Source organism: Canis lupus, chromosome 7 (genome assembly GCF_011100685.1).
Source record: "Canis lupus familiaris isolate Mischka breed German Shepherd chromosome 7, alternate assembly UU_Cfam_GSD_1.0, whole genome shotgun sequence".
Taxonomy (NCBI): Eukaryota; Metazoa; Chordata; class Mammalia; order Carnivora; family Canidae; genus Canis; species Canis lupus.
This window is the reverse complement of record NC_049228.1, coordinates 69757035-70045392: the sequence shown is the minus strand read 5'-3', so window position 1 is coordinate 70045392 and position 288358 is coordinate 69757035. Positions and strand designations below refer to the sequence as shown.

Here is a 288358-nt window from a genome sequence, read left to right as displayed (position 1 = left end):
GCTTTATACCTTCACCTTTATACTATATGATATTCTTGCTTTATATATTTATGTTTTGTTTAGGATTGCCTGGTAAACATTTGGCCATCTTTTCTTTTAGTTTGTATTAGAAACTATAGGGGGCACTTGGGTGGCTTAGTCGGTTAACCGGCTAACACTTGGTTTCAGCTCAGGTCAGGATCCAATGGCCATGGGATGGGATGGGAGGGGAGCTTGTAGAACTCCCTGCTCAATGGGGAGTGTGCTTGAGATTCTCTCCCTCTCCCTCCCCCTCCCCCGTGTGTGTGTGTGTGTGTGTGTGTGTGTGTGTGTGCCCGTGCATGTTCTCTCTCACTCTCTCTCTAAAATAAAATAAATAAAAGCTTTATATCAGAAACTATAGAGTCATCTATTAGAAAATTTGTTACTATAATGTTACATTGTTAAATTAAACGAGGAGGTCATTAGACTGATGCCCTGGCAGCCTTCATAAGCAAACCAAAACCTAAGCCTGAAAATGCCTCGAGGTTACAAGGACAGCCAATCACAAACAAGCCAATGAGGGTTTCCACTATAATGATCTATGATTTTCTTTCTTTGCCTCTGCAGTCTTTCTGTGTAAGTCTTTCCCTGAGTTCCTTACAGAGTGTCCCTAACCACTTCTTATTTGGCACTGCGTGATTTGAACTGATTTTTGCTCAAATAAACTCTTAACATCTTTTATATGTCTCAGTTTATCTTTTAACAATATTAGTAAGTCCAATAAGCCTTTTATTTCTTATTTTTTAAAAAAGGACCCCTTTAATTCCAAAAGAATCGTAATTCTTTTTTTTAAGTAGGCTCCAGATTCAACAAGGGGCTTGAACTCACAATCTTTTTTTTTTTTTTTAAGATTTTATTTATTTATTCATGAGAGACAGAGATAGAGAGAGAGAGAGGCAGAGACACAGGCAGAGGGAGAAGCAGGCTCCACTCAGGGAGCCTGACATGGGACTCCATCCCAGGTCCCCAGGATCACACCCCGGGCTGTAGGCAGCACTAAACCACTGCGCCACCAGGGCTGCCCTTGAACTCACAATCTTGAAATGGAGAGTCTCTTGCTCTACTACTGACTGAGCCAACCAGGTGCAACCCCCCCACCCCCCTCAACAAGTCTATTAAAAAGCAGTATGTGCTAGAAGGCATTCAATAAAATTCAACATCTATATACCAAGTGTCAGAAAACGAGAAAAAGAAAGACACCGTCTGAATCATTTTACCTTTACTCTTTTCCATAACTCATTTTTCGGAGTGTCCCTAGAAATCCCATAGATTAGATGGATGCTGTCTAAAAATTGCTGAATTCAATCTGAAAATCTTTGTCTTTTCATAGGAAGTTTAACCTATTTATATTCATTGTTATAACTGATACAGTGATCTTTCATGTGTTATTTTGTTTCATAAGTGTATTTTTTAAAAAGATTGTATTTATTCATCCATGAGAGACACAGAGAGAGACGCAGAGGGAGGAGAAGCAGGCTCAAGGCAGGGAGCCTGATGCGGGAATTGATCCTGAGACTCCAAGATCACACCCTGGGCCAAAGGTAGGCACTAAATGGCTGAGCCACCCAGGGATCCCCCATAAGTGTATTTTTAAATTCTCCTAGGGATTACCTTTTAGGCTATTGGAACAAATCTGCATTTCTCTGAATGACAAAGCCAAAAGAGAAATGGAGCTCTCCTTACCTCTCCGGCTCCATTCAAGATAAAATGCTTAGCTGACTTTTGCATTTCCTAAACCACAGGTTCCCTAGCCTTTGCCACTATAAAAATCCAGATTATTGTTAGTTAAATATTTTTACGTTACGTGTCTTCCCTTCAACATTTCCGTGAATGAACTGCAAAACTTTATAAAATATTAATAAATAGAATTCAACAATTTAAAAAAAGAACAGCATATCATCACGAAGGTATGCAAGAGTGCATACCTAGCAGTCAAAGTATGAATCAGTGTAACTTGCTGTATTAACAACAAAAAAGCAAAGAGGAAAAATATTACATGAACATTGCAAAAGATGCAAAAAGGGCACATGTTTCATCTTGTGTTATAGTCGCACTGACAGCAGAGGCTCTGTTTTTTTGTTTGCGTGTTTTAAGTCTATTTTCTCTCTGTTGTTGAGTTGGGGAATTTCTTTTGTTCCATCTTCAAGTTCACAGACTCTTCAGGTCATCTCCATCCTCCTATTGACTCATCTGTGAATTTTTTCATTTTGGTGTTTGTATATTTCAGTGCTCCCCAACTAAAATAACAATACAGGAATGAAACCATTGCAACCAGCCGGGACAAAAGGAATAAAATAGGAGCCAGACAACAGATACCCAGGAAGACTCACAATATAGGAAGCTTATAAAGGAGTGTTCACTATTTTAGCAGAGAAGCTTGATGCTAATTCTTCTGCTGCTGGTTGGGGTACCTCAGGATTGTCCACTGGAAGGATAAAGAGGAGACTATTCATCATTGAGCTCCCCACCCCATTGTCAAAGGCTATCTTAGGGTATCTTAGCTCTCTGTCCTTCAAGCTTACACAGGTATCTCAATGGCGAGGCAGCTTCCTGCAGTCTGCTCCCCCACTGGGGGAGGGATGATGTATTCATAACCCTTAAGATTCCTTCCAGCCTTAAAATTCCACAAGTCAATTTCATCTTCCCATTGACCATCCAACCACACAAAATGGTAACCCTGGGTCAAATGTTTGCACTTTATTGGTAAACAATTTCCTTAGAAAATCTAAATCATGGAACTTAACAATGATTCCTTTTCCAATGTATTTTTACAAAAAGAATACAATTCAGGCAGAAAATCTAACTGTATTACTTGTCTGTTTCATGTGGTCAAAAATGCTATTATTCAAAGTACTAAAAAATAGTTATGAGCTTGAATACAGACTCTTATAAGCCTAGGTAATAACAGAGACAATGTTAAGCAAAAACATAAATGAATGAAACGTGTGGTAAGGACCCCCTTTTTAAAAAAAAAAGATTTTATTTATTTATTCATGAGAGACACAGAGAAAGAGGTAGGGACACAGGCAGAGAGAGATGCAGGCTCCCTGTGAGGAGCCTGATGTGGGACTCAATCCTGGGACCCCAAGATCATGATCTAAGCCAAAGGTGGACTCTCAACCACTGAGCCACCCAGGTGCCCGGTAAGGACAGTTTTAATGCACTTTTCCCAAAACTTTTTATTTTGAAAACGTTTAAACTTACAGAAAAGTTAGAAGAATCTTTCTTTGTTTTTTATTTTTTTTAAGTAATCTCTTCGCCCAGTGTGGGGCTCAAATGTACAACCCCAAGATCAAGAAGCACATGATCTGCAAACTGAGCCAGCCAGGCACCCCTAGAAGAGCTATAGGAATAGCATAAAGAACTCCCTGGTACCTATTCCCTTAATTCACAAATGCTTAACATTTGGCCATGTTTGCTTATACTCATTCAATTTCTCTTGCTCTTGCTCTTTCTTTCTCTTTCTCTTTCTTTCTCTGTCCTTCTCTCTGAATCATATGAAAGTACATGAAAGTACCTCATGGATGTCATTGCATTATATTCCTAACTACTTAATCCCTAACTCCTTAGAAAAAAGACCTTTTCCTACATATACTGTGATCATATTCAAGAAGTTTGACATTGGTATGATATTATCTAATAATCATTTACTATTAAAATATTAAGAATAATGGCCACAAAGGAGTAGAGAAAAACATCTTTTTCTCTACCTCTCTTTCAGGGAGACCCTATAAACTAGATTGGCCAAAGACAGATCAACAGAAGAAAAGCAAACAGAAGCGTATTAACATGTATGCTGTTCGTGTCCACATGAGAGCACCCAGAGATGAGTAATCCAAAGGAGTGGTTGGAACTAGGGCTCCTGTACCATCCTAGGCTGAACAAATGAAAGGTGGCTTTGGCTTTTGGGCAGGGGAGGCAAGTTAGGAGAAGGTGACCCAGAGAGTCTGGCAAACTAGGGCTGTTTAGTATGGTTTGTGATATAGATTTAGGTCAGCACTTTCTCCTTGGATAGGAATTGGAAGAGACTTCCTTTTCCTGCCAATGGGAGGGAGAGGCATCTTTACAAATGGAGATTTCCATTTCTTTTACAAAAGGAAAACTTGTACCTTATTTTTAGTGCTTTTCCTGCATGTGCCATTAGCTAAAATAATCCATGTGCCAACAGAGGCCTATTTTGGGATGGCTTAGTCACAGCCAAAAATCCAATTTTCCCAATTGTCCCAATAACACCCTTTATAGGGTGTTTTTCCCCCCTCTTTTTAATCCAGGACCCAATCTAACATCGCATCCTGCATTTAATTGTCATAGCTTCAGTTTTCCTTAATCTCAGTATAGTGCCCTTTCCCTGCCCTTTTAAGATACAACACCTGGGGCGCCTGGGTGGCTCAGTCAGTTAAGTGTCTGCCTTTGGCTCAGGGTCCTGGGATGGAGCTGAGCTTCTTTGCTTCTTGCTTCTTCAGGTTCCCTAATCAGTGGTGTGTGTGTGTGTGTGTGTGCGCTCTCTCTCTCTCTCTCTCTCTCTCTCAAATCTCTCAAATAAATAAAACCTTAAAAAAATACAACGTGTAAAAAGTTCAGGCCTGTTGTCTTATAAAATATATCAGAATTAAATTCAGATGATAGATCCCTGGGTGGCGCAGCGGTTTGGTGCCTGCCTTTGGCCCAGGGCGCGATCCTGGAGACCCGGGATCGAATCCCACATCGGGCTCCTGGTGCATGGAGCCTGCTTCTCCCTCTGCCAGCGTCTCTGCCTCTCTCCCTCTCTCTGTGACTATCATAAATTAAAAAAAAAAAAAAAAAAAAAAGAATTAAATTCAGTTGAATCACTTCAGCTGACTGTTGTGTCTTTAGCATCTTTTAGTAGGCTCCTATGCTTTTTGACTGTTCCCATGCACTTTTAAACATTTCCTTACTTTCTAGATCAATTAGATGATGATGATACAGACCTACCTTTGCTTTTCCTACTCCAAGCCTAAAATCAACCAGGGAGTCAGTTCCTTTCAGTGGGAATAGTATTTTGTTTACTGTGTTCTAGTATATAGCATTTGTATGCTGTAGGGGAAAAAAAACTTATTTCTGGATAGGATGGAAAACTGTATAATTTATCCCACGATCTACTTTCTCCAGCAGATATCAATTACTTTATAGTTGCTAATTATGAAAATAATCTCTGACAATTGGTTTTTAAAAAGATTATCATCAGCCATGTTAAATTAATTAAACAAGGAGGCCACTAAACTGAGGTGGCTTTGATACCTTAGTAGCCTACAAAAGCAAACAAAACTTACACCCGAAATGCCTCAGGGTTAAGAAATCAAAAACCGAAGGACAACCAGTCACAAATAACCAATTAGGCTATAAGCTGTAACCAATCGAATAATTTCCTTGCTTTGCTTCTGTCTTTATAAAAGTCTTGTCTCAGCTCTTGTGGGTGGAGAACTCCTTAGCACTTCCAGGTTGGTACTGCCTGAGTCAAATTAGCTTTTGCACAAATAAGTTTAAAATTTTTAATATGCTTCAGTTTATCTAACAGCCATATCTTGTCCTTAAAGTCATCTATGGAACTTTGATAAAATACTTGTTCACAGGTTTAAAATAGATTATTCAAAATAATGAGATTCATAGGATGTGTTTAAAAAATAATTTGTATTCCAGATGAATAATCTTATTTTATGATCTTAAAGTAATCTTCTAAATCAATGTTACAGGATTTTGCAACGAATGGCAGTGACCCCTACTGGGATTGGTCATGTAATGATTTACTTAATTGAATGATTCATTGACCATGACACACGAGACAATTATTTCTGCTACATTACAATATTGTCTGTCTAATGCAGTGACTGAGCTGCACCCAGTGCATGAGAAATCCTTACGTGCTGAGTCATGAGAGCAACCACACAAACTTGTAATTATTTTTACTCTGTTTAGTAATAATATTTCAGAAATTTGCCCTTTTACCCACTTCACTTTTGTCTTTTGGGGGGTGAAGAATGGGAAGCTATTGATTTCTTAGTGCACGAAGAAATTAGGAAAAGAGAAACCATTATTAAGAAAAGATTCTACTTTAATGACACCATCCCTGGATACACATGATGGCATCTTCCCAGTCTGAAAAATTTTTAAGCTTTTTAGAAAATTTGTCTGTGCTACAAACGTTTGTGTACCTTAAAATCCTACTCTTTCAAAACCCACTTAAGCTTGAGAGGGGTATGTTTTTGTCTGTTTTATTGTAAAATAAACAACATTTATCATTTTAACCATTTTTAGTTGTGCAGTTCAGTGGCATAAAGTGAATGCACAACGCTCTGCAAAGGAGCAGATATGACTGTAAGTTGTGGCCTTTGCCAGTTCAGGTCCATTTTAGATTGTGTCAGTCACGAGGCGAAGGCTGTTTGAACACACTTTATTCTGGTTTATATACAGCAGTGACAAGAGTCGAGACGTGTAACATCCCATCCTAATTGGTAGACACTATTTTAAATACTATATATAAAATGAGGAAAGCTTACATAGAATTAATTTTTTATTGTATAAACTCACATAAAAATAGACAACAAAGAGGTGGCTGGGTGGCCCAGGTCCCCATCTCAGGGTCGTGAGTTCAAGCCCCACATTAGGCTCCATGATGGGCATGGAGCCTACTTAAAAAAAAAGATAGACAACAAAATCTTTTTGAAATGTATATGTATATGTATGTATGTATATGTATAAATGAATGAAAGATATAAACAATTCATAAAATATAATAATAGTAGTAGTGATATGAATAACAAAAGAACAAAAACTCCTTGTGCTTTATTATATGTCAAGCACTGTTTTGGTCAAGAAGCAGTTCATTTATGTTATACTACTTAATCTTCGTAACAGCTGTATTAGGTAGACACTTGTATATCAGAGATGCTATGCAGTGTTAAGAACATTGCTGTTGGAACCAGAGTTCATGGTCTGTCATTTACTTGCTGTGTGGCCTTAGGGAGTTACTTAACCTCTCTGTGCCTTAGCGTCACTATTAGAAAAATGGAGACTGTGCCAATAATAGTACCTACCTTACAGGATTGTCGAGAAGATTAAATAAATCACTATTTATAAAGTACCTGGAAATGTGAATCAGAGTTGTCCAATTTCAAAGCTCCTAGCCACACCATTATGCTCTTCCACTCACTCATTCCACTTTCCTGAGATCTTTACTGAGAGCTTTCTTCAGTGCTAGGCTCCATGCCAGAGGCTGCGGATTCAGTAGTGACTATAATAAGAAAGCCCCAAATTTTTCCCATCCTAAAACTTACAATATGAAAATTGTTCAGCCTCAATATATTCAAAAAATAAAAAGCTAAACTGTTAGATGCTAAAAGCCAGTATCAGTGTAAGTTTACTGAGATAGTATTCTCATGTACTATAAAGGAATGTGAAATTAGCACAGTTGTTTTAGCCAAAAATACAGACATAGGCATTTAAAATCATAAAACTATTGGCATCATTTATTCCATGAACCTCAAAGAAAAACTCCAAAATAGGAAACCATATTTACCAAGGTGTTTGTTAAGGTATCCTTTATTAAAGAAAAAGAAAAAATCCAAAGAGTTTATCAACAGGGAGATTTTATTTTTTATTATTCATTTATTTATTTATTTTTAAGACTTTATTCATTTATTCATGAGAGACACACACAGAGAGAGAGAGAGGCAGAGACACAGGCAAGGGAGAAGGAGGTTCCATGCAGGGAGCCCGACACAGGACTCGATCCCGGGTCTCCAGGATCAGACCCTGGGCCTAAGGCAGCGCTAAACCGCTGAGCCACCTGGGCGCCCAACAGGGAAATTTTAAATAAATAATGATACAGCCACATATAGCATAAGTGCATAAGAAAATTCCACATAATAATTGTGTCAAGCAGCATAGTGATTTCCCAAAGACATCCATGTCCTATCCCCAGAATCTCTGACTGTGTTAGGTTACATGACAAGGGAGTTAAGGTGGCTAATCAGATGACCATAAAATAGGGAAATTGTCCTTATGGGCCAAATGTAACCATAGGGTTCTTAAAAGTGGAAGAGTAGAGCAGAAGAGTCAGTGTTTAATGATATGTTGTGAGAAATATTTGATTGGCCATAGCTGGGTTTGAAGATGGAAAAGGGGACCATTAGCCAAGGAATGTGGGCAGCCTCTAGAGGCTAGAAAACATAAGGAAATGGATTCCCCCCTAGAGTTTCTAGAAAGGAATGTATTAGCCCTGCCAATCTTTTTTTTTTTCCATTTATTTATTTACTTTTCTTTTTTTTTTAATTTTATTTATTTAAGAGAGAGAGAGAGAGAGAGAGAGAGAGGCAGAGGGAGAAGCAGCCTCCATGCAGGGAATCCGATGTGGGACTCCATCCCGGATCTCCAGGATCACGCCCTCAGCTGAAGGCGGTGCTAAACCGCTGAGCCACCGGGGCTGCCCCTCCTGCCAATCTTTTGATTTCAGCCCAGTGATACCCATTTTGGACTTCTGACGTCCAGAACTGTAAGATAAGTTTGTATTGTTTTAAGCTGCAAAATAAATACATGGCAATTTGTTACAATGGCAATAAGAGATTAATAATCTTGGGTGAGAAGGTGTCAAAAACTTGCTCTATGCTCCTAGGATGCATCCCAACTGATATATTTTTTTCTTTTTCTTTTTTAAGATTTTATTTATTTATTTGAGAGAGAGACCACACAACCTGGGAGACAGAGGAAACAGAGGGAGAGGGAGAAGCCCACTCCCCACTGAGCAGGCAGCCAGCCCTTGGATTGATCCCAGGACCCTGAGATCATGACCTGACCAAGGCAGCCACTTAACCCCCCTGGGCCACCCAGGCACCCTCACCCCCACCCCAGATGACTTTTCAAAGACTGCAATAATCCTTGATCTAAGCTGAGTCTTTAACAGATGCTTGGAAGAGGAGAGATGGGAGCAGAAACATGGTGCGCTCCTGGAACCCAGTTGTATTTTCTGATAAATCCTCCAGTTTACTTCCTTTACAGATAACTATCCTTAGTTGGGCAGATAATTTGGTTTTCGAATTCCAGCAGGCTTCAGAACAACCAAATATACAACAATTTTGGATTTCCTTCTGAAAACAGAAAGGACATCTTTTTTTTTTTTTTTTTTTTATTTTATTTTATTTTATTTTTTTTTTTTTTTTTTCAGAAAGGACATCTTTAAGGAAAGCTATATGATTTCTTCCCCCTTTCCTTTCATGGGCCTCCTTCAGCTGAATTTGCCTTTGCTGGAGATCCTTTCCAAAGGCTAAAGATACATCCAACAGCTTGAGTTTTTCCTACTAATGTCACAAATGTTGCAGTCCATATACTACCAGTTCTGCTCCTGTGGGTCAAGAACTGCCAACTTCCCAGCCCAGAACTTTGGCACCCTCAGCCTACCCCCAACCTCAACCAATTCCGTATAGGTTCTGTTGCCTGTCATGGTCCATGCTAAATTCTGTATAGGTAAGGATTAAAATTAAAAATACATATTTGGGCAGCCCGGGTGGGTCAGCGGTTTAGCGCCGCCTTCAGCCCAGGGTGTGATCCTGGAGACCTGGGATCAAGTCCCATGTCGGGCTCCCTGCGTGGAACCTGCTTCTGCCTCTCCCTATATCTCTGCCAATCTTTCTCTCTCTCTCTGTGTCTCCCATGAATAAATAAATAAAATCTTTAAAAATGTAAAATAAAAAATAAAAAAATAAAAGTGCTTATTAATTCAGGGGTGTCTGGCTGGCTCAGTCAAAAGAGTGTGCAACTCTTGATCTTGGGGTTGTGAGTTGCAGCCCCACGTTGAATGTAGAGATTATTTATATAAAAGCATTAAAAAATAAAAATAAAAATAAAAAACATATTAATTCAAACTATCTAAAAAAATAAAAAGAACCTACACATCAAGGACCTTAATAGTGATAGAGGTGACATTGCAAATCAGTATGAAGATTGATTTTTAGTAAATAATATTTTTAATAGATCCTGTCAAAACAACTGACTAGCCACATGGAAATGTAAAAACAAAACAAAACAAAATAAGGCCCTACCTCACAGCACATATACAAAAAGTGAATTCCAGGTAAACTAAAAACCTAAATGTCAAAAGCAAAAGTTTTAAATTCTGAACAAAAGAAAGAAGAATTTCTTAAGATGTAAAAATCATAAACCATAAGGGGAAAAAGTGGCATATTTAATTACATTAAAATTTAAAAATTCTGCTCAACAAAAAAGGTATACTTTAAAAGTAAAAAAAAAATAAAAAAATAAAAGTAAAAAAATAAAGTGAGTCACACATGGGATAAGATCGGTCCAATATATTTAGCTTACAGAGAATCAATACACAGAACATTGAAAAATAACTCTCAGAAATTAATGAGAAAAGGGCAAATAATACTACAAAAAAATGAACTAAAGCGATGGATAAAGAATTCACAGATGGGAATGGAAGGAGGCCAGTTGGGGACGTGGCCACGACTGCAGTGGCTGATGAGCTAACCCAAGAACAGATGAATGATGTCAAGAAGTTTGCTTCCTTCCTATTTGACAAAGATGGCCATGATTCTTTGCCACAGAGGAACTTGGACCTGTCATGAGGTCACTGAGTCAGAACACAACAGAAGCGGATTTGCCAGATGGGATCAACAAAGTGGATGTTACCAATGAAGCATTCTTCTGAATCTGTTTTTAAAACCTTCCGAATCATGACTTGGAGCCAGCAGAATAGGATGTGATTGTGGATTTCAGCATGACCACCAATACTGCTATTTAAGAAATTAAAGTTTACATCCAATCCAAATTGTAGACACTAGTCTTTTTTTTCTTTTCCAATAAAAGGCTTACTAACTTAAAAAAAAAAAGAATTCAGAGATGAGGAAACTTACACAAATAATAAAAGCAAAAAGATTCTCACCCTCATGGTAATCAGGGAAATGCAAATTTAAAACACAAGATACTGTTTTACATGCATAGAATTAGCAAAAATTTTGGTTCTGACGATACTGACTGTGGGGAGGGTGCAAAGTCACTAGAACTCTCATCTCCTCTTGGTAGGGAGTACAACTTTGTAGACCTGAGTGCGGTAGGGCACCAGGTTGAGGTTGGACTCAAAACTATTGCAGACACAGGGATTCTTAGCTTAACTCAGGCTGGCTTCCCTCAGTGTAGTGATATGAATGGTGGTAGAAACTGGGGTTTTGTGCTTCCAATGAAAAATCAAATGGTAAGGAACCTCTGAGTGGCTCAGTGGTTGAGTATCTGCCTTCAGCTCAGGGGGTGATCCTGGGGTCCTGGGATTGAGTCCCACATCAGGTTCCCCACAGGGAGCCTGCTTCTCCCTCTGCCCGTGTCACTGCCTCTCTCTGTGTGTCTCTCATGAATAAATAAATAAAATCTCAAAAAAAAAAAAAAAAAAAAAACCCACTACCCCAAATGGTAGGAAATGATACCAGGAAGAGAATAAAGACCTCTCTTTCCCATTGTCTATAAATGTAGAGGTGAGCTCAACTTGGCTTGAGTCACATGCCTTCTGTGGTATGTTCCCAAGGACATGGGGTCACTATCATTAGCTTAGTCAGAGTCCAGTAGTATCTACTCCTTTGACAGACAGGAATAAGGCCTGGCATTCTGCTTGACGGTTACATCCGGACCACCCAGAATCAGGAGGAACGGACTACCAGAGGGAAAAGATGGTATGGGCAAATTCAAACCACAGATGTACACTGTAGGATCAAACCAAGCATGCTGTTTTGTGGTCTTTTTCTTTACCCAGAATTACTAATATTATGTAAACATTTCTCAGGGAAGGATTTATTTATTTATTTATTTATTTATTTATTTATTTATCTATTAAAGATTTTATTTATTTATTCATGAAAGACAGAGAGAGGCAGAGACACAGGGAGAGGGAGAAGCAGGCTCTATGCAGGGAGCCTCATGTGGGCCTCGATCTGGGGACTCCAGGATCACGCCCTGGACCAAGGCAGGCGCTAAACTGCTGAGCTACCCAGGGATCCCCGGAAGGATTTATTTTTAATTTTTTTTATTATTTTTTTTTTTTAATTTTTATTTATTTATGATAGTCACACACACAGAGAGAGAGAGGCAGAGACATAGGCAGAAGGAGAAGCAGGCTCCATGCACCGGGAGCCCGACGTGGGATTCGATCCCAGCTCTCCAGGATCGCGCCCTGGGCCAAAGGCAGGCGCTAAACCGCTGCGCCACCCAGGGACCCCTAATTTTTTTTAAATTGAGCTTGTCAAGAAGGAAAACCTTTTCCTCTATCCTTTTAGGTTCAGTAACTAGACACCTGTGAATTAAACTAACAAAAGACAGATTAATAAGGGAAAGCACACAATTTTAATTAACAGTCACATACACGGGAGTTTACAGAAAAGCAGTGAAACTCAAAGAAATGATTAGACTTGGCATTTATATTCCTTTTTAAAAATTTTATTGTCTTTTTTATTTATTCATGAGAGAAAGAGAGGCAGAGACACAGGCAGAGGGAGAAACAAGCTCCATGCAGGGAGCCCGATGTGGGACTCGATCCCTGGTTTCCAGGATCACGCCCTGGGCTGAAGGTGGCACTAAACCGCTGAGCCGCCTGGGCTGCCCTATATTCCCTTTTAAGAAAGGAAAGATGCTTTGGGTTTCAAGGGATGATCAGTTATGGGGGAGTGATGAGCAAATATATGGGGCAGATAATGGAAGACATAGGTTATTTTTGGTAAGGCATGTTTATGCAAACTGGTCTCCGAACCAGTCCCTCATCTACAGTGATAAGAGTCACTGTCTTTCTGGTGGAGGGGAGACACCTTCACAAAAGGAAATTTGTGCCCTGCTTTTAGGCAGCTAAGGGGAGGGAAAGAACTTTTCCTGCACCTGTTGATTCTCAGTTTCCTTTAGCTAAAAATAATCCTTGTGCCAAAGTGGCCTACTTTGGGGTGGCACATTCTGATCCCCTCCAAGGTATAACTCACAGGTAGTAAAATCCACCTTTCTGATATTTAGTTCTACGAGTTTTGACAAATAAATTTGGTGGTAACCACCACCACAATCAAACTGTAGCAAGTTTTATCACACACCTCCCCATGCCAGTGTAGTGGCATGACACAGTCTCCCAGACTCAATGGATCCAGGCTGACAGCCCCCACTTAACAGTTCACTGTTACTGGTGGCTGGAGCACATCCCCACTCCTGGGGTCACCTGGTGAGCAGGTGAGTGCCAGAACTGAGGGCCCCCCAGAATGATCACACTGAGTGAAAAGAGAAGGCTCCTTTGAAAGTAGGTGTACTGGACGGAGGAAAGTTACAGCTTCTGCGACAGTGTCCAAGGAAACAGATTCAACATAAGTAAAGTCTTCTGAACTTGAACAGAGCTCTTCTGGTCTCTGGGATCAAGGCCACCGCACATATAGAAACTCCTGCTTCATATGGTCCTAAGCCGGGCCTGCATTCCCCATCCCCAGAAGGTACGGTGATTCAGGAGTCCCCTGTCACCCAGTCATCTGAGCTGCTGAGCAGTGAGAGTCTTACTGTGTGCAAAGTGACAATTCACACAACTACAGGGAAGCCCCATGAGGAAGTTTAATGGCCGTGTCCCTGAGGAGGGCTTTGAGAGATAAAGAAAGAGCTTGGACATGGACAGCTAGACAGGCTCTTAGGTAGGCTAAACCCTGGACAGCATGTTGATGGCAGTGACCCTTATTATGTGGATTAAAACTCCAGAACAATGTAGTGCCCGATTTGTCCAAAAAAGTTTCCTAGGAGTTGGATGTCCAATGGTTTGTCCCAACTTCAGAATAATCTGGACATCAGGACCCCGACAATGTCATCAGGATGCTTTTTTTTTCAATGCCCCCTGTTTGCAGCTTCTTTCTTCAGAGTCTCCTCATATGACTTGAAAGATAAATGCCCATATCCTCAGAATCACTTGCTTGCAGTTTGCTGGCCAGAGCCCCAGACAAGCCTGGTTCCAGCAAGTTCAAGTGCCTACAGCCAAATGAGGTCTGAGTGTTTAAAGTAGACTCACTCAACACATATGGTAGAAGGCGGTGGCTGAAACCAATAAAAAGTAAAGCACTAATCTAAAACAATAAAAGGCATTATTCATAATTAATGAAATAATAATTTCAATAATAATAATAATACATCGAGTTCTTACTAAGTACCAACAGCTGTCCGTTACGAAGATTTTCTCATTTAATCCCTACCACCCATGAGGTAGGTATTATTCCCATTTCACAGATGACAAAATTGTCCTCCCCCCAAGTTTTGCATCTCCAATGCCTGTGGGGCTGTCAAATGCAATGGCTCTCTCACTTGTGTTCTTATTTTCCAATCTCATTTCCACCACTCAAGTGTCTATTTCATAATATATCCATGGCCATAGTCCGTAGATCCAGAAGGCACTCAGCTGCAGCCCTCTTGCAGGGGAGTTGTTTAGTCCCAAACTTAAGAGTTGACTTGTGAATTTTTGTTTCAGAGGCTGACCTTTGAATAACCTTGTCTTCAAACTCTGCATATCACTAAGCGGTGCTAAAGATGAAGAAGACTGAGCCTTCTTCCCAGGAGTGAGAGACGGGGACATCTCAACAAGTGGCTATCCTGATAAGCTATAATCGAAGTGTGCCACTTGGGAGGGAAAAATCTCATTCTGTAGAGGAAATCAGAAAGTAAGATCCATTAAAGGTAGAGATTTGGTCTGTTTGTTCATTGTGGTATATTCCATTCCTCAAATAGTGCCTAACATGTGGGAAAGATCTATCAAAAAACTGAACAAAGGGAGTGGTATTTGACTTGACTCTTGACCAGTGAGGACTGTTCTAGGCAAGATCAGCATTTGCAAAGTCACGACAGGATGAAAACCTTCAGAATTTGCTGCTTTTGAGATATCAAATGTGGTTCCCCCCCTTTGCCCCAAATACAAACATGTGCTGGGAGAAAATCCTTTGTTTAAAACATGATCACTGGTGGTTGTATGACTACAGAAGTGAGTTCTTCAGGAAATTAGTAAAAATGATTGTTGGAATAACTTCTGAAAAACTCTCTGATTTAGACCTTCATGATGTTCATTAAATATTTCTTGCTTTCCATCTTTTGGATGCATGGCAGGACTGCAATTCACTCCCTCTGAAGTTTAGCTGTGGCCATGTGACTTTTTTTTGCCCCCCTAAAATATTAGAAGACATAATGGAAACTTTAAGAGTCTCTACTCTGTTCAGTGGATGTGTAGCGTAAGCAAAAAATGAGGCTTTGTGCTATAAGCCACCACACCTTTACATTCCATTGGTAAACCAGTGAATCCTCACTGAAGCCCTCTGAGGGAGATACAGTTCCAATTTTCCAGATAAGGAAAATGAGGGTTGTCAGAGCCAGCACACCTCTGGACCTGTGTTCTCCACTGTGACAGCCACCAGCCACATGTGGTGGTGAGCATTTGAATGTGGCTGGTCCAAACTGTGATAGGCTGTAAGTATTAAATACACACCAGATTCAAAATGGTATGAAAGAAAGAATGGAAAATGTCTCGTTAGTAGTTTATATTGGGTACATGATGAAATAATATTTATTTATTTATTTATTTATTTATTTATTTATTTATAAGATGTTATTTATTTATTCATGAGAAACACACACACAGAGAGAGAGAGAGGCAGAGACATAGGAAGAAGGAGAAGCAGACTCCATGCAGGAAGCCCGATGTGGGACTTGATCCCCTGAACCGGGATCACACCCTGAGCCAAAGGCAGATGCTCAACCACTGAGCCATCCAGGCATCTCTACCTATTTATTTTTTGAGATATTTTCTTTTCTTTCTTTTTAAAAATTTATTTATTTATTTTACTTTTTTTTAGCAAAAGAGTGAGTACAATCAGGGGAGGGGCAGAGGGAGGAGAGAGAATCTTAAGCAGGTTCCACGCCCATCATAGAGCTCAATGAGGGGCTTGATCTCAAAGACCCTAAAACCATGACCTGAGTCAAAATCAAGAATCAGATGCTTAAACTGACTGAGCCATCCAGGCCCCCCAAGATTTTTTATCTTCAAGTAATCTCTATACACAACATGAGGTTCAAACTCACAACCTGGAGATCAAGAGTTGCATGTTCTATGGACTGAGCTGGCCAGGCACCCCAATGATATATTATAGACGCATTGGGTAAAATAACATATGTTATTAAAATTCGTTTTGGGGCACCCAGGTGGCTCAGTGGGTTAAGCATGACTCTTGGTTTCTGCTCAGATCATGACTCAGGGTCTTGAGATTGAGTGCCCCCCCACCCCTGCCACACGCGCATTAGGCTCCCAGTACTTCGAAGAGTTTGCTCGGGATTCTTTCATGCAGTCACTCTCTCTATTAAATAAAATAAATAAATAGATAGGTAGGTAGGTAGGTAGATAGATAGATAGATAGATAGATGATAGAATCTTTACAAAACTAGTTTTACCTGTTTTCTTTTTTCTCCAATTTTTAATTTAAATTCTAGCTAGTTAACATAACATGAAATATTATTTTCTTTTTATTTTTACTTTTAAAAATAGAGCTACTAAACAATGTAAAACTCCATAAGTAGCTTGTGTTAGTAGCTTGCATTATTATTTCTTTTGGATCCCACTGGTTAATAGGTTACAGATTGAGAAAGCAGAGACTGGTTCTGGCAGCTCTAAATTCAGTGCTCTGTCTCTCTGGGATACATTCCTTCCTTTCTGTAGCTGTTTTATTTGATGAAGTTGGTTTGACTGGCGGCTCATCTACATGTATTTATTCATGGATTCATACAACAAATATTTATTGAACACTTACTGTATGCAAAATATGTGGGAGAGTGGTGTGATTCTACTCTGCCCAGGACTCCCAGGGCTGCTGAGGATAGAAGCCTTGTGCTTGGAAAAGTGACAAATGGCCAAGTTGGAAGGTAAATTAAATGCTAAAATAGGAATGCTGTTTAGGAAGGGAAATATGAACTAGGTTGGGAGTAACACAATTTTTTTTTTAAGGCTTGTTTGAAGGATGCCTTGGTGGCTCAACGGTTGAGCATCTGCCTCTGGCCCAGGGCGTGATCCTGGGGTCGTGGGATCGAGTCCCACATCGGGCTCCCTGCATGGAGCCTGCTTCTCCTCCCTCTTCCTATGTCTCTGCCCCCTCTCTGTGTCTCTCATGAATAAATAAATAAAATTTTTTAAAAAAGACTTGTTTGAAAACCATCCTGTTCAGCTTTAAAACCAATTTGCCCCTTGAACTTTCCTAAATAATCACAACCTAGGGAAACTAAGCAAGTCTGTATGTTTTTGTTTTTGTTTTTGTTTTTTTAAAAGTTTTTATTTTATTTATTCTTTTTTTTAAAGATTTTTGTTTTTAAGATTTTATTTATTTATTAGAGAGAGAGAGAGAGAGAGACAGGCAGAGAGAGAAGCAGGCTCCATGCAGGGAGCCCAACATGGGACTCGATTCCGGGTATCTAGGATCACGCCCTGGACTGAAGGCGGCGCTAAATTGCTAAGCCACCGGGGCTGCCCTAAAGATTTTATTTATTTATTTATTTATTTATTTATTTATTTATTTATTTATTTATTTATTTATTTATTTGAGAGAGATACAGAGATAATGAGAAAGAGCATGAGTGGGGAGGAGAGGGAGAGACAGGCTTCCCACTGAGCAGGGTACCAGATGCTGGGCTCCATCCTAGGACCCCGGGATCATAACCTGAGCCAAAGGCAGATGCTTTAACCAACTGAGCCACCCAGGTGCCCCTATTTTCTTTATCTTTTTAAGCCAAGTACCCCCTGCCGGTGATTTCCCCAGTGTGACCTACAGTCAGTATTGTCAACTGTCAATATTGGAGATAACTTGCCTTGGCCCCGGGTTAGAGCTTCAGGGAATGTGGCCTGAGAATCTGTATTTTCCCCAGCCATCCTCATGTACCCTAACTTTGGAGAAGCACAGCATCTAGAAAACATAGCAACGACTTGCTATCTTGCATTCTCCCTGACAAGATCAAAGGGCAGAAGGGCTGAAGGCTAGAAGACATTTTGAAAGGCTTCCAACAGTCAAGGGATGTGGAGAGGATCATTCACAATCCCCTGGTGCCAAGAAATCTGGAACTTCTGAAGCTCTGGGCTGATGCATCTTGCATTATTTATTTAGCATGCAGGAAATCCCTCTACCCGCAGTGCCAGTCTCACAAGGAGTCTTGGCATCCTTAAATAAAACAAAGTTGGGATTTTTTCAGGTTACCCAGGGACTTCTGATTTCCTGCTTTGTTATCTCAAAGTAAGCACAATGATTATACTCTTTTCCTTCTTCAAGGTGGATGACTGTACTTGGTCATTTTTCTTTTCTTTTTTTTTTTTTTTTACTTGGTCATTTTTCTTAATGGCAGAAATAAAATAGTGGTTTGACGAGACATATTGAGCAAGGGGTTCAGGGAAATCGATCTGGTGAAAGATCGTTCCTTCTTGGCAAGAACCGAGCAGCCTAGAAGGGTATAGATACAGCATTTCTTTGTAAGAACAATCTTGTGTTCTTTCAGGGTTAACAACCTCCTTGACTGAGTCTAGATACTCTCTAGATAACTCTCTCATTTTAACTTTTCATTCTGAATTCATTTCAGACTCACAAAAAGTTACAAAAATAGTACAGTAAGTTCCTGTGTCCTCTTCATCCAGCTTCCCTCAGTGATAACATCTTACATAGCCATCGAGTATTATCAAAACCAGGAAACTGGGCAGCCTGGGTGGCTCAGCGGTTTAGCGCCGCCTTCAGCCCAGGGCCTGATCCTAGAGTCCCGGGATCGAGTCCCAAGTCGGGCTCCCTGCTTGGAGCCTGCTTCTCCCTCTGCCTGTGTCTCTGCCTCTCTCTCTCTCTCTCTCTCTCTGTGTCTCTCATAAATAAATAAAATCTTTAAAAAAAACTAGGAAAATTTGTACAATGTTTCTACAACACTATTAACTTCCCTACAAACTTGGCCTTTTTTGGTGTGTGGTTATCTAGACAAGAGGGCTCAGGAGCATCTTGGGAAGCATCCTACAATTTGAAACACTAACTTCACTTCAAACTCCATGAACATTCACAAGAGCCGCCTATGTACCGTGTGGAAGGTAGCAACATTTTCTTTTTGTAAGGATTAGCCATGACATCTCTATACAGCAGTAGTGTTTGGTTCAAGTTTTCTGAGGGCTGCAAACAAGTGCCAAAGAACCAGCTATTTACTGGTATTAGTTTTCTTATGTTGCATTTTGCCTCGTGTACTTAATAAATACAAGTCCTTACATTTCTATAGAGTTTTAGATTTATAAAACTTTTACACATATCTTACTGTATTTATCTCTTGCAATCCAGGGTGTTGGGATCTATACTATATTTTATGTTTTATAGGTTTGGAAACTAAGTGTCAGAGAGGTTAAAAGACTTGGACCCATGCCTAGATTCTGGTGATCAACTCATTCTAATGCCTCTTTTATTATTTCTACTCTCCAAATATTTTGTTGTTTTAACTTTTTATTGTGAATTTTAATGTATTGAATGATTCTATAAGGTTTGTTCTAAAAAAGGAACAGTGCCAAGCACAGCCCTTGCTCCCCTGCCCTGGTTAACAATCTCCAGAAGGAACCACTTAAACTTTTATCCGTAACTTTTGGTCCTTATCTTCACATCTCTAATAACATGCTTATACCACTATTTCTTGATTTTTCACTTTTAAGCATTATCTACTGATTTCTCTCATTGGAAGGTGAGGATTTTGTTTTCTATCATTATGTTTTCCACTGTTCCCATCTTATATGCACATTCCTTGACCACCCTCCCCTCCCCAACCCCACACTCCAAATATATCACAATTTTGGGGTATGTTGGTATTTGGGTATTTCTTTATTGTGACTATAAATGCTAGTCACTGCTAACTAGCTGGGTCTTATATATACTATGATTAGTTTTCCAAGCAACTTACTCATATCTAATATATTTCTGTATTTTTCTCTGCAGCCTGAATCTCCTGTCAATATAACCAATTTTCTATCAGTTTTCATCTGTTTGGAATTGTCTCTTCCCAACTGTTTTGACCTGCTTCTTGAGAGGCTGGTTACTGTCTAGGCTCAAAATAAAACTGTCATCCTGGATTCCTTTCACCTTTTTCCTGGGGATTCCTTCTACGGCTCTCTTTTGTTGGATTCCCTGAATTCTTTCCAGGTTTATTCACTCATTTTAGTGGAATACTTCCTCTGGTATCTTCCTTTAGTATCTTCAAGCGTAGTTGGAGGTAAATTTTTTGAGACTTTGTATATCTAGAGACATCTTATTCTAGTCTCATATTTGATTAATAATTTGGCTGGAGATAGAAATCTAAATCTAAATATCATTTTCCTGAGAAATTTTACACTATTTTTTTTTTGCTTACATTATAGTTATTAAGAAGTCTAGAGTCATTTTAATACCTGATTCTTTTTTTTTTTTTTTTTTTTTTTTATGATAGTCACAGAGAGAGAGAGAGAGGCAGAGACACAGGCAGAGGGAGAAGCAGGCTCCATGCACCGGGAGCCTGATGTGGGATTCGATCCCGGGTCTCCAGGATCGCGCCCTGGGCCAAAGGCAGGTGCCAAACCGCTGCGCCACCCAGGGATCCCAATACCTGATTCTTGATAAGAAATCTGTTTTATCCTTTTGGAAGTTTTTAAGGTTGTCTTTTCCCCTCATTTCATGGTTGTGTACCTTTGAGTATTACAATTTTCATCGGTAAGCACTTTCTATCTGAAAACCATTGTATATTGGTTCTAGGAAATATTCTTGAATTATTTCTATATTATTTTCTCCTCCCATTTGGTCTGTTCTCTATTTTTTTCTCAAATTTTCTTACATTCATTTGTTGACCTTCTGTATTCAGTCTCCAATTTTCTTATCTTTTCTCTTTTCTTTTCCTTCTCTATGTCTTTTTTACCTTTATTTTCTGAGAGATTTCTTAAATCTTCCATCTCCTCTAGTGAGAGTTGTTTTTTTAAATGTTGTTCATTGATTTCAAGATGCACATTTTTTCACATTTTAAAGCTTCTGAAATCAGGATGTATTTCATAAATGCCCCATTACAATGACTGTTGACCAGGAAGTAGCCATAGCATCATTGTCATTGTCTGTGACTTTATAAAATTGTCATTTTACATGAGTTATAAGTGCTGTTGATACCACACCCACCAAGAAATGTAGTTGAAGGCAGGAAAAATGCCAAATGCCTTGGCATTTCCTGAAGGCTGAAGAACTTTCAAAGCGACAAGAAGCTGGTGTGACCAACTTATACCTTGTGCAAGATCATCATTGAAGTGTGGAACCTCAATTGGTCCAGAATTTTCTGCTGACTTTGAAGAGAAGTGCATGATATCCACTGATACACAACTCAATTAGAAAAGATGAAACTGTAATATAAGTCAAATAAAATTATACCAGATTTATTTAATTTTTTTTAAAGATTGTATTTACTTATTCATGAGAGACACAAAAAGAGAGGCAGAGACACAGGCAGAGGGAGAAGCAGGCTCCCTGCTGAACAGGGAGCCTGATGTGGGACTCAATCCCAGGACCTTGGGACCATGACCTGAGCCAAAGGCAGATGCTCAATAACTGAATCACCCAGGTGCCCCAAATAGTGCCAGATTTAAATTTTGAGAAATGGATATCAGTAGGTTAGAAAAAAATCCCTAAGATTATAGTGGAGCAATTGGCTAAGAAGTGCTGCATAATCTGGGGTACCTGGGTAGCACAGTCAGTTAAGTCTCTGACTCCTGGTTTCAGCTCAGGTCATGATCTCAGGATCATGAAATCTAGCCTCATGTCAAGCCCCACATCAGGCTCTGCACTTAGTGTAGAATCTGCTTGGAGTTTCTCTCTGCCCCTCCCCCTCTCCCCTCAAATAAATCAATCTTTAAAAAAGAATGATGCATAATTTATGCTCTAATGACACAAAGAAAGAAATTCAATGAAGGAGAAAAAATGTCAGTGATTCTGAGTTGGGAAGTGGTTTCAGAAGATTCAGACTCTGAATGTGAAGATGTTTAAGAAGTAATGCGTTTTTCTTATATTTTCATACACACAAACAATGGTGATAATGTATAACACATCTGTCTTTTTTTTTTACATCTGTTTTTAAGTCATATTAAAAGTTCTTCAGTAGGTAAAAATAAAAATTATGCATTTAAAAATTTTTGCATGCATTTAAAAAAATAGTACAGTCTTTTCCTCCCCAGCTGCTAGAAGCTCGGCTGCCATCATGAACCACACAGTAACTTCATGACCAACTGACTACTTCAGCGGAAACAGAGGGTCACTGATGTTCTTCACCCTGGGAAGGCAACAGTACCTAAGACAGAAATTCGGGAAAAACTACCCAAAATGTACAAGACCACACCAGATGTCATATTTTTTTTTTTTAAATTTTTATTTATTTATGATAGTCACAGAGAGAGAGAGAGAGAGGCAGAGACACAGGCAGAGGGAGAAGCAGGCTCCATGCACCGGGAGCCTGACGTGGGATTCGATCCCGGGTCTCCAGGATCGCGCCCTGGGCCAAAGGCAGGCGCTAAACCACTGCGCCACCCAGGGATCCCATATTTGTTTTGGATTCAGAACCCATTTTGTTGGTGGCAAGACAACTGGCTTTGGCATGATTTATGATTCCTTGGATTACGCAAAGAAAAATGAACCCGAACATAGACTTGCAAAACATGGCCTGTATGAGAAGAAAAAGACTTCAAGAAAACAGCAGAAAGAACACAAAAAGAGAATGAAGAAAGTCAGGGGGACTGCAAAAGCCAACATTGGTGCTGGCAAAAAGTGAGCTGGAGATTGGACAACAGAAGGAGTAAAGATTCTGCAGTGGCTTTATCTGTGGTGACTGTGCAGATTTTTCATGAGAGGATTAATAAACTAAGGAGGTTAAAAAAATAAAAATAAAATATGGTACAAAAATAATGATGTATCTTATGGTTGATGCCATTTTAGAGAATGGGTAGTTTTTATTTCTAAGAGTTAGGTTTTTTCCAGAGATTTTTTGGTGACATCCTGTTCTTGTTTCACAAGTAAAATATTTGATAATTTCCGTGAGGACATTAATGACTTTTTTTTTTAAGTTTTCATCTGCATGTATGGTCTGAGTTTCCTCTGAATTGCTTTTTCCCCTACTGATGTTCAGAACCTCATTTTTCATGTAAATAATTTCCCCTCAGATGTCTGATAACAAAAATTTACTACTAACAAGCTATTTGAACTCTCTGTAGGTAGATTAGAGTAAGTCTTGGGCTTTCCTAGGATGAGGACCTGTTCTTCAATGAAAACTATTACTGCTTCAGAAGTTTTTAGGTATTTTCCCTTGAATTGTTTCCTGCCTGGGAGGTTTATGCCTGGTAGCCAGCATTCAGGAAGCAACTTTGGTCCTCTGACAAGGTAGGGGAGGGCATTCATCCAGATGAAGGTGTGGGGAAGAGGGCTGAGGATGTGACCCTCCTGTCTTCATTATCTCTCAATTCTCAGATTGCAGCCGTTTCTCCATTGTCTGGTGCTATTCATGGAAAACCAGGCTTCCTTTTATGGAGGGCTAAGTGAGTTCACTCTTCTGCTTTCTGCCTTCCAAGATTTTGCAGCTATTGTCTTCTCTTTGACTCTCTTTGTTCTCTGGGTTTAAGGCTTTTGTTTGTTCCTTTGCCATAGTTTTAGTTGTATTTCCAGAAGGAGAAGCAGTTAATGTGTATCTTCTGTCTTTAAACTGAATCTCTGCATATTCTTCTGCCTAATTGGAATATTTTCAAAATAAATCATAATTTTCTGTAATGTTAGTATTTCTAGATGTTTCTTTTCTTTTTTTACCTCCTCACTTTATACTATCCAAACCATAATCATTTTGTTTTGTTTTGTTTTGTTTAGAGCAGAGAAAATAATTTAATTTAGGAAAGAAGAGAAGGAAATGGAAGGGAACACGACTTTAAGTGGTATTTTATTTAATTCCCACAAACCCCAGTAAGATAGGCACAAGCATCCTGTTACATGGAAGAGAAAGGTCAGGGAGGTTACATACCTGCCTCAGAGTTTCATTAAGCAGATCTGAAGTAGTTCTTAAACTCTTGAATCTGATTCTTCTTGCTCCTTCTGTCACTCTATGCTGAGAAAAGATGAGAACTATTAGAAGCACCCTGTCAAATGTCTTTGGTACACATTCTCTTCTTCTATACCCTCAACCAGAAGCAACTCATATAGCATTTTACTAGCCTCTAGCTCCCTCCAACCCCTAACACCAACCAGCTGTAGATCACCAATCTCAATCAAGACTCCTTATGGTTGAAACTTTTTGGGGGGTTTTGTTTCCCAACTGAGAAATGGAAGTATTGATATATAGACATTTCCAGTGATCAACACAGGTGAAAGTCAGCCCTGACTGGTAAGCCTAAAAGGGAGTCATTTATTCTGATTATCAATGTCAAAGTGAGCTGGGTCAGTGAGGCCTGGAGCCACATCGTCCTCATGAGTTCAGCTGAGAGTGGAATATGACAAAGGCTGGGCCTGAGGGGCAGAGGTCAACAGACTGTGATCTGAAAAGGGAAGAGTCACCACTGAAGGCTTAAGGGGCAATCACCAAAAGGGATCAATCAGACAAGGTGATCCTTAACATGCCACTTTGGCAGGATCTGGAGTAGTAGAAAGGGCTGTTGGTTTATTACAAGTAGGACAGGACCACAGATAAAATACAGGGCACTGAGTTAAATTTTAATTTCAGATAAGCAACTGATCATTGCTTAGTATGAGTCTGTCCTGTGCAATATGCAGGATATGCTTATACAACAATTATTTTGCTATTTATCTGAAATTTAAATTTAATTAAATGTCATGTATTTTTATTTATTAAACTTAGGAACCTTAAGTCAGGAGTGGATGTGAGTAGCTTCCAAAGATATTTATAATGGCAAACCACCTTGAAGGCTTTCTTGCAACGTATCTTATAAGGAAGCCAAATGTATGTAAAAGAGCAATGAATCCACTCACATTGAAGCAGGGATTGGGGGGCCTCTCTCCCATTAGCTCCCTATCCCACTCCCCATTTCCTGCAATGGCTTGAGGCACCACCACCAAAAGTGAAAATTTACTGAAGCATGTGTACAACTTCTTCCATTTAGGACAGAGGTTTCTTGGGTTATTTCTACAGGCCCCTTTGGAAGGTATTGCCATGTCCATCAGTGGAAATAGGAGAGTAAGTGTTGACCAGCTTTGAAGGCCGTGAAAGCCATACTTGCAGGAGCCCACAGCATCAGTGCCAGGTGGCGGGACTCTGCCCCCCAAGGAACGAGGAACAGAGGCTCCAGTGAGCAGCACAAGTCCGTTGCCTTGGTCCTGGAAGGGGCCAGTGTGGATGGTTTTACAGGGCTTCTCTGGTATCTAGGGGATCTGATACATGAGCCACTGAATGGGGTCTAGATACTATCAGTATAATCATAGAGGGAAAGAAGTATATACTTTCCTCAAGTGGCACCATTTAATGGAGAACCCAGCATGGTATGATTTAGTGCATGATATTTATTCCTTCTGATACTTCTACTTTTAAAGACATTGTTTGTAATGCATGCCAAAGACTCCAGATTAGTTCAAGACTCAAAGGAATAGGGAAAAAAATAGAACTATAGTTGAAATTCCTGAGTGTATTTATAATAATACAAATTTTGAGAGCATATCAATGGATCTTATAGTCAGTGGGGGAATCACTACAACACTGGATGGTTCCAGCTGATACAGACTTAATGAGATTTTGCAGCATGAAGGATATTCATGACAGCGAATAAACTTTTGCACAGATAGGACCAGGAAAGACAAAAAGGAAAGATGATCAGTGTGAATGAAAAAAGTGCAAGGTCTATGATGAAACCGCACAAATGATAAAGCTTTTGTCTTCTGTTCTAAGCAGAGTGATCTTCAATCCAAGACAGATGCAGAGAGCATCTAGCTGCTTAAAATGAGAGCAAGGCTGTTGGCTTAGATAAATGACACCCCAGAGTCCTGAAAGAAGTTGCAGATGTGATCACAGGGCAATCTGACCGGGAGGGCTGGGGGAACAGAGAGACGGCAAAAGACCGGAGATGGGCAAATGAGTTCCAGATTTTCCAACGCAACAGGAAAAGTGACTTATGGATCTGTGCACTGGTTAAGTTTAATGCCGAGCTTCAGCGAAACTCCAGAATGAATGATTAAAGGGGCTTTGTATGTATTTATTAAAGAAAGTGGTGACTGCAAGGCACTCTCTTGAGTTCCCTGAAATCTGAGCTCGGGCCAGCCAACCTTGTTTCCATTTTGAAGGGCTTGACTGGAGGAACAGGAAAATACTGTAGTCAGGAGTGACTTATGTTAGCAAGACATTTGCCAGGAGACTCTCATGACATCCTTGTGTACAGAGAAATGTCGACTGCTGATTCCAGGGTCCTCTGTGTTCCAGGATTCACCACATTCGCGACCTCAATCACAAGGCTGCAAGGAAATAAAATGATTGTAACAGAAATACTTACAAAAGAACTTTTTTTTAAACTAGTGACTTTTGAAGTAGGATAGTCACACTCAAATATCTTTCCTCACTTGTGTTAGTTTGCTAGGCCTGTGATAACAAAATACCACAGACTGAATGGCAGAAATAAATTTTCTCACAGTTCTGTAGGCTGGAAGTCCAGGATTAGGGTGTCAACAGGGTTGGTTTGTGTTCAAACTAACCAAACCATTTCCTTGGCTTGTAGATGGCCATCTTCAACCTGTGTCTTCAGGTGTCAGGTAGTCTTTTCTCTGTCTGTGTCTTAATCTCTTTTCCTTTTTTTTTTTTTTTTTAAAGATTTTATTTATTTATTTGAAACAGAGAGAGAGTGCGAGCGCAAGCAGGTGGGAGGGGCAGACAGAAAAGCAGACTCCCCACTGAGCAGGGAGCCCAATGTGGTGCTGATCCCAGGACCCCAAGATCATGACCTGAGCCTAAGGCAGACACCTAACCAAATGAGCCACCCAGACACCCCTAATCTCCTCTTTTTATAAGGATACCCTAATGACTTCTTTTTAATTTACAGGAGGCATTCCCTCTATAAAGACCCTATCTCCAAATATAGTCACTATTTAAGGTACCGGGGGTTAGGACTTCCACATGTGAATTCCAGAGGACATAATTTAGCTTGTAACGTCACTTTTTACTAGCATCTGTGCCAGCCCAAATCACCAACTTCTCTGTCTGATGATGGCCTGCTGATTTTCTTGTATAATACAATAATTTAAAAAGGCACTATAATATTAAATGCTTACTATGTGCCAGGCACTATTTTACCTGCTTTACCCATATGTACTCATTTAATACTTATTAAAACTCTATAAGGTAAATATTATTCATTCATTCATTCCCGAGAATTGAGGCTCTTAGTCAAGTAGGATTTCAACCTGGATGAGCTGGACCCAGAACCCATTTAAATAGCTATCTTATTTGAAGGAATTCAAATCAGTTGCAAAGTGAAATTTTAAATCTTGCAAATGATGTAGGATTTCAAGATGTCTTTCAGAGAATTGCTTGAATGAAACCCAAAATAGAAAACAAAAAAAGGGATATGGCACAGTCAGATTGTTAATTGAAGAAGAAAAAAAACCAAGAAGATGGCAAAGGACCACAAAAGTGAAGTATTTGAATATAAAAGGAAAAGCAAGGACCTCAGGACAATGAATCAAGCCTTCTAATATTTTTGCAAGAATGACAGTCTTTAAAATTGTAATCTGAATGTCAAAAATAAAATGAAGATGATTGTACTCACTGCCATAGTTTTGTTAGAAAATCTTCCTTCTCCCGTGAAGTAACAGGACTTGAGCCATTCTTTTTTTGTTCTCAGAACTGACACACTATTACCATCATAACTGAAATCTTGTTAACTCAAATGTGAAATAAATTAATTTGTGAGATGTTTGGTTTTATTTTTTAAGATTCATTCTAATAAAACATTATTTTCAATATTTAGTGGTTTTTTTCCCTGTTTTAAATGTTTTTTTTTGTTTGTTTGTTTGTTTTTTGTTGTTGTTTTAAATGGTTTTAAGTGGGTTTTTTTCAGGATTAATTATGCTCTCCTAATGACCTTCTGTATTATTTCAGCTGATTAAACAGTTGCATCCAGAAAGTATTAATTAATTAGTGTCAAACTGCAGATAAGTATTTCTGATGACATATCTTGGGGATTTTATTTTATTATTATTTTTTGAAGATTTAAAAAATTTATTCATGAGAGACACAGAGTAGCAGAGACATAGGCAGAGGAAGAAGTAGGCTCCCTGTGGGAAGACTGATGTGGGACTTTATCCCACGACCCCGGGATCACGACCAGAGCTGAAGGCAGACACTTAATCCCTGAGCCACCTGGGTGCCCCAGGGGATTCTTGTTTTTTATTTTAATGTTTAATTTGGTGAAGAGCTATCAAACATGCTTATCTAATAAATCTGTGTTGAAAACCTGGGACGGAGGGGTACCTGGGTAGCTCTGTCAGTTAAACATCCTCTTGGTTTCAGCTCTGGTCATGATCGTAGCATCCTGGGATGGAGTCCTGCCTCAGGATCATCGTAGTCTGCTTGGGATTCTCTCCCTCTCCCTCTGAACAACCCCCACCCCCCACCCCCGGCTCAGGCTCTTTCTGTCTCTCTCTAAAATAGATAAATAAATCTTTAAAGAAAAAAGAAAAAGAAAAAGGAAGGAAGGAAGGAAGGAAGGAAGGAAGGAAGGAAGGAAGGAAGGAAGGAAGGAAGAAAACCTGGGAGGGATAGCTTATAGGACAGATAACATCAAGATCCACCATGATTTCAGGGTAAGAACATGAACTAAAACCATAAGGAGACTTTTAACTAGAAAAAAATGCAGTTAGGTTAAACAGTATCTATTTCATAAATGCAAAAGAGTTACAGACTCCAAAAGCACGATTTAGATGCTTGATGCATTCTTAGATTAAGCTAAATAACCCTAGTTTACCATGTCCTACCTACCTATCTACCTATCTATCTTGCGATCCTTCCTAGGTATTATTAAAAACAACAACAACAACACCGGTGTAAACCAGAATATGACCAGGATATCAAGATATTGGAAAACAATGTCCTATAGAAAACAGGGAAAGAAAATATCGAGTCCTTAGGAAATGATACAAAGACATACGTAGGTGCCATTTTCACATGATTGTCAGTGTTCTCAGGTATTTGGAATGTGAAGAGAGTAGCTTGTTGGGGGTTGCTTGAGGGAACCTGGTGTGAAATAGTCAAGAGGTATATTTGGGTTTAACATATTAGAAGACCCTGTAATGCTTAAATTAAGGAGGGCAGTAAATGCACAGGAAGCCGTGATCTTCTTGTCCGTTGGTCTCCTTTAACCATGTTTTGTATATTTCAGTGTCTTTCACCTCCACAGTTAAGTTGACTATAAGTATTTTATTCTTTTTGATGCTACTGTCAACAAAATTGTCCTGTAATTTCTTCTTTGGATTGTACATTTTTCTCCACATGAGATTAGCTTTGCTGTTCTAGAATTTCATATAAATACAATCATACAGCATGAACTCTTGTGTAAGGCTTCTTTCAATCTTCATAATTGTTTTGAGTTTCACCCATACTGTTGAGTAAAATTCATTGCTTTTTTATTCCTCAATGGAACTGCATTGAATGAACATACCACAACTTGTGCAGCCAGTCCCAATGTTAATGAGCATGAGGCTATTTCCACTTTGAGGTTATTATGCATAAAGCTGCTATAAACATTCTTGTACAAAGCTTTGTGTGGATGCATGTTTTCAATTCTCTTGGGTAAGTACCTGGGAGTGGAATTGCTAGGTCATAGGGTAGGTGTATGCTTAGTTCATAAAGAAATGGGCAGGGCAGGCTGGGTGGCTCAGTGGTTTAGCGCCATCTTCAGCCCAGGGCCTGATCCTGGAGACCTGGGATCAAGTCCCACATCAGGCTCCCTGCATGGAGCCTGCTTCTCCTTCTGCCTGTGTCTCTGCCTCTCTTTCTCTCTCTGCGTGTCTCTCATGAATAAATAAAATCTTAAAAAAAATAAAAAAGAAATGGTCAAGACCTTTTCCTAAAGTGGTTGAGGTAAATGTATTTTTAAAATTTTAGTAATATTTTTCTCCAGTTTTGCACGGTGGGTCTCTTGATGATCACCACCTGCCAGCCAGTGCCTGCTACGTGCTGGTGTTAACCACCACACCAGGGGAAGAAGCCGCTCATCTCTGGGAAATGAAATTTGGGCGCAGCACCTCTTACAAAAAGAGGTTTTGTGGTCACAAGAGTTTATTGCTCAGACGATCCAGGGGTTCTTCCAGCCTCATTCACATGGTTATGCCCACTGCACTTCATCTTCCTTTTTATTTGGTCTGACTTGCCTTTAAAGCACTTTTCTGTTCAAAGACACATGTTCTGAGGAGTCAATGAAACCCTTTTCATTGTGGATGTGATAGCAGGCACAGCCTTGGGCATCATGACATTCTACTTGACCCTCGTGAGGCAGGAAAAGGATATTTTTACTTTTCAGCTTTAAATCTTAAAGTAAAATACAGTCTGAAGCTCTAGACTGTATAACTGGCATTTGCCCACCCACTGGACCACAAGGCAGTAGGTAGTTTGGGGCAACTGAGATACAGTGAGATTGTTTCTCTCTCAATGAGGCTGCTAGCCAGCTGTGAGACAGCTCCCTTCTCAGGGTTACTCATGGAGTCAAAAGGGTCTTTGTGCATGTAGAACTTAGAACATTTCTAGAGGACAGACCACAGTAAGACAAGACACTGAACAGACAGTGTCACAAAGGGTTTTCCGAGGCTTCCTGCTATAGACTGTGATAGATTTTGTTATAGGCAAAACCCATCTTATGGAAGTACATCAGTTAAGATTAGGCTCAGAGGAAACTCAAAATATCAATAACATAAATAAGGCAGAAGTCTGTTTCCCTCACACACAGGAGTCCAGAAGCAAGTGGCAGCCCACGGCTAGATAACTCCATGATGGCGCTCCAAGGCTCATTCCAATAGACATAAGAAAGCCAAAAACACTTCCTCCCAGAGCTCCAGAGGAGACAACTCAGCTTGCTCTTTCTTTTATAAATTGAAGTATAGATGATACGCAATATTACATTTAGTTTCATGAGTATAACCTAGTGATTTGATGAGTCCATACATTATTCACTCTTGCTGAAGAAGAAGAAGAAGAAGAAGAAGAAGAAGAAGAAGAAGAAGAAGAAGAAGAAGGAGAAGTTTTCTCCTAAGCCTGATGTTAAGCACAGGTAGTGTTAACAAAGAGTATGTGCCTTTTCCCCATAAGGAGACATCTGGGAAGTACCAGACACTGTTGCTTACCTCTGGTTGGCCTGAACCCTTGGTTACATGGCCACACTGAACAGCAGGGGAGACTAAAAATTGGGGTTCTGGTAGTAAACTAAAAGGGGAAAATGAATGTTGGGAGGTAATAATCCAGCTCTGCCATAGCAGCACTGGTGCAGAAAAAAAATCTGTGATTAGTTTCCACATGTGCTGGAAGGTGCTGGTCAGCAGGTTGATAGGGTTATGACCAGTACAGTAGTCAAAGCACCCTGGGGATGGTCACACATCAAGCTTAGCCCTGTGGAAGAACCTGACAACAGATGGAAAAAGGCACACAATACTCTTCTTCCTCCTAGAGATCCAGAGGAGAGAATTCTTTTTTAATGATAGCTTTACCCCAAGCCATATGTTAAGCACAGGTACAGTTGAGACAGAATATGGAAGAACTGGCAAGTGTCTGGTGAATTTAAGCTAGGTAGACTGCTACCTTAGATCCACTTTAGGAACTAATTTATCTTGATTAGTTATCCATATTGATTCAAAAGGAAAATACTGATATTGTTTCAAAAGGAAAGAGGTTTTTCCCTTTGTTTTGAGGACCAGTCTAGATCTAGAGAACTCCCAAATCTCTGTGTTACTTTATAATTTTTACCTTCCACAACTCTGTTGTCATGAGGATGAGTAGAGTACAGCATTTTATTAAGTACTTCAAATTATTATTATTTTTTTTAAAGATTTTATTTATTCATGAGAGACACACAAAGAGAGGGAGAAGCAGGCTCCATGCAGGGACCCCGACATGGGACTCGATCCCGGGTCTCCAGGATCAAACCCTAGGCTGAAGGTGGCACTAAACCATTGGGCCACCCGGGCTGCCCAAGTACTTCAAATTATTACAGACAAGGGATGATTTAAGGCCAAATGATTTTATTATAATAATAATAGTAATTATTATTATTACTAATGTAATTTTAAAGGCGATCCAGTTTTTCCAACTTGAAGTCTTTCATTTACAATTCAATGACTTTTAAAAAATGTTATTAAAAATATACTTTTCCAAGATTTGAAATTTTGAGACAGAAGTTTTAAGTTTAGGGGCACCTGGCTGGTTCAGTCAATGGAGCTCATGACTCTCCATCTTAAGGCTATTAAGTTCAAACCCTATGCTGGGTGTACAGATTATTTAAAAAATAAAATCTTTTTTTTTTTTTTTAAGATTTTATTCATTTATTTGAGAGATAGAGATAGTGAGAGAAAGCATGAGCAGTGGGAGAGGGAAAAGCAGATTCCCTGACCAACAGGGAGCCTGATGTGGGGCTGCATCCCAGGACCTGGGATCATTACCTGAGCCAAAAGCAGGCGCTTAACTGACTGCCTTTAGTGCCCCCAAAATAAAATCTTAAAAAAAAAATAGTTTTAAGTTAGATTCTCTAAAACTCTGTATATGCAGTTCAACTGTATTTGGTTATGCCTGGCCATATTTAAATAGCTGTTGTGTTTTATGTTACACATAGTACAAAATCAACAGGAATTATAGGATTTCTACCAGTTTCAGCCATCTACTAATAGATCTTGTTAACATTTAGAGTTAAATAATCAAGATAGGAAATACAAATGTGGCTAAGGAAAGAATTACTACTTGTCTAATAGACAGTCATGGGGTGGAGATGTAAGCATCTTTTTTGATGGAAGCCGGGGGAACATTGTTATTACTAATAATAGTAAGTAGGTAAGCACAATGAATGACGGTGGAAGTCTTTTTGCCCCTGGGAAGTGGCCCAATGAAGAAGTAATATAACCCTCTGAACCTGCTTAGACAGGTAGGGGTGGAAATTTTATGATTATAGTTTCTTATCCTTTCCCACGTGGAGTGTGAATATGCTTGTGTCATGACTCAAAGGGGTTAATTTTCCTTTTGAGAGAGGGCAGTGAGCAAGGGCCTGGAGGCAATTGCCTTTGAACAACTGTTTCTTTGGCAAATTTTGCTAGTGGAGGAGAATGAATGTCACTGTTACTTCATATGGATTTTTTCCCCCTAAAGTTCAGCCCTTTTCGTTTTACGAGAGTATTAGGTAGTAAAGCTGGAGCTACATTGTCCCTCAGCTGGAACTAGCTAAGTAGTGGTATGAGTTCCCTTTACTAAGGTATGTGATTCCTGCAGCCTACAGAAGCCCATTGAGGAACTGTCACATCAAAGAGTTCTAGAACAGAAGAGACCTTAGAGCTGTCGGTCCAGCTCTGCAGGGTCAAGAGTTAGGAATGTGACCCTCGGAAAACAATCCAACGCAAGGAACTGTGACAGAGCGGGACTGACACCCATCTCAATCTAGCTCTCTCCTGAAGGACAGATACACATCATTTTTACTTTTAACTAAAACAATAGGCGCAGGTAGTATGGATAGAATGGCTAAAAGGCCTCATTAGGTTAATCAAACAAAAACGTGCTTTTAGATATGAAGTTAGATTCTTGCTCCCAACCTGAAGTGACATAAACATACCACATCCTCATCTCTCCACCAGTCTTCGTCCAGCCTCTAGCACTAAGTGGGCACCTGCACACTTCCCAGGATCTGGGTTCTGAAGGGGAGGAAAGGGGCTGGAGAGAGGGAAGGACACAACTAGGAGTTTGGAACCTGTTCCTCCAAATTCTCAGCCCAGTGGCTTACACAACTTTTAATTGCTGCTTTCACTAGGTGAGAACAATAATAAAATCCACTTTACATCCTGGTACCCTGATTTTATTTATATCAGATATGCTAAATTCCTTACTTCGTTTCTCATACAATTTTTTTCTTTAGAGAAAGAAGTCCAGCTCTCTGGTATCAAGAGGCAGGAAGACTAAGGCATCTCAGGGAAACTATACTATGTCCCTTTTTTTTTTCCAGTTTTGGGAGTAGGGTTGCCAGATGAAATACAGGACGTCCAGTTAAATTTGAATTGATAACAGGGACAAACTCATTAAAAAACATTATTCATTGTTTATCCTCAATGCAGATTTGACTGGGCCTGCTGCATTGCTATTGGCAGTCTCCCGCAGTTGAGCTGCCCTCCCTGGCGCTGAGCTCAGCTTCAGGAAGCAGATTATTTGCCAGGCTTGCTCTGGGAGTCGGGTTGAAGTTATTTGGATTTGATGACCTTCCATTTTTCTCCTTTGTGCAGGAATCCACTTACCAAGACAACTAGAGGAAGTGGTAATCAGATACTGCTTTCGAGAAACTATGAAATAAGCAGTTGCAACCTTTTTTTCTCCACCTTCCTTCAGTCTTGGCAACGGGATTGCTGGGATTGAGTCACTCTCCCTCCTTGTTTTAAAATTCTTTTTTGCACACCCTTTACTGGAGTATCGTTCTTTAGAGTGGTGTTTAGTCAAAAGCCCCCTGATTCAGTTATATTAAACATTTAACTGTCTGATGGTTTTCTTCTGGGACATGTGAGCCTGAGGTGAGGAGCAGTCTCTCTCTCTCTCTCAGCAGCTCGGATTCAGGGCCTTTCTGCAGATAGAGGTGAGGCCTTTCTGGCCGTTTCTCTGGTATTCTCTGCTGGGCACAAGGCCTGGGCACCCAGTGAAACCGGACAGTGACAAGCACATGGCCTCCAGCGGGTGACGCTCTGCCACCTTCTACCTGTGCAACCAAATGAGGTGACTTAACCTCTCCACGCCTCATTTTCGCATCTATAAATGAGGATAATGCTGCTATTGTGAGGATGGCAGGTGATAATAAAGGCAAAGCCCTCAGAACAGTGCTTGGTAAATACCTGTTAAATCAGTAGATCAGCCTTCTAGGCAGTTCCTGTTCTCTCTAGAAGCCATCAGTTAAGTGGTTATAACTGCTCCACCTAACCTACAAGATTCCTAAAGGAAGGAGTTAATAACTCTGCAGGAGTACAGGTTTAGAGAAGTTGGCCATTTTGTATGAGAAGGATATAAATTGTTGTCATCAGGGATAGATCCCTTTTAAAAATCTAGGAAATGGAAAATTTAAAATCAAACAAAGGATATGGGGGAGGCGGAAGTACCCTTTGCATTCCTGGGTAACACAGGGAAACCGGCAACTATTGGCAAGGATGTGGAGAAATGATCTCACAATGCTGAGATCATGACCTGAGCCAAAATCAGAAACCCTCCTACACTGTTGTTGGGAATGTAAACTGCTGCAGCCACTCTGGAAAACTGTATGGAGGTTCCTCAAAAAGTTAAAAATGAGCTACTCTACAACCCAGCAATTGCACTGCTGGGTATCCATTCAAAGGATATAAAAATGGTGATTCAAAGGGGCACATGCACCCTAGTGTTTACAGCAGCAACATCCACAATAGCCAAAATATGAAAAGAGCTCAGATGTCCACCCACAGAAGAATGGATAAAGGGCAGCCCGGGTGGCTCAGCAGTTTAGCGCCACCTTCAGCCCAGGGCATGACCCTGGAGACCTGAGATCGAGTCCTGCGTCAGGCTCCCTGCATGGAGCCTGCTTCTCCCTCTGCCTGTGTCTCTGCCTTTCTTTCTGTCTGTGCCTCTCATGAATAAATAAATAAAATCTTAAAAAAAAAAAAAAGAAAAAAGAATGGATAAAGAAGAGGTGGTGTATATATACAATGGAATATTATTATTATTCAGCAATCAAAAAAGAATGAAATCTTGCCATTTGCAATGACATGGATGGAACTAGAGGGTATTATGCTAAGTCAATGAATAAATCAAAGAAATAAATCAATCAGAGAAAGACAAATACCATATGACTTCACTCATATTGGGAATTAAAACAGAGGAATATAGAGGAAAGGAAGAAAAAATAAAAACAGAGAGGGAGGCAAGACATAAGAGACTCTTAATTATATGAAACAAACTGAGGGTTGCTGGAGGGGAGAGGGATGGGGGATGGGATAAATGAGTGATGGGCATTAAGGAGGGCACGTGATATAATGAGCACTGGGTGTTATATGCAACTGATGAATCACTAAGTTCTACCCCTGAAACTAGTAATACACTATACATTAACTAATAGAATTTAAATTTAAAAAATTTTTTAATTAAAAATATTTTTTAATAAAAATTTTTAAAATTAAAATCTAGGATATTTTATTTTTTTTATTTTTTTTATTTAAGATTTTTAATTTATTTATGAGAATGCACAGAGAGGAGAGAGAGAGGCAGAGACGCAGGCAGAGGGAGAAGCAGGCTCCATGCACCGGGAGCCCGATGTGGGATTCGATCCCGGGTCTCCAGGATCGTGCCCTGGGCCAAAGGCAGGCGCCAAACCGCTGCGCCACCCAGGGATCCCAAAATCTAGGATATTTTAAATCACAAAGAAGGATATCAGGGAGGTGGAAGGATCATTTGCACTCTTGGGTAACACAGGGAAATAGGCAACTCCAAAATATTGAGACTCTGGGCTACTCTGAGTGAGTGATCTACTGTGCCTACTCTGAAGCAGAGCCATTACAATTTATCCTTCTCCTGCAGAGCTGATTAGCCAGTCTTGTCTTCCTTTCTTGCCTCCATGATATTATCGCCAAACTGGCAAAGAGAGGATTTAATAACAAATCTGAAAATGCAACAAGCACAGCACTAATAAAAGACCATCTATGGGGATCCCTGGGTGGCTCGGTGGTTTAGTGCCTGCCTTCGGCCCAGGGTGTAATCCTGGAGTCGGGGGATCGAGTCCCACATCGGGCTCCCTGCGTGGAGCCTGCTTCTCCCTCTGCCTGCGTCTCTGCCTCTCTCTCTCTCTGTCTCTCATGAATAAATAAATAAAATCTTTAAATAAAAAAAAAGACAAGCTATGATATTGTTATATGCCAGTAGATATGGAGAGATAGGAGGACCAAGCTTCTTTATCAGGATAAATGAAATGTAGATAATAGTGAGATGTACCTAAACACTGCAGTAATAAAGTAAGAAAGGAGCTTCACGCTAATACTTGGTGCAAATGTCACTAGGAGCCATCACTTCTTAGGCCTGACCCCAGGCTCTACATGGGGCTCCACATGCGGCTCCATGTGGGCTTGCCCTCACGGGGGGTGGGAGGGGTGGGGGGGGTGGGGGTGGAAGGGGAGCCCTACACAGGGCTTGATCTCACAACCCTGAGATCAAGACCTCAGCCAAAATCAAGAGCCAGATACTTTTTTCTTTTTTTTTTTTAATTTTTATTTTTTTATGATAGTCGCAGAGAGAGAGGCAGAGACACAGGCAGAGGGAGAAGCAGGCTCCATGCACCAGGAGACTGATGTGGGATTCGATCCCGGGTCTCCAGGATCGCGCCCTGGGCCAAAGGCAGGCGCTAAACCGCTGCGCCACCCAGGGATCCCAAGAGCCAGATACTTAATTGACTGAGCCACCCAGGTGCCCTTGAGCACAGATAGTTTTAAAAAGCTCTAGGGGTTAGGCGTAACCAAATTGGAATATTCTAAATCCCACACTTACATTATTTTATTTAATCCTAGAAAAGTCTTACTTGTTGGTTTCTATCTTTCTTAACTATGAAAAATTGAAATCTGAGGAGGTTGAGAAGCTTGTTCATGTCACACAGCTGGTGTGGGCAAGGTCTGGCTGTGAAACTAGGTCTGGGCGGCTCCAAAGGCCAGATTCTTACTGTTGACACTGTTTTCAATCCCTAAGTGTTTCTAGATGCTCAAAAAGAGTTCAAAGGTCTGCCTTGCCTTGGGGCTCTGCCTTTAAATTTTTTTTTTTTTAACTTGTAAAATACACATATAAAATTTTACCACTTTAATTATCGTTAAAGTAGTATGCAAGTTAGTGACATTCAGTACATTCACAATGTTGTATAGCCATCATCACTATCCATTTCAGAACTTTATTTTTATCATCCCAAACAAAAGATTTTTATTTTTTAATAGGAATTTTCTGGCCACAAATAATGTATCATGTGGTTGGATGCAAGAGGCTTTTTTTTTTTTTCTTGTGGGCTCCACGCCCAACGTGGGGCTTGAACTCGTGACCCTGAGATCAAGAGTCACATGCTCCACTGACTGAGCCAGACAGGGACCCCAAGAGGCTTTTTTTTTTTAAAAATTGTATTTATAAAATAAAGAAACAAAACACAACAAAAATAAATCACATTTTAGTGATATTTTTAGAATTATATGGTTAGATATAATTGAGAATTAGTAGATAATAAAAAAGCAAGATAATTTGGAATGATCTCAGTTTGATTTGTGCTTCACACAGTTCTCAAGCCTTTAATTCCACTTCAAACCTGGCCACAATCTCTCAGCATCCTCTTGGGCTACTTGACCTGACCATGGCAGGACTTCTCCAATGCAGAACACAGCCTCACTTGCTCTGTCAGTTCCTCTCAAAACTCATCTCTCCTGAGAGCCTCAACTCACCAAGCAAAATGTCAGTCATTACATGCAACATCCGCCCATGGAGTACTGCCCAGAGTGATTCCTTATGAGACCTTGACATGAAATGCATGAGTTTCCCACTCTGTAGCCCAGTTTTGGTCCAAGTGGGGGCCCAAGAGAGAATATTGGGATGCTATATATGAGGCTAGGGTCGGAGAGTAAATATGTCCCCTCTTTATTTCAGCAAAAAAGGGTCTCAGTAGTGAATGCAGAGGAAAGAATGCGGCGCTTGGGGCTGTAGGGAAAGCCATTTACAGTTTGGGCCCTAAATAGACAACCTTCCCCACATAGAGAAGACTCTAGGAATCTCTGTCTTGTTATACTGTGGGAAAGATTCTCAGAGTGGCTGAGGGAGCTCAGAGAGAGGCCAAGAGCCCACCTGGGCAGAAAACATAGACTAGCTGGTTCCTAGGCAGATAGTATTCTACAAAATCATCTTCAGAGTAGTTTCTGAAAACTCCTATCTTATTTATTTATTTATTTATTTATTTATTTATTTATTTATTTAATTTATTTCCTTCTTTCCTTCCTTCCTTCCTTCCTTCCTTCCTTCCTTCCTTCCTTCCTTATTTATTTAAAAGAGAGCTTGAGCAGGGGAGAGAGGCAGAGGGAGAGGGAGAAGCAGACTCCCCACTGAACAGGGAGTCCAATGCTGGGATCATGACCTGAGCCTAAGGCAGATACATAACCAATTGAGCCACTCAAGCACCCCTACTTTTGTTTTAAAGTAGGCTCCATGACCTGAACTGAGATCAACAGTCTGATGCTTAACTGACTGAGCCATCCATGTGCTCTACTGAAAACTCCATCTTAAAATCTACACTTTGAGCAATTGTAAACAGAGATGGAAAATTGGTGATGTAAGGAAACAGTGACACAGGACTCCTACACTCTGGTCATTTCCTAAGTGATAAGAACACCAGGAACATCTTTTGTTCTAATCTTTGATCCTGGTTCCTGACATCAGCTTCCAAATCCCTTGGGACTTACTGGGTGATAGAAGTGTCTTTTGTTCTAATGAGGCAACTCTTGATGGGCTCCTGGGTGGCTTCAGGATGGGGGCGGGTCAACAGAAAGACCAAGCCAAGATTATTATTATTATTTTTTAAGATTTTATTTATTTATTCACGAGAGAGAGAGAGAGAGAGAAGTAGAGACGCAGGCAGAGGGAGAAGCAGGCTCCATGCAGGGAGCCTGACATGGGACCTGATCCCGGGTCTCCAGGATCACGCCCTGGGCTGAAGGCAGACGCCAAACCGCTGAGCCACCCAGGGATCCCCAGCCAAGCCAAGATTAGAAGCTTGGAATGTTCAGCCCCAATCCCCATCCTCTGGGAAGAGGAGTGGGCTGGAGATTGAGTTTAATGATAGATCATGCCTACATGATGAAACCTCCACAAAAATACCAAAAGTATGTGAGTGGGAGAGTTTCCAAGTTGGTGAATGTATTTATGTGTTTAGAGAGTGTTACACCCCAACTCCAAGGGGATAGAAGCTTCTTTGCTCAGAGTCCTTCCAGATCCTATCTTATGTACCCCTTCATCTGGCAATTCATTTGTATCCTATGAAATATCCTTTACAATAAATCGGCGGTAATAAGTAAACTGTTTTCCTGAGTTCTGTGAGCCATTCTAGCAAATTATTGAACCTGAGGATGGGGTCATGTGAACCTCTGATTTGGAGCCAAGTCAGACAGAAAATGTGGGTAATTTGAAGGGCCACCACCTGCAACCGGTGTCTGAAGTGGGAGCAGTTTTGTGGGACTGAGCCCTTAAAGTAGAGTCTGTGCTAACTCATTTATTATTGGAATTCAGTGGATTGTAGGACACCCTGCTGGTGTCAGAATTGGGCGGATGTGGCTAACACTCACACATATGGAGTGAGAACTATGGACAATCCGGTGTGGTTTTCCTAGACAGACACACAGAAATAGGCCAACAGAAGCTTGACTGCAGAAGAGAAATGAAAGAATAAAGGATACTAGAACTGCAGTAGAACAAAGACACCCCTCCTAAAGTCGTTTCAGTGGACAGATTGGAAATTGGCACAAGACAGTCACACTGAATTATAGTGTGTTGCACATTTATATTAACTATGTGATAAGCTGTGGGTTGCGCTTATTCCTTGGTGTGCATTCATTCCTGATTACCCCCTTTGTTGCTTTATCAAGTCTGATTTAAAGTTCCCTCTAGATATTGACCTAGGTAACCCTTTGGATCAGATGGCTCCCTCTAACTGTGAACACCAAGAGGACAGTTTCACAAGTCGGAGGTGTAAGCAATTCCTTTCACATTCTGCCCAGTGAGTTGTGTTTCTTTCTTTCTGGGTGGAACACATGAGGTGCATGGGTGGAAGGATAGTAGCCCCAGGCGTGTGTCTGCAGGTGTTGGGACAAGTTCATGAGCATGCCACGCATTATAAAGGTCCAGAACCCTCGAAAGGAGGATCACCCGGGAAGCCCGGGTGGCTCAGTGGTTTAGTGCCGCCTTCGGTGCAGGGCATGATCCTGGAGATCCAGGATCGAGTCCCACGTCGGGCTCCCTGCATGGAGCCTGCTTCTCCCTCTGCCTGTGTCTCTGCCTCTCTCTCTCTCTTTCTGTGTCTCTCATGAATAAATAAATAAAATCTTAAAAAAAAAAAAAGAGAGTATCAACCTATTCAAATATAAAAACCGTAGAGAGCTGATCTGTTGGCAAGAGGGCTGTAAATTAAAACCTTTTTCTTTTAGTTATGGAGCAGGTGACCCAAGGACAAAAGCTTTGAGTGGATTAGGCTGTCAGAGCCACAGTTATAACATCACTCTTCCTAATTTCCTCAAGGAACAGGTGAGCCTGCACTCATCTGAAAGCCAGAAAGCCTTGTCTAAATGCAACACATTGTTAAATCAGCAAGTGGGTACATGAGTATTTTGTCTAGGTTTAGCTGGCCCCCTGAGTTGTCTTGTGACATAGTTTCTGAGAGCAAGGACCCATTCTCTACTACATGATACAAATATGTGTTATGTATCACTTAGCTCAAAATGATCTTTCAATTGTTGGCCTCCGGAAGGCCAAGTGCTATAAGTAAGCTTCGTAAAACAAACTTTAAGTCGGCCATCTCTATGCAACATTCTTATTTGGGCAAATGGAGAGAGGCTTACACAGGTTTACAAAAGATTTCATGATACAGGCAGTGCCAGCATCCAGAAAGATCTTTGTTGTCTTTATAAACTGCTGTAAGCATTAGACTCTCCCAAAGGAATATTCCCCTTACAGCATCACAGAACTGGCTGCCCTCTGTCCAGTCTGGGATCCATTTCTTGTAGAATTACGACATCGTCAGGGCATCCAAAGGTGAACAGTTTCTCAGATTCTGATTCACACTAATCAATTTCATAAGAGGTATCTATATAAAATAGAATATCAATTAATCAATTGATTAATTAAAATAGAATATTAATTACTTGATAGAAATATCAGTAGGGTAGATATTGCTGATTGGCACGTTCGTTCTCTAAAGACAAAAAACTATGAAGAAGCTTAAAACACTGAGGTTCCCTGCAAAGCACAGAATCAGAACGAAGGAGGGTAGAGAAGCACCTAGTGCCATTGAGCTCTCACAGCCTGGGATGTCCATTTCCAGCTCAGGGTGACCCTATCACACCCACCAGTGGGGACCCACTCCCTCCCTCCCTGTGAGGAGATTTACTGGTCAGAGCCAGACGGTTTTAAATAAAGAAGATAGAAGATTTTATTTATTTATTCATGAGAGACACACACACGGAAAGAGAGAGAGGCAGAGACACAGGCAGAGGGAGAAGCAGGCTCCATACAGGGAGCCCGATGTGGGACTCGATCCCGAGTCTCCAGGATCCTGCCCTGGGCTGAAGGCGACGCTAAACTGCTGAGTCACCCGGGCTGTCCTGAAGAAGATAGAAGATTAAAATGCTAGAATGAATTGTATCTAGAAAAGCAAGATGTTTTTTATTTTTTTAATTTTAATTTTATTTTATTGATATTTTCTTTATTCATGATAGACACACAGAGAGAGGCAGAGATACAGGCAGAGGGAGAAGCAGGCTCCCTGTGGGGAGCCTGTTGCGGGACTTGATCCCAGGATCCTGGGATCACGACCTGAGCCAAAGCAGACACTCAACCGCTGAGCCACCCAGGCACCCTGCAAGATGTGTTTTATGAAATTTTTGCTTTAGTTAGATAGATACATAAATAGGAAGGAACGAAGGGAAGAAAAAAGAAAGACCTGGGTCCTATGTGAAAAACAATCTGTTTCTTATAGTGATTGCTTTCCCAAAAGAATGTATGAATGTCACTTCTATTGAGACCCTGACATCTTTTAATTTAATAAATATATATTTTTAAGATTTTATTTATTTATGAGAGACACACAGAGAGAGGGGGGCAATGACTCAGAGGGAGAAGCATGCTCCATGCAGGGAGCCTAATGTGGACTCAATCCCGGGACTCTGGGATCACACCCTGGGCCGAAGGCGCACTAAACCGCTGAGCCACCCAGGGATCCCTAATGTAATAAATATTTATTGGGTGCCTGCTCTGTACCAACAATTCTTCTCGTAGAGATTAAAGTGGGGGAAGGATTCTGGGAGAGATTTTAAAAAAGGAATAAGTGAAGAGACAGGTGAGATAAGACAGGTACTAAATAAATAAAGTACCCATTGGGTCTCCCCTTCTTCTAGGCCCAGTGTATCTGGTGACAGCCACTCTCATTCTGGGTACTGCTGTCGATGGGCTCCTCCACTTCCACTGTCCTGGCATCATGCCTGGCCCGCTCGCTGACACATCATCTCTTCGACAGATCCTTTGCAGAGCCGCTGCCTGTCCAGTTTTCCTCTTCTACCTCTCTCAACTCCTGGTGCATATTACCCACCTACATTCTTGAAACAGCCCTATGATTCTTCAATTCTCTAAAAAGATATCTAAAGATGCTCAGGCAAAATATCACATGCGTTTACATTTCAAGGTCCTGAAAGAAGAAAACCTGCAGAATGTGATATGGCTGGAAGAAGTCCTAAAGCCAGTCTTCTCAATTCCCTTATTTCCTGGTGGAGAAACTGAGATCCAAAAGGTGGGATCTTTGGAAGGTCATAGAGGTAGAAGAAGTCATGAAGGTGGTGCCCCCATGGTGGGATTACTGGCCTTATAAAAAGAGAAAGAGATCTCCCCCCACCTGCCACCCAACATGCATGTACTCATGAAAAGATCATGTGAGGATATGGCAAAAAGAGGGCCATCTATAAGCCAGGAAGAGTCCTTTTACCAGAAACTAAACAAGCCAGCACCTTATTCTTTGACTTATAGCTTCCAGAATTATGAGAAGTAAATTTCTGCTAAGATACCTAGTCTATGGTATTTTGTGCCAAGCAGACGAAGCAGACCTGAGCAGACTAAGACACGTCTAAAAGAACATCACACCTAAGAGGACATAGAGTGCTTTCTGTGTTTTCATTTTCATGATGAAAGAGTGAAGGACTTCTATTCACTGGGATAAAAATTTTAAAGCATTTTGTGCATAGCTTTAAGGACATCTCCAATCTAGTAACTGATTTCATTTATTCATCCAATCAACATGTACTGAGCCCTACTATGAACCAGGCTGTGTTCTTTTTTTTTTTTCTTTTTTAAAGATTTATTTATTTATTCATGAGAGACAGAGACACACACACACACACAGAGAGAGAGAGAGAGAGAGAGGCAGAGACATAAGCAGAGGGAGAAGCAGGTTCCTCACAGGCACCCCAATGCAGGACTCCATCCCGGACCCCAGGATCACGACCCAAGTCAAAAGCAGACACTCAATCCCTGAACCACCCTGGTGTTCTGAACCAGGCTGTGTTCTAAGTGATTATTAGAGACTAAGTCCCTGCCCTCATGCAACTTCATTAATACAGGGGCCGGGAAATGGGTGATAGACACAAAGATGCCCCCTCTTCAAAGAAGAGCTTGCTGCCCAGCTGTAGGGCATGGTCAGCAGCAGACTCCAGCTGTCAGCTCTTTCAGGGTCAGCTCAGCTGCAGACTGCTGCTTTGCCCAAGGTCACCCCGTTTCCAGGGCATCCCATATCCAATGGCTCAGCAGGGATATAAAGACCTGGTCATTTCAGCTCATGCAGGAGAATTCTTTTTTTTTTTTTTTTTAAGGATTTATTTATTTGGCTCATTCAGGGGAATTCTTTTTTCTTTTTTAAGAATTTATTTATTTATGTATTTATTTATTTATTTATTGGGGGGTGCGGGGACAAAGGAGGAGGGAGAGGGACAAGCAGACTCTGTACTGATTACAGAGCCCCATGCGGGGCTTGATCCCATGACCCTGAGACCATTAGCTGAGCCAAAATCAAAGTTTGGACTGAGCCACCCAGGCGCCCCTAATACAGGATAATTCTGACTATAATACTTACTTTAGAATTCCCCACCAAATTGGCCAATAACTTTTTGGGCCTGTATCACAATTTATTTTTTTTTTACTATTATTATTTTTTTTGTATCACAATTTAACATCACTATTTATCCTCCTGCTTCTCCTAGATCTTCCTTTCACAAGTGCTCATCTCTAATAAGCAGCTTACACCCCAAACTGCCTCAGTGTCTACTTCTAAAGGACCCAACTTGCCCCAGGCACTATTTTATGTAAGTGTGACTATTTTATGTGATTGTTAGTGGAGGGTTTTTAAAATAAGGTGATATTTAAGCATCTCAGTAAAGACCTGGAGAATATCAGGGAATGAAACTGACAGAAAGATGAGGGAAGAGCATCCTAGATAGAGGGAATAGCTAACGCAAAGGCCCCGAGGTAGGACTGCATTTGGTAATTTGAGGAACAGCTAATGAGCTAAGGAGTTAGAGCACATGAATGGAGGCAGGAAATGAGATGCAAAAGACATCAGGAGGGGGCGGGGGGCTGACAGAGTCCTATCATGTAGGGAAGGTTCACATATAAGTAGCTGGATTAGTTGCTGTGGAGAAAAGACTGGTTAAAAGTTGTAACAGAAGAGATCTACAGAGGGAAAGAAGAACATAGAGTAGACAAGACAAGAACAAATCAAAAGACATCGCCTCATATTTTGTTGAACCCATTACCTAGCCCTGAACATTTAACAAAGGGTATTCCTATTGAAACAAAAAGAAAAATAAAAGATTAATTGTTGGAGCAGGCAATAAATCCCATTTTTTTTAAAGATTTTATTTATTTATTCATGAGAGACACACAGAGAGAGAGAGAGAGAGAGAGGCAGAGATACAGGCAGAGGGAGAAGCAGGCTCCATGCAAGGAGCCTGATGTGGGACTCGATCCTGGGTCTCCAGGATCACACCCTGGGCTGAAGGTGGCACTAAACTGCTGAGCCAGGGCTCAGCAATAAATCCCATTTTTGAGCTCAGAGTGCAACTAGTCGAGATTTCTAGATGTGGCACTCAAAGCATGTTTATTTTTTTTAAGATTTTATTTATTTATTCATTAGAGACACAGAGAGAAAGGCAGAGACATTGGCAGAGAGAGAAGCAGACTTCCTGTAGGAGCCTGATATGAGACTCGATCCCAGGCTTGAGCCGAAGGCAGATGCTCAACCACTGAGCCACCCAGCTGTCCTTGCTGGAACTTTTCATAAGGAATCTCAGATTGGACTTTCCAAAGCTTCTCAAGGGCGGGAAGCACCAAGCCAAGAACTCCCCAGCAGACTCATACTATAATACTTATAGAATTGGGTGAAATCCTCTCTCCTTGAGGTCCCCAAAATATCCTAAGTTTCCTGAAACTACCAGGAAGTGAACTTCCTTGGGGCACCTGGGTGGCTCAGTCAGTTAAGCATCTCCCTTTGGCTTGGGTCATGATCCTGGGGTCCTGGGATCAAGCTCCACATCAGGTACCCTGATCAGCAGGAAGCAGCCTTCCCCCTCTCCCTCTGCAGCTACCCCTGCTTGTGCTCTCTCAGTCTCTCTCTCTCTGTCAAATAAATATATAAATAAATTTTTTTAAAAAAAAGGAAGTGACCTTCCTTACCCATCTGTAAGACTGGAAATCCTGTAAGCCAGGCTGGTTTTTCCAAGAGTAATTTGTAAGCATTGGGTCCATTTCTTAAAACTATCCTAACATACCCAATTCTATGCCCATCATTCTCAATGATATTCCACTCAAAGCCTTGGTTATATGTTTCCAATTATGTTCTCTTATAGGGAGAACGATTCTTATTGAACTTATGCCTTTTTAGCTTTAGGTGGTAACTTTTGGTAACCTTTTTTATTATCTTTTGTCCCTCAAGATCTCCTGATTGGGGGTGGGGGTCCTAAAGCCTGGGTGACTGTAGGGAGATAAGCAGCTAGACTAGGAAGGGAAGGGTCTGGCAGTGGTGGGCAGAAGGATAGAAGAGGGAAGCATCTTCGGGGGGGTGCATATAAAAGGGGCTAAAGGGAAGACGGAAATTTGGTAAAAGGAGGAAGGAGGAATGGAGATAATAAGAACAGAAAGGTCTTAGAGGAACCAATTTAGGAAGTTCTTAAGTTGCCCAAAGGGGCCACTGAAGTCCCAAAAGTTCCTTAGTAAAATCATACCAATGAGAATGGAAGAGAACAGTTAGCACCATAGTAGTGGAGCATGTAGTCAGCAAGGGTTGGAGAAGGCAGAGGGTTTTGTCAACTGAGAAGTTGCCAAGAAAGGCAAGGAGGGAGAATAGAGAGGTCTCAAAAAAGGTCAGGGAAAAAAAAAAAAAACCTTCCAGGCCAAGAAGTATATTACAAACAAAGAAGCCTGGGACTCGAACTCAACTTCAGAGAGTTTACTCATTTCAAACGTGACTTAAACCAATAACCTTTTAATGGCTTAAATATGGATACAACACACATCCTCAAAGAATGCACAGAAGAGGCAACCTCCATATCCAAAGATAGCCAAAGAGAATGAAAGAAAGGACTCTCGCTGCCATAAACAGCAGGAATGGCATTTAGGTATTTGTGACTCCAACCTCCTACAAAGATGAGACACCTCCAATCACAGACCCACTATGATACTGATGAGAATCCTCAATACTCAAAGGCAATGGGGAAGAGACAACACAGGTCCTTATGGGTTGGGATTCTGTAGGATTTATACTTAGACAAACCTCCTGAAAGCTGGCAACAGTTGGTAGGAAAGCATTGCTTGTGTACTTCCTGTGTCAGTCCTCAGCCTGCCTGATGGTTAGTTGCTTCTGAGCACAGACTCAAATATCTGTGCTGCTCAGCAGATGGAAAACCAGAGAGAATGTTCTCTCTCGATCCAAATCAAGCTCTCAGGACATAAAATCAAATCAGAAGAGCCTCATCCTTTTACTGGTGGTCAACAGCAAAGCTTATGTGGCTACCAGTTTGGTGAGAACTATAAACTAAGTGGTCTGTGAGGCTCAAACAACGGGTTCATAAGACCTGCCTATGTTGTACCCTGTGATTTATGATAAACAGTAATACAAAAGACAGAGGCAAATGAACAGGACCAAATGGATATCTAAAACAAGAGTCACAATACCCAAAGGTCTGCAGGCATACCTCAGAGATATTATAGGTTTGGTTCTAGACCAGCAAGGTAAAAGTGAGTATCACAATAAAGCAAGTCAAATGAGTTTTTTGGTTACCCAATGCATATAAAGGTTATGTTAACACGATTAAGTATACAACAGTGTTATTTCTAAAAAATCAACATACATATTTTAATGAAAAAATATTACTAAAAAACGGGGCACCTGGATGGCATGGTCAGTTAAGTGTCTAACTCTTGGTTTTGGCTCAGGTCATGATCTCGGGGTCTTGAGATCAAGCCTGGGTCTGGCTCTGAGCTTGGCACAGTTTGCTTAAGTTTCTCTTGCCCCCTCCCCTGACCCCTCCCCTCTATACACACTCTCTCTCCTCAGATAAATAAGTCTTTTAAAAAACGTATTGCCAAAAAATGCTAACCATCATCTGAACTCTCAGTGAGTCATGATCTTTTTGCTGGTGGAGGGTCTTGCCTCTATGCTGATGGCTGTTGACTGATTGAAGGGTGGTTGCCGAAGATGGCTGTGGCAACTTCGTAAGATAAGAATGAAGTTTGCCTCATTGATTGACTCTTCCTTTCATGAGCAATTTCTCTGTAGCATGCAATGTTGTTTGGTAGCATTTTACCCACAGTAGAACTTCTTTAAAAATTGCAGTCTGTTCTCTCAAACTCTGCAACTGCTTTATTAACTAAGTAGTTATGTAATATTCTAAATCCTGTGTTGTCATTTCAGTAAGCTTCAAGCATCTTCACTGGGAGTAGATTCCATCTCAAGAAATGACTTTATTTGCCCATCAATAAGAAGAAACTCTTCATCTGTTAAAGTCTGATCATGAGAGTGCAGCAGTCCAAATATAATAGTGAAAAAGTTTGAAATATTGCAGAAATTACCAAAGTATGACACAGAGTCAGGGGGTGAGCAAATGCTGTTGGAAAAATGGTTCTTCTGGATGTGCTCAATGAAGTGGTGCCAGAAACCTTCAAGTTGTGAAAGAACAGTATCTGTGAAGCCCAACAAAGCCAACAGCGATAAAAGGAGGTATGTCTGTAGTTCTAACTGAAAAGTTTTCTCATATAAATCTAAAGTTTGGAAAATCCCTTTTTGAAAACCAAGATTAAGAGGACTAAGACAGGAGCAGCCCAGGTGGCTCAGCAGTTTAGTGCTGTCTTTGGCCCAGGGTGTGACTCTGGACACCTGGGATCAAGTCCCACACCCGGCTCCCTGTGAGGAGTCTGCTTCTCCCTCTGCCTGTGTCTCTGCCTCTCTCTCTTTGTGTCTCTCATGAATAAATAAATAAAAATCTTTAAAAACAAGGCGGGGGACAAAGACAGGGTTTAATTACATGTGCACTTAGGAGTGCTCATAATGAGTACCATGAAGCCAAGAAGTAAAGGTTTATAAACTAATTTTAAGAAAAGGGAGTGAATTTTGGTTTTGGCGGGAAAAATATGGAAAATTTTATTGACTTTTTGATGCTCCTGGTAGCTGAATTTGCGCTTCCTGGTGCCCAGGTCAGTCTTCTCCCAAAAGGGAAATTCCCTCAGGGAGTTCAAAGGCAGCTGTATTTGCAGGAGGCTTTGCTCAAGTTTAGCTCCTGGTTGTTCAGATGTTTTAAGTTTAAAGTGCTTTTCATACCATTTTGGTGAGGTTCTAATCCCTTCATTGGCTAGCTTTGTGAGTTGGGCATAACTGTTCTCTAACCTCCTGATAAGAGAGTCATAGGCCATAGAAACCTTGCTTTAAGAGAGGAATACCCTATAAAGTTGAGAACCCAACCCCAGGATTTCCAGGCAACTTGTCTAGCACAAATCCCATATCAGCTGAATTAACTTGAAAGTCGTAGACCAATAGACAAATACAGATTTCAAACGAACATCGTTTTAATATCACAAAACAGTTATGAGGTACTAAGAATAAAAAAGGATGTAGGAATCAAGCACATTCAAAGTTCTTTAGGGAGCCAAGGAGATTACAGTTATATATTTTAAAAGCAAAAGAAATGCAAAACCTAATTTAAGTGCTGTAGTGGGGGCAGGACTCCTCTACAGCAAGAATCAGTCTTTGTCTTGGGCTCTTTGATCCATGCTCTCCTGAAATTAGGGGTAATTGATACACCAACTGCAAATACAATTCAGTTCCTCACAAATAAGAATTCAGTTAACATCCTGGCTTAAATATTTAGTGTTTGTGCAACCTCAAGAAATATCATATGGGAAACTTGTAGATTTTCTGGGAAGTGCCTTAGATCCCCAGAATGATTTGAATGAACCAAATTCATGGTATTAATATTTTTGTTTTAACGAATGTGCACATATTTGGTATTTTATATATTTGTCATGTTTTCACATACTTGAAGTATTAAAGTAACTGCCTTGTCAATTCAATATGAAATGTGCAAATGCATAATTGATTTGGAGATGTGATTTCATATAGATCCAGAACTGACTTGTTTAAGAGAACTCCCCATTCAACATCTTATAAGTTTAATTGAACATATCAGATTTTAAAGGATTATTCCGTTTATGTGGTGATACAAAAGGATGAGATCATGCCATTTGAGATGATGTGGACGGATCGAGAGGGTATGATGCCCAAGTGAAATAAGTCAGACTTAGAAAGACAAATACCATATTATTTCACTCATATGTGGAATCTAAACAAACAAACGAATGAATGAAGAAACAAACAAAAAGCAGCCTCAGAATCAGGCCTGTAAATACAGACAATGGATAGATGGTTGCCAGAGGGGAGAAAGGTGAAGGGCAGGAGGAGTTACAGGCTTCCTGTTATAGAATGAGTAAGCGACAGGATTAAAAGGCACAGTACAGAAAATAACAGGCAATAATATCATAACAGTGAGGGATGGGGACAGGTGGGAGCTACACTTATGGTGAGCATAGCATAAAACAGAGGCTCCTTAAGTCAAAGTCACAGGTTGTACATCTGAAACTAATGTAACATTGTGCATCAACTATACTTAACAATTTTTTAAAAGATTTTATTTATTTGAGAGAGAAAGCACCAGCATCAAGGAGGGACAGAGGGAGAGGGAGAAGCAGACTCCTCGCTGAGTAGAGAGCCCAACCCGGGGCTCAGTCCCAGGACCCTGAGATCATTACCTGAGATGAAGGCAGATGCTTAACCAACTGAGCCACCTGGTGCCTCAGCCAATACTCAAAAATTTTTAAAAAGAATTATGTAGTGCTCAGGAATGTTTTATTTGTTAAGTCAGACATTTAACAAAATCAAACATACATTAAATTTATAATTGCAAAAAAAAAAAAAAAAAAAAAAAAAAAAAAAAAATAAATTTATAATTGCAGCCTAAAAAGTCCTGAAATATTTGATTATGTTTATAAATAGGACCATTTCAATCAAAGGTCTTTTTAAAGTCATTGCCAAACTTGTTAGAGTTGTAAAAATAGAATTTGTAGGCCAGTCTTAAAAGCCTGAGGAAGGATTAGATTGTGAGATTTGTATTTTAATATATTGAATATTAAAATCAAAATTAATTTTGGGGGGTGCCTGGGTGGCTCAGTTAAGCATCTGACTTCAGCTTGAGCCCTGCATCAGTCCCTATGCTCAGAGGGACCCTCCTTCAGCTCCTCCCTCTCCCTTTGCCCTTCCCCCTGCTCATGCTGTCTCTCTCCCTCTTTCTCTCTCTCAAATAAATAAATGAAAAACTTTTTTTAAATTAATTTTTTCCTACACATAAAACCATCCCCAAGGACAACCCAAAACTTATATTTAACATAGACTGTTGTGAAGATCAAAAGCAATAACCACCAAGAAAAAAATTCTGAAAATTCAGACACACTGTAAGTGTAAGCAGTGAGGGAGGCAGCTGTTGGCTTTCTAGCACCCACCCTACTCCTCCTGTAGCTCTTGGTGATTTTGTTCCCTTGGAAATGATTGGTTAGGAGAAGGCCTATTGTTGTGTCTTAGTGTGATTCCCAGGATCTCCGTGACCATCTAGTGAGAGCACCCAACCTCAGGATGAAGCCCATGCAACGTAGAGAAAAGAGCAGAGAAAGGGAAAGAAACTGGAGCAGCAATTATGATCATGCCTATGGCTAACTCAACCTCACGATTTCATGTTATAGGGGCACCTGCGTGGCTCAGTTGTTAAGCATTTGCCTTCGGCTGAGCTCATGATCCCAGGGTCCTGGGATGGAGAGCCATGCATCAGGTTCTCTGCTCAGTGGGGAGCCTGCTTCTCCCTCTCACTCTGCCCCCCGCCCCCAGGTCTCTCTTGCTCTCTCACTATCTCAAATAAATAAATAAAATCTTAAAAAAAAAAAGATTTCACATTATAGTAAATTTCTTTATTCAAATGGATCTTATGTATAGTTTTCTATTTCTTTGTAGCTAAAAGCATTACATGGACATAAGAGGTTATTGAAATCCATAGAACAGTGCTTCTCAACCATTTAAACAGGTAAGTAACAGAACTGAATTTGATTTGATTCACTAGTCTTGTGACCTTGAACAAGTTTGGGCTCCAAGCTTCACTTTCTTACAAGGTTGTTGCAAAGATAAAGTAAAATAAGTAAAGTTTTAGTGTTAATTTCTTCATCTGTAATATAAAGATATTATTAGGAACAAATAATCCAACTTAAAAAATGGGTAAACAACCTGAATGGATATTTCTTTTTTTTTTTTTAATTTTTATTTATTTATGATAGTCACACACACACAGAGAGAGAGAGAGAGAGGCAGAGACATAGGCAGAGGGAGAAGCAGGCTCCATGCACCTGGATGCCCGACGTGGGATTCGATCCCGGGTCTCCAGGATCGCGCCCTGGGCCAAAGGCAGGCGCCAAACCGCTGCGCCACCCAGGGATCCCTGAATAGATATTTCTTAAAAGAAGACACACGGGGCAGCCAAGTGGTTCATTTGGTTAAGCATCTGTCTTTGGCTCAGGTCATGATCTCGGGATCCTGGGATGGAGCCCCAAGTCAGGGACTGATCAAAGAGCCTGCTTCTCCCTCTTCCTCTGCCTCTCCACTTGTGCTCTCTCTCTCTCTCTCTCACTCTATATCAAATAAATAAATAAAATCTTAAAAAAAAAAAAGACACACAAATGACCAGTGAGTATAAGGAAAAATGCTTGACATCACTAATCACCAGGGAAATGCAAATCAAAACCACAATGGGATAGATATTACCTCACACCAGTTAGGGTGGTTATTATCAAGACAAAAGACAAGTGTTGGTGAAGATGTGAAGAAATTGGAATGTTTGCACACAGCTGGTGGCACAGTTGCTATGGAATACAGTATGACAGATCCTCAAAAAGTTAAAAGTAGGGGGCGCCTGGCTGCCTCAGTTGGAGAAACATTGGACTCTTCATCTTGGGGTCATGGGTTCAAGCCCCACATCAAGTGTAGATATTGCCTAAAAAAATAAACTTTTTTTTAAAAAAAGTTCAATATAGAACTACCATAAGATCCAGCAATCCCACTTCTGGGTTCATACTCAAAAGAATGGAAATAAGATTAGGATTCCTATGTTCATTACAGCCCTACTTACAATAGCTTAGACGTGGGAATAATCTAAAGTTCAATTGACACACACACTGGATGGAATATTATTCAGCCTTAAAAAGAAGGAATTCTGTCAGTTGAGTAAACATGGATAAACCTGGAGAACTTTATGCTAAGTGAAATAAGCCAGATATGGAAAAACAAGTATGTCATGATCTGTTATATGTGGAATCTAAAAGAGTTGAACTCAAAGAAGCAGAGAGTAGAATGGTGGTTGCCAGGGGCTGGGGAATGGAGGAAATGGTTAAAGAATATAAAGTTTCAGGGCAGCTCGGGTGGCTCAGTGGTTTAGTGCCCATTGGCCCAGGGCATGATACTGGAGTCCCAAGGTCAAGTCCCGCATCCGGCTCCCTGGGAGGAGCCTGCTTCTCCCTCTGCCTCTCTCTCTCTGTGTCTCTCATGAATAAATAAATAAAATATTTTTAAAATATATAAAGTTTCAGTTATGTAAGATCACTAAGGTCTGGAGATCTAATGTACAGCTTGATGTCTATAGTTAATAATACTGTACTGTATACTTGAAATTTGCTAAATGAGTAGATCTTACATGTTTTCACCACAAGACAAAAAGGTAGCTAGTTAAAGTGATGGATATGTTAATTGACTTGATTGTGGTAATTACTTCACCATGTATACATATATCAAAATATCACAATGCACATCTTTTTAAAAAAGATTTAATTAACCTATTTATTTTCAAGCAAGAGGGAGGGGATGCAGAGGAAAAAGGAGAGAGAGAGAATCTCAAGCAGATTCCACTCTGAGCACAGAGCCTAACACTAGGGCTTGATCTCATGACCCTGAGGTCATGACTTAAGCTGAAACCAAGAGTCCGCCACTTAACTGCCTGTGCCATCCAGTTGTCCCCATCTTAAATATATATAATTTTTTGTTTGTCAATTATACCTCAGTAACGTTGGCGGAAAACAAGATCTTAGAACAGTGCCTGGTACATAGCCATTACTGTTACTGATATTTTCAGAATACCATAGTGAACTGCAAAAACCCTAACGGAACAGCTCCCAGAAGTTGAGACTTGAGGTAGATTTTTACAGTCTGGAACATTCCCTCCAACCTCTCCACTATCACCTATCTTCCCATGTGAGGTCTGCAAGGGAGCATTTGGAGAGTTTATGGGTCTTTGGAAATATCCCCCCAAGGGATTCTGGAGGTTTAAACCAGAGAGGATGGAGTTCTTATAGTAGTTTATATCTGTCCCTCATTTTCTCTAGCAACATTTACTGATACAGGGGACACGTAAATGAACCTCACCCCCATAAACTCACAGTCCACTGGGAGCAGAAACCAGCCCATGGAAGAAGTTCATTAACTCACACCAGGTGCTGTGAGGAATTCTGGAGAGTGTGTAATGAGGCACAAAGGAGACAGGATTTTCTTCCCGGGGATGTCCCGGGGATGTCGGGAAATGATTCAGAGGTGAGGCGATGGTGGGCTGCAGGTGAAATGGTGAGTAGAAGTTTGCTAGATGGATTGGAGGGGGAGGCAGGCCAGGGGAAGAACTTTTGCAGAGGAGGCAGGGTTGGTTCTAAGGCAGTGGCTTTCCATACTGGTTGCACTTTAGAATCACCTAGGAAACTTAAAACACACACACACACACACACACATACACACACACACACACACACTGGTGCTTGGGTCTTACCCTGGAGCAGTTAAATTAGAAAATTAGAATCTCTAGATGGAGAAAGGGGAAGGGGCAGTGGGGGGGATGGCTGGAGTGTAGAATTAAATACTTAAAAACTTGCCATTTTAATTTGCAGCCAACATTGAAAGCTAACAATCTAAGACCTGGATTTTTTATAAAGGAGAGGCATGATGTGGGGCTGTGGAGCATTGAGGGGGACACAGGTTTGGGTTGGCAAGACTGGCAGAAGTCATATCATGGACAATGGTGAAATATGCAGTGAAGGTAGTTTTGTTCCAGATTTTTAAAAATGGGGGAGGGACACCTGGGTGGCTCAGTGGTTGAGAGTCTGCCTTTGGCTCAGGGTGTGATTGTGATCCCGGGGTCCTGGGATCAAGTCCTGAGTTGGGCTCCCTGCAGGGAGCCTGATTCTCCCTCTGCCTGTGTCTCTGCCTCTCTCTCTGTGTCTCTCATGAATAAATAAATAAAATAGAAAGAAAGAAGGAAAGAAAGAAAGAAAGAAAGAAAGAAAGAAAGAAAGAAAGAAGGAAGGAAGGAGAAGAAGAAGAAGAAGAAGAAGAAGAAGAAGAAGAAGAAGAAGAAAAAGAAAGAAAGAAAGAAAGAAAGAAAGAAAGAAAGAAAGAAAGAAAGAAAGAAAGAAAGAAAGAGGGCAGCCCGGGTAGCTCAGCGGTTTAGCGCCGCCTTCGGCCCAGGGCCTGATCCTGGAGACCCGGTATCGAGTCCCACGTCGGGCTCCCTGCGAGGAGCCTGCTTCTCCCTCTGCCTGTGTCTCTGCCTCTCTCTCTATGTCTCTCATGAATTAATAAATAAAATCTTTAAAATAAATAAATAAATAAAAAAAAAAAGAAAAAGAAGAAAGAAAAAAAAGAAGAAGGAATAAGGAATGTAAGGAAGGAAGGAAGAAGAAATAGAAAATAAAGAAAGAAAGAAAGAATAGAATGTAAGAAGGAGGAAGGACTGACTGAATGAAGAAGAAGCAGAAATAAGAAGAACTAAGACCACCCACCCGACGAAGACCCCCTCCACAAGCAACCCCTACTCAGCACGCAAGGCCTCATGCGAGCAGCACTCCAATCCCCCCTCCATACCGCAAACCAATAAGACAAGAAAAACACGAAAAAGAGGGAAAAACACACCACTAGCTACTAAGAGGCTACTTTCCTGGAAATGGTAGGATCAGCAGCTGTAATGGACTATTCAGCTTTATTTATCACATGAGTAAGCCAGAAGCTCAATCTTTGTAAATTAGACTACTTTAAAATCCTTACCAGTTTCTCCATTTTTCCAATCTTCCAGTCAAAAGTCTGGCTAGCTTTGCAGTGATAGTGATTAATGAACAGTATTCAGAATTTGCTAATTCTATCGCGAAAGACTTTTTCTCATTGACCTTTGACCTTGGATGAAGCTATAGCTACTTCCAATTTCAGCAGTTCAGATTTCAAAGTATCTGAGTAACTAATATTTTCATTTTGTTAACATTCCCCAAATCTTTCCATGTCTAGTGTGTAATTTGAGGAAGCAGTTGGGCTTTTGAAGTGCTTGGCAGCCCTCTTGTCTGGTGAATATTTTAGTACCTTCAGTAACCCTTCAAAATTGGCAATACTCTCTTTAAAGATTTTATTCAAGAACATGTGATAATTTGAAATTAAAGTGCTGCCAGATTTTGCATTTGCAACAGTAACTTTGATAGTATAATATCAACAAACTGATTTTGTCAGCCATGAATGGATAAATGCAGCTGTTTTCTTTACTGATAGGAAGGACAGAAAACTAAAATTATAGAGAACCTATGGGCATATGACTTAAATTCTTAGACTGACTCTTCTAAACTCTAAATAAATTAATTATATTTTGTTGGGTTAAATAAAATACACTGTACTTTATAGCAAAAAAATAAATAAATAAAAAGTTTTAGAGTAGAGTTGTCCTAATAACTTCCTAGAATAATCAATGCTGATGGATAAAAGCAGTGCCCGAAGCTATTTAACAGATTTATTTAAAATCCCTTGGCAGGGGTCACCTAGCTGGCTCAGTTGGTGGGGCATGCAACTCTTAATCTCCAAGACATGAGTTCAAGCCCCACATTGGGTGCAGAGATTACTTAAAAATAAATTAATAAAATCCCCTATTGGGTGAAAAGAAAAACCCATAGATCCCTGAAATTCTTAATTTAACAAAATCTTAAAACATTCTTTGCATTTTGGGGTTTGTTTTTTCTTTTGTTTTTTCTACCTATTTAATTCATACAAGAAGAGGAATATTCTCAAAATATAATCAGTAAACCTACTGGGAAAGTCTTTCCTAATTAAACATCAGATAGAAGATAAATTTGTGGAATTAGTTTCCAGAAAGAAATAAAGTGAAAAGAGGAGTGAACACATTCTTTTCAGCTCTCTGTTCATCACTCACTGCTCCGTTCTCTAGTTTATCTTAGTAAGAAATTAGCTTAATCAGTAAGATGTTAGCAAATAACACCTATTAATTTTTATTTTACATTTCCAATGTGTTTATTTGATATTTATCTATAGAGATGCAAGCAGTCATTCATTTATTCAAATTTATTCAGATTTTATGTAAATTAAATTTAAACACATATAGTCTTTTGTGTCTGGCTTCTTCTACCCAAAATTGCACATATTTGGTCATTTCATGCCTGTTTCTGTGGTTCATTCATTCATTGCTGAATAGTATTCTATTGTATGAATATGCTGTACTTTATTTGAGTTTTGATAGAAATTGGGTAGAGGTAGACTGATTCCTTCTGCTTTATTCTTTTTCTTAAATTTGTTTCAGCAATTGTAGTTCCTTTGCCTTGTCATATAGATTTTAGACTAATCTTGTCTATATCTACAGAAATCATACTGAGATTCTGATAAGAATTGAGGTAAACCTACATATCAATTTGGGAAGAAGTACCATTTGTGCTATGTTGGGTATCCAGTCCATGAACACAGCACAGACTCTAGAGTGTTTGTGTGGCTCCTCACTTGGTCTTTTGACTGGAGAGAATAGGCTCTTATTGTTGTTTTTGTTGTTTTATCTGTACCTGTTGGCATTTCTGGGTGGGTGGCTCCTTCCGCTCCACATCTTGGCTATCTCAGGGGAAAAGCAAGCCTAGGGCTTGCTTGCTTGTTTTAAGATCCCTAACTGATCTGACTTTCTCTCTCCACTTTTCAGAGCTTGCTTTCTTTCTTTCTTTCTTTCTTTCTTTCTTTCTTTCTTTCTAAGATTTTATTTATTTATTCATGAGAGACACAGAGAGAGAGAGAAAGAGAGAGAGAGGCAGAAACACAGGCAGAGGGAGAAGCAGGCTCCATGCAGGGAGCCCGACATGGGACTTGATCCCAGGGCTCCAGGATTAGGCCCTGGGTTGAAGGTGGCACTAAACCGCTGAGCCACCCGGGCTGCCCCCCTCCCCCCCATAGCTTTCTTATGTATGTTTTGTATATTGTGTCCAGGGCTTAGGGTTGTATTTACCGGGAGAATAGGTAAAAGTATATCTGCTCTACATTTCCTGACACAACTATCTCTCTCCCATATTTTTGGCATGTATTCTAAATGTTCTTTCAATATCTTGGTAGTAAGAAAAATTCCATTTTGCAGATCTAATGATCCTGAGAGAACTTTTTTAAAAAAGACTTTTATTTATTTATTCATGAGAGACACAGAGGGAGAAGCAGAGACATAGACAGAGAGAGAAGCAGGCTCCTCACAGGGAGCCCAATGCGGGACTCTCCCCAGACCTGGGATCACTCCCTGAGCCAAAGGCAGACACTCAACCACTGAGCCACCCAGGTGTCCCCCTGAGAGAACCTTTTAAATTCACACACATGACTTTGTCTAACTGATGAAGTTAGTTAGGCTGGACCGACATGAATTTGCCCTCATTGACTCCGCTGACCTTACCCTCCTCCAGCTTGGCTCTCACCACCTCCTCCTTCTCCTTTCTTGTCTTCCTCTCCTTTCCTTCTTTCCTTCCTTCTCTGCCTCTTGTCTTGTCCTTTATCTTTTTGCCCCGGGTTTCTTTTTTTTTTTTTTTTTTTGCCCCGGGTTTCAATGTGGTTATTTCACAAAACATGCCTGTGGCCAATATACACTCAGGTACCTTTTAGAGGGCTTAAATGAAAAACAATATTTATTAGGCAACTCTAGAGATTTGCTCAGGGCAGAGAGATGCTTGTTTTTGTAGCTCAAAGGAAAGTTGTAAAAACTCCTAGAGATTCTTAGGATTTCTTGTGGGAGTAGTGAAAGGTAGTCACATGTGATAATTTTTGAAGCAGGGAAAGGTTTCAAGTCTGAAATTTTATTTCAGATATGCCCCAACCTAATGACTTGGCATTCATCACTAATTATTACTGAGTGTCATTTTTCCTCTCTGTAAATAGACATGTTCCTACCAGCTGTGTTCAAGGATGTCTGGAAAGCCGGATGCAAAATAACACGGTTGGTTTTCAACAGTTATATTTCCGCCTGAAGTAATATCAAGATAGGGTATTGCACTTTGCCCTTCTTAAGGATTAGCAGGTAGCTGTGAGGATAGAGCCTCCTGGATCAGAGAGAAAATCTACATGATTTAACTGGAGAAAATTGTGCATGTTCTGCAAAACAAAATCTGCCTTTCCTTTTAACCTGGTTGCTCTGGGAGCTGCTAGATCACTCCCTGTTCAAGTCTCAGGGCACAAGGTAGCCCATGGAGTGTACATTTTGTTTTCATCTCTATCCGTTAAATTATAGATGTGCCCATTACGACATTTTTTTTCCTGAAACTAAATGAGGGACTGAAACACAATGCAAATGTAAGATGCATTTTGATAGTCTTCAGTAGCATAAGCAAATCTTGTTAATTGTTAAACTTCCAGAGTTATCATAGAATAAAATGACTGATAAATGCAAAACATCAAGTACTTAAAAGATGAAAGAGGCCTCTCTGTGAGGCCAAATACAAGGAAGCACATGAAGGCTGGTAAGCTTACATCATGTCATTCTGATCTTAAAATCCACCCCTTACCATATATTTACATATAATTGACAAAAATGTAAAGCTTGGTAATGCCCAATGTTGGCAAAGGTGGGAGGAAATAGGTATTCTAACATGATTGGTTGGAGGATAAATTGATAAACCTTTGGAAAGGTAATTTAACACAGACTACCAAAATTTCAAATCCACTCATTAGGTTGGCTCAGTCAGTAGAGCCTGTGACTCTTGATTTCAGGGTCACAAGTCAGAGCTCCACATTGGACATGGAGCCTACTTAAAAAAAATGCACAGAGGCACCTTGGTGGCTCAGCCGGTTAAGCATCTCACTTGGACTCAGGTCAGAGTCTCAGAGTCTCAGCGTCCTGGGATCAGGCTCCACATCATGATCGGAGGGCTCCCCACTGAGGGGGTAGTCTACTTGCCCCTCTTCCTCTCCTTCTGCCCCTCCCCCTGCTCATGCTCTCTTTCTCTCTCAAATAAATCAATAAAATCTTTTTTAAAAATGCACTCATCATTTGACCTAGTAATTTTACTACCGGAAATTATCTTACAAGATATATTTGCAAAAGTATACCTATTTATATGCATAGAGAGTAGTTCATTACAGTATTAATTGTAATGACAAAATTCAGGAAATAATCCAAACAACCATTAGTGGGAGACCAATTAAATACATTATGTTGGGGATGCCTGGGTGACTCAGCAGTTGAACATCTGCCTTCGACCAGGATCCTGGAGTCCCAGGATCGAGTCCCACCTCAGGCTCCCTGCATGGAGCCTGCTTCTCCCTCTGCCTATGTCTCTCCTGTCTTTCTTTCTGTGTCTCTCATGAATAAATAAATGAAATCTTTAAAAAAAAAAAAAAAAAAAAAGAGGGCTCTTCAAAATATGCTATCACATGAAAAAAAAGCAAACTATAGACAGCATCTAGTACATCATTTTGTGAAATATTTTGGGGTCTACATACATATCTGTATAAACATTTCTTAGAGGATAAGTAGTCTAGGGACTAGAATTTGTGGAGAAGGAGAGGTCATTTTATATCTTTTTATATTGTTTGAATTTGTTTCTATGTAATTTCTTATTTTTTTAAAAAAATCACCTCTGCCTTGGGGACAGGCAACTGTCCAATTCATTCATTCAAAGAGTTTACAAAATTCAAATTTTTATAATCTCATAATTTCAGAGCTGTGAACTTTTAGATTCTTACTTCATGAATAAGAAAAGTGAGGCCCAGAGTGTTCAGATGACTTGGGCAGAGTGAGTAAGCTGGTGACAAGACCAGGAGGAGAAATCAGGTCCCCTAGCTCCTGGTCAAGTGACTGGCCATTGCACTTTGCTACCTTGGTATATAGACTCTGGGAAGTTGCTCCAAATGCACCTGACATTTCAATCAATTTAGATCTCATTGCTTAAACAACCATTCCCTGAAAAATACCATGCTTCACATATATTAAACAATGGCCTCATAATTATTAAATATTGTTCATTCAATAAGTTTGAAGTAGCCTAAATGCATTGGAATGAAAACAATCCCCTCCAAACTGAGGTGGCCAGACACCCACCTGATTCACTGGCACCTGGATATACTTGCAACATGTAGTATGATATGTGAGCCACCCATCGTGCCCACCAAACATAGTGTGAGAGGTGTCAGGTAGCCCAGTACATTGTATCAAGTGGTCTAGAAATGCTCTTTGGACTTCTAAATCAGCTAGTTTAAGTCAACTCTTTACACTGATTTTTTAAATTATTTTTCATGAAGAGGTAATTTACATTTAGTAATGGGCCCATGTTGTAAGTGCTCAGCTTGATGAACTCTCATGCACACACACACACACACACACACACACACACCCCTCCTGTAGCCATCACCCAGCCCAAGCACCCAGTGGACTCCTCTGGATTACTTTCCATCAGTATCCCCAAACGGTAACCCCTTTTCTGGCCTCTATAACCAAAAATGACTTTTTAGGTCTTCATTATTAAAACATAAACAAAACAAACAGAAAACACTGCAGATGATATGGGGGAGCGGTGAGCTGGATATCAAGAGGGGGCAAGAGCACTTAATCTATTCCATTTTTGAAAAAATCGTCTTGTTATTTTTTAACTTATCTTCCTTGTTCACTGTGTTCTTTTTAAAAAATTATTATGTGAAAGATCTTACACTGAATACATTTCTTTTCAAAAGAGAATTTTTCTAGGCCTCTTTTGTTGTAGTTTATTTGTGCTTGAACTTTGACATGCTCTAGAGATCAGAGAGAACCTGGCAGAAGGAGGAAAAGAATTACAGAGGGACATTGATTTTTTTTTTTTTTTTTGTCTTAAGCTCTAGTTTTCATACCTGCAGTTTTCTTGCTGCTTTTACTCAGAATCAATACCTACCTCTACCTTCCCCCAAATGTGGGCATAACATCTATTATATTACATATTATATCTATTTTTTTATAAACATCTATTATATAACATCACATATTGAAAGTCTTTAAATGGACTCTGAAGTTCGAGAGTAATACTCTGGAGTCCCAAAGCACTGACTTAAAGGATGCTCATATTGGACCCCAGTCCAAAGGGAGTGTCTGGTGTGTGATACCAAAGTGTTGGGGTTGGGGGAACTTCCAACTGAACCTAGCACCGCCCAGAGTTCTGGTATCTGACCATCAGCTGACCTCATGTGATCTTACCTACCCAGAGCAGATCGCCTCAGGGGATACAGGGAAGCTGGGATTGAGAAAACTCTAACTCCAACACCCTTTCTGCTATGTGGAAGGAAGCTAAGAAATACCTGTCAGTAGACTGGAGATGGCAGTGGCAAAGACAGCTAATGGCTCCTGTAGACAATGACACTGTCCCCAGACACTTAGGATCAGAGAGCTAGGATATGAACAGAAACTCTTAGAAAGCAATTGGTTACCAACTTTCTGTAGTATTGTAGCAAAAGGCAAAGACCAAATTCACTTCTGATCTGGTATAGAACTATACAGTCTTCAGTGTAAGTCCAAAATGTTGAAGCAAAAATGACAATTGATACTTATTTAAAATCAATGGTTTCCCGCCTGTGCCACACCTTTTAAACTACTCTTTCTACAACAAAGACAAACATTCTGGGAACGGCAAAAGAAAGTGAGAATCCTGATGATTAAGAGTGAAACTTCAGGCTGACATGAAATGATATTCTGCTCTAGAAATGGGAATCAGGAGGTAAGAAGCTAGGACAAGTCCTATTCTTGTTTCAGCTTTCACAGAGGTGTGACGTCTCCCCAGATCAAGGCTAGATAATTGCAAGAGAACTTGCATTAATGGCTGCTCTTCTTGCAAAGAGCTAATTCTCTCCAACTTCCTGTAAATTGGGATTTCTGAGCTTGAGGCAGAACAAAGACTATAATTCATGTCTCGTGATCTGGATGGGCATTCAAATGAAAACCAGAATCAGCACTACATTCCCCAGGGATTTACATTTTCTGGAAAAAAAGAAAAGAAAAATCTCTGCCTACCCAAGATGGATATAAAATGAAAATGCCCCCTACCCCCCAAAAGCAAAGCTACTGAAGAGTGTTTGTAAAAAATCAAATTGCCACAGTCACCAACCATGATTCTGGTACATCTAAGGAACCAGAAGAGTTAGTTGAGGTAATAGAAATAGAAGCACATAACAAGGAAACTGCAGTGTTGTTTTCCTTGTGGGGATGTGGGCAAATGAGTGAATCAGCAATGTGTAACAGATTTCTGGACACTGAGGCCAGTATTATGGGGAGGAGGTGCTGTTTACAATATAAGTGTCCCATTAAAACAAGAAGGGCAAAGGAAGGAAATTTTCATACTAAAGTGTAGGAATCTAATTTTGAAATAAATACTATATTTCTACTTCTGTATAGCACTAAGTTTGAGCAAAGATATTATTGGTAAGATCTCAAAAAATGTTAGTTATAATTATTATATTTATCATTATCATTCATTTTAATCAGGACTTTTAAATGAGCCAGACTGTTATTACAGACCAGTCTGATTTTTAGGAGACAGCTGTCTAAGGAGAGAAATACAAAAGATGTGTAATAAAGATGAAATAAAAATCCATCCATAAGATAGTTTCTGAAGTTCGCTGAGAGTCCCTTTTAAAGTCTTATAAAATGTCTTCATTTATTGAGTAAAAAATACTTTTTGGGTTATTATCACAACAGAGTTAGAAACAGAAAAATAGCCAACAGCACAAGAAAGGAGAATATTATTACCTCTAGATAATATAACCTGGTAATTAGTGTTCTAAGAAAAATATAAGTGTATATCTTTGGATAAGTAAGAGTCATTACGTGTCATTTTGGATTACTACAGTGTCCATGATAGGGACATGGGAGCCACAAAAGAGACGAGTTTTTCTTATTCTGATAAATTAATTCACCCAATTTATAGCTACAGATTTTGTCTCCATCTAAGGATATTTGAAGAAGACTTTGGGATAAGATAATAAACTGGTAAAGCAAGTTCACAGAGTCTCTCCTAAAATTAAATGAATGGAACAAAAAAGAAATGCACAGAAGGCTACATTTGAAACTCCTCTGTCCCCCTTGCATGCTGTCAAAACCACAGACTTCATTTATCTTTTCTTTCCTTCATTGTGGGGAGTGGCAATCAGCAGGTGAAGCAGAGGGGAAGGGGAGGAAATAAATGCCTACATTTTTCCTTAATCAGAAACAAAGGCTTCATGGTTCTACTCTTAATTGGAGAGCAGCTGGAATCTAAGAGTAAATAGACTCTACTGATAAAAGTGGGATGAATTCTAGAATAGGAGTTTTAACCCACCCAAGTACAGCAAAAGGAGCAAGGATCAGGTCCATCAACATGCAAGCCTGTGGCCTCAACTGAAGCTCCTCCTCTCCTCCCACCTCAAACCCCATCCCTGCAGACACCAAGAGTTGCACCCACTGTCTATTCTTCCTTTCCTCCTTACTTAAAACAAAACAAAACAAACTTCACATTTTTACTGAGCACAGGCACTCAGAAAAAAAAGAGATTTCTAAGCTACCCTTGTAGTGAGGTACGCACAGGTGTTAAGTTCTGGACAATGGAATATAAGCTGAAGCAATGTGTACACCTTACGGGAAAGTCCATAAATGGAGTGGGCATTCCCGTTTCCTCTTCTCTCTTCCTTTCTGGCTATGAAGCAGATGTGATGGCTAGAGCTAGAGTAACCTGGGACCACATGGTGAACTTGAGTTTGTAACCCTGACACTGCAAAGTATCATATCAACTGTGATGGTTGGCATAGACTGCTAAGTGAGAAAGAAAGAAACTTCTTTCTAAGACACTTTGAATTTTCTCTTCTAAAGACAAGTCTAATTCTTACCAATAGATGCCCTCTCCAACCTGTCCTCAGGCAATGAGAGAGAAAACACAAAAGACTCAGCCTCAGACTGAATTACTAAAAGGAAGACAAACAGGTCTCAGATCATTGTGAAAAAGACTGTAATAAGAATTCATCCACACTATATATGTGAAAATAGGAAATCTGGATAGGGCCCCCATGTTAAATAGTTAAGATGGAGAGGAGGATTGTACAAAGACAAGACAAAAACACTATGATAAAAAAAGAGCACAAATAAAAGATTGAAATATATCTGGAAAGAAACATGTATTAAAAACCTAAAGAAATATTCTGCAGCAGTTTCTTTGTATTCCATGAAAAAAATTACAAAGTATATAAATTCAATGAAACAAAAAAATCAAGGTGAGCTAAGGCAATAGAAGGCTGAGATTGCAATGTGTGATAGTTAATTTTATGTGTCAACTTGATGGGGCTCCAAGATGCCTGGTCATTTGGTCAAATATTATATTGAGTGTTCCTGTGAGCTGTTTCTGGATGAGATCAACGTTTTAATCTGTAGACCAAGTAAAGCAGATTGCTCTTTCCAGTGTGAGTGGGCCTCACCCAATCAACTGAATACCTGAATAGAAGAACAAAAGGGCTGACAATATGAGGAACTCTTCCTGCCTGACTTACATGGCGGACGTTGTTCTTTTCTGGCCTTTGAACTCAAACTGAAACATTGGCTCCTATTGGGACTTGAGCCTGCCAGCTTTCTGACTGGAACTTATGCTGTCAACTCTTCTGATTCGTAGGCCTCAAATGTGGACTGGAATCACATATCAAAACTCCTGCATCTCCACCTTGCAGCTTGTGAATCTTGGGATGTTTTGGCTTCCATAATAATATGAGCCCATTTCTTAAATCTCTGGATATCTCCTATATATATCTTATTGGGTCTGTTTTTCTGGAAAACCCTGACTAATACACAATGCTAAGTTAAAAAAAAATGGAACCCAAGAATGCATTGTTTTGTTTTGTTTTCATGAACACATTGTTAAAAAATTGATTAGGAATAGCAAAGAATGGAACACACATGGCTGAAAACTAAATTAATAACATGAAGGAAAGGTCTGTAGTAATCACAGAGAACGCAGAGGAAAAAGACAAAGGTATTATAACAATCTAGAATAGAAATCAGATACAGAGTGGACCATAATAATAGCCTGACATCAGGATGGCTGATATCCTGAATCAGAGACCACAATAAGTGGAATAGAAATCATATTCAAAGATGCCATAGAAGAAAAATATTGAAACAAAAAAATACAACTGCATGTGGAAAAGGCAACTGTGTTATAGGATAAATTGCTTAAGAATGATCAACAATAAACAATATTATAGCTAAGTTACTAAGTTTTAAAACAAAGAAAGAATTCTCCAAGCTTCAGAACTGCAAACAAAGGTAATCACCAGCAAAAGAGAAAAATAGGGCTAGTGTCAAACTTTTCCTGATCAATAGAAGACTATGAAATTATTATTTTTTTAAGATTTTATTAATTTATTTGACACAGAGTGAGAGTGTAATGACAGGGGGAGCAGCAGGCAGAGGGAAAGGGAGAAGCAGGCTCCCCACTGAGCAAGGAGCCCAATGCAGGCTCCACCCCAGAACACTGGGATCATGATCTGAGCCTAAGGAGACACTTTGAGACAGACTACAAAATTCTAAGGATATAATAATAATAATAATAATAATAATAATAATAATAATGAAATCTAAACAACTAGGGGAAATTAAAGAAGTTAGAAAAGTTATTTTAAAAAGACACTGAAAGGGGCACCTAGTTGGCTTAGTAAGTTAAGCATATGACTCTTGACTTCAGCCCAGATCATGATCTCAGGGTCATGATCTTGGGGTCATGAGACTGAGCTCCCCAGCTTGAGCTTGGCACAGGTCTGCTTGAAATTTTCTCTCTCCTCTCCTTCTGCCTCTCCCCCGTACTCAAGCTGGTTGCTCCTTCTTTTTCTAAAATAAATAAATAAAATCTTTTTTTAAAAAAAATAGGGGCACCAGAGTGGCTCAGTTGGTTGGGCATCTACCTTCAGCTCAGGTCATGATCTCAGGGTCTTGGGATCCAGCCCCAAGTGGGGCTTCCTGCTAAAGGGAGTCTATTTGTATCCCCTCCCTTCTGTTTGCCTTTCCCCCCATTTGTGATTTCTCTCTCTCTCTCTTTCTCTCAAATAGATAAAATCTTAATAAAATAAAATAAAAAATAAAGCTAAAATGACACCACTATACATATATATATATACGTAACTAGCAAAAATTAGGAGATAGGGAGATGTGAAAGGAAGTCTAAGTGTGATAATTTTTCATCCTTTCTAGTACAGAGTCAATAGATAGTCTTTATAATTTATCACTAAAAATAGCAATTTAGTGTATTATATAGATTCATAAAGGTAACTATTAGAACTAAAAGCATCTGGCTAGCTCAACTGGTAGAGCATGTGACCCTTGATCTCTGGGTTGTGAGTTCAAGCCCCGTGTTGGGTGTAGAGATTAGTTAAAAGAACAAAATCTTTGGAAAAAAAAAAAAAGAAGACCTAAAAGTGTATAATAAGCCTTTCAAGTTACCAAAAGGAGGGTACACTTTAAAGCAAAAGAAACAGAAAGTTTCTTGTTTTATATGAAGTAAAGGGTGCATTAAAAATATAAACTATATTATGACTATATTAAATATATGGTATATGAATAAGTATAAAAGTATTAAATACTTATTTTTAAAGAATCAAATTAGTTTAAAAAACAATTAAATGCTGAAGACAGTTATCAGAAGCAAAGCTTAAGGGATGTCTGGGTGGCTTAGCGGTTGAGCATCTGCCTTTGGCTCAAGGTGTGATCCCAGAATCCAGGATTGAGTCCCACATCAGGCTTGCGGCAGGGAGCCTACTTCTCCCTCTGCCTTTGTCTCTGCTTCTCTCTCTGTGTGTCTCTCATGAATGAATAAATAAAATCTTACAAAAAAAGAAACAAAGTTGTTCAGAAATACTGAAAGGGAAAGGTAGATCAATGTATCTCAGGGGAATGAAAACAAAAAAAATAATAAAATCTTTAAAAAAAAGAAGACATGCACTTAATTTGATAGAAATGTGAGATTCTTATTTAGTTAAAGATCACATAAATACATTTTTAAAAAACAAGCAACAAAATTTGGAAAATACTTGCCATACACGTTACTGAAAAGGGCTAATTTCAGCAGGTTTAAAAATGCTTACTAAAAATGAGTTTAGTAAAATTGAATTTATGATGTGTGAGCAAATGTACTACCAACTCCTAAAAAAATTTGTTAATAGCTTTTTTGTAATAGCTTTTTGATATACAGAGCTGCCATATTAGCCCTGGAGTGCTTATGTTCAGACTGACACAGAGAGAAATTTGTTTATTTGGGTCTTTGTTAAAGCAACTAAAGTTTATGTTAATTATGCAGGTTTATGACTAAGTATCATATCTCATTACATTGTAACTCTTTTCTTTCTTTCTTTTTCTTTTTTTTTTTTTTTGGAGATTTTATTTATTTATTCATGAGAGACACGGAGAGAGAGAGGCAGAGACACAGGCAGAGGGAGAAGCAGACCCCATGAAGGAAGCCTGATGAGGGACTCGATCCCAGAACCCAAGGATCACAACCTGAGCTGAATACAGATGCTTAACCGACTGAGCCTCTCAGGTGCCTTATAACTCAGCATAAATATTTTGAGATTTATCTGTTGCTGTGTGTACCAATAGTTCACTCTTTTTAAATCATTGATTAGTATTCCATTATACTATATATTTTTAAATTATATCTTTTATTGCTGATTAACATTCCATTTATAGATACAATTGGTTTAGCCATTCACCTGGTGATAGTCATGTGGGTTGTTTCCAGTTTGGGACTACTACAAACAGAGCTGCTAGGAGTATCAGTATGCAGGTCTGGTATAAACATATGCCTTTATTTCTCTTGGATAAATACCTGTGGGTGGTATATCCTGATATGTAAGGTTATCCAAGATAAATTATTCATTAAAAATTAAATATAACATGTATACTTTGATCTCATTCATGTAGATTTTAAAAATACATACACTTTTATATGTACTTCAACATCAAGTTCACAATTTGGCTGAATTCCAAATGGCTGGCTGTTAAAATCAATATACAGTTAAAACTAAGACTGAAATAAAAAAAAAAACAAAAAAAAAACTAAGACTGAAATAGATTATACCATTATAGAATGAACTCTGGGTTACTATAAGAATAAATCTGAATTTTTACTTAAAAATTAAAATATTATGGAATGTCTGGCTAACTCAGTTGGAAAAGCATGCAACTCTTGATCTTGGGATTGTAAGTTTGAGCCCCATGTTGGGTGCTGAGGTTATTAAAAAAAAATAAATAAACTCAGAGGCACCTGGGTGGCTCAATCAGTTGGGTGTCTGTCTTCAGTTCAGGTCCTGGTCCCAGGGTCGTGGGATAGAGCCCCAACTGACCCTAACCTTGCTCAGCAGGGAGTCTGCTTCCCCATCTGCCCTTCCCCATCCCCTGCTCATGCCCTCTCTCTCAAATAAATAAACAAAATATTTTATAAATAAACAAATAAATAAATACTTTATAAACAAATAGATAAATAAAATTCAAATATTAGTTAAGGGGATCCCTGGGTGGTGCAGTGGTTTGGCGCCTGCCTTTGGCCCAGGGCGCGATCCTGGAAACCCGGGATCGAATCCCACATCGGGCTTCCGGTGCATGGAGCCTGCTTCTCCCTCTGCCTATGTCTCTGCCTCTCTCTCTTTCTCTCTCTGTGACTATCATAAATAAATAAAAATTAAAAAATAAATAAATAAATAAATAAATAAAAAAACAAATATTAGTTAAATATTTAATAGTCACATCCTTAACAATTGCCATCATGGTTCCGGAACATGATTTCCCCTGCGGGGTCAGCAGGTCAGCAGCTCCTGTGGTCATGGTACTGCACATTTAACAGGTAAATTACGTGTTCTTTTTTTCAACCAGCACCTTTAATAACATTGTGTGTGTGTGTGCGTGTGTGTGTGTGTGTGTGCGTGTGTGTGTAAAGCAGAATGTAATTCAGGAAGTAGTTTCTTGGTAGCATGTTTTCTAGAAAGAGCTTTGAACCTAAGATTTATAGATTGGGTAACTCTCCAGAATCTTTTTACTTCAATTATTGAAAATGGTTGGCAATCAATAGGAGTCATTTCAATAAGCTTCTGTTTAGATTTTTGAGTTCAACAGACTCAAAACTATAAAGTAATTGTCTTCTTAAAGTACTGTCATAGAATTTTTTTATTGTGGTAAAATACACGACATAAAATTTACTGTCTGAACCATTTGTAAGTGTACAGTTCAGTGGCATTAAGTACATTCACATTGTTGTGCAACCATCGCCACCATCCATCTCCAAAACTTTTATCATCTTGTAAAACTGAAGTTCTCAACCCATTAAACGATAACTTTCCATCCTTTTTTCCCCACAGCCCCTGACAACCACCATTCCACTTTCCATCTCTATGAATCTAACTACTCTAGGTACTTCATAAAAGTAGAACCATACAGTATCTTCCCTTTGGTGATTAGTTTATTTCACTTAGCATCATGTCCTCAAAGTTCATCCATGGTGCCTTCTGAAGTTAGAAGAATGAGAACAAAATGTGTTTAGGGTACCTCCTTTTTCTCTATACCTCTATATAATCTTCTTTTTTTTTTTTTAAGATTTGATTTATTTATTCATGAGAGAGAGAGAGAGAGGCAGAGATACAGACAGAGGGAGAAGCAGGCTCCATGCAGGGAGCTTGATGCAGGACTGGATCCCAGGACCCCAGGGATCACGCCCTGGGCCAAAGGCAGGTGCTAAACACTGAGCCACCCAGGGATCCCTATAATCTTCATTTTTAAAAGACTTTATTTATTTATTCATGAGAGAGAGAGAGAGGCAGAGACATAGGAAGAGGGAGAAGGAGGTTCCATGTAGGGAGCCCAACACGAAACTCAATCCCAAGACCCTAGGACCATGACCTAGGCCTAAGGCAGGCACCAAACTGCTGAGCCACCCAGGTGTCCCTATGTAATCTTCATTATGTCTAAACATATCAGGGTTGTTGTTACATGTGACGTCGGAGTTTTTCTTCTGTGAAAAATCTGAAATGATAACAAAGATGACATTCTGCATTTAATTCATCTTCAGAAGATGTGAGGAATTCTCAAATAGAACTTTTTTTCTTAAAATAATCATGGCCTCATTGAAATTCAATACAAAATAATCAAAATTCTTTTTTTAATAATCAAGATTATTTTTTTCTAAAGATTTATTTATTTATTTACTCATGAGAAACACAGAGAGACAGAGAGAGAGAGAGAAGCAGAGACAAAGGCAGAGGGAGAAGCAGGCTCCATGCAAGGAGCCTGATGTGGGACTCGATCCTGGGTCTCCAGGATCACACCCTGGGCTGCAGGAGGCGCTAAACTGCTGCACCACAGGGGCTGCCCAATAACCAAAATTCTTAAAAGCTATTTTTTTTCACTCACTTCACCAAACAAGTCTCCACCAGATACTTGGCTTTTGACACTCTTTAATCTCAATTATTGTCCTTTGTATTAATGCTTAATTTTTTATGAAGATTTATGGACTCAAAAAGGACTTTTTATTCTTTCCTAAAATTCTCAAACTCTGTCTTAATTATTTGTACTATCAATCTACTCTTATTTATTTAACTCTTTGAAAATTCTCAATAATAGCTTTTGTTTACAAACTTGACTTTTACAACATTATTACAACACTTTTTACAGTGGTAGATACAAACTTATACTTTAACTGAAAGAATTTCAACATAAAACACTTGGGGAGATATTTCTCTTCAAATTGTATCTAGAATGACTCTTATGTTCAAAATTGATTGTTCAGATATTAGCAATCAATGTCTTGCCTTGTTTGGATCATGGGTGCTTTCATGCTGATTAGCTATGATGACAGAAATGGCAAATCTTTTTCCTAAAAGGCCATAAATGAAAAACATTTGGCTTTGTGGGCCAATTACTGTTGCAACTACTCAACCCTGCCACCTAATGTGAAAACAGCCTTAGACAATTACAAAAAGAAATGGGTGTTGGATTTTAACTTTATTTACAAAACAGAAGAAAGGTGGGATTTGGCTTGAGGCTGATAATTTGCAGGGACTCCCAACCTCCACCCTTACCTGCCCAGATTGTGCAAAAGACTCAGAATCCCAGGGTTGAAGATGAGTTGGCATTTGACTATTTGACTATTCAGCCTTCCACAGGCCAAAGTTGAAGCCAAATAATTATGAAGGATAGTTTGAAGAAGGGCAGGCAGGAAAAAAAAAAAGAAGGGCAGGCAGGGACAAGAGCAGCCCCCCTCAAAGAAACCACCCTTAGAAGGATTTTATACCACCCTGGAAGGAGCCTTCCACACTTTCCCATGTGATAGATGACAAAAACCCGATTGGATGACAGGTGCATGGAGGGTAAGCCCATAAAAGCCCCTAGACTTAGAAACTCTTGTGGCAACCCTCTCAGGTCCCCTCCCTCTTCAGGAGCTTTGTACTATTGCTCAATAAGCTTTGCTTTACTATCAGACAATGAAGCTTGTTTTGCTGCCCACCACTCTGTCTGGTCTACTTCTTCATTCTTCCAAGCACAAATCCTGCAACAATAGCAGAATTTGGCAGAACTTTTAGGCCAAACTGTTGTACAGTGCTTCTAGAATATATACCAGTATGAGCATTAAAAAACTTCTGGAAAGATAAACAAATAATTGTCAATCTTGGTTCCCTCTGGAGAGGAGGCTGGGTAGGTAGACTTTCTTTTCTTTTCCCATCCTTGTTTACTCTGAATTTTATATCATGTGCATTTTATTGCTTTAAAACAAAGTCAAAAGGGGAATCTCTGGGTGGCTCTGTGGTTTAGGGCCTGCGTTTGGCTCAGGACATGATAGTGGGTTCCCAGGATGGAGTCCCACATCGGGCTCCCTGCATGGAGCCTGCTTCTCCCTCTGCCTGTGTCTCTGCCTCTCTCTCTGTGTGTATCTCATGAATAAATAAATAAAATCTTTAAAAAACAAACAAACAAAAATAAATAAAACAAAGTCAAAAAACAACTCCTCACTAAAAGACTTGGGTACACAGAATTGGAGAATTTGATGTTTTGTATCAAATACTTGTTGTGGTGGCATTTTCTTTTTAACTAGAAGATTAAAATGAACAGACCTCCTAAAATTCCCTTATGATCATAATATGTGGCAACCCTTACTCAGCATAATATGCCTTAGTCAGTTTTTTTGCACACTGTGATAACTGCAGAATCAGCCGGGGGCGGGGGGTGGGGTGAGAGGAGACAAAAGGTACAAATTTCCAGTTATAAAATAAATAAGTCATGGGGATGTAATGTATAGTATGGTGATTCTAGTTAATGATACTATATTGCATATTTGAAAGTTGCCAAGAGAGCAGAGCTTAAAAGTCCTCAAGCACAAGGAAAAAAAGTGACTTTGTATGGTGACAGATGCTAAATTAGACTAATTGTGTTGATCATTTCACAAGGTATGCATTATACAAGTATCAAATCATTATGTTATATACTTGAAACTAATACAGTGTTATATGTCAATTATGTCTCAATAAAAAAGTAAAGTATAATTAAAAAAAGAACTCATAGAATAAAAAAAAAATCAACCTGGAATGCTAGTCCACATGTTCAAAGGCTATAAGAAGCATAAATAAGAAACATACTAAACTAAATATGATCAAAAGGTGGAAAAAGTTAATTTGGTTCATTGATTATGTTTTTAGTCTTCTCTTATCACAGTGATCATATTCTTGACAACAAATTTTAACCAGAAATGATTTTATAATTCATGATCATACTGTGCTGTAAATCAGAATATTTATCAACAAACCTTGGAGAAATATTAATGGCTAAAGTGTCTTGAATACTTATAATAAGCCAGACATTATGTTAAGTGCTTACCATGAATTACTATAGTCAATGCTCACAATATCCCTCTGAAGTGGGTGCTAATGTTATCCTCTTTTACAGATGATAAAAAATTATGCTTAAGGAGGTTAACAATTTCGTCCAAAACAAGGCAGCTAATAAGTTCAACTAATAAGCTAGTAAGTTCTGGGATTTGAACATCAGCAACCTGATTCAAGACCTTTTTACTCTCAGTATTTGACCCAAGGAGAAGAGGATGGAGTGGATAGTTCAGGAAGCCTTTCAAATTGTCAGTAGAATGCACTCGGTAACTTCCCAGTGTATAAGGAATGAGAAGATGGGAAGAGTCACCTCCCTAAATGTTATTGGCTTAGAACATTGACTAAAGTTGCCATTCTATTTCTGACCAAATGTCATTTGGGCTCAAGGGGAAAACAGTACTTTGCATAGCAACTGTAAAACTTATTCAGGTTTGAAAATCTGCTGGTGTTGCTAGACATGATAACTGAAGAGTAATTGTAATGGAGAGAAATCGACATTACTAATTCAATCCCTCCTCCAACCTAAATGTTTTAATGCAGTAAAAACACTACGGGGTTTCTCAAAATGCTTAGGAATGCCAATAAAGACATACTCAGAAGCAGGCTGAACTTGGGTGAGGGCCAGATGTGACAAAAGAAAAGAAACAACAGGCAAGATCAGAAGGAAGTGATGAGTGCTGAAGCCAAGGCGAGAGCAGCCAGAATATTATCTGCAGAGCACGAAGCAATGTGTGCCGCTTGCAAGCACGGCTGTAAAGAGGAAATAATGTAAACATTTTAACAAGGAGGCTCCCTCGAATCCTTGAAAGCCTGTGTTTGCCCTCCGAATGACCGAAGCCCATATAAAGATAATATTCACAACCAAGGCAGTAGTTTGCTGCAAATCAGGGCTGCATGAGACAAGCCGGCCAAGGAGATGGAAGGTCAAGGCCATGTGGATCATGATGGCCCAGCAAGCTCTTGTCATTGTGTTTGAAAGTTACTCTGTTTTTATTTTTTCCTCTTGTTGGTGAAGCCTGGCTTCATAACTAAAAACAGAATACCGAAACTTGTAAAGACTTTACAAATTTTACTTCCATTTTTCTTGTCCAAGCTCCAATTCCTTCAGACTCCATGGTCATCTAATTAATCTGAAAAACCCAACATAACCAGTCTGTGAATGGTGCCATGTATAAATTATAAACACCATTCCTCCCCAGAGGCTAAATTCGTTGGAGTGCTTAACCACTATGCTTTAATGTCTCAGCCATTAAGTGAAATAACACATATCCAGATTACCAGGTACCCATCGAGAATGAAAGTACCCTGCAAACCCCACAGTGACTGGGGTTTGCTGTGGAAATGTGAGGCGCCGGATGTAGTTTGATGGTTTCCACACCCACTCTACATCAGAATCTCCAGAGATTTTCTATTAAACATGTTCCAGGGCTTTTTCTCCAGAGATTCTGATTTGAGGGGTCAGGGCAAGAAACTATTTTCAACAAGTCCCCCATGTGCTTCTGAGGTTTGGCTTTTGATAATTGCTGTTTGCAACTGATCTTCACAACCTCTGCCCTCACTCAGGCCACCCAGTCCTTAACTTGCCTCATGCCTTCCTTCTGCCCAAGTAAATCCTGTAATTGTTTCTATTCTTGTCTTCTGCCCAATGTAGGCCTTTTTCCCTGTCATACTGCATGTCCTTCAACTTCACAACTACCAAATGCACTCCCTCCTTTCCCTAAAAAGTATTTTTTACTGAGTGCCATTGGCATAAATTGAGTATAAGTTTTAAATTGGAGGGAATATAGAGATGAGGTGGGAGGGCTATAAGGATACCAGTAGAAAACTTCCAGAGCTTAAAATATATACATTTTGGAAGGAACATTAAAAGTTAAACAAGAAGGGACACCTAGGTGGCTCAGTTGGTTAAGCGTCTGCCTTTGGCTCACGTCATGATCCCAGAGTCCCAGGATCAAGCCCCACATCAGGCTCCCTGCTTAGTGGGGAGCCTGCTTCTCCCTCCCTCTGCAACTCCCTCTGCTTGTGCTCTCTCACTCACTTTCTCTCTGTCAAATAAATAAAACCTTAAAAAAAGTTAAACAAGAAAAAATGATAATAATAAAAAAATAAAATTACATGAGAATGTTGCTTTTCATGCAAGGAGCTTCCACTTAATCCAGAAGAACTAACCACTAGTTGAGAGGGGACACAGAAACATGTCATGGGGTGCAATCATCAAAATCCAGATGGTAGAGAGCTCTAGAGTTTGCTAGTCTGAGTGTGGTCCTGCAGCATCAGCCTTACCTAGGAGCTTACTAGAAATGCTATCTTGGACTCCCTGCCACATCTTCCTTTTTTTAAAAAAAAGATTTTATTTATTTATTTATTTATTTATTTATTTATTTATTTATTTATTCATGAGAGACAGAGAGAGAGAGGCAGAGACACAGCCAGAGGGAAAAGCAGGCTCCATGCAGGGAGCTCAGACTTGGGACTCGATCTCAGGTCTCCAGGATCACGCCCCGGGCAGAAGGTGGTGCTAAACCGCTGAGTCACCCGGGCTGCCCTACATCTTCTTTCTAAAGCAGAATCTACTTTTAAAATAAGATCTCAATTTGTCTGTACTTTAAAAGTTTGAAAAGTACTACTGTACTGAATAAGACAACAAATAAATTGTGAATAAAAAGAGAAAGAAGGAAACATAGATTAAAAGAGCTTAAGAAATCTATTGACAAGATGTGACATGGGGATTTGTTTGGATCCTGATTTGAACAAGCTAGCTGTAAAAAAATTTTTTTGAGATGCTTTCCTTCCTTTTTTTTTTTTTTAAGTTGTTAATTTGAATTCCAGTATAGTTAATGTACAATGTTATATTTGTTTCAGGTTTACAATACAATGATTCAATAATTGTATACATTACTCAGTGCTCATCACAATAAGGGCACTCCTAATCCCCTTCACCTATTTCACCCATCCCCCTGCCCACATCCCCTCTGGTAACCATCAATTTTTTCTCTATAGTTAAGAATCTGTTTCTTGTCTCTCTCTCTTTTTTCCTCTGCTCGTTTCTTAAGTTCTACCTATGAGTGAAATCATATGGTATTTGTCTTTCTCTGACTGACTTATTTCACTTATCATTATTCTCTCCAGCTCCAACTATTTTGTTGTAAATAGTAAGATTTCATTCTTTCTTTATGGCTGAATAATATTCTACTGTATATCTTCTTTATCCATTGACATGTCATACTGACATGTCAATGGATACTTGGGCTGATTCCATAGTTTGGCTATTGTAGATAATGCTTGCAATGCAATCTTAACATTAAGTACCTGATGTGAAATAACAGTCTAAAGCCACAATCTCCCACCAGACTGCCCTCACCTCAGACACTAGCCCTTGGGACCCACCATAATCAGAAACACACAACAGATGAATTTCTGTGGAAAGTCGTTCAGTATAGCTAAATTAATATATTACAAGGCCACCACACTAATTAATTAGTGCCTGGAAATAATCATTTAAGGGCCAAAAAACTGCATAAAGAAAACAGACATACATGGTAAACCAAATCCACATGGGAAACATATTTGCTTTGTCACGTATTATTCTTTCTCCCCTCTAGTATAAGAATATAACATCTCCCACCAATTCTCCATTTGATCTGGATTCCATTTTTTTATGTTCTCCCAAGGATCATCGTCCATCAATTAACCTCTCAAAAACCTCTTATTTAGAATCCAATGGATATTTATTTTATTTCTTTGATGCAACAGACATTGCTTCTTCTTTCTTGAGACTCTTTTCTCTTAGCTTCCACCACATCTCTTGCATTACCTAGATGCTTTCCAGAGTAAATGTGATCCAGATGGCCATCAAGCATCTAAGATTCAAAAAAGTTCAAAACTGAATTCATCATCTCCCTAAAATTCTTTCTTTCTGAACTCTCCACCTCTCACTTTTGTACCTCCACCTACCCAGCTACTCAAGTGAAGAAGTGAATGACCCTAGATCCCTCCCCACTCCCATATATGTGTTCTATGTTTGTTCCTTCAGGACTCCTGGAATCACCAACAGCTGCAGGCGTCCCACAAAATCAGGCTACTGTAGTGACTACTTGCACTTTCTCACTTCACTCTTTGCTCCTCCTGGCCTTATCCCTTACTTCCTGTCTCTTGGTTAAGTTTGTACTCCTTACTTATTCAGGTCTTGATCTGACATATACTTGGATGCTGTCTGGTCATTTCTCATGAGCTCCTTTCAGGCTGACCTGAAAGTGACATCCTAACCCCATGTTGTCAGTGGAGGAAAGTCAGAGTTGTCCCTACTGTGAATTTCATCTCCTTTCTTCCCTTTTCTGGCAACCGCTGCCTCACTTTAGATCTCATCCCTCCTCTGCTGAAATGCTACAGAGGCCACTTAACTGGTCTCCTGCCCCTTGATACATTCTCTCTATTGCCTTCACTTATCTTTATAAAACACAAATCTTATTAGACTGTGTCATTCTCCAATTTTGGATCTATTCAAATGCCTTAGTCTGACATTTAAAGCCCCTCATCTTCCCTTGATACTTCTGTCCTCAGATTTTATGTTTCTAAATGCTGCCAATTTATTTATTTGGGGAGAGGGAGGGAGAGAATCTCAAGCATACGCCATACTAAGTGAGGAGCCTGACATGAGGCTCCATCTCACAACACTGAGATCATGACCTGAGCTGAAATAAAGAGTCGGATGCTTAACTGACTGAGCCACCCAGGGGCCCTTAATCATATACATTTTTTAAAAATCTATTTTCCCCATTAGATTGCGAACTTATATGGTCTTGCATCTCTAGAGCCTACGGTAGCCTAGAGCTTTTGGCCTACGGTAGGTTTTTCATACATATTTACTAAATGAACAACTAAGTAAGTAACCTAATAGGGTAAAACTATATGAAATGTATGCCATCCGCATTCTGTCCTTTCACCAGTCTCTTTGTTCTGGGCCATGTGCAAAGAGGGAGAACGGATCATGCTGGAGGATCTGGAAGAAATTGGAGAAAGCCCTGGATTTATGTTCCAGAAAAGTAGATGAGGGCCCATCTAGTGGTGGCAGCAAGAAGTGAAGCAAGATGTCATAACCAAAGTGTTGTATGCATCTGGGTGTTCCACCTGCCTGACTGAGGAGGAGCAAAGAAGGTTTCCACAACCTGCTTCTTCAGTATCTCCTTTTAATTCATTCATTTTCTCAATCCCCATTACTCTAACCTTAGTTCAGATCCTTCCAAGAATATGGGCCTTTCAGCAACAGGAGCAGAAAGGTGTCATCCAGGCTCAACCAATACAGGCACCAAAGTCCTCATCATCTTTTCCATAGCACTGTTATCAGGAGCCCCCCCCGCCCCCACCCAACCTCATGGTATTCAAGAGCATTTTACTACATGGTAACATATCTTTGGCACTTAACCATCCCTGTAGTAAAATTATAGTGTATAAACATGCCGTATTAATCCCTCTTCCATCTGAAGTAACGAGCAGGATTTTACTCCTCTTGTGCAAAAGGAGAAATTGTCTTAGGGGGCTACTTTTAGATTTACCCAGGCTTATAGAATATATTCTCTAGTTTTGATGATTATCAAAGTTTTTATTATTTATTTATTTATTTATTTATTTATTTATTTATAATAATTATATTATTTTATATTTATTTATTTTTATTCTCACAGAGAGAGAAAGAGAGAGAGGCAGAGACATAGGCAGAGGGAGAAGCAGGCTCCATGCACCGGGAGCCCGATGTGGGATTCGATCCTGGGTCTCCAGGATCGCGCCCTGGGCCAAAGGCAGGCGCCAAACCGCTGCGCCACCCAGGGATCCCTCAAAGTTTTAATTTTTAACAGGAAATGCAACCACGAATCCTAAAGTTTCAAAAAGAAAGTATTTACAGTGAAATTAAGTCTCCCTCTCATCCCTGGCCCATGGCTACTCAATTCTCACCTCAACAGCGACCAACTTCTTGTATGTCTTTTTTTTTTTTTTAACTTTTTTTTTTTTAAAGATTTTATTTATTTATTCATTGACACAGAGAGAGAGAGGCAGAGACACAGGCAGAGGGAGAAGCAGGCTCCATGCAGGGAGCCCGATGTGGGACTCGATCCCTGGTCTCCAGGATCACACCCCAGGCTGCAGGCAGCGCCAAACTGCTACACCACCGGGGCTGCCCCTTGTATGTCTTTTCAGAGACATTTGATGAATTTATGTTTGCATGAATACACATGTGTGTGCCTGTAGGTGTAGAGAGAACACACATTATGAACATGAATACGATTTCTCAATGTGGTATGAACTCTATCTGGACTCTAAACCAAGGCCACAAATTTCCATATCCGCTTTCCATTCCTGGCCTCGACGACACAATGTGGCATAAAAGGTTGGGGAAACACATTTGACCTCTGCCTATCCCACCATGACCACCACTCCCCTATAGGTCACAGTCAGTCCTTGGTCAGTAGTATACCTTCCATGAGTCAGAGGAAACCCATTTTGCTGTGTACTTCCAATTTAGCCCAGATGCAAAGAAAGTAGGGCAACCTCTTTGTATTTTTCTAAATCAAACATGCCTTTTCAAATAAAAGAAAAATGTGCCATGAAAGAGTTTAAAAATTGAGGTCTGTTTTGAAATATTCAAGCAAAGTAGCAAAATGGTGAAGGTGACAGGCATCTGGAACACAGGTGGAAAGAGAAAAAAAAGTCCCAACAAAAACCATATGCAAACAAAGACGTATATCTCTGAAATGATAAGCAAAAATACTAACATTTTCAATCCCCACAACTGTGGAGGGATAGAAATGCTTGTTTTTCATCTCTTTAAAGTGATTTTGTCTGTTTCCTCTTTGTACTAATTCAATTCCATCCATTTACCCTCTACTTCACTTTATTCACTCAATTCTTGGTCAATCCTGCCAACTTGCAGGGCCAGCCTGGGTTTGCAAGATCTTTCCAATGTAACCATCTTGGACTGGTGATGGGTTTTCTTTCATCTGCTTTCTGGGGAGTACACGATGGATTTGCTTCAGATCAGCCAGTCAACTACTAGTCATGGATCTCCCACTCAGCATGGCAAGTCTGTTAGATTAAGGGAGGTTCCTGCTCTGGTTGGGTTGATGTATGGAAGAGGTTGGGGTTGTAGACTCTTTTAACAGGGAAATAGGGACGCCTGGGTGGCTCAGCAGTTGGGCGCCTGCCTTTGGCTCAGGGCGTGATCCTGGAGTCCCCGGATCAGGACTGAGTCACACATAAGGCTGCCTGCATGGACCCTGCTTCTCCCTCTGCCTATGTCTCTGCCTCTCTCTCTCTGTGTCTCTCTCATGAAAGAATAAATAAATCTTAAAAAACAAAACGAGACAGGGAAATAGCCAGACTCCCAAAGAAGGTAGAAAAAAAACAGTTCCCTGAATGTGATACAGTTCAAGAAGTGTGCTACAAAAAATGCCCTGGTTCTCTCAGAGATCTGAAATGAGGGTAGGGAGGGAAACTGTCACACAAGTCCTTTTTCTTGGGAAGTTTCTAAGAATCACTGATTAAAATTTGCCATTATGATTGTTTTCTGGGATTGTTCTGTTTATTCCCATGAATGTAGGCATTGTTCCCTGTTTGTGTCTCTGTTTACAGAATCTTATCTCTTTGTCTGCACTTCCAAGGTTTGGGCCCCAAAGGTGTAAAAAGCCGTGTGGGGAAAAGTGAGAGGGAGGGTGCTGAGCTTAGGGGCAATTTGAAAACAAAGGGAAAAGCTCTTGAGTGGGGCAGAGCAGTCAGTTCTGCCCAATAAACTGGGTGAGGGGGAGGAGGCCCTGCAAGCTAGGGACAGGCTGGGGTGGGAGGCTAGTTCTGCCCACAACTGGCTGTGATGCCTCCAGGGAGATTTGAGAGGCCTAATCTTCTGACCTGAGAAGTGGGAACTTCTCTGGAGATCCCTTTCAGCAACTGGCCCCACCTCTCAACTATTTATAAACTGGTGGGGGGGGGGGGGGATCCCTGGGAGGCTGAGCGGTTTAGCGCCTGCCTGCCTTCGGCCCAGGGCGTGATCCTGGAGTCCCGGGATCGAGTTCCACGTGGGAGCCTGCTTCTCCCTCTGCCTGTGTCTCTGCCTCCCTCTCTCTCTGTGTGTCTCTCATGAATAAGCAAATAAAGTCTTTAAAAAATAAAATAAAATAAACTGCTAGGGACCTAACATAGAGACTGTAAGACAGCTGAATCACTGACCTCTACCTCTGAAACCAATAATACATTCTGCTAATTAATTGAATTAAATAATATTTTAAAAAAGAGAGAATATGCTGCATTTCTTTAGCTATCTTCAAAATTCGGAAATCATGAATATTTTCAATGTATTTTTTTTAGGTTATTCTTTTTTACTGAGTTCTTAGCTACCATTGTTTCCTAGTCTGAAGGCAAACAATGGTAGTGCTGGGAAAATAAGCATCCCCTGACGGGCATTTTGTAAAAACCATCTTCGGCCTCTTCGGTGAGCTGTTAGGCCATCAGCTGCAGCCTCAGCACAGTTGTTTGGGGTTCTCGGAAAGAGAAAAACTAACCACTGTATTACCTGCATCCAGAGTGCTAGGCGGTCAGACACTTTGGGAAAGTAGGCTCACCATCTCTATGTCTCCCATAGCACTTGGACATAATGTCCACTTCAGTAAATAAGAACTGAATAGATAGATCACACATAAGAAGATAACTTGAGAAAAGTACAATGAGCATAACCTTCTAAAATGAGTCATGTTAACTTACCCTCAGACTATTATAAAATGTGAATAAAGTATTCACATTTAGTTTTGCTGTGCTAGTTAGCAACATCCATGAGGAAATATGCTTCGTCATCATGTTCATTCAGAACAGGAGTCTGAAAGGCAGTATTGTACACTGGGAGCAACATCAGTTGTAGCACGAGCAACTAGTAAAAGATTTGGTTGGCTTCCTGCAAGACTTGTTGAAATAATTTTTTATATTTAAACACACCCATTCATACACACACACCCCACAACATACTCCTGGTATCCCTCTGCTGAAACACTTCAGATCTACCACCTTCATTTTTGGTTCTGACAGTATTACCAAGAGGGAGGTAGAGGCAGGGAACAGCTACACTAAGAAACTGTCTCCTGGTCATCTGTGTTGTGCTGATTTTAATAGTCTAGATTAGTTTAGATTGTGTGACTTAATAGAGTATATTAAATAGAACTACTAATATAAATAGCTCTCAACATTCTTGAGGTAGTAATAATATTCATTTATAGAACATGATTTTACAAAACATTTTCATACACATCCACTAGCTCTGTGCCTCCATCTTCTCAACTCTGAAACAGAAGTGATAATAATAATAATACCAACTTGCACAAGATGACCTTGTCAGTAAGTGGAAGAGTCAGGGCTTAGGAGGCCTGACTTATAAGGCCATAATCTGACTTTCAACGAAAATCCTGACTTCAATGTGAAAATAACCAGAGCATTGCTGAGATCTTGGCATTTTCCAGACACTCAATAAATATTTGTAAGTGGATGAATGATCGATTGATTGAATGAATGATTCGACTCTAAAAAGGGAGTCCAAGAGATTGCTCCCTGGATTTTGGGGTTCACAAAATAGTACGAATTTCACTGCAATAGACTGTTACTAATATTGCCCCTTTAAGAAACAATTTTGACATTACAGCATTGTTGGGACTAAACTCCACAAATTCATAGGCTTGCTTTATCACTCTCAAGTTCATTGAGGAATAAGTTATTACAGTACCCAGAATAATAGTGCCATCTAGTGACACTTCTGGTTATTGTCTCTAAAATCGTATATGACAAGAGGGTGATGTATTCAGTCTGCGATCCTCAGCATTTTTCTGTCCAAGAAACCTTTTCTCAAAATTTCAGCATGTGATAAACTTTCACATCCTCATTCAAACTTCCAGATGACATATTTACAGAGCCTATTCATACCAGATTTTCAGGAGTTTATACATTTATATTTTCAAAGATTATTTCTTATCTTGTAAGACCGATCAATTTTGAGTGGCAACACTGTTGCAATTATTTTTCAGAATAAGCAATATTAAATATACACATTGATTATAAGACATCCTGTTTTCAAAAACATTACAATATTTTTAAAAAGTCAACTTACAATCAAGGAAATTCATTATTCAAGTATTTATTCATATTGTATTACTGAACCTTGAAATTAACTTCTATGCAATTATTTTATTAGGAAAGATAATCTATTAAATGTATAATTAAATATAATTTTATTTTTATAAATATTAATGGCTTTTATATATATGATATATAGTATACATAAATTTACTTATTAGAAAAAACTTTGGCCAGACTATAGGTATTATTTAATTAGGAAATTATAGGTTTAGTGAGAAGCCCACTATCTCTCCAAAAGTTCAGAAGCTAGTCTTGGCTCAGATATTGTCTTGTTATATGAAGCTGAGCAAGTCAGGGAACTTCTGTAACTCAGTATTCTCACCTGTAAAATGGATTAACAATGACTATATTATCCACCTCCTAGAGTTTTGGAACTTCTTTATGATGCTAAGAAACTAACCATTTTCCTAAGAGAGCAGGTTCTGGAGCTAGACTAGCTGGACTCAAATTACAGTCCCATTGCCCACTAGTTGTATAACCTTGTTACTTCTCTGTCCCTCAGTGCTTCATCTGTAGAACAGATATAATAAAAATACCTATCACCAAGGGCAGTAGGGTAACATGCTTAATACACAGTAAATATTTAGTATAGCTTTCATGATGTGATTACACACATACATACACATCCAGTGTGATAGCCAAAAGATCAATTGTCAACTTAAGAGATCATCCCTATGTGGTTCTCAAGAAAAAGAAAGCTACTAGTGTTTTCACCACCATCACCAATATTTATTGAACACTAGAGAGGAACAAGGTCCTAACGTAGGTGACTTATAGTACTAGATTCCACAACTCTCCTTAGATACTATAGACAAAAACAGAATGGGATAGGGCAAGTCAACATAAGACATTAAAAAACAACTGAATTTTTTATAATCTTGAAAACTTCTCTTCCAATCCTTCACATCTGCCCTTAAGCAGAACAGAATAAATCAAAATGATGGAGATGGAATGATGCCAGAGAGCAGCAAGGGAAGGTTGGAGCAGAGGAAATAGACAAGGAGAGGCATTTTATAGCTACCTCCTCTATTTCTGGAGTCCAAGCCACCCTTGTGTCTTACCTGGAGGACAGTGAGAGTCTCCTAACTGAAAGCCGCCTTGCTTCTAATCTTGCCTCTCCTTTCTGTACACAATGGCAAGGTTAAGTTTCCAAAAACCTAACTCTCCTTTCTTCCTTCCCAAAGCCCTATGATTCCACCACACTTTAAGCAACAAATACCATCCTTATGTCCTTCTCCTATGCTCTCCCAGTGCTCTCACCACAGCCCTGAAAGGAGCCTTTTAAGTGAGAATCCAGGGACCTCTTCTTGTCACACAGATCTCTGCTTAATGTCACGTCTCAAAGGTCCTCTGCCGCACTTGCTCTGTTCTTCATCCCATAGTAGTTATAGGATATGGCTTATGGATCCTGCCTCTCACCAGAGAATGTGAGCTCCAGGAGGGCAGCATTTTTGTCTGTCCTGCCTCTCAGTTACCCCCAACACTTGCAACAGTGCCTGGCACATAACAAGTGACTGATAAATAATTGGTTTAATGACAATCAAGATTATCGCAGGAGGTATCACCTTCTCTCAAACATATAGTGATTCTCCACCTGGTTTGACACTGCATGGTGACTTTAAGCTCGGACAGGTGCTTCAGCTTTTCTAAACTTCAGCTCTCATTAAAAAGGCAGGAATGACACTGTCTTACCTACCTCGCGAGTGCTGTGAGGATTAGATAATAAAGCTGAAATTTCTCATAAGTTTGGAGCACATACTAGACCTTGACAGTGGAACTGCTCTCTCATTTTAAAGATGATGAAATGGAAGCCCAGAAAAATTAAGTGGCAATAAATGACCAGGATATGCCTACCACACCATGCTCTAAGGCTCCAACATTAAATCATATGGAAATGGGTTGATTTTAAGCAGATAAAACATCAATAGCTTAAGAGAGGAAATAGATGCTGAACAAGACTGGGAAAATTTAAGATTTTTTTTTTCCTTTTTTAGGTTTTTCTCTCCTATTTCTCATATTGCTTGGCCTTGAGGATTTTAAATGAGCTCTGTGGCAGCCTTGTGTTTTTCAGGCCTTGCCTATAGTCTACATGAACTATCTTCAAACATGATTGCTTAAAATCCTTTGTCTTCTATTTTTTTAACGGGAGAGTTTTTCTGAAATTCTCTTCAAATAATCAATTTCCACAAATTATTAAATTTCAATGACTATAAAACTGTTAGAATGTAACAGAAATGTCTTGACCTTTTAGGCATTTGGGGCTTTTCAGAGAGAGCATGGGGTTTCCAGGAATATAAGCTCTGGAGTGAGGTGCCCCATGTTGGAATCCCACCTCTGACTTACTCTAGTGACTGATCAATCACTCCACTCTGCAGAGCTCAGTTCCCCCACTTGAAACACAGAGCTAATAAAAATGTATCTCACAAGGTTGTTGGAAGATTCAGTGAAAAAAATCACCTATGTGCAGTGCTTTACACATAATAAATGTTAGTAAAACTATTCTTCAGAATTTTGCCTCATCTTCTTAGGCTCTAAGATCCATAAAATGTTAAATGTTTTCTCAGAAATATCTTATATTTATCATCCAAAAGTTTAAACATCTGACTTATGAAAAGCATGAAAAAAACCTAAAGGCAATAAGTAGTTCTGACTGCATAATAATGTTATTTTGTACTTAGAAGTTCTGAAGAACATGGTCCCACATCAGTGAAAAATCAGCTTTACCATGAAATTTGAATTATGTGAAGCTGGAAATCTGAAAAAAACAAACAAACAAAAAAACACTACCCCCAACTACCACTTCTTTGTTTAACTTTCCATTATATTCCATTTGACTCAGCATAATCTTTATTTCAAAATAGTGTTTTTATTATTATAAAAATGTAAAAATCCAGCAAAACCAGAAATACCAGATATATTTTCCTGGGCTTTCACATTTGTTGATTTTTATTCTCAATCTCTTTTTCAGCACAATTTACAACCTCAACCCCATTTGCAGTCTGATTATACAAGTGCTAAGTGGCAGAAAGATCTAGAATAAATAGATCAAAAAAAGAGGCCAAGCTGTGAAACTAAGTTGCATGCAACAGGTCTATGAGGGTGGGGGAAAGTGTCTGAGAATTAAAACAAAGACAAAGCAACTGGAAGTTTTAGCTAAAGTTCTTTCAATCATCTTTGTCTTTTGCTCCGTGTTTAAGGATGCGCGTGAACTCAATGTAATTGAAATTCCCCTTCTTATCGATAGGTGCTTCCCTGTACAGCTCATCCACCTCCTCATCTGTAAACCGGTCTCCCATGGTTGTCAGCAGCTCTCTCAGGTAATCTTCCTGGATGGTGCCTGGAAGGCAGTAGAGAGAGAAGAGTCATGAATACTTCCTGGCACTTTAATGATTTCTTTCTTTCTTTTTTTTTAAGATTTTATTAATTCATGAGAGAGAGAGAGAGAGAAGCAGGCTCCTCACAGTGAGCCTGATGTGGGACTCAATCCCTGGATCTGGGATCACACCGGGAGCTAAAGGCAGATACTCAATTGCTGAGCCACCCAGGCGTCCTTAATGATTCATTTCTAAACTAGGTCAGTGTTAGAAAATATTTCAGAATATGCACATTTATGTGAACAGAATAAATTAGTGAATTAAGGCAATGTGTAACTATATCATTGTTTGCCTATTTTAGAGTTCTTTCATTTTAGAGAGTTTTTAAAAAAGATTTTATTTACTTTGGAGGGAGATTCTGTGAGTAGAGGAGGGGCAGAGGTAGAGAGAATCAATCTCAAGTAGACTCTGCACCAAGTGGGCTCCACCTCATGACCCTGAGATAGTGACCTGAGCTGAAACCAAGAGTTGGACGCTTAACCAACTGAGCCACCCAGGCGCCCTTAGAGTTCTTTCATTTAAAAGACCAGTTATTAGATTATAATGCTTATGAAATTAATTTGAAGAAAGTGTTTTCTAGAGGAAAAAAAAAAGCCCTCTGTATTTCAGAGATGTAAAGAAAAACAAAAAGGCAGCTGCCCAGAAAAACAGACCAAAAGTGCAGGAGGGACAGTGAGGTTGTAACAGGTGGAGATGGGAAGCAGGAAGGAGGGAGTTTATCTGAGTAAGTGTGCAGGTGGCTGAGGAGAGGGTTAACGGAGAAGGAAAGGGGAAATGAAAGAAGTAAGAGATGTGAACAGCTAGGCTTTATACTCTTCAAAATGAGAGAAAAGATTTTTTTAACTGTTCAAGTTAGTTAATTTTACTTTTTGGTGAGATTTATAGTCTCCTGAAGAAGTAGTTTTCATTGTTTAAGAAATTCTATTTCACAGACAATTCTCTATTTGGCTTTCAGGAAGCTCCGAACCAAATTCAAAAATTAATACCACAGACTGGGTAGCTTTTTGACCCACATACCTGTGGACTCCCCATTCTTGGTCATATAATCCTATTATAAATGATATTCATTTTTTAAAACAAGTTCCATGTTACTCACCTTTTTTCATTTCCTAAAAAGTGTTTCATATAGTCTGGAATGAGGGTGGGCGTGAACAAACAAAGAGTACTCACCAGTTGCTTCTTCATCAAAGCAAGCAAAAGCATTTCTGATGACATCTTCCGGATCTGTGCCGTTTAACTTCTCACCAAACATCGTGAGGAACATGGTGAAATTAATGGGCCCTGGAGCCTCATTCATCATGGCCTCAAGGTATGCATCGGTTGGATTCTTCCCTACAAGATTTCACATTTTAACATTTAAGGACAAAGAACTAATTTCAATACATAATTATTTGGTTACTGTTATGCTCCCCAGCATATTTTTAAGTCATATCATCACCACATGGAACCATTTTTTCAATTCAGTTGCATTAAGAACATTCTTTTTATTTTTATTTTTTGCATTAAGAATATTCTTAAAAGACAATTTTTGACAATGTAAAAAATCTTTGATATATCATTATAAAAATATATTGTGGCTTAGGTTAAATGTTTTTCATTCATTGGTACTTTCTACAATTTTTCCTTCACTATTTTTCATTAAAAACAAGCACCTGAGGGGCACCTGGGTGGCTGAGTTGATTAAGCATCTGCTTTTGGCTCAGATCATGATCTCAGGGTCCTGAGATCAAGTACTATTCAGGGAGAGGGCCTGTTTCTCCCTCTCCTTCTGCACACCCCCTCCCCCAGCTCATGTTCTTTCTCTCTCACTTTTTCTCAAATAAATAAATAAAATCTTATTAAAAAAAAAAACAAAAAAACAAAAACAAGCACCTGAAACCATGAACCAGGCAATGACACATTTTTGCAACTTGAATGTTAATGTTAAAGGTCCATTAAGGCATTTCAATGCCAGTTGTTTAAAAAATGGAAATATCTGTATTTTCCATTGTGGCAAAGTTGCCCATGAATTGGTATGCTTCAAAAATTTATTTAATAAGTTGGTCATTTAAGCTAAAACTATTAGGTTGGTTTAGAATTGAGAGCTCATTTCTGGAATAACAAAGGGTTCCTCTTAATCTAGGCATTTGTGAGGATCCCCAAAATGGAAGGACCCAAAGTCAGCCTCTTACTCTACTATCCCTCATTTACCTAACAAAAATTAATTACGCATCTATTATGAGCAAGGCACAGGCTTGAATGTTCAATCTTTGTAATACAACTAAATCCTTCAGTTTTCCTCCAGGCCTTTTTCAGTAGTGACCCGCTCAAAAGAGTACACTTAGCTATTCTGAGTATGAAAAACACTGGGATCCAACCTACTTCCAAGTCAATAACTTAGCTCGGTATCCTGATTTTAATCTCACTCTGAATAAAGAAAATGTTGCAAAATGTTAACTGGTACATCTAGGTCATCTAGGTAACAGATGTATGCATGTTTATCATACAGTTCTTTTTTTTTTTTAATCATGCAGTTCTTTCAACTTTTTGCAGGCTTAAAAAATTTCAAAATATTATATTAGAAAAAAAGCAAATATAGGAACAAATTTGTGTCCTGGTTACTAAGAGGAAAAGAATAACAACCTCTCTCTTTGCTCTCTGGCCCTTGAACTGTCCTTTCTGCCTAATGTCAAGCACAAGAAAACTCCAGAGTATAGAGCCTAACTTTAGGCCCTCCCTGACCTGCACACCTTCTCTGCCCAATCTACAGAGAACTCCTAGGCTTGCCATTCCCAACTGTAAGTCACTGCTGACTTGGGATGGAACATGGAAGACATTCCCTCTCATCCTTTTAAGATCACAATAAACAACAAAATCCTAAAAGGAATAATAAATTAACACCCGTATACCAAAATGACAAAGCATAGTTTGTTTGCTTTAAATCTTGTATCTTTATATTTTCTTTTACCTTAATTATAAAAAAAATTATAAATAAAATCCTCTTATGACTGGCCAACCCCAATACAGCCCTTCTCACCCAGACAGCTCTCAAAAGGCCTTTGAGAAAAGGAAATACTACACATCACAAAAAATAATTCATACAACACTGAATTATTATTTTTGGGAAGTGGGCATATTAAGAATATAAAAGCCTACCTAGAGAAGCAAGCATATCATGCAAATCTTCCTTATCAATGAAACCATCTCTGTTCTGATCAATCATGTTGAAGGCCTCTTTGAACTCCTGAATCTGTGACTGGTCAAACATAGCAAATACATTGGATGTTGCGCGCTGGGGGCGCTTCTTGGTGGTCTTGGTCTTTGCCTTTTTGCTCGACATGGTGGCTGTTTAATTCTAGAGTTAAAAAGAAAAAACACGAAGAAAGAATGCATAAAACAAACAAAAAGAACCTGCAACACCTAAAGTTAGTGAGTAAAAATATCTTAATGTAGAATTATTACTTCAATTGTATAGGAATAAATATACATTTAAACTTTATTTCCAATGTTATAATTAAATGGCTAGGAATAAAGTAGTTTTGAAAATTTTAAGAAACAGAATAGAAATTATTATATAGCTTGCCTCCAAATTTCATGAAACCCATTTTTATTAAGTAGAAGTTAATTGAAAAATCTATATCAATAGCTAGCACTTACTGAGTAGCTGACTATGTGCCAAGCACTATTATGAGGGTTTGGGGTTTCCCTCAAGAGAAAAGCTCCAAAGTTGACACTTCACCATACTTTTTTACAGGCATCATCCCAATAGATCCTAACAGTCCAATGCAATAGGCATTCTTTTTACTCCACTTTATTACCAATATTACATAACCTCTCCGAGCCTTAGATTTTCAAAATACAATGTGAAAACCAGAAAAGCTCATGCAATCTTGTTTTACAGCAAAACAGTCTCTACTTCAATATAAGTGAGACTTAAGTGAGGGACCATTCACTGAGACTAGTATAGTCACTGTATAATACATGTTTACATATTCAAAAGGCTCTCATCTTAACAAAATTATTGAAACCATTTTTTTAAAAGGATCTTTATGCCCAACATGGGGCTCGAACTCACATGGGGCTTGAACTCAGGACCCTGAGATCAAGAGTCACATGCTCTACCAACAGAGCCAGCCAGGAACCCCAAACCTATTCTTTTTTTTTTTTTTTTCCAAACCTACTCTTTAATCTTGCATCCTTTGTAGTTTCATCCTCATTTCCCCTTTCCTTTGACAAAACTTTTAGACTAGCAATCTGATACTCAACTGTCACCATTTTCTCTTCTTTCCAATCACTTCTCAATTCTCTATAGTATGTCTTTGGTGACAGCCTCTAATACTCTACTGAAAGCCACCAATAATTCAGATGTCAAATAGGGGGTGCCTGGGTGTCTCAGTCAGTTATGTGTCCTACTCTTGATCTCAGCTCAGATCTTGATCTCAGGTTGAATTCAAGCCCCACGTTGGGCTCCACACTGGGCATAGAGCCTACTTAAAAAAAAAAAGTGTCTCATAGAATGAACATATTTCATTCCATTTTTTATTTGCAGTTTTAAATAATCAAACACAACACAAAAATACTATCAGCTGTGGAATTAGAAAGTCCTGAGTTCCAATCTCAGCTCTATCATACATATAACCTTAGAAAATCCAGAGACCAGAGCAATTTTTCCATTCAATGTCTTATTCTATCTTCACAATTGCCCTATGAGATAGGTATTATCTAGGTTAAAGTATACAATCAATAGCCCTATGAAATAAACAATATTGCCCAAAGAGAGGCTTGGCCTTTGTCCCTGTGCTTCTGGGGGGTAATCTCTAAGCCTGTGGAATATCCTGCCTGATATCTGGAGTCTTGAGTCACATCAGACAATCTAACAGTGTTATTGTAGAGGTAATGGGTCATGTGTTATCAGTTTGACCTCTCAAGGGGCTGGAGACTGAGGTCAGCCACAGAGCACCTGACAGTATCTACATGATGGAGCGCCAATAAAAACTATGGATATCAAGGAACAAGTGAGCTTTCCTAGTTGGCAATACTCCATGCATATTGTCACACCTCTTTGCCAGGAGGAGTCAACCCTGTCCATGGGAGGACAACTGACAGCTCTGATTTGGAACCCTCCTGGACTCTGTACTGTATATCTCTTCCTTTGGCTGATTTTAATCTGAATCCTTGTATTGCAACAAACCATAACCAAAGGTATAACAGCTTTTAAGGATTCTGAGAATTCTAGCAAAATTACCAAACCTGAGGGTTGTCTTGGGGACCCAAATTTACGATTAGTATCAGAAATGAGGGCAATCTTGGGGACTGTTTTCTAACTGTGCAGCCTCATAGTATGAAAGCAGATTAGCTGGGGCAGTGGCTGACCACAGCAACTCTGTACCGAGTTTCTAGGACTTTTAGTCTCGAACTTTATTTTACAGTAAACTCTACACCCTCCTTGGAGCTCAAACTCACAACCCTGAGATCAAGAGTTGCATACTTGATCGACTGAGCTAGCCAGGCACCCCTGGTCTTGGACTTTTAATCTACATTGTTTATTTCTTTCTTCAATCCAAAAAAATATCCCACTGGGTCTACTGAAGCTTGGCTTAGTGGTACAGGTTTGAAGTACACCAGCCTTTGAGTTCGTACTCAAACATTCCAACTCCTTCTCTATCCCACATAAATGTTAATTTTCCCTTCTGTCCTGTAACTTAGCTTATTTGAGCTTAGTTATATTGAAGGTTAAATCAGAGACAGAATGTGGCCCACCAGCAAGGCACTTGTCTAAGCTTTAATTGTTCCTATTCCAAAACAGTTGGACTAAAATTTTTTCATGCTAAAAATTCTATGATTCTACTTCTTCAAGATAGAATACGTACAAAAGATAGTAAATCTGAAGATAAGAATTAGTTCTCTCAATATCTGTGAATTGTGCAATAGTCATTTAGAAAAATTTCCCAGAGTAAATTTTTATTTTTATTTTTTTTAAAGATTTTATTTATTTATTCATAGACAGACAGAGAGGAGAGAGAGAGAGAGAGAGAGGCAGAGACACAGGCAGAGGGAGAAGCAGGCTCCATGCTGGGAGCCCGATGTGGGACTCGATCCAGGGTCTCCAGGATCACACCCAAGGCTGCAGGTGGCGCCAAATCGCTGTGCCACCGGGGCTGCCCAGTAAATTTTTAATTTTTTTTTAATTTTTTTTAAATTTTTATTTATTTATGATAGTCACAGAGAGAGAGAGAGAGGCAGAGACATAGGCAGAGGGAGAAGCAGGCTCCATGCACCGGGAGCCCGACGTGGGATTCGATCCCGGGTCTCCAGGATCGCGCCCTGGGCCAAAGGCAGGCGCTAAACTGCTGCACCACCCAGGGATCCCCAAATTTTTATTCTTAAAAAATAATTATTGTGTCATGCTAACCCCACATCTAACCCAAAAGTATATTATACTTAAAACATTTCTGCAATTCTCCAAGAAGCTGATGCCAAGATGGGATTAAACATGCAAAGGTTTTTATTACGGCAACACCTGTGAGAAAGAATGAGGGAGGTAACCAATAAGGCTAGAAATTCCATTAGATGGTAAGGCAAGTCTGACCCCCGCGAGTAAGGCATCACGGAAGGAAGGTGAAAGATGAGCAATTCACTAAATGGCCCTAATCAAAATAGGGCACAGAGCAGTAATAAGCTCAATGTAATAACACCATAATTTCTTCTAAAAAAGTTTTTTTTTCCCAGCACCTGCATGGCTTAGTTGGTTAAGTGTCTGCCTTCGGCTCAAGTCATGATCTTGAGGTCCTGGGATTGAACCTTGCATCGGGCTCCCTGCTCAGTGAGGAGTCTGCTTCTCCCCCTCTGCTCATGCTTTCTCTCTCAAATAAATTTTTTAAAAATATTTTATTTATTTATTCATGAGAGAGACAGAGAGAGAAGTAGAGACACAGGCAGAGGTAGAAGCAGGCTCCTCACAGGGAGCCCAATGTGGACTGGATCCCCGGACTCCAGGATCTTGCCCTGAGCCGAAGGCAGGCGCTCAACTGCTTAGCCACCCAGGCATCCCTCAAATAAAATTTTTTAAAAAATTCTTTTTTTAAATGTTTTTTTTCCCCTGTGCTTTATTTTAAAACTGTACACATTTATATATGCATATGGTACTAAACACTATACACATACACACATAATATATCGGCTGATAAATTATCAGCTGAAAAGTGAGGCAAAGTTGTTCTGAAAAGAACTCTACCCCCCAAAGAAACTACCATTCTCTTTTTCCTTTCTTTCTGAGATAAATATCTTGGCTTCCTCTTTTTTCTCACTTCCTACTCACTTTCAACCCACCACAATCTGGCTTTTATCCCTCTACTGCAACTGCTTTCAAACTGCCAAATCCAGTCGAACTCCTTGGATCACTCTGTTGTATTTGACATCATTTTATTCCTCTTTTCTTTGGAGCCTCAACAACTCTTGGCCTTGGTGAACAGTAATAGTAGAAATGAAATGTCCAAAATGGGAACACAGTACAAGGTTCCCAACCTTGGAAGACCTTCCACTCTAACAACGGAGACTCCTAAAAGTGATATTGGAAGGTTGGTTTATGTAAAATGCTTCATTTGACTTGGTAATACCAATTTACTCTTATCTCAGTTCTATTTTTATGATTGGTCCTCCTCCATTTTGTTAGGCTTTTATCTTCTCCACTCACCTAAATATTCATGTTTCCCAATATTCTAGTGGTCCATGGCTTATTAAAATTCTTCCCATTCTGCTTTCCATGGATGATCTCATCAACTCTCACTGGTGTGACAACACTGATGACTCCCAAGTCTGTATCCTAGGTCTGAACTTTCCATTGGGCTCCTGATTCTAACATCCACTTGCTTGTGAAAGGCACCCATTTGGACACTCCACAGACACTCATAATCAGTGTACCGAAAACCGAATTCATTCCCATTTCTAAATTTTCTTAGTTTTCTGTCTTCCATTAATGATACTATAATTTACCTATTCACTAAGCAAGAAACCTACGAGTCATCCCCAACTCATCCCTCTTCCGGATGAATCAAGCTCTGCCTCTTAAATATTTCTCAGATTTGCTCATCTTCCTCATTCTTCTCCCACCATCCTTACGTAGGCCTTCATTATTTCTGCATAGAATATTTCTATGGCCAACTAACCTATCTTCTTGCTTCTCCATCCCTCTAAACTGTATGTTCCAGCCAGTGGTGTCTAACACATGAATATGACCTTATCTTTCCCTTAAAAATCTTTGGCTCCCCACTTCCTATAGGACAGAGAGTACAAGGTCTTAAGCATGTGGGACACTTGGGGGGCTCAGCAATTGAGCGTGTCTTTGGCTCAGGGAGTGATCTCAGATTCCCAGGATGGAGTTCCACATCGGGCTCCTTGCATGGAGCCTGCTTCTCCTCCGTCTGCCTGTGTCTCTGTCTCTCTTTCTGTGTCTCTCATGAATAAATAATAAAATCCTAAAAAAAAAAAAAAAAAAGTTCTTAAGCATGGTATACAGAGTCCTCCTTTCCATACTTTACAATGATCTTTCCAGCCTTATCTCTAGCCATTCTTTTTTTTTTAAATATTTTTTAAATTTTTATTTATTTATGATAGTCACACACAGAGAGAGAGAGAGAGGTAGAGACACAGGCAGAGGGAGAAGCAGGCTCCATGCACCAGGAGCCCGACGTGGGATTCGATCCCAGGTCTCCAGGATCGCGCCCTGGGCCAAAGGCAGGCGCCAAACCGCTGCGCCACCCAGGGATCCCATCTCTAGCCATTCTTTGCTTTGTACTCTTCCTTTAGCAACACCAAACTGCTTGTATGTGTCCATGGCACCATGCAGTTTATCTTACATACTTCTGTTCTTGCTATTTTTCCATCCCAAAATGTGTTGACGCCAGAGAGAAAATTAAAGGTTTATTCAATTTATGGCTCCACTACCATTTACTGAGTGACTCGTGCTAGGCACATTATGTGCATTAAACTTAACATACCTGCTTTATAAATGAAGAAACTGAAGATCGAAGCTATTAAATAACCTTCCCAAGGTCACCTAAGAGTAGAGCTGGGGTTCAATCCCATTTATTAAAGGTTATTTCTACTTTTATATTTTTTATTTTGTATTAAATGTTCTTCTAGTTATTTTACCACAAAAGTTTTTTTTAAAAACTTTCAATACTACCAAGTATCCAACACTGACTCTTTTTTTTTCCTTAAAATTTTATTTGAGAGACAGCACACACATGTGTGCAAGAGAGTGGAGAGAGGGGCAGCGATAGAGGGAGAGAGAACCTCAAACATATTCCCCTCGTTTAGCAGGGAGCCCCACATAGGGTTCGATCCCACAACCCTGAGATCATGACCTGAGACAAAATCAAGAGATAAATGCTTAACTGAATGAGCAACCCAGGCACCTCCCACCCCCAATACTGATTTCTGAGTAGCAACTTTCCTCTGAATTCAAATCCTCAAGTTTTCTTTTTTTTAATTTATTTACATTCAATTAATTAACATATATTATTAGTTTCAGAGGTAGAGTTCAGTGATTCATCTGTTGCATGTTAACCTCAGTGCTCATTAAATCATGTGCCCTCCTTATTGCCCATCACCCGGTTACTCCATCCTCCACCTCTCTCCCCTCCAACAACCTTCAGTTTGTTTCCAATGGTTGAGTTTCTCTTGGTTTGTCTCCCATAATCTTGAGTTTTCAAATAAATTTAGACTATACTGGGGAAACCAATGTTTCCAGTGCAATGAATAGAATTGCATAGTGGAATGGACTGTATAATGTAGGTTTCTTTAATTAGGTGACAGTATTTCCTACCAGTCATGGCCTTGGCTTGACATCATAAAGGCTTGAAACCTTTATCTAACACTGCCAAATTAACGTTTTAACATATACATGTTAAAGCGAAAACAACCATCAAGCCCCACTCTTAAACTGTAATTAAGAAAATTCATATAACAGTATTTAATGTAATGAAGAACACTGAACAGCAGTAAAAGCTTCTCATTTTCTCTTCAAAGTTTTTATTTCATTATTTTTGTAAATTTTTCATATAGACTGAACTAAAGGTTGTATGTACTGTTATACAGAGCTATAAGGACAGAGGTATGGGAATACCGGTCTATGTGGTTGTGGTGTCAACATATTTAGATAATAAATCCACATGTCTACAGAATACCTGTAATACTGATGTGTAAATCAAAACAAGGGCACAATAATCACTAATAAGCAGAAACTGCTTGTGAACTCCATCCAGCCTATATGACTTTATTGGCTTTTATGGGGCACAGTCCGTCAGCTCCCTAGGACTCCGACATTCCTTTGAGGTTTCTTCCTTTAAGTATCTTAAGTCAGTCAGTTGCTGTCACCATACGGCAAGTAAACATGTCTCTCACAGCAGTTAACCTTCTGGTTTCAATCTTGGCTGCACATTAGAATCACCTTGGAAGTTTAAAAAAAAAAAACAAAACAAAAAACTGATGCCTAAGTCCTAGTCTGGTCTAACTGAAACTGAATAATGGGTAGGGCTCAGGAATTTCTGTTTTAAAAAGTGCCACAGGTGATTCCATGCATGAGGATTGAGAACAAATGAGTTAACAATTTAGAAAGCACTATTTATTCACTGAGCTCCCTTCAGTTTTTAAAATTTGGTTATTATGTTTCAGTGGAGACCATTATTATGTTTTAATCTAGAGATCTGGATACTAGCTCCAGTTCTGTCATTCACAAGTTACATGACCTTTGGTCATTTTAGCTTTCCTGGGCCTCATTTTTCTCATCTATAAAAGAAGTAGATCAGAAGTCACAAACTGGCGACTACCAAACTATATGCAGTCTGCCGGTTCATTTAATTCTCCCAAGGATGACCTTTTAAAAAGCCTTTTAAAGTAACAGAATTAGTTTGCCAACATTTTAAAAAACTGAAGTTACTTTAATAAGAACAAATTTCAGACATCTTGAAAAACCGTTATGATAAGGAAACACTTGACCAGCACTCCCAAGTTCCTGTCGATAATGAGTATTCAGTGTGCAATTCCCATTGCTCCCTACAGCTTCCTGTCACAGTTGGAATTTGTTTATGTGACTGCCTGGCCTCTGAGAGCATCTGAACTTGTTCCTTGGCTACAGTGGTAGCCGAACTCCAGGATGGCTCTCAACATTTCCCATGCCCTTGTGCAATCCCCTTCAACAGTGAAAAGGGTTGACCTGCGGAGAAAGGTAAAATAATTTTCCTTCTACCTTTCTGAGTTCTTGGCTGATATAATTATAGATTCACAAAAGAAAAACAGAAGTTTATTAACATGTATACATGGGAAATATCCAGGAACAGCCAACTCAGAAAAGTAACTTAGAACTCAGCTTAAATATCATCTCCAGGTAAAGACAAATGGAAGGTATGTGTGAGGGGAAGAGGCTAGTTCCGCAGGTTACACAGTAAACAGGGTAAGGCTTGTCATGTAGACTGAAGTTAGGGCTTTCACCACTGATAAGAGTCGCAAAGTTGTCTCCAGAGAGTAATCTTTGTTCTTCCTGGTAGGGAGGGGAGGAAGGACACCTTTAGAAATTTATGTCCTGCTTTTGTGCAAATAGGAGGACAGAGTGCTTTTCTTGTGTCAGCTTCAACTGCCTTCAGCTTAAAATAATCCTTATGCCAAAGTAGTGTATTTTGGAGTGTCATATTCTGCTACTCTTCATAACCAATAGGATATTGCAAAAATGATAGTGTGTGACCTTGTAAAAGACATTGCAGCTTCTGCCTTGCTCTCCCTCAGACCACTCAATCTGGAGGAAGCCAGCACCAGGTCACGAGGGCCCTCCACAGCCCTATGGAAAGGTCCATGTGGCAATAAACTGAGGCCTCCTGCCTAGAGCCAACATCAAGCTGCCTAGAGCCTTGCCAGCCATAGGAGTCAGCCAACTTGGAGGTGGATCTTCCTTCAAATAACTGCAAACCTAGCTGACACCTGGACGCAACCTCATGAGACTCAGAACCACTGACTAAACTGCCTTGCAATTCCTAACCCTCAGAAACTGTTGTTTTTTTAAGGTGCTAAGTTTGGGGTAATTGGTTATATAGTACTAGAAAACTAGTAAAGCCACTGTTTCCTTGGCCTATTTAATATTAAAATAGGGCAGTGCCTTTATTTCAGAATTATGGCCACAGTCAAGTTTGTATTAGACAGGAAATTTTTGATTCCAGGTTAGAAAATTTTAATTCCTTCCGTTCAATTTCTCCAAGTTCTGTGGGTTCCTCTTTCTTCCTTTTAAAAAGGATTTTATTATTTTAATTTTTTTAAAAAAAATTTTATTTATTTATGACAGTCACACACACACAGAGAGAGAGAGAGAGAGAGAGAGAGGCAGAGACACAGGCAGAGGGAGAAGCAGGCTCCATGCTCCCGGAGCCCGACGTGGGATTCGATCCCAGGTCTCCAGGATCGCGCCCTGGGCCAAAGGCAGGCGCCAAACCGCTGCGCCACCCAGGGATCCCTATTATTTTAATTTTTAAAGTAATCTTCTACACCCCGTGTAGGGCTCAAACCTACAATCCTGAGATCAAGAGTTGCATGCTCTACCAACTGAGCCAAACCAGGAACCCCTAATTTTTGCCATTTAAAAAGTTTTTTTCTAGTAATTTAACCATTTCATCTAGATTTTTAAGTGTTAACGCACAGTTATTCACAGTTATTAAAACCATTTAATTACTTTTTAAAAGGGTATTTAAGTAATCTCTACCCGCAACATGGTGCTCAAACTCACATCTCCTGAGATCAAGAGTCACATGCTCTGACTGGGTCAGTCAGGCACTCCTGTGGCTATCTCTTTTACCTGCAACAGGGTCACCACTACCTCAACATTCCCATCAACACTACCCTGTTCTTCTGATTCCTATGCTGATTTGCTAGTTCTTCTTGCTTCCTAATTAGGGTTTTTTTCTCAAAGCTCTATTCTTGAAGTATTGTGCTTTTCTTCAGTACTGGTAGAAAAACCGAAAGAAAAAGAAAAAGAAAGAAAAAGAAAAAGAGGAAAAGAGGAAAAGAAAAGAGGAAAAGAGGAAAAGAGGAAAAGAAAGGAAAGGAAAAAGGAAAGGAAAAAGGAAAGGAAAAAGGAAAGGAAAAAGGAAAGGAAAAAGGAAAGGAAAGAAAATTACAGAAAATGTCCCACGTACCCCCATTCCCCCTTCCATTCCATTCCCTTCCCCCTTCCTTCCCCCTTCCCTTCCCCCTTCCTCCCCCTTCCTTCCCCCTTCCCTTCCCCCCCCCCTTCCCTTCCCTTTCCCCCCCGCTCCCCGTCACTTCCCCCTTCCTTACAGCACGTCCTTCACCCTTCCTACTTGCCCTTCACGTTGCACTTCCTTCCTTCCCTTCCCTTACCGTCCACTTCACTACCCGAGCGGGGATCCCTGGGTGGCTCAGCGGTTTAACTCCTGCCTTCAACCCAGGGTGTGATCCTGGAGTCCTGGGATCAAGTCCTGCATCGGGCTCCCTGCATGGGGCCTGATTCTCCCTCTGCCTGTGTCTCTGCCTCTCTCTCTCCCTGTGTCTGTCATGAATAAATAAAATCTTAAAAAAAAGAAAAAGAAAAACCAGGAGCATAAAGTTACTTCTCAAAAATGATGTAACTGGGGAGGGAAGAGGAGCTGGTTTTGTGAGCAAGGGATGATAAAGAGTCTGAGTTTTAGCCAAGTTCCAGTAGAATGGTAGTGGAGAGGCCCAGAGGCAGGATGGTTAGGGGGTCTCCTTTAGCAAGTCCAATTTGTAAGTAAAGGCACAAGAAGAGGCCTAACCTAATGAATGCAAAAAAGCAGAGAGCAGTTCTGCTAAAAACTAAGGTCATTTCTTATTTATTTATTTATTTATTTATTTATTTATTTATTTATTTATTTATTTATTTCTAAGGTCATTTCTGATTCAATTCTCACACTCGCTACAGTCTATCAGAACTTTTGGAAATTTCTCATGGATTCCCATGGTCATTATTATAGTCAAGACTAATGTTAGTGCTACTTAGGAAGATCAAATGACTGGATACATGAGCCAAAAGTCTGAAAACAGCAATCATAAGGAGAATTTAGTATATAATCAAGCTAAAATAGTCCACAAAATTAACTTCATATACTTAATGACATATCATTGTTTTTATGCTGCATATTTAGGCAAATATGTAATCGGATCTATAAATTATTATATCTATTATTTCTTTTACAGAGCCAAACACAATTTTTACAGCTTTCTTCTTAGTATCAGTACCAGCTAAGCTTTCCCCATATCATACATTTTTTAATATTTACCATATACGTTATAATGCTGTCAGTTTTTAATTATGTGTTTTATGATCATCACAGCTGGCAGTAAACTCTCCATCTCCTGAACTCCCATATCATTTTGTTTTATTATAGTGATATTTATACATGGTGAAATGTATAGATCTTAAAAATGAGTTTTTATAAATGTGAACACCCATGTAATCACCATTCCAATCAAATTATAAATGTTAACAACATTCCAGAAAGTTCCTTTCAAGTCAATGACCCTCTCCTATAAACAACCATTGTTCAGATTTCTATAAATCAGAAATTTATTAAATCAATTATAGTTTTGTCTTTGACATCCTTAGAAATGGAATTATACAGTGTATATTCTATAAGCCTGACTTCTTTCACTCAATATAATATTTCTGAGATTCATATGTCTTGTTGGATTTACCACTGGTGTATTTATTATTATTTTTTTTACTGCCCAGTACTGTCCTCTTGTCCTGCCATTTACTTATACATTTTTATGGCATTTAGCCTTTTTACCTTGGATTGTATGGTATAGTAGAATGCCTTACATTCAGCAGGTGCTCCATAAATACTAGTAAAGCAAATAATATGCTTCCCTCCTACTGCAAACAGAATTACATATATAAGGTAGATCCCGGATCTGACTCCCCAAATAAATCTTTTCTCTATGGTCTACCCATGGTTCGGCACTAACTCTACCGGACCGTTCCCCAAGAGATCCTCAACAAAACTTATCAGTTAACCCGTTCTGTACCAAGAAGACAATGGTAATAACAGACAATAACTGAGTGCTAAATATGTGCTAGCCGCTGCTCTAAGCATTTTACATATTAACATATTTAATCCTCAGAATTTATGATATAGATGCTGTTATCCCCATTTTTCAGATGAGAAAATTAGGGCAAAGAGAACAAACAATTTGCCTGCAGCCACACAGCTAGAAAATGTAGTTTAAATTCAGGATCTATATTCAGGAAGTCTAGCTCCAAAGCTTGTACCACTGGCCCCTGGTATCCTATGTATAGACAGCTGAAATTCTCTATCACGAACACATGGATATTGGGAGTACCAAGCAACATCACCACACAGCTAACATGCAGAATAAGGAAGATATCAAAGATTCTGGCAACAAAAATCATCCCCAGATACCTGGTGTCTTCGAATCCTAGAAGAGGGGGGCAACCAGCCCCATTTTTGGGCTCTTACCTTTCCTAATCCTACAAACCTTGCCTGGAGAGCTGTCCTTCAGAAGTTTTCAGTTCATCCTGTCAAAACTCAGTCTTTTTAAAGCATAAATGAATATCAAGCCAACCATTATAAAAGTTGTTTCATTCAACAGAGCCTGAACAAACAAAAAGCTGTGCCCCTAGTTATGAGGTCCAGTGGGGTCCACCTAATGCTCAGAGAAGATGGACGGCATATGTGAATCCTTCGAGTGACCTTGGGCAAATTCACTTCCCTGGGTTTCAGTTTCCTCAATTAAAAAATGAAAGATAATCTATAAGACAGGTAATCTATTTCACAAGATAATCTATAAGGTTCTTTTAAATTCTAAAATTTAAAATTTCTCTGACCAAAAGAGCATTCTAAATCCATCTTAAAAAAAGGCTGCCAAACTAATCCTCTCAACACCCCCCTTTCTTCCTATCACTCTCTTTCTAAAGAATCCAAAATGACAGCCTAAAGCCTCTTACATAATCTTTTATTTCACAGTCAAGTTTTCAAGATATCCATGAAAACACCTCACTTATCTACCTACCTACCTACCTACCTTATTATATCCAACTATTTTTCATTTTAGTTCTTGTTCCATGCAGGCTGGTCTCCCCACTGTCTCCTTTTCACACGACACAATTCCCACCTTTTCAGCTTTTGGTCTTATTACCTCCTACTACAGATCCTGCCGGAAATACTTAAGTTCTACCTCCTAGGGCTGAGTCCAAGGTCTTCAATGAGGTCATGATTCTTTCTCCAGGAGATCTTTCTTGACTTTTGTTATTCATCCTTTTCTTCAATAAACAAGAATGAACTAAATCTTTATAAGATGCAAGACACAGGTAGAGTTACAACCCCTACAGGAATCGGTACGTTTTAGCCCGTACCAACCACGTACTCGGGTACAGGTTCTCTAACAGTCTGGGACTCTTCATTTAAGGCAAAGCGCGGGCACCAGCGGACCCCCACCTAAAGCACCCAGCACTGTGTCCAGGGGCACAGAGGCACCCATCAGCGTGTTGGGGGGCACAGAGGCACCCAGCACCCTGCGGAGGGCACACACAGAAGCACCCAGCACCGAGCGAGGACATAGAGGCACCCAGCACCTGGGGGGGTGCACAGAAGCACCCAGCACCGAGTGGGCGCACAGAGCACCGCTCAACACCCCTCATGGGCCCTGGGCCCGCGAGGGCAAGGCGCCGGCAGGCACCAGGCGGGTGAAGTCACCCGAGGACGCAGGGCCGGTGTACCCGCGGCTGGGGGCCCGGCGAGCAGGGCGTCTCCCCTGCCCGGCTCCCGCCGCCCGGCGCTACCCGGCCTCTGCACTTGCAGGCCGGGGCCGGGCGCCGCCAGGACCCCCCCCCGCCCGCCCCAGTCGCCCACCCTGACGGGTCCCGCGGCCCCCCACGCCCCGCGCCCCTGCCCCTGCCCCCCGGGGCGGGGTCCGGCGGCGGGCGGCGGGCTGGAAGGGGGGAAGGGCGCGGCCCCAGGGGGTCGTGCGCTGGGGCGAGTGCCACTCACCGACGCGCGACACCAGAGCCCGGCTGCCCGCACGGGACGACGACGGCGGCGACGACGGCTGGGCTGCGGCGCGACGGCGGCGGCGGCGGCGGCCGGCACTTCCTGCCTGGAGAGGTGGGCCGGAAAGCGCACCGGAAGGCGCGGCTGGATCCAACTCGGGACGGGGGGATGCCGGCGGGGTTGCCGCTCGGCACCGAGCGGCGCGGGCCGGGGGCGGGGGCCGCGGGGCCTGCCGGGGCGGACGAACACACCCCGGGCTCCGGCGGCGGCGGCGGGACACGCCGCTGCGTCGCCCCCGGCGTGCGGCGCAGCCTCCGGCCCGCCGCCCCCCCCCGCCTCCCGCCGCAGTGCCCGCGGCCCTTCCGCGTTCCTCGGCCGCCGCACGCCGGGCGGGCCGCGCCTGGAATTTGGCCCGGCGGGGCGGGGCCGGGCGGGGCCGGGCGGGGCGGGCCGCGGTCCCTCCGGCTTTGGGGGTCCCCGGGCGGAGGCCGCGCACCCTGGGCTCCCAGATTAGCGCGCCAGGGTGCAGCCCGCCTAGTTCCGCTGGAGGTCGAGGCCAAACGAGTCACTGTTTGGGGTGCGTCCCGCCTAGTGCTGCGGGAGGCAGGAGGGCGGCGGCCCCGCGCACCTGCCTCCGGGAAACGCTTTTTCGACGGAGCTTCGCGGGCCTTGGAACATCTACCCGAAATTGTCCGGCCTTCCAGACCCCGGCCAGCCCGTGACCGTCCACTCTTCCCTTCCAACCACGACAAAGTTTTATTCAAAATATATGCTTTGCTTCGGGTCAGCGGAGGACAGGATTGCGCACACCCGGGCAGGAGCGCGCGCTCCCTGTAAAATGCCCTTCGGGGCGGGGGGAGGGGCGCAGCGGTTTAGCGCCGCCTTCGGCCCAGGCCTGATCCTGGAGTCCCGGGATCGAGTCCCGCGTCGGGCTCCCTGCATGGAGCCTGCTTCTCCCTCTGCCTGTGTGTGTGTGTGTGTGTGTGTGTGTGTGTGTGTGTGTGTGTGTCTCATGAATAAATAAATGAAATCTTAAAATAAAATGCTCTTCGTTGAAGCAGGAAGCCACGATGTTACATGATCTGGGTTTTGTTTTAGAGATTGTTGCCTATACCCTTCGGTTTCCTCATCTGGAATAATATAGAGGAATAGCACTATTTCTGGGTAATGGAGGATAGATAAGTCATCCTAATACCAAACCTTTATCCAGCACTTGTGAGTGCCTGCCTGAAAGTGTGACACATGCTGGGGAAGAGAAATAAAAATGCCTTTATATCCTAGAAATCTTTTTTTTTTTTTTTATCCTAGAAATCTTTGTAGTAGGAACCATGTGTTCAGCACTCTACCAGTATTACAGCAGCACCTGTAAGCAAAACCTGGAGGGCTTTGTAAAAGATTCTTGAGCCCCACACACTCAAGATTCGGTACCTCCATGGTGGGGCGTTAGTTTGCATTACTTTTCTTTTTTTTTTTTTTTAATTTTTATTTATTCATGACAGAGAGAGAGAGAGGGAGAGGCAGAGACACAGGCGGAGGGAGAAGCAGGCTCCCTGCACCGGGAGCCCGACGCGGGGTTCGATCCCGGGTCTCCAGGATCGCATCCTGGGCCAAAGGCAGGTGCTAAACCACTGTGCCACCCAGGGATCCCCGTTAGTTTGCATTTCTAATAAGCACCCTGGGAATGCTGACGCCGGGGTCCTCATCTGGGAAACACTGTCCAGGGTCTGGATCATTAGGGAATGCATCTTCTCATAATTTGAAAAGCAATTTCTGACAAGTCACACCATTCTAAAATATTTACTCTTTCCCTTGGCTGCAGTGTGCTCTTTGGTCCAAAAGTGTAATTTTCCACTCAAAATCAGAAGATTTTGACTTCCTTCGGTCTATGTCATAGAGTTCTTCAAGAGATCTATTATCATCCCATAAGCCATCACCTTGGCCACCTTAATTAAGATCATAGCTGAGGGACCCAGACTGTACCTTGATTTTGATCTCCGTATTTGTTTATGGAACTGCTTTCCAATACAACAGTCATTGACCACATGTGGCTATTTAAATTTTAATTAAAAACTCAGCTCCTCGCTTATATTAGAAACATTAAGTGCTCAATAGCCACATGTGGCTAGTGTCCTTATTGCAAAGCAGAGAGAGCATTTCTGTCACCATAGAGGAGAGCCCTGTTATAAAAAATAATGAATTCTAAGGTATATTGTTCTCTAGATTCAAAAGAAAAACATATTTATTAATGAAAAGCCCAACATCTAAATATCTACCACTTGGGTAATGGCTAGGGCATATCCATGTCAAAGACAATTGTGGTCATTAAAAAGAATGGCTAAAAATAAAAATGGTGACTATATCAAAACATGAAAGGTAAGTTGAGATACATTAAACTAAAAAACAAGTTGTATATTCATTACAACTATAAAATACATTTTAGGACATTAGGACACTACCTGAGTAGGGAGACAGAATCTAGGGTAAAAGGATACAGGTACTTGGACATTCAAGAGCAAGTGGAAATGGGAGAAGCAGCATTGGGAAAACTGGGCCTTCCATGTGGGATTAGTTCTGGTAATGCCTTCAAGGATAATAAAAAATCAAGTTTCAGGGAAATAAATTGTACACTTAAGGAAGACCTAGGAAGATACAAACAGGTCTACATATTGGATCTACTCTAGAAATCTAAATTATTTCAGCATGTAGCTGGTACCAGGAAACTGGTAAGACTTTTTTTTGTACTCTCATTCAATCCGTATTAACCCTTTAGTATAATACAATTCTAGTATATGTGCTGCCAAAGTGAGCACTAATATAATAAAATTCTAGTTTGAGCTAATTTACTATCAAACAACTATGGACCTTTCTCTTAACCTCAGCCTTTTATTTCCAACTACCATTTAACTCCTATCACCCACCCTTCCCTCTTTTCAGAGGGAACAGTATCCATTTTTATTTCTCCAGGATAATAGGATAATCCTACAACATGTGATCTAGGTTCTATCCCTTCCTATCTCCTGGACATGATTCATTTTGTGTCACTGATTGTTTCCTCTAGTCTTTTTCCTCTCTGTCTACAAACAGGCTTGAATCTCTGAATCTGAGCCCTTTGATCCTACCTTCCCTTCAAGCTTCTCTTCATTGCCAACTTCAGACCCTTCACTGGTAAACAGAGCAGTAACTTTTTGAATACCTACTGTGTGCCAGACCATTTAGCTTTAGTGTCTCTGATTTTCACAATACAACTTGGAGGTTATCATCCCTGTTATATAGGTAGTGAAATGGACACTTAAGAGTGACCTGCCCAAGGATACAAAGCCAAGTAGCGGAATTCACTAAATCAAGTCTGGCTCTAAATCCCTTACTGCTCTTAGTCACAAAAAAGTGCTGCTTTGTGTATTAACAGATTATATTCCTATGATGAACCAATATCATTACTTCCATTTTAAAAATGAATAGAGGTCCAGGGAATTTAAATAACGTACTTAAGGCTATGAAGCTATGTAGCAAAAATGGGATTAAAATGCAGATTGGCTTGATCCCTAAACCTGGGCACTGTCCACCATTTGGATCCTGTGTTCAAAACTCTACCTTGGGGTACCTGGGTCGCTCAGTCAGTTAAGCATCTACCTTCAGCTCAGGTCATGATTTCAGGGTCCTGGGATCCAGCCCCACATCAAGATCCTTTAAGACCCCTCCTTGGCAGGAACCTGCTTCTCCCTCAGCCCCTCCCCTACTTGTGCGCTCTCTCTCTCTTGCTCTCTCAAAATCTTAAAAAAAAAAAAAAAATAAAACCTCTATCTAATAGATCTAGCAAAGGTGACCAATGATGTGTCAAATCTAGTGGCCCCATTTCAACTTTACTCAGCTTTTCTGCAATTTAATACTACTGACTAACCTCCTCATTCTCGAAACTATTCACTTGATTTCTACAATACTGATTGTGGCTCCACTTCTTCAAGCCTTTTTATAGTCTTCTGATTTTTCTTCTAACTTTTCTCCATGTCCCTAAATCCAGGTATTTTACTTCTTGTCCTTTCTCTATTCATATTTTAGAGGAAATGGTTGCCTTTCCTTTTCAGAATATGATTTTTCTAATCTCATATAGTTTGGTTTTCCTTTTTTTCTCAGTAGCACTCAACAATTTCTGCTCTTGAGTCATAGGCTCCTTGATTGCGTAAAATTTGGGCCCTGGAGTCCAATGATCATATAATAATCATAGCAGATGGATAAGGATGCGCATATGCTGGTTTCATGAGAACTTCTGAAATATAGGACCTTCTGCATGGAGACTGGTTTTTCAGTCAAATCCACTGCTGGGAGTAGATGCTTTAGCTTTTTATTGGCAATCGTCTTTGCTTAAATAAAACCTAGTTACTATGTGGAGAATGCTAGTTCCATATTAGGAGACATTTCATTCATGGGAGACCACTCACTTCCTAATGGAAGCTGATTCTTTGAACAGTTATTTGAAAATGGGGATACTGCAAGAGCTCATTTTAGTAGATGAGACCACTTTGTTTCTATAGTGGAAACAATGTTATTTGAAAATTTGTTAAAAACAGCAGTGACCATGTTTCCAGTAGAAATGGAAATTCAACAAACCAGGTTTTAGGCATCATGGCTAAGAGCCTTGGACAAGTATTTTGCTTAACCCACTGAATGAAATTCAAAAACACATAAAGGGCAGAGTTAGGGAGGTGCTAAGATTCTAATCTTGAAGGGGGCAGAAGCAGTCTTGTTTCTAGTCTTTCTACTTCTGCTCTGTAAAGCTGGCTGCACCACAATTAAAGGATCTAGCTCAGCTATCCTGTTGAGTGCAAAGGTCTGCTGCCTTGAAGGCATTCAGTAATTGTTTATTGAATGAGGTAATGGTTTTGTTCAAGGATAGTCTTGTTAATAATAGCATAAAACATAAAGTTATTAGAGTAATTGTCAATTACTCATCTTTGTAGGCCATCAACTCTCTTCAACCAACCTTTTCTCCCAGCGTTTCAAGGTCTTTTTTAAATTCATGAACATTTGAAAAATTTTTGAAGCCTAAAAGCAAATGAAACTCTACCACTTCCTGATTAACTCTGAAACAGTCCTGCATTTCTGCAAATAGCAGAAGTTATTTTTAGGATTGAAATAATGATCTCACTTTCCCAGGCATGTAGCTTCAGCTGTTTTGATTGTGGGCAAGTCAGGAATGTCCAAAATTCATACATGGACTCATGGTGAATCTCTGCGTAAACAAACATGGTATTTCAAGAGGGACTGTTGTATTTAAAAAGAAATTACATTCAATAAAAAAATACTGGATTGTACTTCCAGCATTTCGCAATACAATACAAAAAAGTCTTTTTGGTAAAAAGCATTTCATAGAACCTTTTGGGGCTAAAATAGTTTTAAAAAATTAGGACAAATTAAAATTACACTCAGTGGCCTGCTCTAATTTTAAATGACATAAAGTAATGCACACAAGCTTAGGATAGATGAAGGATGTTGCCAGATATGTTAAACTTAAGGATTTAAAGCTACCAAAACTATCATGTCCATGCAAATTCTATAGAGAATTATTTTTAAAAGTGAAAGACAAAGTGCAGGAAACCTGATTAAGGCAGTTAAAAGTGGATTTCTTTGGAAGGGGGAGGAATATATGGTAGAGAAAGGATTGTTAGGGAAACTGGAAGGAGTAAGGGAGTGGTGTAACCACCACACATATTTTGCTAGGATGTGTCTCATCTACCCTTTTTTTTTTTTTTAATATTTTACTTATTTATTCATGAGAGACACAAAGACAGAGGGGCAGAGACACAGGCAGAGGGAGAAGGAGGCTCCATATAAGGAGCCCAATGCAGGACTTGAACCTGGGCATCCAGGATCACACCCTGAGCCAAAGGCAGGCACCCAACCACTGAACCACCCAGGCGTCCCTCATCTACCTTTCTTCGGAAGATGCAACTAACAAAAGCTCATTTTGGTAAATAAGAAGTTTAAACAAGTACAAGTAAGTTTTTATCATAAAGTTTAATTATGGTTCAGAAAAAATTGAGTGAATAACTTTCTCTGAAAAAATATACTGACTCTGTGTAGACTGCGGTTATTTTGGGGAGGGGGGCTGGTAAGTTAAATTGCGCTATTTTCTATTCTGAAAAATCATAAAAAATCCCATTTCCAGTCTGATTATAGAGATGCATGTGCCCCAAATGGCTGAGAATAAATACAACAAGAAAGGCAAAAGCTGCAAAGCTAAGGGCATGCAACAGACTCTAAGAGAAAGTCTCAGAAATACCCAAAGTGGCAACAAGGAACGTTTGGCTGGAATTTGAAGATCTTTTCAGTCATCTTTGTCTTTTGCTCCGTGTTTAAGGATGCGCGTGAACTCAATGTAATTGAAATTCCCCTTCTTGTCGATAGGTGCTTCCCTGTACAGCTCATCCACCTCCTCATCTGTAAACCGGTCTCCCATGGTTGTCAGCAGCTCTCTCAGGTAATCTTCCTGGATGGTGCCTAAGGAATAAAGAACTGGGGATCAGAATACACACTACTCTGAGGAATAATTACAAGGAACATCTACACTTGACCAAGCATACAGTTCTCTACGTTAAGAACTATAAATATGCAAATACAGGAAATATGGGCTCTCTACATGCTTGATCCAGCCTCAGCAGACAGCTGCTTAGCTCTATCATCCTGCTCTGCTCTATCAACTTCCCTCCACAAGTCTTCATAATAGGGCCTAAACCTATACCTAAACAACAATAAAGTATGATTAAGGAAGCTAAGCCTTATGGTTCCTTAAAGTAGCATGAGTGGTTACATTTAGTCTTTTTTAAAAATTGTTTTAAATAAGCTCTAGGGCCAATGTGGGGCATCCCTGGTCACACTTATTCTATAAGCAAGTAACACTGAAATACCACAACATAAACATCAATAAAGTGCTTAAGTGGAGAGAATACTATAGTCTTAAGGCCCAGTTTTTTTGTATTTTGTTTTCAGTATTCTAAGTAATCTCTACACACCCAAAGTGGGGTTGAACTCACACCCTGAGATCAAGAGTCACATGCTCTACCAACTCAGCCAACCAGGTGCTCTGAGGTCATTTTAACAAGTTATATTACTTCAGGTATTTCACTTTATCTGACTTTGGTTTTTAGGGTTTTTGTTTTTAATGTACAATGAGATTTTAAATTTTTCCCTTTTTGCAAGTCTAATTTAAATTTTATAACAAATATAAATAGGCTCTGGGTATGCAAAAACACCGATTATATACTTGAGCATTAACTGTCGCAGACACCAGGTGAGGAATTGGGGATATGGAATGGTGACTCAAAAAGTCTGCTTTCGACTCTGCATATGTGATATCAAGTTTCTTTTTATTTTTTAATTTAAAAAATTTTTTTTTGGTATCAAGTTTCTCATAAAATCTGATCATACATCAAAATCACTCAGGGAGCTTAAAAAAAAGCTCGGATGCCACCTTTGATTTCTTATCCAGCATTGATGTTTTTTTTTTTCAAGAATTTATTTTCAAGTAATCTCTACACCCAACATGGGCTCAAACTCGTGACCCTGAGGTCAAGAGTCGCACGTTTTCCAGCCAGGCACCCCATGGCTTTGATATTTTTAAAAGGCTCCCCAAGTAATTCACATCAATTGAGAACCACTAACTTTGTGTACTAACACAAAGTTAATAAATGACCATGCAGGGATTTTGAAATTCATAAAATAAAAAGAAAAATCTGACAATTTTCTTGTAAGTGAAATTAAGCTAAAATATTGACAATATATTTCCTCTAAAATGAGTTTAAAGTGTAAGGTCAGTTCACAAAAGAAAGTCTAGACCTAACAGGGTTTTTGCTAATTCAATTCTACATTTAAAAATGTTTCTCAGGAAAAAAAAAATGTTTCTCAGGGACGCCTGGGTGGCTCAGCGGTTGAGCGGCTGCCTTTGGCTCAGGTCGTGACCCCAAGGTTCTGGGATCGAGTCCCGCATCGGGCTCCCTGCATGGAGCCTGCTTCTCCCTCTGCCTGTGTCTCTGCCTCTCTTTCTCTCTCTCTGGGTCTCTCATGAATAAATAAAATATATATTTTTTAAAAAATAAAAATAAAAAAAAATAAAAATGTTTCTGAGGACGCCTGGGTGGCTCAGCACTTGAGGATCTGTCTTTGGTTCAGGGCGTGATCCTGGAGTCCCAGAACAGAGTCTCGCATCGGGCTCCCTCCATTGAGCCTGCTTCTCCCTCTGCCTGTGTCTCTGCCTCTCTGTCTAACAATCTCAAATGTCAGACTTCTATCTTGTAGAAATAAATCCTTATCTCCAGCCAAGTCATTCAACCATCACATGAACCTATTATTGACTATGTGCAAGGAGTTGTGGTAGGTGCTAAAAGGGGTAACAAAGATGAGAACATAATGCTGTTGAAGACACAGAACCATTGCTCTGCATGTGAGGAGACTGTGATGATTGGCAATAAGTACATAACTAAAATAGAAGGTCAAAAGAGTATGTGCCAGGAGAGAGAGAATAAAATACTTAGATGTGGAAAGAAAGGAGAGGCTTCAAGTTTTCCTGGGACCAGGAGAAAATAGTATAAAAACACAGGTAAGGCTCTATAAAGAATGTGATCATTGAGATGAGCTTGAAGGATGGATAAGACATTTTACTCTTTTATGGCTTTATTCCCTTCCACTAAGAAAAGAAATAACGGTCACAGTAAAAAAAAGCTTAATCAATACAGAAGTGCCATTAGGAGGGAACAAAGAGTAAACTTCCTCTGCCTTTCCCTCCCCATACCCCATATCTCTTCCAGGTAAAACTGTTAAAAATTGCAGTTTTAAAGAAGACAAGGTAATATGATAAGGAAGGCACAGAGCAGCAATGGTGGAGGTAAATTAGGACAACAATGTATAGAAGAGCTTGGAAGGAGGTTAGAAAGAGGATACAAGAGTCAAGGATGGTATACCTAAAGAGGCCTAATAAGGCCATACTGTGTATGGAGACTATGTCTCCAATAGCAGCCTGTGCTTGGACTATTTAAAATAGTTCAAGTAGGGGCACCTGGGTGACTCAGTTGGTTAAGCGTCCAACACTTGATTTTGGCTCAAATCATGATATCGGGGTTATGGGACTGGCCCTGTAGCTGGCTCTGCACTGGGTATGGAGCTTGCTTGAGATTCTCCCTTTCCCTCTCTAAGGTAAAATAAAGTAGTTCAAGTAATATGTAACTAAAGCGTGTGCCTTCCTTCTCAAAAAACGTGCCATGTGTGTTATTCCTTTATGTGTCTGTCCCTTGCCAAAGGTTCAAGCATTTCTTTCTTTTTTTATTATTTTTTAAAGATTTTATTTATTCATGAGAGATACAGAGACACGGGCAGAGGGAGAAGTAGGCCCCATGCAGGGAGCCCGATGTGGGACCCAATCCTGGGTCTCCAGGATCACACCCCAGGCCAAAGGTGGCACTAAACCACTAAGCCACCAGGGCTGCTCCTGTTCAAGCATTTCTATAGTTAACTTATGGTTTTTTTGTTTTGTTTTGTTTTGTTTTGTTTTTTTGAGAGTTAACTCTATGCCAGCAGTATGCTAAGCACTTTAAATAAATTATCTCACTTCCTCATTTAATCCTCACAAGTACCCTATGAGGTAGGTAATATTATTGCCCACTTTCTAAGTACAAAAACAGAGGCTTAGAGAAGTTAAGTAACTTGCCCAAAATCGCACAGTCGTCACACAGAACAGGCATATGAAATCAGGGAGCCTGATTCTAGAGCAAAAGGTTTAAACAATCTAAGGGCTGAGAGGTACCTGATAAACAAATACAGGACTGTAATGGGATCACATTCACATACTTCATACAAGATTGCTCTGGTAAAAGTTATTCATTCAACATAATGACTGAGAACCTAACCCTCATAGAGCTATTCTAGTAAAAGGGTAACAGAAGTTTCCTCGAGAAGTTCCAAATACGCCTATTAAATTGTAAATCAAATATTTAAGGGAAGAGGCAGTAAAATGAATGATTAACATGCCACAGGAAAAGCCTGTCCAAAAAAACAGGTATGGTATAAACCTGAGGGTGTTATGTCATCATATTTTAAGTTATTATATGTTTAGTTACCCCAACTAAAAATTAAATCACTTGGTAATTAAAGGTTACCTCAGACTTACCAGTTGCTTCTTCATCAAAGCAAGCAAAAGCATTTCTGATGACATCTTCCGGATCTGTGCCATTTAACTTTTCACCAAACATCGTGAGAAACATGGTAAAATTTATGGGCCCAGGAGCCTCATTCATCATGGCATCCAGATACTCATCAGTTGGATTTTTCCCTAAAAAAAAAAAAAAAAAAAAAAAAAAAAGGAGAGTCATAAGTTTGATTACATCACAAAATGCACAAAGTATTCATCACAGTAAACATTTTGACAAGAGAAATTATCATTTATACAGTTTGCTATTTGTATTCGCAATAGCAAAACTATTCAGGAAAAAGTCTTCTCAATGAATAAGGCCTGTATTAAGAGTCTAGAGATTGTATGCTATTCCCCTGGAATGTAAGGAGGCATACTACTGCTCTCATAATCAATATCACTGTTTACAGCACACACACACACATATAATATGCTGGCCCTTAGCCCAATTGTAAGACCTGGCCGGAAATTTGCAGGTGGTCCAAAGAAACTTTGGGAAACACTGTTCAGACTTTGAACCTTGGTAAACTATAACGTCATTAGATTGGCTTCACAGGCAATACAGAAATTCCATTTAGCTTTAATATTAAAACTGATCATTACCTAGGGAGGCAAGCATATCATGCAAATCTTCCTTGTCAATGAAACCATCTCTGTTCTGATCAATCATGTTGAAGGCCTCTTTGAACTCCTGAATCTGTGACTGGTCAAACATGGCAAATACATTGGATGTTGCGCGCTGGGGGCGCTTCTTGGTGGTCTTGGTCTTTGCCCTTTTGCTTGACATGGTGGCGGTTAAATCCTAATTAGGAAGGGGGGAAAAAAAAGTAAATTGAATCAAACTTCTTAACTTATCTGAGCTACTTAGAGATGGAACTAAAAACTACTCACCAGAGTAGTATCACTTGACAAAAAAAATCTCATTCAACTAATCAAAACTATTACTTATAAAACCAAACTACAAAGAGAAAAACCAGACTCATGCTTTGAGTTCACTCATCCTTAGCAGTTGTGTCACCTAATCAACAGTCCATCGCTAACTTCAAATTCCAAACTAAAACCAACATAAATTCAAAGCTCAGAGCGTATCAACAAAATTGGATGCCCCCCATGCTGCTGGATAGCCAGATAAGGTACTGGTAACCAAATCTACTGGTTTAATAACAATATAAAGAATACAAGAAACAAAAAAAATGTAGGTACCCTGGGATATAGTACTTGTCCTATACTTCAGTGCTATTGGTAGTACTGGGGAATACTAATTCAATCTTCAACAAGTCTACCCTGCAGCTCTAGCCTAAACTAGCTGTCCTCATTCTAAGGTGGACAGAAAGCAGGAAGGAAGACTCATTGATGGAATGAGGAGGTCTTCATCTCCTAATCTCCACTATCAAATAGCATTCTTCCACTTGCAACTAACCATTTTTATTATACCCTCACTTCTGGAATCAAAGTAGTTTAAGAAACATATTTGTTGAACTACTAACTGAAGAGTATAAAAACTACAAATTCACCTCTGATTTTTTACTTCCACTCTATTCAAACCAATTTCTTGCACAGATCCAAGCTAAATCACTTGAGGTGACTGAGTGCTCTATAGACAAAAATCATATAGGACAACAGTTCTTAAAGTTATTTAGTTTTTTTTTTTTAAGTTTTAGCAAACATTTTAAGAGCTATAGAAATTACCTTGCTCTCTAATAATCTAAATTTATCCCTGTAAAATTTAAGATAAAAGTAAAAAGAATGCTTAACACCTAAAATGAAAAGGCAATTTAACTCTCAAAACTCAATCTTTAAAAGAATATAAAAATTTGTTTGGAGTTAAAAACCCCATAGTCATCAGACAATAAAATTTTACCGTACCATCCTTCTGAGCTGAAGTGGCGATGGTAGTCTGCAAAATCTCTAACCAGCAAGACTAGGTCACTGTATTGAGTTATATTCTTCCAAGCAGGCCTAAAATAGGCACTACTGATTTCACTCTCTGACCAGGGTAACAATTTTAAAGCTTACGTTCTGAAAACAACATTTAGCTATGATGTAGCAAAACACTATGCCCTTGCTCTAAAAATAAATCTGTGGACTGCAAAGAATGAAGCACTACCTAGATTTAGGCACTGCAAAGTGACCTTAGAATACAATGCTTCCTATGAGCTTAAAGTTATTTCTTACATTCTTCTCTTGATTAGACCACATCACCCAGACTAAATTCAATTATAGAAATAATTAGAAAAGCTCTGCCTCAGATTTTTTTTAAAGCTAAGTTGCTCTCAGATTTTAGTAGGAAATTCCACAAAGGAGAGTCACAAATTCCAGGCCATCCAATATAGCACTTGGTGATACACTGGAATGTGCTGTTGGTAAGATATACCCTACACAACACACAAGTTATGATATACACTCCTCCCTAATTTCCAAGTTTCCTTTAATCATAATTTGTGAGGCTGCCTGTCATAACTTATCTGCACCATTCTTGAATGCATATTTTCATTTTTGCAACATCTTTTGGGGGCAGTAAATACCATTATTACCTAAACTAGAGCTGAAAAAAAAAAAAAAACCCTAAATAGTGCTGTAATTTTTCCCTCTATTCTGAGTGTACTTTTATTTATTTTATTTTATTTATTCATGAGAGACACGGAGAGGCAGAGACCCAGGCAGAGGGAGAAGCAGGCTCCCCGAGAGAAGCCCCATGTGGAACTTAATCCCAGGACCCCAGGATCATGACCCGAGCCAAAGGCAGACGCTCAACCCCTGAGCGACCCAGGTGTCCCCTAAATGTACTTATATTTTTAAAAATTGTTTTAATTTTTAATCCCCCCCAATGTCTTTTTAAAAACTACAAAGAGATATAGTGTATATTATTCCTCCATCTCTTAACTGTACTCCAGGACTTGGGGTGAGTGGCTGAGACCCAGTGAGTGGCGCATATTTACCAGTCCACCTTTCTTTAATATTTTAGGCATGCATGTGTTTGCAAACCAAAGTATGTCTTTAAAAATATTCTGTTTTGTTTGACAACACTGTCTTCCCCTCATGAGGCAGGAATGTCAGTTATTTTAAGAACAAAGAAACTGATGAGAATTATAGGTTAAATGGTTGACACATTTTTAAATCTATAAAACCTCATATTAATTTGGTAGGAGTCCTCTAGGTAGCTTTTAAAAACAGTTTGAGCTATAAAGTTTTATACATACATTTGAATTTTAAAGTATTTGCCATTAGTTCTTCTTTTAATCATGCATTATTTATATCTGTATTCCTTGTAAAATAGTTTGTAAAAGTTATAAAGGTTTTTTTTTTTTTTTGGTCAGCACTGACAGTGGTCTCACATAGAGCTTTTTTTTTACATAGAGCTTTTCTTTAACTCAATCAATAATCATCAATCATTAATATGATCAGTTAATTACATCGAATGTTACTAGTGTTAAATACTACTTAAAAATTAAGAAATGTGGGATGCCTGGGTGGCTCAGCAGTTGAGCACTGCCTTCAGCTTGGGTAGTGGTCCTGGGGTCCTGGGATCGAGCCCCATTATCAACCTCCTTGCAGGGAGCCTGCTTTACCCTCTTTCTATGTCTCTACCTCTCTTATGAATAAATAAAATCTTAAAAAAAAAAAAAAAGTAAGGCAAGAGTTCTATCTTCAAGAAGTTTAACATATAGGTGGGGAAGCAACTATGAAGAAATGAGTGGTTAAACTTATGAAATGAGTCATAGTTTTCATTCCTGAAGTAGGATTCTCAAGTTAAAACATGTGTGACAATAATGAAAAATAAAGGTGGTACATGATTATAAAATACTGTGAGGTGAGAAAAGATCTTTGTTTCTAAAATAGAGAAGGTGGGGGAAGACCTTGAAAAACCCTGTATCATATAGCAGCTAGAAGATAACCTTAGAATTAAGAGATTCAGATGTTAGTCTTAATTCAAACAAATTAAGGTAATTAATTCTACCAAAAACTAGTAGTATAATGTTAGGCAAGTTAGTACCCAGCCCTTTACTTTTTCAAGGAGGTGGTGTTTTTGTTTATGAGTTTATCTCCCACCAGAGACCAGGAGCCTTCCAGCAATAGGCAGTTCAGCTTCACAGTAAGTTGTTCTAAAATAAGTCAAGTGTGGTTTACTTTTTCCTACCAAACTCAAAGTATGGGTGGAATAAATGATGTAGACAGAACCAAATCTGGGACAGTGCTATGATCCCAAAGAACAGGTCACTTACGATACTGTCATTGTCCTCTTTGCTATGATTCTAGTTTGTTACCCACTTTTACTTTCCTCAAACAAGTAAGACTGTAACTCTCCACATGTAACAAGCCTTCAGCAAATGCACAACTCTCATAGAAGTTTAGAAAGCTAAGGTAAAAAGCATTGAAAATATTTCATGCATCAATATAAATATTCTTTATGTAGTATGGGAAGATATAGGCATCTAAGATTTTCAAGTTATGAGGACTCTCACTCATCCTAAGTTAGAGCCCCGAGTCTATTTTTCAAGTACTTAATGAAAGATCCTTGGTGTGAAGGCATTATTTGTTGTATAAAACTTTAGAGCAGGGAAACATGCAGAGCAAGCGTTCGTGAAATATGAAAGGATTTCAGGTGCACAAGAAAGTGAACGAAAACACCATCAGTGGTGATCAAGAAGATTCAGTTTTCAGATCTAGAGGAGTATAACTTTGTTTTAAATCAGGGGAGGTAAGTGTTGGTAGCAATGAATTTATGTGTGTTTTAGTTGACCAAATAGGAAGATACTCAAATCAGGATTATGACAAAAGGAAGGCTACAAATCATGTAAGGAAGATGTTACACTAGATTAATTGGTAGAAGAAAAATAAAGATCCTTAAAGAGATTTGTCCCGTACATCAAAGGGTAACCGGAAGAGTTTTCAGCCTCTCTAGAGTCTATGGTTTCATTTATAAAATAAGATCAATCCATACATACTAATAGTACATTAAATTGCTCTAGGACAAATCCTAGAATCTAACACTTATTTATTTTTTTAAAAAAGATTTTATTTACTTATTCATGAGAGACAGAGAGTGGCAGAGACATAGGCAAGGGAGAAGCAGGCTCCAAGCAGGGAGCCTGATGTGGGACTCCATCCAGGGTCTCCAGGATCATGCCCTGGGCTGAAGGAGGCGCTAAACGCTGAGCCACCTGGGCTGCCCTAGAATCTAACATTTATAAAGTGGTAATAAATGTAAAATAATCTAGAGATTTTTTTTTTCCTACAGGAATGACACTCAAACTGATAATAAATAGGAAATATGACATATTCTTTAAGGAAAAACTTCCATCTTAGGAAACAATTCTTAGTGGGGTTGCCTGGGTGGCTCAGTCAGTTAAATGTCTGACTCTTGATTTCAGCTCAGGTTTCAATTTCAGGGTCTTGAGTTCAAGCCCCTCCATGGATTCCACCGTGTGCCTGGAGCCTACTTAAAAGAAAAAAAGAAAACACTTCGTAGTGTGACAGCATGTAGTATCTGTACCAAATCTGCTGTTTCATTTAATCAATGTACTTTATCCTCAAGCTAAGCATATGTGATTTTTTGGTGCCAGCCAGTTTTTTAAAAATACATTTTCAGGTTGGTGCTTCCTTTTCAAATGAACCAAGTCTTCATTTTCTTTTTTCTTTTCTTTTTTTTTTTTTTTAGGTCTTCATTTTCTATGCAAGCTTCCGGTTGGAGGTAGGATTAGATCTCTGACTGCCACACCCAAAGAGTTCTTAGCACTTGACAAAGGCAATTAGTTGTCAGGGCTCACTGACCATCACATCAAGCCTCACTGTTGAAAATGGAAAAGTTTTATCAAAGTCTTCCAGTAGTAAACAAATAGTAGTAACTTTAAGAAATACTCACTTCCTTCACTTTGATATATAAAGCATTTTGCATTTAAGTTAAAATCTCAACTGAACCCCTACTTCTGTTCCAAAGTTCTGTTAAGAAATGGTATACTCTTTCATACACCCACTCACCGACTTTAAAAGGAAATATTATAAAAATAAAAATAAAAATAAATAAATAAAAGGAAATATTCTGGAAAAATGACCCGACCCAAAGTCTCCACCCAAAAAGAACATGGTGTTGTATTTTGGAGTTTTCTCAAGGTGCGCGATCTACACCCTCAATCAACCCTTCTTTGACAAATACCACTTTTAAAAAAGTTCTAATTATGGAAATGGATGCTGAGCTGAGAAAATTGCTAATTTGAGTTGGTTATTCCTACTAAACGTAGCTACACAGCTGCAATAACAGCTGCAGCATGTGGGGGGGGGTGAGGGGGTGGACGCTGGGCTTCGTATTTTGCGCAAACTCTCTTGAATCGGGCAAGTTTACGTTAGAAACTAAACATAGTGCAGGAGTCAGCGCGGCGGGGCTCGGGTTTCACAGGCCCGGCTGCTCGCGAAGATCGCGGCGCCAGCGAGCTAAGTCCTACTCCCCGAGCTCCAAGTTTGGGCAAAGGGACAAGGTTCGCGCCTCGGGACTTCCGGGCGTGGCCTCGATGCGGGAGCTGGCCCCTGGGCTCGCATCCCGGGAACGCGCCAGTACACCTGCCCAGGTGCGCTCCGGCCGCCGGGGGCCGCCGCCGCCCCCCGCCCCCAGACGCCCCGCGGAGACGCGTCCCCGGGGTGGGCCTCACGCGCCGGACGGCAAGCGCCACTCACCCTGCACAGCCGCGAGAATCGGAGCGCTTCGGTGACCCCCCGGCTGCCCTGGCTGCGGCCACCAAGTCCCCTCTACCGCCGGAGCCCCTAAAGCCAGCACTTCCGGCCTCCGCTCAGCAAGCCGGAAGGAAGCCCAGTCACCATTGTCGGCCGACGGAGTGGGCCTGGCTTAGTAGAGGGGCGACGGGCGGGGGAGCCGCCACTGTGCTTGGGGGGTGCAGTTTTGAACGAGTGCACGGGAAGGGGTATAAAGCGGGCGACTCAGAATAGACAAGAGTGTGTAACGGTCCGTTCGTGTAATGGTTGGGCTGAGTTTCCGTCTTTTTATACCTCCTCTTTCAACGTAAAGCTTCTCTTCCCCCCCCTTTCCCGTTGGAAAATGGGTGAGCCCGTCCCGTTGGTCGGCCTCCCCGCACATTCCAGGGCACGGCCAGGGGCGGGGCCCGCTAGCCCAAGTCCTTGTAGGGACATCGCGGAGAGGGCTGCGCGGCCCACGTGACCCGCCCCCACGCCGCTCCCGGGTGCGGGCCCGGGCAGCCGGCGGAGGTGCGCCTGCGCGCGGGGCTCCCCACCCCTCCCCCCTCCCCTCGCCCCCCGCCCCCGCCCATCCCGAGTCTGCGTCTCTCCCCGTGAGGCCTTGGGGCCCGAGGTGTTATCTGTGCGTCCTGTACGGTCGGCTTGAAGAGTCCCAGCCCTTCCACCCTGCAGCGGAACTTCGGAAGTCTTCGGGGCCCTCAGCCAAGCGGCCACTATCTTTTTGGCCCAGACGGACTTCATGAGGTCACGAATGATGGAAGACTTCCTCCCTCTTCAGAAACGTCTGTGGGAATTTTTCCCACCAGAGAGAGCTCCGATTAACAAGGAGAGACTGGATTTGACCAGGAGGGAAGACAGGCGGCCAGCGAGACCTGGCCCCGACCTCTCAGTGTGATGCAGACTTGGTGAAAATAGGAGTGAAAAAGTCGTGCCTGTTTTTCTCTCAGCTCTCTTTTCCTTGGACAGATTTTTTTTTAAATTTTATTTATTTATTCCTGAGAGACACACAGAGAGAGAGAGAGAGGCAGAGACACAGGCAGAGGGAGAAGCAGGCTCCGCGCAGGGAGCCCGATGTGGGACTCGATCCTGGGTCTCCAGGGTCATGCCCTTGGCCGAAGGCAGGAGCCTAACTGCTGAGCCACCCAGGCGTCCCTCCTTGGGCAGCTCCTAACCAGGAATCTTGTTAAAGGAAAGACCTCCCCAGTTCTGTCCAAAGCCTGGTGAGAAAGACTGTGGTGCTGGTCACCTCAGCTCCTTTGATCTCCACTATGACAGGAGTGAGTTGGATCTGATAAACGCCCAGGCCGTCCCAGCACTGACCAGGTTCAGTGCCTAGTTTGGCTCGTGGCCAGAAGTTCTCTGACCTTGGGGGTGGCCCTGTGTTCCTTGCCTCTCACTTGAGTTACTCTGCCGAAAAAGAAGGTAAAACCTCTAGAATAACATATTCTGAATATTAATAAAGCAGAGTTTGAGGACCTCAGGAACATTTTATCTGTTAACCAATAGCATATCCCAACGGTAAACATTGAAGTAAAAACCACTGAAAAATAAGTAACTGCCCTAATTGCATAGAGTGAGTGACAGGAAGATGTTTAGTTTCCTAAAGTTTTGATAATAATCACTTGGGGGTACTGGTTAAAAACACAAAATACTGGTTCCTTATCTCCAACCTAATGGTTCAGAATCTTCTAGGGCACGTGAAGCCCTCTGTTTAGCTGGGGTCCTGAGTAACTCTGACCACATGGGGACACAGAACTAGACAGCTTAGGGCTTAAGACGCAGGGATAGGGCCAGCTCTGGCTGGCTTAGTGGTGGGGGGACTGCAGTTTGGTTTTGAAGTTTGGCTTGGGCAGCAGCGTGAGCACCCTGCAGTGCACTCATACCTCCACAGAGGGGTGGCCTGCCACCACGGAGCGAGGAGCGACCGCTGGAGCCTTCTAGCGACTGTCCTTTTCTTTAAATGGGTAGTTTAGTCTTCTCAGCTCAAAAGGAAGCAGTAGCGTTCTCAATAGTGTCAGATGATTGCCTTGTCTTCTTTCCTTCCACTCAGTCAACAGGTGTTACACAGAAACTGCATTTCTCAGCACTGTGGTGGGATTGGTGGTTTATGCTTTTTTGAACTAGGACATAGTTGCTACCTCTGGGATGGAGGGAGATGGAGTAGAAAGGGTTGCAAAGTCACAGGGAGTGTTAGGGAACAGTTATAAAACAGATCATTACAGTGACAATTAGGTAAGGCCTTTAGGAGGAACACGGAGAAGGAAATAAGCCCATCTGGGGAATTTGTGGAAGATGGCCCCTAGAGAACTATGGAAGAGCTGATTCTAAAAGTCAGTGGGGAAGGGCACCTCTGCAGAGCATGTGACTCTTGATCTGGGATTATGAGTTCAAGCCCCACATTGGGCATAGAGCTTACTTTAAAAAATAAAATTAGGAAAAAATATAAAATAAAATAAAATAAAATAAAATAAAATAAAATAAAATAAAATAAAATAAAATAATAAATAAAAAAAATAAAATAATAAAATAAAATAAAATAAAATAAAATAAAATAAAATAAAATAAAATAAGGGCAGCCCTGGTGGCTCAGCGGTTTAGCGCCACCTTCAGCTCAGGGTGTGATCCTGGAGTCCCGGGATCCAGTTGAACTTCAGGCTTCCTGCAAGGAGCCTGTTTCTCCTGCCTGTGTCTCTCATGAATAACGAAATAAATATCTTAAAAAAATAAATTGAAAAAATTAAGAATTAAAAAAGTCAGTGGGAAAAGAGAGAAGAGATTCCAAGCAAATGGAGGAACATGCTTGATGGTCTGAGGGTGATCAGAGGAACTTGGTGATTGAAGATGAACAAGAATTGTGTGGTCAGTGTGCATTCATTTATTCATTCCATAAGTGACTCTGGGTATACAAAACTTAGCAAGCCAGTGTGGAAAATAAAAATCTTGATGAAATGTTTTTCAAACTTCCATCTAATGTATTGATACCTAGTTTTAATGATTGGACCCACTGCCAAAGACCTACGACTCCATGGTGTCTCTATTCTTCTGAACCCCACAAGAGATCTTGGCTCTCAGGTAACAATCTCCTTTTTACCTTGTAACTAGAAGTTTAGAGACTTGGGTTCTACTTCATATTCTTCCTTTAGCCTACTAAGTAACACTGAGAACTGGTCCCTCAGCTGATCTGAGCCCCAATTTTCTGATTTGTAAAATGGGCATAACATCTGTCCTGCCTACTTTATAGAGTTTTCTGATTAAATGGGATAGTTTATGTGAAATGTCTTAAGTACAGAACAGTGGCTTTGAAACTTGATTGAAACTCGCTGTAAGGGGTGCCTGGGTGGCTCAGTCAGTTAAACGTCTGCCTTCGACTCGGGTCATGATCTCAGTGTCCTGAGATCAGACCCAACGTTGGGCTCCCTGCTTGGTGGAGAGCCTACTTCTCTTTTGCTCTGCCCCTTCCGTCCACTCATGTTCTCTTTCATAAATAAATAAATAAATAAATAAATAAATAAATAAATAAGTAAGTAAGTAAGTAAGTAAGTAAATAAATTCTTTTAAAAACCCTGTAAGAAATTCATATCACTAAGCAATACTTGAGTATCTGTGATGTTTTCTGAGATTTCTATTCTATTTCAATTTTATGTCATTTAACTTTTAAAAATGTTCCTTAAGACCCACTACATGTGAGTTTATGATCCACTAATGCAGAGGTCTCAACCAGGGGTAACTTTTTCCCCTGAGGGAATATTTGGCAATGCTTGGAGACATTTTTGATTTTCACAACCAGGGAGCTGCCAATGGCATCTTGTGCATAGAGTCCAGGAATAGTGCTAAACATTCCACAATGTACAGGATAGCACCCTACGAACAGAGCATTATTCGGCCCACAATGTCAGTAGTGCTGAGGTTGAGAAAACTGAATATATAGTATTTGATTCTTGTGCGGTACTAGATTTATTAAAAGGATACTATTGCTCTTGCCTGAAAGTGAGGTGTTTTTGTGAGACCAGAAGAATCTAAAAGGAGAAAGAAAAGGAGCTCACATTAGTACATACCTATTATATGCTAGGTATTTTTACCTAAGTATTTTTATCATTTAGTTTTTACAACAACTCTGTGAGGTAGGTATTATTACTTCCATTTCACAAATAGAAAACTAAGCTCAACTACTGTAATGACTTGCCCATGTTACCAAAAGGGTAATAAAAGAACCAGGATCATAACTCATGTCTCTGCTTGTCCAAGGGTAGGACAGAAGGGAGGACAGGGGTCGGTATTTCTTATTCACGTATCCCTAACTGCTAGGATAGTGCCTAATTGTCCATGAGTGCCAGTAAACATTTGGTAACTGGTTATTTGTTCAAATGCACATAGCTGATAAATGGCCTAACGCAAAGCCCACCTTTTTTTTTTTTTTTTTAATAACAATTCTGTGCTCTCTGGTTCGAGAAGGGAAACTCCTTACCCAAACAACAGGAAGCATGGTTGAATTAATCTTTGGTATTTCCTGCCAAAGCAGGTAATTTCCTAGTAATCACTTGCAATTTTTATTGCATGTAAGAAACTTTTGAATGGTAAGAGACATGTCTTAACATTTTGGTTTTGCTTACATAAATGGAATTCTAATCCTTTCTACACAAACTAGGATGTAACAAATTAGCATTAATCCAGGAAAACAGTAGGAGGAGCTCCATTCTTTTAAATGAAGTTAGGGCCTTTAAATTAATCTGCATAGAAATGAGTTTTAAAAGCTTTAAAACTACAAATAAGTGTATTAAAAGGGTATAGAAAGTTCTACATGAAAAATTCCTTTAAAAATTAATTATAGTCATTTTTAAATTCAGGAATGATGTACAAGATAAAAGAAACAATGTAGAATTAAGAAAATTGGGGGGGGTGGCACATCTGGGTGACTCAATCTAAATGACTGACTCTTGGTTTAGGCTCAGGTCATCATCTTGTGGTCCTGCGATCGAGCCATCCTGCTCAAGGATTCACTCTATCCCTCTCCTTTTGCTCCCTCCTCCCCTGCTTGCATGCACACTTCCTCTATCTCTCAAATAAATAAATCTTTTTTTTTTTTTTTTTTAAAGAGTGTTTGGGGAAGTTATTACTTCTATACTAATAAGTTTGAAAAAAAAAGATAAATGCTTAGGAAAATTAAAATACTAAACAAGATTCAAGAAAAGAGAATATGAATAAACCATAGCAACAGAATAAGTAAGAATTTTCTAGAAAATTACCTGATCTTGGTAATTAATTAAAGAAATACTGCTCCAATGATTTTTTTTTTTTAAGATTTTATTTATTTATTCCTGAGAGACACACAGAGAGATTGAGAGGCAGAGACACAGTCAGAGGGAGAAGCAGGCTCCAGGATCTCTAGGATCACTCCCGGGCTGAAGGCGGCACTAAACTGCTGAGCCACTTGGGCTACCCCTGCTCCAATGATTAAAAGACAAATATTAGTTCCTAAACTGTTTTGAAATGCATAGCCTCATGATACTAAAAATAATTTATTAATGAATGAATATAGTGACCAAATTACATTTGCTGAGTTAATCTTGTGAGGCAGATTTTTTTTTTTTTTTTTTTTTTAATACTCCCAAATAAGACCAACACCTAAAGGAAAAATTATGGTTTAGGCTTATTTCAGCCAAATCTTTAGTTTTCTTATCTAGAAAAGGGCATAATAATGATAGCATCTACTTTAGTCATTCATTGTGTGCATTAGGTGAGATAGTCCTTGTAAATTTCTCAGAGAGACATCAACTTTAGTTGTGTTAAGCATCTGTCCCAGTATGTTGTCTTCTCCCTTTCCTTCTGTTAAATAGGGGAAGTCCCCTCCTTGCTCCTGTGGAAACCAGTTCCTCCATTTGCTAACTCATGTCACTCCAATGATTCTACCTTCTCCTGCGTCACCAAGTTTTCTCTTTCTTTTTATTGGATTATTTCCATCAACAGGTCTGCAGTAATGTAGCCTATATGTAGCAGAGTGTTGGCTCCCCAAAGACATCCACATCCGAATCCAAAGAACCTGTGAATATCTTTACAATACAAAGGGGAATTAAAGTTGCAGATGAAATTAAGATTACTAATGAGCTGACCTTAAAATAGGGAGAGTTTCCTGTGTTATCCCAGAGGGCCCCGTATAATCACAGGTGGCCTTAAAAGTAGAAGAGCAAGGCAGAATAAGGCAGTCAGAGGGGGATGTGACTGGGGAATAATGGTCAGAATGATGCAATGTTGCTGGTTTTTAAGGTGGAGGAAGGGGCCGTGAGCCAAGGAATGTGAGTGACCTCATGGCTAGAAAAGCAAGAAAACAGATTCTCCCCTAGAGCCTTTGAAAGGAACATAGTCTTGCTGACACCTTCATTTTTAGCCCAGTGAGATCCGAGTTGCAATTTTAACTGATAGAAGTGTAAGATAACTAAATTATGTTGTTTTAAACCACTAGACTTGTGGTAATTTGTTACACCAGCAATAGAAAATTAATATATTACAAACAACAACAAAAAACCCTCTTCCTGGTGCACTTTCCTCCTCCAGTTATTATTTTTTTGTTGCCCTTTATAAAACTCCTTAAGAGTCACATGTACTCGCTGGCTCCAATTCTCTCTTAAGTCTTCTATCATAAGGCCTTTTCCCCCAACCATTTCATTGACCGTGTGCTTGCTTATCAAGGTCACCACCGGTGTTGTCATCCATTTCATTAAAGCCAATTCTCAGTCTTCAAACAGATTTGACAGGGTGACCACTTCCTCATTTTTGAAACACTTTTTTCTCTCCCTTCTAGGATGCCTCACTCTCCTAGTTTTCCTGGTTCCTTATGGCACATTCCTTATGGCTACTTTTCAGATTCCTTTGCCAATTTCTCCTCATTTCCCCAATCCCTCAGAGTTGTTCAGGATTCAGTGTTTGTCTCTCTTCTTTTTCTGTTAACACTCCTTCCCTAGCTGATCTCATCCATTTTCATGGCTTAAAATAGTACTGAGACACTGATTATTCTCAAGTATGTATCTTAGCCAAGACCCATGCTCAGACTCCAGACTCATGATATAGTCACTTGACATCTCCTGAAGGAGGTTTGCTAGGCATCTAAACCTTCAGATTCCCAAACTGATCTTCTGACCTTACCTATCAAATCTGTTCTTCCTTACATCTTCTCCATCTAGGTTAATGGCATTCCATCCTTTAAGTTGCTCAGGCCAAAAGCCTTTGACTCATCTTTGCCACCTCTTTTTCTTTCCTGACCCTCATCCACCCTTTCAGTCAAACCACCTCCAAGGTCTAGAACAGTAGTTAGCCAAACCTATTGGTTAAGTCCTTCAAGACATATCAATCTGACCATGTCCACAGCTATCCTAGTGTAAAATATCAAGCCTTCTCACTGGTCTCCTTACTTTCAATGTTCCTTTAAATTCTAGTCTCCACAGCCACAGAGTAATCCTTCTAAAATAGAAATTAGATCATGTTATTGTTCTACTCAACACCATCCAATGGTGTCTCACCTCAGAATGAAAGCCAAATGCTTTACAGTGGCCTATAAAGCTCCCAAAAGATCAGACTTAAGGAACTTTTCACCAGTTGCTCAACCATCTTGATTAGGCTGTTTCTTGAAGAAGGTATTTTCCCTCTTCAATACCTTTGGATTGGCTGATCCTTTTGGTTTCAGTGATCTTTCTTCTAATGTTTTTATTGCTTTCTCCCCCACCTCTCTTGAGTCTTCACTCAAATATCACCATTTCGGTAATGCCTGCTCTGGTCATTTAAGATTTCCTTGTTCATCTTCCACCTCCAGCATTCTCCTCTCTTGCTTTATTTTTTCCACTGCATTTATTACCTCTCACATATGATATACTTCACTTACTTTTTTATTGCTTACTTTTCATCCCAAGTTCTATGAATACAAGGTTTGGGGATTGTTTTGTTTACTCTAGTATCCCAAAGACCCAGAACAGTAATTAACACATTATAGGCACTCAATAAATAAAAATACATATTGAATGAATGAAGAACTAGAAGGTGGCAAAAATATGAGGCCTAATGGGTAAGCAGTTTCTGAAGGTCAGTGGGATACCACTGATCTGTCTTACATACCGGATTAATGAGTATTAATGAGTAATAGTGTTTTTTAAAATCCCCTGATAATACTATAGAGGATTAATAGAAGGTGAGCCTGGGAGAAGAAGGAATCAGGATTTCTGACAGATGGTAATGCCAATCACTGAGATAAGGAATACAGAAGAGAAATAACTTGAAGAGTGGGTATGGTGATGGTAGGAAATGACCATTATAGTTATGGACATTTTGAGGTAGTAGGTTAGAAGACAGTGCTGAAGCTTTCACCAAGATGCAGCACAAAGAGACAAAAAGTAAAAATATGAAAGAGCTGTCAGGGATGCCCGGGTGGCTCAGCGGTTGAGCATCTGCCTTTGGCTCAGGGTGATCCCGGAGTCCTGGGATTGAGTCCCACGTGGGGCTTCCTGCATGGAGCCTACTTCTCCCTCTGCCTGTGTCTCTGCCTCTCTCTCTCTGTATCTCTCATGAATAAATAATAAAATCTTAAAAAAAAAAAGCTGTCAAAAGCCATGAAGGATATATTGAGGTTCTGTTGTATATTTAATAGGAAATCCAAAACAAGATAGAAATGACAATGATTGAAATGGTATTAAAAGAGATAATGAGGGGTGCCTGGGTGGCTCAGTTGGTTAGGCATCTGCCTTTGGCTCAGGCCATGATCCTGGGGTCCTAGGATGGAGCCTAACATGGGGCTGCCTGCTTGGTGGGAAGCCTGCTTCTGCTTGCTCACTTTTTTTTTTCTCTCTCTGTCAAATAAGTAAATAAAATCTTAAAAAAAAAACAAAAAACAGGGATCCCTGGGTGGCGCAGCGGTTTGGCGCCTGCCTTTGGCCCAGGGCGCGATCCTGGAGACCCGGGATCGAATCCCACGTCGGGCTCCCGGTGCATGGAGCCTGCTTCTCCCTCTGCCTATGTCTCTGCCTCTCTCTCTCTCTCTCTCTCTCTATGTGACTATCATAAATAAAAAACAAAAAACAAAAACAAAAACAAAGAATTCTGTATGCTGGTTTTTCTAGTCTTTCAGGTCTAGTGATTTATCTCCTTATGTCTTCTAATTCTTAACGTGCAACATCAAGTAGAGGATCACAAAATTGATCTCATGATTGTGTAGCACATTCTGAATAGGTTTTCTGACAACTGATGCTCGCAGCCTTTGGGACATCTGCCAAAATTCTGGGATAACCTGAACTTCATACTTAACATCCTATTACACTGAAAAATATTAAATCACTTTGGACTGTTCTCTGCTTTTTCAAGAGGAACTTGAAGCTTAGAGAGGTTAATAAGACTTGCTCAGGGTCATACTGTGGGAAAGAGAAGGGTCAGGAATCTAACTCAGGTCAGAATGACTTCAAAGCCTGAACTTTCAGCCTCTATACTATATTGATTGGTGAAGCATGCTAATTATTGACAAAAATGATAGTATTAATAATTTGGAGTGGGAATATTTGCCCAAAATATTGACTAATTTTTTTTTGTTTTGTTTTTTTCCAGGAAAAGAGACTCTATGGTCTCTTGCAGACTTTCCAGAAAGGGTTAATTGCACTGAAATCGGTGCCTCAGGGCCATATCTATTTTGCCAGCCACCTATATGACAGCTTTTGATTCTGAGTTCTTCTTTCTCCTGAAGGAATAATGGTACATGAAAGTAATTTCTATCAGCAGTTTCAATTTTGTATAACTTGTCCATATGTAACAACGAACACCTCCTTCTGCATTACACTGTGGAGGGCCAATTCAGGAAAGCATTAAAGCACTGGTCTGGCAGCACTACCCAATAATCCCTGAAAGACCAAAGAACCTGAAGTTAAAGGGACTTTTTTAAGATCAGTATTCTTCAGTGTCTTACTTTGTGCTACATAATTTATTACTTGCTTCAGTTCAGGAAGAAGAGCCATGATATGAATTACATACACTTCCCAAGGATGCCACCTTCTGTTTTTATTCCTATTACCTTTCACAGTCCTGGGCATGTCATATGTGCCCAATTAAACCTAAGTTAAAACTGTAAACCTTATTCAAGAACTTTGAGGCAAAGTTAGTAGAAAACAATAAAGGCAACTTAGGAAGTGGTTGAATGATGAAAATAGTCCTGTGTTGAAACGCAACCAGGTGTATGTTATCAGACTTCTGTGTGGCCTGCTAGGTCCAGAATGAAAATTTTCTCGGTACACAGGTAGTTGTGGTGGCTGGATAACAGTTACACGAAATTTATTTCATTTAAGTATACAAGAACAACTGTGTGTGTGTGTGTGTGTGTACTAACATTAGCTCCTTTGCCTAATGTAAAATCCTTTACATGACTTAAAACATTACAAATATCACAACAGAATAAAATTCCGGACCTCCAAAGCAGATAGTATTAGGTTTAAAAATAGAAAAATTGGCCAAGGAATGAAAAATATTAATAGAAATAGACTGAAGACCATAGGGTTTTCAGCGCATGACTTCCTAAGTGTAATAAACAATGGTGAAAGAACTATTTATAAAATGTAGTTGAAAAAGAATATTAAAACTGAGAAAAATAAACTTGGATTAAGTTCTCATAGTATAAACCACAATAAATTGCAGGTGAGTTCCAGTTAAGCATAAAGCATAATGAGTTGAATGAAATAGAATTGTATAAGTATCTTAACTGGAAAGAAGAGTATTTGTTTTAACAAATTGTTTAGGAGCACATGGTTGGCTCATTTGGTTAAGCGTTTGGCTCTTGATCTCAGCTCAGGTCTTGATGTCAGGGTTGTGAGATTGAGCCCCACAATGGGCTCCACACTAGGCATGGAGCCTTTCAAAAAAAAAAAGTTTAAATTATCATCGGCATGCAATAAACCACACATACTTAAAAATGTGTAATATCATAAGTTTTGACAAGTGTATACTTGTGAAATCTTCACCACACTCAAGATATTAAACATATCCATCACCCCCATAGTTTCTCCATGGCCATTTTTAAAGCTTCATTCCCGACTCCTCCCACTTTTTACCTCCCCCATCTTCGGGCAATCACTCTCTGCTCTCTGTCATTATAGTTTCTGTAAATGTAAGTTTTTGACCAGTGAAAGTATTACTGATTATAAGATTGATGGTTCCATTTTTATAAAAGTCAAAATGTAGTGCAAACAAGGAAAGAATTGAAATGGAAACATTTTATGATAAATATGACAGATAAAAACTTAATATCCAGAATATTTAAAAATTTTAATTAAAAGAGTGTTTTATTTTGACTTGTTTGATAGCAAGGTACAGAGACACAGACCAGTTAGCTCAAGAAAGAGGATACCTATGTTAGGGATATACATGAACTGCATCTAAACTGGAGAGTTGCTGAAAACAGAGGTAGCTTCAGGTATTTGACTCTTTGGTTTTTCTCTCATGGGCCAAATGATTGTTCTCTGATTAGGTCTCTACTTCTTTAAGCACATCTAGTTAGTTTTCTCTCTACCAATTGTCTTTCTCTGCTAACCCTAGTTTCTAGTTCCTCATAATTTCAGGTTGTCATTGGCTCCTCTGACTCCAGTATACACAAGACAACTCTTCATTCAGCCTTTTTCACTTTTGCTCCTTCTATTCAGTGCATCAACACTCAACGGTTCCAAATTCAAATTCTCAACAGAGGAATGTAATCACAGTTTAGAAACTCCTAAGCTATTCTAATGTGGCTTGGCTCACCACAGGTTGCTGACCAGGATATATTATTCATCATTTACCTTTGGGTCTGAAATGACCCATCACTGTGGGTCAGAGAGCAGGAATCACATGGTGCAAAACGTCAGCATGTACTGTGAACAGGACAGGCATTGAATGTTTACCTGTCCAGTAAAGAGGGTAGTCCTTGAAAGCTACATGGAGGTGGATTCAAATCCCAGCTCCGTTATTTATTAGCTATGTGACTTTGGGTAACTTGCCTAACCTGTTTGAACCTTAGCTTTCTCATTTATAATGTGGGAATAATAACTGCCTTGTATAATTTTTTTAAAAAATAAAATACATGTAAAGCATGGTACAGTAGCACATGGTAGGTCTCAATGGTAGCTATTTTATGTTGTTTATTTTATATTAAAAGATTAATAATGATCTCAAGAAGGATTATCAATCTCCATGGCAAAGCTCAAAAGATAGTGCTCACAGAGAGAAATCAAATAGCTAACATTGAAAAAATGTCCAGTCTCACAAAGAATTTTTTTTTTAAATTTTTATTTATTTATGATAGTCACACAGAGAGAGAGAGAGAGAGATAGAGACATAGGCAGAGGGAGAAGCAGGCTCCATGCACCGGGAGAGCCCTACGTGGGATTCGATCTCGGGTCTCCAGGATCGCGCCCTGGGCCAAAGGCAGGCGCCAAACCACTGCGCCACCCAGGGATCCCAAGAATTTTTAAAATGCACTTAAAAATAGCTATGAGATATATTTCACATCTGTTAACTTGATAATAAATAAAAATTCTGTATTGCAATATTGATGTGGCAATGAAGGAGTATATTCATATTTGGTAGATGGCATTGTAGATCAGCCTAATTATTCCAAATAGCAATCTCACAAAATATACCCTTTAGGGACGCCTGGGTGGCTTAGCGGTTGGGCGTCTGCCTTCAACTCAGGGTGTGATCTCGGGTCTGGGGATCAAGTCCCGCATTGAGCTCCTTGCTTCTCCCTCTGCCTCTCTCTCTCTGTGTCTTTCATGAATAAATAAATAAATAAAGTCTTTAAAAAAATACCCTTTGATTTATAGTCCCTTTCTGGGGAAATACTTTCCAAGGAGGTAATTGAAAAGGAAAACCTTTATTTGTGCAAAATATTTATAGCTCGCTCTTTAATTCAGAGGCATTCATCATTTTAGAATAGAAAGAGACCTAAGACATTATTTTTTCTTTGGGCTGCACATTAGGGTCATTTAGGAGCTTTTAGAAACACTCATGTCTCATGCCCAGAGATTCTGAGGTAATTGTCCTGAAATATGGTCTGAGCTTGAGTACAGTTTAGAAACTCCTAAGCTATTCTAATGTGTAGCAAGGAAGGAGAACCACTTTTCCAGTCCCACCCTATTAGGGGAACTGTAAAAAAACAGAGCCAGAGAGGTTAAAGGGACCCTGAAAGGAACATATATAAATGTAATAAAAGAGCTGGGTTGAAAATAAAGATGTTCCTAATTCCTAACCCTGACTTCCAGGCTTTTTTTTTTTTTTTTTTTTTTAAGATTTTATTTATTTATTTGAGACAGTAAGCACAAGTGTGGGGGGCAGAGGGAGAGGAGAAAGCAGACTCACTGCTATGCAAACCCCCTCGCCTTGGAGCTTGATTCCAGGGCCTCGGGATCCTGATCTGAGCCAAAGGTCTTAATCGACAGAGCCACCCAGACACCCCTGATTTGAAAAATAACTGGAAACATCCATGTCTCAGTATTTAGAGACTGGGTAACCAAAGATTGTGCAATAGTACAGTGCATTCATTTATTATTATTGGATATCTATGTACAAGGTGAAACATAGTATGTATACACTGATGAAAACCAGGTGTGATAATGGTATGTCTATTGCTGTCTTCACCAAGGGATTCCCAGCTGAGACTGTTGAGTTCCTCCCCGGAAGGGGTATGGTTCTCCCTTCATGCTCTATCACCTGCCCAAGGTGGCCAAGTTCCATGAGTCCCCCATCTCTGTTATGAAGAATGGGGTTATTGATGTCCAGGACTGCTGAATTGAGGGATGTCCATGCTGAACAGTGATGAATCAGAAGTCATGTTTTAAAGTATATGAAATTTACATAACACAAAATTTACCATCTTAACCATTTTTAAGTTGCATAATTCAGTGGCATTAAGTTCATTCACACTGTTGTACCATCATCACCACCATCTGTCTCTAGAACTTTTCATCTTCCCCAACTGAAACTTTCTACCCATTAAACAATAGCTCCCCATTTTCCCTACCCCATTGCCCCAGCCTCTGGCAACTACCATTCTACTTTCTGTGAATTTATTTATTTTTTCTTTATTTATGATAGTCACACAGAGAGAGAGAGAGAGGCAGAGACACAGGCAGAGGGAGAAGCAGGCTCCATGCACCGGGAGCCCGACGTGGGATTCGATCCCGGGTCTCCAGGACCGCGCCCTGGGCCAAAGGCAGGTGCCAAACCACTGCGCCACCCAGGGTCCCTCTACTTTCTGTGAATTTAACCTAAGTACTTTATGTAAATAGAACTATACAACACTTTTGTTTTGTTTTGTTTTGTTTTGTTTTGGCAAGAGAGGTAGACGGAGAGAGAGAATCTCAAGCAGGCTTCATCCCCAGCATGAGCCCAATGCTGGGCTCCATCTTACCACCCTGAGATCATGAGCTGAAATCAAAAGCCAGACGCTTAACCGACTGAACTACCCAGGTACCCCCAAATGTGTCCTTTGTGCCAAAGGCTCATTTCCTTCTGGGTTGAGGGTCACGCCATTCCACCTATTGGTCCTTGCTCTCCTGCTCTAGTGGCTACCCTGCCATTTGCCTCCTCTTTTCTAGGCTCAGTATTATCTAGTAGGTGGGATAGGAAAAGCTGGCTTTATAAGCTTGTACCTGAAATTGCTAAGTCTGAAGATTTGTTTTTGCGTCTTTGTTTTTTTGTTTCAGAGTGGCCTGGGGGAGAAAGGGAAAGGGACTTTCAGAGTATGAGAGAGAGAGAAGGAAACAAAGAATATAATCAAATTAATACTTGAATACATATGCCTGCCCCAAATGTAAACCTGATATCTACATTATTAAAAGATTTGAAGAAGTTACAGAATTTTATCACAAGTGGATTGTTTTAGTTGTGAGCAAATACTGTATACTGGTTAAGTCCATGAACTCTGGATCTGGGTTATCTGAATTTGAATCCTCATTCTAACACTATCTCCCCCCCCCCACCCCGCCCGCCCAGTTTTATTGAGATATAATTGACATACAGAATGTAGAAGTTTAAAATGTACAGCATACATACAGGGTTACCTGGGTGGCTCAGTCAGTTAAGAGAGAGACCAACTCTTGATCTCAACTCAGGTCTTAATCTCAGGGTTGTCAGTTCAAGCCTACTTGTGGGGTATGGAGCCTACTTTAAAAAAAAAAAAAGAAAAGAGAAAACAGGAAAAATGTACAGCATAATAACTTAAATTATGTATATTGTGAAATAATTACCACAATATCTAACATTTTAGTTGTATATACTTGAGCAAATTACTGAACTCTATAGCTCAGTTTTCTCATTAGTGAATGGATAATAATAATGGGTAATTAGTGAATGGGTAATAATAATAGTACCTACCTTATAGAGTGTTGTGAGGAATAAAGAAGTTAATACATATAAAGTATTTATAATACTACTTGGAAAACAGTAAGTACTATGTAAGTGTTAGATATCAATACTTTTTGGTCAGCATTTCAAACCTTGTTATCTGTGAGACCAAATGTGGTTAACTATATAAGAACAAATATATTTTAAAAATTCAAGATAGCATTATTCACAACAGCTCCAAACTGGACAAAGTCCATTAATTGATGAATGGATTAGCAAAACATTGTATCTTTCAGTGAAATATTTCTTAGCAATAAAAAGAAACAAGCTGTTGAATCATACAACAATATAGATGAATCTCAAAAACAGCTTGCTAAGTAAAAAATCCCAGACATACGGGACTACATAATATATGATTCCATTTGTTTCTAGGAAAGCCTAAACTGTAGAGAAAAAAGGCCAGGACAGTGGTTGCCTAGACTGTGGGTGTAACCAGCGATTAACTATAAACTGGCATAAGGGAAGTTTTTCTGGTGATGGAAGTGTTTTAAAACTGGATTTTGGTGATGGTTGCCCAATTCTGTAAATTTACTAAAACTCACTGAACTTTACTCTTAAAACGGATGAATTTTGTTATTTGTAAATTCTACTACTATAAAATTATCAAAAAGAAAAATAAAATGAAACTGGAGATTCACATCTGTTGCTCTTTAGCCCAGTTCTCACTTTAAAAAAAGAAGAAAAAAGTTATTGTTTTTGTAGAAATAATGTATGTTGATTGTTGGGAGATAGTTTTCCATGGATCTGTCATGTTTCTGTGTACCTTGCAAGCAAGGCCTAGCTTCCATTTGTTCCAGACTGTCTTTTCAGGGATGTTTGTGCAGTGAACAACCTTTAAAGGTAGAAAGAAGGTCTCCTTCCAGGGAAAAAGACAGGCAAGCTTACTATCCAATATAATAAAGAAAATGTCTACCTCTGGAGTAAAGGGCCAACATGCTTAATGCTCATTATATAGTATTTAGGTCCATAAGCTAAAGTTCCTGTGTTTGTGCAGGTTTCACTGCCCTTTTCATTTTTCCCTATGGGAATCGGGGGTTAGTAAACCAGTAAAGAATTTGCTCATGCTCTGGCCTTTGCCATTGCTGAGAGTAATAAAGTCCTTGGACTCTGACCCAGGAGTCTCATGCCTTGTCAGCATCCATGTTACCTTGTTAGCTTGAGAGTAGGGTAAAATCTCATTATTTTCTATGTGTGTGGTAAAATAAACGTAATGTGAAATTTACCATATTAATCATTTTTAAGCATATAGTTCAGTGGCATTAAGTATGTTAACCTTAAAAATAAAACTGCTAGTTATTTTACAAGCAAAAATAAGTTTATTCAGGAATAGCAGAGGATTATAATTAGGGACTAGCAAGCTATGGCAAAATCATAGCCAAGTCCAGAGAACAAAGGAGAAGAATGCTTTTTTTTTTTTAATAGAGGGAAAGATTAGCCTGCTTCTCTAATCTTTTTTTTAAAAGATTTTATCTATAATCCTTTTAAAAAAGATTTTATTTATAATCTTTTTAAAAAAGATTTTATTTATAATCTTTTTAAAAAAGATTTTATTTATAATCTTTTAAAAAAAAGATTTTATTTATTTATTCATGAGAGACAGAGAGAGAGAGAGAGAGAGACAGAGACAAAAGCAGGCTCCATGCAGGGAGCCTGACGTGGGACTCTATCCCGAGACTCCAGGATCACGCCCTGGGCTGAAGGTGGCGCTAAACCGCTGAGCCACCTGGGCTGCCCTATAATCTTTTTTTAAAAGATTTTATTTATTCATGAGAGACACACAGAGAGAGAAAGAGAGAGAGAGGCAGAGACACAGGCAGAGGGAGAAGCAGGCTCCATGCAGGGAGCCCAATGTGGGACTCGATCCTGGGTTTCCAGGATCACACCCCGGGCCTAAGGCAGGTGCCAAACCATTGAGCCACCCAGAGATCCATATGTTCACAGTTCTTGACACTAATTATAAAAAAGGAAAGAAAAAAACAAATAAGAAAGAAAAGAAAAAGAAAAAAGCTCACTAATTGAGTTACTATTGACATTGACTGAGTATCACTCTAGACATCTATTTATGAGTAAACAGAAAAATAGGTAGATAGAAATAATATTAGAAAATGGGCTTTGGTGGGTGTCTGGGTAGCTCAGTCAGTTATTTGTGACTTCGGCTTGGGTCATGATCTCATGGGTTGTGAGATAGAGTCTGCATGAGGCTCTGTGCTCAGCAGGAAGTCTGCTTGGAATTCTCTCCCTCTGCCCATCCACCCATTCTCTCTCCCTCTCTCTCTCTCCCCTCTCTCTCTCTCTCTCTCTCAAATAAATAAATCTTAGGGAAAAAAAGAAAAAGAAAAGAAAATGGCCTTTGGGGTCTTGCTTTCTAATACTCAACTAGAGCTCCCTTGACTGAACTATGGGCATGGGGAGGCTTCTGGGCTTAGAGACTTGGCCCACTCCTAGAATTCACCCACCAGTTCCTGAGCAGTTCCCCTGCCCTCAGCCAATCAGTGAATAGTTGGCCACCATGACTCTTCATTTTTATTTGTTTCCACCTCTAAGTAGTCCTTTAGTCCTGAGGATTTTTTTCAATACCACATTTCCCACTTTTATTTATTCAGCAGTTATTTATTCACTGCCTATCTTGTGCCAAGAATTCTGCTAGGTACTGAGAGTGCTTAGACAAAAGATTCGTCTTCTGCCCTCAATAGTTCACAGTACAGGAGACAGAAAAGAAAACACATACATTAAATATAGTTTGATAGACTTCCTACCCTAGTGGAATTAGAAAAATCTTCCAGAAGAGATGACCTTAGGAGAGGAAGCCTTCAAGAACTGAGAGTTAAGGAAGTGAGGAAATATGCATGTGCTCAACAGGGATGAGGGAGAGCAGAGGGGAGGAACAGTACTTGTGAAGGAACTGAGGCATTAGATGCCTGGAGTTTGTGGAAGTACAAGGAATTACATGTGATTGGAATTCCACAAGGTGGGAAGGGAAGTGGCAAGGAGTAGAGCTGGAGAATTATGTGGGGTAACATGACAGATATCATCTTATGCCGTGGTGCCGTAATTATTTTTACATAAGTACCCAACTTTGTCTACCCAACTACATGGTGGCTACTATGTCCCAAAGGGACATGAATTAGTCACCCCTGGATCCTGGGGCATGGCATAGTGCCTGACACAGTAGGGTTCCAATACATGCTCTTTTCTCACATTTTTAAAAAAGATTCTATTGTTTATTCATGCGAGACACAGAGAGAGGCAGAGACATAGGCAGAGGGAGAAGCAGGCTCCATGCAGAGAGCCTGATGTGGGACTCGATCCCGAAACTCCGGGATCACATGTTGATCCAAAGGCGATGCTACACCACTGAGCCACCCAGGCTCACAATGTCCCTTTCTCACATTGTTGATGCATGTATTGTAGTTAACTACAACCAGCACCTTTTTAAAAATTTCTTGATTTCAGTTGGAATTTAGTTTTTGTTTACATTGCATTTCTAAGGAATATTTATTTGTTTATTCCCTCATATATAGAAAAATGATCTGCTACTATTTTCTCTTCTACTATAAAATGAAAATTACTAGATAGCTAATATAATTTATACATTTACTTTGGCTTTTAGGATACACTATTGTTAAACTCAGTACTTCACATTTATAAAAATGTTAATATTCTTTACTTATTTATTGAAGTTTTATATTAAAAATAATTTTTTTTTAAGGAACCTGAATGGCTCAGGGGTTGAGCATCTGCCTTTGGCTCAGGTTGTGATTCCAGGGTCCTGGGACTGAGTCCCGCATCAAGCTCCCTGCTTGGAGCTTGCTTCTCCCTCTGCCTATGTCTCTACCTCTCTCTCTGCGTCTCTCATGAATAAATAAATAAAATATTAAAAAAATTTTTTTGGTAATGTCTACACCCCACATGGGGCTTGAACTTACAACACTGAGATCAATAGTCTCATGCTCAGGGACGCCTGGGTGGCTTAGTGGTTGAACGTCTGCCTTTGGATCAGGTTGTGATCCTGGGGTCCTGGGATTGAGTTCAGCATCAGGCTCCCCACAGGGAGTCTGCTTCTCTCTCTGCCTATGTCTCTGCTTCTCTCTGTGTCTCTCATGAATAAATAAATAAATAATCTTAAAAAAAAAAGTCTCATGCTCACTGACTGAGCCAGCCAGGCATCCCCAAAATATTAATACAGTTTAAAGTTGATTTGGAGAAAGAATACATCTACTTTATTTATTTTTAATTAATTAATTAATTATTAATGAGAGACACAGAGAGAGAGAGAGAGAGAGGAGAGAGAGAGAGCAGAGTGGCAGAGACACAGGCAGAGGGAGAAGCAGGCTCCATGCAAGGAGCCGGATGTGGAACTTGATCCCGGGTCTCCAGGATCAGACCCTGGGCTGAAGGCAGTACTAAACCACTGAGCCATCCGGGCTGCCCTATTTATTTATTTTAGAGCTAGATGGTGACAGGAAGAGGGAAAGGGAGAGAATCTCAAGCAGACTCCACACTGAGTATGGAGTCTGACACAGGGCTCAATCTCATGACTCTGAGATCGTGACCTGAGCTGAAACCAAGAGTTGAATGCCTAACTGACTAAGCCACCCAGGCACCCCTGGGTGCCTTAAGTTTTCAGAATAGTTACACATCTATTAGGGCATTATGATTACATCAGAGTAATTGACAGAATGATTATTCACCCATAAGGGAATCATGATTAAATCACAATAATTGGTTTTTATGAGCCCAGCTAAATTTTCCTTCTTTAATTTTAGTTTAATTATGCAGTACACCTCAGTATGTGTGTGATCTGGTTAGCTATATTTTAGATAAGTATATTGTTAGAAAAGGCTGAATCCAGATGATTCTATAGCAGAAAGATCACTTAGTATACTAAGCTGGGTCTATCTCTTGCTGTTTTGCTAAATCTTATTGTATATCTGTTTGAAATAAACTTCCACTGGGATCCTGAATGTCAGTGTGTAAATGATAATAGTTTAGATTTCCATGAGTGTGCGTGGACTTCTCTAATTTTGTAATCTTAACATGGATTAAAGCCCAGTAAATATTTGATTGATCTAATAAATGTTACACTGGAAATAAAATTAAAATTCTTTAGTAACAGTTCTTCCTTCTAATGGACATTATCGGCACATGGCTCTGTCTATCTACACACCCCCACACACACACGCAATAAAATTATTGAAAGGCAGGGTAGTATGATATACAGGAGACTGTGTTCTGAGTAGAATAGAACTGAGTTTAAATCCTCTGTCACATTTAAATCCTCTGTCACACACAGCTGTGTGATATTAAGAATACCAGCCACTCTAAATCTCAACTTCATAATCCATAAAATGTTTTTATGTATATGCAGTGTTCAAATAAGATACTGTAAAGCAGTTAGTATTAATGCATGAGATATAGCAAATGGTCATAAATATTAGTATTATGATTATTTATATCTCTTATTTTTATCTATATTTCTTCTCTCCTGCTTCGAGATTTGAAACAACTTAACCCTGTTCTCTACAGAAACAGCTCACTGGGAACCATTCTCATGCCTGGTAGATAAAACTCAGAACCACTTACCATTCTATATTGAGTGTTTAGAGAAAAAATGGATGCTTGAGGAGCATGAAGCTTTGAAAATTCTCATATGGATTCCAAATAGCCAAAACGTCCATGTGCACATGCATTGGAGGTATGTATAGATGAAGAAATGCCAAGTTGAGTTTTATCAGGAAATAGCATTGAGGCTAAGTGGAACACATTCTTTTACACACTTTGGATAGTCCAGAAGCTGATGTCGGTTGTGAATGGAGACTCACAATGTGTTTGAAGGCCATTTCATTTTTTTTAAAGATTGATTCATGAGAGACAGAGAGAGAGAGACAGAGAGACATAAGCAGAAGGAGAAGTAGGCTCCTCTCAGGGAGCCCGATGAGGGACTCGATCCCTTATCCCGGGATCACACCCTGAGCTGAAGGCAGATGCTCAACTGCTGAGCCACCCAGGTGTCCCTTGAAGGCCATTTCAAAATATCTACTTTCTTATAAACGAAGTGTCAGTAGAGGATCCATCAATGCATGACAAAAAGTGCATGGGGTTTGGAATCCAAATATGGATTGAAGGAATTGCCTTTGTTGTTTACTAGCTATGTGATCTTTGGCAAATGACTGCCTTTTGAGGCCTTGATTTCCTTGGCTGTATAATGAAGCTAATCATACCTAGCTGCAGGGCACCATGAGAATAAAATTAAATGAGGTCGTGTGTATAAAGTGCCCATCACAGTGTCTCAGTGTTACTGTAGTTATCACCAAGAAAGTAATTATAAATTAAACTGTGATACTGGGTCTGTTCAATATTCTGGTAGTTACAAGTGATCTGCATTCAGTTGATGTAATATCACTATAATATGATGTCAGAACACAAACCACTCAATACGTATCATCTGAACAAAGAGCTTTCAAATTATTTCTAGCAGTAATAATAGTTGATGTCCACTGAGTATTATGAGGCAATCACTGGGTTAAGTGCATTATTGCATTTAATTTCTGCAGCATTCCCATACTTTGGATATTATTTTGTAGGGAAGGAAAATGAAGCTTAGGAAGGAGAAATAAATTGCTTGGCTATTAAGTACGATGGATAGCCAGGAATATAGCTCTGGTCTGACTCCAAAATGTGGGCTCTGACCACAGATTATACCACATGCTAATTTGTTACATACTCTACAAAACAGAGAATCTCTTGTTAGATAGATTGACCCTACTCTGACTTTAGGAAAGATAAAACTTGTTGCTTCTCAAAAGCTTTACTTAATGAAAAAAAGGATTCAAATACTCAAGCTTGAAGCTGTGACTTTGAAAACTTTCCTGACGTGAGAGAAACAGTGACTGTGTATTGTCAGACCCAAATTACCACCACATGTAACCCATTTTAAACAGTTTTGCCTGTAGTGAGCCTCGTTCTTTTTTCACCTTGTGTCTTTTAAATGTACTGTACATGTGTTACAAATAGCATACCCAGAATCATATCTTGGCATTAAAATTCCATGAAGTCCATTTTGGGAATCAGATTACTACATCTATTTTTAGTTCTCAACACAAACTACTTTTTCTATTACACTTTTAAATTTTCAATGATAAAGAGATTGAAAATAGCTCCCTCCTATAGCCAAATAAAAATCCTGCATTGGGTTAATCAGGACAGATCCATTGACAGGCATTAATGTAATTACATTACCAAGGCGGCTACCTGTCAGTGCCTCTTTCTTCCTCTCGTTTGGGACTACCCTCCCCATTTGCTGCTATATTTGTCTGCCTTCTTGGCCATAAAAGGCTGGCTATGTGGCTCTGACATTCTGCTGCCTGACCACATGCATTATTTTTGAACTGGTCCCCAGGGTCCTGTCTTAGCCCTGCCTCTTCACTGTTTTGGGGATTTAACCTACGTGAGTTTTTCATTCTTTCATCCAGCTCCACGGCCACATTGAAGCATTCCCACCACCATCACTCCTTTGAAAACTGGTAAGTGTGACATTGAGGCAGAAGAATGCACTTGATATTTTACATGCTTAACAGCATTGTGTGTGCGTGGTTTCTTTCTATCTTGTGAGTTCAGTGGTTTTCTCAAAGAGAGGTCAGAATTGCAGAGAAATAGGGCAGTGGAGCCCCTGGGAAGGAAGACAAAAACAGCGGGGTGCCAGTTTTTGCTGGCACAGCTCTCCTCTCACATCCACACTGTTCTTTTTAAGTTAAGCTACTTTTCCTGGAACTATAAGGAGATAGTATCTGTCTCAGATGGAACTGTAAGTGTGAGTCCAAGTTTTTTCTAAGTTACAGTTCAGTGGTTTGGTTGAAATCTGGGATGGATGAGGTGGCAGGAAATAATGTGTTTGCTATTAAATTAAATGTTAAGTACAATGTTCCCTGATTATAAATTAGACCAAAAGGAGGTAAATTAAGTCTGAAGTCCCTAGTTTCTAATTCAGTGATTTTGTTCTGACAATGCCATGTGGATAAATGTAAGAGTACATTATGATATATTTAACCTGAAAATGGCTAAATAATAGCTCATTGGCAACATAGATCTCCACAGAATGATCCTAGAGTTAACACTTCTGTGAATGATTTTAATCAGCTTTTGGCCTTCATGCCTATGCTCAAGTATCATATCAGGATTACAATTATGGAATTAATATTTCTTCCAAAATTCCCAAATTATATTTAGAAAGAAAATCCAGGCCTTAAAGGAACAGAAGACAACCACGCCACCTTTCTTCCCAACATACTCTAGGTGTCATGTGTTGGGGATAATCCTCACTTACTTGATTAAGAGGAGGTAGTTGTACCTTCATTCTGGAGGTCAGAGCAGTGACAACCAGCTCTGATGACTTAAAGCCAGACTCTGTTTACTTGTAATACATTACGAATGTGTCTGCAATATTAAGTACTATTAAAAAGAAATATATTTGGGGGAAACTAGAAAGAGAGTGGAAAGTAAATTGGGGCAAGATATTTCAAGATTTATTTTGTGAAAAATGACAGCATTTCAAGTCACGTTAGCATAGATGAACTTAGCTTATAATACAATACATAGGAAGGTCATTCATCACTTATTTGGAGATCATTTAATATTTGCCGTGTTACAATGTAGTATGTGTCACTAAAGAAACATCTATTATCTTTATAACTATTTAACATATTTCCAAGTAATATATTCTAATCCTTTTGTTTCATCAAAATTTATCTAAAAATTATTCATTACATATGGTAATTATTCTGTATGTTTTAGAACAGAAGATAGCAATCTATTTAAGGGTTGACACAAAGTTGCTTGCTAGTAGCTATTTTTTTCCTCTTGGGAAATGCCATGTAGACTGATACCTTCCATGAGCCCCAAGATAAATATTTCTGAAGTGCAGTTTGCTGGATTTTCTTCTTGGGAATACATACTGACTTTTAAAAGAGTTTAAATAAAAAGTGGATTTAAACTTGACAGAAAAACATGGCAAGTGTAAAAGGATTCTTTCCTCACTTAAAATAATCAAAAAAGAGATTGGGGAAAAAATGGATTACCTCATAACCAGATTGGCTTTAAAATTTAGAAATAACATTTCAGAGCATGCATAAACACATTAAGAATTGGGAGAGGGGCTTCCATAAAACTATTACTTCATCCAGGTCCGTTAGCAATGTGGCTAATAGACTCCCGTCAGGGGACACATTATTCAAGAAGCTCATACAGTGTGAAGCTGCCCCTCCCTATGCTAAGCAAACTTATCTTTGATCATCAGTTGAACTGGTAAAAGTTCATAATACAAACTGCTACACTGTGACTGACTTTCTTACTTCTTTGTGTAAGAAAATTAGAAGGCTTCATATTCTTTAAGGGAGCAAATAATTTGCCTGGTTTGACCCTGTACCTTTTGGAAGTGTTTGTGAAATTTGGGAGAGCTCATTATAGGATAATACAGTTGCCCCTTGAACAACATGGGTTTGAACTGCATGGGCCCCCTGACAAATATTTTTGGTTAAAAATAATACAGTATAATTAGTATAGATAGTATAGACAATTATATAGTTATCTATAGTTAATAGAGGTAAGTATAGTTAGTTAACTATAGTTAGCATAGATAGTATATACAATTATATAGTTATCTATAGTTAGTATAGATAAATATAGTTAACTATAGTTACCTGTAGTAGTTACTATAGATAATATAGACAAGTATATAGTTATCTATAATCAGCATAGATAAGTATAGTACACTTTCTTTTTGATTTCTTAATATTTTCTTTTCTTTTGGCTTACATGCATAATATGTATTAATCCACTGTTTACATTATTAGTGAGGCTTCTAGTCAACACTTTTCTATTAGTAGTTGAGTCTGGGGGGAAGTCAAAGGTTATATGAAGATTTTTGACTGCACGGGTGGAGGTGGAGTTGGAACCCCTAGTCCCAGCATCATTCAAGGGTCAGCAATATAAACAAACTCCAAGTTTCAGTCCTAGGACTTCTTCTTCCATTTTGAGTCATTTTCATCTATGTTTTGGCTTTACATACCATCTATATGTTGGTGACTGCCAAATGTAGGTGTCTTTCCTGGACCTTTACCCTCTACTCCAAAGTTAGGAATACAACTTAACATCTCCACTTGGATGTCTAGCACGTATCTCAGCATCACTCACTCAAGAGTGAGTCTCAGCTCAGAATCTTCTGATGGTTTTTTAGCCCTTTCAGAATGAAAAACAAAGTCCCTATAGTCACTTGTTGGACTCTACACTGTCTATCCCCCCACCCTGACATCATCTCCTGTACAGCTCCCTGCACCCCACTTCTTGCAGTTTCACTGCCTAGAGTATAATAGGAATGGGCACATCTAGTGTCTTTGCAATGCTCTTCCATTTGGTACACTCTGGATGTGAGCATGAGGTATTCTCATGCTATATGTCACTTTCAGGCTCCGAAGCCATCCCCGATGAAACTGTTTAAAATCACATCACAATTCCCTCTCCTGCTTCATTTTTCTCTGTAGCATTTAGTACATTCTGTTATACCTTACATTTTATTTATTTTTTCTATTTGCTATCTCCTGCAATAGAACATAAGGTTCTATCTAAGGTTATCAGATTAGGGATTTTTTTTTTTTTGTTCATCTCTGTATTTCTTGTGCTGCAGCAGTACCTCACAGTAGGTGCTCAGTAATGATTTGTTGAATGAAAACCACATTGACTGTACACAGACTCACCATCATTACATATCCTCTCAGATGAAGCCCCTACCTATTAGAATGAAATGCCAGAAAATTAGAAATACATTTTATGAAAGGTCTGAGTTAAAAGCACAATAGCTAGGGTAGGGAAATTTTGTAAAGACCTCCTAGATATTAAAACAAAAAATAGGGATCCCTGGGTGGCGCAGCGGTTTGGCGCCTGCCTTTGGCCCAGGGCACGATCCTGGAGACCCGGGATCGAATCCCACGTCAGGCTCCCGGTGCATGGAGCCTGCTTCTCCCTCTGCCTGTGTCTCTGCCTCTCTCTCTCTCTCTGTGACTATCATAAATAAATAAAAATTAAAAAAAAAATAAAATAAAACAAAAAATAAAAGAAGCCACACAAGAAGGCGACCCAATGGCAGAAAATTTGAGTAACAAATTAAGCTAACCTTTACATCCTTTTCTATTTGCTTCTTGGAAAAAATAAGAGTATTTATTTTTACATATGGATTTAGATACCTTGTTCTTAATGGTTCGCTCAAAAGTTGCTGCTGTCTTATAGGTTACCTGGTTCCCTCCAGGGCACAAGATGTCTCTGCCCTTTTATCAGAAGCTCCACCAGCACTATGACAGCAGCTACCGCAACAGGGACCTTCGCACCACCATGAGCCAATACCAGCAGGAGAAGAAAAGTTCTGCCATCTACACCCATGGCTCCACGGCCTACAGCAGCCGCTCCTCAGCTGCGCACCGCCAGGAATCCGAGGCCTTCAGCCTGGCGTCTGCTGCCTCCTACCAGCAGCAGGCCTCCCGGGCCACTGCGTCTACCCATGCATTTGCTGCCAGTCGGAAGACAGCCTCAGCCTATGATTATGGCTACTCCCACGGGTATGTCAAAAACAGTCTTCCAACCTTAGCACAAAGGCACTTTCTCTGAATAACCCTCCTATATCACGTTTTCCTTTCTTTTTAGTCTCACAGCCCTACATTTATATCAAGTGTGGAGCGGGGCGCCTGGGTGGCTGGGTCTGATTCTTGGTTTTCAGCTCAGGTCATGATCTCAGGGTCCTGAGATCAAGCCCTGCATAGGGCTTGGTGCTCAGCTGGGAGTCTGCTTGTCCCTCTTTCTCCGTACCGCCCCCCCCCCCCCCCGCTCCCCACACCCTTTCAAATAAATAAATAAATAAATAAATAAATAAATAAATAAATAAATAAAATATTTGAAAAAAAAAATCTGGTGTTGAGCGAGGCCATGTTTTGGAGAGACCTGGGATTTTGTCTACCTGTTTCCCTTTACCTTTTGAGTTTCACAAAGAGCTTCATAATCACACTGGTGTGTCTCGCCTGCATTGCCAACTGTGATATTGCTAGAAGCTGAGAAATTTTGCCACAGATTGATTTCAACATTCAGTAGCAGCAGAGCCAGAAAATATCAATGCTCACAGTAGGTTTCCTGGCCCTCAAAATGTTTCTACTTAGTTGAGAAGCCAGTATAGAATTTAAAATTCACAGGTCACAGGCACCCAAACTACAGCAGAGATGTGTTCTACTTTTTTGATATCTGAGAGCCAATATTAGAATTCTGAGTATTGTTCAGGCAGGCAGCACATATTTTCTTTAGCTAGAGCATTTTATAAAACCAGACTCCTATCTCAGTCAGCCTAAGATTATCAGGAACAATCCTATATTCTGATAAAAGTAGATTTATCAATCTATTGCAATGAGAGAGACCACACAGCAAAGGAAAAGAGAGTTACTATAGGATTCTAGGATGAGTGGAGTTTACATGCAGGTCTGGTCTGCAAAGCAAACCCAGGGGCCAGTTTCTACTGGAAGCAGTGAAGTTGAGATGAATGGGGATGGTTGTATCCAAAATCCCTTTATGTGGAGCTCAGCACCTGGGTTGGGAACTGAAGTTGCTTCTCTGTGTCAACAGCAACTGGGGTCATCCAAGCAAGAGTACAGTGTCTCATTCTGACTGATAAAGTTTTCAAATAGCAAACTGACTGATAATCTTTGATATTAGAAAAGAACATTTCTCAGAGAGTCTGTAGTCATTCAAAGATGGAGGTTAGCACAACCCTTTTTAGCAGCAGTGTCCCTGGGAGACATGATTCCTGTGAACTTTGCAGTTGGCTTCTGTCTGTTGTTCCAGCCCGATGAATGCTGGGCATATGCTTACTGTCTCAGCCCAAGCCAGTTTTTATTTTCTTGATATCCAGAGTGAAATGTTTCATGGGGATTAAAAAACACTTTGTGAGATTCATGTGATTTTATTAAAAATCTATTTATAGTCCACAGAAGGAATTACTGAACTTGAAAATGTAAACATTTCTGGGATATGTGATAAATAACCACTTGCTGCCTCCAGTCTGCCTCTCCAAAGCATCTGGCATAGATTGCATTTTTTTCCAGTTATAAACACAATATAATTTTAAGTCTTACAGAATTTAAGTCCACAAAATATCTGTTAGGACAACTAGAAAAGTGTTTATTTCTGGGAGTTAAAGAAGTTATTGAGGAAATAGTATAGTGGTTTGTATGAATAGAAGTGAGGATAGTTTCTGAAGGCAGAAATTCCTGAATCCCTTTTGGGTTTAAGCAGCACCTGATCTATGGCTGTTATTTCTTGGGCACCGACAGGGACCTCCTGGGAGCGTCTGCTCTGTTCAGTAACAGAGCCAGAGTCTGCTTGGGTTTACCTGGAATGTGTAATGGCAATGTTATGAAATTCCATTTAAAAGGGAACAGGATCATTTTGCAATCTCATTTTCATGGGATGTTCAGAAGGACTTTGTGTTGGCTGTAAATATGGAAATATTGTTGCTAAGGTGAATTCATTTCTTTTAGCACTTGCTTTAAATGAACTGTCTTCCAAAGGAAAATTTGGGAGGAATTAACACCATGTGTGTGTGACAGCATCATTTTGTTCCGTAGAACATTAAGAGTCTCATTTGGGAAAGCAGCTGTCTTTTAATAGAGGAGGATTACATTTTAAATATCCATTTTCGTGGACTGTCTGTGCTGAGTCTATAGAAGATGTTGTTAATGTAACTGCTTATGTACTTATTTCATTTCTCCAAGGCCATAGGATCTATAGAGTTTTATGAATTTGTATTTTAAAGAGATCTTTACTTCTTCATCTATTGCTAAATTTTATGTTAAATTATTTTAAGGTTAAACAAAATCTCCTTTTAACCACATGTATAATAGCCAGATTTATTTATAATTGGAAATATATATTAAACATTAGTAATTAAACCTTTGAGCATTTTTATATTTTATTCAGAAAACATTTGCTCTGTGTTATCTTTGGAAGACTTAGCCATTTCAGCTTTAAAAAGCTTCACATAGTAAAGTTTCTATAGGGAATGGAACTGTAATAATTTTTCTTTCTTTTTTTTGTAATCATTTTTCTATACTCAACATCATATTCTTTCCTTTGGTGTCTGTATTTATGTATGTGTGTAGGTAGCTATTCATTAATGGCTTAAGGTTGGAACAACTCAAACTTCTTGGTAGAAACATGTTGACCTAGAAGTATTGACCTAGAAATAAGAGAGGGAAGAAAACACCAATATTTTTTCCTTTGTGAAGGAAAGGAAAAGAACGTAAATGTAAATTGTAAATGTAAAGGAAAAGAAAGCTGACCTAATCCTGAGGTTATTTTAGCTTTTCTTTTTTTAGACCTAGAGCTAACAGGTGCAGCTAATGTTCTTTGAACATTTCAAAATTTTCATAATTCCTTTAGGTTGTAGTTTTACTCTCTCAAAATGGAATAACTTTTCCCTGCTAAATAAAATAACTCTCTTGGACTGTGAAAACTGTTGATTAAAACTCCTATGTTTAGAAATGCAATTCTGTGGAATGTATGTAAACACTGGGCTTGACCTATTTTTAGCCTCTGCTTTGTAGTTAGATGTCCAGTGGTAAAGTGGAAACTATGGAGATTTATATGTGCTTAGGACTTGGCTGACCTCAGTAAGTCTGAAGAACAATGACCCGTTCAGGCCAATGTGGTTATAAGCACAGATCAGTTACCAATTGAATTCTGAGCCAAGGGTTATAAAATAAATCCTGGAAGGCTTATTATAAATGCTTTTATTCTTAGTCACAGTGAAAAAAAAACCCTAAATTAAAGTAATTCAGGAAGACAAAATGGCACAAGATTATTGTTTTATGCTAGTAATCCACAGATACTATCAGAGATTAAAAAAGAAATGGTACTCATAACTACCAGTAGGCAAGGATTCTTAACCTCTATCTGTGAATGGAGAGTTTTAGGTGATCTGAAATTATGTACAAAATTAGGCCTGGCTGAGAATTTTTGCTGAGAAAGACTATAGCTTTCACCAGATTCTCAGAGAACCCTGTGACTCAACAAACATCAGAACCACTGTGCTAAACATCAGACAACCCAGTATATGGCCCGAGGATCCCCTTCTTAATGCCAATATCATATAAAATTAGGATGAAATAAGGCAGATGTTTACAGGAGTGTGATATTATGGGAGTCATAGTTCCTTCCTTTCTTTTGAGTAAACTGGGTCATACAGTAAGATGGAAGTAATAAATGAAATATTTTGTTAGAGGAATGAATAACTTTCAAAAAAGCAGAGAGACATCACAGCATAGTTCTTGGATTATGGAAGGATTTAGAGTTGTCCCTCAACCCTCTATGGTAATGGTAGATATTTAATTGCTTGATTCTAAACAGATTGAAATTCAACACATATGATGCAGGTCAGCACAGTATCCTCTATACCACTGTATCTTTACAATAACCCTGAGAAGTAGAAATTAACTCCATTTTAAAAATGAGAAAATTGGAGAGCAAATTGATTGAATAACTTTTCTTCCTTGCACTAAGAAGTGGTAAAATGATTTGAACCCCCAAGCCCCCATCCTTTTCGTGGGTAACCAGTGACAGTTATAATTGGCCAACTCCCCTTGACCTCATGGCCACCAGATTTTTCTTAAAGCATCAATATATAGTTTTTCATTATATTTCATTTTATTTGCCCTCCTTCTGGAAAAGCCATTGAGCACCAAAATGACTAGAAGTCAGAGTAGGGAACAATTGATCCTAGGAGCATTCATGAATGCCAAACCTAGAACGTCACAGACGTTTAACTTGTCACTTAGACACAGTGACTCACAAGGGACTGTAGAAGTCACCAGTGTGGAGATGAGAAATCTGAGGTATGAGTGACTTGCCCGAGGCACTTTGCCTACCATTAAATTGTGCCCTTACCTACACTCATGTCACATTGATCAACTCCCCTCGGTTGTTACCCGGATGATAACCTCTTTTCAAACTATTATAGTTTGCAAAGAGCACACTAATGCTCAAAACAATTCCAATTCAGACACGAGATACCAGTGCTAAAAATAAAGACCACTAAACACAGAAACCCTTGTCTTTTATTGGCAGGTCTGATTACAGCAGGGACTGAGGGGGACCTGAAAACTTGCTCCATTTCCCACGCTGGTGTGGTTTCAAAAGATGTTACCAAAGAAATCTACTACCTTGTGGACATTTTTGTGTCTTAACCTCAACTGCTGGTATCAGACTAGTATCCATTTTCTACATACTCATTTCCAGATGTTACAATGCAAAGTGGATAGTCTTTGGGGTCAAAGAGCCCTGTGCTTCCTACAGTTAGGCTTGTGACTTCAGAAACTAGTTCACCTTTCAGTTTCTTCATCTGTGAAATGGGGAAAATGTTCATCCCTCATGTTTCGAAGTCTAAAAGAAATAATGACATAATGGGATGCATGAGTGGCTCAGTGGTTAAGTGTCTGCCTTTGGCTCAGGTCTTGATCCTGGGATCCTGGGATCGAGTCATATCAGGCTCCCTGCAGGGAACCTGCGCCTCTTTCTGCCTATGTCTCTGCCTCTTTCTCTGTGTCTCTCATGAATAAACAAATAAAATCTTAAAAAAAATAAAGAATGACATAAGGTATGGAGAACAGTCATTGAGATTTAGATATTGTTCATTCATTCAATAAATATTTACGGGGTGCTTCCTGTGTGCTAAGCACTGCTCTAGGTGCTTGGGATAAATCACTGAACAAAACTGACAAAGATTTCCTGCCTTCATAGAATACATATTCTAGCATAGAGAGACAGGCCATAGACAATATAGTAAAAAAGATTCAATTTTATGTCATGCTGGAATGTAATAGATGTTATGGAAGCAATAAAAAAATAGAGTAGGCTAAGAGGGATCAGGTATGTGGAGCAGGAGAGCAAGTTGGAATTTTAAATAGGGTAGTCAGGCCTCTTTAAGAAGGTGTTATCTGAGCTGAGACATGAAGTAACAGAGGGAGTTATCTGGTGGAATAGTGCACCAGGGCATCAGGAATAGCCACTGCAAGGCCTTTTAGCAAGGAACAGCATCAAAGCCACTGAGGGAATGGAGGAGTGAGGGAAAGAGTAGGTGAAGATACCAGAAAAGTAATGATAGGGCAAGGCTAACCATATAGGGGCTTGTAGGCCATTGTAAGAATTTTTTATTCTGAGTTCCAGAGAGGAAGTTGTGACAAAGTTTTGAGCAGAGAAATGACATGAGCTGATGTAAGTTGTAATAGGATCACTGGGGCTGCTGTGTGGAGAACAGACTGGTGCACAAGCAGAAGCAGGTTACCCAGGTAGGAAGCTAATGCTATAGTCCAGGCAGGAGTAGATGGGCAGGCAGAAAGGATATGGTGAGCATATTTCTGGATCTGTTAATTACTACTAATTCTTAATTCTACCAGATTTTTTCGTAGGGTTTTTCAGCTTCCACAGCCCATAGTTTTGAGGCTGTGAAAAGATCCATGCAGATTTTCTGTATATGGTTTATTTTCTGAGATTCTCTTTTGGTAATGTGATGGTTGTAAAACCATGTGCTTATTCTCCATTCCCCAAGATCTAATAAAGTAGCTTGTCCCACTGTTAGTGCTTTTCATGGTACTTAATAAGAAAAACACCTGAAATAAACATGGTTGTATGGGGATTTGAGTCCACTTGTAGATTTCAAGTAGCTGAATCTGAATTACAAAAAAACTATTGAACCATAGACTGTTATAGGAAATGAAGTTTGCTTAGAAAACTACTGATATATCCAGGTTGTGTATTCTTATCTTTTCTCCCCTAGAAATAGTCTTATACCCTCTTCTCTAAATAAAAGTTAAATTATTATATATAAGGAAAAAGCACCACAGTTTCTGGGTTGCAAAAATCAATACAGCTCTGGGATTTGTCTTTGAGAATTTAAGTATCCAGAAAATGATGAGTAAAATTATTTCCCATATAATCAGAGAAGGTGAGAAGAAAATCTAATGAAAGCAGAAAAGCCAGTTACTTATTTTCATCCTGCAGAAATAGGCAAGTTTATTACCAACTGCTTATTTAAAAGGCAATTATGTTCTAAATCCCAAAGACATACCCTAAGTCCAAGGAGAGAGAGAGTAACTCTCACCATGTGTCCATCTCCTGTCCCTCCTCTCACTGCTATAAACCTGTAGTTTGTTTGCACAGAGAGAGCTAGAAGTATCACTCTTGAATAATACCAGCTTCATGTGATCAGCAGTTTGTAGATATGTGGTACTGTGAAATGGCAAAGCAGGAAGAGACTAAAAGCTCATCTAACTCCAGCCCTTCCTTTCACAGATACTTACACCAAGGCTAGGAAACATGTGGTTCATTTTCTGCTACCTATGCTTTACTCTATTACCCAAAAATATTATTTGCTGGGCTCTTTTGCAAGTTAAATTCAAGTTTAGATGATACAAGATACCTTCAGATCTTCCACAGACAGGTGAACATGAACACCCTGTGAGAAGGAAGGCATATCCTTTAATAGAGTAGGAATAGAAGGGGTCAGCCAATAGTGGAAGAAGGGCAAAGTGGTTACTCCTAGGCTCCAATGTGAAATGTTAGCTCTGTTCCTGGCTGGCTGGGCCATGGGGTGTAACTGAGCTTTCCCACAGAGGTCTCTGAACTCTGGAAGGCCATGGGAGCTGTTGCAAAAGGCTTGACCTTTTCCACAGCAGCTTTTCTAGATGAAGCAAAAGAAAGCAGGAGCACCTCAAGTGAGGAAGGTAACTTCCATGCCACCACAGTAACCATCCTCAATGTAGGGTGTGATGTGAGTTTCTGGGCTGCCTTGTAAACAAGTTAATAAGACTAACTTTTAAAATCCCTGGACAATTTTTAATTCACAGATTTAGTTTATAAGGCATCTCCTGATACTGTCTTCAGTCAGTCATCCTGCAGAATATAATTTCAAGGAAATAAGGAGTAATCCATTTCACTTCTGCTTAAAAATAGGCCATAATCTAGATTAATTTCTAAAATAGAAATGGATAAAAACTGAAGGGTATATGTACATAAGAACCACAAAAGATTTAAATCTCTCAGTGTTTTACTCACCTGCCTTTTCTAGAACACGTGACTGTTCTACATTCATGACGAGAAGTGGTTCAGACTTCCATGGTATTTGCTTGTGGATCATGGCTATACGTTAGCTGTGGAAAGTTACTAAGAAGAAGATAAAATGTTCCTTACTGGTAGAAATTTAAATTGTGGGAAAAATAAAGCAATAAATGGAATAAAAGATTGTGATTATATTCCTATCTAAGTAACTAAAGATTTTTTAGAAACTAAAAATGAGGGGCACCTGGGTGGCTCAGTGGTTGAACGTCTGCCTTTGGCTCAGGTTGTGATCCCGGGGTCCTGGGATGGAGTTCAGGACCAGGGATAGAGGATTTTTAAAATAAAAATCTTAAAAAATAAACTAAAAATGAGATAGTTCTATGGCTGAGAGTGAAATGGAGAGGAGGAAAAAGGATAAGTGTAAGGCAAATAATGCAAAAACAAACAAACCAAAAAACCCAAGGATGATCATTTATTATGACACTACATGTCAGTAAATTTCAAGAGTGATGTTGATCAAACTAAATCCATGTTTATATCTTATAAAAAGCTTTTTCTGCAAAGTATATTAGCAAAAAAGGAAGGACTCAGAGCCTCTTACTTATCTACTAACTTTCATGTTTTTCTGAAACCTTCATAAATGTTGAGATTGGGAAAAGAGAACTGAAAGGTCAGTAGAAAGTGTTGAGCATGACATGATACCCATATCAAAGGAGGATCATAGAACAAAGCTGCTCTAAATCAAAAGTAGATCCGAAACAACCTTTTCATAAAACCCCAAAGAAAGTATTGTCTTTCAAGTTTTGCAAGAAGAAGAAATGTGGCTGATGGAAAAGTAGAAATGAAAAAAGGACTGCAAACTTCAAGCTTGTTTCTCACCCTCCAAGGGGTCCTTAAGATGAAAGAGATGGAGCTTCAGATGTGAGAAGCCCCAGGAGTGGTTGACTAGATGAGCAAAGACAGACAAAAAGGATGGTTTTCTAGAAGCTGACCCATAGTTCACTAAAATCACTGTTCTTTCCTTTCTTCTGGTACATAGCTGGGCATTTTGTTTATATGTAACAGTACTAGGTTGTAAATACATATAAAGATGCCGTTTTATTTATTTGTTTGTTTATTTATAAAATCTTTTATTTATTTATTCATGAGAAACACAGAAAAGAGAGAGAGAGAGAGGCAGAGACACAGGCAGAGGGAGAAGCAGGCTCCATGCAGGGAGCCGGCTGTGGGACTTGATCCCGGGTCTCCAGGGTCAAACCCTGGGCCAAAGGCAACGCTAAACTGCTGAGCCACCCGGGCTGCGCTATTTATTTTATTTTTAAAAGATTTTATTTATTTATTCATGAGAGACACAGAGAGAGGCAGGCATAGGCGAGGGAGAAGCAGGCTCCCCATGGGGAGCCCAATGCGGGACCTGATCCTAGGATCCCAGGGTCACAACCTGAGCCTAAGGCAAAGACTCAACCACTGAGCTACCCGGGTGCCCTGAAGATGCAGTTTTAAAGGAAAACTGTTGTAATAATAAAAATGAGTTCAGCTCTTTTGTAACCATTCAGTAAAGTCTAATGGCAACACATATGTAAGTCAGCAAAAAAATGGAATTTTTATTTTACGCTTTTGCACCTACCGCTGTCATCCTGGGATGACCTACCCATCTTTCAATGTCCAGCTCTTCCACAAAGGATTCCCTGATAACCTCAAACAGAAATTTTCTCTCAAGCCTGTGAATTCAACTTTTGTTTGCACTAGTGTTTCTGCTTATCTGCCTGCCTTTCTTCTGTCCTGTGCTTTCTTCCTTGATTGACATTACACAACATGTCAGGCCTGGTAGCATTTATTCCCCTATTTAATTGTAAAGTTCTCAGAAAGCAAAGTCTATAATTTATCTTCGTATCTCCCTCCCACCTTAGTCAGACACAGTATTTTGCAGACAGTGGAATCCGAATAGATCTCTTTCTAGAATCTGTTGAATAAATCAAATGGTTAAAGAAAGTTAAAGTACAAACCTGTGAAAATTTCAGTGATACTCTAACGTAACAGTCTGAAAGGCTATTTTTCAGTTAACCTTTCTCCTGCACTTTCTAAAATATCAGCTGGATTGTATGCTAAGCTTATATTTAACTTTATGAGAAACTCTTCAACTATTTTTCCAAAGTGTCTTTACTGTTTTACACTCCCAAAGCAATGTATGAGGATTCCATTTTATCCGCATTAGTTATTTTCTGTCTTACGTATTATAGTCATTCTTCTGAATATGTAGTAGGGTCTCATTATGATTTTAATTTGCACTTAATGACTAATGATATTGACCACCTTTTATATGCTCATTATTTGAACAGGTGAAATACCTGTTCAAATTTTTTGCTTATTTTTAGTTGGATTTTTTCTGCTTATTATTAACAGTTATTTAAATATTTTATATACAAGTCCTTTATTAGATATGTATTTGCAGAGGATCCCTGGGTGGCTCAGCGGTTTGGCGCCTGCCTTTGGCCCAGGGCATGATCCTGGAGTCCTGAGATCGGTCCCGCGTCAGGCTCCCGGCATGGAGCCTGCTTCTCCCTCTGCCTGTGTCTCTGCCTTTCTCTCTATGTCTATGATGAATAAGTAAAAAAAAAAAAGTCTTTAAAAAAAAAAGATATGTATTTGCAAGTATTTTTTATCATTCTTTTCATTTGCTTGACAGTGTCTTTCAAAGGCCAGAACTTTTTAATTTTGATGAACTTCAGTTCATCAATTTTTCTTTGGTGTTATATCTAAGAACTCTTTGGCTAACTTAATATCATAAAGAGTTTCTCTTATCTTCTAAGAGTTTTATAATTTTAGCTTTTACATATAGAAATTTGATCCATTTTTAAATTAAATTATGTGTGTGTTATTGAGTAAAGTTCTAAATTCATGCTTTCACCTATGGATGTACAATTCTTCCAACACCATTTGTTGAAAAGACTTTCTTTCCTCCTTTAATTCCTCAGCACCTTTATCAATAATTAATTGATCATAAATAGGTTTCTCTCAATTCTGTTCCATTGATTTATATGCCTGTCCTTCACTAGTGTCACTGGGATTTAATTACTGTTGCTTAGAAAAAGTTTTGAAATTGGTGAATAGAAGTCTTCAAACTTAGTTCTTCTTTTACAAAAAATTTTTGTCTATGTGTTCCTTCATATTTTTGTGTAAATTTTAAGATCACCTTGCCAAATTCTACAAAGAAAAACATCTACTGGGATTTTGGTAAGAACCATATTGAAACTGTAGAACAATATTGAAAAATGTGCCATCTTAACAATGTCAAGTCTTTTAGTCCATGAACACGGAATATTATTTATTCAGATATTTTTCACCATTATCATAATAATGTTTTGTCATTTTCAAATATAAGTTTTATACTTCTTTGTCAGTTATTCCTAAATATTTTATATTTTTGGTACTATTATAAATGCAGTTGTTGTCTTAATTGTACTTTTGCATTGTTTGTTGTTAGTATATAGAAGTATAATTGATATATGTGTTTTGATTTTGTATCCTGTAACCTTGCTGAACTAATTTATTATATTAGTACTAGTATTTCTTAGGGTTTTCTATATACCAGATTGTATCATCAAACAACTAAAGGTAGACTTTTTCCTTCCAGTTTTGTTTTCTTTTTTTTAAAACAGATTGCCCCAGAAACTCTAATACAGTGTTAAGTAGAAGTGGCAAGAACAAATATCATACCCTTATTCCCAATCTCAGGAGGAGAGCATTTATTTTTTACTATTAAACCTGATATTAGCTATGGATTTTTCATAGATGGCCTTTATCAGATTGAGGAGGTTCCCTTCTCTTCCTGTTTTGTTGAGTTTTTAACATGAAGAAATGCTGAATTTTGTCAAATACTATCATGTATGGAAATGATAATGTGATTTTTGTTCTTTATTCTATTAATATGGTATATTACACTAATTGATTTTCAAATGATAAATCAACCTTGGATTCCTGGGATAAACTCCACTTAGTTTTATATTTTAAATGTTGCTAGATTAAGTTTGCTAATACCGTGTGAAGGATTTCTGCATCTATGTTCATGAGGGATATTGGTCTGTGGTTTTCTTTTATTAATGTCTTTGGCTTTTTTTGTTTTGTTTTGTTTTGTTTTGTTTTGTTTGGCTTTGATATCAGGTAATACTGGCCTTATAGAATAAGTTGGGAAGTCTTCCCTTCTCTGTTTTGGAAGAAATTAGAAAGCAATTGGTTTTAGTTCTTTAAATGTTTGATGGAATTCATCAGTGAAGCCATTTGGGCTTGGGCTTTTAATTGTGCAATTATTTTAAATTACTAATTCAACTTTTTGATTTGTTATTGGTCTGTTCAGAGTTTTAATTTCTTCTCAAACTAGTTTTGGTAACTTGAGTCTTTATAGAAATTTTTCCATTTCATTTAAGTTACTGAATTTCTTGGTATAAATGTATCTACCATATTTATTTGTGAGTCTCTTAATTTTTGTAAATAATGATGTTTCCTCTTTCATTCTTGACTTTGATAATTTGTGTCTCATCTCTTTTTTCATGGTTAGTCTAGTGAAAAGTTTGTCAATTTTCTTCATCTTTTCAATGAACCAACCTTTGTTTCACTGATTTTATTTGTTATTGTTCTTTTTTTTTGTTTCACTGATTTCTTCTCTAGTCTTTATTATATCTCCCTTCTCTTTGTTTCATGTTTAATCTTTTTTCTAATTTCTTACAGTAAAAGCTTAAGTTATTAATTTGAGACTGTTTTTCTTTTCTAAGATACTTAAAACTATAAACTTTCCTCTAAACACTACTCTAGCTGTATCCCATATATTTTGAGATGTTGTTTTTTTTTATTTCTTGCAATTCATAATATCTTCTAATTCCATTGTGATTTCTTTTCTCACCAATGAGTTATTTAGAAATATGTTGTTAGTCTCCTGATACTTGAGGATTTCCTAAATTCCTTTCTGCTATAGTTTCTTATTTAGTTCTTCTGTTGCCAGAGAATATATTTAGTATGTTTTTTTAATTTTAGATTTTATTTATTTATTCATGAGAGACACACACAGAGGGAAAGAGAGGCAGAGACACAGGCAGAGGGAAAGAGAGACAGAGACACAGGCAGAAGGAGAAGCAGGCTCCATGCAGGAGCCTGACGTGGGGCTCCATCCCAGGTCTCCAGGATCACGCCCTGGGCTGAAGGTGGCGCTAAACCGCTGAGCCTCCCTGGCTGCCCCTATTTAGTATGATTTAAATCCATTTAAATTGATTGATATTGTTTTGTGAGGTAGCATATGAACTGTCCTGGAGAGTGTTGAAAAGAATATGTACTTTGTTGCCATTGGGTAAAGTATTCTAGAAAGGTCAGTCAGGTCAAATTGATTCATAGTGTTATTTAAGACACTTGCCTCCTTGTTGATTTTTGTCTAGTTCTATCGAGAGTGGAGTATTCCAAAAGCATAAGATACCTAGGAATAAACCTAACCAAAGAGGTAAAGGATCTATACCCTAAAAACTATAGAACACTTCTGAAAGAAATTGAGGAAGATACAAAGAGATGGAAAAATATTCCATGCTCATGGATTGGCAGAATTAATATTGTGAAAATGTCAATGTTACCCAGGGCAATTTACACGTTTAATGCAATCCCTATCAAAATACCATGGACTTTCTTCAGAGAGTTGGAACAAATTATCTTAAGATTTGTGTGGAATCAAGAACAGACCCCGAATAGCCAGGGGAATTTTAAAAAAGAAAACCATATCTGGGGGCATCACAATGCCAGATTTCAGGTTGTACTACAAAGCTGTGGTCATCAAGACAGTGTGGTACTGGCACAAAAACAGACACATAGATCAATGGAACAGAACAGAGAACCCAGAAGTGGACCCTGAACTTTATGGTCAACTAATATTCGATAAAGGAGGAAAGACTATCCATTGGAAGAAAGACAGTCTCTTCAATAAATGGTGCTGGGAAAATTGGACATCCACATGCAGAAGAATGAAACTAGACCACTCTCTTTCACCATACACAAAGATAAACTCAAAATGGATGAAAGACTAAATGTGAGACAAGACTCCATCAAAATCCTAGAGGAGAACACAGGCAACACCCTTTTTGAACTCGGCCACAGTAACTTCTTGCAAGATACATCCATGAAGGTAAAAGAAACAAAAGCAAAAATGAACTATTGGGACTTCATCAAGATAAGAAGCTTTTGCACAGCAAAGGATACAGTCAACAAAACTAAAAGACAACCTACAGAATGGGAGAAGATATTTGCAAATGATGTATCAGATAAAGGGCTAGTTTCCAAGATCTATAAAGAACTTCTTAAACTCAACACCCAAGAAACAAACAATCCAATCATGAAATGGGCAAAAGACATGAAGAGAAATCTCACAGAGGAAGACATAGACATGGCCAACATGCACATGAGAAAATGCTCTGCATCACTTGCCATCAGGGAAATACAAATCAAAACCACAATGAGGTACCACCTCACACCAGTGAGAATGGGGAAAATTAACAAGGCAGGAAACAACAAATGTTGGAGAGGATGCGGAGAAAAGGGAACCCTCTTACACTGTTGGTGGGAATGTGAACTGGTGCAGCCACTCTGGAAAACTGTGTGGAGATTCCTCAAAGAGTTAAAAATAGACCTGCCCTACGACCCAGCAATTGCACTGCTGGGGATTTACCCCAAAGATTCAGATGCAATGAAACGCCGGGACACCTGTACCCCGATGTTTCTAGCAGCAATGTCCACAATAGCCAAACTGTGGAAGGAGCCTTAGTGTCCATCAAAAGATGAATGGATAAAGAAGATGTGGTTTATGTATACAATGGAATATTACTCAGCCATTAGAAATGACAAATACCCACCATTTGCTTCAACGTGGATGGAACTGGAGGGTATTATGCTGAGTGAAGTAAGTCAATCGGAGAAAGACAGTGTATGTTCTCATTCATTTGGGGAATATAAATAATAGTGAAAGGGAATATAAGAGAAGGGAGAAGAAATGTGTGGGAAATATCAGAAAGGGAGACAGAACATAAAGACTCCTAACTCTGGGAAACGAACTAGGGGTGGTGGAAGGGGAGGAGGGCGGGGATGGGGGGTGAGTGGGTGACGGGCACTGAGGGGGACACTTGACGGGATGAGCACTGGGTGTTATTCTGTATGTTGGTAAATTGAACACCAATAAAAAATTAATTTATTAAAAAAAAAGAGAGAGTGGAGTATTGAAGTCTCTAGTCCTTTTCAATTTTCTAGTTTTTCATTCAGTTATGTCACTTTTTGCTTCACATATTTTAGGACTCTGTTAGTAGGTTCATATAAATTTGTAATTGTCATATTTTTCTGAGGAATTGACCCTCTTATCACTATGAAAAGTGTCTCTCTGTCCCTAGCAATATTTTGGTTTAAAGTGTATATATTTTTAAAGATTTTATTTATTTATTCATGTGAGACACACAGAGAGATGCAGAGACATAGGCAGAGGGAGAAGCAAGCTCCCTGTAGGGAGCCCAATGGGGGGACTCGGGACTTGATCCTAGCATCCCAGGATCACACCCTGAGTGAAGGCATAGGCTTCGTTACTGAGCCACCCACATGTCCCTACAGTGTATTTTTTAAAATATTAATATAGCCACTCTGACTCCTGTGGCTATCATTTGCATGGTATAACTTTTTCTTTCTGTTACTTTAGCACATGTATGTCTTTGAATTTTTTTTTTAAAGATAGTATTTTTAAGTAATCTCTACAACCAACGTGGAGTTTGAACTCATAATCCCAAAATCAAGAGTTACATGCTTTACCAACTGAGCCAGCCAGGCGTCCCTCTGTGTCTTTGACAAGGATGTAGAGAATTTTTGTACATTGTTGGTGGGAATGTAAATTGGTGCAGCCACAGTGGAAAACAGTATTGAGATGCCTCAAAAAATAAAAAATAGAAATGTCATAGGATCTAGTAATTCCACTATTGGGTATTTAACCCAAATAAAATGAAAACACCAGTTCAAAAAGATATATGCACCCCTATTATTTACAATAACCAAGATGTGGAAGCAACCCAAGTGTCCACTGATAAATGAATGGATAAAGATCATGTCATGAATATATATATATACTTCATTCCATTATATGTATATTCCATTTTCTATATATAGGAATTATATGTATATATTAGAATATTATTCAGTGAAAGAAAAGGTAAGATCTTGCCATTTATAACATGGATACACCAAGAAGGCATTATGCCTCCCCTCCAGCAATCCTCAGTTTGTTTCCTATGATTAAGAGTCTTTTATGGTTTATCTCCTTCTCTGATTTTGTCTTGTTTTATTTTTTCCTCTCTTCCCCTATGATCCTCTGTTTTGTTTCTTAAATTCTATATATGAGTGGTGAGGTCATATGATAATTGTCTTTCTCTGATTGACTTATTCCACTTAGCATAATACCCTCTAGTTCCATCCATGTTATTACAAATGGCAAGACTCCATTTTTTGATAGCTGAGTAGTATTCCATTGTATATAATTATATCACACCTTCTTTTTCCATTCATCTATCAGTAGACATCTGGGCTCTTTCCATATTTTGGTTATCATGGACATTGCTTCTAAAAACATTGGGGTGCAGGTGCCTCTTTGGATCACTACATTTGTATCTTTGAGGTAAATCCCTAGTAGTGTAATTGCTGGGTTGTAGGGTAGCTCTATTTTCAACTTACTTTTGCTACTTTCAAGATTTCTCTCTGGCTTTGGTTTTCAACAGTTTGATTATGATTTATCGAGGTGTTTATCTCTTTGTGTGTGTCTTACTTGGGTTTGTTGAACATCTTTGATCCATAGAGTAATAGTTTTTATCAAATTTGGGGAAATTTAGGCCATTATTTCTTTAAATATATTTTCCTATCTTTTCTCTATCCTCTTTTCAATATTACTGCTACTCATATGTTGGTATTTTTAATATTGTCCCAAAGATCTCTAAAGGTTTTTAAAGTTTTCTTTATTCTTTTATCTTTCTGTTTTTTAGATTAGGTAATTTTATTTATTTATTTATTTATTTATTTATTTATTTATTTATTTATTTATGATAGTCACACAGAGAGAAAGAGAGAGAGAGGCAGAGACACAGGCAGAGGGAGAAGCAGGCTCCATGCAGGGAGCCCGACGTGGGATTCGATCCCAGGTCTCCAGGATCGCGCCCTGGGCCAAAGGCAGGCGCCAAACCCCTGCGCCACCCAGGGATCCCCCTAGATTGGGTAATTTTTAAATCCAAGTTCATTGATTCTTTATTCTTCTAAAATCTGCTGAGTCCATTTAATAAATTTTTCATTTAAGTTATTATATTTTCAAACCCCACAATGTTCATTTGATCCTATTTTATAATTTCTTTTTTAAAGATTTATTTATTTATATAAGAGAGAGGGTGAGAAAGAGAGAGTCGGGGGAGGGACAGAGGAAAGAATCTTAAGCAGACTCCCCTGCTGAGTGTGGAGCCCAACATGGGGCTCAGTCTCATAACCCTGAGATCATGACCTGAGCCAAATCAAGAGTTCGACACTTAAATGACTGAGCCACCCAGGTGGCCCCCCCCCCCGCCATTTTGTAATTTCTGTCTCTTTGTTGACATTCTTTTTTTGAGTCATTGTCATAATTCTTTTCTTTAATTCTTTAAACATGGTGTCCTTTATTAGTCTTTGAACATATTTATAATAGCTGCTTTGAAGTCCATTAAATCCAGCATCTGTGCACCCAGAAACAGTTTTTATCTACTGCTTTTTCTGTTGGTGTGGATTACATTTTTCTATTTCCTGGCATGTTTCATAATTTTTGTATTGTTAAAAATTGGACACATTAGATAATATATTGTAGCAATTCTGGATTCTGTGTTTTCCCCTAATGTGTTGTCATTGTGTTTTGGTTTTAATATCTTGTCTAAATGCACTTTACTGTGTGTGTATAAACTGTGTGTATAAACTATGTGACTATTGATGTCTCTACTCAACTTGCTTTTTAAATTATTGTTCTCATTTTTGAGTCTGAATTCATAGGGATCACATTGTGTTTGCATAGGTTAATGACCAGTAAATGAATGGTCAGATATTGTGCTCAAACAAAAACTTTCACTCTCTGGCAGTAGATCTGTATGTATGTTGGGGAGGATATTTAAAGTTCCGGTAACTTTTAAATATATACATCCTGGCTTTGCTTACTTCTAGACTCTCTTGTCTGTTCTCTACACATGAACATAGGATTAGTCAGCCAGTGATATGTGGATAATTTGAGTCCTCTCCAGTTTTTCCTATGCAGCACATGGTGAACTTTTGAAGCCTCCTGTGGTGGTCTTATTTCCCAGATCTTTCTATTAAATTGCTGACTGATCTACCAGTCTGCTGATTTTCCCAACCATGATTGGAACCTTCAGCTAACTCAATTGCTGGTCTTCCCTTGTTTGCTTTCCACTAGATTGCTAGTGTTTCTCACAATGCTGCTGGATATGAAGTTTTATCATGTTCTGCTCCATCAAGTCAACCCCCTCTGGTAATGAGCATTCTAATTGTCATGCTTTTTTTTACTTTGATAGAAACACCGTATAAACTGAGCTGGGGGAGGAAGAGGGGAGAAGGCTAGGCAGAGTGACTTATAAACTTCCATTGTTCATATCTAAAGTTCAATGGCTTTTTTATGAATACTACTTCTCAATGTAGTGTATGCCTTTGGTTGATTTTCAGGGCCCTGAATGGGTTGGTTTTGACACTTGTATCCAGATTTTTCATTGGTTTTTGGGGAGAGTAACTGCTGAAGTATTCATTCCATCATACTAGAAATCCCACCTCTACATTGGTCATTTTTAATAACTACTCAGCAGATTCTGGTGTGAAGCCAAGATTGAGAATCACTGAGTTAGGATATGATGACAGGAAGATGAATGATTTCAATTTCATTCATTCAATAAACATTTATTGAACACCATCAGTCACTGGACACAGTGCAGATACAAAGATAACTGAGACTATCTGTCTCTATGAATGGTCATAGGCAGTGAGAAAGATAGAAAGAGCAATAATGTACTATAACCTGAGCATATAGGGCTGGGTGATGCTGGGTTTGGGAGCAGTGGCTACAACCCATCATTTTTCTGAAACATGCCAATAGGTTATCACATTTTCAGAAAGTAATAAGCAGATCCCTACTTAATGTAAGTATGAATAAAGTTTCTCATCTTGGGGAACTAGGACAGTTTCTCCCAAATTATATGATGATTACAAACATAACTTTAAGGAGCTAGCATTTTATTTCATGTAAAATTTAACAAGTTTTTTAATGCTGTATTTTCTCCTGAACTGTGATAATTTCATAACTTTGTGAGTAAATTCAGGAATAGCAAATCACTGTGGAAGTCATTATGGGCAGTGTGATATGGTATTACGGTCTCCAGAGTGGTGTGTTCACAAAGGCAAACCATGGAAATATTAGCACTTTTTAAAAAAAAAATCAAATTTGGTCTTTAAATATTTCTATTGATTGAATGTTTCATAAAGTATAACTATTTATATAGCAGTATATGTGTATAACTTATAAATAAACAATATAGGTAGATACCCCCAATATTTTTGGATTGGGAATACTCAATCACAAAAGTCAGAGACTGGGATCCCTGGGTGGCGCAGCGGTTTAGCACCTGCCTTTGGCCCAGGGCACGATCCTGGAGACCCGGGATCGAATCCCACGTCGGGCTCCCAGTGCATGGAGCCTGCTTCTCCCTCTGCCTATGTCTCTGCCTCTCTCTCTCTGACTATCATAAATAAATAAAAAAAAAATTTAAAAAAAGATAAAAAAAAAAAACAAAAACAAAAGTCAGAGACCACTGGTAGAGTGGTAAGAACACTGACCTAAAGGGTACTACTCCCACTTCAGCTACAAACTTGCTGTGTGAAAAATGGGCTGGTTACAAAGGTACTCTATGTCCTCTAAATCTATAAAACAAGGAGCTTGTTGTAAATATCCTTGAGATCTCTTCAGTTCTGGGATTTTATAAGTGATTTTGTTCTTTATTTTCCTGTCCAGTATAATTATTACATTGAAAGAACAGAAGGTTATCTTTTGTTGTTGTTGTTCAGTATTTGAATTGGATGAAGGTGTAAGCCTGTTTCCGAGTTCCTGGAATATTTCCAAAGACAGCTCTCTGTACCTTGGCTACATTCCATCTCTTTGATGTTGCTGACTGTAGATATGATGATGCCATACACACTATGACAGTTCTTTAAATTCTGTTAAATTTAGGCATAAATTTCGGCAAAGGACATACCCCAGTTAGTAGCAGAGGGCAAAACTTTGTACATAGACACAGTTACATATATGCAAGTGCATACGTGCACACACATATCAATCCTTAACTGTTGCTTAATTTCATTGCCTTCATAAACTGAAATTCAGAAAGCTTCAAGAAAGCTTCAAGCTCAGTACACAAAGAACATTAATTGTAGTTTTAATAGTTAAAAGATCCAAATAGATCCATGCATATCAAGTTTAGTGTCTACTCAGAAACTGACTTATGAGATAGAGGATTATTTTCAAAATTTAGATATAACTTAAAACTCAAGAGGTTAGCAAAACCTTATTTCACCTTTTAATTTTTTTAAGATTTTATTTATTTATTTATTTATTTATTTATTTATTTATTTATTTGACTGAGCGCAAGTGGGTGGCGTGGGGCACAGAAGGAGAGGGAAAAGCTGCTGAGCAGGGAGCCTGATGAGGGGCCTTGATCCCAGGACACTGGAATCATGACCTGAGCCAAAGGCACTTAACTGACTGAGCCACCCAAGTGCCCCTATTTCACCTTTTAAAAAGTTTTTTTATTTAAATTCAATTTAGTTAACATATATTGTATTATTAGTTTCAGGGGTAGAAGTTAGTGATTCAATAGTCGCATATAATACCCAGGGCTCATTCCATCAAATGCTCTTCTTAATGCCCATCACCCAGTTACCCTATTCACCACCTTCCACCCCTGCCTCCAGCAACCCTCAGTTTGTTTCCTGGAGTTAAGAGTCTCTTGTGGTTTATCTCCCTCTCTGTTTTTATCATATTTTATTTTTCCTTCCCTTCCCTTATGTTCATCTGTTTTGTTTCTTGAATTCCACATATGAGTGAAATCATATGGTATTTGTCTTTCTCTGACTGACTTGTTTTGCTTTTTATTTCACCTTTTGATTTAAATTCAAAGGAATTTAAATTTTACATATTCTTCTTAGAACATTCTCCTCTAAAAACAATATTCAACTTTAGAATTCAATAGAATAAGATGTTAAACTTCATTGTTCATGGATCATAACAAAATAGACTTTTGATGTTTTTTTCTTCAAATAATTAGTTACACTGATTATTACATAGTTCCTTAAAACTTTGTTTCTCTGACTTAGTTTTGTTTGCTATTTTCAATAAGGAGTTATTGCTAAATAGTCTGTTGGCCTACTATTTTTACATTTCATCCCTTACATGCTCTTTTTTTTTTTTTTAAGTTTATTTATTTATTTGAGAGATTGAGAGAGAGAGAGCAGGAACAGGAGAAACAGAGGGAAAGGGAGAGAATCCCAAGCAGAGTCCCTGCTGAGCACTCATGGAGCTCAGAGCTTGATGTGGGCCCTATCTTACAACCATGAGATCACAACCTGAGCTGAAACTAAGAGTCAGCACTTAATAGACTGTGCCACCCAGGTGCCCTGCTTTTTTTTTTTTATTATTATTAGTATTCAAAAGTTTGAAGAAACTTTAGAAAACATAACAAAGGTTTTTTTTTCTAAATATACTTTGGATTTTTAAAATAATACTATATAATATAAAATATCATAATGCTTTTTGTGAAATTCTTTGTTGCAAATATCATATGAAATGGAAACTGATAATAGTGCCATGAATCTTTACCATAAAGTTCAATATTAAAAACCAGCTGCTGTGATTTACCTATGAGGATGGAGTAATCACATTCTGGCACATTCTATATAATAAGTGCATCATTTTAAAGATTTATCTTAATAGGAAAAATGGCAGAAAAAAGGAACAACAACACAACACAAAGAATGACAAATCATAGCTGTTTCCATGTAAATAGATGTTGAAAATATGAGCTCACGAGAATGACTATAGGCACAGAATTAACATAAAGAAAAAGAGCAAAGAACAGAAAAATGAGAACAAAATGAAAAAATGCAAATGTTTTATAAATAGAAAGAAGGAAACTCTTAAACTCCAAAATTGATTTTATTTTGCATGGTAATGAATTAAAGAGGAGAAGGAAAATACCACTTTAAACTTAGACCTGTATTAGCACAGCCTGTACTTTGTCATCTGCTGGGAGTATAGGATGCAGTCATTTTGCTGCTGCCTAGAACATGCAGCCAGGAACAAATTTCACTCAGCCTTCCAATTGGTAACCAATCCTCAACCGTGAATTCAAGGTTCTAACCTTTAATTTTAGTGCTGATCATAAACTAGGACTGAGATATTCTATTCACCACAGGGAAGGAGCTAGTTAGTGGGAGAGGAAGAAGTTTGCCACTTTATTCTGGGGGATCAAAGGCAGTAGCCCACCTTCTACCCTCCCCACCACCACCACCCGGCCCAGAGCCACTGCACTCTCCTATACTTTCTAGAAGCCCTACAGTTCTGTGCTACTTGTTTAGCAGAGGATAGATTTACTTGCATTATTATGTGTTCGTTTTGCACTATGTGTATATTTGCCCTGTCTTCTGCTTTTGATTTAGGTCATCTCTTCGCTTTTCCTAATGCCTCTCAAAGATCGAAAAAGGATGAGGTTTGGATGGTTTGGAAGGTGTTTCTGTTTCAGCTGTTTGCTCTTCTCATGACACATCATACACATGCTTCACTTTCTTCCCAAATTTTCTCGAGACAAGGGGACTTTTTAATACTGTTTTATTTTAGAATTATTTCAAATTATAAGGATAGTACAGAATTCTGGTAGACTTCCCTATTGTCAACATCTTTCATTACAAAGTAGACAGGGGCTTTTAATATGAGTCCACAGATTATTTTTTTTAAAGATTTTATTTATTCATGAGAGACAGAGAGAAAGAGAGGCAGAGACACAGGCAGAGGGAGAAGCAGGCTCCATGCAGGAAGCCCAGTGTGGGACTCAATTCTGCGACTCCAGGATCACACCCTGAGCTGAAGGCAGATGCTTAACTGCTGAGCCACCCAGGTGTCCCAGAGTCCACAGATTAATTTGAGAGTCCATGAGCTCCTGAAATTCATGCCCACTTGTGTATATATATATATATATTTTTTTTTTTAAGATTTTATTTATTCATGAGAGACACACACACACACAGAGAGAGAGAGAGAGAGAGAGAGAGGCAGAGACACAGGCAGAGGGAGAAGCAGGCTCCATGCAGGGAGCCCGATGTGGGACTCGATCCTGGGGCCCCAGGATCAGGCCCCGGGCTGAAGCGGCGCTAACCTGTTGAGCCACCAGGGCTGCCCCCACTTGTATATATTTGAATGAAAATGCATTTCATTTCATTCAAGAACCACACAGATTAAGATTGCACTTTTGGATTTATCAATCCTTTGCCCTAGGTGCAATATATGTATTCAAGTTTCCTGCCATGCTAATACATTTTTAAATTTATTTAGCACACTATCTACCTCCAAATGCACATTTGCACAAATATGCATGGGCGGATTTTTGGTACAACAGAACTGACCAAAGGGTTCTTTATCACATCCCTGTAACTCTCTGAATTACTAAACACTATGTGTTCACATAAAATATATTAACTCTTGTTTGAAGTACTCAGTGTTTCTTCTAAGAGAGGAGTCTGTCTATACTACATAAAGGTCTCAAAGTTTGAACCTTGGGTCCTGCATCAAAATGGTTCGGTGGGAAAGGGAGAAGGACTCCCTATCCAGAACAATTTATATTTTATCAGTCTCCTGAAAAGATTTGGATAAAACCATATTTATAGACTTCCTAAGTTTTGAACATTAATTTAACAGGAAAGGGTATTTGGAACTATTACAAAACATTACTGTTTTCTCTTGAAACTTTGGGGGTGGTAGATAACAAAGCTATGAAATTACAATAGACCTAATTTTCTCTTGTGTCTACATAGAGTGCATTGTATGAAGTCTTTCTCATTTCACTTAAGTTCTTTTAAAAAATTTTTTTTTATTTTTTATAAATTTTATTTATGATAGTCACAGAGAGAGAGAGAGGCAGAGACACAGGCAGAGGGAGAAGCAGGCTCCATGCACTGGGAGCCCAACGTGGGATTCGATCTCGGGTCTCCAGGATCACGCCCTGGGCCAAAGGCAGGCGCCAAACTGCTGCGCCACCCAGGGATCCCTCATTCCACTTAAGTTCTAAAGATGAAAGATATTATAACATCAGAAATCCAGGATTCTGTGAAACCTCCCCCAAGTTAAAACTTCTGTGCATAAGCAGTTTTGAATATTTTCTTTTTTTTTTTTTTTTAATTTTTTTTTTATTTATTTGTGATAGTCACAGAGAGAGAGAGAGAATGAGGCAGAGACACAGGCAGAGGGAGAAGCAGGCTCCATGCACCGGGAGCCTGACGTGGGATTCGATCCCGGGTCTCCAGGATCGCGCCCTGGGCCAAAGGCAGGCGCCAAACCGCTGCGCCACCCAGGGATCCCAGTTTTGAATATTTTCAATGCTATTTTTGCTTATTTCCTAATATTAGGGGTTTTGTTTCAGACTTACAGATTCCAGTCTGATGTTAGAAGATTATTCATCCAAGTTGAGCCCCCAAGCAAAGAGAGCCAAGAAGAGCCTTCTCTCTGGGGAGGAGAAGGAAAATTTGCCAAGTGACTATATGGTGCCCATTTTCTCAGGACGGTATGTATGCATTCTCTTCCTGGCTTTAAATATTTGAAAATGAAGAGTAAATGTCAGGTAATAATAATAATTGCAGCTGATATTTATTGAGCACTTAACTATACTGATTGAGAAAGATGTAAAGAACCTTGGAACTCGGCACTTAGGGAGACTTGTTCATTGTGAAAATCTGCCATCACCAGGATGGCTACATGACAAAAAAGAATGATCGAGAACTTAGTTCTAGTTATGTAACTGATTGAAATTAGGATGAGAGCATTGGGATGCTAGTGATTGGACTCTATATATAGTCACTAGAATAGAAAGGTTAAAAACCATAAAATATTGGATGAATGAAAAAATTCAGATGTTATGTTTAGGCAGAAAGAAGCCATTGTGGTTGCCAATGTGGTTTTAATTATTATTCATTATGAAGAAAAAAATCTTAGATAACATAGACTAAGTAAAAGAATGGCATCATAATTTGAATGCCTGCTTATTTGATATTTTTAATGTAAAAAAGATTACTATTTATCTTGAGGCAAACTTCAAACAAAATAATCATGAAATCACAAGTCCATAATGCCAAATTTCTGTGTTTATAAGGTAAATATATGTGTATGTTCTTTTTTTAAAAATGTAAACTTTTTTTGAGTTATTATAATATCTAGAGGAATCTTGAAACCTGTTTGAGACACCCAATTAATATTTAATGGGAACCTTTGGAACCTTCCCTGTTTATTTTCCTTTGAATTTAGATCAAGCATGCAGTCCCATATCAGGATCACAGGCACACAAACAATATATCATCTTACAATATCATTTTTCTGGAAGGAAAATCATAAGTTAATCTTTTATTGTAGACTCAATCCTATTTAAATACCCTAAAGAAACCAATGAAATGACCTTAAGCAAATATCTAATTTCTCTGAGCCTTGTTACTGTATGTCTAAAAAACAAATGATAGAGTTTACCACATAGGATTGTTGTGGGCATAAAATGAGATAATGTATGTAAACAGCACTTGGCGACACCACAGTCATGGTAGGTATTATTATTGCTGTGACCATTACGGGTTAAAGTGATGATCACTTCTGAATCGGAAGCTTTAACTCCTGATTTACTAGGTTTTTCTCTGTCAGATTTTCTTTGGGTACAGTACACAATGTCTAAATTCTGATACTTTAAACTTAGCTAAATTAGGCAATCCTATCACTGCCATCCACAGTATCCATGTTTTGCTCTTATATTTTAGCCAAGTGCATGTCAGTGGACTTACAGATACGGAAGAAGAAAGAATTAAAGAAGCTGCTGCTTATATAGCCCAGAGAAATCTTCTTGCTAGTGAAGAAGGAATCATGGCATCCAAACAGTCTGCAGTATCCAAACAGTCTGCAGTATCCAAACAGTCTGCAGTGTCCAAACAGTCCACGGTATCCAAACAGTCCACTGTATCCAAACAGTCTGCAGTATCCAAACAGTCCGCGGTATCCAAACAATCTGCATCCACTCTTCACCAGGAGGAAGCTTTTGAGAAGAAGTCAAGGAAGGTAGCAATTCGAGAAAAGGCAGAGCACCTGTCGCTGACAAAAACAGTAAGAACAGACAATTTAATATAATTTACAAAAGCAAAAATGTATATGATATTGTGTGTGCCTATAGATTTATTTGTTTCGAATGAAGAAAATATGTAGTCTTACGGAGAAACAAAACTAAAGAAAACAAGGAGGAAAACATCAAAATGTATGAGTCAAAGAAAGAGGTAGTAGTTTTATTTTTTATTTATTTATTTTTATTTATTTATTTTTTAAAGATTTTATTTATTCATGAGAGACACACAGAGAGGGAGAGAGAGGCAGAGACACAGGCAGAGGGAAAAGCAGGCTCCATGCAGGGAGCCTGACATGGGACTCGATCCCAGGTCTCCAGGATCAAGCCCTGGACTGAAGGCGGTGCTAAACCGCTGAGCCACCCAAGCTGCCCCAGTAGTTTTAAATTCCATGGAATTTTAGGTTCTACAGAAATTATTCTAAAGAACCATAAGAAATCCACCTTAGGGAAAGTAAAATATGTTGCTGAGGTTTAGAACATAAAAAATGGAATGTATCTTTTTAAAAGGGGGAAGGAGGGGTGCCTGGGTGGCACAGCTGCTTAAGCGACTGACTCTTAATTTTTGGCTCAGGTCATGATCTCAGGGTCGTGAGATTGAACCCCGGGAAGAGTCCTGAGTCAGGCCCCATGTGGGGTTCTATGCTAGACACTGAGTCTGCTTGTCCCCCTTCCTCCCCCAGTACCCCTCCCCTCTGCTTGCTTGCTCTCCTTCTCTCTCTCACTAAAATAAATAAATAAATAAATAAATAAATAAATAAATAAATAAATAAATAAATAAATAAATTTTTTAAAAAGGTGGTGCAAAGAGAGAGAAGGCATTTGGTCTAAATAGAAAAGTAAGCCTCCAAGTGGAAAAATGATAATTTGGGTTTTTGTTATTTTAGTAGCACGGAGTACTTTGATTTCATAGAATTTTGATTTTTTTTTTTTTTTTGTAGTTAGAAGAAACTGAGGCATTTCATAGAAAGTTGAATGAAGATCATCTTCTCCATGCTCCTGAATTTGTCATTAAACCTCGTTCCCACACTGTTTGGGAGAAAGAAAATGTAAAATTACATTGCTCTGTATCTGGCTGGCCAGAACCTCGTCTCACCTGGTATGTTATCTTTATGGAAACTACTCATAGAATCTATTACACAAAATAATTTTACCTCTAGTGAAAATATTTGGTATTATGAATATGCAAGAGTCAATGAAAGCACCTATAAGTTTGTATAGATTTTTTAAATAGTGAAGAAAAGATACAAGGATGAATATTTTATGAATGAGAAGAAAGAACAGTCTTGCATATGTTATGAGATATTATATAATACTTCATAATCCTGTTATAAAAGGCATCTTTATCTTACTTTAAAATATTAAAGTGTAGTCAACATATTTACATACAAAGAAAATACATGGCTTATGACTGCTGTGGGCTATAAAATTTAAATAAAAATTTGCTCCCATATAGTATAGGTATTACTTTGTGACCAGAAGCAAAACTCTTTTTAAAAAATAATTAAAACCCAGAGGGCTTTATCTCTGCTACTCGCATGAGTTGGGTCTCAACCTGTTTTGTAAAGCCAAGCAAAAGAGGGAACTGGATGGAAAATATTACTCAATAGGAGGTCTTAAGAAATTTTCTTTCCATAAAGAATAAGCACCCGTTATCTCTTTCCATCATATATCCTATTGCAATTGTCAATGACATCATGGTCCCTAAAATTCAAACTTTCTGTTCATATGTCATGATACCTGCCACAGACAGCAGAAGTATGAAAATGGTAGAACCAACCTACAAAGATGTTTTCTGTTTAATTCCCTGACACAGGTATTTTGCATGCTGTTTTCTTATCCTCGAGAGTGTTGGTAAATGTACCCTGTGTTGCAGTATAAATGCCACACAGAATGTCATTGCAACCTGCAGAGGGCCTGACTCTTCCTTTCTGGTCCATTATCTCTGTTGAGCAGACACCTGGCTAGTAGAGGTGACTGACAAGGAACATATTTCAATGAAAATGAAGTTTTTTTTTTTAAATCAATTTACAAGCTTTAAAGTATAAAGGTATACTACATGAAGCTAGGAATCAATTAATCTTGACCCCACCTTTCTCTGTGACTATGGAGTTGTATAGTTTGGCCTATCAAAGGGACATTCTCTCTTAAAAAACATTACTTCCCACCTCAAAAAGAAATCTAAACTTTCCAATTGCAATGTGTGAAGAATAACAAATTTTCAGCTCTAAGAAATATTATTTGACAAGCAAGAATTTTCAGCTCTTAGAAATATTATTTGATCAGCAAGAAATTCCTCTTATGAATTAAAATGTACTACTCATAAATGAATAATTGAATGAATAATAATAATCAGGTAGATATATTTATTACACAATATTCTTTTTTTCCCCTGCTTTTTAAAAATTAGAGTTAAAGGTGACTTTCAAAAGGATACAAAGCAATTTCTGGGCAGTAAATACTAATTTCTTAAGTATTTGTTTATTCTGCTAAATACATAGCTGCTAGAATACAATACAACCATGCTGTGTATCACTGATAGTGTTATTGGGCAAGAGTGATATGTTTTCACAGAAGCAGAGCTCAAACTCTGTCAGAAATGAAACTCCTACATCATGTCGTGTTGGCTGGAAAAGGAGTGATTGAAAAAAAGCAAAACATAGAAAAATTCCCCACAAAAATATGAGATGCCTGAATTGTCAACTCTTTGAGTTCTAGTTAAATTGTAAAATAGAAATGCTGTCAATTTTCAGTTTTCCTCACTAGTGGAGCTGAGAAGTAGTATGACTAACTCCCCAAATCTTTCACATCTGGCTTTGAAATATTTTTTCCCTAACATTGAACTTCATGTCTTCATTTTAAACAAAAATGAAGACACAGACACAAGATTTGTTTCAGGAACAATTGGGAAGCTGTTCATTTGCTGAAACAAGTCTTCTCAACTCATCCTGCGCATCCTCTAGTGCTTGGAGAAGACGACCCCATTCTTTATAAAATTCTCCCCGTAGAGATAGATCAGAGCATTTCTCAGAAAATCCTGTTGTGTTGCAGGCCAAGTGTAAAGCAAATATGAAAACAAAAGAACCATGGACCACCAAGAAAATAGTTAACTGTACTTCAGAGAGCAAGATTTGCCCCTGGATAAGGCTTACATTTAGACAGTCATCTCGCAGATAACTGAAAATTTGCTATGGTGGTAAGCAAGGTCAGATCCAGTTTTGTGGGGCATGAAACTCATACAATTTGGGGGCACTCTTTACTAAAAATAATGTTAATATTATAAATTAGGCAGTGAGCCTTGAGGAGACCCATGACGGTGAGAGACCCTGAAGCTTCAATGGCCTCCAGGTAAACCCACCTCTGGGAGTAAACTTCTATGTGGGTATGCTGCCTTTTAAAGAATAATAATTAAATGAAGGTCTGATTTACTTTGTAACACTGATATAGAGCATACAATCTTCCATAAGCAGTCTTCCCCTCAATGAGCACGAGACCCACAGCACAAACCAAGGTTGTCAGTGGTTACTTCGCTGGCATTTTATGTCTTTTTGTTACTCAACTGTAGCTTTCTGGGCCTGACACCGAGTACCAGTATGAAAGAAATAATTAAGGATGACCTTCCTAAATAGAAGGAGGTAAATTATGGGAACAAGCTTGTGACAAGGCTTTCTACAGTCATGCTGCCTCCTCTTGTAGCTGTTAGGTCCTTTGCCATGTTTTTCAAGGGCATATGTGCCTGGGGCTGACTCCCTTAGAGCCCTTTCCAAAGAGGGTTAAGTTCCAACTTTCCACTAAGCACCCTCAGGGCTTGGGAGTCCCTGAGGTCTAACAAATGATATGAACAGGCAGCAGCTGTTCTTTGGCCAATCCCATGTACTGACCAAGTATGTCTAAGTGGAATCCACTAAATGACAGGAGTACATATCACTCATCAGGGCCAGGTGCAGAGACACCAAGGAGCACTATCCTGTTCCCAAGTCACTTTAAGAGCAGAAGGAAACCTGTTTCAGCATCAGGGCCGGTAGAAAAGTTAGTTGCAAGGATGTTTCTGCGCCACCACAGTGAAATCCTCCTGAAGGAGGATATATGTATATATGGTTAAAAGCTCCAAAATTGTTTTACTTAATTTAATAGGTTATCATCACATAATGACTTGTATAACAGGCTATATTTTGGTTTAAAAGAAGAGGGAAAAAATTAATGTTTGTATTTGTTTTACTTGCATAAAGAAACTCTGGAAGGATTCAAAGGAACCCAAGGATAACAGTTATCTGTGGGGAATGAGCTGGGTAGGAGACAGACACATTTGAGGAAGGAGACTGTTCCCTGTGTACCTTTATACTTTCTGGTTCCTGGACCATATAAATATATTGCCTATTCAAATTTTTAAAATCATACAAAATAGGGGAAAAGAGAAAAGTTCTCTTTTAAAAAAGGAAAGAATTGAGTTAATTTTATATGTCTTAAAAAAAGAGCCAGACTTAATTGGATTTCCAGTTCTAAGTCTAGATCAATTTTGTCAATGAAAATCTGGATTGTAATCTGTGGGGAGTCATGCAAACTCACTGGAACAATGTGTTGGTGTTAATGAGTAGCAATTCATTCGTTCTCTACTCACTCAACACCCATGTTTTTGGATCTGTCTGTGAATACCAGGCTAGATCCTCCAGTGGGACACTTAAAATACTTGTTTGGAATTCTACACATCGCCCCTGAAGTTATTGTCAAATAGACACTTTTGTCATTAGGCATGATAATAATTCAATACCTCAGAATAAAATAGTATGAGAAATGTATTTCAGGAAGAGTCTGGAGACTTGAAAAAACCTTATTCTGTCTTTGCAAATTATGAGAATTTATAAATTTCATAATAGAATCATATGTTGAATTTGTTTACAAGATTAGAGTTATTCACAATGCTACTTAAATTTGGCAATTACTAAAAACAAAAAAAAATTGGCAACTACTACCATATTATCTTTGGAAAACAACCTACATTTAACATGGTTTAAAATTAAAATTATTTATAATTTATAATTACTTCCCAATGTAAGGGTTCAGGGTTTTATTTTAGATTTTTATTATTTATTTAAGTCCAAAGTCTAACCTAATGGGATAGATCTCTCTCAGCCAACTGGTTTTTAAAGTGGGTAATAGCTATTTATTAAAAATATAAAGTTGGATTCTAAGTTGTAATCACAGTTTGTGGTGAGATTCAACATGTTAGAGATCATTTTGGCATACATTATTTTTTTTATAGAAATTAGAATGAAAAAAAAAAGAAAAAAAGAAATTAGAATGAACTTTTTTGCTTGACCATGCTTTACACTGCCGAAGAGCTTTCACTGTAACCCCTTGTTATCCAGTCAGCCCAAGATCCAGTCATTTATTCGGGGGAATGAAGTGTGTGTTTTACACATATAAATGAAGAATATTATTCTACAAATACTTACAGTATAATGGAAGCTCATTAACTAATGAGTAGTTCATAAGCTCTACATGAAAATGGTAAGGAAAATGGTGTACATCTGGATATTAACTAGAATTTCAGAAGCCTTGGGGTGCTTGGTTGGCTCAGTTGCTTAAGCCTCCAACTCTTGGTTTAGGCTCAGGGTCATGATCTCAGGGTCCTGAGATTGAGCCCATGTCATTGTAGGGTTTCCCGCTCAGCAGGAAGTCTGCTTCTCCCCACCTTTCTCTCACTTTGCTCCTCCCTCCACCTCATGCACTCACTCTCTCAAATAAATAAATAAATCTTCTAAAAAAAAAAAAAAAAAAAACGAAAAGAATTTCAGAAGCCTTTTGACAAATAACCCCAGAGTGTAGATTACGCTCCAAAATTAGCCTCTGACTGGCCTGTTCGGAATTTAATTTTCCAGAAATAATAAGCTCTGAAGAATATACAGAGCAGGCCAAAAAATCTTGTCTTCTTCCCAGACTTCATTCTGTAGATAGGCAATCTCAAAGTGACCCCATATCTGAACAACTAAGTGAAGTTCTCAGAGAATAGAATAGAATTGCTTCCTAACTCAGTCCTTGTCTGCTGCTTTACAACAGGCTTTTCTTACACTGACATCTGGAGTTCCCGAGGAAAGACTAGAAGATCCTCCAAGTGTTGTGTGTTGTGCGCATGTAAATTTTAAACCAACTTCTTGTGCCAGGTGGTCACATTAGAAAAGTCATGGGTATTTAGCTGGGGGAAGGCATTAAAGTGCTAAGTCGGGTAGTGCTGGAGAGCAAGGAAGGTGAAGCATCCCTGGGAGCTGCAAGATACTGTTTTAACTCAAAGTTTATGGAGATATGAACACCATTTTTGGTCAGAAGCCAAATCGAGTGTCACTAGATTGATTGCTCCGTACCACAGGCCATAGCCTTCGGTGTCATATTTCTCTTCTTATGCTAAAAAGAACTACCAAGAGCACCCCAGCACATGAACAAACCCAAGCAAGAGGGAGCTTTTGAGTCAAGTGTGAAATGACTGAGACCAATTTATTCTGAAGAACATGCTAATTAACTTGTTTTACTCTGTCATTCATCAAAACAAGGAATGTTTGAAATTAGGAGCAGCTAGCAGATTTCTTTTTCTAGGCCATCTCTGCTCAAATAGCCCTGTCTGCCTGGAGCCCTGTGATGAGATGGCCGGCTGAGGATGCTTTGGAACTGGCAGGAAACAGCTTGCACTTCTGCTGTGGGTGGGGTAGAGGGTTGTACCTCTCCACCTGCCACACAGCTGTGGTTCCTCAGCCCATGCAACCCTCTCATTTCACATCTGAGGGAACTAACACACAAAGAGCCTCAGTTTACCTTCTTGGCACGTACTTATTTTAAATTATCCATATCATGAAGTGCATGTTTGCCAGAACTCTGTGCCTTCAGCCAAACATTATGAAGCCACAATTAACCTATTGTTACACAATAATACTGTTTAAGCCAATTTAACAAACACTGGGTGCCTAATATTTGCCCATGACTCATCCTTCCTTGAGAGTAGGAATAGAATAAATATGGATCAGACCCAACCCCTGTCACCACGGCAATGACAGCTTAATTGAAGAGACACATATCCAACCATAATCTGATGAATGTTATGTATCTTGCAGCTTGAACCACGTAACACTGGTGTAGAGAGGCAGGAGTAATTAATATCATGTGAGATTTCAGGGAGGAGTTTATTGAAGAAATGGTATGTGATCTGAACCTCGAAGGATAAGCTGGGATTTTGCTAGGTGTAGAAGGAAAATGACGCATTTTTAAAAGTATAGAACATGAATATATCTTTAGTGACATCGGGAGTGTGTGTGTGTGTAAGCTGGGAAGAAGAAGGAACTGACTGAAGATTATTTTCTTTCCTGCTCTCCCTTTCCACCCCGTTTTGGGCTCCCAAACCTCATTATAACCATTTCTAGAAGTCTGGAGAAATAAAATGCAGCTGAACAGAAAATAGTAGGAAAATGGAAGCATCATATGTTGTCATGAGCCAGACCGTTTGGGTTCAAATCCCAGTTCTGTTATCTAGCTGTGTGAACTGGGGCAAGTTATTTAATCTCCCCATGCTTTGGCTTCTTCATCAGAGAAATTATGTTAACAATAGTGCTACCTCAGGCAATTATTGTTAAGGATTGAATTTTTGTATTCTTGTTTTTAAAAGATTTTATTATTTATTTAACAGAGAGAAAGAGAAGGAGAGAGCTCACCAGCAGAGGGGAGGGACAAAGCAACAGGGAGAAGCAGATTCCCTGCTGAGCAGGGAGCACGATGTGGGACTCCATCCCAAGGCCCTGGGATCATGACCTGAGTCAAAGGCAGACATTTAACTGACTGAGCCACCCAGGCGCCCCAGGACTGAATTTTCTAATCTATGTGTAAACACCTAGAACTTTGCGTGGCTCACAGTAAATGCTCTGTCTCAGTTGTGATTATTAGTATTATTTATATTATCCGTGCACATGAAGTGGGGTGTTCAGAGGGAAAACAAATGAAATCTAGCTCTTCTTTTTGTTTTTTTGTTTTTTTTTTTGTTTTTTTGTTTTTTGTTTTTTTTTAGCTCTTCTTTTTGGACATTAAATGTCTCCAGCAGAAAAGCCTCATCTGGCACCATAGTCATTGTCTATTGAGGGAATGAGGACATGGTGAAGAGTCAAGGTGCCCCTTCCAGACTTGCGAGATATTGTCTCAGGAAGGGCTCCTACATGTAGCTCTACCCTCTGAGGGCTGAGAGGCTTAACCAGGAATGGAACAGTCAGAAAAAGGCAATCTCTCAGCTTTTATTAGTCAGATTTTTTCCTTCATGATTAATATTTAAGTTCTTCCAAGCTGAGAGTCATACTTGCTTTTAACAGAACAAAACACTTAAATATAATGAACTTTCAAAATACAATGACTTTGTTTTTAACAACATGCTAGAATGTTAGTGGGAAGAATGTTTTGCTTTCATCCTACACAGAGAGCCAACAATAAAACCCCCAACACAAAGCCTTCCTTTCTGTTCTGTCAACAATAGACAAGTTTTTCTTTAAGTCTTTGATTGAAGTATAATATACACACACAAAAAGTACATATCACATATAAATGTAGAGCTTTGATGAGCTTTTGTAGACTGCACACAGCCACGTGACCAGCACCCAAATAAGAAACCAAACAATATCAGTTGCCCAAGATGCATCCTTCATATCTGTTGTCTACACCCCAGGGAAATCACTCTCCTGACCTCCAACAGCAGTAATTTGGTCTTTTATGGTGTTGTACTTTATATAAAAGCAATCATTATACTATGTACTCTTTTGTGTCTGGCACTGTTCATTCAACATTGTGTATGTGAGACTCCACCACATTGTTATGAATGGTCAACTCCTTAAATGTAATTTTTATGATGGAGAAGAGGAAAGTATGCTCATTGAGAACTTTTATTGTATTTATAGTGTATTTTATTTAATCTGCCATGGATTTGTATTTATTCAATAGGTGCTGCTGCTAACCTCAGTGCCATGTTTCCAAGTGTTCTTTCAAGAACAAGAATCACATATGTGTGTGCTTTTAATCATAAAGCTACTTACATTTCAACTTACTTTGCCTTGTTTCCATCATCTTGTAGGTATAAAAACCAGGTGCCAATAAACGTCCATGCAAACCCTGGAAAATATATTATTGAGAGTCGATATGGAATGCACACCCTGGAGATCAATGCGTAAGAGGATATCAGGATCCATGTGTGTTGTGTGACAGTTGCCTGGGGAGGCATGTCAGCACTCCAGTTAACAACAGCTGTCCCCCTTTTTTCCCAATGCAACATGATCACAAAGTGATCTTACGTTTGAATTTAAAGATGATGAGAAAAAAATTAACTTGTATCTTTTAGTTTATCCTTTTATATACTTGGGAGTTTTTCTTAGACATTAGTAAGAAAATAAGTTACATAAATAGGCATTTATATTTAGTTATCCTTCCACACTCCAAATCAATATCATCATCATCATCATCATCATCATCATCATCATCCTTTCTTTGCCTTAAATTAGCAAAGGCCATGGAGATTGTGGTGGGTGGCAGTGAAAGTAAGCTGCACTGGAATAAATTCTCTCCTTCAGTTCACCAGGAAGTGTGGGTAACTGCGCCCACCCTGTCAGCCTGCAGATGGAGGCAGGACTGGACTGAGATGTTTTTAGAGCAAAATCCATAGCAAAATTTTTAAGTCCTCAAACATTGATTGTATCTCTTAATATGGTTTTGAAATCCAAGCCTGGTTATGTGGATGAAAAAGTTAAGCTCACACCATGTTCAGTTCACATGGAACCATGACATGCTGAGATGTCAAAGTAAAATTTACATCATTCTTATCTAAATTCTCTCAAGAGAATTATAGCCTTCCCCTCAGATCAGAGCAGGTCACACATGTGATACTGGGTTTCAAGCAGGACCGTGGGGTTCTGTGACATTTGCCAAACACCGACCTTGACCTAAAGTCATTTCAGTTCTGCCGGTGGATGATTCTGCTGAGGCTGTAGTGAGCTATGTGGTTGCTTTATAATTAAGTAGTTATGAGAAAGGCAACCATATTGACCTTCCTGTAAAATTTCAATGAGAAGTTTTTACAAATGACACTAAATCCAGAAGGTCAATGAAAAACACAGACACTGGCATGATAAGACACAAAACGACCTGCTTTGATATCTTAGCTTGTTCATCATCTCCAGGAGATCATTCTTTCTCTTACTTATTAAACACATCCTAATTTCTGTATTATAACTTATAGGAACTTCCGAATAGCACTGCTATGTTGTGCTGTGGGCTGAAACTCCAAGTGTGACCTGAATCTTAGCTGAGTTGAGAGATAAACACCGTATTTGTACTTTGAAGCTAGAACGCCGAACCACACATTAGACAGACCTGGATCCGGCTTATAGCTCAGGGAGGCTGTGAGAGTCCATAAAGAGAGGCTGTGTCTTTCCCTCCCTGTCGCCCTGTGGCCCCCAGACAGAAACTCTCCTTGAGGGAGGCCAGCAGGAAGTTTGTACCCCTGGGGTGCTCTGGGTAGTTACCTGTTCAGACATCTGCTCCTGACACCGCTTTATAGACCAGTTGATCATAATACTGTGCTATAGTTTATGCGCTTAATAGTTTATTGACATGTTTTGGGGACATGGGCTAAGGTCACAGTGGACTATAGGTATCTTCCTCCCATACTGTGCTGCTGGCCTGAAATTGTAGTAGTTATCTTGGCGTTGTGTGAAATCCCACAGAGAGCTAGATCAGAGTTAGCTTCAAAAAGTCCCCATGAGCCACGTGTTAGGCTATGATTTGCAGTGTGCCTTGTTAGCAAAGAGATCCTTGATAGAACAGCTTATAGCGATGGTCACTCCTTTCCATCTATTCTTTCAGATGTGATTTTGAAGACACTGCCCAGTACCGGGCCTCAGCGATGAACGTTAAAGGGGAGCTTTCAGCATATGCTTCAGTCGTGGTAAAGAGTAGGTTTGCTGGACTTGTTTTATTCAAAGTGTATTTTTAAAAAGTTATCCTCATTACTAAAAAATAAATCAGGGAGCAGTTCACATGCATTTCTGCTTTCTTTTCTAGGATATAAGGGAGAGTTTGATGAAACTCGCTTCCATGCTGGGGTTTCCACCCTGCCCCTCAGCTGTAAGTTTAAAAATATATTTGCTAAGTGTCATCCCTATTCAAAATACAGCAGAATAAGCCATTCTATAATGCTGTAACAAAAGATAGGATTATTATAATATATGCTAGTATGTACATAATAGTTATCTATGCTGGGTTTAATTTTCAGATTCTTTGATTACTATTCTCTTTCTGAATATAACCATTTTGTTCTGGTTTTATGAAAGCCCAGATATGATGAACTAGAAGTGACAAGTACTTTTAAGTCTTTCTGTGTTAAACTGAAAAAGATCATTACACAAACCTGTATAGAGTGATTTAACCATGCACAACTGCCTTCCCCCCAAAGTCTGTATTGAATTAGAGCATTCAGATCAGCATCACCTCCTAGAGAAATCCATGTCTGACTCTCACTGCATCCCTCCTCTATCCAGTCAGGGTTGGGTGTCCCTGGTGAGACCACAGCACCTCCATCAGAAAATCCATTACACTGGACACCATTAACTATTATGGGTCTTTTTCTCCCACTGGCCTAACAACCGCTTGAAGGCAAAGCTAGACCTTTTATCTCTAAACCCCAGTGCCTGACTCAAAGTAGATGTTTGATAATGAATGAATAAATACATTAATTTGTGAAGTGCAATTTAAAATGAAGTCTAGAGGCGCCTGACTGGCTCAGTCAGTTAAGCATCTAATCTCGATTTCAACTCAGGTCATGGTCTCAGGGTCCTGAGATCAAGCCCCGAGCTGGGCTCCACACTGGGCATGGAGCCTGTTTAAGATTCTCTCTCCCTCTCCCACAGCCCCTCACCCTTCACTCTTGGAAAATAAATAATTAAATGTCTAAATGTGCTTTAATAACATCCTACTAAAAATATTCTGATCTGTGGCAATTTGTGAACTTCAATCATTTCACCCATATCAGAACATCTTTTCATAGGAAACAATAAAAGTAAAATTCTTATGGTTGCTCAAAAAATAAGATGCTTATGGTGATAAGACTGAAAAAGGTAGTAAAGCTTAAACTTATTTTCTGTACATTAAAAAATAAGTGATAGTTTTAAAAATGCTTGATGAAGGTACTTTTTCATGGGTCAGTTTTTCACCTTACTGGTTAGTTTGATGTCTGTAGATGACCTATCCCATCTTGGGATATTTAATATTTTAATATTCCAAGTTTTAATCTTTAGTATCAATGCCGTGGGAGGGGATGATGGGCAGGAGTGATGAAGAAACAAATCTCAACTCATGTTTTTCTCCTATCATTTGATGTATACTGGTACAGAATAGTTGAAAATCCTGAAACTATGACTTACCTCCCATTGTCCCTGAGACTGGTTTATTAATCATTTACTTCACAATCATCTGAATGTATTCTGCTCATTCTCACTGCCATATCATCATCCATATTTCTTCCATTTCTCTCTTCTCCATCAAGCTAGAGTCTAAAAGCCCAGCTCAGCCTTACTTCTCTTGCTTCTTAAATTTTGTCCAATTAAGATCCTCCTCTAAGCTGGTCCCTGAGTTAGTACATTGTTCCCAACACAAAAAAAACAGAGGACTTTTATTCATTTACTCAACTAATATTTATTGAGCATCTGCTATGTGTTAGGTACTGGTTTAGTTTTTGAAATATGCTGATAAATATCAGAGATAAAGCTCCCTGCCCTTGGTTCTGTTCCAGTAGTTAATATATGTTGATCAGTTGTACCAGAGCATACTAAGACATTTTGTTATATGCAATGATCATTTAACACTCTCCTAAAGTTTATAAAATAGATATATTTTACCTGTGCTATCCAAATGAAGAAATAGTTTTAGAGAGGTTAAATCATGAGACAAGACCCCCATAACGGTAGAGTGACTATAAGTTGGTCTTTCTAACTCTAAACCATATTCTATTTTTTTAAGGGAGTGAGAGAATCTTAGGCAGACTTCACAGCCAGCATGGAGCCCAAGGCAGGGCTCAATCTCATGACCTTAAGATCATGACCTGAACCAAAATAAAAAATTGGACACTTAACCAACTAAGCCACTCAGGTGCCCCTCTAAGCCATATTCTAAAACAGGAGTTGGCATTTTCTGTAAAGGACTCTTGTAATTTGTAAACTATAATTTGTAAATTGTAAATACTTTAGACTGTGGGCCAGATAGTCTTTCTCACAACTACTCAACTCCACTACTGCAACATAATAGTCACCGTAGACAGTAGGTAAATAAATTAGCATGGATGTATTCCAGCAAAACCTTATTTATGAACATTGAAGTTTCCTATGACTTTGCACATGTCACAAAATATTCTTCTTTTGATTTTATCTCAGCCATTAAAAAATTGAAAAATTATTTCTCATGGTACAAAGCAAGAGGCAGTCCAGATCTGGCTCATAGTTTTGCCAAACCCCACCTAACCCTTATCTCTATTTTGTAATCCTTATCTTTACTCTCTAAGGCAGCTTTGGAGCTAGCCTAGCTTCCCAGACAGCAAGGTCTGATCGAGTTATTTCACTTTTGATCTCAGTGGGACATCATTATATAGAAGTGGGGCAGATGGAACCTTTGCCTCAGAGAGTTGTTTCACTATTAGTGGATGTCTGAGAAAACACAAATTCAAGGCAATATCTTGTATTGCTTGAGAGCACAGGTTCTGGAAACAGCCTGCCAGTGTAAATCCTGGCTCTGTAGGGTCATTGTGGGCAGTTTTTAGCCTCCCTATGCTTCTGTTTCCTCATCTGTAACACAGAGATGATAATGGAACTTAACCTGAGAGAGCTATTTTGAGGTTTGAGTTAATAGATAGTTAGCACTTGGAACAATAGTTGGCACAGGTTGAACTCAATAAATTTTAGCTTGCATTTTCAAATTAATTCTAAGAAGTGTTAGGAAGAGAGATGAAATATGAGAGAAAAGGCCTAAATTTTAGAGTCAGGCATCTATGGGTTTGAATATCAATTTCATGTGTAATGCTTTTTGAAACCTGGACATTAACTGTGTATTATTTTTTGTGAACTTCTACACTCTCATCTGAAAGAGAGGAAAAAAATATCTGTGCTATGGGGTTTTTGCAAGGATTAGATGACATGTCAAATTCAAGTACATGGAATGATAACCCATTAACTTAATCATTATTTTCCCAAACTCTTTTCTCTTGAGGAAAGAGAAAATAACCAGGGAAGGTTTGTGATGCAGGTATTTACTCAATTTATAAGCAAGATATTTCTAAGAAAAATATTTGTTATAGTCACACATTTTCAGTTTGACATTTCTTATAATTTTTTTTCTTACTCAGATTATTAAAGCCACTGAAGCAATAACTTTTTCCTATAAGTCAGAAAACTCTATTTTTATGAGTAATTGATATGGCTATTTGTCTGAAATATAATATTTCATAATATATTTGTGGAGGTTCTCATTTCTTGTCACAGCAGTTGAGTTTTAAATAAACTAGGAACCTAAAAAGTGCACATATTGTGCTAAGTATTTAAGTCTAAGCTAAATGTGATATTCATTTACATTCTATTTAAAGTATTAAGCCTGACCTTTAAATTCTATTCATTGCTATAATAAAAATAAACATTGAGCATATCTGACCAATGAAGCAAGAATTTCCATTTCACATCATAATATATGGGAATATGCTATGTACTTCTTTACAAGACTTAATTTTTGCCAAGATAATTCATTTGATCAGTGTTTGTTGTGACTGCTTATTACAATGCTAGTGTCTCTTTGATGAGAAAAAACAAATTACTGATGCTCTGATGCTTGTTTTTGTTGTACCCAGTTGCGGTGACCCCTTATGGTTATGCATCCAAGTTTGAGATCCACTTCGATGACAAGTTTGATGTGTCTTTTGGAAGAGAGGGCGAGACAATGAGTCTAGGCTGCCGTGTAGTTATCACTCCTGAAATCAAGCATTTCCAGCCAGAGATCCAGTGGTACAGAAATGGTGAGCCTTCATGATGAATTCTCACTTAGGTTCTTATTCACAGAAGGTGCTTATTCTGGGGCTGGCACCAGAATATGAGTGTCCCTAAGACTGCAGACCTATTTATCAAAACTGGCAGAATTTGGATATTAGAAGGCATAACCTACTGGATGTTGAAAAAGTTTTTGTTAAAAAAAAAAAAAAGAGAAAAAATTTTTGTACATACATCAAAGTAGCAGAACTTTCACAATATATTTGTGGAGGTTTTCATTTCTTGTCACCAAGTATTCTGTGGAAAAGATTACAAAATGCATTTTTGTAAATTACTTACATATTCATTTTATAAGTTAATTTTATTTAGTAAAATTAAGGGAAATCCACTGAAGTCCAGTGGGACTATGGAGCCTACCCCTTGACCCCTGGGCATGATGGGCAAGGAGCGACAAGCTCAACAAGCAGTTGGCCTCAACTTCAGTTGTGCACACAGGCGCCTGCTGCACTCTGGAGCATCTGGGGCCAGACTGAAGCCAGTAATGGCAGCAGCACTGTGGATGGTGAACATGGCTCTAGGAAGAGGAGGGGCTCCATGTGGGAGCAGCATGGGAATCTATAGTCAGAGCTTGCCAGCCTGCCCCTCCTTCCCCAGAACTCATTTCTATGGGATCTGCACAAATACTAAATACTAACCTGAGCATCTAGACAGGAACTACTGGCAACCAGGTGGTAAACTTTGTCAATAAAATATTACAAAATAAAAGCATGTATATAGACATTGCAGTAAAGCATATGAGGCAGTTGTTGGAATTCTTCAGAGTTTAGAATCCCAGGTTTTGAAAACTGCTATTATTGCACAGCAGATATTCAGAGGCTTAAAAATATAAATTAAGCTTAAAGATCGTCGCATTCAATGAAAAAGAACACTATTTTCATATGAAACTGTGGATGAAGCAATAATAAGGGAGATAGTTTTAAAATCAATTTTTCCTTGTAATTGAAGATACAGTGATAGAATGCATAAACAGACATTTGGATTATATCATATCAGTATATCATTTTCAGTCTCTTGTATAACTTCCATAAGTCACAGAACATGCTAGGAAAAATATCAAAATATTATTATGTAAAATTACATTTAAAATTGAATTCAGACTTATGTGAAACTGTTCTATATGGAGTCATAGTTTTTTAGAAAGTTTGTTCCTTAAGAATCATTAGCTTTAGAGTACTAAAATTTATATTTTTAAATAATCTATCAGAAGGTTAACCCAACGTTAATTTTATAAGAATTTAACTATATAATATTATAACTATGAAATATCTTAACAGTCGCAGTAACAGTTGCATCAGCAGAAAGATCCTTCTCAAAATTAAAAATTTTCAACTCATTTCTGGTCTTGTATTTGCAAAGAGTGACTGAGGTTACTTTTTTTTTTTTAAGACATGTATTTGAGGGGAGGTGGGGGGGAGGTGCTGAGGGAGAGGGAGAGGGACAAGCAGGCTCTGCCTGAGTGCAGAGCCCGTTGTGGGGCTCAATTTCATGACCCTGAGATCATGACCTGAGCAGAAATTGTGAATTGGCCACTCAGCCGATGGAGCCATCCAGGTGCCCCTCAATTATATCGACTTAAAATGAAGTTGCCAAAATCTGATGACCTAATAACCGAATTTGCAGAAAAGCAAGCCAGAAATATCTTATTATCCATCAAGATATTACATTAATAAAAAATTGTTTTGGTATATAAGATTATGGCCTGAAAATATTATTTTTTTGTAATTCGTGTTACCCCAATCATATTTTATATGTAGTAAAATATTTTTAGAGGAAAAAGCCTTATACTTTAGTACCTGTAATTGTATTTTTTTTCTCTGCTTTTTGAACAGGAGCTTTGCAATTTCATTTTGCCCTGGACTCTGCAGATTATGTATCTGACCTTGGTCCCATCACTTTTGATATAGTATTTTTTACCAATGTAAGCATGGCAGGATGACTCAAAGCCTAGAGACTTCCACTAACAGTCAAATAGTTTTCAATATAGAAGAAGAGGCAGAGAGGGGCACCTGGGTGGCTCAGTGGTTGAGCGTCTGCCTTTGGCTCAGGGCCTGATCTGGGGTGGGGTCCCAGGATTGAGTCCCGCATCGGGCTCCCTGCATGGAGCCTGCTTCTCCCTCTGCCTGCGTCTCTGCCTCTCTCTCTGTGTGCCTCTCATGGATAAATAAATAAAATCTTTAAAAAAACAAAGACTAAGAAGAAAAGGCAGAGAGAAGGAAGGAGGGAAGATGGGTGGAAAAAGAAAGGAGCAATGGGGGGAAAATTCAGTTAATTTTCTTACTTTTTAAAAAAATTTCTAGGAGCACCTGTTTCTCCATCCAAATGGGTGCAAACACATTGGAGCGGAGATCGAGCCACACTGACATTTTCTCATCTCAACAAAGAAGATGAAGGCCTCTACACAATCCGCGTACGAATGGGAGACTATTATGAACAATATAGCGCCTATGTCTTTGTCCGAGGTAAGACCTATCAAAAAACAGAATACCTAAGAATGTTTAAAACACCGAGGCCAAATCAAGTTATTCAAACACGGTTTTCATAATGATGAAAGAACATTTGAAAATTCTTCCAGAATACATGGCATAGGGTTATTAACTTCCAGTAAAATTCTACCTAGTATAAAAAGGTTAACCCAAAGGCACCAACCCAAAGGTAATGAGTTTCTGGACTGTGTTACTATCACTTAGTACCTTCCTTATCAGTACCTTCCTTATCTTCAGGGATCACCAGGGCAGCTCTCTACAGGTGTTTGAGTAGAGACACTACACCCTAACAATACAAGAAGCCATTTCAGTTTATGGAAGCTGCAATAAAAAAGTGATGTGCAACTGGGGGACTTTTTGATTTCTATTTCAGGAAGCAAATTTATTATTTCACTGCAGACCCCTTCTTTATAGTTTCACCTTTAATGATCGGGGAAACAAAGTGCTGCAACCTACTCCTTAAGGCAAGCCGTTTAAGTGTGTTTTAGGAGTCTATCTTTCTTCAGCTGTATCTTGAATGGATTGGATGTATAGGGTGGGAATGTTATTGCTACATGGGATACCAGCACATTTGGAAGACCACTGACACTTTCAAGCTATAGAGGCAGTGCTCTGTGTTCTCTTCTGTGATGGTTAGTCAGGTGTGGCCACAAGAGGAGACACAGGAGAGGCTCAGGAAGACAAAGTTTATTACACTCACAGGTTTTAGAGACAAGGAGGTACAGCACACCACACAGGGCCACATGAGGAAATATCAGCATAGGTCCAGTTGGTCAGGAGGCAGAAGGGGCAAGAGGGAGGGGAGAGCTTAGGCCATGGCTTTTATTGAAATTTGTGGGAAAGGCAAGGTAGTTCCAGATAAACAGTTTAGGATGGGCTAGTTTGAATAATTTTGGTGGACTCTAAGCTATAGGGCCTGCTACCTGGCCCTGGGATGATTAAGGCAAGGGAATATTGCCTCCTGGGGTGCACAGGCCAGATAGAGGAGGTGTGGCTCTGGATTGGTCAATTTTCATATCAAAGTCATGCTCCTGGCTGAGCCTTTGCTATCTCCAAGAATTAGCTAGCCCTGGGAGGGACAGTGTCTCCCCAGTCAGAAAGGTTCTTAAAGTGACAAGACATCATAATATACAGAAAACTAAAATATAAGCAATACAGGAGAGTTACTAATTTTAAAAAATCTCTTGTGCACTAAATAGAATCATAAACTCATAGGAATTTTTATCAAAATGGAACTTTAGAGGTCAGGTGTCCTTAACTGGGATCCACAGACTCCCAAAGGGTCTAAGATTAGAATTGTATTTTGATATCTTTAGTTTCTTTGGCAATCTCATGTATTTTATTTCACGCGTTTGAAAGCATTATTCCGAGAAGGGGCCTCTAGACTTTCTTTGTCAGTTGGCCAACGGAGTCTATAGCACAGAAAAGTTGGGATTCCCATTCTGGTCCAACCCTTTAATTTTAAGATGCAGAAACTGAGGTTCAGAAAAATAAAGCTTCACAGTTAGTTAAAAGAAGTAGACCGAGGATATAGGTCTTCAGATGCCTCCCCCAGGATTTTAATTAGGGTATAGGCTAAGCTCCTGAAATGAAACAAAACAGTTTTTATTTCTCTCCTATGTCTATCAATGCAGAAATAGGGGTGTAGTTCAGAGTCCCAGGTCCCATCTACAATGTTATTCCACTGGCCCCATGGTTCTCTCCCATGTTCCCATCCCAGCCCATGGGAAGAGGAGAGAAAGGAACTGGAGGGAAAGATGCGGAGTTGTATACATCACTTCTGCTTGGTGAACACTTAGCCACACGCACTTATCTCACAGTGAGGGAAGCTAGGGTGTTACGTGTCCAGTTGGGCAGTCATGTTGCCTGCTAAAGCTGGGGCTTCTAGTACTAAAAGGAAACAAGAAACACGGATACTGGTGACAGTTAGCAGTCTACATACACCCACAGTGAACAGTACAATTTTTGAACTCTGCCCCAGAACAACAACTGATAAAGACACGTGAATATCTACATCTTCTGAAAATGTATCAGATTTTCTCCTGCACAAAAGTATTGTGGGAAAATATCACTGAGGGAAGAGAGGTGCTAGGCTCTGGAAAAATCTTCACAAAGATGGACACACTGAAACTCATCAGCAAGTAAGTTTGTTTAGACAAACCATCTGGATAAACCTGACTAAATAAGGACTGAATAAGCAAAGCCTTTGCCTCTGCTCTCAGTTGTCTTACCTAAACTGGACAGTGTCTCTAGCGACTCAAGAAAAAATCCCACAATTATGTCATGGTGATTCTTTTGTGGACTTTTTCTGGGAACTTTGACACAGTCTAGGGTTTTCTCAGTAACATTTCTCAGCGCCTGTATCCAGAATTGTGGCTCTCCACCAGTAGGCCAGGCTTCCCATATACTAACTGTAGACAGGGAGAAGGCATTGAAATTTGAAATTTAAACTTACACTAGTTTTCAAATCCACAAAATAAGGAAATGGAAAGACTCTAAAATTTACCAGATGTTGGTATGAGAGAATTGAGAAGATAAATGGGAAAGACAAAATTGGAAAGACAAATTTCAATAATTGTTTTGTGAGCTTAAGAACCATTAGAAAAATATTTCACTTGTAAGTTTATTTTAAATGATATATTTTAGATTCTTTTTAAAAAACTTTTTAAAGTTATACTTGCTAAACCACAAGATTCACCGATGTTGAGTGGATAGTGCTTTTAGAACATTTACAGAGTGTGCAACATCATGTACAGTCCAGTTTTAGAATATTTCCATCACCCCCAAGAGATTTCTTGGCCCATTCCCCACTGTAATCCTCAGACTAGCCTGTAGGCAACCACTAACATACATTGTGTTTCTGTTGGCCATCTCTGGACAATTTCTGGTTATAGTATTTGGACTTTTACATCTATCTTCCTTCATTAAAATGTATGTTTTGAGGTTCATTTGTGTTATAACACATATTATCAGTTTGTTCCTTTTTATTGCTGAGTATTGTGATGTATGAATATACTTCATTTTGTCCATCCATTCACCAGTTGGATAGTTGGATTGTTTCCACTCTTTGGCTATGATGACTAATGTTGCTATGAACATTTGTGTTCATATTCACGGATGTATGTTTTTATTTCTCTTGTGTAGAGACCTACAAGTGGAATTGCTGGGTCATATGTTAAGTTTATGTTTAACTTTTTAAGAAATTGCCAGCATATTGGGTTTTTTTTTGCAAATATTTTATTTTTAAGTAATCTCTACACCCAACATGGGGCTCAAACTTGCAACCCCCAGATCAAGAGTCACATGCTTCACCAACTCAGCCAGCCAGGCAACCCAAGTAATTGCCAACATGTTTTAAATGACACTTTATGTGTTTTATAAAACTGTATACATTGAACCGCATGAAGCCATTTCAGTGCATTTTTAGAGCTCTGATATTTTTACTGCTTAGAACATAGCTTCTGAACCAGAACAATCAATGTATGAAGCACCGTATGTCTGCAGAAATGCATTCTAGAACCGTACATATTTGGCTGGGATTTTATTACGTAGGTAATATGTGTTCTTTGTGAAAAAAAAATAGATCATATAAATAAGCAAAAAAAAAAAAAGAAAAGAAAACAAAACAAAAAAGCTTTCCAGTCTTATTATTTTATTACGTATTCTTCTAGACTTCTATATTTTATATATTCTTCCCTCTCCCACCCTCTCCACCTCACAGAGGGAGAGAGGTGATAAAATGGTAAAGGACAGGATAGAAATGTCATGAAAAACAATTACAAATGACAAATATATGAAAAAGTTTTCACTGGTAATCAAACAAAAATTGAAATGATAAAACATTTTGATCTATCATATTGTAAAGATTTAAAGGATTTTAAAAATCCACTGGGATAAAGGAATGAAGGGAATAGCACTCCTGTACATTGCTGGTAAGTGTTAATTGTTTCAACTTTTCTTTTTTTTTTTTTTTTGGTTTCAACTTTTCTAAGGATGTTATGCTACTATATAGCAATAGTGCAAATTTCTACCAATTCTAGTTCTAGGAACTTAACTGGGCAAAGGGGAGAAAAATGTTTGTACTGGGAAAAACTAGAAGAAATCTAGATATCCACCCATGGGAGTTGTAAAATAAAGTATAATAAATGCCCCATGTAAAGGATGGAATACCACACAACAATGAAAAAAATTATGCATATCTGTATTTATTGATATGGAAATATATTAAAATGAAACTATATAGTCTGGTCCCATTTTTATTTCAAAAATAATCCCTTTTGAGTTCATACATACAGAAAAATAATCTAGAAAAATCTAGGCCAATAAGTTAGTATTTATCTCTGAATTGTGGAATTAAAAGGGATTTTAACATATAATTTTGATTATCATGTTTTATAGGCATGCACTGCTTTTATAATAAAGATAATAGAGTTACTTACATTTCAGAAAAATTTATTATTAGTTTGTGTCTAAGTCAAAATATAAAGAGTAGCAGGCTAATCTTTCACCTAATTAATAAAACCTACAAAAACTTTGGCTTTTTGAAGAGTTGGGAGAAGGAAGGGCACGGGCTGAGAAGGTTGCTGCTGACCAAGTGGGCACTGTGTGGTCAAGCACTCTAGAGCAGTTGCTGAGAGCCAGGAGCACAGATGTGTTGTAACATAACACAATATTTGGACTTGGCTTCCAGCAGCTCCTATATGGAACCTGTTTTTTGAAAGACTATCAAGTGTACCCCAAGGATGGCATAATCCAAGCAACGTTATAAATATGCTGAAAATGGCTCCCTAGATGCCTACTGTCTGCCAGGCTTTCTTATATACAATGGATATTCGGCAAACTAAACTCTGCTCTCTCAACTCAGGGATTCTTGGTTGTTTCATTATGGGTTTAGCAAAAGGACATGGGTGGAGGTTACCATCTGTCTCTTCCCATCTGAGCGGCTTTCCACACCCCTCCTTTGCCACTTTGGCCTGTTAACCTCAGCATCTCTAACCCTTTTTGGCTCTGCTCTAACTTCACCATCAGCAGGCTCTCCCCCATCCAGTTCTCTCAAAGCTTGAAAGGAAAGATGTTTCTCCTTGCTTTTAGGCACCATGATTTGTACATGTTCTTGTACAGCACTATGCCAGAAAAATTGCCTAAAACACTTTCCTGAAGATTCATGGGACAAGAAACAGAATATTCAAAACCAGAGTGACTTGAGCTCTTCAGAGGCAATGCAAACCTATCAAATTCAGAAATGCACAAATATCTCTGCCTTATTATCAAATGGTTTAGAAATTCATAAGAGTTACAGAAGTATAGCTCATTATAAAAGAAAGTGTTTATTCAGTCAACAGAAGTGTTTTCCCTGAGCTGAGTGGCTCCAACATGTCTCAGCCTTGTCTCCTGTTAACTCTGGTTACAAAAAGGTTGACCAGAGGTCAGGAGGAATTGGCAATGGGGACCCCACCTCCAGGAACCCTGCCTATCACTTAAAAGGCTCTTAACAGATTATTTCCATTCCCCTTGCTCTCCCCCTGAAAACATCCCTGGTTCACTAGCTGTGCCTGAAGACACTGCTGAGACTCACTGTCAGAGGATCCCATTTCATAAACAATCACTGTCCTCTCTTTCTTGTATAATCCTGGACTTCTCCTAAACTTGGATCAACTAGGCTCAGATGTGGATATTGCATCAGAGTTCCTTTCGCAACTATCTTCAGTCTGGGAACAAACATTTGATTAAAGTGAATGTTTTCCTTTCTCTTCCAAAGAGGGAGTGCCTGGCAGAGGGATGGGCAGAGCTTCATGGTTTTTATTCTCTTGTGGATGCATCCACAAGGTGATAGAAGTGGCTATTTTTTCCCCTACAGAGGAATTCGTATTTCTGAGTAACACTATACAAAAGATATCTTAAGAACAGACTTTCTGGCTCAGCTTCCCCTTAGATGTTTTTGATAGTGATTCCTGACATCTCCATACTTATTTTCCTTTAGAACATTTTGGGCAGGCAAAGGCCATGAGGGTAAGGTCGTGGGTCCTTTTTAGAGCCCTTTCTAACATAATGTTTTTTGTACTGATGATGAAAAGCACACACTGTCAGGTTGGTAGGCAGATTCGAAGATTGAAGCTTGATGTACTTAAGCCAAAGATGTAGCCACTGTGGATGTGGTAAGAAATGTGTGCACAAAGTCCTGAATTGCCAGACTGTGATGGATCTTGTCTGAGACGGTTAAAGGGATCCTTCTGTATTTCCACAGATGCTGATGCAGAGATTGAAGGAGCTCCAGCCTCTCCCTTGGATGTTGTGTCCTTGGATGCCAACAAAGATTATATCATCATCTCTTGGAAACAGCCAGCTGTGGATGGAGGGAGTCCTATCCTGGGATATTTTATTGATAAGTTAGTACTTGGTCTAGTTTCAGTTTGAGTGATTTGGGCATAAAGATGCATGCTTGATTTCTTCCACCATTTCTACATGAAATATTTTCTGGTCTCTTCTCCCTCTTTCTCTGTCTCTGTCTTTGTCTCTGTGTGTGTGTGTGTGTGTGTGTGTGTCTCTCTCTCTCTCTCACATACACACATGCACATCCCTATCTATTGACCTAAATTCCAAAGATAATTTTCAGTTTGACTACCAATGCAAGTCACTAATTTGGCAAGAATGCTATGAATTTGTAGACCGTATAGAGGCCAGCTTATTAGAAACAACTAATGTCCAATATATTTAATGTCCACATTCCTAGTATGTCAAGTAAATTTAAAGTATTAAGTAATTTAAAGAATCATACTTTAGGAATACTAGCAATATCTTACTTATAGGATGTGGTTTAAAGTTAGACAATGAAATAACAATTATCAGTAGTATTAAATTATGTTCTTTCTACAAGTTTTTGCTATTTACATTCTCCAAAACTTAGAACCTCTGATATTTATAGTAACTGGGTCTTACACATTAATTATCCAGTGAGTTTGGACAATATAGACAACAAATTTAGACTATCAACCTAAATACATTATTATCTGACTTAGTTTCTATTCAAATAGTTGCTCCAATTCTCTTTCCATTTTTCAGTAATAGAATCTAATTGTAGATACCACTAGGGACAAATAATCTGTGCCACCATGGTACAACAGGTTTGTACCAAGGTGTATTAAACCTAATATTTGTGGTAATAAGTAAATATATGCCTGTTGGGCTCAATACCAGAGAAATATTTATAACATATCATATACCACTTAACAACATACTAAATACTTGCACACTATTTTGTCATTTAGTAATGATGAACTGTGAAGTTTTAGGTAGATTCTTTTTCATTTTTATAGACTACCTTATTGTCTTTGGCAGATTTTCAAGGGATTTGCAAACTTAATCAGTCTAAGACCAGGGACAATCAGAAGTACATTTTGCTTAGTCATGTTAAAAATAACCATATTATGACTAAGATTTATTAAATATTGGTTATGTGCATGGCACTGTTCTAAATATATCACATATATTACCCATAATCACTGTTTGAAAGGTAGATACTCTTATTATGAGTAGGAAACAGTAGCTGGCCCAAAGCCACATGCTGGTGAGAAAACACTAAGTTGCCTAAAGTCACATAGTAAGTAGCAGAACTAGAATTCAAATATCAGCCTGGCCATATGCTTGTGTTCTTTCTGCTCTAACAAGTTGTAGACATCTCCAGAGCAGCTTCTTTCCACCTTTCTTTCTGCCACATGAGGGTTGGGAAACACGCTATAGTATCACTGGGTCACCGTGACCATCTGCATAGGGAGAGAGGGAGAATCTCTGGAGACAGGGGCAGTTTGAAGAATTGTCCTAGGCCTCTGAGCTCCCTCCCATACCCTACTCATAATAGCTTCAGAATTTCTACAAAGGCAAGATTTAAGGTTAGAAGGCAGGGATTGAAGCCATATTTGATAGCACTTAACATAAGGTTGAGGAAATGTCCATTGTCTGTAAGAATGGAAGGGTGAGACTGAGGAAACAAAGAGAAACCTCTTGCCCTGACCACCTTTGCCCTGACATTGAAACCCCCTCCTACATGCAAATTATTTGGGAATTAGACATTTTAGACATAGAGCCATGTTGGGGAAGTGACATAAACTAAAAGTTTGGTGCTCTACCCATTAAAATGGATGAGTTACTTAATCCTAATGCTGATAATTAAATCACACACTGAGCCCCTAACCCAGGCCATTAGCATAATATGAGCTGCCATCTTTATCTCCCAGCATGTGACCACTCCACCCCAACTGCTGTAAAAGCATCTAGTTAGAAATCAAAAGTACCAAGACCATAATCTCTCCCAGCTAGGCCTGAGAGTTTCCCTGCATCTCATCAATTTCATCTGTTAAGAAACAAATATATTACAATACTCTCCTTACCCTTCTACTCACACAGCATGTAATGAGCATTGAGTGGGTTCTTTTCAGTGGTGCCTGGCTGGCTCAATCAGCAGAGCATGTCACTCTTGATCTCAGGGTAATGAGTTTGAGCCCCACATCAGATATAGTGATTACTTAAGAAAAAAAGTGAGCTTTTTCCAAACTACAGTATACCTAAGTATATTTAAGATGTTAGCTTTGTCAAAAAGAACTTTTATTTATTTTTTTTAAATTTTATTTATTCATGAGAGACAGACATGGGAGGCAGAGGGAGGGGCAGGCTCCCCTTGGAGCAGAGAGCCTGATGCGGTGCTCAATCCCAGGACCCCAGGATCACAGCCTGAGCTGAAGGCAGCCGCTCAACTGACTGAACCACACAGGTGCCCCCAGTAGTTTTATATTTGAAAGAAAGTGCAAAAAGAAGACAAAGAAAGAAGTCACCAGTGGTGGAATTGAAAATGTCAGCCAGGGAGATGTTTAGGGAATCCTCCCCTTCAGTCTCTCCAGTGTAAAGCTGTATATACTTACTTGTTGCTGCTTCTGTTTTTTTCCCCAAAATTCTCCTGCTTAGCATACCAGGCCCCTCAGCTGCTTGCTTTTAGGGAGTTTAAAGGAAGTATGTGTGTTTAGGAGGGATCTGAGGCTTCTTTATTATTCAGGAGGAAGTACTGCAATCCAGTGGAATTGAGTGCTTGCAATTAAGTAACTATTGAACCACACTTGAGCTAGGTATTTTATAGGGAGATCTGAAGCACTTGGGCGGGTTTGCAGCTTTGGAGGTATTCATTTAGACATACTTCTTTTAATATTCTTGCTGACCGCTCTCTTTCCCTCAGGTGTGAGGTCGGCACAGATAGCTGGTCTCAATGCAATGACACACCTGTAAAGTTTGCTCGTTTTCCAGTCACTGGGTTGATAGAAGGTCGTTCTTACATATTTCGAGTTCGAGCTGTGAATAAAAATGGAATAGGTCTACCATCTAGAGTTTCTGAGCCTGTGGCTGCTCTGGATCCAGCTGAGAAAGCAAGACTTAAAAGTAAGCATTTTTCAATTTTCTTTTCTTTTTTGTGTAACTACACTAGAACTCGTTGCAAGGTTATTCCTCCCCCTTCCACTAGAGGGAGAAGAGAATAGGAAATCCTTTATCCATCAGAAAATCCTAGGGGACAAACAACCAAAAACAAAAACAATATTTTTTTTTTTGACTCATCTCTTCACTAAGGGCTGTCTTATTTTAATTTGATTCAAAAAAATTTCTTTGTAAAACAGAGCTCTGGGCATTCTGTTTGAAATGAAATATGATAAAAGCCTAGGAAGCATTTTTATTCATTTTATTAGCACACCACAAATATACTTTTCTTTTAGTTCTTAAAATTATAAGGTAAATTTCCTAACTTAGAGTTTGCCCATTAGAGCATTAATATTTCAACACAATGAGTTTCTTTATATCAAAAGAAAAATGCATTTATGACATATCTTTATACTTGAGTTACCATATTAGACAGTGAAAAATCTTTTCATATATTTAAACTCCAATTCTTAGTGTCAAAACCATGGTACATGAATTATGCTTTGCGTTTGTTTTGTGGGAACCCATATGCATCCTCAGTAATAGAGACCATTAAATGACATTAAAAGATTATTGGAAATCAACACTTCAGTCCATACCAGATTTTTCAAACTTGACCCTATAGACACTTTAGATGTTAATTATTTGTCGTAAGGGGCTGTTCTGTGAACTATAGAATGTTTAGAAGCATCTCTGGCTTCTATCCACTAGATATCAATAACGCTCCTTCTCCCCCCCATTGTGACCATCAAAATTGTCTCCAGATATTACCAAATGTCCCTGAGTGGCAAAATTACCCTAGTTGAGGACTACTGGTCTATGTCATACTCAGTGTTATTCTTTACCTTAAGTACATGTATGGCATCATAAAAAACTAAGTAAAATATCTTTTCTCTGGAGACTTTTTCTAATCAAGTTCTTTGATTGCCCTCTATTTTTTGCTTACTATCTGACTTCCCTCCCTTTTTCCTAATTCCAGCTCATACTTTCATTTACTCCTCTTTTATAAATTCCAATGAAAATAAGACTTGTTTGCATTAAAAATAGGCTATCCTGCATGTCACCTGTTTTTGTACAAACTATGGCGAAAATTTGTTGCTAACGTAGGAGTTGAACCATTCTCTTTCTGTTACTTATGAGAATACAGAAATGAATTTCTTCTTCAATGAATAAATGAATTAAATGAATTTAAATGGATTTTCCTCTTTTCCTGCCCATCTCACCCATTTTCCTTACTCTAGATCTCAACTGGTTTCCTTTGTAGATAATGCTTTTCAAAATATAATGGAAAGAAATTGCTTTCATTGAACTGTACTATAGGATTAGCTCCCATTTTCTCTTTCAGCTTCATTATTGCAGATACATAACTACTGGGCTTGCAGTTCCAGAAACATTTCCCCCAAATACATGTTATCTCATAAAAAGAGATGAGAAAACGTACATGTTTCCAGAGGTCTATATTGAGCAGTAAATGAACATAGGTGATTTACCTTACTTGTGAAAGTACAATTTCAGAAATGTTGACTTCGAATAGATGGGCTCTGTTCTCTAGCAGATTGTGAGTTCCTTGAAGACCTTACACCATGTACATGCTCAGTAAGATTCATTAGGAAAATATTGTAAGTAAACTAGTACCAAACCCATTTGTGACTATTATGGCCAGTTTATGAGTGCAGTTGGAACTGCATTTATGAATTTTGTGACCTTTACATTTCTCTCTGTTCAGGTCGCCCTTCAGCACCGTGGACTGGGCAGATCATTGTCACTGAAGAGGAGCCTACAGGTAAAAACTCAGTTTTTTCCCAGATACTATTGCCAATGTTTTGCCATGTAGTTTTGCCTTTTTTTGTGGAGAGTACAGTGTATATTATTTAAGATGTTTTGGAAGGAACATTCTGAAATATTTGGAGATCATAAAGTAACTTATACTTTCAGAGAATCACTTTTTTAAAAACAAGGTTTATTGAGGTGCAATTGACATAGAGTAAACTGATATCCATAAAATATACAATTTGACAAATTCAACATGTGTATACCCCTGTGAAACTCTCGGCCATGATAAAAATAATGAATATATTCATCACCCCTAAAATTTCCTCTTGCCTCTTTGTAATTCCTTTCTCCTAACTCTGCCCATCTCCAGGACATCACTGATGTGCTTTATGTCACTCTAGTTTGTATTTTCCACACTCTTAGATAAATGGAATTATACTCATTTTCCTCTGGTTTTCTTAAACTCAGCATAATTATTTTGAGATTTATTCATGTTGATGTATGTATCAGTTCACTTCAATTTTTTATCCATTTACTGTCAAAAGCTTCTATGATCATCCTTGTTAAAGTGTTTGTATGGACATACACTTTCATTTCTCTTGGATAAATACCTAAGAGTTGGACAGATAGGTCATATGATAGGTGTATGTTTAAATTTTTTTGGTGTATGTTTAATTTCTAAAGAAACTGTCAACTGTTTCCAAGATGTTTGTACCATTTTACATTCCCATTAGGAGTATGAGAGTTCCAGTTCCTCCACATTGTCACCAGTAGTGGTATTTCATAGTGAGTGTAGTGATCTTACTTTGTATTTCCCTAATACTGTTGGCTGTCTTTTTATGTGCATATTGCCATTTCTGCATCATATTTGAATCTTTGCCAAATCAAGTTTACTTAGATATTTTTCCTGTTTTTTTTCTAGAAATGTTACAGCATTAACTCTTAGATTTCAATCTATGCTCCATTTTTAATTATTATTTTTTTCTATATTTTGTGAAGTAATGGTCTAAGTTGTCATCATTATTATCATGATAATTTTACATATGGCTATCCAATTGTTTCAGCAATCTGTTCAAAAGATTATCCTTTTCCCATTAAATTGCCTTGGCACTATCATCAAAATCAATTGCATATTTGTGTGTCTATTTCTAGAATCTCTATTGGTCAATTTTATTTTCTCTACACCAACTACACTATCTAGATTACTATACCTTTAGGTTGTTGTTGCTGTTGGTTTTAAAAGCTTCATAGTTTTAAATAAGTAAAGAAACAAACAAAATTTAAAAAAAATCTTCATAGTTTTGAAATTAGGTAGTATTAGTCCTCAATTGTTTTTCTCCAAAGTTGTTTCGACTATTCTGTCTTTGCATTTCCACATAAATTTTAACATCAGCTTATTAATTTCAATAAAAAACCTACTGCGATTTTAACTGCGTGTTTTATATCCTTAATAATTTTCTATCTACTTGTTCTATCAATTGATAGAGGAATGATGAAATCTCTGACCAAATAGTAGATTTATTTTTTCTTCTTGCAGTTCTACCAGATTTTGCTTCATATTGTTTGAGGCTTTTTATTACATGTAGTAGCGTTTTAATTATTTTATCTTCTTATGAATTGACTTCTCTGTTATTATAAAGTGACACTCTTTATCCATGATAATGTTTTTTGCTTAGAAATCTGCTTTATCTGATACTATTATAATCATTCCAGTTTTTTTTCTTTTATTAATGTTAGCATGACATATGATTTCCATTCTTTTACTTTTGATGTATGTGTGTCTTTAAATTGCATTTCTTGTAGGCAGCATGTAGTTGGGTCTTGATTTTTTTTATCCAGTTGGGTAATCATTGCCTTTTTATTGGAGTGGTTGAAGAATTTATATTTTGTGTGATTATTGATAGAGTTGGATTTAAATCTATGATCTTGCTATTTTTCTATCTATTCCATCTGTTTCCCTTCTTTTTTTTTAACTTTCTTTTGAATTGAAATTTTTTTTATTATTCCATTTTTAGCTATGCTATCTTATTAGCTATAATTCTTTGTATTATGGTAGTTTGGAATTTTAATAGACATCGTATCACAACCTTTTTCAAGTAATATTATACTACTTCATATATAGTGTAAGAACTTAAAACAGTGTTATTCCATTTCCCCTTTCAAGCCTTGGTGCTGCTATTGCATGGATTTTATTTGCATATATATCATAAATTGCACAATACAGTGTTATTATTTTGGGTCAAATAGTCACTTATTTTTCAAAGAAATTAAAAAAAACAAACAAAAAAGAAATTTAAAGGTAAGAAAAAACTTTTCAATATTCACTCACATTTTTATCGTTTCTATTCTTTCTTTCTTTGTGTGGATCTGGATTCCCATCTGATATCATTTTCTTTGTACCTGAGGCATTTTCTTTGCTATTTCTTGTAGTGCAGGCCTGCTGGTTATGAATTATTTTATTTTTTGTATGTCTAAAACAGTCACTATTTCATCTTCATTTCTGAAATATATATCTTCATTGGTTATAGAATTCTAGATTTCAATACTTTAGAAAGGATGGTCCATTGTAGTGCAGATCTGCACTGTAAGAATGACTATTGTTATTCTTATTTTTGTCCCTCAGTACATGTCTTTTTCTCTTTACCTGTTTTAATAGATTATCTTTATCACTGGATTGAGAAATTTGTTTGTGATATGCATTTGTGTTGTTTCCTTCATGTGTCTGTGTTTGGGGTATACAAGTTCCTTGGATCTGTGAGTTTTTAATTTTTATCAGCTTTGGAAAATATTTCACCATTATTTCTTTAAACATTTTTCTTTTCCTGTATCTCTGCTCTTCTCTGCTTCAGGAGCTCCAATTACATGCCACTTGAAACCACAAGTCACTGATGCTGTGTTCCTTTTCCATTTCAGTCTTTTTGCTTTCTGTGTTTTATTTCAGACACTTCCTATGTCTGTGTCATAATTTTACTATCCTTTTCTTCTTCAGTGTCTAACTTACTGTGAATTCCAGTGTATGGGTTTTGTTTTGTTTTGTTTTCAAACTTTGTAATTTCTATCTGTAGAAGTTGAGAACAATTTATATTATTTTATGTTTTCCATGTCTTTAATTAACATATTTAATTTTACCCTCTTGAACATACAGAATATTTTTATAACTTTTTATATACTTATTGGCTAATTCTATAATCTGTGACGTTTTTAGTTTTGTTTTCATTGATTGATTTTTTTTTCCTTCAGAAAAGGTTGTATTTTCTTGCTCCTTTGTATATTTAATAACTTTTCACAAGATGCCGGACATTTTTAATTTACATTGTTTGGTGCTGGATATTATTGTATTTTTATAAAAGCTCTCCAGCTTTGTTCTGGGGAAACGATTTGACCTTTCAAGGCTTGCTTTTGTTAAGTGAAATCAGAACAGACTTTAGTCTAGGGATAATTTGGCCATACTACAGAGACAATATCCTTCTGAGTAGCACTCCACTAGATGCCTGTGAATTTTAGGAGATTTTCACTCTGATTCATGGGAATATGGACTCTCCCAGGCCCTATGAGAGCTTTGAAGATTGTTCTCTCCCAATTCTCTTGTGTGAGTTTTCTGCAGCCTAAGTGGTTCCCTCATATTGATTGCTAATTGATACTCAGATGAACACTCCAGAGGGACCCTCTGAAGGTCTCTGAAGCCTACCTTTCTGTGCAGCTCTTTCCTCCAGTATTCATCCTTGTGACTCTATCCATAGTTACCTTGCCCTTCCTAGAATTCCAGCTTCTTCTCCTCAACCTGGGGATATTGCCAGGCTCTACCTGGATTCCTCTTCCTGAGCTGCTGTCTTGAAATTATCTCCAGACAATATGCTAGGACAATGGTAGAGTTCACCTAATTTGTTTCTCTTCTTTTGGGAATCATTGTCCTAAGCCAGCTAATATCCAATGTCTGTTAACAGTTGTTTCATGTATTTTGCTTGGTATTTTAGTTATTTGATGTGGAAGGGTCAATCTAATGTCAGGAACTGTGGAGGATATAAAATGTTACCTTATTTACAAACCAATATGTTTCATACCACAGTTTCATAGATGCTGGCAAAAGATAAAAGATTTCCAGGTCAGAGACAAAGGATTCTATAACTCACAGCACAGTTAGATGGCATGAGCTTCATGTTCTCATTACTTTCCTTTGCATTGTCCCCCTGCCAAGTTCCACAGGGTGATATGGAGCAGCACAGATAGATGCTGTACACACAGTAGATGTATGTTACGTCTGACAAACCTTGTAATTATAAGGAGGCTGCTAACAAATCAACCCAAGCTTTCTCTAGAGAAGGACATTATCTTTATTATGCTGATCAGAAAACAAGTCAAGTTTCTGCCCTAGAGAATATACTGTCATTGTATTCCAAGTTTGTTTGCTATCCAAACACCCTTGAAAAGATATTCTATAAAAAGCTGATATAGGATGTACAGAAAATATAACTTATGTCATTACTGTTTTTTAGGACCAGTAAGAAAATCAAAATTGTCAAGCAAAGAAAGTAAAATTGTGGCTTTGAATGAATGAATGAATGTTTTAGGAAGAATTTCAGAGATGAGGTACTTCTTTATACTGTGGAGCAGTAATTAATCTTCCTCCAGTAGGAGAGAAGCATCTATGACTCTTGGCATATGCTTGGCTTCCCAGAGTGTGTGCTTTTCACTTTTCCTTGTTTTTCAGAGGGTATTGTTCCTGGGCCACCCACAGACCTCTCTGTCACAGAGGCCACCCGGAGCTATGTGGTGCTCAGTTGGAAGCCCCCTCGCCAACGTGGCCATGAGGGCATTCTGTACTTTGTGGAAAAAGTAAGACTCTGGGATCAACATTATTACCCTGTCTTTTCCTAAAGATTTCTTTAAAGAAATAGAGATTAAATTTCCATTGTGTCCTGTATTCTTTAAACCCTTCCTTATAAACTACGAACAGTCTTCACAAAAAAATGTATATTATACAGAACTTTATCTGAAAGTTCAGGGGTTTATGGATCCCTGGAGCTCACCCATAGACTCCTAAGAGGTCCACAGACCCTAAATTACAACCTTTTTAAGAAGAGAAATGTTCCTGAAACTGTAGATTGTTCATATAGCACTGTTTTCTAGACACTTTCTCTGTCTTCCTTGCTCTAGTAATGGCTTTTCATCTCTCTACAACTTGTTTTCCACAGTGAAAAATGAATACTGATGAGGGTAGATGAGCCAGAGGAATAAAAATTACAGTACTTTCAGAGTACTGTCAAATAGCTAGAGAGTTGAAGAGAGAAAGTCCTTACATGCTGCCTTGCACTCAGCTAGTACTACTCTAAGTGCAGATAGTAGGGTGGGGTCAGGAATCAGAAAACAGCATGAGATACTGGCTAGTTCTTTCCTTCAAATATCTTACAATTTTGTTATAATTATGTTAGGGCAGCATACAATGAAGGTGTAAAATAGGTGGAATGATGATAATTGCATATGAATTTATCACATACCCATCTTTGAGTGCAGTTGTAGTAAGTGTTTCTGCCCAGAAAATGTAGAAGAGCCAAGTTTTGCACAGGACATTATTTGGGGGAAGTGCCTAGTTGCAAGTTCAGATACTGAGGAGGAACAACCTGCTAGGCAAGGCATAATTGCCACAGGAAAAGGGCATTTAAAGAGAATTTGCTTAAAATGAGGTTCAAAGTCCATTTGTTAAGAAAGTTTTGATTAAGATGTAATTGAAAAAAATGAATCAAAAGTAAGTTTATTTTAAATTATAGGTAAGAATGTTTATGTTTTATTGGCAGGCATGAACCATTTTTTTAAGAACAGTGAATGAAACAATTGGCTGTACTTTTTTGTGTATTTTATTTTTATAAAATTTTGTGATAATATGATAAGTTATCATTTACATTTTACTTTCATAGCAAAATTATAGAAAATGTCTTTATTTGGCAAAAATGTTATGTAGCTTAGTTAGCTTTCCTAAGAACTTTTCTCTTTCATCCTTAAAGCTATTCTGATCATTCAATATCAGAACATCTATTAGGTCACCTTCCCTGACAATTATTATGAGATTACCTAGATATCATAGATATATAGGTACCTCCAAGCATCTGAAAATTAGATGACAACATAAAAGTAATATTCAGATATCTTATGGCCTTTTAGTTATTTCAGATCATCAGAGAAAATTATACTAGCATTAAAAATACTAGGGTCTGTGGTTTTCCAACTTTAATTAATAAATTTTTTAATTTATTTCCTTGATAAAGACATTTAGCTCATGTCTTTGAGGAACATCCCTCACTTCTCCTTATCCTTAGCAAATTGGTACAATAAAATGGATTATCTCTTTAATATGCAATATGGACATCTTTCAAAAGAGCCTGATTTTACCAAAATAATATTAAAAGTTTTTATTGTTATAAATTTGTATATTTTCTAGATATTAGCTTCAAATTAAATATAACTTAAACATTATTTCAGACTTAAATTTTTTTCTTTTTTTTTAATAGAGGACAAGACTAGAGTGGAAAATATTTATTTCCTAGTGTGCTTAATACATACCCTTCACTGAATCTTTTTGAAATGTTCCACAGGAAAAGAGTTCTGAATAAGCTCTGTGACAGTAATTACCATCTTTTCTGTAATAATAACATAGTTACAACATAATACTGAGGCATTTTCTTCAGATGAGTCAACTTTGGCTTTTGTTGAACATTTCCTCTGGTCACATAAACTCTAATTTCTCCAGGAAAATCTATAACTCCCCTAGACCTAAATACATATGAGTCTGTGATTAAAAATGTAAGTGTTCTCCCACTAGCAAACCTATTAATATAAAACAGAGGGAACATTTATGAGTGCAGTGTGAATGGAGAGGCCCATATAGGCACCACTGACATATACAAAAGGCCCAGGATGTTGACATATTGGGGGAGGAGAACATGTCCAGAGACCTAGGGCACATTTACAGAAGAACTATCCAATCCTCATACCGTTCTACTCAGTTGAGTCTCAAGTTATTTCTGATGAGCCACTTCTAACATGTTAACCTTTCTAAAGGGCAATGTTTCACGTGCTCTCGTCCTGCAGCACATTTTCATCCATAGAATGTTCACGCCCAGGGAGTGCTGCTTCTTCAGTTACCTCTGAGCTTGCACTTCTTTACAGAACTTTTTACCAGAATTTGCATCTTCATAAAGCACAAACTCACCTGTCATAGCTACAGCTTATACCCAGTTACACTATGTCTGTGAGCCCTGAAATGGTTGATATTGAGAGGTTTAATAGCAAGAGAATTGGATAAATTGGTCTCCAGTGCTCCCAGCCTTCCTATCCTACTGAGTTCTTTTCAGCCTCAGTTTTTTCAGATATCTTATGTCTTCCCCTATCAAAAATCTGGTCCTGTCAGAAGCAAGGATTGTATCACTTGATAGCTCTCTTTCTGCAAGCAGGAATGAAAAGAGCCAATGTTTACCAAGGACCAGGCACTGCTCTAAGCACTCTGCACATGTGCACCCACTTAATTCTCACAGCAACTCTATGAGGGAAATACTCTTATTTTCATCACACCTATTTTGCAGAAGAGGAAATTCACGCATCAGTGGGGCATATAATTTGCTCAGGTCACACAGTTAGTAAGAGACAGAGCTAGGATTTGAACCAAGGCAATCTGGCTCAGTTTTCATCTCCTGTATCCAGTTAATACACATCATTGCCTTTCAATCTTCCCAAGCCTGTCTTCTCCTCTGGAAAAACTTGGATAATCACAGTGCTACCCCCACAGTACTTAATTCAGAGCATAGTTGAGAGGATTAAAGAGTTACAATGGCATAAAGCTTTTAGTAGAGTGAAAGGCAGCTATTATTTTTACTATGAAAGTATAAATGACTGATAATTGTTATATGTTCCCCAGGGGAGATGTGTCAAAATGAATCAAAGCCATAAACTAAAAGATTAAATGTCTGGGAAAATTTTATCCCCCAGTTAGCCGCAGATTCACTGTTTAGGGGCAATTTATTCTCTCTACCCTCCCACACACAATGACACCATCATGAAAGATTCTACAAAGGACTTTGGAGGTTACCTTGTCACATTTGCCTATTTTACAAATGATGAAATTGAGACCAAAGGATACTCATGTGACTTTCCCAAGGTCACATATCTTGTTATGAACAAAGCTAAGACCTCAATGGATGCCCCTGGGTCCTTTGCACCATGCCACATTGCCTCCCATTTCAAAGTCAATGAAGTTTATGCCAAGCAATATATTAGTATTCTTATGGTCCCAACAGCATATCATCCTTGACAGCTGGTCACTGTATCATAAGGTTTGGATTTCTGGAAAAGTCTCTTGAAAATTTCCAAAGGTTCTCAAGTAAAATCACTTCTGCTGACCTTAGGGCAGAATTGAGAATTCGAATAGGTGGGGAAAAAAGATTACTGTCTAATGATAGTTTTCTCACTATATTCTCTACTAAAGTGCAAATAGACACCATATCCTTATCCTTCAAGGATTTCAGAGTCACTCTAGATCATTTTAATTCCAACATTTAATTGCTTTAAATTTAGTTTTTCCATCATTTATTTCAAATATAGGGAAGAAAAAAAGAACATCTTTATCTTTCATTAACTTCATTAAGAATTTTTAAAAATTCATTTATTCAGAAAAAAAAGACAATTCTTGATTATGTGCCAGATATAATTCTAGGCTCTGGGGTATAGCAGTGAACATGACAATTACCTGTACTCATTTCATTGAAATTTACTTTCCAATGGAGGAGATGACAAATAAATAACTTAATTTCGAATACAGGTGTTTTGACAAAATAATAAAGGAGAATAAGGGATAGGGAGTGATGAGAAAGGAGCAAAGAACTCTTTTAGATTCTTTGATAGGAGGGAGGGAATGATCAAGAAGGCCTTTTTGAGGAGGTTGTATTTGAGTACAGACCTAATGGGATTATAAGTCATTAAATGACATTCCATTAAAATAAAACAGTTTATAACAATGAAAATTTAAGTATTTTATATAGCATAGTAAATCTAATTACCTGCCCTAAGAATTAGAAAAGTATCTGACCCCACACTGTCTTCTGAATAAGTTTAAGTCTTTCATAGGTAGATGGATGATCTTAGTAGATAAAGTCAGTGCAGTATTAAAGTAGCAAATTTGTCAAACAATCCAAAGCCATATTTGATTTAGATAATCCTATGGACTACAGATGCTTCAGCCCCATTTCCTACAAATTTCTTCTCCAGTTCAACTCCTAGCAGGTAAGTAGTTTGTTGACTGAGAAATAAGACTGCTAAATGCCTGGCTCAGAGTTCCCATCTATTCTTGCTGTGTTGTAAATGGATCTCACTGTTTGGGCTGCAGTGTGATGCAGGAACAGAAAACTGGCAGCGGGTGAACACAGAGCTCCCTGTGAAGTCTCCCCGCTTTGCTCTGTTCGACCTGGCTGAAGGGAAATCCTACCGTTTCCGTGTCCGCTGTTCTAACTCAGCAGGAGTTGGTGAGCCTTCAGAGGCAACCGAAGTGACCGTTGTAGGGGACAAACTTGGTGAGTAAAGAGTTTGGTTGAACAACTGTAAACTGACTTTACTTCAGTTCAAGAAAAATTCCAAAGCAAGAATTTCATTAGAAAGTATATATCCGGGGATCCCTGGGTGGTGCAGCAGTTTGGCGCCTGCCTTTGGCCCAGGGCGTGATCCTGGAGACCCGGGATCGAATCCCACGTTGGGCTCCCGGTGCATGGGGCCTGCTTCTCCCTCTGCCTGTGTCTCTGCCTCATTCTCTCTCTCTCTCTCTGTGACTATCACAAATAAATAAAAATTAAAAAAAAAAAGAAAGTATATATCCAGAAGTAAAAGTGATGGCATCCTTTCACATTATAAATATAATTTAAATAATTTAATTTCACATGTAAATTTCTAATTTCATTAGGAAGTATATATCCAGAAGTAAAAGTGATGGCATCCTTTCACATTATAAATTTAATTTAATTGACTGTACCTGGCTGAGACATTTTAAAAACTCATTATTATGAATTATGAAGTCATGAAAAGTAAACTCCAAGAGTTTCAACTGCATTGCTCATGTATTTTTTTTCCTGGAGTATTTAGTGTATCATTATTGCCTCCAAACGTATTTTTTTTTATTTTCTGCTTTAACAAATATAAAATAAAAAAATATATATATATATATAAAATAAAGCAATAGTACACTTGACATGATTACTTATATAAAAATATATATGCATGTGTTTGTTCATATGTGATAAGAATGAATTTTTAAAAACTGCCCTGAGTTTGATCATCATTTTCCTCCTTTATCAGATATCCCCAAGCCCCCAGGCAAAATCATCCCAAGCAGAAATACAGACACATCAGTGATAGTTTCATGGGAGGAATCCAAAGATGCTAAGGAGCTGGTCGGGTACTACATAGAGTCAAGTGTTGTCGGCTCTGGCAAGTGGGAGCCCTGCAATAACAATCCTGTGAAAGGCTCACGGTAACTGCAGTGTTGGGGTGGGAGGTGCTGTGGGGAGCCTTCTGACTCTAGAGCACTGGAGCTTTGAAGAGGAAATGAAACCACTGACCCAGACAGCAGCACAAACATCTAACACGGGAGATTTTGTAAAAACACGATACCTTAAATATCCAAATGAGTTTAAAATTGAACATAATCTTCTGCTAGATATTTGACTGACATAAAGTACTCAGGCATTTCATTTATTTATTTATTTATTTATTTATTTATTTATTTATTTATTTAAGAAAGGTGTGGTGGTGAGGGGGAGGGGAGAGAATCTTAAGCAGGCTCTATCTCACAAACCCTGAGATCGTAACCTGAGCTGAAATTGAGAGTTGGACACTTGACCAACTGAATCACCCAGGTGCCCCTAAGGCATCTTAAACGAATAGGAAAAGAATATCAACATTTACAAATTCTGAACATGGTTAAACTTGGTGCTAGTAGTAATGAGTAACACTAACAAAAAGACATTCACAATATCTTGCCACTTCTTTATATCTGTTTCTAATATGAAGAGGGTTATTTTCTTTTTCTTGCTTTCAAATATTTTGTCAGTCAGCTTTGCAGGTTGATGATGAGTTCTGACCTGCAACCAAACTCTGAGCCTCCTTTGATTTAGGACCAGTCTGAGAGGAGAATTCCAGCCTCCCAAATTGTCAAATGAGCTTGTTAGAGAGCTTCTGGTATGGCCACTTCAAAGTCCAAGGACCCCCATAGGATGAGTTGTTTCTTTTGCAGAACAGGAAAGAATAGAGGCAAATCAATTAATGGGAGAAAGCAAGAGATTCATCTGTTCATTTCGCTTTTATTCTGAGTTCCCAGCATTTTCCTGGGACTATTTAGAAATATTTATAGAGGGTTAGACAAGGTCTGCCTTTCCACAAACAGATGGGAGCTTCTCAAGGACAGGCACCATTTTTTATTCACCTTTGTGTCCACAGTATCTAGCTCAGTGTCTGGAACACTGAAGTGCTCAATAAATATTTGCTGAACTGAGCTGACCTAAAGGATTGGCCTAATTTATGACTGCCTTCATTAAATATTCCAACATTACTAATGGTAATAGAGTCATTAGCAGGCCTGTTATTTCCTCTGGTTATAGTCTTCAGGATGGATTAAAATGTTACAGTGATTCATGAAATGGCTATTTATAGCCATAATAGCTATTAAGAAGTGAGGTTGTTTTATGTGTGAAACTGCCCATGGATTCACACTTCATTACTGGGTCCTTATATCTAAATGGTAATCCATATTTCATCTTATTTTCAGATTCTAGTGTAATTCCTCAAGTAATTATACCTTCCCTGCCATGCCTAGAAGCAGTGCCTAGGCCCTATAACACAGAGCAGCCAATGCCTTATAGCCCTAAGTATATACTTGAAAAGGCCATTACTAGTATTAATACCACCTATTATTTATTCAATGCTAAGCCCTGAAATAGATACTTTAAATACCTTATGGCCAATCTTTACACAAAAAATTATGATGAAGACATATTATCCCAATTTTACTAATAAACACACAAAGGCTCAGAAAAGTTAAGGTACTTATTCAGGGGAAAGCCAGGAGGACTCTGTGTTAATAGGGTGAGTTTAGAAAATTGCCTTAATTAGCTGCCTTCCTGTCCAAAGCACATACATTACCTGATCTCTGTACTTATTCTTTTTGCTATTAGAAAATGAATTGTTTTTATAAAGCCAGATCATTCAGTTAAGCTAAAACCATCTTGTCTAATTCCCCCTATCCCTAGGAAAAATTTTTGAAACTTCCTTTCCTTTTAGATTTACTTGCCATGGATTGGCAACTGGTCAGAGTTACATCTTCCGGGTCAGAGCAGTTAATGCAGCTGGACTTAGTGAATATTCACAGGATTCAGAAGCAATAGAAGTAAAAGCTGCTATTGGTAAGTTCCTTATGCATAACTTTGTAGTTAAAAATGGATTTTTATAAGTTATAAAGGAAGATACCATGCTCTCCAGAAATTGTTTAAAGCTTCTAGAATTGCTTGATGATTCCATCCTCAGATGACCATTTTCTCTGACTCCAGGTGACAGCTAACCTTCCATAGCCATTATTTTACAGATCTTCATCACTTATCCAGATTCTGTGCATCTGTAGCCTTGTCATCTTCACAAGTTTGAGTTTCCTCAGATATTTCCCACTGTGTGAAACTCCATTCTAACTTCGTGCTCATCCTGGGAATGTGAAGGGCCATCCAGTTCCTTGGAGTGGTATATCACCCGTAACACAGATCATTTTGTACCTAAATGCCATTTCACCTGTGACAAAGCCTGGCTTGTTTTCACTAACAATATATTAACATGCTTTTTATAAACTCCTCTAAGTTTTGTGCAAGACACACGTGGTTGCTTAATCATATGCTACATCTCTGCTCGCAAAGTAACCAACAGAATAAAACTGGTAATAAAGTAATTGTATGTATGTACATGATGTGCCTCCCAATCTTAGATAAAGCAGGGAAGGGACCCAGGTAGTTCAGAGCACCAAAAATGAAGTCTGTGATAGAGCAACACATATTTGAAAGGAAAGATTATTTTATATCAGTTATCTTTGGTTAACATGCCGTATTATTTTTTAATACTCCTTATGGTATTTATGGACAATAGTGAACATTTTTTTGAGGTTGGGAGGTACAGACCATTAATATTTCAGTAATGTACATAATTCTGTTATAAAATCAGGGTCTTTAATGTATGTCTTGTGCACTTTATGATCTTTTCCTCCCGTCATTCTGTTGAACAATAGGACTTAATATCTTTAAAAAAATGTCAGAGATTTGTTTTTTTTTTCTTATATATACTTGGGTTCTGTGAATCAAAATGGTTCCTGTTCTGTCTGTGGTTTTCTGTTCTTATTTCTTCTTTTCCCAGAATATGGAGAAGTTGAAATGTTTCCTTGGCATAAATTATTTTGGAATGTATGCTTTCCATATTTCTTGAAAAGCTGAGTGATTTCCATTAAACTAAGATGACTTTTGTTCTATTTGTGGGCCTAATACTTTCCCCCTTTGTTCTATTAAGTAAGAGCAATTTGTACTGTGTCTGGGCTCAAAGTGTTTATGTTGTTATCTGGTGATTGTAGGGGGAGGAGTGTCTCCAGATGTGTGGCCTGAACTGAATGATACACCTGGTGGACTAACAGACTCCAGGGGAGGCATGCATGAAGCCTCCCAGCCAGCCTTTAAGAAAAATGCTTTGCTTGGTAGCAAACTTAACAAACCTTCACTACCCAGTAGCGCTCACAACCTGGGCCAAACAGAAGTGAGTAAAGTAAGTGAAACAGTTCAGGAAGAGCTTACCCCATCACCACAGAAGGCAGCCCTTAAGGGGAAAAGTAAGTCTGACCCTCTGAAAAAGAAGAAGGACCTAGGTGAGATTCGAAAGAGTACGACTATTCCATCTGTCTCCATCAGTGTCCTCACCTCATTGTCGAGATCACATTCTTCCATCTCTGTGTTCACTTTCATCAATGTTTATTCTTCATTTGACATGTTTTCAGCTATCTATTTGCAGTACTTTTGTCTAATGAGTTGTAAAAGTAACTTTGGGGGAGTTTGGCTTTTATACATACTTCACTGTGCTTAATGACAGCAGAATATTTAAAGTGATTTGGTTATTGAGCCCTGTTTGGTTTCTCAGGCAGACACACCATTGGCCTCATTTCGCTAAGAAAATTAGAGCTGAGAGGAGAAAGGATTTGATAATCACAGCCCATGTAGAGTTCTTGGAAATACTCATGCTCAATACATGTATGGGAAAAATATGTTTCAAAGAAGTCACATTTTATCAGGACCGTAGTTATTACTGCTGTTCATCTTCAGGTTTTCAAGTTATCCTTCATATTTGACTCCAATAAATATAAGTAATAGTATCTCTTTGATGTGCCATGACAAGTTTAACAGGCAATTACAATCATCACATAAAGCTAAATTCTGGGCTATGTGAATCACATTCCCAGAACTGATTTATTTAAGACTATTTATCAGTAAGGTCAGAATTTTCTTAATAGGATATTTGATACTTGTGGCTTATATATTCTAGGTGACAGTGTTTTCTTATCAAATAAAAATGAAATGATAAGCATTGTAGCATGCCTCTCATCCATCTCCTATTACTACTCCACTTCCAACTTCTATAACTTCTATTTTTTTTAACCTTTATTGTACCTTCAACTCAAGATGGGATATTCATTTGAGAGTTCATTCAATATGTCTCTGTAATAGGAAGAGTGAGAGAGATGAGAGAGAACATTTTTAGTGTAAAGAATGAAGGAGGTTGGTGAGAGGAGAGAGAAACAAATGTATTTTATTTTTAAAAAATCTTTATTGTTCTAAGAATCTTTTGAATAAGAATAAGTAGTTCTTTTTTTCCCCTGTAATCCAAATCAATATTCAGAAAAGTCTTTTTCATGTCATTGCACATCTGGATGGATTTCTTTCCACCACCTGACCCTCTCTTTCTTTATCAAACACCATTATTTACTAGTTGGGGGAGAAGTTGATCAGCAAAGCCACATAAATGAAAGAAGACTTTTATTTTTTTTTTTTTTTTTTTTTTTTTTTTTTTTTAAATTTTTATTTATTTATGATAGGCACAGAGAGAGAGAGAGAGAGAGAGGCAGAGACACAGGCAGAGGGAGAAGCAGGCTCCATGCACCGGGAGCCTGACGTGGGATTCGATCCCGGGTCTCCAGGATCGCGCCCTGGGCCAAAGGCAGGCGCTAAACCGCTGCGCCACCCAGGGATCCCGAAAGAAGACTTTTAAAACATCCTCCAGATATTTTTCTGGCTAGGAAATAATAAACACGGTGACAGCTGTCTAGCATTTTGTACCATATAAATAATAGTCCAACATCAGGTTAAAAATAATGCAGCAAAAGGTATTATATACTAAGAGAAAAATCACATGGCAGATTGTGCCTACTTTAAAAAAAAATTTTTTAAGATGGCATTTAGCTGAGCTTGAAATAAGATTTTTTCTGTGCGTAGACAGAACTTGTTTAGTTATAAGGTCTCACAAGGGTATGTATGCCTGAATGGTGAAATGCTAACCATTTGGAAATAACATGGAAATTCTCTATAAGCACATTGAGGCAGAAATTGATATACATACTTCATTTTCCTCAAGGAGCAAATAAAAACAAAACCACATTAAGAAACAAAAATATGTATCTTGTGAAAAATATTTCTTCTTCTGGGGAATAGAATCATTTTTCAGAATATTGCACTGTTTTGCTGTTAGTATTTCAAAAATTATTCTTCTGTGGAAGTAGGAGAGCAGGTTCTTTTTATCTTTGGAATAATATTTGCAGTGCACTTTTTTACTGTATGTGGGTTTTTTTTCTCATACACCAAATTGGGTGCCAAGTTACTGATTAGTCTTCACACTTTAGTTTTATACTGCAAGACCCTAGTGCCCTCACAGGTGGCACGAATGAAACAAGTTTAATGTACATAAAATCATAAATGCATTTCTTTCTACTTACTTGGTATTCATATTGCAACAGCGGCACCATCTCCACCCTGTGATATCACTTGTCTTGAAAGTTTTCGTGACTCGATGGTTCTTGGATGGAAGCAACCAGATAAGACTGGAGGAGCTGAAATTACTGGCTATTATGTAAACTATCGTGAGGTAATTGATGGAGTACCAGGAAGATGGAGAGAAGCCAACATCAAAGCTGTCAGTGATGAGGCATATAAGGTAAATGTGTGACCTTCTGTAGTGTGGAGTGTCACATATATGATGATGACATGCTTGCTTGCACACACACGCACACCCACACCCACACCCACACCCAGCAGCTTATAAATGATTCATATCATTTCTCCAGTGTCCATTGTCTACAACGACAGGATTTTTGTCACAAATATATCAGGGTAAATAGAAGTACGCTGATTGACCAGGAAGGATTTGTATCTTCTGATTCATATGCATAAACATAATAACTTCCTAGAATATTTACTATGAAATGTATACTTATGGTAAGAATTCATGTTTATTTCAAAACAAAATATCTATAACCAATGTGCTGCTAGCTCAAGAGTCCCAGGATCTAAAAGACTGCAGTTTTAGCTTTCAGTGTTCAAATCACAAAGGATAAAGGGACATGGACCTGATGGCCAGCATCAGCTCACCACCTGTGAAGTGTCCCCCATTATAGTGGCTCTGATGGCCACGAAGGGATGATTGATATGTGTCTACCCACACATTTCTTTTTACTGCTTTGCCCATCTCAGAGTACTTGAAGGGTTTTACTGATGCCATAACTATGGTTCCTCTCTTTGGAGTATTGTTAGCTAGAGGAAAGTCACCCCCCTTAATACTCCCAGAACCCTATGCTGTGAGAGCAAGAGCAGGATGAGGTTGGGAGAATGATGCTTTCCCCAACTCAGTGCCACAGGTTTTAAATCTAACATTTAAAATTTATGGAATATCACACACATACTGAATACATAAAGAAGTTAAAACAAGAATATATAAAATAAAATCATATTTTTAAAGTTCTTCTATGTTGATGTGTAGCTATGACTTCATTATTGTATGGTATTCTATTATATGACTGTCTCACAATATACTTTTCAATCTAGTTATTGATATTTCAGTATTTTCACATTTATAGCTATATCAAACAGTGTAGCTATGAACATTTTTGTACATTTTTGTCTGCTGGCATGTATATGCACTAGTTTCTCTAGGTTATTACCTAAAAGCAGAATTGGTGGGCCAGAGAATCTGTTATCTTTAATTTTAGTAGATACGTCTATACTGGTTTTCTGAAGAGTATGAGAATTCCCATTGTTGCACATTCCCCTAACACTTGGTATATTCACACATTTTCAGTTTTGACAATCGGGGTGTCAAATGAATCTGAACATCTTTTGCTATATATAATATCCATTTTGAAATCTTTTATAACATGCCTGCACAAAGATTTGCCCATTTTTCTAATAGATTTTCTTACTGCCTTGTGAAGTTCTTTGTATATTCTGAGCTTAAAATCCTTGGTAGCTATGGAGGCTGTGTCTATTTTTCCTGCTCATTGGTTAGTATTTTCTTCTCCTTATGGTAACAACACTAATTTTAATATCAAATTTATTGCAGCCAGACTTAACATTTGCTTTGTGGTATAAAGGTCAACATTCATTTTTCCCCTGTAGGGAAACAGTTGTCCCATCTATTGAAAAGTTTGCCCTTTTTTCTACTATTCTTCTAGGCTATTTGTATCATGTGTCAAGTTTCTTTGATGCATGTGTCTGCTTCTGTGTTTTCCATTTTGTTCCACTGGTCTGTTTGTCTATCACTGGACCAGAACCACATTAATTTAATCATTACCACTTTATAGCAAATTTGATAACTGATAGATCAAGTTATCTCAGTTTAGTTTATTATTCCTAGGCTGTTTTTAGTCCTTTGCACTTTGATATAAATTGTAGAATTAGGTTACCAAGTTCTACCAAAAAACAAGACAAGCAAAAGCAAACACAACAAATAAAATAAAATTAAATTAAACTAAAACATTTTACAATTGTGATTGGTATTGCATTGAATCCATAAATAAATTGAGGAATAATTGACATCTTTAAAATATGAACTCTTCTAATATATGAACATGATATTTCTCTCCATTTATTTTGGTCTTTAAAGCTTCTCAATAAAGCTTTATAATTCTCTAGAGAAGTTTTGCACATCATTTGTTATTTATTTATAGGTATTACATGTTTTTGGTGCTTAAATAGTCTGTTTTTATATCATTTTGTTATTGCTGGTATAGAGAAATATACCTCATTTTTATGTATTGATTTTACATGTCATTGTTATGTATAAGTTTTTGCTAAATTTTCTTATTATTTCTATGTTACCTATGAGCTCTTTTTGATTCCTGTATATCATATCATCTGCAAATGACAGGTTGCTTCTTCATTCCCAAATTTTATATTTTTTGCTTTATTTTCTTAACTTTCTACTTAAAATCGTTAACAAAATACTGATAGAAGTGGTGATCTTGGTCATTCTAGACTTGGTCTTTATCTAAAGGAAAACATTTCACCATTTCACCATTAAATATTATATTTACTATCAGTGTTTGATAGACATCTGTTATCAGCTAAAGGAAGTTTCCTTCTATTCCTAGTTAAGAATTAATGAAAATTATGAAATATTTTTTCTGAATCCATTGAGATGGTTATATGATTTTTCCCTTTAGTTTTAATGTGGTATATTCTAGTAATTATCTAATGTTAAAATAACCTTGCATTCCTGGCATAAATCCAAATTGGACATTATGTATATTCTGTCTATATATTACTGGATTTTTTTTTACTTATTGTTGTTTAGGATTTTTGCTTTTATGTTCATGAGTGAAATTACCCTGAGACTAGAGTTAATTTGATAAAAATACTTGACAAGGATAGTACGGGAAGGGAAAATTGCAGGATAATCTTACTTTATTGAGATATAATTCACAAATCATAAAATTCACCCAATTAAAATGTTACTTTATATATTTTGTAGAGGTGTTATTAGATGCATATAAAGTGACTTTTGATATCACTGACAATATGTCTTGCCTTCAAGTCTCTATCGTCTGTTATTAATATAAATTTATTAATTTTCTTTTGGTTGGTGTTTGTATGGTATATAATTTTTCATCCTTTGACTTTCAATCTGTCTTTAACTTCATGATATATATATATATCATATGATATATATATATCTCTTAAAAATCATAGGGTGGGGTATTTTTCCTACCTGAGAGTCTTTGTCATTTAACTGGGGTATTTAATGATACTACCACTTTTTTGTAAAACCAATCATCTTTATTTTGTGTTTTCTGTTTGCTTGTTCTGTTCATTTTCTGTCCTTACTTGATTACTTTTGAATAGGTTTCTTACCCTCACCTTTTAGCCATGCCCTTTCCCCCTCTATACTACCTTGAAAGCTATAAATTCTCCAGTGTTTGTTTTTGGTGGTTACTCTAAAAATTATAGTGAGCAAATTAACAGTCTGAATTCTATTGTTTTAACCTTGTCTGAGAAAAATAGGGCCTCAGAATACTGTAATCCATTTATCCTAGTCCCATTTTATATGCTATTGTGTATGTGTTTGTAAGTCATTTTTTAAATCCAAAAGTAATGTTATTAATGTTTTATAGTCGATACTTAGATTTATGTAAATTATTTTATTTAAGATTTTATTTTCTTTTAATTTCACATTTTTGACCTTCTAGTTGAGAACACTTTCCTTTCATCTAAATTAAATAGTTTAGAATGTTCTTTAGTTAGGGTATTCTGAAAACACATACTCTTTTACTTTTGTTCATCTGAAAATAACTTTTTTCTTCATTTTCCAAAAAATTTTTCTAGATAAAACATTATATAATGTAGTTATTTTCTTTCACAATTGGAAGGTATAATTCCACTGTCTTTTGGTTCAATGTTGCCACTGACATGTCAGCTTTTAGTCTGTTTGCTTATTTGAGTGTTGTCTTTTAGACAGCTTTTAATATTTTTACTCTCTGTTTGGTGTGCTACAGTTAAATTATGTATCTCAGAATAGGTTTTTAAAAATGTCTCTGCCTAGGATTTTGGCATGAGGAGTATTTTCAATCTGTGGGTTGGATTTTTCAAGAAGATCTTTCTGGAAAATTCTAAGCCATTTATCTCCTAAAATATTGTTGCTGCCCCATTCTCTCCTCTCTCCTCTTGAAACTCTATTTAACATGTATTTGACATTCTCATTCTATCTTCCATGTCTATTAATCACTCTTCTCTCTTTTCCATCTTTGTATCTTTCTGCACTGTGGTCTGTGTGATTTCTTATAACTTTCTATTAGTTTACATATTTTCTCTTCTTTTGCATCTGATTTTCTGTTAAACTCATCCATTATTTTTCTATTATTGTATTTTTTCCTTTTTAGGTCACATTTTACAAAATATTTTATAGTTTGCTGGCTCTCCTGCAGATACTTTTTTTAATGTTTCAAGTTTTAAATTAAATTCTAGTTAGTTAACATATAGTGTAACATTAGTTTCAGGAGTAGTCCCACGGATGTTTTAAATTTGTATTTTATGTTTAAAACATAGTAAGCATAGCTGTTTTTCTAATCTATGATGATTCTGTCATCTAATATATTTGCAGGTATGTATCTGTTTTCATTGGTTTTGTAGTATCTTGTTCATAGTATCTTGTTTTCTATGCTTGGTTATCCTTGATTATGTGCTGCTCATTGTCACTAAAATATTATTTGCATGAATAATTTGAGGTTCAGGATGAAGACATTTTTCTCTGTAAAAGATTTGTATTTGCTTCTGCAAGGTACCTGGGGATACCACTTGTTGAGTTTTTTTTTCTTAAATCAAATACAAGCCTTTAATTTTGGGGACAATCAAGCAGTGTAAATTTATACTGTATGAAGGCAGGTTTATTTCTATTTCAACTTTACTCCCAAAGAGTAAAGCCCTTAAGGACTCCATCTTAATTGTAGAGGGTTCCCTTTTATTACCCTTCTTAGGTTGGCTCTAGGCTTTGATTTCAGAGTTCCTCTGCTTTTGAGATAATAAAAACCAAAGGTCAAACTTTTCTTTTTTGGCAGCTATCCCAAAGGTAAAAGCCACTTCTATATAGATTCCACTTATCTCTTTTTTGTTCCCTATTTCCCATTATTCTGTTCTTATAATTCTATAATGTCTCGACACTAATTTGATGCTTTTGAAAAGATTTTTTAAAGATATTTTTGTCTAGTATTTTTAATTTTTTAGCAAGATGATTAATCTCTATAGCCTGGTTCACCATTGCCAGAAATAGAAGTCCCATGCTACAATATTTCACCTAAGCCTAGAATGACCAACTTTCTCTGTTTGCCTAGGATTCTCTTAGTTTCAGCACTATACTGCCTACATCCTTAGAAACCCCACAGTCCCAAGAAAACTGGAATTGTTGGTCACCCTAATGGAACCCCAAAACAGCTCTGGTACCTGAATAAAGTACTTTTAGATCCAAGTTATCTACATGATGGTTTCCTACTAATTAAAAAGATCTTTCCTTCTTAAAGGAAATGTGTTTGTATGTGTGTGTGTGAATCAAAAAGGGAGTTTGTATTATTCTGTTACCCATAACATATAGCCATTATATTCTACTTGATCAAATCAGGATCATAGATATATATTTGTTTTGCTTGTCTTAAGTCATATAATGGGTAAGTTTTATTAACCCAACTGGTTCTATCGATGCCTTCATTTATTAAGCATTTTTAAAGGATTTTATTTATTTATTAGAGACAGAGAGAGAGCATGAGTGGGGGGAGGGACAGAAGAAGAAGAGCAAGCCGACTTCTCTGAGCACAGAGCCTGATCATGACCTGGGCTGAAATCAAGAGTCGGATGTTTAACTAACTGAGCTACCTAAATGCCCTCACTTATTAAGCATTTTTAATTCTCAAAGGATTGTTTATAGTCCATGGATTTTTTTCACACTAATATATTCCATCATTTATACTGTGCAAATATTTTCACATTCATTATTTTATCACATATATTTACTACAGCCAAATTTCCTATGAGGGATATAGAAAAGTCATTAAGTCATTCAGTAAGGAGCAGAAAAATGAAAGATTTTGAATATTTTTATTCCTAGCTTAGAATTCATTTAATTTTCATCTGTACAAGCATAAATTTTCTATTTCTGCTTAGCAAATTACCACAAACTTTGTGACTTAAAACAACCCCTATTTGTTATATCACAGTGTCTGTAAGTCAGGAGTCTAAGCATGTCTTAGATGAGTCTTCTGCTTGAGGTCTCACAACGTTTTATTCTAGGTGTCAGCAGGGCTCATTCTCATCTGGAGTTGAGTTCCTCTTCCAAACTTATTCAGTCACTGGCAGAATTCAGTTCTTCCAGCTGTAAGTCTGGGGCCCTCTACTCCTAGAGGCTGCTCTTCTCCAAATGTGAGTGGCTAGGCAGTTCGCAACATGGCATTTGCCTCTTGAATGCCATCAGGACAGTGTTTTCTTCATGAAAGTGCCAAACCCCATTTTGAGAGTTTTCATCTGATTAATTCAGACCTACCCAGGATAATCTCCCTTTTGATGAACTCACTTTTGATTAGGGACTTTAATTATATCTGTAATATCCCTCCTCCTTTTCTATATGATGGAACAACAATCACAGGACTGATATTCCAATACCTTTCCCATATTCTGTTGGTTGGAACCAGGTCACAGATTTTACTCACACCCAGGGGGAGTAGATTACAAAAGGGTATGATTCATTGGGGGTCATTTCAGGGTGTGTCCAACACAAGAGGTAAGTAAATAAAATATTGAACAATTGAAAAAACAAACCTGAATCATCATCCACTCTGTGATATTGTCATGTTGCAGATTAGCAACTTGAAGGAAAACATGGTGTATCAGTTTCAAGTGGCGGCCATGAACATCGCTGGGTTGGGAGTACCCTCAGCAGTAAGTGAATGCTTCAAATGTGAAGAGTGGACCATTGCTGTTCCAGGTAAACCATGAAAACCATTTCTCAGCACTCAGGCTTGAGGTATCTTCCAAAAGAACCTACTGCTGGGAAGTAAATTTAAGTGCTACATAGACAGTTTCTAAGGGAAAAGAGTTCTCTTGGCCCCTTATGTTTACCTGAAATATTTCTGTAATCCTATCAAATAATAGGCACTAATATAAAACTGACTATAATTTCATGTGCTTATATTCCAAATACATCCTAGAGCCCTCAGAGTTATATCTTTCTGCTTGGAATAGGATTAACAGAAGCACACAATCTGAGTTCTACATTATCATTTAAAAGGAATTCTGATATTTTTTTGTGTTGCTTAAAGACCATCGAAGGGCATCCAACTTGTATCCCACAACAAAATACCTCAAAAATTTCTTCCTGTACTTCCTAATTCTCATGTATTCTTCCATATTGCCCTGGAACCTTTCACTTATCAATCTCCAGAAATCTCTCCCTCCAAGCTCAGCCAATGTGACTCCTCTTCCTTGTCTCTTTCCTCCCTTGCTTCTAGCTCTTTATGGTATTATGTAGGTGGACTTAACATGCCTGCCTGGGACTTAAGTTCTGGACTTTCTTCACTTAACTCTCTCCACTTACTTCTCTAGTCATTTTGTTCTCTCTCCACTTTTGTCTCAACTCTGCATCACAACAAAGTTCCTGGAACCTGGCTGGAAATATTCTCTTATGGAGGTTGCCATAGTGGGTGGTTGGCTGAACAGGGAAGAAAATGGGGAGAAGGCAGAAACAGTTACCTGTGCCTTTTAAAACACAGCTACAACACTGAACAAATTAAAAAATTGAATACAAACAAATTTACCAAGCCATTAAATTTCAAACTAGCCACGTTAATGTATTTAGTGGGTGATTTCATTTTGCTTCCAACAGTACCAACTTCACAGACCCAATGAGTGCCACAGGATGACTAGATTCTCCCACTTGGGCTTAATATGCAGGATATGTATAACACCAGTATCGACCACATTAGAACACAAGGCCACCTGGAGCATACTGGGTGGATCCAGCCATGTCCTTGATACCACCCTCTTCCTCTATGTGAAGCCCTAGTGCCCTTGAAGAACCATCAGTTTTGCCTTTGCTTAGCTTATATTTGCATCACTTCTCTATCAAATTTGAATAAAAAGATTACAAGAGAAACCTAAGAGAAGTTCAAACACTCACTCAACTTTAATAAATATAAGAGGCAAACATGCAGCCTTTTCTCGCACCTCCTTAAGCCAGTAAATATTTCTTAAGCTCTTTCTGTCACCTACACAAAAGTGGACCCGTTTTTAAATTCTTACAATTCCTGAATAAAATTAAAATATAAGTGACTAGAAACTCAGAAATTCTGAGCAGGCCTGTGGAAAATGTTTTGATTGAGAGATATAGTTAGCAAAAGAGGTTGCAGGATGAGTGCTACCTTTTTGGATGCCTCACTGGGTTCTGAGGATGGCACAAGAAAATTATTTAGAAGCCCTTTGCAAAACAGAACATGACACACTATTATAAGGTATTGGTTATTTTTTAAATCTGTTACCATATTATTTAAACCTTGGTGGAAGGCAAGGATGACACATATCCGTGATCGTTAAGCCAAGATATAGGGCCCCACAAATATTGAGCTATCAATTGCAAAATGCCAAAGCATAGCATGGTAGAGTCTGTGTTTGTAGCTATGAGTCAGTTTAGGTGATTTTGATTGGTTGGTTAGAAATCAGTTATTTAAAAGAAAAAAAAAATAGGAAGAAAGAAAATAAATATATCACTTACATAGCAGCTGGTGGTCATGGAAAGATGTGGGATATCACTTAGTAGTTTGGATTCTCCCAAGACTGCAAACAGCACATGGACAAGGAGAACATTTGGCTTTCTTCCTGAACAGGTTGATCAAGTTACTTGGCTTCTCTGAGCTTTCTGTTGTTTTAAGGATGAATGAGACAAATAAATATAAAGTACCTAGCAGTGTTTAGCTGGGGCCTATGGGATTAATTGTATCTTTTCATGAAAGTTCTTTGTAAACTGTAATTGTAGTTTGCTTTTGCTCCTACATGGAATATATGCCCTATGGGAAAGATTTCCCTCTAAAAGGGAACTATTTTGTAATATATTACTTTTTCTTGTAAAAAAAAATTACTATCTATATTCATATGCCATCAAAGAGAGTTGCTTTTTTCATCCTGATTTGAGATTTAGGGAAATTTTCAGATTGCCATCTAAAAGTAATCTTAAACTGAATTTGCAACCACATTAAACTCTTCTGATAAAAGATGAGGACCACAAGCCCAAGGACACCCTGAAGGCAAGTTATCATCCAGCCTCTGGGGGCCACCTTGAATTGGCTCTAACTACCTGCTGCCCAAATAGGGACTTAGTAGGTTGATGTAGAGCCATTGAGGAAACTTGATACAAAATGACCACAAAATACCTATTTTTATAGGATTGATAGACTTCACAAAATAACACTGGATTCAGCTTTAAGACTTCAAATGTGGTTCTAGATTTATATGTATTTGAATTTTCTCATCTATGTTACAATTTTTATACATTGGTCTCTCTCTCTCTTTCTCAGGACCCCCACACAATGTCAAATATAGTGAGGTTAGGAAAACCTCCCTGGTTCTGCAGTGGAAGCCTCCAGTCCATTCTGGAAGGACTCCGGTCACTGGGTACTTTGTGGACTTGAAAGAGGCCAATGCCAAAGATGACCAATGGCGAGGACTCAACAAGGCAGCTATTAAAAACACGTACCTGAGGGTAAGAGGGTGTTCAGATTTGGATAAACCTTTTTTAGAAAGACAAATGTTCCCCTAATGATAATAACTTTAAAATTAGATAAAACACAACATTTCTGCTTTGATATATTTCTTACATTGGGCTCCTGCTAAGATCCCATTTGGCAGCAGTTGGGGTTGGGGGAAGTTCCTGATGCTTAAAGCCATTTGGTTCTATTTAACCTGAATCCCAGAGCCTAGCTTTGCAAAACATCCACAAGCTCCCTCCTCTCTCTTTTTTCCCTCCTTGCCTCTACTTACCCACCTTACATTTTTATTACAATCTTAGAAAGGTGACTTTCTCATTTCTACCTCTGATTTTTTTTTTGAGTTTTTTTATTTAAGGGTGTTGTTTTCATAGCATTCATGCCAGCAAGGCTTTACCTGCTGATTCCTTTGAGTCACGGGCTCCCTCCTGCTTGTACTCACATGAGCTCAGAGGAAAGTGGAATGCGTTCACTCAACTCTTGACCTAATCCTTACTCTTATCTACGTCTTTGCCTTCCAGATTCCTTTAGTGTTCTAGTTGAACAAATTCCATAATTATCTACCAAATATTATTCTGCTAAAGCCACTGAATCTCAATTGTAACAAATGGGTATCTCAAAAGAATGTTTTTCCCTATGTCACCAGTGACACCAAGAGACCCTTAATCCACACCAGGGCTTCAGAAAGTGTGGGGAATATGATTCTGACTCTTATTACTTAGAATAAAGTGTGGCTTCACCACAATTATTCAGAAAGCAGCACAGTGCATTTATTTTGCAGCTCTATCTGTTGGCAGAATAAGCCATTGCCTAGACAGGTGAGACTTAGAAGATACTCAGGGTATGCCTGCTATAAAAGTTATCTTCCATTGACCTGCCACTGTGGACTAAAGTCCATACCATCTGTCAGCCACTCTCCAGAGATGAGGTATTTACTGTCCCCATAAAAAAATATAAATATGTCCTCTAAGAGAGATGACCGTTAAACATGCCATTAACTCTCAGGATATGCTAATGACCTCCCTGACAAAACCTTGAGGAGGTAAGAAAGGTCACATTTCATGGGGAAGAGAAAAAGATGAAGGAAGGTCAGGAACTTAGCCTGCTATTGGGTTGGGTAGTCCAAATGAGTCAGGAGTCCTCTAGATTCAAAGAAACCCCCAAAGGACAGTGTAAAATAAAAGTCAGATACATCCTGTTTATTGGTGGTGTGTAATTATTCCCAGAATAGTTTCCAAATTTTCAATTTGCCACAGCACAGGATCCCAAGAGCTGACATTGGACTTGACTCAGGTTAAACAATACAAGGATGAGAAGCCCAGAAAAGATGGGCGGGAAGAAAAAGGAATAGAATTTAAACATATCAAAGAATGGTTAAGGTCACTCATTTGAAAAAAGAAAAAGAAGAAAGGCAAAGACAGAGAGAGACAGAGAGAGAGAGAGATTGACACTGAGGTTAAATGTACCTCACAAACTGGGAGGTGAATTTTCCATAAAGAAATTATTTTAGAGTTTGTGTACACTTTTTTTTTTTTTTAAAGATTCTTATTTATTTATTCATGAGAGACACAGAGAGAGAGAGAGAGGGGCAGAGACACAGGAGGAGGGAGAAGCAGGCTCCATGCAGGGAGCCCGACATGGGGCTCGATCCTGGTACTCCAGGATCACGCCCTGGGCCAAAGGCAGATGCTCAACCGCTGAGCCACCCAGGCTTCCCTTGTCTACACTTTTTAAAGTGAAAGTAGACTTACTGACTTCTGATTATAAAACCGACACATGCTCATGATGAAAAATTCAAACAATATGTAGAGATGTCCTGTAATCTTCATACCCACTGTGATATAGATTCACTCTTCCAGGTATCTTATATCCAGAAAAATTTCAAGCCTGAAATGGAGAAAAAAATGTACATATTAAAAGGTTTAATCTGAAAGAAAGTTTAATCTGGTAAACTTAAGTGAGGGTGGGAGACAGTTCCACAAACGGGAGAATTTGAGCTCTACAATGAAGTAGTTCATACAAAGGAAAACCACTTGTGTTTAAAGGACACAGAACACCCATCATTTCTGTTCCTGCTTCTTCCAGGTACAAGGCCTCCAGGAGGGCGTTAGCTACGTGCTCCGTGTCCGAGCCATAAACCAGGCGGGTGTCGGCAAGCCATCGGACCTCGCTGGGCCTGTTGTGGCAGAAACTCGTCCAGGTGGGCTTTTACGTGAAAACGTAAAACTTTAATGAAAAAGTTAATCTCATCTGTGTAACATACCAAAGCAACATTCAATCTTACTTTCTATGTTTTTTCCTAATTTTCAAAATTATCCGTTTATGCTATCTGAATAGTTGGTAAATTTGGCCTGCGGACATGAGTCATTTATTGCATCACGGGTGCTCTTAAAACAGGAGTAAACCAGATTTGAAGTGATCCAGAGCTATTCTGATCTATATCTAAAAACAGGGAAGGTCTTGATCAAATGATGCTTTCTGAACTATTTCAAGCATACTTTCCTGGGGCATTATTCCCATTATTATACTGTGGCCATTAAGTCCTACAAGAATATTTTCCCAGTTGTAGAAGCTGGACAGCCCAGTGAACAAGCACGATTCTTAAACAAAAGCAGAATTCATATAATTGTAGCTATTAAGCTCTAGGGGTCAGCGAATGTTTTCTGTGAAGAACCAGATAGTAAATATTTTTGGCTCTTGGCCATATGATCTCTGTCACAATACTCAACTCTTCCATGGCATAAAAGCAGCCATAAATAATATATAAACTTGTGAGCATGGCTGTGTTCTAATAAAACTTTATTGTGCCAGTTATATACATTATATATTGAATGTATTATGAAACTTAAATTTTAAGTAATTTTCACATGCCTTGAAATATTTTCTTTTTATTTTTTTTCAATTGTTTCAAAATTCAAAAACCATTCTTAGCTTGTAGGCCATACAAAAAGAGGCAATGAGCCAAACTTAGCCTGCAGGCCATAGTTTGTTGACCCCTGAGGTAAAACTAATAGCAGTTTTAACTGGATGATCTGTGGAGTGGAAGGATCTTTCACTTCCCAGTTTTAAAAGGTGCCATGATTGGACTAGGGAAGACAGTCTTTCCCCTTTATTATGTGAGCAAAGTTTACAGTGTTCATTGTGCAAATAGTTTCAGATTATTACCTAATAATTATTTGTTTTGTCATTTAATCTTTAGTGCTATTCCAAGTTAGTATATATTTCAATTCATAGAAGTTAAGAAAAAAGCACTGTAATGTACAGCATAGGCAATAATTTTGTATACCTTGTAGATGGTTAAGTAGGCCTATCAAGGTGGTCACTCATAAGGTATAAAAATATTGAAACACTACCTGGTACACATAAAATTAACATAATATTGTGCCAATTATAAATCAATAAAAAATAACTTTAAAAAAAGCATTGGAGGGATCCCTGGGTGGCGCAGCGGTTTGGCGCCTGCCTTTGGCCCAGGGCGTGATCCTGGAGACCCGGGATCGAATCCCACGTCGGGCTCCCGGTGCATGGAGCCTGCTTCTCCCTCTGCCTATGTCTCTGCCTCTCTCTCTCTCTCTCTGTGTGTGTGTGACTATCATAAATAAATAAAAATTTTTAAAAAAAGCATTGGAAATGAGAGAGGATAAAAATGTATTAACCACTTATTTCAAGTTAGCCTTCATTCTAGTCCAAGCACATTCACTTCAACACACCCTGATTTTTAGATTAAAATAAAGAGTAGATATATAATGTGATATTTATTTTTATGATAAGGAAAGAAAGTAAATGTAAAAACCTTTGCTTTCACTGAATATTACTTGAAAAGTTTATCAAAAATATTCTTTTAGTAAATATCCACCCTTCTCATCCTTTTACTTCATAACCTACTTTATACTATTCATAAGTACCCTCTAAGACCTGGGTGTGAAAAATAACCTTACACACAAGTGTGGAAGTTGTCTGGACAAAGTGCTACACCTCATATAAGTACCTCCTGCAAAATTTCATGAGAAAACAGGAGAACGCTAGGAACATATATGCCAGGTAAAAGGCAACACATGAAGACACCATGATATATGTTCCTATAGGAATCAGACTCTGAAGTTGCCAATTATAAGGAAATAGGAAGAAATGGACATGCAAAAGGATCAAACTGCAGACTCTTGTAAGAACAACATCTGGGTTACCATAGAGATAAACTCTTAACCTAATCATTGATAAGTTAAAAGCACCCTTGAGGCAGTAGATTCCAAATCTGATTAACTGAAAAAGGTTAAATTGATCTCTTATCTTCTCATCAATAGCCTCAGAGTGGCAGGTAGCCAGGCATGACATTAATAAAAGTGTCACTATGGAAGTTTTACCACCAGAAAATGATCTTCTGATTAGCACATGGGTGAAGAGTTTTGTTTCACTGATTTGGAAGTCATTTTTTGTGGCCATTTTATTCCCAGAATAGAACTACAAAGAACAGCTGCAGACACTGATCCGCTAAACAGCACCAGATTAAGCCTTTGGCTCACAGCCTGGAAAAGAATCCTAGGATGCACAAAGTCAAAGTGCTTCACCATGAAGGAGCACTGAAACCCAGGAGACATGTGGATTCATTCATATATGCAATGCACATTTATTCTTGGGACATACATTCCTTAAGCAGCTACGATATGTCTGTATAATATGCATGGGCAACAGGAGCAGAGGCTCGTGATACTACTGTATACCAGGCTTACAATCTAGGTGGAAAACTCAGAGTTTACAACATGGTGTATGATGAGAGCTATGATGGATATTCATCAAATATTTCTTATACTTGAATAGTCTATAAACTGGGGTTTCGTAAGTCCCAAAAGAACTTATATATATATTGTAAAGTTGTCTATATAATAATTTTGTTAAATACCAATATTTTACTTTTACCCAGATATTTATTTTATGTTAGAATGAATAGGGCAAGGATGGGGAAGCATGTTATCAATTTTAAGATTTAGGATGTTAAATTTGGATTGCTATTGCAGAAGAACAACTTCTTTTGGAATATATTATTAAAATTTCAGAAAATAAAGCTCATCGTGTAACAGCAAACCTCAAATAGTTCTAACAAGAAATCACAAGTGTAATTTGAATTGGAGCTGAAAGTTAACTTAATCCACCAGGGTTGGGAGGATCACTGGTCTCCCACTGAAGTCAGTGAATATGCTAGCAGATGTAACTCAGCCACTGCCAGAAAGTTGAATTGTTTTGCCAATGAGGAACCAGAAAAATGGACTTGTGTATCATGCTTCTATTAAGCTAAAAAAAAAAAAAAAAAGAAAAAGAAAAAAAAGCCCATATGAAGAATAAGCTGAAAAATATCTAGTATAGAATTGTTGGTAAATAAAAGGTAATTCTATTCTTGATATTTGATATTTTTAGAATAGTATCTGTGTTGATTGCATCAAGCCTGGGGTGGAGGTGGAAGTGGAGAAAGGTGAGCCAGATCAGATGGGAGGTAAAAGAGAGACCTGCTAAGGTGTGGCAGGTGATCTAGAGGGCAAGAAATGACTAGGTGTTGACAGGCTGCAGGTATTCTTACCAGAGACTCAGCAGCAGGCAGGAAAATTCAAGTGATGGACAGGAGGGTCCAAACACAATACAGAGTCTCAAGCAGGAGCTGGGTGACCAGAAGTTAGGGCTTGGTCACCAGGAGCAAGGCAGGTTAGGAGAACACAACACTAAAAGGAATGATGAGCTGGGATTGAGTTGACAACCTCCTAACCAATTCAGGTTTCTGAAAACTGGTTGGTCACAGAACCTGGGAGCACTGAGGATGCAAAGATTTGCTCGTCACCTAGAGGTGGAGTCTTCAACGATTCTTGAGCAGGAAGTCAGGCTGACTCTTAAGCTCAGCTGGCTTCATTTAGAAAAGTTCCCTTGCATTTGTTTATTAATTATTCTCTTTCACTCATTAAAACAGTAGTTCTCAACCTTTGCTGTACATGAGAATCATGCCAGGGACTTTTTAAAAGTACTGACTCCATTCCAGACTTTACTGTACATCATTTATATCAGAATCTCTGGGACTGAGCCTGGGCATAGGTTCATTTTTGTTTGTTTAGCCACTTGGGTAATTCTAGTATGAAATCAGAGTTGTGAACTTTGCTTCACACTGTGGGCTCCTTTAAAACAGGAGCTGTTTATCTTTTCTCCCTGTATGTGGTACTTGGTACACAGTAGTCATTTATTAAAGGAGAAAAATAATGAATGACTACCATGTTTTGGCCAGTGAGTATGACTGTTTTATAGCCACAGAGCGTCAGCTTAAGCCTAGACATTTTGTAATGGGGGCCACAATGTGGGTACCAAAGTGATAAGTCAGCCAGCAGTTTTGATCTTAAACATAGGAGAGTTAAGTATCACATGTGGCTGATTATATTAATTCAATTCTATCCCACTCTCCAGTTTATTATTTTTTCCAGTTTTTTTAAATACCACACACACACACACACACACACACACACACCATGAAAAAGGACAAATAGTTAAAGCTTGTAAAAATGATCTATTAATGCTGATGGAAAGACTATATGAAAAAAATTTGCTTATCATATTATGAAATATGTAGGAATATGAACAGTTTACTGTGATTTCACTTCAGCTTTTAAATTTTATTTTTCTTCAAATCATTTTTTGGAGTGAAGGGACAGCTACTTTCCAAATCATTCGTTTTAGTCCTGAGCTGCACCTTAACTCGTTCATATATTGGATGTGGTGGCAAGCCCAAAGGGACCATTAAAATGCCATTCTATACAATCTGGTATCCCCTTGTGTCCATAGTAAGGATTTGTGTAGGGTAGGGTTGAGGCAGCAGACTCAAGACAACTCTTCTTAAATCCTTTTTCGACCAAAATAATCACTTTCATTTTCTATTGCCAAATCTCCTGTGTTCTTAACTGAATTCTTCATGTTCCTTCATGTTCTCGAGCAGATTCGAAGGTCATTTTTTATTAAATCTAAGTCCTAACAGATTATGGTCCACTTTTCCAACCTAACTGTGGGAAAGTGGGATGGCTTTTCATCCAGATAAGACTATCCATAAGGGGATCCCTGGGTGGCGCAGCGGTTTGGCGCCTGCCTTTGGCCCAGGGCACGATCCTGGAGACCCGGGATCGAATCCCACATCGGGCTCCCGGTGCATGGAGCCTGCTTCTCCCTCTGCCTGTGTCTCTGCCTCTCTCTCTCTCTGTAACTATCATAAATAAATAAAAATTTAAAAAAAATTAAAAAAAAAAAGACTATCCATAGGGAAGGCTTTACTTTGACAGCAGAATATCAAATTTACTGCCTGCCAGGTAAGCATCTGAACCATTTTGATCATATATTAGTCAACTTTAGAGAGTGTGGCTCTTCCAACATTTATGAGTTCAACCATGATGTTACAGTAGGTCAGTTCTTGGCAAGAACTCAATTAGGCATGAGACATTCCAAAAAGAAAATTTCGGGATGTTGTAACTATACCTTTCTTAACTCTGACACTGCACCAAGTCCATCTACACAGGCATTGTTCAATGGATTAGCTTGGGGCCCATGAGAAATGCTGGCATTATGTTAACTAACTAGAATTTAAATAAAAACTTGAAACAAGACAAAAAGAACAAAGAAAAAGAAATGCTGGCATTATATTTGCTCTTGTTTTTTTCTAGAGTATTTATGAAAAGAACCATCCATTTGAATATCCTATATCTTTTTTTTTGAATATCCTATATCTTTTTAAAAATTGCTATAGAATTTTTTGCCCATTATATTTTAAGAACTCCTTTACTCAAGGAATTCCACTATTGAACTTCCTCTTAGATTTTAATATGTGGAAAAGTTAGCCCTTCCAGTTGGACACAGTTACTTCCTTCATCATACAAAAAGGAATTTACAAGCCAACATGTCCTTCCTTTTCAGATACAAGAAACTCTGAGCTCATTTTTAAGTTGTTTTATCTGCTTTTAAATTTTCCAAAAGATGTCTTTTTGTTTTAAACTCCTCATATTTATTCTTTGTTGTCCCATATAATTTCTTTAAAGTAGTTTCTACAAATGCTATTTTCTCTGTAAACCCAGAACATAGGAGGAGTCTACCTTTTTTCCAAAGGCCATCTCAATTCAATTTCCCATTATAGTATGATTGCAAAATACTTGGCTTACTAAGTCACTCTTTATAAATATCTTTATTCAAAGAACTATGTTAACAAATTAATTAAAACTATATAGTAATGGCAAGCTTTGAATTCGAAAAGCATTGAAAGATTGGATAGTATCAGTATCATAATGTGACAAATAAGAACAAGCTACAAATTGTTGCAGTGATCATTTTAAGACAATAACCTTGTTTTTTGTTTATACAATTATATTTTCACATTTCCTTGCAGTGTTACTTTGACTAAACACTGTGTTCTAATGAGAATTGCTATGGAGCTCAGGAAATAGGCTTATAACATAACTAGTTTATGAAATATTTTCAGTGAATTTGATTTTTCAAAAGCTGGAAATTATTATTACTTCTAGAGTGATTCCTTGAGCCAGTTGACACGTTACTGATTCGACATGAAAGAGATCAAGCTCTGGAATCCACTATGACTAGAATATTTTCTTGTTAGTACTATTATTTCATCTCATCTGTTTATCAAAATATTGGTTATACTTAAGCTTTAATAAGACAAGTTCAAATAAGGTAAACGTTGCCATTCTAAACTGACATTTTTCTTTTAAATCTGTTTTTTCAATCCAGTCTCTTGCACATGTAAATATATAGAGAAAATATGGAAGACAAAAATCCCAGCCCTTTTAGACTTTAATCCTATTATTGATAATCAAACACCAGTGCAACTTTTTGAAAAATGAAAATCCAATCAAATACAAGTCTTAGCAACTATTTGATTTTTCAACATTAAGTGCCAAATATAGTTTATTTTTAATTTTTCCTTTTACTTATATAAATTAACCAATAGCACTCACTATCACCACAATTATGTATGCATAATTTTTTAATTAAAATTCAAGTTACCTAACATATAGTGTAGTGTTGATTTCAGGAGTAGAATTTAGTGATCCATCACTTACATATGATACCCAGTGCTCATCCCAACAAGTACCCTCCTTAATGCCGATTACCCATTTAGCCCATCACCCTACCTACTTCCCCTCCAGTAACCTCACTTTGTTCTCTATAGTTAAGAGTCTGTTATGGTTTACGTCTCTCTCTGTTTTTATATTATCTTATTTTTCCTTCCCTTCCTCTATGTTTATCTGGTTTTTTTCTTAAATTCCATATATGAGTGAAATCATATGATATTTTTCTTTCTCTGACTTATTTTGCTTAGCATAATACACTCTAGTTCCATTCATATTGCTGCAAATTGCAAAGTGCTGAAAGGAAGAAACTTCTAACCAAGAATTTTCTACCCAGCAATGTTATCATTCAGAATTGAAGAAGAGATTAAGAGTTTTCCAGATAAGCAAAACTTAAAGGAGCTCATTACCACTACACTGGCCTTATAAGAAATGTTAAAGAGGCTCCTCTAAACCAAAAAGAAATGCCACTAATTAATAACAAGAAAATATAAGAAAGTAAAAATCTCACTGGAAAAGGTAAATATATAGTAAAGATAGTGGATCCATCCCTTATAAAGCAAGTATGAAAGTTAAAAGACAAAAAAAGTAAAATTAATTAAAAACCACAATAAGCCAAGAGATATGTAAATAAAAAATTGTAAAATGTAACGTCAAAAATAAAAATATGTGGGTGAGAGAAAAATGCACAGTTTTGAAATATGTTCAAATTTAAGTTGCTATCAAGTCAAAACATACTGTTATATACATACAAGGTTATATATGTGAACTTCACAGTAACTACAAAGTAAAAACTTATAGTAAACATACAAAGAAAGTGAGAAAGAAACCTAAACATAAGACTAAAGAAATCCACCAAACTACAAGGGAAGAGAGAGAAAAAAAAAAGAAAGGAATGGAGAGGAACTTCAGAAACAGCCAGAAAACAATTAACAAAATAGCAATAAGCATATACCTATCAATAATTACTTTAAATGTAAATAGACTAAACCATCCAATCAAAAGATATAGAGTGGCAGAACGGCAAAAAAAAAAAAAAAAAATCCCCCCAAAAACAAAAAAACAAAAACCAAGACCCATTTATATGCTGTGTACAAGAGACTCACTTCAGATCTAAGACATACGCAGACTGAAAGTGAAGGGATGGGAAAAGACATTCCATCCAAATGGAAACAAAAAGAAAGCTGTAGTATCAATACTCATACCAGACAAAATAGACTTTAAAAAAAGGACTGTGATAACAGACAAGGGCATCCAATCATAAAAAGGTCAATCCAACAAGAAAACATAACATTTATAAATATATATGCAACCAACATAGGGGCATCTAGATACATAAAGCAAACATTAACAGACCTGAAGACAGAACTGACAGCAATACAAAAATACTAGGGGACTTTAACACCTCACTTACATCAATGGATAGATCATCCAAACAGAAAACTAATAAGGAAATATCAGCCTTAAATGACACATTAGACTAGAGGGACCTAATAGATATATGCAGAACATTCCATCCAAAAGGAACAGAACAAACATTCTTCTCAACTGCACATGGAACACTCTCTAGAATAGATCATGTGTTAAGTCACAAAACAAGTTCCAATGATTCAAGAGCATTGAAATCATATCAAGCATTTTCTGTGACCACAATCTTGTACAACTAGAAATCAACTATAAGAATAATACTGGAAAAAAAAACACAAAAATGTGGAGATTAAACAACATGCTGGTGAACAACAATTGGTTTATCAAGATAATCAAAGCAAATCAATAAAAAAAAAAAAAAAAAAAAAAAAAACCTCGAAACAAGTCAAAGCAGAAAATGCATACCAAAACCTTTGGGATGATACAGGAAAAGTGATTCTTTTTTTAATATTTTATTTATTTATTCATGAGAGACACATACAGAGAGAGAGAGGCAGAGACACAGGCAGAGAGAAAAGCAGGCTCCATGCAGGGAGCCTGATGCAGGACTTGATCCCAGGATCCAAGATCAGCCCCTGGGCTGAAGGCAGTGCTAAAATGCTGAGCCACCTGGGCTGCCTAGGAAAAGTGATTCTAAGAGAGAATACATAGCAATACAGGCCTAGCTCAAGAAACAAGAAAATTCGCAAATAAACAATTTAACTTTACTCCTAAAAGAGCTAGAAAAAGAACCAATGAAGCCTAAAGTCAGTAGAAGGAAGGGAATAGTAAAGATTAGGACCGAAATAAATGAAATAGAGACTAGAAAAAAATGGGAAAGATCAGTGAATCTGAGAACTGGTTCTTTGAATCAGTAAACAACATTGGCAAACTTTTAGCTGTACTCAACAAGAAAGAAAAAAAGAAGATTCTAATAAACAAAATCAGAAATCAAAGAGGAGAAATTACAACTGATATCACAGAAATCTGGAGAATCATAATCTCTTTTAATGTATTGTTGAATTTAGTTTGCTAAATTCCCACTGTGAATAAATCCCACTTAATCACAGTGGATACAAGGATAGTTCAAAACCTGCAAATCAATCCACATGATGCACCACATTTACAAAATTTAGGATAAAAGTATATGATCATTTCAGTAGATGCAGAAAAAGCATTTGGCAAAATTCAACATCCATTTATGATACAAGCTTTTAACAAAGTGAATGTAGATAGAATGTACGTCAACACAATAAAGGTCATATATGACAAGCTTACAGCTAGCATTATACTCCATGGTGAGAAGCTGGAAGCTTTTTCTCTAAGATCAGGAATAAGACAAGGATGTTCACTCTCACCATTTTTATTTAACATAGTGCTGAGCATCCTAGCCAAAGCAATTAGGTAAGAAAAAGAAATAAAAGGCATCCAAATTAGAAAGGAAGAATTAAAACTGTCACTACTTGCAGATAACATGATACTATATATAGAAAAACCAAAAGGCTCCGCAAAAAAACTATTAGGCCTAATAAGTGAATTCATGAAAGTAGGAGAATACAAAGTCAACATACAGAAATCTGTGATATTTCTATACACTGATAGCAAATTATCAGAAAGAAAAATTAAGAAAACAATCCTATTTACAATTGCATCAAAAAGAATAAAATGCATAGGAATAAATTTAACCAAGGAGGTGAAATTCCCATATTTTGAAAATTATAAGACACCCATGAACAAAAATTGAGGATGAAACAAACAAATAGATATACCATGCTCATGGATCGGAAGAGTTAATATTGTTAAAATGTCCATACTACCCACAGCAATCTACAGATTCAGTGCACTCCCTATCAAAATTACAAGGGCTTTTTTTTTTTTTCAGAAGTAGAATCCTAAAATTTGCATAGAATTACAAAAGATACCAAATAGCCAAAGCAACCTTGAGAAAGAAGCACAAAGCTGGAGATACCATATTCCCTTATTTCAAACTATACCACAAAGCTATAGGAATCAAAACAGTATGGTGTTGGCATAAAAACAGACAGACAGATAATGGAACAGAATTGAAGGCCCAGAAATAAACCCCCATATATATGGACAATTGACTTACAACAAAGGAGCTGAGAACATACAAGAGAGAAAGGACAGTATCTTCCATAAATGGTGTCAGGAAAGATGGACAGCCACATGTAAAAGAATTAAACTAGACCACTATCTTACACCATACATAAAAATTAACTCAAAGTGGATTAAAGATGTGAATGTAAGACCTAAAACTATTCAATTCCTGGAAGGAAATAGGCAGTAAGGTCTATAACATTGGTCTTAGCAATATTTTTTATAGGTCTAATTCCAAAGACCAGGGAAACAAAAGCCATAAAAAAAATGTTATTACATCAAGCTAAAACCTTGTGCATAGTGAAAGCAACCATCATCAAAACTAAAAGGCAACCTACTGAATGGGAGATGATTTTTGCAAATCATGTATCTGATAAGGGATTAACATATATATAAAGAACTCATACAACTCAACAACAGAAAACAAGCAACCTGATTAAGAAATGAGTAGAGGGATGCCTGGCTGGCTCAGTTGGTGGAGCTTGCAACTCTTGATCTTTGGGTTGTAAGTTCAAGCTCCACACTGGGTGTAGAAATTACTTAAAAAGAAAAATCTTAAAAAAAAAAAATGGGCAGAGGATCTGAATAGACATTTGTCCAAAGAAGACATAGAGATGGCCAATGTGCACATGAAAAGATGTTCAACGTCATTAATTATTAGAGAAATACAAATCCAAACCACAGTGAGATATCATCTCCCACTGGTTAGAAAGTCTATTATCAAAAAGAAAAAAAAAAGAACAGCTATTATCAAAAATACAATAACAAGTGTTGGAGCAGACATGGAGAAAAGAGAACCTTCAAACATTGTACGAATGTAGATTGGTACAGCCACTTAGAAAAAAAAAGAATATTACTCAGAATAGAACCGCCATATGATCTATTCCACTTCTGGGTATTTATCCAATGAATACAAAAACACTGATTTAAAAAAAATTAAACATCCCTATGTTCATTGCAGCATTATTCACAATAATCAAGAAATGGAAACAACCTAAATGTTCACTGATGGAATGGGTAAAGAAGATGTATTGTGTGTGTATATGTGTATATATATATATATATATATATATATATATATATATACAAGGTGTATATATACATATACACACACACAATGAAGTACTACTCAGCCATAAAAAGAATGAAATCTTGCCATTTGTGATAACATGAATGGACCTTGAAGATATTATGTGAAGTGAAGTCAGTCAGATGGAGAAAGACAAATACCATGTGATATCACTCATGTGGAATCTAAAAACATAAAACAATGAACAAACAAAACAAAAGCAAACTCATAGATACAGAAAATAGATTGGTAGTTACCAGAGGGGAACAGGGGTGGGGAGCAGGCAAAATGAGTAGAGGGGGTCAATTGTATGACGATGGATGGAACTCGACTTTTGGTGGTGATTGCTTTGTACTGCATACAAATGAATTATAGTGTTACACACCTGAAACTTATATAATCTTATAAACTAGTTTTTCTTCAGTTAAAAAAAAAGCCTGAACAGATTATTGTTTTAAATTCCAGTTCCATTTATCTGAGAATCTACTGCTAAAGCATCAATACTTTAAAACTCATTCTAAAACTCTTTGATGAAAAGTCTTGTAAAAAAAATAAAATAAAATAAAATAAAATAAAATAGATTGGACAGTTAATATGTACTTTCCGAAGTTGGATGCAGTGTGCTGAATCTTATTTACCTTTTCCTGTGTGACTCAGGACCACAGGATCAACCTTATTTATTGTAGTGTTGGGATACAGTAATGTCATCATAGGGAGAGGAGCCATTTGCCCCTCTAGTAAATAATGTCTTTGTGCCTGCGTTTCAGTTTTCTTCCTCCTCTCCTGCTGTAATTTTCCGTATTCTCAGTGTGTCTGCTGACAGCAACTTTTGACTTCCTTCTATTTTGGGGGTTTAATCTACTGATGAAACCCAACCAACCAACTTTCTAGAAAGTTCCAAGGGACGATCTATGGAATTCTCCAATGAGTGTCCAGGAATACTAGTGTGTGGACTTTGTCACATCAGCACTGCCTCTTAGAGACTTGTTTTCCTTACTTCTTGGTTTGGGACAGGGTTCCAGATGGGTGAAATGTTACAGTGCAAAGGCTTTCTGTGGAATAGAGAGAAAGGCTAAGCTAATTATATTATTCATAGTCTTTCAGTTTTGTTACTCCTTTGCAAAAAAAAAAAAAATTGGATCTTTCACTTTATTATTTTTTTGGGGGGGATCTTTCACTTTAATAAAAAAAATCACAATTCTTAACCTAGGCAATATTTTTTCTGTTGTAAACTTAAATCATACCTCTAATATAATAACAGCAAGCATATAGATGATTCACTTCCTTTTAAAAGGCGTTACAAAGAAGACAATGAATGATTAATATGAACAATCTGTCATGCCTCCAAAATAGATATGCAAATAGCAAGGAAGGTTTAGTCAACCTCCATCACTTCTTTTCTTTTCAAAACAATACAGATACACAGAAATTTTCTTATTTGTATTCTGTGACTCAACCATCCTCTGTATCATAACACTGTCTAAACCTCAGCACTCTTAGTCTTAAATTTTAATGAGAGCACTTTTTCACTTTTTGTTATACAATAATGGATGGTGAGGATTCGTCATGTGTTATCAAGAGTAGCACAAAAACATGGTCTGCAACTCCCAGTGGAGTAGACTCACTCTTTAAAAGTAATACATGGTAGATATTTCATTCAACTATAATTAAATCTTGATCATTATTCCAGTTTATAGCCAAATATGAAAATAGCCTTTTGTTTTTTTAAAACTAATTTTAAAAATCTCTAGAACTAGTCTTCTTTAAGTGTTCCATGTGTTAAAAATCACTTCTTGGAGTGTGTAGTTGAAGCACACACCCTGCCATCAGTAAGACACAAATTAAATCGACTGCCTGGCTTAACAACCAAGATTTTCATGTTGCCACACATTATTTGGGCACTCATTTTCTCTTGGCCCTCCCCTGGGAGGAGTTTTACAATTTCCCCCCCTGACAGCTATTACACAGTAGGCCAGGATACTGGCTTCTTAAAACACAATTTAGAGAGAAAACCTTCAATCTTTTGGCAGTGTCTATCGGAAGATTTTTTTTAATGCCTTGTAAAAAACAAAGCTGTATCTTTCTGGGATTAAATTTATTTTTCCAAACAGACGAAAATAAACTGAGTTTAGGCTGGAAATTGAATGAGTATCAATTTGAGAAGTACATTTTACCTTTCAAAGTGGATTTAGGCATAGATGTGAATATTTTATAAGCTGTACAAACTCTGAATCGCTAAATTAGACGCAGGTGCAATTTGTTATAACTCCCAAAAATATAAGAACTCAAAACATTGGCTGAATTGTTTTCTTTTTTTTTTTTTTTTTTATTTATTTTTTTTTAATTTTTTTTTAATTTTTATTTATTTATGATAGTCACACAGAGAGAGAGAGAGAGAGGCAGAGACACAGGCAGAGGGAGAAGCAGGCTCCATGCACCGAGAGCCCGATGTGGGATTCGATCCCGGGTCTCCAGGATCGCGCCCTGGGCCAAAGGCAGGCGCCAAACCGCTGTGCCACCCAGGGATCCCGGCTGAATTGTTTTCTTTTAAAATCTAAAAACTAATCTTCTTGAAACATCTGGATCTCTTGAAATTAATTTCCATTTAAATTTCAATACAGTTTGATAACAGTCATATTTAGGTTGCTGTCATTCTAGTCTAGAGGGGCACCTTTAGATTGATTATGGTTGCTTGATCAACAGAACAAAATCTTGGCCTCAAGTTTCCATGTATTTCTCCATTTTGTTTTTGTTTTTGTTTTTTAAGATCTTGTTTATTTATTCATGAGAGACAGAGAAAGAGAGAGAGAGACATAGGCAGAGAAGCCGGCTCCCTGCTGAGCTTGATGTGGTACTCTATCCCAGGACCCTGGGATCATGACCTGAGCCAAGGCAGATGCTTAACCACTGAGCCACCCAGGTGTCCATATTTCTCCATTTTTAAATGATTTACAAACTTCAAGCATGTGAATATTGGCAGTTTTTACTACCTGTACTTTCGGCCCTTCTATTTCCCATTGGTTTCTTTATCTCTTATATATCCTTTCCTGATAAGAAAGTTGGATATGGTTGTATTGGAGCAAAACTTATCAATTCAGTCCATTCAACTTCCTTTTTGCCCCAGGCTGCCTTATCCCCCTTCTTATGACCGACCCACTCCTTTAACTCTACCTTCAGTCACATCAACCATTTTTTATTCAGCCCTAGACAAAGAATACTGTCCATGGTGTTGGCTCTACCTGAAAAACGTGGCACATTCATCTAATTCCATGTTGCAGTATTAAAGTTGAATTATAGAGCAGGATTGTCCATTCAGTGAGCAGCTGGAGCTTTTCCCTTGCACAAGCTCAAGACCTTACTTTTATGGCTACAGTAATGGATCCCAAAGTAAGGAATTCTTACTTCATTGATGTCTATCAAGAAATAATCAACGCCTTGTTTTGGATCTTCTAGGAACTAAAGAGGTTGTTGTAAATGTGGACGATGATGGAGTAATTTCATTGAACTTTGAATGTGATCAGATGACTCCAAATTCTCAGTTCAACTGGTCCAAGGATTATATACCCACTGAGGACTCTCCACGATTAGACATTGAAAGCAAAGGCAACAAGTATGTACTGTTTCATTCATAATAATGGGTTTCCTTTTCATGATAGGAAAGTAAAGTAAGCTCTTTGCTTTCTTTTTTTAAAATATTTTATTAATTTATTTCAGAGAGAGAGAGAGCGAGCAAGTGGGGTAGGGGCAGAGGGAGAAGGAAAGGGAGAATGTCAAGCAAAGTCCTCACTGAGCATGGAGTCTAACACTAGGCTCGATCTCAAGATCCAGAGATTCGTGACCTGAGCCAAAACCAAGAGTCAGATGCTTCACTGACTGAGCCACCCAAGCACCCCAGCATTTTGCTTTCTATTTCAAATACTTGATATAAGGGGATGAAATCATAAATGTTTTATATCTAGTCATGTAAAAAGTAATAACCAATGTCAGCCTTAAAAAATAACAATCCTTATAAAGTACTTCTCATGTTATTTCAGTTTTAAAAACTTTCTCATATATTATCTCATTCATGATGTTAGAAAAGCTTTGATTGATGTAAAAGCTTTAATGATGATTCTGATTATTTTATGAAATTTTGTCATCTTAAAGTAATGGTGTGGATGCTTATGGGGAGAGAGCAAGGAAGAACTTGATATTTGCTGGTTCAAGTTATGGTGAATTAAATGGATTAAGTCTAATTTCTTCTGCTTCTTTTACCACCACTTATGAGTGACATGATAACACATTGGAAAGAACTCTGCATGGGAAGCACAAAATAGATGAGTTCTAGTCCCAGCCCTACCAGAGGCCAGCCGTGTGTCCTGGGGCAGCTTTTAACTTCCATGGGCCTCGGATTTCTTTTTCTATAAAATGGGAGAGAGTGAAGGAGATTAATTTTGTGATCAATTACTCCCTTTCACATCCAAGATTCTATTTTCTTTTTACTTTGCTTTGCTTAGCAAGCTTTATATTTTTATAGTGCCAACCATATTGGATTGCATTTGGTAAAGCAACATGCTTTTAAGTATTATTTTTATTACAAAGAAGCCCAAAATATCTCAGAAATAAAGAAATCATAATTTTGTTAGAGAATGGCAAGAACATGCTGAATATAATTAAAAGACATTTTTTCTGTCTATGTGCTATAAAGTCCTTGAAGTGAAACATAAATTTAGTCAAAGAAAAGACCATCAAACTATAAATTTTTCTTCTAATTTGTGCTCTTGACTAACGTTTATATGTTTGGCTGATCTTAGACACATTGACTAGCAACATCACTCACAAAAGCTAGAAAACACAGTGAACTAAGCCATTGACCCATTCACATATTCATTCCATAAATATTTAATAAGCACACATGCTGGAAGACACAGAAGTACATAAACCAGATCTTGTCCCTAATGGCTCAATGACTATATGGTAGAGACATATAGATAATCAAATAGGTGATACCAACACAGTATGATAAGCTCAAAAAGAGAAGTGTAGAGGATAATATAAGAGAGGCACTTTGTTGTTCAAAAAAGGTTCTACCCTGTGGGAAAATATTTTTTAGGTTCCTCAGCAAGGGCAAATCAACTAAAAATACCTCTGTTGGGGATGGGTATTGATATGCAAAAGAACTTGGACATGAGATATTTGTACCAGCTCCCCACTCTGCTCACCAGGAGGAGGTCAAGAGAGTCTCCCTAGAAACAGCTTGAATGGGCAGGTTTCAGGTCAGTAGGAAATGGGAGCAAGTGCTGCCAGCCAAAGGAGTAGTCTGTGCAGAAGCCTAGAGAAGCCCGGGAGGCCATCCCACAGATGCCACACAGCCTCCCTTCTAATGAGAGTATTCTGTTCCACAGGACAAAAATGACCTTCAAGGACCTGGGGATGGAAGACCTGGGCATTTACTCCTGTGATGTGACAGACACTGATGGAATAGGGTCCAGTTACTTGATCGATGAAGAAGGTAAGTTTTCAATCCTTTCAAAGGCTAACACTGCTTTGATTCAGCAGTGATCCTCTAGGGTCAAGTGACTTTTGTTTTAGTAGTTCAACTTTCATTTTTCTTTTTTCCTCCCTACAGAGCTGAAACGTTTACTGGCTCTCAGCCAAGAACACAAGTTCCCAAGTAAGTGTCCACAGTGCATCCACAGAGTTTAGTGGTCCTACCGGGTGGTGGCTCCTGGAATAGGTCAGATGATAACTCTGACAAGATTAAGAGAAGAGGCTCTTAAGAACACATAATGGTAGCTACAAGTACACTTTCCAGAAGTACTGCTTTTATCTTGGCCATTGTTCTAAAGAGATACAAATACTAACATAGAAAATACATTCCATGCTGTTACATGGTGAAGTGTCAGGTTACACAGGTGTAACAGCTGAGTAAATTCTTCACTTTTCTCCTAATATGGGATTAGGATTTTGGAATCCCATATATTATATGATTCTGGATAATTCACATATTTTTTAGGCAAAACCATCTCTTCCTAAGCGATTTCATGTTAGCACTTAATAGAAGAATCATACCTCTAAGTAAAGGTAATCTAAAGACTCTGTCTACCATTTTAAACTCCTGGAAAATAAGGTAAAGATGCCTTAGTCAGAAAAAGAATCTCTCTGAACTGTCTATGAACTTCAATTAAGCACTTTCCACATAAAAGATTAAATTTCACTGTTGACACCTAAAAGAAGAGAAAGAGGTCTGAAATGATACTCGGAAAGTTCCACTGACCTGATAAGTTCTCTTGCCATGGTTATCTATTGGCCAAGGTGATTATCTAGAAAGTTATACCTGGAGTTTGAGAAAACAAGTAGAGAGTAATAACACATACTCTTTTAAGTTAGGAATTTTTTATTTTATTATTTTAGTCTTTAGTCTCTAGAACGCAACTTCTTCACCAATACAGACTTTTCAGGAACTCAAGAAACTATACCGTGACTCCACACTAGAGGCAAAACCTTATATGTTTGTATATGTGCATCTTTCTAGGAGGAAGGTCTATAGGTTTCCTGAAATTCCCAGTAAAGGCTGTGATTACAAAACACACACTGCTCCAGAATTGCCTGACTTCTTTGCTATTCCCCAAATGCTTGTTCCATCCTGAGGCTGAGTGTTGGTGACTATTGACCTCACTTGTTATATTCTCAAAACTGACTTGGCTCAACAAAGCAGCACAGTGAGGTGCCCATTGCGTGTGGTTGCAGGATACAGACTTCCTGAATTCTGGGAGAGAACCATTTCTCCCCTGTATGCTTATTCACCATAAAACTGGAAAAGTATGGTATGCCTGGGTGGCTCAGTAGTTGAGCATCTGCCTTGGGCTCAGGGTGTGATACCAGAGTCTCTGGATCAAGTCCTACTTGATCTGCCTCCCTCTGCCTGTGTCTTTGCTTTTTCTCTCTCTGTCTCTCATGAATAAATAAATAAAATCTTTTAAAAAAAAGTTTTAAAAAAACTGTAAAAGTAATACTATGAATGGTGTTTTAAAGGTTATTATTGTTTTTTAATTGTATGGAAGGTAGAAGTTTGGCCTGTATTGTCTTTGTTCTGTACTTTTGACCCAGTCTATGAACTTGAGCAACTCAATTTTAATTTCCTCATGTATTAGTTTCTTTTCTAGAAATGGCTGTTGTAATAATTTATAGCACCTACTGTATAGAGATGCTGTGAGAGATCCTTGAAATTTTCAGGAAAAATATGAATATTGATTGAAAGCAACAGTGACCCTCAAAAAACCCATTTGTAGAAGATCTGTCTGCAAGCTGTATGGGATGCTCTCCCTTCATGTCTCCAGGGCTGTGAAGTAGGTAGTGGAGGAGAGGCTCACTGTGCTGCACACAGCCAGACCCCATTAGTGATCACACCATCTCCTCTCAAAATTGGTGGAAATGGAGAGAAACAGCAGCAACCACTAATCTAGTTAGACAGTAAACATTGGCAAAGTGTCTCTAGGCAACAGCTAGTCCAAACAACATTTACATTTAGCTTAAAGGACAGAAATGAGACAACATGGGGTGTTACTGTTGAATTGGAGGTGCCCAAGCTTTCCTGACGTTCAATGATCATACAGGCTTGAAGACAGTAATTGCCCAATGTCACTGTCATGTATGCTGAGACATTTATTTTGCATAAGGATGATCACCCTAATTACTGGTTCTGGGAGGGAGAGTAGCAGCAAACTCAAGTTCCCTTTTTATTAGAGACCTTGTGTGGCATTTGGGTAGGGAAAAAGAGAGAACTCAAGAATGTGTTAAAAACTCTGACATGCAAGTATCAGTTCTCTTAACCCAAGGGAGATTTGCTTAGCCCATTGAAGCAGCATTTTATTGTATTGTATTGTATTGTATTGTATTGTATTGTATTGTATTATTTTATTTTATTTTTCTTAAAGGTTTTATTTATTTGACACAGAGAGGGCAAGCACAAGCAGGGGGAGCAGCTGGCAAAGGGAAAGGGGGAGATGCAGGCTCCCCACAGGGCTTCTTCCTGTGGAGAAGGAGGCCCCATGCAGGGCTCAATCCCAGGACCCTGGGATCATGACCTGAGCTGAAGGCTGATGCTTAATTGACTGAGCCACCCAGGCTCCCTGCAGCACCATTTTAAATAATATAGCTCCCCACACACTTTTCTTCTCCCCACCGCTATTAGATCAGCCTGATGACTACATAAATATTTTCAGAGATTTGATGATAGGATCAAAGTAGCATGTCTAACTTCACAATTTATACCCACTTCCTCTCCATAGATGTTGACACATCATTAAGTCTTTTCTTGAGATTTTATAAGATTTTAAATGGATCTTGTTTTTTACAGAATGTAATAAAGAGTGTGGTGCTCCTTTATCCCTTGGCACAGTAAATTCTCCTATTTTAAGCTATTTTCAAAAATATTTTGAAAACCACTAAACATATGCCTTAAACCTACAAAAAAAAAAAATAAATGTTTTGTTGGAGCAAATTAACTACCAGAGAAAAGAATATAAGAAAATTTAAGACTGAGAAGAAGGAAAAAATGAAATGTATAAAGCTAAAAACAGAAAATAGCCTAGTTGGTCTTGCCAGTATTGATATTAAGCTGCAGTGTGGAGAGGCAACTTACTTGAAGATTTTTCAAGGTATTGTTAGGGAGATGGTGGAAGGTATACTTTGGTATTGTCAACATCCTGCACAATATCGCTTGGCTATTATCCCATGTGTCCACAAATATTTTATGTGTGCAGATATACAGAAGCACATATACATAAACAGTATCTACTTGGTATCTCCTCTTAGGTATCAATATATTATATTTTACACTTGGTAGTTGTAGGCTGCTTTTGAAGCAACTGGAGGAGGAAAGATCTACCAAAATATTAATAGCCAAATTTATAGAGAACACTTATTATATGCTGGAGTATTTATAGGATACTGAAATGGAGTATATATTATTATTAAGTCCAGTGACCTTAAAAAGCTTGGTTCTAAGGTGATTTAATTTTAGAAGTATAGACGCTGAGACCTGGAGAGGTTAGGCAACTTAGACCAGATGTACACAGTAGATACCTGTGGTCTGACCCTAACCAGGACATAAACTGTTACTGTGTGTGCACCTGCTGTTTGCCACCACGCTCTCTCTGGTGATTCCTGGTGGCCAGTGTTTAAGGTGATGTTCTTCTTACTCAGAGAGGACAGTGAAGACTAAGGGAGCTTGAAATGTCCAGGAGGGCATACCCCTTCTCTTCCACCACCACTCTAGGCCCCTTAGGTAACTGCATCACTCATGTATTAGATTTCCCAAAATGAGATCTCTAGACTTTTTTAGGAAAGATTTTACTCTCCTTCCCTCCAAGAGTTTGTAGCAAGCAGGAGTTCTCCTATAGGGAGAAAGCTTAGCTTCTGCTCTCACAACCCTGAAGTCAATCCATGATGCTTTACTCAAACACAACTCAACTGGCAAATCAGTACTGTTCTTCAGAGTGGACAGCCAGAGCCAAGGGGAGCACAGAATAGAGGGAATAACCTTGGTGTCAGCTCTGCTACCCAGATATGTTACTAACCTTTCCTGAGCCTCAGTATTGTCATCAGTAAAATGAGGAAAGAGGAAAACTCACCTTTATTTTCTTTTTAAAAGAATTAATTAATGAATTAATTAATGAATTAATTAATGAATTTGAGACACACAGAGAGAGACAGAGACATAGGCAGAGGGAGAAGCAGGCTCCCTCTTACCAAAAATCTGATTTCAGCAGTGTATTTTGATATATAAGTACAGTTTAACTTGAATAGGAGTTCATTTGATATGTTTAACATTAGATCTCCTAAAAAGCTTTGTACCATATTATATCTTGAGATTTTTAAGGGAAGAAAATAAGTCTTGAAGAGATAAAAATTGCATAGGACAGAGAAGATAATTGTCCAAAATTGACAACTGGGCAACATGTTTAGCATCTCTTATTTCTAAATAACTAAAGGCTTGGATAGCTTTTGCTCTGATTATGTGAAGACTAGGAATCTCAGGTATTCAAACACCGGGCCCTTACTTTAATAGAGTGCAGTTTAGGTAATTTTTAAAAATATAGCATGACACACTCTTTGCTCTTCCTTAATAATCTCACTACATCTCTTTAAAATCCTACTGCTGCTAATTATCCACTAACCTCTATAGATCATCTATTTAACATCTTAACTCAGTGTTAACCACTGGAAGATCATTTTTTCTTTTTTTAAGTGGGTTTTCTTGCAGGTTGAAATCTTAATGAAAGATCATATCCTATAGAGTGCTATTCTCTGCTAGTAATCATCTATTGAGTATAAGCTTGAAAAGGACCTCTAATTAGCAAATTTTCCTTAAATTCCAGAGAGCAAGTCATTGGGCAGCTGATCATGAAGTGCAATGAGAATTTCAGGGAGCCTGATGTGGGACTTGATCCCAGGACCCCAGGATCATGACCTGAGCCAAAGGGAGACACTCAACCACTGAGCCACCCAGGCATCCCAGAACTCACCTTTCTTGAGCACTGGTCATTATTCACATTGTCTTAATGTCTTTTGGTACTGTATTCACTCTTCTTGGTGGTCTTATGAGGCAGATAATATCCATGTTAGCAAGTGAGCGATGTGAGGTTTTAAAAGGAGAGAACTGTCCAAGGTCATGGTGCCTATCTTCTATGCATCATGGACACCCCTCAGTAGATGACATCTGAGCCTCTTTGAGTTCCACAGTGGAACAAGCCTGTAACTGAGTTTCACAATGACCGTGGAATAGTGCATATGAAAGACATCCCTTAAAGCTTGGAAAGGATAGTTTGAGGATAAACACAAAGAAATATTGATGTATATTTGATACAAGTTTTGGAAGCTTACAATTTAAAATGTGGCATCTCTTGAAATTTTGAGATTAGTTTAAGAACTGTTTAGAGAAAATGAAGGGTCATGATTTCTCCTAAAGGAAATGAAGGGCTACTAAACTTGGAGAGACAGCCATGCTTTTCAATAAACTTAGCCCTGGAGGGCAAAACCATTGGCTGGAGGAGGCTTTACATTTTTTTTTTAAAGACTTTACTTATTTATTCATGAGAGACAGAGAGAGAGAGAGAGAGAGAGAGGCAGAGACACAAGCAGAGATACAGGCAGAGGGAGAAGCAGGCTCCATGCAGGGAGCCTGATGTGGGATTCGATCCCGAAACTCCAGGATTATGCCCCAGGCTGAAGGCAGGTGCTAAACCACTGAGCCACCCAGGGATCCTCTGGGGGAGGCTTTATAGAGAACATTTTCAAGTTACAAGAAATTTAGAAAACTGTATTTGAGAGATACCAACCAAGTTTTAAAATTACACCCATATTCAAATGGCTTAAGCGATACAAGTATAAATCAGAGATACCATATGATTCCTTTACTTTCTTTGTGAGGCAAGCCATGCTGCATCTTAATATACCTTCTTTTTTTAAAAAAAAATTCATTTATTTATTCATGAGAGACACAGAGAGAGAGAGAGGGAGAGACACAGCAGAGGAAGAAGCAGGCTGCATGCAGGGTGCCTGATGTAGGACTCGATCCCGGGTCTCCAGGACCACGACGTGGGCCAAAGGCAGTGCTAAACCACTGAGCCACCTGGGCTGCCCTTAATATACCTTTTTTTTTTTTTTTTTTTTTTTTAATTCATGATAAACATAGAGAGAGAGAGAGAGAGAGGCAGAGACACAGACAGAGGGAGAAGCAGGCTCCATGCCGGGAGCCCGACTCGCGATTTGATTCCGGGACTCCAGGATCATGCCCTGGGCCAAAGGCAGGCGCTAAACCGCTGAGCCACTCAGGGATCCCCAATATACCTTCTTAATAGTGACTCATGTATTAGCTTCTGAAAAATGTTGCCTAGTCTAAGAATTTAAACAAACTGATAAACCAGTGGGATGGTTGGAGTTTAAATGATACACTGGTTCATCTTGTATATGTCATCAACATTTTTTTTTAAGATTTTATTTATTTATTCATAAGAGGCACAGAGAGAGAGAGAGGCAGAGACACAGGCAGAGGGAGAAGCAGGCTCCACGCAGGGAGCCCAATGTGGGACTCGATCCTGGATCCCGGGATCAGGCCCTGAGCCAAAGGCAGATGCTCAACCGCTGAGCCACCCAGGCGCCCCCTTTTTAAATTTTTTTTAAAGTGTCATCAACATTAATTCTGTTTTAAAATTCATTTCTAAAGACATTTGAAAGAACCTCCAAAATGAGTTAAATTGTTGAAAAAAAATAAAACTTAACTCCTTTCCCTATATTTTGAAGTAATTAAGATTATATAATGTTGGAGCTGAAAAATGTCTTGACCATTTTGGACATTCAGTTCAATCTCATTCATTTTTTAAAAGATTTTATTTAGGGATCCCTGGGTGGCGCAGCGGTTTAGCGCCTGCCTTTGGCCCAGGGTGTGATCCTGGAGACCCAGGGTCGAATCCCACGTCGGGCTCCCAGTGCATGGAGCCTGTTTCTCCCTCTGCCTGTGTCTCTGCCTCTCTCTCTCTCTCTCTCTCTCTCTCTCTGTGTGTGTGACTATCATAAATAAATTTAAAAAAATAAAAATAAATAAAAGATTTTATTTATTTGAGAGAGAAAAAGTGCACAAGCAGGGGGGAGAGGCAGAAAGAAAGGGAGAAGCAGCTTTCTGCTGAGCAGGGAGCCCAACATGGGGCTTCATCCCAAGACCCCAGGATCATGACCTGAGTCAAAGGCAGATGCTTAATTGAGCCACCCAGGTGCCCAACCCCATTCATTTATAAACAATTCAACTGGGGCCCAGATATGTGAAGTGACCTGCCTAATATCACACAGTTTGCCCATTGCTGATGTTAGACTAGGCTCTAGCTCTCCTGGAACCAGCTCAAGACCATTTCATCACACTTTGTTATTGCATAGTCACAGTAGGGAGTCACATAGGTTAGCAGAAGGAACCCTGGAGGTAAGTTTATCTTCCTCATTTTTACAGTTAAGACATCTATGACTCAATGAAAGTGAATGACTTGTCCTAAGTGACAGCAGGATTAGAACCCACGTCTTCCATCCCTGAATATCTTTCTTTCCCTACAATGTTCTTACTGCCTCCAGGCTTTGCAAGAAGCAGGTGCTATATTGTCATTTCCATGGAGTGTTTTTTCATTGAAAAATCTGTATTAATACAATTGGTTACCTATAAAATTACTATTTTTGTTTTTATTTTGTATAGCTGTCCCAGTTAAGTCAGAGTTGGCAGTTGAAATTTTGGAGAAAGGCCAGGTCCGGTTTTGGATGCAGGCTGAGAAGCTGTCTGCCAACACCAAAGTCACCTACATATTTAATGACAAGGAAATATTTGAAGGGCCGGTACGTTTTACACTTTTTATATTCTAAACATATCACTGTAGAATGTGCTGATGGAGCCCTATTAAAATGCAGGTAAATAGTTATGAAAACGACTGGGTGTGGGGTGGGAGAGTTTAAGTCATTTCACGTGTAAAAAAATAATAAAGGAAAATATAGATTGATTATATCATATTATTCAAACTGAGACACTTTTGAGAATGAAAGAGGATTCTAGTAATAATTTTTCCAGGAAGAAAAATGGTGAAGAATCAAACCAATACTGTCCCAGGCAAGTCAAGAAGTATGATTACCCATGAAAATAGAGCTGCTCTCCTGAGAAGCCAAGGAGCCAGCATGCTTACCTGAACTCACATACTCACATCAGAAACCTCAGCAGGAACTTGGTTCTTCATGGGGAGGAAATGGCCTCCATTGTTCCAATGGCTTAGGAAAAAAATCACAGCAAAAATATCTTTCACTGCTTCTCTGGTGAAAGATGCAATACATTTTTATTGTAAAATAAAGATTGTAAAGACTCAGAAGGGACAAATCACAAATTCTTACAACTTTTTAATATATATGTTGGTTTATACTTTCTGGTCTTTTTCTACACTTGTGTGTGTGTGTGTGTGTGTGTCTCTATTGATGTCTTATTTACAAAGGTGATTGTGTATATCTACTCTTTTCTTTGCTTTAAACATAAACATAGTTTCCATAGACAGAGTTAGAACATCTGCACTTTATTCCTCCCTAGATATCAGTAAAGCCAGCATCAGGCCAGTACCTGGTGGTACAGAAGAACCTGGACTTAGGAGCTCTGGCTCTTACCTGTGCTCTCACGGGTATAAAGGAGAGACTCAAAAGACAGAAGAGATGTGTGATTTGTGGCCATTATTAACAGTCTCTTCTCCTTTCATCGAGATATGTTTTTAAAACATTTCAGGATTCATTTGTGAGAGGGAGAATGAATAACATAAATAGCAAAAGAATATGTAATATATTTCTTTTCAGCTCACTTAGCAACTGTGTATAGAACCTAAGTCACACAGAGTCCATGATGGCCCATCTTCTCCCTGTTTTCATAATATTATTTTTTATGGCGGTGCTCATCTCCTGGCCAATGCAGGGGAAGGAGAAACATCATTGGCATCACTGTTGCCACAGCCATTTAGGGACCACTCGTGCACACATATGCACAGATGCACTCCCCTTCATGTGTTCAAATATACTTTTATGTTTTGCCCACATGCACACATACATATACATTCTCTGAACCTGAAGAGCTGTTTATTGTCATTGGCAGTTCTTACACTATTTCGTTGGGTGAAAATTCATGTTTTAGACTAGGTTCCCTAGAAGGATAGTCTGAAATAGAATTTCTCTTTCATTTGATTTATGGGGGAGTACTCTCAGGAGTGGGGATTAGGAAACAAGCTAAAATAAAAGAAAGTGAAGCAAAAATGTGATTTCAGTTGGAGACTGGAGCTCTGGGGCATGAGCTGGAACACAGAGTTGATCCCAGACCTGAGCCTTCATTCTGTGACATTTTATAGGAAAGCTTGATTAATTTAAATCCATGATAGAACCTGTGCTTATATGCCCAGGAGCTAAGATTTATGTTACACTGAAAAATAGTTGCCTAAGCAACGTGATAAAATAAGTATAGTCCAGTAGAGCAATTTCAGTTGATTAGGAACAAATGGATTTCAAATGCTTTGGAAGCATTCTTATTCACATATTAATTCAGCAGATATTTATTAATTGCCTGCTATAGACCATGCATGCACAAGATGTGAGGGTTATAGCAATGAATGAGACAAAAACACATCCCTCTTGCTGCCTGTTGTTTTGCATTATTCTGCTAATTAAGATGAATGTAATCTGGAAGGTAAAATGGGAATCTAAAAACACATTTTGACAACATTTGTGACTTGGGATAACAAAACTTTATTTGTATTTTAAAAATTAAATGTCAAACTTTATAGTAATCAGTTCTGGTCAAGGTCCTATATGCTACATAATATTTTCCTTTCCCCAGAAATAAGATTTTGGAAACTCATCTAAAAAAAATGTTAACTTGTGAAAATTATGATTCTTTGGAGTTTGCATTATTCCATCAGGCATTGTCATGATACCTACCTCACTGACTTCTGTTTTCCTTTCCACATTGAAGAAATATAAGATGCATATTGACCGGAACACTGGTATAATTGAAATGTTCATGGAAAAGCTACAGGATGAGGATGAGGGAACATATACTTTCCAGCTTCAAGATGGAAAAGCAACTGGCCATTCTACTCTTGTTCTCATTGGAGATGGTAAGCAGCCTGTGGGATGTGAGCTGAAAGATTTCACTGCTCCCTTCAATGCAAATATGCTATGGCACGAAAGTGGTCACATGGAAGGCAGTAGGAATTGTTCCTTGTATTTCAAGCATTGGAATCCAGTTTTCAGTTAACACTTCCATAGTATTTCACCAGATTTATCTTTAGCCCGTACGGAAGACTGCAATTAAATTATCTCATGTGTAAACAAGTACTTATTACTAAAATTCCCAGTGAAGGAGATTGCAATACAGCTAAGACTGTATCTGTATCTCAGAAACAATGATATTACCCTATACTGTGTGCTAACTTTAAACTACTTAAATTAAGAGGAAATATATGCAAAAGTGGTGCACAATAGATAAATGAATCATATCTTGTAACTGTATTATATGCCAGCTGCCATAAGCCACTGTAGGAACCACCAAGATTTAAAATGTGGCATTTGGAAAAGCAGGCCAAATCTCTACATTTGCAACTTCCAATACTACCTACTACTTCCTAGCTTCATGACCTTGAACAATTTATTTAACCTTTCTCAGCCTATTTCCTCATCATAAAAACTTAAATAGGTTATTGTGATGTGTGAATATGTTATAATAATGAATATAAATCACTTAGCACAGTGGCTGGCATATACATTTATTCCACTCAATTCAATTTCTATTTTAGTTTATAAAAAGCTCCAAAAAGAAGCTGAATTCCAGCGGCAAGAATGGATCAGGAAACAAGGTAAAAATGGGCAGTGAGTGAAGAGAAAAACTTCAATTTCTTGAAAAAAATATTTCAATATTATTTCCATAACAAATTTAAAAGTATATCATTGCTTATGTTAATAATGCCCTGGTAAATAAAAAATAATTGAAAATACTTATTATTAAATATGTATCCATTTAAAACATTTGAAAACTAATCTTGAATTTTAAAATATTACTTCACATAAATATCACCTTAGAATTTAAGAATGAGCTTTGATTTTGCATTTGTGATTAATAGAGGGATTACTAATGTCATTAAAATTTTATAGGTCCTCATTTTGCTGAGTATTTGAGCTGGGAAGTGACTGGTGAATGTAATGTACTATTGAAATGCAAGGTAAGGGGGCACCAGAGTTGCTCAGTCGGTTGAGCATCTAACTCTTGGCTTCAGCTTAGGTCATGATCTCATGGGTTGTGGGATCAAGTCCCACATCCAGCTCAGTGTCAGGCTCCACATTCAGTGGGGAATCTGTTTGAGATTCTCTCCCTCTGCCTCTTCCCTTGCATGGGTATATGCTCTCTCTCTTCCTCTATTTCTCTCTAAAATAAATAAGTAAATCTTAAAAAAATAATAAAGAAAGAAAAGAAATGCAAGGTAAGAAGTAGATAAATTTGAAACATTTGATATAAGGGAAATAAAATTAAGCAGAATGCAAAAAAAGAAAGATCAATTTTTCATCTCCTTTTGAACCAATGCTAAGTGACACATTCTTATTATTGAATATGACTATAGTCATTGGTTGGTAAGAAACATAAAATAAAATGAAACATAAAATAAGATAAAATAAAGCAACATAAAAATATAAGACAAGATGATTGCTCCTATTCATTACACCCTAGTTGATGAGGACAGGCTCTGCTTTTTTAAAAAAAATGAAGACTTTATGTTTTTTAGGAGTTTTAGGTTCACAGCAAAATTGTAGAGAAGGTACAGAGATTTCCTATCTAGTCCCTGTCGTTATACATGTACAGCCTCCACCTTCATCAATACCCCCACACAGAGTTGCACATTTGTTACAATTGATGATCCTACATTGACTGGGTACATCATAATCACCCAAAGTCCACAATGTAATTATGGTTCACTTTTGGCATTATTCATCCTATAGGTTTAGACAAATATATAATGACCTGTATCCACTATTGTAGTATCATAGAGTTTTTTCACTGCCCTAAAAAGCCTCTGTGCACTACCTATCCATTCTTCTCCTCCTCCTTCCCCATTAAAAAAATAATAATTATAATCTCAGAAGAATCTCAGGTTGTCTTTGTTTCAGACCAAATCAACATTCTAACCAGTGGATCTATTCCACAATCATTCTAGATCCACTGTCTTTCCATGGAAATGCAGCAATTTCCTATCTAACTTGTGTGACTGATGGCAGCAGTATCTTTGACTATCCTCTAGCTCAGCCATGGCGTCTGAAACCAGTGTACTGCCAAGAGGGGAGAGGTTTGGTAAAGAGTTTGCAGCTCACAACCAATTCTCTCATAAGGCCTTGGGGAAAAATTCAGGGAAAAAAAGTTCATATCACATTCTAAATCATTTTGTCAAACGTTAGTTCATGGTGCGTTCAGCTGAGTGAGTCACCAAAATGTTTTGGATCGGGAATTGATGGATGAGGTTGGCGTGTGAAGGTCATGACAGCCGACAGTGACTCCAAAGTAGAAGCATGGATTGGGCATTTGACATTATAAAAGCAAGAACCTAAGTGCCCCAGTCTCTTCTAGGTCTGATAAAATTTAAAGAAATAACAATCTACCAGAAATGTGTCAGAGATTCTAGGCTTTAGTCTCTTAGTAAATGGCAAAGCTTCCTGAACAACAATTTCTCAGGCAGGAGCCCAAACCCCCTCTTTCATCTGGCTGTCCACTGCCATCTTGTCCCTGAATCACTTTCTCTTCCACACCTCCCATCCCATAAACCACCCTTTCCCAGAGGCCCACATAGCTATCCTCCTTCTTTCTGTACTACCTGGTGCATCAGCCCTCTGGGACGTAAGCTCCAGTTTTCTGTTCTGATGGCTTTCCTCAGGAGAATCAGCCCCTTGGCCAGATTCTGAATCTAAAATTAGGTTCTGAATTTTCATACATTATGTATTTATGCTGTTCCAGTACCACTTTCTTTCAACTTCTCCAACAAAATTCTTTCTCTAGGTTTCTCTAGGCCCAGCTTAGTCATCTTTTCTGTAAGGCCTTTCACTTCTCTGCCCAGGTAGAATGAACCTTCCTCTTTTTCCCATAGCTCTTTGTTTCATTATTATAGCAATTTAGGTACATTTAGCAATTTATATCCTCTCCAACACTGTTGTTTCCTGTCTTGTTAATTTTCATCATTCTCACTGGTGTGAGGTGGTATCTCATTGTGATTTTTTTTAAATTTTTTTAAAATTTATTTATGATAGTCACAGAGAGAGAGAGAGGCAGAGACACGGGCAGAGGGAGAAGCAGGCTCCATGCACTGGGAGCCCGACGTGGGATTCGATCCCGGGTCTCCAGGATCGCGCCCTGGGCCAAAGGCAGGCGCCAAACTGCTGCGCCACCCAGGGATCCCCTGTGATTTTGATTTGTATTTCCCTGATGGCAAGTGATGCGGAACATTTTCTCATATGCTTGTTGGCCATGATGTCCTTTTTGGAGAAATTTCTGTTCATGTCTTCTGCCCATTTCATGATTGGATTTTTTGTTTCTTGGGTGTTGAGTTTGATAAGTTCTCTATAGATCTTGGATATAAGTTAGCCCTTTATCTGATATGTCATTTGCAAATATCTTCTCCCATTCTGTAGGTTGTCTTTTAGTTTTGTTGACTGTTTCTTTTGCTGTGCAGAAGATTTTTATCCTGATTAAGTCCCAATAGTTCATTTTTGTTTTTATTTCCCTTGCCTTCATAGTGGTATCTTGCAAGAAGTTACTGTGGCCAAGTTCAAAAAGGTTCTTGCCTATGTTCTCCTCTAGGATTTTGATGTATTCTTTTCTCACATTTAGACTTTTCAACCATTTTGAGTTTATCTTTGTGTATGGTATAAGAGAATGGTCTACTTTCATTCTTTTGCACATGGCTGTCCATTTTTCCAGCACCATTTATTGAAGAGACTGTCCCTTTTCCAGTATATAGTCTTTCCTGCTTAGTCAAATATTAGTTGACCATAGAGTTGAGGGCCCATTTCTGGGTTCTCTAATCTGTTCCATTGATCTATGTATCTGTTTTTGTGCTAGTGCAATACTGTCTTGATTATCACAGCTTTGTAATACAGCTTGAAATACACCATTGTGATGCCCCTGGCATTGGTTTTATTTTTCAATATTCCTCTGGCTATTCAGGGTCTTTTCGGATTCCATCCAAATCTTAAGATTATTTGTTCTAACTCTCTGAAGAAAGTCCATGGTATTTTGATAGGGATTGCATTGAATGCATAAATTGCCCTGAGTAGCATAGACATTTTACAATATTTATTCTTCCAATCCATGAGCATGGAATATTTTTCCATCTCTTTGTGTCTTCCTCAATTTCTTTCAGAAGCGTTCTGTAGTTTTTAGGGTATAGATCCTTTACCTCTTTGGTTAGGTTTATTCCTAGGTATCTTATGCTTTTGGGTGCAATTGTAAATGGGATTCATTCCTTAATTTCTCTTTCTTTAGTCTCATTAGTTATAGAAATGCCACCGATTTCTGTGCATTGATTTTGTATCCTGCCACATTGCTGAATTGCTGTATGAGTTCTAGTGGAGTCTTTTGGTTTTCTATATACAGTATCGTGTCATCCATAAAGAGGGAGAATTTGACTTCTTCTTTGCCAATTTGAATGCCTTTCATTTCATTTTGTTGTCTGATTGCTGAGGCTATGACTTCTAGTAATAATAGTGGTGAAAGTGGACATCCCTGTTGTGTTCCTGATCTTAGAGGAAAGGCTCTCAGTTTTTCCTCATTTAGAATGATATTCTCTGTGCAATTTTCATAAATGGCTTTTAAGATATTGAGGAATGTTCCCTCTATCCCTACATTTTGAAGAGTTTTAATCAGGAATGGATGCTGTATTTTGTCAAATGCTTTCTCCACATCTATTGAGAGGATTATATGGTTCTTGTTTTTTCTGTTATTGGTGTGATCTATCACGTTGATTGTTTTACGAGTGTTAAACCACCCTTGCAACCCGGAAATAAATCCCACTTGGTCTTGGTGAATAATCCTCTTAATGTACTGTTTGATCCTATTGGGTAGTATCTTGGTGAGAATTTTTGCATCCATGTTCATCAGGGACCACCAGACAATTTTAAAATCAATTTTTACTGCTGGAAATAGAGATGCTATTGATTTAGGTTTATTAATTTGTATCTATTTTATTTTAAACTCTCTATTGATTAAAATAGCTTTCAATTGATCCTTTTAGAAACCTATGCCTTCTAAGTTTAGTGATTTTTCTTCTATCCAATGCTACATTAAGAACTATTTAGTTTTGTAAGAGTTGCATTCCCTTACTTCAAGAAGTATAATTATAGTTTTTCTTCTAGGTGGCAAATATTAAGAAGGAGACCCATATTGTGTGGTACAAAGATGAGAGAGAGATATCAGTAGATGAAAAGCATGACTTCAAGGATGGTATATGTACCCTGCTTATAACAGAGGTAAGTAGCTATAAATATGAAATGTAATATATTAGTTCTATTCCCTACATTCTTCTAAAAAAGAGATTGGATTCTGTATTCCTTGTCCCCAGGCATTTTTAATACCTTGCTTCTAGCTGCTCCAAAGATCCCTGCCCTGACATAACCCAAAAAACAAGCCATGGGAACACAAAAGCTTCTCTCACCTTGTGATATGCATAGATTTGTCATCTATCCAACCAGTATTGGGTAGACAACACAACTTTGGCCTCTCTACTACCTCTCTTCATAGATGAGTGAGTGGCAGGGCAATTAAGTAGATTCTTCTCGGTTTGCTCTTCAGCCTCATGATAACTTGTTCCCTAAAAGCACAAAGGCAATCAGACATAGTATTCAATTAAGTACAGGTTTTTATCTACTTTTTATTTAAAAGAACATAGCCTTCAAATATATGTGATCATTAGATTTTAATATGAAGGCAGAGTAAAGGATAAGGACTTTAAGTCTCGAATCAATCACAACCTTAGAGGGTTAAAAATCAGGACTGCCAGCGGGTGAAATGATGATGGACAGGTTCATCTGTGAACTTCTCATCACTCACTTGGCCAGATGTTTGTTTAATGTGTGATCTGACAGTGGCTCTGTAAACCATAGGACCTTAAAAATGCCAACACCATACATACTCTGAGGCTGCTATAAGCTGCAATGTGGTATTTCCATTCTCCCTTAGTTTTCCAAGAAAGATGCTGGGATTTATGAAGTTATTCTGAAAGACGACAGAGGAAAAGATAAGAGCAGACTGAAGCTTGTGGATGAAGGTCAGTCTACCAGCTGCTGGGATGCATTCTGTGTGTTCTTTACCAGACTGTTAAGTGAGGCTTAGGGACAACTAATGTCGTGCAGGGTTTTTGTCCGCAGATTTTGTTTTAATTGAAATTCCAGCAGAGAAAACTACTGTTTTGTTCAAAAATACTTCACTTTTAGTCTTCCTGGAAATCCAAAGTGTAATTTTGATCTTCAGAGAATTTATAGTCCATAGTCCTCAAGGGTTCTGCTTTCATTATAAATCATCATTTTTGTTTCAACCCTATAAAAAATGTTCCAGAATCAAAAACTACTGTGAGGAGTATCTGGCTGGCTCAGTGGGAGGAGCATGGGACTCTTGATCTCAAGGTTGTGATTTTGAACTCCATATTGGGTGTAAAGATTACTTAAAAAAAAAAAAAAAAAGAATTATTTTTTTTTTAAACTACCACGAAAAGCATGTCACCAAATAGTCTGCTCTTAACAGGTGGCAAAAAAGATTTATATATGAAACATGAAACCTCTCAGTTATTAGCAGAGCAAGAAAGCAATTTCCATTTTTCAGAGGCTTCTAAGCACAAATATATCATGATAACAAAGACCTACGTGTGACCACCAAACTTCGAACTGTGTTCTTGAACAAAATCTTTAACAATATTATTAGCAAACAGTCTAACTTTGATTCTACCTTCCTGTTCCTGGTGGAGGCAAGACTAAATGTGCTTACTGGCAAAAAGCATTATCAGGCTGAGAATTATCAGGGAACCTGGACGGTTGATTCATTATGAGCTGATGGCACAGATAAGAATACTTCTGCTTATGTAAACTAAGATTTCTTGGGACTTAAGAAGAGGATCCTAAAGCCAAGAACTTTCCTGGAAATCTCACTATGGCTTTCTCTAGAATGTAAATATGGTGATAGTTACAACAAATTAAAGAGGGAAAAATAAAAATAAGAGCAGGGATCTTTTAAAAGTTGATACAAATTGGGATCCCTGGGTGGCGCAGCGGTTTGGCGCCTGCCTTTGGCCTAGGGCGCGATCCTGGAGACCCAGGATCGAGTCCCACGTCGGGCTCCCGGTGCATGGAGCCTGCTTCTCCCTCTGCCTGTGTCTCTGCCTCTCTCTCTCTCTCTCTCTGTGACTATCATGAATAAATAAATAAAATCTTTAAAAAAAAAAAAAAAGTTGATACAAATTGAGGTATTCCCTCAAAGAGCACTTATTAATTAGTTGTCCAGCAAATTCACCTGTGGCCAATACCCTTCCCCAGGCAAGATAATGTTGAGAGCATGTGCTACTAACAATTTGAGACCTGACCTTAAGTTGAACAGTTTTATGCTAAAGCTCTGTCTATGAATCTCTATCAACAGCCTTTAAAGAACTGATGACCGAAGTATGTAAAACAATAGGTAAGTTAAAATGGTCTCCCCACGACAATGCTTCACTATTCACTATAGTCTTACAGCTGTATGAACTATGCTGGTTTCCTCTTTCAGCTTTGTCTGCTACAGACCTGAAAATCCAGAGCACAGCCGAGGGCATCCGACTGTACTCTTTTGTTACTTACTACGTGGATGATCTAAAAGTTAACTGGTCCCACAAGTAAGTAAATGGGAACTTAACTGCCATGTAGAAATTCTTTCTTCCCTGTGTGCATGTTTTGGGGGTGGCGGATGTGGGCAGGGAGGGAGCAAAAACAATCCCCTGTTCTTCCTCTCAGGTAAGGAGCCTTCTTACTTCCCAGGTCCGATGTTGACAAGTGTAGGACAGATGCACCTCCACCATTCCCTTAGCTTGAGGTTAGCACTTTCCCTCAACATGTATGTGCTGAGGCCAGTGATGGCTTATGTCATCTTTGTGATCTGTGAACTATCATAATCCACATACCTCTCTATAATGGAACTTCCACCTCCAGAAGATTGATCTTGGGCTCTCTGCTTTGCCAGGCACCAGAACCATAGTCTTGTCCTCCCTTTCTTTATATACGACTAATATGAATTAATAGCCATTTGCCAAAGAAACCTAATCCAGTGGAGTGTCTGAGTTTGTTATTGTTATCATTAAGAGCAGATGGCGTAATTGGGCATTAGCATGTCTCTTATCCACCTTTGGAGGGCATTGAGGATTCAAGATTACTTTGGTAATATATATTTGAACTAGACTGAGCCTGCAGATCTGTGCTGTTCCCAGGCTCTTTTGTGGAGTTATAGGTGAACTCAAATTCACCTCTGGGATTCTAGGAGCTGAAGTAGGTTTCTAAGTCAAACCAGTTCCTCTGTTATACCTTTGGCAGTGTCCTTAACCTCTGCCCTTCCTTGAAATTTCCTGAGCTGAAACAGAAGAGCAGCCTGGCATAGAAATCTGATGGGGTACAGCCACTTCAGTCTCTCTTTGGAGACACAGGACATTCATTCCCTAAGTCCTTAGGAGCCCCACTGAGCAGTATGTCACTGTGGCAGCCCTGGGAAGAGGCTCACAACAGTGGTTATTTGTGTCTTCTTAACAGTAGGTGTCTACAATATGCTGGCCATTGCTCCAAGCCCTTCACATGTATGAATTCAGTTAACATTTGCAACTCTAGAAGGCAGGTAATTCTCACTTTAGTGATGAGGAAGCTCTGGCTCAGAGAAGTGACTTGCCCAAGGTCACACAGCTAAGTGAGAGATGGAGGTCTGAGCCCAGGCAGCCTGGCTCCAGAGCTCCCCTTATCATGGCACTACTCTGTTTTCAAGTTGCTTTAAAAGTCTAGATTGAACATTTAACCAGAACTGGGTCCCACAAAATGGTCATTTGTGTTTTCTTTAAAATGACTTTAGTGTGATATAGAACAGTGTTTTTATTCTTATTTATTTCCTGAGTTCTTTAAAAAAAAAAAAAAAAGCAAAACAGAGGGAGGAGGGAGAGAACAAGAGAAATCCCAATTTGAATGCTTAGGGTTTCAGTCCTTTGTTCTATTTCTTTCAGAATACAGTTAGGAAAGTAATTATAAGTTAAAATAGATCAAATTCTAGGAAATTCCTCTGTGACATCTAGAACATTCTAATATATCAGTCTGAAGAATAAAAGAAGATAAATTAACTGAATCATCAAAAAGTTTTATATCATCTTTAAAAGAATTACTTGTTCAAAAAAATTAGAACATTCAGTTTTAAGAGGAAGCTGCTATTAGACTAGCAAGACATAAACCTCTTACACTATTTGGTCTAGTCAGCTGAATGACTATTTTGTGTACCTGTGTGCCTATGAGACATTCAACAATCAAGGACTGATTGTCTTCACTGTCTTTACGTAAGTATGTGGCGTAACAGGAAAAAAACTTGAAATGGATTTTAGTCTTGGCTTTGTTCCTATCTTCCCTTGAATCTGAGGCAAGTCATTTAATTTTCTGAAATCTCAGATTTCTCCCATATGAAATAGGAGCAATAATACCTGTTCTATCTCATAATACTGATGGAGCCAATGAGAGAATAAAAATTTATGGCACTTTGTAAACCATGAAGGGCTTTACAAATGTAGGTATTATTATGCATGCTAGTCAGAGATTAGAGAAGTCAAACAGATTTATTATAACAAAACCAAGGACTGTCCATCTTTCTAACTCTTTAAGACAATATTGCTCAGACTGGAGTCTGAGGGTACAGATGGGTTCCTTTACCCTACATGTTATGGCAGTTTATTTTGTTTTATTTTATTTTTTTTAAGATTTTATTAATTTGAGAAAGAGATAGAGCACGAGCACGGGGAAGGGGCAGGGGCAGAGAGAGAAGCAGATTCCCAGCTGAGTAGGGAAGCCAACTCAAGGCTTGATCCCAGGACCCCAGGATCATGACTGGAGCGGAACTCAGACACTTAACCCAGGCACCCCTCTTAGGGCAGTTTGTGAATATCTTTTAAAGAATGTAGTATATTAAAAAAATGCTGAATGTTTCTTTTTTAGTGGAGATTTTTGCTTTTCAGTTTTTGGTTCATTTAGTTTATTACAACTGCAAACGTAATACATGCTTGTTTTAGAAAATATAATATCATATTACATATTAGAAAGATCTTATAATATCATACATAGTTTTCCTAGCCGTAGTGTATACTTCCAGTGTTTTCTCTATGCATAATTGTTACTATATTTAAGTAGTTTTGTATACTGTTTCTCTTTTTTCCTCATGTTTACAAACTCTTCATAAAGTTTCTTTTAGCTTCATTGAGAGTAGGCCTACCTCTATCCTTCTCTTACTTCATTTATAACTAACATTTCTAGACCATCAGATCACAAAGTCAAGGGTTCCAGTTGCTTTAATTCTCTTGTAAAGAATGCAATGTCTGTGTCTGCTCATGACCTACTGTAGACTTTGGAGAAACTCATGTCCAGAAACAGAGAAGGTGCCTCTTTCATTTTGGCAGAGACTCAGCTTTTCACTTACTCTTGGCCTTACTAGCAAGTACATATTTACATATGCTCTAAATAGCTTTGTAAGCACGTATGTCAGTAGATGTCAGCCACAGATGAACCTCCTTAAATCTGTTTTTAATTAGTTTGTAAAATCTGATTTATAGCCATAGACCATCTGCACAAAGTATGCAGTAATATAATATGTAGTTTGGCCTTTTCACTTTAAAGATTCTCTTAGTCCTACAAATCAACCTAAGCAAAGACAAAGATAATTAATACCACTGAGAAGTATTAGTGTTACAATCTGCTAGGCTCCAGACTGCTGTTGAGAGTTCAATGTACAGACTGTCCGACCCCCCACCCCCACCCAGGGCCTTGGAATCCAAGTTCTGTGATTCAGGACCCATACTTTTTCTGAAGCTGAACATGTTGTTTGAAACCCTATAAAACTCTATGGCCAGACCTTCAAAGAGAGACAGAGTAAAAATCAGCTCTGGATGAAAGCAAATGATAACAATGTTTTCTTTGCTATGAACAGTGGGACTCCTATTAAGTACACAGACAGAGTTAAGAGTGGGGTCACCGGGGAGCAGATCTGGCTGCAAATCAATGAGCCCACTCCGAATGACAAAGGGAAATATATAATGGAACTCTTTGATGGCAAAACTGGACACCAGAAGATGGTGGATCTTTCTGGACAAGGTAAATGAATATTTCACAGATTAGAACTTCCTGTGGAGGAGGAGGCTTTTAAAAAAGAATGAAGGGTGATAAGAGGCCATTACATCTGACTATTGGAAGATGATTGGAAAGTTTAATAAAGCAGTTTAAATTCAGCATGGTGGTAGAAGCAAGAATTCAGTGGGTCTTGGAGTATTGGGGCAAAGTATAGAGACAATAAACTTGAAGATGCTCACAAAGAAGGGCAGGATTTAGTCACGAGTAAGAACAAGTACTGAAAAAGAACTGTTATGGTGATTGAAATTTGAGCATATTTAATAGAGCTTAAGAAATCAATTGGGCTGGAAGGATCGAAGATGTGAGTGAAGGGGAATAACTGATATATCTGTGCTCTGAAGAATGAGCAGGGGTGAAGAATGAGGGCAGGGGTGAAGGCATTGACTTTGGAAAGGAGCGGGGATCCTTTTTCTTCAGAAACCTGGGGGTGGAGGGTCAGTGGGGGGATTGGGGGTGAATATATAGCAATAAGCAAAAATCAATATTGAGGAAAAGAGAAGAAAGTTGGAAAAATTGGGTCCTCGTGGCCTCAGATTTCTTGGTCATTTGCTGAGAGAATGGGAGCATCTGGAGATAGAAGGGAAGAGGAGCAGGAAGTAATGAGAGACGCACATACATACAGATGAGAGGTAATATGCAGCCATCAACCACCACAGGTTAAACAGTTAAGACAGGTGGAAGAGGAGAGGGAGCATGTACAACTGTGATTCTTGCTCTGTCAGCCCCCAGGTCTGGGAAACTACAAGATCAGGATGTTGTGCCCTAAGGCTTTTAATGTGTAGCTTATTTATCACGGTCCCTGCCTCCAGCTCCTGTCTCTATCATTCCCTCTCAAGGCCTTGGGACTATGCCTCGGGGTGTTACTTCCACTGTTCCTGACCAGTTTCTGCCTAACATTCCTCAAGAATATCACGGGCTGACTTTTTCTTCCACTTCTTCATATACTAAAATGTGATCGGAATATTCCAGAACTCTTAGTGTTTTTAATCCTCAGAGAGTAGACTCACAATTAAGAGCACAGCCTTTCAGCAGTCCTGCCTTGAGCTATTTTGGGCTGAGCTCCCCTCACACCCGCACCCCCACCCCACCCCCACCACGCACCCCAGGCAACCCAGCCTCCCACTCATGAGGACTAGAAAGATGGGAGTGGCTGCCTCAGGCCCCACTGTGCCTGAGTCATACGCTGCACTAACAGGGGATTTCTTCTGCAGTCCATCTGACATTTTGAAACACAACTGAAAACCAGAAACAGGAAGAGGGTGGATAGATTTAAACCTTAAAAAAAAAATTTTCTTTGACTCGCTGGCCCACCCAAGCAGATTGGGTCAGCAGTGCCCAACTCTTCTCAGTGTAGTGTGGGCAAAAGGAAGAGTATTGAATGCTTAGCCTGGCTAAGCCTGACTGGTCTACCTCCAGAGACTTGAAGGCCAACTTTTTATGCTTATTTTTCCCATCTGTAAAAGGAGGGGGATTGGCCTAGTGTTATGTAAATACTTTCTAGACATAAAATAATTATGATTCCCAGACCACATAGAAGCTTAAAGAGGAGCTAAGAGAGATTTCAAGATAAAGCTGCCTTTTAGCCTGAAGCATTCAAAGTGGCTTGTTCTTACAGGTTCAGGGAGGAATAAAGATTTTAGAACTCTGTAGCTCTCCTGTCCTTGTCTCCCTGTCTTTTATCTGGGCTTCTGCCCACCTTATAAACATTGCTTCAGGCAGACACTGGCAACAGGCTATGAGCGTAGTAGCTCCTTGCCCTTTAACACAGATAGACCAGACTTCGCAGCAGGGAGACATTTACTGTTCAGCTAGGAGGCTGTGGTGCCGTTTGGGATCATTTAATAAGAGAAAAGCCTTTTTGATGTTCAGGATGCTTATCACACAATCACTTTTATTACCACTTTATTTTTGGCACAGCTAATCTTTGCCTTTCTGTTTGAAAGGAAGGTCTCTCACTGAATTGGGAGCTTCTAAAATCCACTACTTCACCTTTTCTACCCAGAAAGTGTTGGCTTCTCTTATTAAATCCGTCAGGTTGCAGAGTAAATGGGCAGGCAGTCTTATTCGAAGTCAGTTTAGTTATGTCCATACCACACTGACCTCAGGCTATGAATTTTTAATCCACTCCTGTATGTCATCAATTCTGCGTGAGAACATTCTAACTTCTTTTTTTTTTTTCTCTCTCTCTCTCTTCTAGCATACGATGAAGCCTTTGCTGAATTCCAGAGATTAAAGTAAGTCGCTTGCCATTTGTGTGCACCGATTTCTCTGGAACGTTGTGTGCTGCTCCCCCACCTAACAGAGAGGGTCTTGCATTTTAGCAAATGCCTAAAAACAGCACTTCCCACTGCTTTTTGAGCAGCCCAATATCTCTGAGGCAATGCAATGCAGTCAAGGTTCACTACTTTGAAGTCACACTAAAACAAAATTCTTCTTTGTTTGCGTGTTTGTTCGTTTCTCTCAACCACAGACAAGCTGCCATTGCTGAGAAAAGTAAGTAAACCCCCTTCCCATGTATTCCTGGAACAGTCTCAAAACATAACTTTTATTTATTTTTTTTTTTATTGTGACTGCAGGGGGTGGAAGTTTTTTTCCCCTTTTCTTTCATTCTTTTTTTTTTTTTTTTTTGAATCTTAGGTGTTCTACATATGTTTTCTTTTACTCTCTGGAGTAAGAATGTCTGTGAAAAAAAGGTCTCAGGTTACATTCTAAGAATGTCACTTGAGCCAACCACTGGGAGTCCTGAGAAATCTCTGGGCACAAGTTACACAATAAGTTTTTAATCACTTGGGGCAGGCACAATCTATCAGTAAAGAATATCTATATATTAAAGAAGAAATAAGAAACATCATAAACTTGACATCAGGTAAATCACTCTAACCAGTTGCCCAACAGACACTTCTGCATTTTCCTAAGAGCCCCTGTAGGATAAAAGATTCCAAATAAGGCCTTCTTGAATACTTCACAGTCTGAATGAGCAAACACCAAACTGTCAAGTCTGTGTACCCAGAAATGTGTACACTACTAACTTCTGTCAACTGTTTGCCTCATACATGGAGATTTCTAGAACTCAGTCTCTTAAGATTCTGAGAGTTATGAACTAATTATCATAATCATTCAGGTTCTCTCTGAGCCTGTGAGGCAGAATTGGAGAATTGTTGAGGGTTAAAACTATAGCGTCAGTCCAGAGCTGGAGTGGAAGGGAACCAGGATGGGGAATGAGAGGTGAAGTCATCTGCCAGCCTTCAGTAGCTCCTGGTCACCTGGAACTTTTCATCTTTGACTCGCACTGCTTTCTTCTCTCCTTCCTACTCTTAGCCTCTCCCCACTCTTGTGCTGGGTTTGTGAGCTGTGAGGCAGCTGCTATTGGCCAATGGGGCAGATGCCAGCACCAGGGCATGTGGGGAGAGCGCAGCAAGAGAGGGGAGCGCTTCTTGTTGGTACCAAGTGTGCCCCTCCCGCTCCTGTATGCACAAGCTAAGCCAGTGTCCATAGTGATGGCCACTCCCCATTCTCCAACTCTGGTGGACAAGGAGCCCTGACCCTCCCTCCAATTCATGAATTGTTTCTGAAATGTCTGCATCAAAGCAGTTTAAAGCTTGGAAGAGACTTTAGTGCTGTTTTTGCCCCATGTGTTTAACCTTTTGTAAGCCAAGAGATGCTTAATTCAAAAAATGTCTTTCAAGCAGATCCAAAATATAAAATAGGTAAAAGCCATGTTAGCTTAATTGAAGGTGGAATGGGCTCCCTGATTCAGTGCCCCTCTTCAGCCCTGGGCCCTCCTCCCAGGGTCCCCAGAGGAATCCCATGGATGCTATGGAGCAGAGCTGGGTAACTTCATGTCCACAGATGTAATGCAACCCTCCCCCCATGGGGATCAGGAGTCTGGGGTCCACACAGTGAGGTGATTTGCCTGATGTCACACATCCAGATGATGAATTGAGCTTCCAAATGGTGCAAGGTACAATGGAATTAGCAGGAGAAAGCAGTCAAGATTCAAGCTTGTTCAAAGCTTTAGTCTAACTTAGTGGAGAAGGGAGTTGTAGAAATAGGGATCTAGAGTCACACATTAATTGAAGTAGGCCTAAAGGTGAGAGGGTGATGGCCACTGCATCAGTGTCAGACAAATGTCCCTTTGAGCAGATTACAGAAAGTCGTCATTCCCTGGGGCTGAGTCAGTCACTTCCAGAGCATGGGGCTTGGTGGGGGCAGAGGAGCAAGAGATAAGCTCTGGATTTCAGCACCCTTCCCCCCATACCTTATCCCTTCAGCTGGGGGCCTCTGTACTCATGGCCAAAGATATAGTAGCCCTCCATAACCCTATACGCCAAGAACTACCAGGAGACAAAAAAAGGGAAGCTCTCTAGGAAAGGCCTCAAAGGAAGCCCACATCTTCACAAGTCTCCAGATATCATGGTGTACAGCCTCCAATTATGCAAATTTTTTTTTAATCATAGGGAAGCCTATAAGAGAGGCCAAGCAGACTTGGAGGCTGTCCATAGAGATCTGTTCTGCCTCCTTGAACAAAGCCCCACTGAGCTACAGAAGGGCCACAGCTGAAAATAGCCATGAAAATTACAGAGCAAGTCTTAATACCACAAAGCCATCTCAAGCTGATAATTTAGGTATAGGTAGAGGCACCCATGCCCACAAATTATCTGTACGGGGAAGGATCCAAAATTACTGAATTCTTTTCTAACTTTGCATATTAAAAACAGGTATAAAATAATTGTAAGGAAAAGGAAACTAAATTGGAAAGTTGTTCCCTGGGGGGCTTCTTTGTGAGTGTGATTACTGGTACTCCTCATTTCAGTGATTAACCAGAAACACCTATTCTTGCAGATCGTGCCCGAGTGGTGGGTGGTCTCCCAGATGTGGTCACCATCCAGGAAGGCAAGGTAAGCATGGAGCACCCCTGTCCCTGCTTCTTCCACACCAGCAATGGGTTTTGGTGCCCAGACTTTGTTCTGTCTAAGAGAACTCCCACAATCTTCATCTTAAGCCATTGCTGCTTAGGCTTGACTTCAAAATAGCCAAATACAAGATTCAAAATAAAATCCTTTTTCCAGTCATCTCAGTGTTTGTAGGCTAAGCATCAGGATTCAAGCTCACCTATGGGGGCACATGTTGACCACTTAGTCTCTTTCTAGAGATACCCTTCCATATTATAAGAAGCAAAACATATTCAATCACAACTATATGACAAATGTGGTTGAAGAAAGATGTGACCTCTTTCCCTATGAAGGAAAAAATCCTGCTCCATGAATTTCTATAGGCTCTGTTTCAGTTGAAAACTGATTTCTTTTTTTTTTCAAGATTTTATTTATTTATTATAAATAAAATTGAGAGAGAGAGAGAGCACAGAGGGGGAGGAGGCAGAAGGACTCCCCACTGAGCAGGGAGCCCAATGTGAGACTCCATCCCAGGACCCCAGGATCACCACCTGAGCCAAAGGCAGATGTTCAACCACCGAGCCACCCAGGCACCTCTGATTTCTTTCCGTTTAACTTTAAACTTGTATTTCTTGGCTCCACAATAATCTCTCTGAAAAGCAATGAACATAATTTCTAACCTGGATTCACTTTCTTCATCCCTCTGTTTCATTAAAACAAATTCAGTAAGCCAGCCATAGTAGAGGCGTACTTGTTTAAAACGAAACCTTTTCCCAGTGAAGACATATGATAGGTAGACTAGGGTTAAAAGAAAGCATGTGGAAAGGCTTTAGTGAGAGGCAGGTTTCATCCAGCTACATTTCTTCACAGGTGGAATATAAGACCACAGCTAACTTTAAGTTCAACCATTGGCAGGACTGCTTTTGTCTCTAGACTCCATTTTTCATATTCCTCACTTAATGGAGAAAAAAGAAAAACAAAAGTTTTAGGTATATGTAGAGGCACTTGGTATAAATTTGTTCACTTGGATAAATTTGATGACAATGGCTTGATTATTTTTCTTGCTGAAATGTATTTGTAGAATAATGTAGTAAGAGATGCTACTTAACCATGGAAGGAAAACAGATTTCCTAATCTCCAAATTTTAAATAATACTCTTAAAGAAGAGGTAATAAGTGATAAGACCTTTTAGAGGGCTATTTAGGAGAATAGCCTTTCCCCTATATATTGTAAATTATATATTCCCTTATAATTTCTGGATTATGGTAAGAAAAAAATGCAAAAATGGAATCTCAAACGTGAAGTAAATTCAACATTGTTGGCCATAGAAGAAATGCAAGTTAAAACCACAATGAAATATCATAACATCTATCAGAATTGCTAAAATTAAAAGAGTGACAACAACAGATGCTGATAAGGATGTGGAGAAACAGAATCATTTGTATGTTGCTGCTAGAAATATAAGGCAAGATTATACAGCCACTCAGGAAAACAGTTTGGCAATTTCTCAAAAAAGAAAACATGTATTTACCATATAACCCAGTAGTTGTACTCTTGGGCGTTTATCATAAAGTAATTAAAATTTATGTTCACATAAAAACCTATATACAAACGTTCAACAGCAGCTTTATTCATAATAGTTGCATGCTGGAAGCAGCCCAGATGACCTTTATAGGCGCGCGCGCGTGTGCACACACACACACACACACACACACACACACACAGGAACCATAAAGAGGGACAAACTATTGTTCCCTGAAGTAACTTGGATGAATCTGCAAGGTATTATGCCAAATAGAAAAGGCAACTTCAAAAGGTTACATGTCATAGGGCTATTTTTTTTATTTTTTTTTAAAGATTTATTTATTTATTTATTTATGATAGACAGAGAGAGAGAGAGAGAGAGAGAGAGAGAGAGGCAGAGACACAGGAGGAGGGAGAAGCAGACTCCATGCTGGGAGCCCGAAGCGGGACTCGATCCCGGGACTCCAGGATCGATAGGATGCTATTTATATAATGCTTTGGAAATTACAAAATTTTATTTATTTATTTATTTATTTATTTATTTATTTATTTATTTATTGCTTGTTAATAGTGCCTTTATTTCTCTTCAGTAGTTGAATTTAAAGGGAGATAAACCAGTAAGGTCATCAGTAGGTCAAGGTTGGAGATTAAAGGTGTTACCAGAAACTGATTTCTTATTCTTTATTTTGATGATAATCTCGTAAAGAGGCTCAAGGAGCGGCCTTAGGCGGCCTCTTTAGCAGCTTTTCTCTCTGCCAGCATCCACTGCTTCTGTTTAGCCAGGCACTTCCTGGCAGAATAATGGGCTCCCAGGTCGTGATAGTGGTCCCGGCAGGCCTTGGCCCCCTGGGTGAACTGCTCCAGCTCCTTGGCACAGTTCTGCCTGTAGCTCTCACCTTCCCGCTGCTGACAGGCCTTCAGCCTCTCCTAGATAATGTTGATGATTTCTTGATCCACTTTATAGTCTCTTCTCTATTGCATTTCTGCTTCAAACATGCACAAGACATCCTTTTCCTGGCACCCCGTGATGTCTGGCACATGGCAGAACTCCCGGTGGTAGTAGTAATACCTGTTCTTTGCATGCTGCCGATCTATAAACTCTCTCACTAGGGTCACCGGCCGGTCCACGAGGAGGTTGAAGGCCTTCGTCAAATAGGTTATGGGGTTGGGCACCGAGGTCTGCGGCGAGGGCGCCGGCGTGCGGCGCGGGAACCCGGGGTACATGTCCTTGTCCCAGCTGTCCGGCATGGCGGCGGCGGTGGTGCCTGGAGGGGACAGTCCACTCTCGGAGGCGCGACCCCAGCCTCCGCCTGGGTCCCACGGCCTAGTTCGCCCGCCGCCGGAAATTACAAAATTTTAGAAATGGAAAATGGATTGGTGATTCCCAGAAGTTAGAAATGAGGTTGGGATGTTGGGGGTAGGGGGTGGGAGTGGGCGTGGGTACAAAGGGCAACATGAGAGATCCTTGTGAGGGCAATAAATGTTCTTCATCTTGGCGGAGGGGGTGTATACATGTACCTAGACCAGTGATAGAATTGAATAGAACCGCACACACACAAATACCAATGAGTGCAAGCCAGACTGGGGAAATCTTGAGTGGGAACAGGGGATTGCATCACTGTCAGTGTACTGGTTGTGTTATTATACTATGGTTTTGTAAAATGTTACTATTGGGGGGAAACTGGGTAAGAGCACACAGTCTGTCTATTGTTTTTTATGACTGTTCATGAATCTACAATTATCCATGAATTTTTCAACCAAGAAGTATGGTAAAGTAAAATTATAGGTCTAAGCATTGATCTTTTAAAATAAGAGGGTTTCAGCATTGATGGTAATATAATAAAATATCAGGAAATAGGAATACATTTTGGTAGGGCACCTTAGCAACTGCAACAGACTGGGTGGGGTTTGGGGGGAAATAAAACGAGGGAGATGGAACCTGAAAATTAGTCCCATTATCTGAAACAGCTGTTACGGTTCTGCTGCCGGGCTCTGTGAGGCAGACTAAATGCAAAGTGAGCAGGTGGTGATTATGGCAATGAGATTTCTCTACTGAGACAGAATCCAAATGCCACACAAGAGCAAAGGCATCTATGTGTTTACAAAAGCAAGAGTGCAGATGGGAACTGGAAACAAACTCCTTTGTGTGGCTCTGATGAGAAGCCTTCCCAAAGCCAGAAAGCTGAGATCCTACAGAAACCTACTCAGGATTGAAGTTAAATAGTAATTCATGCAGGTGCAGACACCACATAACTCCACCCGTCATTCCAGGAGGGAGTTATATTTATCCTCCTTCAGGTCCTGCCAAACCACCAGACTCTTGAAGTTGGATCAATGTACCTGATATATTTCCTTCTCTGTCATAAAACGTGTCTTACAGGCGCTTAATCTCACCTGCATCGTTTGGGGCGACCCAACTCCAGAGGTTTCCTGGTTGAAGAATGAGAAGCCCTTGGTCCCAGATGACCACTGCAGTGTCAAGTTCGAGGCTGGCAAGACTGCCTACTTCACCATCAATGGGGTGAGCACGGCCGACTCTGGCAAATATGGGCTGGTTGTGAAGAACAAATACGGCTCAGAGATCAGCGACTTCACTATCAGTGTGTTCATCCCAGAGGAGGAGGCAAGAAAGGCCACTGAGCAGTCCCAGAAAGGCAACAAGAAGTCCAAGTGACCAGAGACCACCCAGAGGGTGTGCAAGGGCAAGGGGAGCTGGGCTGAGCTGCCTTATGTTATTTGTGTGCAAATGGTTTGAGCTTATGTATAAGGAAGTCTTCATGCTTTCTACTCCCTATTTTTGTGCTGGCTCAGGGGAAAATTGTAAAATCTTTTATTCATATAAAAAACCATCAACTAACAACATTTTAATAGTTTTTCTTTATCTACAAATTCCGTGTTAAGAAAATACCATTTGTAGCACAAATATTAGGAAACAGTTTTAAGGAGAAGACCAGAATAAAGTCAGAGGGACATTGAATGATGGTCAGAGAGCAGATGTATGTGTTGTGAACCAGCGTTTGGACTCGGCTAGACTTTTCTCAGTAAATTCTCATGGGTTGCAATCACACTTCAGCATCCTGTCAAGATGGGGACAAATTGTTAAGCCACCTGGTATGTTTTGTGTGTTGTTAATGATAATGACGTGCACTTCTGTTGACGGTCTTGTGATTTGGAGCCTCCTCAGTATTAATAAACAGTCCTCACACCTCTCCTCTTTCCCATCAGTGTTTTTCTCATTCTTCCTGCTTGGCTGCTCAGTTGGGTGGTCTCTGCTGCATCCTTCCCATCACCTCTATAGCACATCTTCTAATTTAAATTCCTTTTGGTTAAAGCAGTACTTATATAGCATGATCAGATGAGTCACCCAAGGTCAATTGAGGTTCAGGGGTGTGAAATTGCTCTGTCACTGTACATCTGGTGGCTTACTGTACAATCAAGTCAATTCCATTGTTAAGATACCCAAAGTAATTGCATGTAATGTGTCAATTAGGGATAATAAGATGGTGTGGGAGTCTACTGCCAGAATTGGTGACAAAGGACATGCAGCTAAGGAAAAAAGAACCCTGATTCTGAGTTCAGAGAACTGTCTGCTTGGAAGACTGCCCCTCTTTTCAGGGCTTACTGACAGGCAGCATTCTGCTTTAGGAAATTTGGTTCTTCCCCAGCCTCTACCCCACAACCGCTACCACCACCATTGCTTACATGCACCACACACACAAACAGAAACATTCACACTTGTACTCACTCACAAACCACTGGAGGAAAATTATGATGAAAAGAGGTTTCCCCTCTCCATCCTCCTACCAAAGGTCAGGGATGGGCGACAGACTCCCTCATAAGTTTGGAGATCCACCTACACATCCTCTCCTTTGCAAAGTTCAAGACTAGAAATTGCCTCTCATCTGATTGTTGCTGATTCCCTTGTGCAGCCAAGTGGCCCCTGCTGTTGCCATGACATTGAACACCAGGCAGCAGAGAGACGCTCTTCTCTTACTAATAAGTGTGGCAAGTTGATGCACTTCTCAAGGGTCAAAGGAACCCTGCCAAGGCAGCTGACTTTGAGCAGTCTAAAGCTTTTCCTTCTTCAGCAAGGGGGCTCTCTGGACAAGAGGACTAAAGGAAGGTGGACACCAGCAGGGGAGCCAAAGAGAGGGTAAAGGAGGAAAGCAGGAGCAGCTCTGCATGTCAAGGAGCTGTGCAGGTGAGAGGCCCCCAAGACCCCCCTTAGAATCCCAAAAGCACCCCTCTTAAGAACCAGCAGCAAAGTCACCAGAGTTGGGGGAAGGGAAGAAGGGAGGTGTGTGTGTGAGCAGAATCTGCTAACCAAGCCCCCGGTTCCACACCACTGGAACCCAGACCAGAGAGAAAATGAGAAGGGCTTTGAATCCAATGAAAACACAATTTTAAAACACTGTGTCCCAAGTTCTGAAATTGTATGAAAACTTATAAAATCAAAGTGCATTACTAATATCCCTGCCATCCAGTCCAGAGAGACTTGATAGAATAAAGTGGCAGTGAGGGAAAAAAAATATCTTTCATACTCATAGCTCTATAAGCTGAGACTCCTCAATAAAATGGTTATAAGAATTATTTCAGGAGTGCCTGGGTGGCTCAGTCAGTTAAGTGTCTCACTCTTGATTTTAGTTCAGGTCATGATCTCAGGGTTATATCAGGCTCTGTGCTGGGTGTGAGGCCTGCTTAAAATTCTCTCTCTCTCTTTCTAAAAAAAAAAAAGAATTATTTCAGGCACTAACAACCAAACTAACTCAACTACATTATGATTTGATGGCTTACATAAAAAGCTGCTGTTTCTACAGGGGGAAATAGAACAAAAGTATAGATGTATCAATTTAATGATGCTGAAAGTCTTTCTAACTCATGAGAATTCATGAATCTGTGACCTGCTAAATGTGGGCTACTGGTACACAGAGGATCATACTAGAGCTCAAAAAAGACTATTCAGTTTTGTTTTATAAAATTAATATTCTGTCTATTAAAGTAATAAATTTAAAAATCTAGATCTTCCTAAATCCTTGAGGGTTAGCTTTAAAATCTTATTTTTCTTTTCTTTTCTTTTTTTTTTTTAAAGATTTCTTTATTTATTTATTTATGATAGACATAGAGAGAGAGAGAGGCAGAGACACAGGAGGAGGGAGAAGCAGGCTCCATGCACCGGGAGCCTGATATGGGACTCGATCCCGGGACTCCAGGATCACGCCCAGGCCAAGGCAGGCGCTAAACTGCTGAGCCACCCAGGGATCCCCAAATCTTAGTTTTCTATTTAAAAATCTAGCCATTGGAAAGATTTAAGGGTGCTTTAATAGTATAACTAAATTCCCTTTAACTCACTAAATTGTATTTATAAATTAATATATTTGCTTTCCATTTTAGGTACTACTATCATCTGACTTAACAAACAAAAAATTTCTGAATACTAAAATAACTTTAATTACATATGAAACTAAGTATAAAGATATGGAAACTTTTGAGTTCTCTTAAACGTTCTCATTTTGTATATAAATTCAGTAAGTCTTCAACATTAAATCACAATCAGTTAAACATTGTAAATGAAAATCATAAAGCTGAGCTATTAGTAGGATATATTATCTAAAACATCACAAGTACCTAAAAATCAAATATGCACAGATGTCGTAATGCGAACGTATTCATTCTACCTAGATAAAGCCCTACTGGCCTGGGGCCAGAGTTACTACCCACATCAGAACAAGAGACATGGCTCAGATTGTTGAAGATGGGCAGCTGTACACCCAGATCCTGCACAAAGCTGGGGTACGCAAAGGGTAGCTTAGTCAAAAAAATTGGGAATGGTAAAAATATCACCAACTGACAGGGAGAAGCTATACGGAAGCTTGCCATCTGCCTGGGGGTGGTTCTGGGTAGAAAAACAAAGTTAATGGATTCCTCAAGCCCGTACTGCATGCTTGTGGGGTTCAAATTTGCAGCACCACATGGTGTAGGAATCTCAAGCCAAGAGTTCCCATAAAAATGGCCAATGTCTGTGGCTCTGGAGAAGCAAATGTGAAACTACACTACAAGGGACTTCTGTGTCTGCCCACAAAGGATTACTGTTATGGAAATTGTCCTCCCACCATAAACAGCTAGAAAACCAGGCAAAATATATGGGGGGGGGGGGGGGGGGACTATTTAAAAATAGAGCACTGGCACACAGACATAGAGAACTATGATCCCTGGGAGAAAAAGAAACAGAAATGAGAGAACTGCGATTGCCCTGGACAGCGTGTTCAGACTGCAGTACAACCAGTGGGAACCCAAACAGAACCTGCCAATCTCATTGAGCTAAAGGGACAGAGACTGAAGTTCAAAGAGGCAGAGGCGGCTAGAATTTGTGGGAGCAAGTGCAGGGAGAAGAGAGGAGCTGTGCTGGCTAGCTGCGGGTGGGTCTTGGGCTGAACGCTGCCCTGGGGATGCAGGGAAAGAGCCCCTGGGAAGCAGGAGGTCAGGTAGTTCTTGGAGCTCACACTGGCCTGGAACAGTTCTCCCTCCCACCAGTCTGCATGAAAAGACTTTGTAATATGTGGAACATCGGGGAGAGTCCTCAGAAGTCTCTCACCTTAGTAGCAGGGCTAAATTAACCCTAGACGAAAAGCGGCTCTTGACCTATCCTAACAAAAGGTCAAAGCAAGCCTCAAAAGGATCAAATATCTATAATAACCTAAGGGTGTGTCAGAATGAAGCACAGCACACTTTAAATGGATGCATTATCCAACAGTATGAAATTCGTTGTAGAGAATATCCCATAAAAAATCAGCAGGCATGCCAAAAAGCAGGAAAATACAACTAACAACCAGGAGAAAAGTACATTAGATAAATAAGTCCTGGGGATGTAATGTACAGCATGGTGACTATAGTTAATAATACTGCATTATATATTTTAGAGGTTGCTCAGAGAGTAGATCTTAAAAGTTATCATCACTCAAAAAAAATTTGTAACAATGCAAAGTGATGGATGCTAACTACACTTATTGGGGAATCATTTCACAATATATGCATATGTCAAATCATATTGTATACCTAAAACTAATACAATGTTATATGTCAATTATATCTCAATAAAACTGGAAAAAATACTTCATGGACAAGTATTATGGAAGCATCAAGAATAATTCAATATTAATTTAATATTATTTGAATAGATAATAAAAATTCAAAATAGATTTTAGTAATTTTAACACCATGTAATTCCAACAGCAAAGTAATCATAATTTCAAGAAAAGATGCTTGAGTTGCTTTTGAAATCTGATAAACTATGTGTAGATCAGTACTTTGTTGGTGGATTGTAGGTATATAACTTGAAATGTCATTAGTATCATTTTATAATCATTAATGTAAATTAGCAGATCTCTATAATCTAATAAAGTAATACATACTTGGGGGACAGAAAGAGAAGTACATTAATAAAAACAAAACCCAGAAATGACAAAGATAATAGAATTAGCAGCCATGGACCTTAAAGCATCTGTTATAACTGTATTCTATATTTTCAAGAAGCCAGAGGAAAGTTTGAATATATTAAGTGAAGACATAGAAGAATACCAAGGCATGTCATAATAAATTTGCTGGAGAACATTGATAAAGACAAAAATCTTAAAAGCAGCCAGACAGAAAAAGACATCACGTATAAACATAAGAATAATAAAAGATTTCTCAGGGGAAACTATAGAAGTCAGAGGACTGTGGATCAAAATCTTTAAAGTGCCAAATGGAAAACAAGCAAAAAACTCTCAACCTGGCATTCTCTACCTGTAGAAAATACTATCCAAAAATTATATTAAGGCAACATAAAGAGCTTACACTACAAACTAAAGCTGAGAGAATACAAGTATGGGGGCGGGGGAGGTGGGTGGGAGGGGAGGGAAGCACAGAGGAAGAGGGAGAAGCAGGCTCTCCATTGAGCAGGGAGCTCGATGCGGTACTTGATCCCAGGACCCCAGGATCATGACCTGAGCTGAAGGCAGATGCTCAATAGACCGAGCCACCCAGGTGCCCCAAAGCTGAGAGATCTCCTATCAGCAGAACATTCTCTGCTCTCAGACTTCTGTCAGGGCAGGCAGCCCTGCTTCATGAGCTTCCCCCAGGCCAGTGCCCTTTCATCAGAATGTCCCAGGAGATGTGCCTCTTCCTCACACACTCCAAACCAAGAGGAGCTTTTTGTTTCCCTGAAAGGAAAACTGTGCCGAGGGAGAAGAGAACATCATTGCTGGAGTGGAATCAAGAAATCTGAAATCTTCCTCTCAGGAGAAAGTTTCAGCAGTGTTGAAAGTAAAGATGAAGAAACAACAAGGAAAAAAATTCTTTGTTTCCTCCTCAGAAGTGAAGGAGAAGGCAATTACCTATACCTCATACTAATACAAATATAAACTATCATTTTTTCTCCTCCTTCATTCATCAACAAATATTGACTTAGTGCTGGTCTGCTCCAGGCCCTGCTCCTCACAGGCTCCTGGGCGTGACAAGCTGACCCACAGCAGTGGGTAGGGCACGTTCAGCCACTAAAACTCCTACCTTCTCACCACGTTTGTGTCCAGCGACAGTGGAAAATCACAGGCAGCTTTGACCTTTGCACAGACTCTGCCAGAAGTCATGGAACTGAAATAGGGGTGAGAATTGTTTTTTTCCATCTCCCTGGACTGTGAATGAGGCGGGATGAGTTCTTCTCCGTGTGTGGGCGGCGAGGAGATGAGGGGAAGAAAGGGAAAGGAAGAGAGATGATTTATTGGCTTCTACGATCAACTTTTTGTCTATAAGAATTAGACGAGTTTAGCTTTTTATATTGTCCTTTCTTTTTTTTTTTTTTTTTTAAGATTTTATTTATTCATGATAGACGTAGGGGGAGAAAGAGGCAGAGACACAGGCAGAGGGAGAAGCAGGCTCCATGCAGGGAGCCTGATGTGGGACTTGATCCCGGGACTCCAGGATCGCGCCCTGAGCCAAAGGCAGGCGCTAAACCGCTGAGCCACCCAGGGATCCCCTGTCCTTTCTTATCTATGTTATGGTTATTAACATTTCAAAAACTTGCTGTACGCTTCTAATGCTGCATTAAGAAGGCCATTGTTGGGCAGCCCCGTGGCCCAGCGATTTAGCACCGCCTTCAGCCTGGGGGTGTGATCCTGGGGACCCGGGATTGAGTCCCATGTCTGACTCCCCGCATGGAGCCTGCTTCTCCCTCTACCTGTCTCTCTCTCTCTCTCTCTCTCTGTCATGAATAAATAAATAAAATCTTAAAAAAAACAAGGCCATTGCCTTAAAATATGAGGCACCAAGAAATAGAAAAGCTTTAAGTAAAAACATAACAAAAAACTGTTGTACTAGAGTGATTAAAAATTTTTATTTGTATTTTAAAATATGGTCATGCTCAAATCACTCTGTCTTACAAAACAGAGACATTTGGATGTCCCTGGTTCTGCTAAAATCTGAGTCAATGACATTTGAACAACTTTTATGTGGAAGCAGATTGATCTCTGGCAGAGCAGAAATGCAAAGCCAATTTGTCCCATTTCCACTCTATTTTGATAATATGAAACTAAAATAGAGGGAAAAGTGTATCACCATAAGGCTGAAGATATTCAGTAAATGTTCAGATATCTGTTGATAAATAATTTAAAGCAAAATAAGTCAAGACACTAGAAAAGTTTAAAAAGTTGAAACATTATTTGAAATATTATTATGCTGGTATGTTATGGAGATGGAGTTATATATTATTACCATTATATTGTTTCTATATTATAGAGAGATATACATACATTTATATATTTATATTATTATGTATCATTTTAAGATATAGTTGTGTGTTATAGTTATTATATTGTCTTATAGTTTATATTATAGAGATATACACACAATAAAGATTACGGGACTTGAAATCTCAAAAAATTTCATAAAGACCTTAAACTAGTAAGAAATTTGGAGCTGTTCCTCATTTCTGTTCAGCTACATTTACAAAAATGCAGTGTGGCTCTTGTCAACACAGGAAGTTTGTTACAAAGACATCATTCAAAACAAGAGTCAAACCCTAGGAACTCCATTTAAAACGAAATGGAAAAAAATTTTCAGAAAGTGTTTACTTCTCCAGACTTTAAAGTATTTTATGTGGAAATTAACCAAGTCTCTGCCAAAAACAAATACTAACCCAATTCACTTCTGCTGTGGACCTCTTGTGTGAATCCTTGAGAATTCCACATCATTCTGGCATGACATTGTCTCATGCTAAATGTAACCATCTGCTGTAGAAAAGCATATGTTGACTTCATGCTTCTCCCACCCAAGCTCCCAACGTGTTCACCTTCGGTAGCTGGCAGAAGTTCCACAAAGAATGTAAGTTTTTTTGTTTGTTTGTAAGATTTTATTTATTTATTCATGAGAGACACAGAAAGAGAGAGAGAGAGGCAGAGACACAGGCAGAGGGAGAAGCAGGCTCCATGCAGGGAGCCTGACGTGGGATTCAATCCCGGGACTCCAGGATCACGCCCTGGGCCAAAGGCAGGTGCTAAACCGCTGCGCCACCCAGGGATCCCTGCCCTTAAGTTCTTAAAAGAAGTTAGTTATTGACAGAGATTTGAGGGAACTTCTCAATATGTGACTCTCAGTGTGAATATAGATCAGTTTGGCAGTCACTTGTTAGCACTCGTTTTTTCCCCTCAACAAGTAGTTAGAGCAAAGACTGTGAGAATGCAACGATGCATCAGATGGAGATTTACCTCAGATGTTTACTTCTAATTGATGAGACAGCAGAACATGAAGGACCATACAAACAGAGTTCATAAGGAAGATAACTCAGCTGTTATTGGAGTTCAGAGGAGGGATGTAATACTTGCTTCATAGTGAGGGGAGAATAAAGAAGAGAGTGGAATACAGGATTCAGAGAAGGCTTCACAAAAGTAGGAGCATTTTTTCTGAGCTTTGATGAGCCCATGGGGTTTTGCCATGCTGAGACTGAGGAGAGGAGTATTTCTTTTCTTTTCTTTTTTAAGATTTGTTTATTTTTGGGGGGTGGGTTTGGCAAAGGAGGGGAGGTGATGAGAGAGTCTTAAGCAGACTTCCGCACTGAGCAGGGAGCCTTAATCTCACAACCCTGAGATCAGGACCTGTGCTGAAATCAAGAGTTGGATGCTTGACCAACTGAGCCACCCAGGCACTTTGGGTTATTTTTGTTAGAAATCACTCGGCACCATGAACACATCCCAGGAGCAGACAAGTCTGCACAGGAGTAAGCTGGAATAAACACCCCCAGAGAAAGGAAATGTCCAGCAGAATTTGTTCTGTGTTTGTTATGGGCTGAATTATGTTCCCCCCAAAAAATGTTGGAGACTTAAGGCCCAGTACCTCAGAATATGACTGTATCTGGAGTTAGGACCTTTAAAGAAGAAGAGTAATTAGGTGAAAATGATGTTTTTAGGGTAAGCCCAAATCCAAAACAACTAATGTCTTTCTAAAAAGAGGAGATTAG

At 38.7% G+C, this 288358-nt stretch overlaps 3 protein-coding genes, 1 long non-coding RNA gene and 1 pseudogene across 9 annotated transcripts; 2 read left to right on the top strand and 3 right to left on the bottom strand.

Annotated features, from left to right (window-relative positions):
- Nucleotides 1-87778: 87778 nt before the first annotated feature.
- Nucleotides 87779-106022, bottom strand: MYL12B (myosin light chain 12B). 2 transcript variants are annotated; one of them, XM_038543728.1, is made up of 4 exons: nucleotides 106000-106022; nucleotides 91444-91642; nucleotides 89479-89640; nucleotides 87779-88271 (listed from the first exon to the last, which is right to left on the bottom strand). In XM_038543728.1, the coding sequence occupies exons 2-4, from the start codon at nucleotides 91625-91627 to the stop codon at nucleotides 88099-88101; spliced, it is 519 nt and encodes a 172-aa protein (XP_038399656.1). In that variant the 5' UTR covers nucleotides 91628-91642; nucleotides 106000-106022; the 3' UTR covers nucleotides 87779-88098. The 2 variants fall into 2 exon arrangements, with proteins under 2 accessions (XP_038399656.1, XP_038399655.1); XM_038543727.1 differs by lacking the exon at nucleotides 106000-106022 and adding an exon at nucleotides 105318-105462.
- Nucleotides 106023-111236: 5214 nt separating this feature from the next.
- Nucleotides 111237-122411, bottom strand: LOC607207 (myosin regulatory light polypeptide 9). 2 transcript variants are annotated; one of them, XM_038543725.1, is made up of 4 exons: nucleotides 117358-117374; nucleotides 116095-116293; nucleotides 115471-115632; nucleotides 111237-111812 (listed from the first exon to the last, which is right to left on the bottom strand). In XM_038543725.1, exons 1-4 carry the CDS (start codon nucleotides 117358-117360, stop codon nucleotides 111640-111642), a joined length of 537 nt encoding a protein of 178 aa, XP_038399653.1. In that variant the 5' UTR covers nucleotides 117361-117374; the 3' UTR covers nucleotides 111237-111639. The 2 variants fall into 2 exon arrangements, with proteins under 2 accessions (XP_038399653.1, XP_038399654.1); XM_038543726.1 differs by lacking the exon at nucleotides 117358-117374 and adding an exon at nucleotides 122161-122411 and having other exon boundaries at nucleotides 111311-111812.
- A 2446-nt stretch (nucleotides 122412-124857) lies between these two features.
- On the top strand, nucleotides 124858-143358 carry LOC106559074. The gene is made up of 3 exons (XR_005362606.1): nucleotides 124858-125268; nucleotides 131773-131916; nucleotides 143116-143358. It is a non-coding gene; the product is annotated as an uncharacterized LOC106559074 (long non-coding RNA).
- A 1581-nt stretch (nucleotides 143359-144939) lies between these two features.
- Nucleotides 144940-280092, top strand: MYOM1 (myomesin 1). 4 transcript variants are annotated; one of them, XM_038543723.1, is made up of 39 exons: nucleotides 144940-145112; nucleotides 148867-149192; nucleotides 173472-173612; nucleotides 174847-175006; nucleotides 175043-175186; nucleotides 176141-176298; nucleotides 184291-184383; nucleotides 186075-186163; nucleotides 186273-186335; nucleotides 190096-190260; nucleotides 192589-192750; nucleotides 199019-199160; nucleotides 201995-202194; nucleotides 203954-204010; nucleotides 208709-208833; nucleotides 213371-213554; nucleotides 214330-214504; nucleotides 216310-216431; nucleotides 217631-217918; nucleotides 220055-220251; nucleotides 226929-227055; nucleotides 229637-229821; nucleotides 231911-232025; nucleotides 246965-247121; nucleotides 248896-249002; nucleotides 249120-249164; nucleotides 256731-256867; nucleotides 259020-259164; nucleotides 259843-259902; nucleotides 260198-260265; nucleotides 264437-264550; nucleotides 265260-265347; nucleotides 266706-266744; nucleotides 266832-266937; nucleotides 270258-270421; nucleotides 272655-272691; nucleotides 272928-272950; nucleotides 275300-275355; nucleotides 279254-280092. In XM_038543723.1, exons 2-39 carry the CDS (start codon nucleotides 148894-148896, stop codon nucleotides 279545-279547), a joined length of 5031 nt encoding a protein of 1676 aa, XP_038399651.1. In that variant the 5' UTR covers nucleotides 144940-145112; nucleotides 148867-148893; the 3' UTR covers nucleotides 279548-280092. The 4 variants fall into 4 exon arrangements, with proteins under 4 accessions (XP_038399651.1, XP_038399650.1, XP_038399649.1 ...); XM_038543722.1 differs by having other exon boundaries at nucleotides 148886-149192; nucleotides 174847-175186; XM_038543721.1 differs by having other exon boundaries at nucleotides 174847-175186.
- Nucleotides 277443-278121, bottom strand: LOC100683728 (annotated as a pseudogene).
- Nucleotides 280093-288358: the final 8266 nt, after the last annotated feature.

Coding starts and splice junctions, on each gene's coding strand:
- MYL12B (XM_038543728.1), bottom strand. CDS start 91,627: ATGTCGAGCAAAAAGGCAAAGACCAAGACCACCAAGAAGCGCCCCCAG. Junction 89,641..91,443: donor TGATATGCTTGCTTCTCTAG/GTAGGCTTTTAT, acceptor GAAATCTTGTAG/GGAAGAATCCAACCGATGCA. Junction 88,272..89,478: donor CTTTGATGAAGAAGCAACTG/GTGAGTACTCTT, acceptor ACTGCCTTCCAG/GCACCATCCAGGAAGATTAC.
- LOC607207 (XM_038543725.1), bottom strand. Junction 115,633..116,094: donor TGATATGCTTGCCTCCCTAG/GTAATGATCAGT, acceptor TTTTTTTTTTAG/GGAAAAATCCAACTGATGAG. Junction 111,813..115,470: donor CTTTGATGAAGAAGCAACTG/GTAAGTCTGAGG, acceptor TTTATTCCTTAG/GCACCATCCAGGAAGATTAC.
- MYOM1 (XM_038543722.1), top strand. CDS start 148,894: ATGTCTCTGCCCTTTTATCAGAAGCTCCACCAGCACTATGACAGCAGC. Junction 217,919..220,054: donor GAAAAAGAAGAAGGACCTAG/GTGAGATTCGAA, acceptor ATATTGCAACAG/CGGCACCATCTCCACCCTGT. Junction 272,951..275,299: donor AGCTGCCATTGCTGAGAAAA/GTAAGTAAACCC, acceptor CTATTCTTGCAG/ATCGTGCCCGAGTGGTGGGT.